At 43.1% G+C, this 242,622-nt stretch overlaps 6 protein-coding genes across 16 annotated transcripts; 3 read left to right on the top strand and 3 right to left on the bottom strand.

Moving 5' to 3' along the window:
* Positions 1–12,832: 12,832 nt before the first annotated feature.
* Positions 12,833–110,250, bottom strand: akap13b (A-kinase anchoring protein 13b). Of its 8 annotated transcripts, none has more exons than XM_014124442.3 (39): positions 109,915–110,250; positions 90,587–90,630; positions 77,553–77,706; positions 73,239–73,568; positions 69,111–69,297; positions 65,919–66,114; positions 63,314–65,624; positions 59,408–59,487; positions 45,126–45,213; positions 41,394–41,518; positions 39,273–39,649; positions 38,439–38,495; positions 37,611–37,670; positions 36,348–36,516; positions 36,083–36,182; positions 34,998–35,108; positions 33,133–33,175; positions 32,896–33,010; positions 30,800–30,956; positions 28,759–28,826; positions 28,425–28,488; positions 27,913–28,066; positions 27,556–27,668; positions 26,771–26,917; positions 26,279–26,532; positions 26,020–26,145; positions 25,703–25,820; positions 25,271–25,522; positions 24,975–25,051; positions 22,658–22,839; positions 22,129–22,211; positions 21,810–22,010; positions 18,052–18,216; positions 17,874–17,944; positions 17,265–17,309; positions 16,985–17,032; positions 16,392–16,856; positions 15,793–16,123; positions 12,833–15,659 (listed from the first exon to the last, which is right to left on the bottom strand). In XM_014124442.3, the coding sequence occupies exons 2-39, from the start codon at positions 90,617–90,619 to the stop codon at positions 15,601–15,603; spliced, it is 7,716 nt and encodes a 2,571-aa protein (XP_013979917.3). In that variant the 5' UTR covers positions 90,620–90,630; positions 109,915–110,250; the 3' UTR covers positions 12,833–15,600. The 8 variants fall into 8 exon arrangements, with proteins under 8 accessions (XP_013979917.3, XP_013979915.3, XP_013979916.3 ...); XM_014124440.3 differs by having other exon boundaries at positions 16,985–17,035; positions 109,915–110,248; XM_014124441.3 differs by having other exon boundaries at positions 16,985–17,035; positions 28,425–28,485; positions 109,915–110,248.
* Positions 110,251–114,172: 3,922 nt separating this feature from the next.
* sv2bb (synaptic vesicle glycoprotein 2Bb) lies at positions 114,173–155,916 on the top strand. 2 transcript variants are annotated; one of them, XM_014124449.3, is made up of 13 exons: positions 114,173–114,433; positions 144,558–145,299; positions 148,840–149,020; positions 149,991–150,142; positions 150,619–150,752; positions 150,953–151,042; positions 151,172–151,285; positions 151,388–151,476; positions 151,677–151,841; positions 152,363–152,496; positions 152,817–153,017; positions 153,346–153,505; positions 153,671–155,916. In XM_014124449.3, the coding sequence occupies exons 2-13, from the start codon at positions 144,837–144,839 to the stop codon at positions 153,852–153,854; spliced, it is 2,067 nt and encodes a 688-aa protein (XP_013979924.1). In that variant the 5' UTR covers positions 114,173–114,433; positions 144,558–144,836; the 3' UTR covers positions 153,855–155,916. The 2 variants fall into 2 exon arrangements, with proteins under 2 accessions (XP_013979924.1, XP_013979923.1); XM_014124448.3 differs by lacking the exon at positions 114,173–114,433 and adding an exon at positions 128,114–128,441.
* Positions 155,917–158,360: 2,444 nt separating this feature from the next.
* Positions 158,361–168,623, top strand: LOC106560948 (uncharacterized). The gene is made up of 3 exons (XM_082956621.1): positions 158,361–159,174; positions 167,699–168,382; positions 168,564–168,623. Exons 1-3 carry the CDS (start codon positions 158,371–158,373, stop codon positions 168,621–168,623), a joined length of 1,548 nt encoding a protein of 515 aa, XP_082812747.1. The 5' UTR covers positions 158,361–158,370.
* Positions 168,624–170,875: 2,252 nt separating this feature from the next.
* LOC145858615 (aminopeptidase N) lies at positions 170,876–188,297 on the bottom strand. Of its 2 annotated transcripts, XM_082957197.1 has the most exons (20): positions 187,726–188,297; positions 183,253–183,395; positions 182,614–182,738; positions 182,269–182,395; positions 182,012–182,166; positions 181,795–181,908; positions 181,483–181,626; positions 178,133–178,198; positions 177,828–177,893; positions 177,226–177,401; positions 175,508–175,584; positions 175,236–175,363; positions 175,080–175,135; positions 174,834–174,981; positions 174,628–174,719; positions 174,420–174,530; positions 174,097–174,264; positions 172,706–172,846; positions 171,994–172,075; positions 170,876–171,764 (listed from the first exon to the last, which is right to left on the bottom strand). In XM_082957197.1, exons 1-20 carry the CDS (start codon positions 188,256–188,258, stop codon positions 171,612–171,614), a joined length of 2,805 nt encoding a protein of 934 aa, XP_082813323.1. In that variant the 5' UTR covers positions 188,259–188,297; the 3' UTR covers positions 170,876–171,611. The 2 variants fall into 2 exon arrangements, with proteins under 2 accessions (XP_082813323.1, XP_082813324.1); XM_082957198.1 differs by lacking the exon at positions 175,508–175,584 and having other exon boundaries at positions 175,236–175,296; positions 187,726–188,296.
* Positions 188,298–192,208: 3,911 nt separating this feature from the next.
* anpepb.1 (alanyl aminopeptidase, membrane b, tandem duplicate 1) lies at positions 192,209–201,089 on the bottom strand. The gene is made up of 20 exons (XM_014124421.3): positions 200,406–201,089; positions 200,158–200,300; positions 199,892–200,040; positions 199,599–199,725; positions 198,851–199,005; positions 198,304–198,417; positions 197,978–198,121; positions 197,758–197,823; positions 197,483–197,548; positions 195,507–195,694; positions 195,232–195,308; positions 194,899–195,032; positions 194,751–194,806; positions 194,491–194,638; positions 194,268–194,359; positions 193,975–194,085; positions 193,433–193,600; positions 193,060–193,200; positions 192,843–192,924; positions 192,209–192,712 (listed from the first exon to the last, which is right to left on the bottom strand). The coding sequence occupies exons 1-20, from the start codon at positions 201,041–201,043 to the stop codon at positions 192,554–192,556; spliced, it is 2,958 nt and encodes a 985-aa protein (XP_013979896.3). The 5' UTR covers positions 201,044–201,089; the 3' UTR covers positions 192,209–192,553.
* Positions 201,090–227,140: 26,051 nt separating this feature from the next.
* c10h11orf24 (chromosome 10 C11orf24 homolog) lies at positions 227,141–238,490 on the top strand. 2 transcript variants are annotated; one of them, XM_014124450.3, is made up of 4 exons: positions 227,141–227,350; positions 229,998–230,236; positions 236,338–236,463; positions 236,662–238,490. In XM_014124450.3, exons 2-4 carry the CDS (start codon positions 230,095–230,097, stop codon positions 237,639–237,641), a joined length of 1,248 nt encoding a protein of 415 aa, XP_013979925.3. In that variant the 5' UTR covers positions 227,141–227,350; positions 229,998–230,094; the 3' UTR covers positions 237,642–238,490. The 2 variants fall into 2 exon arrangements, with proteins under 2 accessions (XP_013979925.3, XP_013979926.3); XM_014124451.3 differs by lacking the exon at positions 227,141–227,350 and adding an exon at positions 228,547–228,683.
* Positions 238,491–242,622: the final 4,132 nt, after the last annotated feature.

Here is a 242,622-nt window from a genome sequence, read left to right as displayed (position 1 = left end):
GCTAGCAAAGTTCCCTTTGAGTATGATAAATGGCAAATCACGCTGCTTCTCTTCAAGGTGGTATGACCAGTTCGTGTGGATTGAGTATAGTAAAGCAAAAGATGCAATTCATTGTAAGTTTTGTAGGCACTTTCCTGGGGCAAATGTCGAATTCAGATTTGTACGAGATGGATTTAAGAACTGGAAACTCACAAGAAATGCTTGCTGCAAACAAGAGAATAGCAAATTACATGCTAGCTAACGTTTTTGAAATCTTCAAATTCATCTCAAAGCATGACTCAGAAATACAAAACAGGCTTAATGAGCTACCTCGCAATGCCACGCTTATGAGCCCTGAAATTCAGAACGAGTTGCTGGAGTGTGCAGCATCATTGTTACTGTGCAGGATAAAAGATAAAGTTAATTCTGCACCTTCCACCTATTTTGCCATACTAGCAGACGAACATAAAGATAAATCTAAATGAGAACGTATTGCTGTGTGCATCAGATACATTCATGCTGGAATGATTAAACAAAGAGCTGTTGGGTTTATGGAAACCGCTGATTTGTCTGCACAAGGAATTTCTGGGAAAATACTTGAAGTGTTTCAATCCCTGGAGTTTGATCCCACTCTGCACGTGGGTTTTTGTTTCGATGGCGTTTCAGTCATGTCAGGGAACAGAGGAGGGGTACATGTCCTACTAAAGCAAACATTTAAGCATGCGGTATATGTGCATTGCAACTCCCACCGTTTGAATTTGGTTCTGTGCACCGCGGCAAAAGTGTCGGGGCATGTCAGTACTTTTTTTGACACAGTAAACCAGCTACACACATTTATGAGTGGATCCCACAGACATGCTCAATTCATAGAAGTACAGAAACTGATAGACCATGTATCGAGCTAGGAAGATCCACGGATGTACGGTGGAGTTCAACATCAGGGTCAGTGAGTAAAGTGCTGTTACTGCTAGATGTCATTTTAGTGGTTCTTGCAGATTTTTCAGAGGCTTGTGGACAAACCAAATTCGAAGCCGATGCCCTCTTACAACAAATCCAGAACAAGAAGTTTTTATTCCTGTTAGTCACGTTTAGTCAATTGTTTGACACTAGTGATTTTGCTACGAAGGGATTACAAAGCTCTACATTATCTGTGACGGACTGTATTGGTTGAATTGAAATCCTCAAAAGCAGCTTTTCTACGTTCAGAGATAACTCAGGGGGAGACGTTGATAAAGTTCTCAAGCTAACTGAAGAGATAATGATTGAGCATGATATTAGTAATTGGGATGTGAGCGCATCACGGCAGCGAAAACTGCCTATAAAATTGGCAGACAGCGTAGTCAAAACTTCATTAGGGAAAACATCCGGCATCAAGAGTGACAGTGACCTGAGGCAACTTTGGAAGAATATTCTAGACAGACAGATTACTAAATTAAACTCAAGATTTCAAGAAGACACATATGGGATCATGCAAGCGGCAGCCTCCTTTTCCAAAGAATCCCAAACCTGCGGCCTTAAAGAGCAGCTGAAGACCACATGCGATCATTATGCAATATCAATTGAGGATGCTGAATTCACTGTTTTTATTCAACAGTTGAGTCGCAAAATGAACATGGGAAAGAGTGACTTTTCCTCCATAATGAGTGTACTTAACAGCTGCCCTGATGATATTTTCCCTAATATAAACTCTGTTAAACTCTCTGTCATTGTCACACTTCCAATGACATCATGCAGTGTAGAGAGACTTTCTCAACAACAACTAGGATAAAAAATCGTCTTGGCACATCAATGACAAGCGCCCGGCAGACCACTTCAGTTTGCTGTCTTTTGAGCGTGGACTGACAGATACATTGGATTACGATGAAATCATCACCATATTCAACTCAAAGCATCGCCGTCTGCGCCTTGTGATGTAGGTCACGCCTTATGATACATCTACTAAAGGTAAGGTACCTTTCTATAGTACTACTGCCCGCCATGGTATACAGTTGAAGTCGGAAGATTACATACACTTAAGTTGGAATCATTAAAACTCGTTTTTCAACCTCTCCACAAAGTTCTTGTTAACTAACTATAGATTTGGAAAGTCGGTTAGGACATCTACTTTGTGCATGACACAAGTAATTTTTCCAATAATTACAGACAGATTATTTCACTTATAATTCACTGTATCACAATTCCAGTGGGTCAGAAGTTTACATACACCAAGTTGACTGTGCCTTTAAACAGCTTGGAAAATTCCAGAATATTGATGTCATGGATTTAGAAGCTTCTGATAGGGTAATTGACATAATTTGAGTCAATTGGAGGTGTACCTGTGGATGTATTTCAAGGCCTACCTTCAAACTCAGTGCCTCTTTGCTTGACATCATGGGAAAATCAAAAGAAATCAGCCAAGACCTCAGAAAATAATTGTAGATCTCCACAAGTCTGGTTCATCCTTGGGAGCAATTTCCAGACACCTGAAGGTACCATGTTCATCTGTACAAATAATTGTACGCAAGTATAAACACCATGGGACCACGCAGCCGTCATACCGCTCAGGAAGGAGACGCGTTCTGTCTCCTAGAGATGAACGTACTTTGGTGCGAAAAGTGAAAATCAATCCCAGAACAACAGCAAAGGACTTTGTGAAGATCCTGGAGGAAACAGGTACAAAAGTATCTATATCCACAGTAAATCGAGTCCTATATCAAAATAACCTGAAAGGCCCCTCAGCAAGGAAGAAGCCACTGCTCCAAAACCGCCATAAAAAGCCAGACTACGGTTTGCAACTGCACATGGGGACAAAGATCGTACTTTTTGGACAAACGTCCTCTGGTCTGATGAAACAAAAATAGAACTGTTATGGCCATAATTACCATTGTTATGTTTGGAGGAAAAAGGGTGAGGTTTGCAAGCCGAGGAACACCATCCCAACCGTGAAGCACGGGGATGGCAGCATCATGTTGTGGGGGTGCTTTGCTCCAGGAGGGACTGGTGCACTTCAGAAAATAGATGGCATCATGAGGGCAGGAAAATGATGTGGATATATTGAAGCAACATCTCAAGACACCAGTTAGGAAGTTAAAGCTTGGTCGCAAATGGGTCTTCCAAATGGACAATAACCCCAAGCATACTTCCAAAGTTGTGGCAAAATAGCCTAAGGACTACAAAGTCAAGGTATCGAAGTGGCCATCACAAAGCCCTGACCTAGATCCTACAGAAAATTTGTAGGCAGAACTGAAAAAGTGTGTGCGAGCAAGGAGTCCTACAAACCTTACTCAGTTACACCAGCTCTGTCAGGAGGAATGGGCCAAAATTCACCCAATTTATTGTGGGAAGCTTGTGGAAGGCTACCCGAAACGTTTTACCCAAGTTAAACAATTTAAAGGCAATGCTACCAAATACTAATTGAGTGTATGTAAACTTCTGACCCACTGGGAATGTGATGAAAGAAATAAAAGCTGAAATAAATATTTCTCTCTACTATTATTCTGACATTTCACATTCTTAAAATAAAGTGGTGATCCTAACTGACCTAAAACAGGGAATTTTTACTGGGATTAAATGTCAGGAATTGTGAAAAACTGAGTTTAAATGTATTTGGCTAAGGTATATGTAAACTTCCGACTTCAACTGTACATGGTAACATCAAATATAGGCTTGCTTGACCATCGAGATTAAAATGCGCCTGAACATGAGTTTTATGTTGTTGGCAACTGGTCTAACTTTACTGTCTTATTTTGATACGCTGGGATAGGTAATTATTTGTATATGTAACGAGGTTACTCCAAGTACTATGCACTAGTATAAAACGATTGTATTACGAAATAATATACAGTGCACATCGCAAAATAAATGTAATAAACAAGTAGAACATTTTTCTAGGCCTATCCAAAAAAAATATTCTGGCTACGCCCCTGCCTTGAGGTTCTTGAGAGAGCAGCCAAGGAAGTGAGAGAAGGGAAGAAAACCATTAGAGCAGCAGCAAGGATGAATAAATAGACTGAATGACACTGAAGAGGTATATTGACAAAAGATGTAATGGAACTGTGCGAAAGAGAGGCTATGGTAGAGTAGCAGAGGCACACAAGGTCTTATCTGATGACATGGAGTCTAGCTTGCTAAACATCTTAACAATCTCGTGTAACAGTTTCATGGGCTTAGTAGTCTCAAATGCAAAAAAACTATGAATTGGCACATCGACACAATATCCCTGTCCCAGACAACTAGTCAAGAAATGGAAGGGTAAGTGATATTGAACAGAGTTATCTATATCTGAATGTAGGCATACATTTAATATATAAAATATACCATACCCCCATTCCATGAATTAAACTTTGACCTACCAGCACCATCACCCACTTACCCCAAGGAGGCTCAACTTACCCTGTCCTATGCTCAACTTACCCCATACCCTGGCTAAGTTGTGCCAAGAGCCCACTTTTTTGGGACAAGCTATGTTTTCAAAACTGTTATGTTTACATGAATTCTGATCCAGGGATACACAACATCCTGAAATATATGTGGATATCTTTGTTAGATAGAATACTATATTTCCCTTGATGTAGGGATGCTGAATGTAAAAAAATAACTCAACATACCCCACTCTCCCCTACTCTGTGGTTTGGCTTCAAAGGCACCAACAATCTTTTAATATCACAGAAACACCTACCAACCGATACAACATACTGTACTGTAACAGGCATGAGCACTTCCTCAAAATACTGTATATTTACATACAGACAGACACAGAGGGCTGTGGTAATTGGTTAGACACCCAGTGGGCTGTGTGGTGCAGCTCCCCCAGGAGGCCCAGTCAGATCAATAAACGGTCCGTTTGGTCTGTCCAGAGCAGAGCGTGGTGGAGCCCCAAGCCCATGGTCGGCATGCGATGAAGTCATCCTCTCTCTCTCACAGAGCAAGTAAAGCATGAGCCCATTGGACTCTCACATTTTCACCCGGCCTGGCGGCCCCTTTGATCTATTGTTCTGCCAGAGCAATTTCCTGCCTGCTCACCAGTAGCTGGCTGCTGGGCCTGGTCAGCCTAGTGCTAATGAAAGCACACACAATCAGCCCAGAACCTTCCACTAGTCCAGCGCCAACGGCCGCGTGAGCGCTAAGCTCCCAGTGAACGGGCACATTAAAAGACACTTGTTGACATCCATAATGGAGCAAAAAGGATTTAATTGCGTCAGCTGCGGCTATGACCCATAGGTCCTTTAGTGGCCTGTGTCTGTGAATCTTGTGTAATATTCCTAGCCTCCAATTTTGGGGAGGGTGAAGAAGATGCTCTTTAATTTCACCCCCCTCCCCCACCATGTTCCCCCTCGCTCCCTTTGTAGTTGCCGCCTCAAAGCTAGGCGATGTTGGAGGAGAATTAGGAGAGAGCCTAGTCGTGGTAGGCTGGTGAGTAGAAGGCGGTGGTGGAGAAAATAACAGCCAAATGACAGAGCATGCTGTGAGGGGCAGCATTTACTGGAGCACAGAAGATGATGACCGCACCCCCCAACTGCATGCTTGCCCAACCTAGTCTCAGAGCATTTCGTACTTTTCTATACAAAAATTCGCACACTCCATTTAATATTATATGTTTCGTTTCATATGGTATGTATCAATTTGAGGATTTACATCATCCATTTCATATGATATGTTTACGAATTAGAATTTGTATAATACAGTGCATTCGGAAAGTATTCAGACTTTTTCCACATTTTGTTACGTTACAGCCTTATTCTAAAATGGATCCTCATCAATCTACACATACAACCCCATAACGACAAAGAGAAAACAGGTTTTTCCAAAATTTAGCACATTTATTACAAATAAAAACTGAAATTCCTTATTTATGTATCTATTCAGACCGTTTGCTATGAGACACAAAATTGAGCTCAGGTACATCCTGTTTCCATTGATCATCCTTGAGATGTTTCTACAACTTCATTGGAGTCCACCTGTGGTAAATTCAATTGATTGGACATGATCTGGATAGGCATATATATATCTACATAAGGTCCCATAGTTGACAGTGCACGTCAGAGCAAAAACCAAGCCATGAGGTTGAAGGAATTGTCCGTAGAGCTCCGAGACAGCAATGTGTCGAGGCACAGATCTGGGGAAGGTTACCAAAAAATGTATGCAGCATTGAAGGTCCCCAAGAACACAGTGGCCTCCATCATTCTTAAATGGAAGAAGTTTGCAATCATCAAGACTCTTCCTAGAGCTGGCCACCTGGCCAAACTGAGCAAGGGCCTTGGTCGGGGAGGTGACCAAGAACCCAATGGTCACACTGACAGAGCTCCAGAGTTCCTCTGTGGAGATGGGAGAACAGTCCAGAAGGACAACCATCTCTGCAGCACTCCACCAATCAGGCCTTTATGGTAGAGTGGCCAGACGAAAGCCACTTCTCAGAAAAAGGCACATGACAGCCCGCTTGGAGTTTGCCAAAAGGAACCTAAAGACACAGAGACCATGAGAAACAAGATTCTCTGGTCTGATGAAACCAAGATTGAACTCTTTGGCCTGAATGACAAGCGACACGTCTGGTGGAAACCTGGCACCATCCCTACGGTGAAGCATGGTGGTGGCAATATCATGCTGTGGGGATGTTTTTCAGCGGCAGGGACTGGGAGACTAGTCAGGATCGAGGGAAAGATGAATGGAGCAAAGTACAGGCAGATCCTTGATGATAACATGCTCCAGAGCCCTCAGGATCACAGACTGGGGTGAAGGTTCACCTTCCAACAGGACCCTAAGCACACAGCCAAGACAATGCAGGAGTGGCTATAGGACAAGTCTCTGAATGTCCTTGAGTGGCCCAGCCAGAGCTCAGACTTGAACCTGATTGAACATTTCTGGAGAGACCTGAAAATAGCTGTGCAGTGACGCTCCCCATCCAACCTGACAGAGATTGAGAGGATCTGCAGAGAAGAATGTGAAAAACTCCACAAATACAGGTTAGCCAAGCTTATAGCGTCATACCCAAGAAGACTCAAGGCTGTAATTTCTATCAAAGGTGCTTCAACAAAGTACTTAGTAAAAGTTCTGAATACTTAGCTAAATGTGATATTTCAGTGGTTTTTTTAATATACATTTGTAAAAAAAAATCTAAACTGTTTTTGCTTTGTCATTATGGGGTATTGTGTGTAGATTGATGAGGGGGAAAAACTATTTAATCCATTTTAGAATAAGGCTGTAATTTAACAAAATGTAGAAAAAGTCAAGGGGTCTGAATATTTTCGTAATGCACTATATGTTACGAATTTGAAAAACATACAATATGTTATGAATTTGCAAACATATGATATGTTACGAATTCAAATGTTTTGTTGCAAACGTTAGCTAGGTGGCTAACATTAGTTAGGCTAGGAGTTAGGGTTAAGTTAGGTTAAATGGTTAAATGGTTAAGGTTAGGGGAAGGGTTAGCTAAAAGGGTTAAGGTTAGCTTTAGGGTTACGGGAAGGGTTAGCTAACATGTTAAGTAGTTGAAAAGTTGGTAATTTGCTAAAATACTAAAGTTGTCAGTGATGAGATTCGAATACACAACCTTTGGGTTGTTAGACGTTTACGTTATACGCCCACCCACCTTACTTACATTTTTTGCCTTAAGTAATCTTCTGCCTTATGTAACCATCCCAAACGTAACAACCAATATTAATGGGAGTTTATCAAAATATGATTTGTTTTCAAATTCTTGTGGGTCTGTGTAATCTGAGGGAAATATGTGTCTCTGTACATTTGTCAGGAGGTTAGGAAGTGCAGCTCCGTTTACACCTCATTTAGTGGGCAGTGTGCACATAGGGCTCTGTGAGGTCTGTTTGTGTTTGTGAACAGAGCCCCAGGACCAGCTTGCTTAGGGGACTCATCTCCAGGTTCATCTCTCTGTAGGTGATGGTTTGTTATGGAAGGTTTGGGAATAGCTTCCTTTTAGGTTGTTGTAGAATTTAACGGCTCTTTTCTAGATTTTGATAATTAGCGGGTATCGACCTAATTCTGCTCTGCATGGATTATTTGGTGTTTTACGTTGTAAATTGGGGATATTTTTGCAGAATTCTTGTTTTCCCCATTTTGTGAATTCTTGGTTGGTGAGCTGACCCCAGATCTCACAACCAATGAGGGCAATGGGTTCTATAACTGATTTTATGTTCATTTTGATGGCATAGAAGCCCCTTCTTGCCTTGTCCTTCAGATCGTTCACAGCTTCGTGGAAGTTACCTGTGGCGCTGATGTTTAGGCCGAGATATGTATAGTTTTTTGTGTGCTCTAGGGAAACAGTGTCTAGATTGAATTTGAATTTGTGGTCCTGGCGACTGGACCTTTTTTTGGAACACCATTACTTTTGTCTTACTGAGATTAACTCTCAAGGCCCATGTCTGACATTATCTGTGTAGGAGATCTAGGTATATATATTTTATAATTGAGAGTCTTAAAAGTAGCCACCCTTTGCCTTGATGACGGCTTTGCACACTCTTGGCATTCTCTCAACCAGATTCATGAGGAATGCTTTTCCAACAGTCTTGAAGGAGTTCCCACATATGCTGATCACTTTTTGGCTGCTTTTCCTTCACTCTGCGGTCCAACTCATCCCGAAACTATCTCAATTGGGTTGAGGTCGGATGATTATGGATGCCAGGTCATCTGATGCAGCACTCCATCACTCTCCTTCTTGGTCAAATAGCCTTTACACAGCCTGGAGTTGTGTTGGGACATTGTCCTGTTGAAAAACAAATGATAGTCCCACTAAGCGCATTCCAGATGGGATGGCGTATTGCTGCAGAATGCTGTGGTAGCCATGCTGGTTAAGTGTGCCTTGAATTGTAAATAAATCAATCACAGACAGTGTCACCAGCAAAGCACCATCACACCTCCTCCATGCCACACATGCGGAGATCATCCGTTCACCTACTCTGCGTCTCACAAAGACACGGTTGGAACCAAAAATGTCCAATTTGGACTCATCAGACCAAAGGACAGATTTCCACCAGTCTAATGCCCATTGCTCGTGTTTCTAGGCCCAAGCAAGTCTCTTCTTATTATTGGTGTCCTTTAGTAGTGGTTTCTCTGCAGCAATTCGACCATGAAGGCCTGATTCACGCAGTCTCCTCTGAACAGTTGATGTTGAGATGTGTCTGTTACTTGAACTCTGTGAAGCATTTATTTGGGCTGCAATCTGAGGTGCAGTTAACTCTAATGAACTTATCTGCAGCAGAGGTAAGTCTGGGTCTTCCTTTCCTGTGGCGGTCCTCATGAAAGCCAGTTTCATCATAGCGCTTGATGGTTTTTGCTGCTGCACTTGAAGAAACTTTGAAAGTTCATGAAATTTTACGGATTGACTGACCTTCATGTCTTAAAGTAATGATGGACTATTGTTTCTCTTTCGTTATTTGAGCTGTTTTTGCCATAATATGGACTTGGTATTTTACCAAATAGGGCTATCTTCTGTATACCACCCCTACCATGTCACAATTCACCTGATTGGCTCAAACACATTAAGAAGGAAAGCAATTCCACAAATTAACTTCTAACAAGGCACACCTGTTAATTGAAATGCATTCCAGGTGACTACCTCATGAAGCTGGTTAAGAGAATGCCAAGAGTGCGCAAACCTGTCATCAAGGCAAAGGGTGGCTACTTTGAAGAATCTCAAATATAAAATAGATTTTGATTTAACACTTTTTTGCTTACTACATGATTCCATATGTGTTATTTCATAGTTATGATGTCTTCACTATTATTCTACAATGTAAAACATAGTAAAAATAAAGAAAACCCTAGAATGAGTAGGTGTGTCCAAACTATTGACTGGTACTATATATGTTTTTGCTGTTTGTTCTTTGTTATAGAGCCAAAAAAGATTGGAGAAGTGGTTTATCCATACATCTCCGTTTTGGATAGAGAACTTTTCGTGTTGTTGTTTGTTTAGGGTGTTCCAATTCTATGGATTCTTCCATTCCATTGAGCTGATTTCTGACCTGCTGTTCCTTCTTTTTCCGTAGTGTATTTCTGTATTGTTTTATTGATTCACCATAGTGAAGGCGTAGACTCAGGTTTTCTGGGTCTCTGTGTTTTTTTTTTTTTTTATCTCTCTCTCTCTGCCTCTACTGGGATCAATACAGCCCTAATGCCATAATTTACGAGTAATGTAAAAGGCTTGAAAAAATGGCCTATTCAGCACATCAGGGATAGAGAATCTATTAGCAGAAATGAAGATTGAAAAGGCGGAGGGAGGAATGGAGGGGAAGGGAGAAAAAGAGGGAGAAAAACAAGAAGAGAAGGAGAGAGAGCGCTGCAGAGCGGAAGCAGCCTAGTTCTGAACCTTTAAGAGTCCAGGTGAAATATGATTTGCCGATGATGGGAACCGCTGAGGAGGTAAATTATGAACCACAGCGCGGCCACCTCATCATAGCCACCCCCAGGGAGAGGAGGCCCTGAGATGGATGGAAATGGCTTCAGTCCCTCTGCCTGCCATTTCCATCAGACAGTGACAGAGTTCAATATTAACCCATAGGCAGGGTGCTGCCTGCGTGGAGCGTGGAGGGAAGGGGAGAGGCAGGGAGGTAGTGTGAGCCGCTGAACTGTGGTGCTTCCAAGGTGAAATATACAGAATGGAAAAAAGAACGTGAGACCTGTGAGAGGCACAGGCTTGTATAAACCCAGGCTGGCCAGTTCTACAGCTTTCATCATAAAACAGACATCAGGCTGTTCATCTGAGAGGACTGCCCATCTCATCAATGTTGTCATCAGCAGACTCAATACCAGACAGGCTGGCCTCTTACAGTCTACGTACGATATATCTTAATATTTGATAGTCTTTCATTGATGATGCCTCTACATTTTCTAATAGCAGGAGGATATGCTTTATCCGGTATCAAGGTGTTTCCCAAGTCATGTAGGCTATAGGCCTATGCTCTACTGAGGCAAATCATAAAACACTGTAGGGGAGAGTGGGGTAAGTTGAGCCACCCTTGTTTCTAGGGAACCATACACAAAATTAATAATTTGACCAAATATTAAGGAACAGTTCATAATTTCATGAGTCCGTGAAGAAACCACATAGAAAATGATTTTCACAAAGTCAAATTAATTTGTGTTAGAGGTTTCATGATGCTTGTATCTAAACCAAAGTAGATCATTTTAAGATTGTTCAATACATCAGTTGGGGTCTCTATTAGCTTCCATATGAGGTCCTAAACCTAGCATGAAAGTGCATCCGTATAGCTGTGTGGGCTAATATAGTGAAAATGTTTACCTTGGGGTAAGTTGAGCCAATGGTTGAGCCAATGGTTGAGCCAATGGTTGTGCCAAAAGACCACTTTTTTTGGACAAGCTAGCTTTGTAATGTTGTACATGAGTGTAATGTTTACATGAAAATCGGATTATTTCCAGGGATATACAACATCCTGAAATATATGTAGATGTCTTTATTAGAAATAATACTATATTTCCCTTGACGGAGTGATGCTGAATGCAAAAAATGAACTCCAGCTCTCCACTATGTTTACTATCACACAGAGCAGTTCACTGAGGTTTGTCCTATAATACTGTATGTAAAAGGAGAATAATGACTCATATCACCCGTCTGCCACTATTGTTCTAGCGAACATACGGATGATATTTATATGCCCGTCGTCACGCAACACAACAAAGGCTCAGGTTTCTTTTGATTGTTTGTCCCTTTCCTTTATTCCCCCAGATGGAGCAGAATGGCTTGGCTCTTTCACATTACACACCAATCTGCACCAGGAGCTGGAGAAAGGTCAATACTGACTGTGAGCAATGCATGATAATATCATCCTTTACAAGCCAAATCTTTGCTGATCTGCTCTGCTCACATTCTAATGGTGTGACAGGTCTCCCAGTCATTCTTCCACCGCCGTGGAGGGAGAGGGAGGCAGGTAGGGCCCGGGGATTTGGAAACACTTTGAAAAGGTCATACTAGCGAAGATGAATATGTGGTTAGGTGAAGTTATAATGGCAGACATCTTGTAGGGTGGAGCTCGGGGGCTTTTTTAGCTCTGGACCCGAGTGTGTGACATTTCAGAGAATCTGCCAGAGAACGCTCATTACAGCCTAAGACAGCGGTCTGTAATCCTTATCCAAATACCATTATCAATCTGACTTTAAAAGTAAAATACGGATACCAATTTGGACAACATAAAATTCAGTAACACAGAAACTAAGAGTGGATAATGGGTTAGTTATACCACTGGTATTTTCATGAGTTTAAAAAGATATTTGGATGAAGTGTTCTTTTTATGACAAACTTGAGAAAAATTTGTGCACATTCTTCTGTCAAGACTTGGGATAAGATGAAGATTGGATCTGATTACAAACCATTTTCTTATCTTCTTCCCCTCCTCTTACCTGAAAGTCCTGTGTTCCTCCTCTGCGCAGTGCGGTATGGTGCAGGCCAGCTGGGCAGGGTCACTTGTCACAGACAAAGGCAGAGCTAGTCACGTCCAGAAGTGGGCTCTGCCACATCCTCTCCCACAGAATCCCTGCTGAAGCCACTCTCAGCCCAAAGAGCTAGCAGTGAGCTGGATGAAGAAGCATGCTACAGTGAGAAAAAACAGCATATTTCTATCTTGTCAATGGAGTGAAACACACCAGCTCAAAGACAGACAACGTCCCCCGCAAAGAGGAATGGCAGAGAGAGAGAGTAACAACAGGTGGCTAAATCAAACATACCCTCCGTACAGTTGGCATCAGTCAGTCAATTAAGGCCTACATTCACCCAATAACTGTGAAACACGATCCTGTCCTGACTGACTGGCCATTATGTGTGGTCCAGAGATACACCAAAGCCATTCTATTCTAGTACAAGCTATTAACACACGAAGACAAGGGGAGAAAATAGACACAGACACACATCTCAGTTGACAAACAATAATAGTTATTTATTAAGGGGAAAATGAATGTACATTTTATGCCTCCAAAACAGGGAGGACACTGATAAATAAAGCCTCATTATAAAAAGCTTCAATTGATCAAAAAATCCACAATCAATACTTTAAAAGTTTAATTTGTACATGACACGTATTTACATAATTGTTGCTTTGCCCTTTTTTTTCATTTTTTTTTTTTACATGGAATTCAGCAAGAAAATAAAAATTGTACCTTTTTAGTACAAACAACATATTACCTTAAAAGCACTGGTTTACAGTATCACTGTCAAACACACTCCAACCCCTCACAGATGCTGGTTAACAGTGCATTTCAATTTGAGCATAATATCTTTGCATTTGCCACAATGCGTCATGTACAACATTTCAGAGCTACCGTAGCACTGCTCCACTTCTATACCATACACGGCCATGACAGTTCATTCCTGGAGGAATATAAAGTGGTAGGATCTACTGTAGGTGCGTTCACACCTGTCAAAAGTGGAATCTGTCTATTAATGCAAGTCAGTGTGTGAATGAACCAATCAATCAAAATGCCAATGATCCCTTCCTATGCTTTCACTTTTCTAAAATCACTAAGCAAGGCCATAATACACCATGTTAACGTGATGATTCACGTTTTATATATATGACCAGGGGACGTTGATGTGAGATATCAAGATGACAAATGCCACAGAGTGAATAGTGGTGGGAAAATTGACAAAGCTCTATCTGATGGTCCAAAAAAAGGCAAGATTAGCCAAGGCAGAAAAAAATAAGCAGAACAGTGAGTTTAGTGATTAGCACCATATTTCAGTTTTACAGACAGTCAGGAGAGGGGATGGCCTTGCTGTGCTTTCGCTTTCAATTCTGCTCATTGGCAGAAAAGAGAAAGAACATATCTCTGCTGAAATATTAGGCTTTATGCAGCTCTGGTTATACGAATCAAAACCCGAAACTGGAGCGTGGATGGGGAAAAAAATCAATGAATAAAATCCAGGGACATTAATTATTCTGGACCATTTGAGAGGCACAAGAGAGTTTATGGCACCACAGTCCATCAATAGAAGAGCAGACTGCAGGGAAAATAGGGAAATATGGGGTTGTGTCCAGAGTAAAGGTTTGGTTTGGTTTTAATAAAAGAACAGCCTGTCCTGCAGGCTGATATATCAGTGTAATTCCAATGGGATTAACAAAGGGAATTGTTGGTCACGTCTAGATTAATATATTCCAATATCAGCATTCAAATATTACTAGGGGAAGAAAATCAGAATTTCGGTCCATTCTTGTGAGATAGCTATTCCTTAGTTTCGACTCAGTCTGGGTCATTTGAATGATTGTCACTCAATTTCAAGGAGTCTCTTCTCTTGTAACAGAGTGAATATCTAAAGTGCTCATCACCTTCAAACCGTGTGTGCCAGTATTGCATTGCAGTGATTGACAAATAAAATGGTTCACAAATTCAAGTGTGCAGTGGAGGAATACAACAACAAGTACCGCAAATGTTTCTTCTACCCATTCAGTCTGCTGGAACTGTAACAAGCAGTTTTCATCATTACATTCAATTGCAAAGTGGACAATTATCTCCCTTACACAGACTCTCTCTCTCTCTTCCTCATTTGTCTCTCTCTCTCTTTCTCTCCCTCTCTCTCATTTGTCTCTCTCTCTCTCATTTGTCTCTCTCTCTCTCTCTCTCTCTCTGAGACATGCTCATCTTTCTCTCCTCTGCTACAAGCTATTCCTTCTCTTTGCTTGTCTTCCATTTCTCCCAGACTCATTCATCCTCCTCTCATAACTCTGAGTCAGTCACGTTTCCTCTGCCCCGACCTCGAGTCGCTTTTCTTTAGAACTTCTAAAATGTTACCTTTTAGTCATTTATCGGACGCTCTTATCCAGAGCAACTTACAGTAGCAATTAGGGTTAAGTGCCTTGCTCAAGGGCAAAACAACAGATTTTTCCACCTAGGCAGCTCAGGGATTCAAACCAGCAACCTTTTGGTTACTGGCCCAATGCTCTTAACCACTAGGCTACCTGCCACCCATTTGAGTGATTACATTGCATAACTTCTGATGTAGAGTTGATGGGAGAAATTAGCCTCTGGTTCCTTACAGGCGGGAATGAAGCATTATGGGGCCCAGTGTTAAGCAATACCTTGACAAGTATGACAAGAAACACCCATCGTATAAGCTTGACTCACTCAACTGGAGTTGTTAAATAGTGTGTATGCTCTCTTTTGTCATTTTGGCTATTAGGGTATACTTGAATTTGCAAAATGCAGAACATTCTATAACAGGTCCCACGGCACCCGCAGATCTTCCCTTCAGATAGAAAATGAATGTTAGCTATTGTATACCTCATGAATGATAAAACTTCCTCTAGCCATGGTATAACTCCTGAAACTGTCCAAATCACATCTGAACACTATCAAAGCCAAGGCAACCAACCCATGCAAGCCAATCCAATCCATGCCACATCAGACTTGCAGAATCCTAATTCTGTTCATCCAAAAGTCACACCTCGACACTTCAGAATTGCAAATGGGAAGTGTCTGCATATTTCCCTAAAAATGGTCACAGGAAATGCTCTAGTTGTACTTCCTGTCCATGGCCATCCCCTTCAGGTCATTAGGTAGGGTACAGGATGTCAATGGGGTGCATATCTATCTTCCCATGCTAGTACTGAGTCTGGGCAGTCAGCTGATGCAGTCACTGTGATGCTGTGAGTGTGGGGCATTGTGGGATAGTGGAGGACCAAGGAATCAGCAGAAGAAGATCTCTCCATCGGCCTGAAGCTCTGTGACCCCAGTGTTCTGGGGATCTGTGGAGAAGAAAGATGGACGTATAATTTCGTTAGACTACACTGTAACAATATCCCTCAGTGTCTAGCATAGGCAAGTAGACTTTTACCATGGCTCTATTTTCCTTACAAAGATGTGTGCTGCTAGTTGTACCTGGCTGTGATTGCTGTCCCTTCCCCTTCTTCTTCTTCTTCTCCTTCTTGTCCTTGGTCTTGGCCAGCTGCATCAGGCGGTTGGGGATTTGGTTCTGGCCCTCTGTGCTGCTCTGGGCCTTAGAGCTGGCGTTGGAGGATGAGAAGGGGTTCAGGTTCTTCCCTTTCCTCTTGGAGCCCATCCTGAGGAAGGGGTCTTTGGTGGCGGGGGAGGAGGACAGCTCTGCCTCCCCTCCACCAGGCTCTTTATCCAGAGAGGTGGAACTCTGGAACTTCATGGACTCCTCTGAGGTGGAGGAGGCCGTCCGCTGGGTCCTGTGTGCCTGCTCTGCCTACCGATCAAATCAAACACCACGCAACGAGAAAAATAGTTAGCTTTAGGATTAGAAGCTCAGGCTTGAGCCCAGGTGGAGGTTAGGGTAAGCAGTAAGTAAAGGGTTATTCTAAGGGCATCACTAAATAATGTATGTGTAGTCATTTGTGGTAAAATGCTATTACATAATAGCAGTTACGTCATATCTGGAGCGCAGTAGTATAAGGTAGCAGACAGAGACCAATGAGCAGCACGGTGGGATTGCAGCGCCAACTGTTCTAGCTCACCTCAGCCTTTTTCATCTGCTCCACCATCTCAGCCTCCCGCCGCAGAGTCTCCCTGTCTCTGTCCAGCTTCCTCTGGGCGTCCCTCAGCCTCTCCAGATCCCTCTGGTACTCCTCCTTCCTCTTCTGCAGCTCCTGCCTCTCCTCCTCCAGCTGCCCGCGCCTCCTCAACGTCTCCTCGTCCTGCTCTTTCACCTGCGCCTCCCTGTCGCTCAGCCCCGACTCCCTCACCTCCCACTCCCTCTCCCTCCTCCTCCTCTCGTCGGCGTGGGCCGCCTGCTGGCGCTGCAGGTTGGCCACCTCCTGCCTCTGTTTCTCCAGGCTGCGCTGCTTCTCCTGCTCGATCAGGGAGTTGGGCCGCGATGAGGAGGAGGACAGGGAGGAGGTGGAGGAGTGGCGGGAGGCTGGCCGCTCAGCCAGAGCATGACGCTGGTCCTCGATGAAGGTGTCCTGCTGAACCACCACTGCCTGCAGAGCACACACGGGTGTAAACAGTTGTATCCCCTATACTAATGGATGGCTTGGGTGTCCGTGTGCTTTGTTAGCAGCTCTTTTTGGTCTAACCAGAGAGGAGATGTGAGGAAGAGTGTCTGTACCTGCAGCGTGTTGAGGAGATCATGGAGATGTGTGACACTATGGAGGACCTGCTATTAGTCAGGAAGAGAGAAGATAAAACACTTAGCTTCTGCATATGGTTACACAGTAGGTACATACACAATACAATACTTCCTATGAAATACCCTACTGCATAGCACTGTCCAGCAGAGACTAGAGAGGCGTGGGAGCAAGTAGTGATGCCTCTCTCACAGAGCCAGTTAGTCAGTCAGGGATGTACAGTATGCTGGACGTCTAACATAGCGTGGGAGTCAGACCTACCTCACTGTTCCTCTTGAGCAGCAGCAGTAGGTTGTTGTTGCCCCCCTGTGGAAGAAGACAAGCACAGCTGCAGTTAGTTACTGAGATATTAACAGCGCCACTGAGGCGAGGGGCCATGTTAATCACCTCCTCTGAGGAAGAGCTTGATCCCACCTGCCTGCCGGGGAGGCCTGGGCCTGAGCAGAGGAGATTATAGGCGTTCAAAGCACAGGGCTGCTCCCACACAGCCCAGCTCGGCCCAGGGGCATCACCTAGCCTAATGGAGCCTTAACGATATGGACTTCCTCAGCTTAGCTCAGACCTTAGACCTCAGTCCAGGGCCCAGGGCCGGCTGGGCTAATGTCTGTCTGTTAATGTCAGTGGTGGTGATGGGCAGAAGCAGGCCTACTGAGACACAGCTCAGTTTAAATCCCTCCTGATGGCGTGGGTTAGGAGAGTTAAAAAGAATGCAAAGTTCATGCACAAAGTGCACTGTGTGTGTGCGTGGTGTGTGTGTGTGGTGTGGTGTGGTATGTGTGTTGTGGTGGGTGTGTGTGTGCGTGCATCCTTTGCTGTGGCTCACACACACACACACACACATCTCTGAGCTGTCATAGTTACTTTAATTACCTTCTTCAACACACTGTCTGACTCAGTCCTCCGAAGGTCTAATGAGTCCTCCCCCTCTTCTTTCTCTCCGTCTGGAATGAAAAAGAGGACACCTTTAGCCCACAGCTACAGTTACTGACAGTCAGCTGCAGTACGACAGCCAGTCAGGGAACATCGGGAGAGAGGGGGGTGTTCTTACTCTTAGAGATGTTCATCTGGTGGCTGTCGAAGCCTCCGAAGGTCTCAGCGCGACGAGGCAGACAAACCGGCCCCACACTGCCTCCTGATGCATCCTGGGTACTGGATACCTGCTGCCCCACGGCCCCACCCAGACTGCCATTCACCAGCACATGGAGAGTCTCCACTGAAACACACACACACACAAACCACACCCGTGAAGATAGGTCCTGCGCTCTGGTGTAGAGGGCCACAGAGATCATTGCGGCGTGGTTTGCATTTTTCATGCTGAGGGCGGGAGAGGGCAGGCGGTCAGACAACTGCGGGATTAATACTTTTTTTTTGGAGCAGAATATTTGGAAACGATACTTTCCTCTCCTAGTGTGGCGTGTGAGATCAAGTGTGCCTAGTATATGTGTGGTCTCAATGAAATAGAGTAGGCTGCCTATGCATGGGCAGAGAATCACACAGCGGTTATCTTTCCAAGGAAATGAACTTAACTATGATTAGGCTCAAACAAAGTGAGTCGAGCTGCAGTCAAGACATTTGATCATCCAATCCATGTGGTTTTTCTGCAAGTGGGAGGACCATGTTAGGATTTTTGTAAGATGTTCTCAAGACATTTGTTTTACCAGTCGTCAGGACATCAAACCATTAGAAGTAAAGTAATGGTATGGTGGTTTTAAAGTAAATAGTAGGCTGTTCATCTAAAATATAAGGAAATCAGTTCATCTGACTATTCGCTAATCATTGATTTCATTTACTTATTTCAGCAATTTGAGTTTTTCTTGAGTGTATCTGGTATTTTGGTATTTTATTAGGATCCCCATTAGCGGCTGTGAAATCAGTAGCTATTCTTCCTGGGGTCCATAGAAAACATGAAATAATACAGAACATTAATAGACAAGAACAGCTCAGGAGGAGCTGTGCGCAAAGCATGCATATGGGCTACCATGCATATGGGCTACCATGCATATGGGCTATCATGCATATGGGCTACCATGCATATGGGCTACCATGCATATGGGCTACCATGCATATGGGCGACCATGCATATGGGCTACCATGCATATGGGCTACCATGCATATGGGCTACCATGCATATGGGCTACCATGCATATGGGCGACCATGCATATGGGCTACCATGCATATGGGCTACCATGCATATGGGCGACCATGCATATGGGCTATCATGGTGAAGGAGTGTTGAGTCTTTTCAATAAATACTGGTTACGCATTTCCTTGTCTCTGCCTGCAAATCGGTAGGCTATATCAAAATATGCAAAACGTAGCTCAAGACAAAGCACTAGTGTCCCTCCCTTATCAGTCTTGCTGCTTAAAGTTCAGTAGCCGTACAGTACATGTGAGATCTGGTGCGCGTGTGGTCTCAATGAAATAGCCTAGAGTAGGCTATAGCCTATGCATGGGTGGAGAAGCACAGGGCAGTTATCTTTCCAAGGACATTAACTTCCTAAATATGATTAGCCTATAGTTTACTACATTGCCTAGACATACATATTAATAACCCACATTTGTCCCCGTCTGAAAATCACTCGGCTCCTAAAAGGTAGGCTATAAGACGTAGCTCAAGAGAAAGTGCAAGTTTCCACTCTCTCTCCAAATCTATGCCTAGCCTATTGGCTGATATAACCCAGTAATACCGATAGTCTAATATAATAGGGCACGTGAGAATCTCTGGTAATTTAACCTATTTCTTTGGTTATTTTTCCACATTTTGTTTTTGCATATTTGTATATATTTTATATATATTTTGCCATGGCTGGCAAGTGAGCTGCGTCACATACGCCAAAAATAACATTGCGAGACAGAGGTTGGGTTCGCGACAAGTTCTTGCGGGAGCGGGTGGGAGTTGGACAGAAACCCAGCAGGAGGGAGCGGGTGGGAGTTGGACAGAAACCCAGCAGGAGGGAGCGTGTGGGAGTTGGACAGAACCCAGCAGGAGGGAGCGGGTGGGAGTTGGACAGAAAGCCAGCAGGAGGGAGCGGGTGGGAGTTGGACAGAAACCGCGGGGGGCGGGGGGAGGGCAGCCGCAGGGGGAGCGGGTGGGAGTTGGACAGAAACCCAGCAGGAGGGAGCGGGTGGGAGTTGGACAGAAAGCCAGCAGGAGGGAGCGGGTGGGAGTTGGACAGAAAGCCAGCAGGAGGGAGCGGGTGGGAGTTGGACAGAAACCGCGGGGGGCGGGGGGAGGGCAGCCGCAGGGGGAGCGGGTGGGAGTTGGACAGAAAGCCAGCAGGAGGGAGCGGGTGGGAGTTGGACAGAAAGCCAGCAGGAGGGAGCGGGTGGGAGTGGCGGCCGCGGGGGGCGGGTGGGAGGGCAGAAAGCCAGCAGGAGGGAGCGGGTGGGAGTTGGACAGAAGCCAGCGGGGGCGGGGGGGGGCAGGCCAGCGGAGGGAGCGGGTGGGAGTTGGACAGAAAGCCAGCAGGAGGGAGCGGGTGGGAGTTGGACAGAAAGCCAGCAGGAGGGAGCGGGTGGGAGTTGGACAGAAACCCAGCAGGAGGGAGCGGGTGGGAGTTGGACAGAAACCCGCGGGGGCGGGGGGAGGGCAGCCCGCAGGGGGAGCGGGTGGGAGTTGGACAGAAACCCAGCAGGAGGGAGCGGGTGGGAGTTGGACAGAAACCCAGCAGGAGGGAGCGGGTGGGAGTTGGACAGAAACCCAGCAGGAGGGAGCGGGTGGGAGTTGGACAGAAAGCCAGCAGGAGGGAGCGGGTGGGAGTTGGACAGAAAGCCAGCAGGAGGGAGCGGGTGGGAGTTGGACAGAAACCCAGCAGGAGGGAGCGGGTGGGAGTTGGACAGAAAGCCAGCAGGAGGGAGCGGGTGGGAGTTGGACAGAAACCCAGCAGGAGGGAGCGGGTGGGAGTTGGACAGAAAGTCAGCAGGAGGGAGCGGGTGGGAGTTGGACAGAAAGCCAGCAGGAGGGAGCGGGTGGGAGTTGGACAGAAACCCAGCAGGAGGGAGCGGGTGGGAGTTGGACAGAAAGCCAGCAGGAGGGAGCGGGTGGGAGTTGGACAGAAAGCCAGCAGGAGGGAGCGGGCGGTGCGGTATGAAACGCTGTGGGTGCTGCAGATGAAATCAGTCCCGCGCAGACCTCTACTCTGGTGCTGTATTCTTGCAGTGCCGTGACATAAAATCATTCACAGTTATGTGTTGTTTATCATTGCTATTTGCCAGGTCATGTGACCATTCCCTGGTTACATGTACGCACCCACATACACGCGCACACACATCGTACTGTACGATTTCAGTAAAGACTACTAGGCACACCACTCTATCAGCTTACGCAACCTGGTCAGACCTACATAAACTGGGTTACCAAGGGAGGAGAAAAGGAGAAAAACATCAATATCTGGCCCATTACTCAACCTGCAGCATTAAAGCAATCCATTTGTTTTCTTTCTACACAGCTGAATCAGATTACACTTATGCATTGATTCCATCCCTGTCTACAGAGGAAAAACAAGGATATAAATAACTATGACAAGTAACCATATATCACTCTGACTTAGGTCAAAAACGTGTTTTCAGCAGTATTCTGTAACCGCTCTGCCCTGGTCTTTCAGCTGCTACTGGCATTATATTATATAAAGGGGATTTTCAGGTAATTCCCTGATTACTTCTGATTGGTTCTATGTGTCTTCACGGGGAAATCACAGTTTGGGCCATGTGACCAAGTAATTCAATAGGTCACCACTGATTGGATAAAGGGTCACCTGTGTTGTGTGTGTGGTCTCTGGGCCCCCGACTGTCCACCCTTGACTCACCTTCCCTCAGGGCCTCCTTCATGATGGGCTCGCCCTTGGTGATGTAGTCTGGGGTGGCTCTGAACAGCATCTTGGTCCTGATGGACTGGGCTGGGCTGGTCTCCTCCGCCAGGCCGCTGCCCCCCTCACACATGTCCCTGAACACCTTCACCTTCTCCTCCAACAGACACACGATCTGCTCGTCCTTCTTCCTCAGCAGCTCTGAGAGGAACAAGATAGAGAGACCCACTGTGGTTATTACCCGTCTTTCACACCACTGACCACCGCTCGTCATATTCTGGGACAAATGGTTAGCAGAACCAAAGAGAACAGGTTTTACCTCTCATCTCCCGCGCTTTGGTCTCCAGCAGTCTCTTGTCTTCCTCTGTCTCACTGGGGATTCCCTCGTCGTCATCCTTCTCTCTGTTCACATACACAATCAGTTATCAAACTATTTACACTGCATGTAAAAAAAACGACCTAAAAAAACAATTTTTTTGTGAACTAACACCCACGTCTTTACTTTTTTCCCTACTAGCACTGACTTTGCTGATAGCTTCTTTATTGAGGAGAAATGTACTTAGAATGACTGTGATATGTGGTTCTGCCACCTAGCTATCTTAAGATGAATGCACTTACAGTAATTCACTCTGGATAAGAGCATCTGCTAAATGATTAAAATGTCAATGTAAATGTAGTGTCAAGCTAATATGCTCTATACAGTATCTGTGGATATACAATGTGTATGTTTCCATATACATAGAATGACATATTAAAAAATAATAGAATTGCTGTGGTCTGAGGAGCTTCTCCCATTCAACTATTTCTATATCTATATATCTATGTGTGTTCCTGTCTAACTGACTCACATGGAGTGCATGGCGTCCTGTATGAGCTGCATCCAGGTGTTGCGTTCCTCCTTGGTGCTGGCCAATACCTCCACCATCTCTGGCTTCTCTATGCCCGCTGTGATCAGGAACAGACCCCTCTCCTCGTTAGCCACCTCCCGCACAATCAGCTTCTGCAGGGAGATCACCGTCGACCGCTGGTCCTGAGGGATGGGAGAGAGGGGGTGGAGGGGAAAGACAGAGGGAGGAATGGAGGGAGAGGCGGGAAGAGAGAGAGGGGGTGGAGGGGAAAGACAGAGGGAGGAATGGAGGGAGAGGCGGGAAGAGAGAGAGGGGGTGGAGGGGAAAGACAGAGGGAGGAATGGAGGGAGAGGCGGGAAGAGAGAGAGGGGGTGGAGGGGAAAGACAGAGGGAGGAATGGAGGGAGAGGCAGGAAGAGAGAGAGGGGGTGGAGGGGAAAGACAGAGGCGGGAAGAGAGAGAGGGGGTGGAGGGGAAAGACAGAGGGAGGAATGGAGGGAGAGGCAGGAAGAGAGAGAGGGGGTGGAGGGGAAAGACAGAGGGAGGAATGGAGGGAGAGGCGGGAAGAGAGAGAGGGGTGGAGGGGAAAGACAGAGGGAGGAATGGAGGGAGAGGCAGGAAGAGAGAGAGGGGGTGGAGGGGAAAGACAGAGGAAGGAATGGAGGGAGAGGCGGGAAGAGAGAGAGGGGGTGGAGGGGAAAGACAGAGGGAGGAATGGAGGGAGAGGTGGGAAGAGAGAGAGGGGGTGGAGGGGAAAGACAGAGGGAGGAATGGAGGGAGAGGTGGGAAGAGAGAGAGGGGGTGGAGGGGAAAGACAGAGGGAGGAATGGAGGGAGAGGTGGGAAGAGAGAGAGGGGGTGGAGGGGAAAGACAGAGGGAGGAATGGAGGGAGAGGTGGGAAGAGAGAGAGGGGTGGAGGGGAAAGACAGAGGGAGGAATGGAGGGAGAGGTGGGAAGAGAGAGAGGGGGTGGAGGGGAAAGACAGAGGGAGGAATGGAGGGAGAGGCGGGAAGAGAGAGAGGGGGTGGAGGGGAAAGACAGAGGGAGGAATGGAGGGAGAGGCGGGAAGAGAGAGAGGGGTGGAGGGGAAAGACAGAGGGAGGAATGGAGGGAGAGGCAGGAAGAGAGAGAGGGGGTGGAGGGGAAAGACAGAGGAAGGAATGGAGGGAGAGGCGGGAAGAGAGAGAGGGGGTGGAGGGGAAAGACAGAGGAAGGAATGGAGGGAGAGGTGGGAAGAGAGAGAGGGGTGGAGGGGAAAGACAGAGGGAGGAATGGAGGGAGAGGCGGGAAGAGAGAGAGGGGGTGGAGGGGAAAGACAGAGGGAGGAATGGAGGGAGAGGCGGGAAGAGAGAGAGGGGGTGGAGGGGAAAGACAGAGGGAGGAATGGAGGGAGAGGTGGGAAGAGAGAGAGGGGGTGGAGGGGAAAGACAGAGGGAGGAATGGAGGGAGAGGCGGGAAGAGAGAGAGGGGGTGGAGGGGAAAGACAGAGGGAGGAATGGAGGGAGAGGTGGGAAGAGAGAGAGGGGGTGGAGGGGAAAGACAGAGGGAGGAATGGAGGGAGAGGTGGGAAGAGAGAGAGGGGGTGGAGGGGAAAGACAGAGGGAGGAATGGAGGGAGAGGTGGGAAGAGAGAGAGGGGGTGGAGGGGAAAGACAGAGGGAGGAATGGAGGGAGAGGCGGGAAGAGAGAGAGGGGGTGGAGGGGAAAGACAGAGGGAGGAATGGAGGGAGAGGTGGGAAGAGAGAGAGGGGGTGGAGGGGAAAGACAGAGGGAGGAATGGAGGGAGAGGTGGGAAGAGAGAGAGGGGGTGGAGGGGAAAGACAGAGGGAGGAATGGAGGGAGAGGCGGGAAGAGAGAGAGGGAAGGAGAGAGGTGAAAGGATGTTTAGACCAGATTTCTATTGAAGGATGTATAGACCAGTGGGAGGTTTCTATGGAAGCTACTTTGGGGAAATGCAATGTTTAGCCCAAGGAAAAGGGAACTGAATGAAAACTCCAATCTCCACTAAATGATTTTAAAAACTGCAGGATAGCAAAATTCTGCCAAGAGTGTAACCATGCCAATGTTACTGGTTCATTAAAACGTGCATCTACCATACAATAGCCTTGTGTGCCAGTCTTACACAATATAGCTGGAAAAACATAGATATACCTGTATTGTAACAGCAGAGCAAGCTTATCTTTCAGTAAACTAATACTTGATAGCTCTGTATTGTAAAAAACATGTTTTTTTTATGAATTCTTAGAGGGCATGGCTCTTTATACTACAGAGTGTGGCACCATAGGGAACAATGTGCTGGGGATAACAAACATAACATACCAGTGAGGCAAAGACATATTTCTGGTCTTTCTCCTGCAGGAACACAAACACGTCAGACAGCAGCATGGCCTGGACATCTGTGGAAAATAACAGTCACGATCAGTGGAGGAGAGAAGGGGTTGAGAGGGAGGGGAAGTAGAGAGAGGGAGAGAAGGGCAAGAAAAATATAGAAAGAGAGGGGGAGAGAGGAGAGGATGAGAAAGAGAGGAGATGGAGAAAGAGAAACAGATTGAGAGGATAGACAGGAGAGAGCAAGAAAGAGAGTGAGACAGTGATAAATGAGGCCGGTGCCGTACCCTTTAGCCTGCCTGCAGAGTTCTTGAGCTGCAGCGGTCCATCATGCAGCAGCCGCCTGCCTCTCACCAGGTCCTCCCGTGCAAACATCTGGCCGCTCTTCATCCTCTGAATGGACTTGCTGTCCGTACGACTGTACACCTCTTTTAACCGTTTCTTCTTGTCGTGTTCGTTCACCTTGCTGTCCACTGCATTTAGAATCTCCTTCACCAGCCTCAGAGCCTGGGTTATATCGTCATGGTCCTCCTCGTTCTCTGCACATGTCAAACATCAGCATGTCACCTCAATGCATATCGTCCAGAGGTCAAGACTTCCCAACAATCTCCACCGCGGTTCTTTCTGCTACCAAGTGCCATTCAAAGCATACAGAATAAGAATATATAACAGTACTCAGTAAAGGTGTAGTTATAAGTCTCACAGGCGGTGTCTCTCACCTTTTGTGTGCTGCAGTATCCTCTGTAGTAACACAGGGTACTTGGTTATTCGCTGTGTCACTAATAAGATGCACTCTGGGATGCCTAGTCTTCGGACGATTGTGCTGCTCATCTTTTTCTGAAAAACAAATAAAACAGAGATACTCATATAGTGCTTCATACAATGTCTTAATGACGACTTTAGCAGATGTCAATGTGGGTTTAAATGCAAAAGAAAAATCACAACAGAGTGTTGGCACCCCCTGGTGGAGAGAGGGATTATTTTCCATACATTATAATGGTAAGACTAGGATGGGTAAACAATGCTGACACCATACCTTGATAAAGGCTTGGAAGCGTTTGTCTTTGGTGTGAAGCTCCTTATAGAAGTTGACCGCCTCGTTGTGGCGGCTGCAGAATTTCCCATAGACTTTCTTCATGCGGTCGGCATTGGGACCTGAGAACTGAACACCACACAAGAAAATCCTGTGAGATTACTACCAACAAACCGATTCGCCTAATAATCAACATTTCTACAACATTCCCACAACATTTCCACAACGTTCTCTAAACCCCCCGAGTCTCCCCCATGCTGACCTGTGAGACGAGCACGTCTCCTATCTTGCGGATGAGGAAGCTGCCGTCGTCCCGGCCCTCGATGGAGGATTTCCGCTTGAGTTCCAGGAGGTGTGCGAAGAAGTGTGTGTGTAGTTCCAGGAGTTCGTCCAGCATGGGGAACACTCGCTCCACCAGCTGGGTATCCAGCTGCACCTCCTTCTGCAGGCCCTTACTGTACACCTCAGACATGATCCTCAGCGTCCGCACGTGGTGCATCTCTGTCTGCACCAGCTCTGGAGAGGGGCATGAGGGGAATGGTTCTAGTATTATTAAAAGGATATATGGTTAAAGATGAGGGGTTATAGAGTGAATTCCCAATGAACAGCACCCTACGATTGCGTTTGTACTGAGTGACCGATATCCTAACCCGCAATACTGATGATATGATAACATCTCAAATAAATTGCGTGAACGAAACAAAGTATATCCCAGTGAGATGGCATGAGTGGTAGCGCGACAGTGTCCTCCTACCGTAGATAACGTCCTGTCTCTTGACCACCTCCTTCTTGAGCCCCTTCACATACTTCTTGTCCACAGTGAAGGTCCAGGAGTCCGCCTCCAGATCCTTAGACTCCGCCTCAAACTCCCCCATCAGCTGGCTGTCCATCATTTCAGTCCCTACGGCAACAGACAGGAGCACATGAGGGCTTGCTGTACCGTATACACCGTGAGCAGACGAGCACGCTCCTACACATACACTGTTCATTATTGAGCGAGGATCAATACAATACATTAAAACATTGAAATAAAACAGGCAATGATGGGGGAACATGATTAGACAATACAGACAATGATGGGGGAACATGACTAGACAATACAGACAATGATGGGGGAACATGATTAGACAATACAGACAATGATGGGGGAACATGATTAGACAATACAGACAATGATGGGGGAACATGACTAGACAATACAGACAATGATGGGGGAACATGATTAGACAATACAGACAATGATGGGGGAACATGATTAGACAATACAGGCTCTGTGACTTGGGGAACATGTTTAGACAATACAGGCTCTGTGACTTGGGGAACATGACTAGACAATACAGACAATGATGGGGGAACATGACTAGACAATACAGACAATGATGGGGGAACATGACTAGACAATACAGACAATGATGGGGGAACATGACTAGACAATACAGACAATGATGGGGGAACATGATTAGACAATACAGACAATGATGGGGGAACATGACTAGACAATACAGGCTCTGTGACTTGGGGTCTATCGGGGTAACTCACCTTCATCGGTGAGAGACTCAGTGGACTCGTTGACCTTGGAGATCTTGTGTAGTGAGTCTGTGGACTGGGACAGGTACTTCAGGCCCTTCAGAGGCATCTCGTCCATCAATGGCCTGCACGGACAGAAAGACGGGGTGAGAGAGAAACAGAGTTAGTGAAGGAGGGGCTATTAGAGTGAAAACATAAGTCCCGTACACACTCCGGCTGCACAATTGCAGTACAATGCATTAGACACGACACTTGTGATACAACAGGTCCAGTAGTGTTGATGAGCGCGTTGGCATGAGAATGTACTAGCCGAGTATGTGAAGGGGGCGATGGTGAGCTGGTTGCTGGTTGAGTGGCGTTGTGTCTCACCCTGCGATGTTGCTGATGGAGATGCTCTTGGACAGGTTGCTGGAGAGGATGCTGGTATTCCTGCGAGGCACCACCGGCGCCACCATGACCATGGCCTGGTCATCAGGGGGCGAGATGGCAGACCACGGACGCTCCCGAGACGCCGCCGACGTGGCTGATCACAAACACAGAAATTAGTACATAGTATATTTCGTAGAGCTGTGGGTGCACATAAATGCACAGGCAGCCTACTGCACATGGACACAAATATACATGCAGTAGTTGAGAATACATACATGCAGTACTTGAGAATCAGTGGAGGCTGCTGAAGGGAGGACGGCTCGTAATGGGCTGAATGGAATGGTATCAAACACATGAAAACCACACGTTTGATACCATTCCATTAACTCCATTATTGTGAGCCGTCCTCCCCTCAGTAGCCAGATCACATTTGCATAGATAGAAACAGACATAGACACAGGTTTGATCAGAATGACAGACATGGAATTAGTGGACAGAGAAGTATATATTACATTTACTTCTCAACATGACTCCGGACACGGACGCAGAATCTACCACGGTCTGCTGCTTCTGCTGCTGAAAAACACAACGGAAATGCAGTATCACGTATTACGCTAAATCAATGCCAATAACAAGCCTGTTACCCATTCATTCACACGTTACACAGAGACTGATCAAATCAAATCAAATTGTATTGGTCACATGCACATGTTTAGCAGATGTTATTGCGGGTGTAGCGAAACGCTTGTGTTTCTAGCTCCGACAGGGCAGGCACATTCTGTTCCTGTGTGTGTGAGTGAAGACGCATTGTAGACAGCGGACAGACAGAGCAGAGCCAAACGTTACCTTCATTTTGACCTGGACACACACAGGAAGACTGTCTCTGCAGCCCTTATGGACCTGTGCATTGCAGTCTGAAACGATCAGAAGAAAAACAACATTAGGACAAAGAGTTGGTCGAACAATCGGTCCAACACTGCAGAAAAAGCCTCCACTCATCTCACAGGACAGAATACTGTGATTCTAATGTAAGTAGAAAAAATACAACCTTATACCTGCATCACGTGACTCATACCAAGTCAACACAGCTTCTTTCACCTGCATCACGTGACTCATACCAAATCAACACTGCTTCGTTCACCTGCATCACGTGACTCATACCAAATCAACACAGCTTCTTTGAACCACCCTAAACTATAGAAACAGGAAACTCTAATCTGAAAATGCTGAGAAAATGCAGGCCCATCAAAAAACAGCTCATCTAACCACATAAAAGCAACACAATGACTAACAGAAGAATCCGAGATGAATGTGGAAAAGGCCACTGAGTTCTCTGCACCTCCAGTCAAGCCCATCCAACAAACGTAAAAACAACACTTCAGGGAGGGAACAGAAGGGAAGGAAGACAACAATGAACTGGCTGTTGCGCTCTCCCAGATGGAGATCTTAAACAGTGAGAGGGGATTGTGTTGTGCAACAGGGTGTGTGCCCTTCAATTTTTCCATGGCCAGCTTGTGGGAGTTGTTTTGATTGTGTGTCAAACACAGATCCTGACAGACTGAGTCTCTCAAAGTTAAGCTGAGAGAACAGAGAGAGAGAGAACGCAGGTGTCCATTAGAATAAACTCTATTCGTTTATATTTCAGACAAAACTCCCTCACTCGCCACAAAGCCCTATTTGACTTTCGAGCTAGGAGATAGAGATAAGGATCAGTCACTGATCAAGGTACCTCTGAATAACTAGATCAATTGTCAAAACTAAGGGCTTGTTTCAAATCTAGGTCCGTGCTCGTCAAACCCTATGTGGGCCGCAACGCTGTGAAACACTGCGTGTCTAAATCTAAGTCACTTCTAAGAAATGTGCCACGGAAAGCTAACTTATGGCTTACAGTACAAGATCCTCTGCTAGTGTGTGTGTGACAGACAGACAGACAGACAGACAGACAGACAGACAGACAGACAGACAGACAGACAGACAGACAGACAGACAGACAGACAGAGAGAGAGAGAGAGAGAGAGAGAGAGAGAGAGAGAGGCAGGGTGTTCGTCTCCACACAGCAAAGTGCAGAGAGACAGAACCGAGCAGAGCTGACGTCTTCCAGCTGTGTCAGGGGCAGGGTGATGCAACCCAGTGAAAGACTGAGGGGACTGAGGGGACTGGCTGGGCCGGGGGCCACATCCGCCCCCTGGTTCCATCTAACCACCCACCCCCTCTTCACTGGGACAGACCCACCCAGTCCATCATGCTTCAGACAGACTGACAACAAACAAAAGAGTTTGAGAACTAGGCTTGGGAGTGGGCTACTCTGCTGTTCTAATGCAAGCTGCTGTCCATACAAAGATGGTGGGAGGAATGTGCATACTGCCGTGACAGAGAGGTTCTATACGTCCACTTCTGTTGGCCCCAAAATAAACAACATCCTCTTAAGTTTTCCTCAGACAGACCCTCGCCATGTAGGATTTCCTGTGTTTTGCTTAGTACGGACTTTCTCAACTAGACAATCTGACTAGGCTGTTTCAGGGAAGTGAATATAGTAAGCAGTCACCATTTTGTCACATGGCTTGGAACCAAAGTAAGACGTTCCATCACCAGACATTACACAATGACTGCAAACACAGCTTGGGGCCCTGAAAACCTACAGGTAGAAACCCAAAGTAATTGTCCAGAGCAGCACCAATCATAGGCCTATATAACCACCATGTAAAAAAAGACGGGTTTTGAGGGGTTAATAAATATAGAGCAGTGTCTCTTACCGTGGAACAACATGAATACATTGTGTACTGTGGAGTCTGTTCTCTCATAACACCTGACGTGGGCTGGTTGACAGAGGAGGAAGAAGAAGAGGAGGAGGAGGAAGTGGTTTACAGAAGAGGAGGGGGTGTCTTACTGGTACAGAGGAATGCTTCTTTAGTGTTGATGGGTTTGTTGCACTGGTGGCAGGTCGTGAAGGGGGCTGGGTTCACAGAGCTGAAGAGATGGCCGTTCAGGGTCTTCTTCTCCTTGGTGTCTTTCTCCTTACCCTGACCCTTATCTTTGTCTTTCTCCTGCAAGGGGTTAGAGATGCAACGAAAAAACACCATCAATTTTCTGAGTCAAAGCACAGTGATGCTTTCCGTAGTTAAGCAATCAAGGTCTTACAAACAGATCTCACGCTTGGATAATAGTTAGCCAAAGACGAGATGCATGAGTCACTTGCACAAAGATATACTGAGGAAGTACGCTGACATCATTGGCCACTAGTCAAAACGGCATGTTTTCTGGCAGTCTCAAAAAACCCTTCCTAATATTTTTCCGATCTAGAAGTCTCATTCACAAACAGAAACTTAATTCCGACAAAAGGTTACAGTATATCAACGTAACCACAGACAATACACCAGGCTGACAGAAAACACTATCAGGTGTATTGTACAGATAGACACTAATTCATGATGGGTACAGGAAACAACCAATATCCTATGATTCTGATAAACTAGTAGATATGATAAACAAATACAGTAAAAAGTTACTGGGAAAGTGCAAGGCACACCTTCGACATGCAGTAGTTAGTGACTAAGTACATTATGGTGACTAACAACTCCCAGTTTCTTCCCAGAAGTCCCAAATGACCAATATCCCCTACCTCATCCTGTCCTGCCTCAGCCCTCAGCTTCAGGGAGCGACCGTGTGCCAGGAGACGTCTACACAACATTACAGTAACAGTCTGTCTGTTCGCTGGTCGGGAACAACAGGCGCTACAGCCTCTACAGACAGAAACACTGGCGTTCCCATGACGCCTGCCATCAGCTCAACAGGAGGAAGTGAGATACCATGTGTAGGATGAGGGGGGTGGTGGAGGGAGGATCTGTGCTGTGCCTCTGCACTGCTGTAGTCTGCAGTCTCTATTACACACCAGCCCCACTGAGGCTTCCGGCCTCTAGCTCGCAATCTCAGCAAAAACATTTTACAGTATGTACAATGTACATACTTTCAAGTATGAACAAGTCTTAATGAAAATAAACTATATTTTTGGGGATACAATCACAGGGAAATAAAATCACATGAGAACTGTGTTGATGCATGGTCTGGGCGTTACTGTTTTGTACTGTAATGTTATCAGGAAACATGGTAGAATTAAGTCTAAGAAAGTGGTTTGTTTTCGCAGAAGCAGTGATGCCATACAGACGGCTTTTTGAGAAAGACCACAGCATGCCTCTGTTTCCTGTTTGACTTCCCTACTGCATGCAGACCAGGCGCCTCGCTCTGCTACTCACAACTCACAGACGGATACACTTACCTAACAGAAAGATACTCTATGCTCCCTCACATCATTTACAGTCTGATTATGACTCCCAGAAACCCGACCAGAGCGAGAGAAAGTGTCTTATTTCGGAAACGACAGCTTCGATTGTACTATGTATATTAGCTCGCTCGCTGTTGAACTAATAAACACTCAAAAGGTCGATAGAAATCCCTTCTGAATACATGTACTCTGTATAAATGTATCCATAGAACTGTATGTATTGAGAAGCCTTTAAAACACATAATAATCCATTTGATTTAACGTCAGAAAGACCGAGAGGGAACAATAGCCCTAGGGTCGGAGAGAAAATGTACTACTGGGGCTTCTTCAATTCAATTAACCAATACAACTTGATTTATCTTCTCACATACAATTCTTAGCCATGCCCTGTGCTCTGGTAGTGCAGGAAGTGGAGGAGAGGAGGAAATGGAGGAGGAGGAGGAGGAGGAAAGGAAGAGAAGCAGGAGGAGGAGGAGAGGAGGGAATGGAGGAGGAAAGGAAAAGAAGCAGGAGGAGGAGGAGGAGGAGGAGAGGAGGAAATGGAGGAGGAAAGGAAAAGAAGCAGGAGGAGGAGGAGGAGAGGTGGAAATGGAGGAGGAAAGGAAGAGAAGCAGGAGGAGGAGGAGAGGAGGAAATGGAGGAGGAAAGGAAAAGAAGCAGGAGGAGGAGGAGGAGAGGTGGAAATGCTGAATGGACAGACTCACCTTGTTCTTCTTAGTACTCATTTTGCTCTTGAGGTAACTGAAAGTGCGGCTGACCTTGGTCCCTTGTCTCCCCTCAGTGTAACTCCGCAGGGGACCCGGGTCCTCCTCAGAGATGCTGAACCAGACAAGGAAAAATGCACTCAACATACGGCCATTTACACTTGTTCTGCTGGAGAAATAGCAATCAGAGTACACATTGTAAGACCAGCCCCATTGAAAAGAAAGTCTCTATCGTACCTGTACTCTAGTGATCCAGACGTGCTGGAGTAGGATCCCATTCCTACAGTAGAAATAGAGAGAGAGGGTGATGAGCTGGATCAATGGAAGCATGTTGAAATAACAGACTGGAATTCCTCTGTATAAAAATCATAGACTTACAGTATATATGAAACAGGCCTGTCATCTTTTTTATCAGAATTGTGGTTCAGTACATGTATAAATGACATATTACATAATCATTACAAGACATTTCCAAGCAGAGGTGATATCACATAACACGTTTGTACCAACATCCAACTGAACCAGTGGGTACCTGGTAGGACGGGTTACATGTGGAATTGCACACTGGGTAATATGGTTAAGGACATAGCCAATTAACATCAAGCCACCCCCCAAAAAATACAAACACTAAGGAATGTGAACATAAAACGGCATATATTTCCAGTAGTAGTCATGGGCGGCCAGTAATAAAGAAAGTTACTAGGGGCCAAACACAGTCCTCCAGCAAAGCTCAATACGGCACACATCACGTGACAAACACAGAGACATTTTCAAAAACTGCCATGCAACATCTCTTACAGCTCTTAAGCTGTAGCTCTGAAACGCCATCCCCCCGGTAACGGCCCGGACAGGGATTTTCTTCCTATCGTTCGCCCCCAAAATAATATACAAGCCGTTCTTACGAGGCTCAAAGGAGTGTGAAAAGCAGCAGTGAAATTTCCTAAAGGAAACTCAACCCTTTTTAGCAGCTGTGAAGCCCAAAAGGAACACTTTGAAATGTGTTTATGTGGATTTCAAAGAGTGGAGGCTAGGGGGAATAAATAGAAGTGATGGAAAGAAAAAGGGGAAGAAATATGTGGAAAACTCACAGGAGGGACATAATATGCATGGCAGCCATGTCAAATACAATAGGAAAAGGGCTACTTGGGGAAATCTGTGCTAGGAGAAAGCTGATTCTTTAGTCTCAGTTCGATACCAATAGTGGGGAATAGATTCTGGGTTCATGGGCGTCTCCTGCAGATATTCAATAAGGGCAGAATGGATGATGATGATGAGTCCAGATGGTTGACTGGTCTGCAGAGGGCTTTTTACTCTGAAGCTGCAGTATTTATTCTTATAAAAGGTCTCATTGAGTCTGCTGCTGTTGCTAGGTTTTCAGTAATGCACAAATCGTTCATAAATACAACACTCTTAAAAGGACAAAAGAGTCAATCTTGTCCTTGACTGTTTCATGAACATTTAATAAATATGTGAACATCTTGGCGGATTTTTTAAATTTATTTTGAATTAGACAGAAATGAAAAACATGGACATGGTTTGGCATAATCCTTTCATTCCTTTCTTCAGTCCTTTGTCATGGTAACCAATATTTTCAGAACTAAGCTGAGGTGTAGGCATTGTTTTCATAAAATAGATGAAGCCAGAGTCAGAAAATCACATAGAGCACAATAACTCAACAGACACAATTAGTGCACTGGTCAGACTCGCCCAATTTACAAGACCTAATAGTCTATGTGGAAGCAATCGCCTTATTCTATCCATAAACACTTAGCTTGAATTTTCACTAAATAGACATGTATATCATTATCAGTGCATATCTGATCACCTGTTCAGTTTTGGTGACTGCAGATGAGAACCTACTTGTTTGAAAACAAAGCTATGTACATGTTGAATTTCTCTCAAACCAAATGACTTGTCTACAACTTCAGAGACATTGAACCTGTTAAGGGGAGGGGACCAAACAGAGATTAGGGTTGGATTTAGAGTTTAGCAGGATGTGACGTCCGTTTAGTGACACGGGCAGGAGAAGAGGCACACTACACAGGAAGCAGCCAGGGACTAGGTGGGCACTCAGGGCATTCTGGGAGCTGTACAGTACTTACTCACAACCTCCTCCTCATCACTGGAGGAAGAGCCAATAGAAAAGAACGTTCTAGATTTGGGGATGCTGAAGGAGAAGGAGATGCGTCTCTTTGGTCGAGTCCGTCCGCTCGCTATCCAGTTCAAGGGTACAAAAGACATCAAATCACGCGTTAAATGAGCACAAGAACCTGGGCCGAACCTCAATGCCTTCCAAGTGATCAAGTGAGCCCTACACAGACTTGACCTCATTCCCTTCCAAGTGATTGAATGAGTGACACCCCACACAAAGGGACAGGGAAACCAGAGAAGGGAGAAATCACTGCCCCAGTGATAGTGAGGAGAAGCTGTAACAGTAGCCTCTGCTAGCCACGGAGGAGATTGGGATTGAGACAGTGAACTAACCACCTGATTGGATGCTGTTCCTGTCACCTGCTGGAAAATGCACAGCAGAGGTACAGAGGGAAAATTGACCTGAAGGACGAGGTTGGAAAGAGCAGGTGACAGGAGACTTGATTGTTGGATAGATAGAGGCCTGGCCTTTTGTGCCACCATGCCACCACAGACAGAGAGAAGGCTGTAGTGCAGGGGGGTCAAACTCATTCCACGGAGGGCAGAGTCTGCAGTTTAAAAATGTTTCCCTTTCCTGCAGTCAAATGACCAAATCGCCCTCTAGTGGCCTCATGGGTGGAACGTTATTAACATTTTTCATAATTGTATAATTAATCAACTTTGTTTTTTTAACACTGAAAATCCTGTGTTTCTATGTCAAAAGGTGTTGTCATATTTCAGTCTTCTGTGATGTATATAAAGTGTAATATTGCAATATCTGACATGGTACAGGTGTCTTCTGTTTTTTAAGTCCATAACCATGTGTGTGAGGTGTATACTTTTGTTTTTAAGTAGATTTCTTTAAGACTACCAAGAAACACTGGGCGTGACACTGATTTATCCCACTGCAGTACAAGGTGAGGGGAGTTCCTTACTAATCAGTACAAGGGTGGAGTGAAAAACTCGCAGACACCTGGGCCCTCCGTGGAATGAGTTTGACACGTGTGCTGTAGAGGGGAACCCAGAGAAAGTGTTAACGTGTTAGAGTGAGCCTCACCATCTAGGTCTCTGTGACTGATGGCCAGCATGGACACCGACTTGGTGAGCACTTGGTGAGGTATGAGGGGACGTCTCACAGGCAGAACTCTCCCTGATAGCTGAAATAGAGGAGAGAGAGTGATCAGTGAGCTGTCTGCGATCAAATAAAACACGAATCACTCAACTACTGTGCATACAGAGAGCCACTCTACACGGGAAGTTACAAAGATTCGGCGATTGCAAGACACAGGACCCATATGGTCAAGATAAGCCTGGACACATACCTGGCTGTCGAGGCTGCTGCAGTCGCCAAGGTCTGACTCCTGCTCCTCTGTCAGGGACAGAAGCGAGCCTCTCTCTTCACTGTCCAGGCGGGCCACACGTCCAGCGGTCCCAACGTCAGCGGAAGCCTTCCCAGCATCCTCCTCTCCAGCCAGGCCCTCCAAACTGTAACTGCAGTCACAACACAACTGTGTGAGTTACTGAAAGCATTTTGTTTCGGGACAATAGATACTAACGCCCCGAGAGATGTTTAAACCACAGGCAGGCAGTGAACTCACACCCAGCAGATTCTCATGCTCCAGGCAGATGATCAATCAGCTGGTTCAAAACTGAAACCAGACGAGTGTAGCGCACAAGTACATGCACATGTAGACACTGAACTAGATCCCTGCAGGACGGCAGTGAGGAGATGATGGGAGGAAGGAAGGAAAGCATGTATAGCCAAAGCGGAATAAATGAACACCAGCACAAACAGGAAGGAACACATACATGCAAACCTAAACATAATATAAAGGGGAAATAACTGAAGTATAATAAATATTTCTTCCCCCCCCCAAAGCTTCAATTTCAGGCAACCTTTAGTTTAGTTGATTAAAAAGTATAGAACATTTAAGACAACAGAACAATTCATGTTAAATAACAGCTATCAAATAACACACTTGAGATCATACTTGAGATCATACTTGAGATCATACTTGAGATCATGTATAAGAAATCAGCATTCAGTATTGGTGTACAAAATAACTAGCACCTCGTTCCAGGCTGTGTATTGATTGGTCCTCTCACTGAAGCTGCCAAGCGAGGTAACTGAACTAAAACCATAAGTCACATGTATGGCTCACTGATGACGATTCTTATATTGGTTGTTTTAAGCTTTGCCATAGTTAACCAGCAGTGTAGCAGTATAATACGATTGTTCTGAAGATGCTTGATGCTTCCTCTCTAAATTCTAGCTTCATTGTCTCTGACAGAGAGAGAGAGCGAGAGAGAGAGAGAGAGAGAGGCAGAAGAGAAGTGACTGCATCCCTGAGGTCGACCACGACCGACCAACGAAGTGACAAAGACAAAGAGACCGCAGTGATAGCAGCAGTGACAAAGCACACACCAAGCCAGATACAGTACATCCCGCACAGGGCACAGAACATGCAGGGGCTCCTCTCTCTTTTCTATTTCTCATCTTGTTAATCCTCCTATACTGTCAGTTGCTTTCTTTCCATCTTTATTTCTCTCCCTAGGCAGTTAGCTGACACACTGTGATGGCATACCTTCTGCTATCAATCTGTTCCGGGTGAGGAGGGGGGATGTTGGAGGGACACCAGCTCATACTGACAGGGAGATGCAAGGGAGAGGGATAGACAGGAGAGATGGGTGGACAAAGGGAGGAGAAACAGGGCGACGTTATTACAGGGTGAAGGGGGGGATGGTCAAAGGTGAAAGTGGTTAATGATTAATCCTGCAGTCTGATGTTATTAATACTGTTCATTATTTCATAATTAATCAACTTTTTTATTTTTTTACACCAAAAAATCTGGTGTTTTTATTTCAAACGGTTTTGTTATATTTCAGTCTTCTGTGATGTATATAAAGTGTAATATTGGGATGCAAACTCAAAATATTATACATTCAACTCTATATCTGACATGGTACAGGTGTCTTCTTTTTAAGTCCATAACCATGTGTGTGAGGTGTATACTTTTGTTTCTAAGTAGTATTTGTTTAAGACTATCAAGAAATACTCTGTGACCCTGATTAATAAAAAATATATATATTTAACCTTTATTTAACTAGGCAAGTCAGTTATGAACAAATTCTTATTTACAATGACAATGATTTAGCCCACTGCAGTAAAAGGTAGGCTTTTTTTTCCCCCATTGGAGTGGTTTGATAAAGTATTTTATTGGAGGAAAAAACTATTTTGCTTGGTTTCCACTCTCTCCAGACATAAATGGACAGTATTCTCATACTGTTTTAGAAATGACTTTTCCATAGCATATGTGTGATAGAGGTAAAAGTAGGTTTAGCATTTTCTTCCCATAATTGCAATACACCAGGGAGAGTCAGAATGGAAACATTGAGAAATAACTGTGTGGTACCTTCTCCTATGAAACGTTGGCTTTCGTGGCTTCCCCTCCCCTTGACTTCGCAATGAACTGAGAAGATGAATGGAGAGATGATCAGAAGACAGGAAAGGTGGGACGGACAGAGAGAGATGGGAGCACTGACAGTACAATACATGACCAAATGGGTGAAAATGAGTAAGAAGGAATTGGTAGCAATAAAAACAAAGGCTATTCAAGGCAAGCCTCTGGATAGTGTCTCGCAGACTGAAACATTGAGCAGAATGAGTGATGATGTCTGAGGAGTGATGGTACAGTACTTCGCAAACAGCTCGCGCAGCTGTTGAAAGAGGTCCGAGGTCATTGTTTTACCTTTGACCGGGACCAGGCCTTTCCCACAAAGTCCACTTACACAGAGGAGCCTCCAGGCTGACTATACTGTACACAGGCCCTCTGAGGGACAAGCACAGATCACAAAGACATAAACAACACACACACACACACACACACACACACACACACACACACACACACACACACACACACACACACACACACACACACACACACACACACACACACACACACACAGGCCGTATGAGGACCACTCCTCTGGGAGCCAGTCTCTGTCCTAGTCTCATCCATGTACACTATACTTCCCAGGCTACCAGAGTCTCAAGTGACTCCACAATAGATATAATCATACTGAGGACAAGTCAGAATACAGTAGGAGTTGGCGGTGTATGGTTCACACAGATGATGACGTTTTACCACCATCCATAGCTGTCCTTCCTGGGGAGTACTGTATGTTTATGTGAGTGTGTGTGGGGTACATGTAAGAGGTCAGTGTCTGGGTCTAAGAGGACTCACCTGCGTTGGTTCACATCCGTTTCTCCTTCAGGATTCTTCCCCGGGCCCCAGCTGTGCCGGCGGAACGGAGAGAGCGAACGGATACACGGGCGCATGACGGCAGAGCATACAGGCACCTCTGTCAGCTTGTCTTTCCTCTCCTCTTCCTCTCCTCCCTTCCCTGTCATCTGCCAGGTGTCTCCAGAGCTCCAGCTGGTACGAGTTCCCACCGCCCCCGCCCCGGCCCAAGGAGGGCCCACGCTGCCCAGGGAGGAGACACTTAGGGGACCTACACTGCCCTGAGAGCTGGCGCTGAGGGGACCCACACTGGCCACGTCGTCTATGGAGGAGAAGGACACTGACACCCCGCTGGTGCTATCCCTTGGCCCATCCACAGCCTGGGGACAGAGAGGACCCAGAGAGACCCTGTTAACCACTGGAGTCAAAGTCAACACAACTCAAAGGCATTATATTTGGGTGCAAAAAAAAGGGAGCGCTTCTTTTGTGTCAAGTATGAAGACAAAGAGAGGTATTCGTTGTAGAACGGGGTATGTCTTAGTGACCCAATTAAGTTGCAGCTGTGTAAAAACATCATACTTCAAAACCATCCAAGGTAACTTTATTTTAGCGGATATTGCACATTATAACCTAATCTAACATGTATGGGAAGCATGATGCCAAATGTGTCCCTAAATGTCAAAACAAAAATGTCCTGTCTCATTGTCTCTCAGGCTGTTTCTCACACATGCCAGGCCTGGGAGTTTAGGCCTGATGATGACTGGTCAGAGCTGCTATTAGTCTGAGCTTACTGCGGGCTTCAGACTGGCCAGAGGAAAGGGCAAGGCAGGGAGAGAGACATGCTGATGGGAGAGAGAGTTTTTTCCAGCCCTATAAAGGTTACATAACAACTGAAACACACACCCTTTAGGGAGGCAGGCAGGCTGCAGATGATCTTCATTGGGAGTGTATCATTAGTTTTCACATTCTCCAGCAGTGCCAGCGCTGGGCGGGTGTTAAGCTAACGGTCGGCCGCAGTGGCTCGGAGCATAATAACCATACAGGCCTCTTTATGAGGAGAAGGCTATGGAAAATCAACTTCCAGAACAAATGACTCAGCCTGCCTGAGATCACGCAGCAGGGAAGCAGTCAGCCAGCCAACACTCTCTACACAAACACACCTACACTAATCACCCGCAGTGACGCAGTCACGCACACACACAAATGCACATTTTGAAAATATGCTCTGGAGAAAATTGGATTTGGAATAGGATCGTTTTAAAAGAGCCTTCGAGGAATGAAAAGACTAGTAGAATTGAGTCATGTTACTCAGGTCCTTTTTTGGTCACTGCCTGCCCGTCTCTGTCCAAAGTGCTGAGGTCACCCGAAGTTTCAAAAAATGACAGACCTCAAGGCGGGAGGCGGAGGGGCAGAGACTGGTCTGGGAGCAGTTAGAGGGGGCTTGTGTAGCTTCTCAGGAAGAAAACATTTGTTAACGTTTCTTACATTTCACTCATTAACTTACTCTTTTTTTACATACCAACATGAAAACCTAATGAAATAAAACATGTAGCCTACAGACTGAGTTGAAGTTACAGTGTGCATGTGTGGTTGAGTGCTAAGTAGATGCCCGGAGAGGAAAGGACCTCATGAGGGCAGAGAAACCAAAGCCTGTTGAAACCAAAGAAATGAGGACCAAGGCTGTAGTGGAAAAACAGCTTTGGAGTGCATTTATGCCTCAACCGCCCTCCACTGAGTGTACACTATGAAAGAAGGGTGGGGGACAGGGCAGGGGAGGAAGGGCGGTAAAGGAGAAAACGAGGGGGATGAGGTCATAACGGGGTTTGCTGGCCCAGGAAGGAGGGCTCATGGGAGCCTGCTGATGTCACATGGTAGAGGAAGCTAACCAGTCTGCTGTGGTCTGAAGGTGCATTAACAAACAGACTAGCTGGGAAATCAATGGAACTACATTACCAAAAACATACAACAGCGAAGACATAGACCGTGTTGCTTGCTTTCTAGAACTGACTTATAATGTACTCATATGCTATCATGTCATAGCCGATGAAGACACCTACTCCTCTTCTTCCATGGTATTGTGACTAAAAGCGAGTGTCTGGGTCCAGTCCAGTGTGCTGTGCTCACCTTTCTGAAGACACTGTCCTCTCCCAGACTGTCCACATCACTGATTGAGTCTCTCAGGGCACCAGTGGTGGACAAAGAGCCTCCAGCACTCTCAGAGCTCTCAGAGCACGGGGACACAGGGAATTCTGTGAGAGAGAAAAGGGCTATCAAGATGAGTGTCAGATACTCCCCATGGCCTTGCCTTGTTTGTGTGTGTGTTGGAGTGTCAGTGTGTGTGTTTGTGTGTAGGGCTGTGGCGGTCACTAAAATTTCATCAGCTGGTGATTGTCAAGCAAATAACTGTCTGTCTCACGGGAAATGACTGTTAATTAACATAAACACATTCAGCATCTCCTGGCTTTCACACAAGACTACAAGCCAATGATGCAGACCTTTGGAACATCTACATTTTAAAAAGTCAAATAAATCCATGTAATATAGCCTACACCATCACAATAAATCCATAATTTATTTTAGACAGTTCTAAAGAAACATGATATGAAGAAAATGTAGTCTATTTCAGAAGAACAGAAAAGCATACTCTGTGTTGTCCTCATGTTAGGTGCTGATCTGGCTATGACATATGGCTGTGGGCTACACTAGTATTCAGGTATTCCTATATACTTAATTTAGAGTTATTAATGTAACTTTAGTTGTTCTACAAACGGTGGGCTATATGTTTTGATGTTTAATACATTGTAAGGCTGCATGATGAGACTCCAATGATGATTTGAAAAATGTCACTTGAAAAGGCATGAGCTCTGCTTTGTTTTTTCACAGGCTGTACACACTTCATCAGTCACTCATTCACAATTTGACAAGCACTTGATAACGCCTACAATTTCACGCCGGCATCCCCTGTGTGTGGCCATAATGCGTCACGTCATCATGTCTTTCTCACAGGCTACAAGTGAAGACAGACACATCGGTTACGCAACTGAGCGCATCCTAATCGAATTCTGAAGTGCATATTGAAGATATTGGAAGAACTGTCCACATTTACTTTTCGTCAGCCAACAAGATGTGTAGGCCTAACGAACAGCAAAAGCACTAGCCTATGTCAATCTACTATCCCCCATAGCACAAAAATCAACCTATTCTGTTCTCTGAGAGAAATAAATATTAAAAACATAGTCTGGGACAGTTGTGGGATGCGATAGATCCCAAATTAATACAACCACGAGCATCCCAAACATTTTTTTATGCAATGTGGCTGACACAACAGATCAGAACGTTTAACTTAAGTTGTTGATAAACTATTAGGCTATTTCTTCACATTATAAGCGCAGCAATGCGCACATGGCAGTTGGCTATCTGGGTCTTCCCTGTGGCTCAGTTGGTAGAGCATGGTGTTTGCAACGCCAGCATGGTGTGTGCAACGCCAGGGTTGTGGGTTCAATTCCCACGGGGGGCCAGTACAAAAAAAATAAATGCATGAAATGAAATGTATGTATTCACTACTGTAAGTCGCTCTGGATAAGAACGTCTGCTAAATGACTAAAATGTAAAAAATGGCTATAAGCACGAATGTTCCATTAGCGGAAAACACCATTATCAAAAGTGACCGCAAATGCAATTATTCATGTAATGCTTTTCTTATAAAGGTGCATTTTTATGGTGAAAATTATCTTCCCCAAACTTAACTCATGCTCTGCTTATATATGCCAGTTAGGCTCTACACCCCTTGTAAAGTGGATTAATGTGCTTCATTTTAAGAAGTTATTTGGCCACTTTAGTTACTTCAGATACAAACCTTATCAAAACGTATAGGCCTATGGGATAAGCTACATGAGGTGTGTGACTATGATTAGAAAAGGCGCAAAAAAAGGCATTGTTTCTTATGCTGGGCATCATTCATAAGTGATAATATATAATTCACAATTGATAGGCTAATATTGTCACCCATCAGACTATTCTTGGTTTAATCTTGTCTTTACATATAGTAAATAATATATGTGTGACATTTTGTTATGATTTAGAATGGACCATTATCATTCACCTGTATCGAAACAGGGGCAGCGGAAACATAAATGTAATCTATGCACTTAAATAGCGAATGAAGGACGCGTTTCCTGTGGTTCATTTTCATGCCAGCCAGGTAGGCTACACTCCTGTTGTAAAGAGAAGCAATGTGATTAATATTAGGAAAGTTGAGAAATAAATGTAGTACACCTAGCCTATAGAAAGCTGATGGGATCTTCCTCTTTTTAGTAGAGGCCATCACTCTGTTTTCTCACGCAATTACATAGCCTATAAAAATGTTGCGCAACATGAGCTCATGGGCTCTGATTACATTTGCATTGATGTCAGAGTGATTAGAGGGACAATAGAGTGCCGAGTACCAGGCAGTTAGCAAGTTTGGTAGGCTACTAATGACCATCAGCAGCATCGGAGCTTGGAGAAGCCTAATTACCGTGACTAAACGGTCACATGGAGTTTGACTGCATAAAGACAGTGAAAAATAGGGTCAACTCAGATTGTCCGTGTAGCCATTTTGTTAGCTATTAAGTTAGGGATAGAAACTGTTCAGGGGCCTGTTGGTGTCAGACTTGATGCACCGGTACTGCTTTCTGTGCGGCAGCAGAGAGAACAGTCTATGGCTTGGGTGGCTGGAGTCTAACATTTTTCTGTGTCTTCCTTTCACATGATCAGGAAGAAAAACGTGCTGCAAAGCTGTGTTGCATTGATAGTTGCGATCCTCTTGGGTATGATGTTGATGACATCAGATGCATAAAAAATGACAAGCTCTTTTTGTATTTTGACAAGAAGGATTTTATTGTTTATGAGTGGGTTGCTATTTTGTCATTGTTTGGCCTAGCAACCAGAACGGTGGGACTGGAAGCGTCTAAAAGGGAGGGGACAAAGATACAGAGATGCTAAGGACAATGCAGTGATATGGATACTTTTTAAGCGATGATGGCAACTGATCTCTGCACAGATGTGAACACTAGTCTAATTCCTATGACATAAGGTATTTTCTTCAAACTGATCTCGCACAGATGTGAACACTATCTTCTTCAGACATCACAGGTGGTAGGGTTGCACAACATGTACAACATGCTAACCTAGTCTACAGGTACGAGATACATTGATTGATACTTTGGGGACACATGGTACAGTAGGGACAGAAGTTCAGATGAAAGCAGGTCCATGCCATCCCCATCTTATCTGAATCAATGACCTTACCATTTTAAGCCTTTCACTACTCTTACAGAGCCCTGCTCTCTTCTCTATAGTACATCTCAATCCTCTGAAATGAAGTTACAACCTGGTCTTTCCAACTGAGATCTTCCAGAAATCAAATTATATTCTGACAAGTGCTCTTCCATGATCCAAGCAAGGACCTCCATACCCCTGACAACCCTCCTAATCATAATTTCTGCTCTTCTCTCTCATATATCACCTGTATGATAACTGACTGCCTGGCAGAAATAAACTCAGCATTGGTCATGCCATGCCTGGTATTGGTCAATACAAATTATTCTGACAAGCTGCCTGGAAGACACAGAGTTCTTTTACTCTGCTGTCCCCATAGGAGAACCCTTTTTGGTTCCAGATTGAACCCTTTTGGGTTCCATGTAGAATACTCTGTGGAAAGGGTGCAAATGGAACCCAAAAAGGGTTCTACCTGGAACCACAAGGGTTCTACCTAGAACAGAAAATGGTTCTTCAAAGGGTGCTCCTATGGAGACAGCCGAAGAACCCTTTAACGTTCTAGATAGCACCTTTTTTCATCATCATATTTTGACTTACCTGTGGATTCTGTGATGGTGGTCTTCACCTGTAATGTAGGATCAGTGCAGGGCTGGACAGGGTAGAATGTCTCCTTCTCTCTGTGGATCTAGAAACAAAAATACATTTGGGATCAACAAGACCGAACTTATACAACAGATGTCTTTAGTAAAGTAGCGGTAAGCATATTTTTGGGGTGGAGAAACAAAATGACTACTGAATATACACCAACCGCAAGTTTTCTACGTATTTTCTATTTTCATAAACCTAAGAACCTGAGAAGAATTCCTAGTATTCTCAACCATGCTGCCTTGGCAGGTTGGTGTTATAGAACAGTCAGACGATATACAATAGTATTAGTCTCAGGACATTAATATTGATGGCCTCTACTTTGGAAGACCCAAACCTACCACAGAACACAGAAGACCTACCACAGAACACAGAAAACCTACCACAGAACACAGAAGACCTACCACAGAACACAGAAGACCTACCACAGAACACAGAAGACCTATCACAGAAAACCTACCACAGAACACAGAAGACCTACCACAGAACACAGAAGACCTACCACAGAACACAGCAGACCTACCACAGAACACAGCAGACCTACCACAGAACACAGCAGACCTACCACAGAACACATAAGACCTACCACAGAACACAGAAGACCTACCACAGAACACAGACGACCTACCACAGAACACAGAAGACCTATCACAGAACACAGAAGACCTATCACAGAAAACCTACCACAGAACACAGAAGACCTACCACAATACACAGAAGACCTACCACAAAAGACCTACCACAGAACACCTACCACAGAACACAGCAGACCTACCACAGAACACAGCAGACCTACCACAGAACACAGCTTTGCATAGAAGGAGAAGAAAATACATTCTTGCAGGTAGAGAAAATCTAATCACGTGAATGAAAGACCATAAACAGTGGGACTGTGCCTCGATCTGACTCACCAGGCCCACATCTGGCCTATACCCTGGGCCCAGGTCTGCTACACTCAGCCTTCAGTAGGCTCTCTCTCTCTGTGTCTGGAACTGGCTGTGCTGAGCTCTAGCTGCTGCTCACCATACGTGTTGCTGCTGGGAACTTGGACTGGGAGTCGGAGAGGAATTCTGCCCACATGTAAACATCAGGCCTGATTGACATTCAGCTGACAGCTGCTAGCAGTCTGAGGCTCTAGGCCACACTGGGCACTCAGGGAGCGGTTGTTGTGGGGGCTTAAGTGTCTTGCTCAAGGGCACAACAGCAGGCAATGGCATCTAGACGGACCCAGGATTCAAACTGTCAACCCTCAGGTTGCTGGCTCGCCTCTCTGACCGCTGGGCTACCTGCCGCCTCATGATCAGTGTTCATTGCTCAGATGGCAGTAAGAACAGAATGGAGGAGGAAGAACACCACCCAACCCTCAGATTAAAACAGAGTGAACAGAGAAGAACTATTACTTTTTCTAGTAGATTCCCTTATTAAAACCCCAAAACAATAGTTGACCACACTTCTCTAACAGCAACAACCACACTTCTCTAACTACAACAACCACACTTCTCTAACGACAACAACCACACTTCTCTAATGACAACAACCACACTTCTCTAATTACAACAACTACACTTCTATTACTACAACAACCACACTTCTCTAACTACAACAACCACACTTCTCTAACTACAACAACCACACTTCTCTAACTACAACAACCACACTTCTCTAACTACAACAACCACACTTCTCTAACTACAACAACTACACTTCTCTAACTACAACAACCACACTTCTATTACTACAACAACTACACTTCTCTAACTACAACAACTACACTTCTCTAACTACAACAACTACACTTCTCTAACTACAACAACTACACTTCTCTAACTACAACAACTACACTTCTCTAACTACAACAACCGCACTTCTCTAACTACAACAACCGCACTTCTCTAACTACAACAACTGCACTTCTCTAACTACAACAACTGCACTTCTCTAACTACAACAACTGCACTTCTCTAACTACAACAACTGCACTTCTCTAACTACAACAGCTACACTTCTCTAACTACAACAGCTACACTTCTCTAACTACAACAAGCACACTTCTCTAACTACAACAAGCACACTTCTCTAACTACAACAAGCACACTTCTCTAACTACAACAAGCACACTTCTCTAATGACAACAACCACACTTCTCTAATTACAACAACTACACTTCTATTACTACAACAACTGCACTTCTCTAACTACAACAACCACACTTCTCTAACTACAACAACCACACTTCTCTAACTACAACAACCACACTTCTCTAACTACAACAACCACACTTCTCTAACTACAACAACCACACTTCTCTAACTACAACAAGCATACTTCTCTAACTACAACTACAACAACTACACCTCTCCAGCTACAACAACCACACTTCTCTAACTACAACAACCACACTTCTCTAACTACAACAAACGCACTTCTCTAACTACAACTACTGCACTTCTCAAACTACAACTACTGCACTTCTCAAACTACAACTACACCTCTCTAACTACAACAACTACACCTCTCTAACTACAACAACTACACCTCTCTAACTACAACAACTACACCTCTCTAACTACAACAACTACACCTCTCTAACTACAACTACACCTCTAACTACAACTACACCTCTCTAACTACAACAACCACACTTCTCTAACTACAACTACACCTCTCTAACTACAACAACCACACTTCTCTAACTACAACAACGACACTTCTCTAACAACAACAATTACACTTCTCCAGGGAGGGGTTTATTGAGAACTTGGCCATGGAGACTTCCATGAGGACAGAGAGTAGATTCATACAGCCCACCGTCTGTTCCTCATCATCCATCATCAGCACCAGACATCACACCCATTGGCAGACCACTCATCATGTGATCAGGTCGCCAACTACAGAGCCAATCCTCCCACGTCTTGTACATGTGTTCATGTACGTGTGTTTGTAATAAGTGTGTATGTGTGTGTGTGCCTGCTTGCGTGTGAGTGTGTTTACATGAGTACATATGCGAATGCACTCGTGCATGCAAGTGTGACTGCGTGTGTGTGTGTGTGTGTGTGTGTGTGTGTGTGTGTGTGTGTGTGTATGTTGAGGTGTTTGTGTGTGTATCCAGGAAATTCTCCCCTCACATACACACACACACACGGCTGCTGATACATGGCCTTATTGTTCCGCCCCTGCTCAGAGGGACAGGGTCTCAGTGTCGTGACACAGGGGGGGTGGGCGTCGCCCCTCTCTGTGTCCGTCCAATCACACACAGCTGCTGCTGCTCAGAACCGGGCCAGGGGAACAATACGGACACGTGACCTAGAGATACTGTCCTCTCAGACCACACAATGGCTTTGTCACAATACACAACCCATGGTCAGATAGACAGACGACCCACGGTCACATCTCAACATGTTTTTATCACTTACAGATTACCCACATCAGGACATAAGCATGGTTTATCACAAAACTTTAATTAAGGCCTTTACCATTCCTATATTGTCTATAGATGGCCTTAGTGTTGACTAGGCTTGTTGAGGTATACTGTATATACAGTATACTGGGGTATTTGGAAAATGTAAATACCGTCAAAACTGTTTCTTTTAAGTTTTTAAATACATTTGAATATTTGTAGCTACTTTTTAAGTTATTACCCGCAGTCAACTTGTGCAATACCTTAGGCGATAAAGCAGATTTCGTTCTTCATTTCACCTGTCACAAATATTATAAAGCTTACTGTAGTTCCCCAGTTGAGCCAGTCACGTGTCTGTTTGTAAATAGCACAACGGGAGAAAGCGTTAGCGTAACGGGAGAAAGCGTTAGCTTTAGCACAACGGGAGAACGTCCATAGTGTTCTATATCTATTGGCGAGTCTCTTGTGCAGAGCGCAGGAGGTGATGAAGTTACAATTGTGCTGTACGCAATTCACAACTAAATGTTTGCCATCAGATGTCTTATAATGGCTTTCTGCCAGAAGTCAAAAACCTCTGGATCAGTTCTCTCTACAGTTGCCATTTTTTCCCTGTGCTTCCTTCTAGTGTTTTTTTCCTTCAGAAAAGCATACATCACAACTTTGTTAATTTGCACAATTTCACTTTCGCTTGTAAATATCCCCACTCACCAAAAATTACATTTGGTAGCTACAAGCTATGCTTATATATAACTTTACGAGTTGGATTTGCCTGTCTTTGCATTTAGGTTATGTTCGTTTTCGCTCGTTAGCATTTAGCTAACAGCGTATACGTGATTTTGCAATTGGTTTGCGCTAATTTTCAGAGCAACTGTAATCAAGAGATATCGAATACAGAACACATAAACCTCAGGAGGTAGCTCAGTATATCTTCGCTCCGAAGGCTCAAACAGACACTACTCAAACAGACTTGTAGGTTACGGGGTCAAAAATGACGAAGTATAAAATTCTAGTTCACTGTCTATTTGGTTTCCACCACCAAGAAAAGAAAGCTCAAGAAGGTTGGGATCTTTTTGTTATAGTGGAAATATATCAGTCAGTCAGTTATCTGTCTGGACTAAACGGTTTCGCAGACAGAGGGGCCGGAGAATGAAACAGACAGTACAATGGAACCATTAGGAAACCCTGAACAAAGGATCCATTGGTTACTATGATTTATGACCTGACGATTAAGTTATGGAGTAATTCCATTGCTTTCTTGAGCAATAAAGACAAGTGCACTGACGTTCATTATTGGTGACAACTGACTTGATGGCAGAACTGATTGAGTCTTGTAAAAGTTAATTATATTTAAAAGCCTTAAACTCATTAAAGACCGTACGCATTTTTGTTATGTGTGCGTAAGAGAGAGAGAGAGAGAGAGAGAGAGAGAGAGAGAGAGAGAGAGAGAGAGAGAGAGAGAGTGGTAGGAATGGGAGAGAGAAGGAGTGGGAGAGAGAACAAAGTATATGTGTACATGTCTCTCTTCTGTAGGGAATGTGAAAACATGTGGATTTCCCCAGGCTTGTGGTTAATTGTCTTTCCCCCACTAGTAGAATGTGGGGGCAGGGGGCTTCTTTACCAGGGTTCTGTACAGTCTTGAAGTGGCTAGTGGACAATGCACAAGGCCTCATTGATGGGCCTGCCTACAGCCCAGTGCAGCACTGAGCAGCCTCTGTGTGCCCTGCAGCGCTGGGCGGAGGGAGAACACTACACTCTTATCCTCCAGAAGCCCAGCAGACACACACACCAGACAAACACATGTAACGTACAATATAGAACATGTGTACATATCATACACAACATGTTCAGGTACGGACACATTTCCCTTCTTATCCAACAATGGATAATAGTTTGTTCGAATCTATTTTATTCTATTCTACAATTGTCACTGGTACAAACGTAGATGAGCGCATGCATTTATATAGTAGATCAGTCTCCTGCGCTGCCTAGTAGATCAGTCTCCTGCGCTGCCTAGTAGATCAGTCTCCTGCGCTGCCTAGTAGATCAGCCTCCTGCGCTGCCTAGATCAGTCTCCTGCGCTGCCTAGTAGATCAGCCTCCTGCGCTGCCTAGTAGATCAGTCTCCTGCGCTGCCTAGTAGATCAGTCTCCTGCGCTGCCTAGTAGATCAGTCTCCTGCGCTGCCTAGTAGATCAGCCTCCTGCGCTGCCTAGTAGATCAGTCTCCTGCGCTGCCTAGTAGATCAGTCTCCTGCGCTGCCTAGTAGATCAGTCTCCTGCGCTGCCTAGTAGATCAGCCTCCTGCGCTGCCTAGTAGATCAGTCTCCTGCGCTGCCTAGTAGATCAGTCTCCTGCGCTGCCTAGTAGATCAGTCTCCTGCGCTGCCTAGTAGATCAGTCTCCTGCGCTGCCTAGTAGATCAGTCTCCTGCGCTGCCTAGTAGATCAGTCTCCTGCGCTGCCTAGTAGATCAGCCTCCTGCGCTGCCTAGTAGATCAGTCTCCTGCGCTGCCTAGTAGATCAGTCTCCTGCGCTGCCTGGGAAAAGGAGATGATCAGCTATAAATGGATACATGTGGGTGGAGAAGGAAGTCACTGGTGAAAATAAACCCAATATAAGGAATGGCAGACTTCAGACTTGCACTTTCCACAGTGACAGCCAATGTCTGGCATGACTCAGAGGCACAGCAAGGGAGAGGAATGTCCTTGGAGAGAGCTACATTTAAGTGCTTTGCTACAGTACTTACAGTGCAGACAGAAACAACAACACTGCCAAGCTTAATTTAGGCCCAAACAATCAAAACACGCCCTTGGAATAGGTGGAGTTATTCTGAAGCAGAGACATAGCTGGAGAAAAACATTTCATGCATGTTTTCTCCCAGGAGTTGGACTCGAGAGACGCTCTGCCCTGGTCTATCTGTCACCAAGTTCACTCTGCCCTCCTCGCCCTTCAGGGAACACGGCACACAGCCTGAGAGGGAGAACCAAGGCTAAGGAAGGGGAGATTTGATCTGACCACAATTCCTCTTCATTTTGGGGGTGGAATTGCAATAGGGCCATCTAATATGGACCATCTTGTCTATTCCCTTTGAAATCTAACAAACCTGTGCATAATGACATCCTTTAGGAAGAAGTCATCTCTTAAGCAGATCCCTTCCCCTCTGTATTGAAGCCATCCAAATCTAGTCCAGCATCATGCCTGTCCAAAACTAGTCTGGCCTGGGTTCTGACACCCAGAGATGATGGAGAGCAGAGGGGAGAATTCCCAGGTTCCATGCCCAAAGATAGAGCCTGACGCCTGGCCCCAGAGATGCAGCCTGGCCTCTTATCACAAACCTCAAATCCACAGGCCACTCTACTCTGTCCAAGCGCTCCAAACATGCTCTGCTGTTCTGCTTTGGTCTGGGCTCTCTCAGATACAGATACAGTGCCCTTCCTTACAAGTACACACACACACATATTTATATACATATACATATATATATTTATATACATATATATATACATATATACACACACACACACACACACACACACACACACACACACACACACACACACACACACACACACACACACACACACACACACACATACATACATACATACATACATACATATATATATATATATATATATTCACCAACCCAGAGCCCACATTCCACTGGAATTCCAGCGCTGTTCCCAGTCCCACCCAGCTAAAGCACAGAGAGATGCTCAAAGTGGTGGTGAAGAGATGCTGAAAATATGACTTAAAACCTGAGTGGTTAGGTGGAGCACTGATCTGAAACACCTCCCTTGCCTTATGCTGAAAGCACCGCCGTTCCATTGTGTTTTCGCAGAAAACAAATTCAGGGTTTTCCTGAGTTCGGAGCTTGTAGCTGTGTGTCTCTGTGGAGAAACAGGACCTGATCGAACGAATCTGTTGAGCTAGATGAGGCAGGCTTTGACGTGATACTTGAGGAAAAACCGATCACAATCAGATATGGTGCCACTAGCAACAGACAACATTTGGAGACAGAACACAGACAGAGGAATTTACACAAGGTTTACATAAATTATATACAATCCCCACACGCACAGACAGCAGAATATGCATCACATTCAGAATCCTAGCATTGTATTCCGTGACTCACATTTTGCACACAGACGAAGTGTCATCCAAAGTAAACAGAGGGAAAAAGAGATTGAGAGGAGGAGGGAGCGAGAGGAGACAGAGAAAGAAAGAGAGAGAGGGAGAAAGAGGGACAGAGGAAATGAGAGAAAGAAAGAGAGAGAGAAAGAGGGAGAGAAAGAAAGAAAGAGAAAGAGAGAGAGAGAGAGAGAAAGAGAGAGAGAAGAGCATGGACCTATTCCTGAGATCTGGCCAGCAGGCCTTCATTCTCCATCCAAAGACAAAGTCCACCCTGAGAGCACACTCCTCAAGGCTGCCAGTGAGCCCACCTACTAACTGCTCACAAACACTCCACACATACTGAGCACACACTGAAGAACGGCTAACAATTAGACACATCCGGACAAATACTAATACACACAAAGAGAGTAAATGACTCTCTTTGTGGTGACAGTCATCTTCCCAGTGTAGATGTGAAATCTCAGTTGTTACCACACGGATACAGCAGAGAAGAAAAGCTAGATGAAAACCCGTCACGAAATTTGCTAAGAAAACCTACAGCCCGTTTTTTTTCTCTCTTCCATGACCACATCCACAGGCATAGAGCGCTCCCTCACACATGTGGCAAGTAAAAAGATTCTCTGTCCATTCGTACCTTTATCAAAACGACATCCACTGTTCTCTCCCCCTTTCCACGCAGACTATACCTCCGCTTGTGTCGCTCATACATCTTTCCAGGCAGTGAAAAGTAGTGGTTATTAACAGAAAGGCGCTAGATTCCAACATGAAGCTCAGGCTTGTGGAGTCCTTTGTGAAGTTTGGGGAAAATGAGCAACTCTTCCCACATCTGCTCGCAGAACCAGCCCCTCAGTCTGACCCTCCCTTCTTTTCCTTCTCCCTCTCTCACACACACTCCTCCCTCCTCTCCTCTCTTTCACTGCCGTTTTTTTTCTTCTCTCCTTTCCCCTATTCATCTCTTTCCATTTTCTGCTAAATTTCAACTCCTCTTATCCTCTCTTCAATCTGCATCTATTTCCTCCCCCCCCCCCCCCCCGTTTCTCCGTGTGGCGACGAGTTGAACCGCTGTACCCAGTGGGTGCTGTGATGCTGAGCGGCAGGGAGAGAGTGTCTATGGAAACAGGCTAAGGCAGCCAGCCATGAGAGAAGCCACTGTGATGCACGACCTGCATACTGGCTGGCTCCAGAAGACGGATGCTCTCCTACACACTGTGCAGCGAGGAGGAAAAGATAAGATAAACTCTGACTAGAGACATTATCAACTGCCGTTGCTTGTCCCATAGGTTTGATGTAATAACACTACTAATAAGGACAATACCTTTAGGAATTCAAATCATACGTCTTCTATCTTTACTTAAGTAGAAACATGGTCCTCGTGATCAAAAACACCCCAAGCATATCGCTTAGAATTGGAATCTCCATGCATGTAACATGTTCTCAAACCCTGGGTGCAGAAGCAGAGGAGAATGCAGAAGTGTTCGCTGTGTGAAAGACTTGAGCAGGGGGAAAACAAACTCCACATCTGCAGACAGTCATCAATGGAACGGACAAACAGTTGGAACCATGGCAACCATTACAAACTGTCCACATGACGTGCGCACACACAGAGAGAAAGAGAGAGAGAGGGGTAGAGAGAGAGGGGAAAGAGAGACAGAGAGAGAGAGAGAGAGAGAGAGAGAGAGAGAGAGAGAGAGAGAGAGAGAGAGAGAGAGAGAGAGAGAGAGAGAGAGAGAGAGAGAGAGAGAGAAAGAGAGGGTTGGGGCTCCTTCGGTCCTAACACGTCTGGGCAGCTGAGTGGAACAAAACACAACCCCTGGAAACAAGAGCAACTTGCCCCAATTCCTACTATTCCCCAGGGCACACGGCTTGTAACATTATGAGAGGAAAACAACAGACCCAGATACATGACATGCTAATCATGTTTAGGGGATTTTTCTTGAATGGCAATTCTCATTGGTTAAAACCACTACGGGGGGGGTTGATCAACACTTCTTGATTTCCTCTAGCCTCTCTTTGTGCTAACCAAGGACTGGCTTCTATTGTCATGCTGTACAACCACTATGCATACCACAACAAACTCTCAACACACGTCTACAGTAAATAACAACCTATTCCAAACAGTTAAGAATGCAGAAATCACATCAAAGTCTCTGATAGCAACCTAAAATGTGGCTGTATGACAAAATGTCAATAAGTGTACCATGTTACGTGCTGCCTACTCAGTAAACATAGTGGCGTGTGGGTGCTACTCCACTGAGAGAAGGATCAATGGACATAAAAGGCTGTGGGTCAGGGTGAGTTGAGAGAGGTGGTGGAGGGGAGAGGGGGGCTCCGTGAAGGGCCCCGATGCATACAAACACAGAAGGTCTGAGACTGGGCACCTATGGAGTTCTGGGCAGGTATCGGACCTGTAGTCAACAAGACCTAGGTAGAGAGAGAGAGAGAGAGAGAGAGAGAGAGAGAGAGAGAGAGGAACAAACTGCACGGATGCGTGTGTCCTCATATCCTGCTGTACAACTACAGAGGAAGGGGAAGAGAAACCAGAGAGGAGGATGAATGGGTAAAGAGACACACAGACGGCCAGACCCACCCTAGTCAGGTTCAGTGAGCGATGAACAGACTCACTGAAGAATTCACTGCAACCAGCTACCCCCCTGCTTTCCCCCAAACCAAACAATATGGAGGAACATTTTATTTTAATCCTTTTATGCACTGAGCAGCCGCAGGACCTACAGTGGCCAGGCAGCCCAATCCGCTGCAGTAGGGAAGAGTGGCAGATTTATAACAGTCTCATCATGGTTGGTTTGGTAACCTGTGAAAACTCAAAAATCATAAACCAACACAATTCCTGACTAGAATGCAGGCTGTCAAGAACGCCTCTGCAAGATTAAGACAGGCAATATATTACTGAACCAAACTTTCTGGCAAAAATATTTTTTTTAATGTAATCTGTATTTTTCTTGTTAACAGTTTGAAATGCAGTACACATCGGGAGGTAGTTATACCAGAACACAACACTAGGGGGTGCCTGAGGACACACAGAGCTGGCAGGAACATTCATTATGGTTTTGGCAGGCAGCAGAAGCAGTCTGTCCGTCTTTCAGGACTTCCTCCTTTCCTGGCTGCTCTCTGCAGTACTCACAGTTCTGTTTTACGAAGATTACTCAACTGTACCTCAATCAAACTCATTGGCACTAAATGCTGTGTTGCATCATACAAATAAATTAACCAAACATTCTGCATCACATTTTATAGCAATGTAATGTCCATACTAATTCTGAACTGTAGTACTCTACGTTGTTTTGTGTACATTCTCCATTTATCGTTGAAAACTTCGGCCATCAAACACGTTCAAACAGACCTCTGGTGCCGAGTCTATCGACCAAAATCCGGCTCCAGTTGATGTTAGACTGCCCTCTACTGGCGACTAACGTTAGCACCAAATTCTTATTCCATGCAGCTCCTCCACTCTGTAGCAGCTCACAGGTTGTCTCTGACAGGTTGTCATAATCAGCGAGGCAGACACCAATGACGTGATTCCATCAACAGAACAATGAGGAACACTGCTGGATCAAACTGAATTAGACTGAAAGGATCTGCGAAATGGCATCTGCTTTCACTCTCACTGGCTGGCACTGGCAGATATTTGTTTCAGGTGGAAGAGCAGTGAGCGGAGCAGGCCCCGGCATGGACCTTCAACAGCTGCTAATAGGAAGACATGAATGAGTCCTGCACTGCACCCAATCTTAAGCTGTCTCATAGTCAATCAATCAATTGTATTTATTTCTAAAGCCCTTTTTTTTACATCAGCAGATGTCACAAAGTGCTGTACAGAAACCCAGCCTAAAACAACAAACAGCAAGCAATGCAGATGTAGAATCCCGGTGGCTAGGACAAACTCCCTAGAAAGGCCAGAACTCAAGGAAGAAACCTAGAGAGGAACCAGGCTATGAGGGGTGGCCAGTCCTCTTCTGGCTGTGCCGGGTGGAGATTATAACAGAACATGGCCAAGATGTTCAAATGTTCATAGATGACCAGTAGGGTCAGATAATATTAATCCCAGTGGTTGTAGAGGGTGCAACAGGTCAGCACCTCAGGAGTAAATGTCAGTTGGCTTTTCATAGCAAGTTACTGTATACATCATGTCTACAAACTCTGTTTCGATTTTCTAACTGACATTAAAAATCAGGGGTACCCTGATCCTCGTACTAAGCGTTGTGGTACCCACAGCGTTGGTTACATCTGAGTCTGATAGACATTCAGAGTACACTACTTTTCCTCTTAATTCTCTAACTGGAACTAGACTCAGTACGTTGAAAAAGATCTTCATAGAAGAGTTTTGAAACATTCTTCTCCTCTGAGACTATGTGGTTTACGTGGCACAGACTTTTGGCTGTCTGGCTGGCTGTTGTGTTTTACCTGGTGAGCTTCTTATAAGACAGTCCTCCAGAGTTACAGTGTAATTCCTCTCAAAGGCTAACAATGTAGTACAGAGGGAGTCTGGCCAAGAGAGAGCTGTGACAGTGGCCCTGTCTACATGCCACTCTCCAGATAAGCAGCACAGCTTAGCCACATTCACAAGAGGGGGGTGAATTGCAGAACTAAATCACCGCTGAACCAATACACCTAATCCTTCTTGCATGAAGACAATTATCATACCAGAAGAAAGTTGCCTGCAAATTGCGGCGTGATCGCAACAGAGATATGACATGGCTGAAGCACAGTATGACATCATCTCAGTCACATAGGCCATGTGGACTATGCTGACAATTCCGCACCACACAAAACAACCCAAGAAAGTCATAGAGAATCACAAAGAAAATTACAGAGGATGCCTGCCCACAACTGCACGGTCAGTCCCTCACCATAACATGAGACCTATTAAACAATAGAAGGTCACCTTTCAGAACCAGGTAGTCAGAAACAGAGAATGACAACGGTAGGAAACAATATGGCTTCCCATAGGAAAAGGTGTGCTTCTAGAGCTGCGTGGGAGGGCAGTGCCCTGACCTGCTGGTGTGGATGTCTCCTGCTGCTAATCAGACACTTCCTTCCTTCCTCTCTGCCTTCACACTGCTTCTGCAGCTACTGTCAGTGGGACTGTGTTATCTCTGCCTCCCTCTCTACGGCTTGTTTCTCACCCCTCATATCACTCCTCTCAGGGGAGAGAAGATACGGTGAGGTCATCTTTTATTTCTCTCCTCCTGGTTAAACAAGGTAGGGCGCACGCGCACAGACACACACACACACGCGCACAGACACACACACACACACACACACACACACACACACACACACACACACACACACACACACACACGGTGAACCACGTGGCCACAGATTTCACATATCTGCCCACCTGACCTTTAGAAGGAAGAGTTCAGCTCGTCAGGCCGAGAAGTGCGTCATGTTTGTACGGACTTTCCCAAAAGTGAACGCTAACAACATGAAAAAAAAGGGTTTATTTAGTGAGGTCAGGTGGGAATGCTTGGCATGGAACAGCGATGAGATAATCGCTTCCCAGAAACAAATGATCTCCCAGTCATGAAAAATGTTACATTAATCAGACTATATGTGACTTCAACTGATTTGTGGGGACAGGAGTCAGAGTTTTACTTATGTTCCAAATCATTAGAGTACCAAGAGTTTTTCGATCTGTAAATTGATAAAAACATGATATAATGATAATAATGATCATTGACTAGATGTATTACTGCCATTACGCTGCTGTTCATTGATTACGCTTTTACATTTAGTATCTATTTATTTATTCTGCTACTGGTCACTATTACTCCTGTTTACATCTACACTACTCAAAAGTTTGGGGTCACTTAGAAATGTCCTTGTTTTTGAAAGAAAAGCAATTTTTTTGTCCATTAAAATAACATCAAATTGATCAGAAATGCAGTGTAGACATTGTTAATGTTGTAAATTACTATTGTAGCTGGAAACGGCAGATTTTGAATGTACATAGGCGTACAGAGGCCCATTATCAGCAACCATCACTCCTGTGTTCCAATGGCACGTTGTGTTAGCTAATCCAAGTTAATCATTTTAAAAGACTAATTGATCATTAGAAAACCATTTTGCAATTATGTTAGCACAGCTGAAAACTGTAATGCTGATTAAAGAAGCAATAAAACTGGCCTTCTTGAGACTAGTAGAGTATCTGGAGCATCAGCATTTGTGGGTTTGATTGCAGGCTCAAAATGGCCAGAAACAAATAACTTTCTTCTGAAACTCGTCAGTCTGTTCTTGTTCTGAGAAATGAAGGTTATTCCATGTGAGAAATTGCCAAGAAACTGAAGATCTCGTACAACACTGTATACTACTCCCTTCACAGAACAGCGCAAACTGTCTCTAGCCAGAATAGAAAGAGGAGTGGGTGGCCCCGGTGCACAACTGAGCAAGAGGACAAGTACATTAGAGTGTCTAGTTTGAGAAACAGACGCTTCACAAGTCCTCAACTGGCAGCTTTGAGACTGTTGTTTTACGGGTACTATTTAATGGAGCTGCCAGTTGAGGACTTGTGAGGCGTCTGTTTATTTATGTATTTATTTTTTTATGTTTTCTATATTTTCTATTATTGTCTATATTATTATTACTATCACTGCATTGTTGGCAATGAGCTCTCAAAGTATCAACTTCACTGTACTGTTTTCCACGTGTGCATGTGGCGAATAAACTTTGAAACTTGAAACGTTAACTCACCAGTGTAGAGTCTTCCGTGTATGAGAGAGATTCCTTCTTTCCCTTCTCTTTTCCCTGGGCTGGACAGACCGTGTCTTTGTCTGGGGAGAGATACAGTATGACACAGGTATGACACATGTATGACACAGACAAATACGGAACCTGACCCTTTGACCCTATGAACAAACTAACACAGTATCCTCTCCGTAAATGAAAACTTAATTTCAACTCAAGTTCAAAATATGAACTCAAAATAATGAATCATACCAGTAGTATCTAATGTATAAACAGCATATGCCTTGCAGCCGTTTGAAAAGCAACAATAAACAAGCTGTCATGCATGAAGAGAGGACAATGATCTCTATTTGGGGCGGCGGGGTAGCCTAGTTGTTAGAGTGTTGGGCTTGTAACCGAAAGGTTGCAAGTTCAAATCCCTGAGCTGACAAGGTACAAATCTGTTGTTCTGCCCCTGAACAAGGCAGTGTTCCTAGGCTGTCATTGAAAATAATAATTTGTTCTTAACTGACTTGCCTAGTTAAATAAAGGTAAAACAAATATTTATACTACATCAGTGTAGAATCAGAGGATCTATTCTGTTCCATATTCCAATCCAGACAGGAAAAGGCCTGGGTGTAGCCATGTGCTCACAGACTGCCAAGATAGGGAAGGCTCTGAGTGGAAGGATACCTTTATTTTCAGAGCCTACTGTAAGGTCTGGTGAGATCATTGTACTGCTGCTTGGATACGTGAATACACACACACACAGCCCCATTCACAATCACACAGCTCTCTAGATGACTGACATGGAGCCTTTGACCTTTTCAGACTGACTCAGGGACGAGAGGCCAGAGATAGGCTTGGGTGGTGTACCATATATACCGTATACCGGGGTATTTGGAAATAGCCACAGGATGGTTTTTCAATACCGTTAAAACAATTTCTCTGAAGTGTTTGAATAAATTCAAATATTTAAAACTACTGTACTTAAAGTAAATTCCTTCAGTCAACTTGTTCTATAGGTTAGGAGATAAAGAAGATCGCAATCTTAATTTAAATCTGCCACATAATCTTTCATTATGAAGTTTACCGGTAATCCCCAGTCATGTGGTGTTTCTTTATAAGCACACGAGAGACCGGAGCCTTGTTAGTCACTCACTGTAGTGCAGCACACTCAGGTGAATTACTTACAGTATGGAATTCACAACTAAATGTTTGCCAGCTATATATCTTATAACTATTAAGTTAACGGGCTAAAATGTGCTAAATGCTCTGTAGTTGTGCATTTTGTTTGCTAATTTAGTATCTAGTTAGCTATCTAGCTAAGTGGTTGGTTAGCTTCTTCCAAAGTCCTAACAGCAGAGAATCCCCTCCTGGATCAAGAGCCTTGCTGTCTAATATTTGTTTTGTGCGTGCAGTAAACTGCGAGTAGCATTTCTGAGTTCATTGTAAAACTTTATGAGTTGGGATGTCTGTCCTGCAAATAGTTTAGGTCAGAGACTGTATAAAATGTTCGCATTGCGCTCGTTAGCATTTAGTTAGCATCCTCTATGTAATGTTACATGTACTTGTTAGCATTGCTAACCTTCAGATTACAGACGCTAAGTGTTGTTTGAAAATAGCGCCCCTTGTGTTCAGTGCTGGTATTACGGAATATCCCGCTATGGCACAAGGTCGGTATGAAGGTATGACAATCTGAATACTGCCCAAGCCTAGCCAGAGAGTCTCATATAATGTTTCTCCTGAAAATCAAGCTTCTATATAATCTACTTTCTGTTTTGAGGTAAATATTCTGTGGTTCAACCTCCATAGAATGCCATGACAAATGACAGCATATCATATAGGGTGACCATATTTTAGTTTTCAAAAAAGAGGACATGTCCGGGAAAAAGAGGACGTATGGTCACCCTAGTATCAGCTGTCTCATTTGGAGTGTTTTAACTTCGACTAATTTACTTTTCACGCCATCATTCTTCCAATCAAAATACTGAATAAGCAGAGGGAATATTTTCACAGCACCGTGATTGCTCCCATTAGTAGAAACACCACAGTAAGGTATGTCTTCTAGTGCTTTCTGGGCTATGTCGACAGAATGTGGTGCTATCACAGCGTTAACAATTGCTTCGGTCTTAGTACGAGCGCTTGAACATTTTCGCGCAGTCTCGGAATCAGGGAAAGCCTTTTTTTAACAAGGCAGACGTGCAGTCCATTGATCGGTAGTTATTGTGATACTTCGTGTTGTGGAATGCAGAAACTCCCTCCGCAGCAGTAACAGCATCTTCTGTTTTACCTGCTCTCACAAAATAGTCAGTTAATTTACCTGACGAACTCTCTCCTTTAGCTGCAATTTTGTGTTTTGCGGAGCTTATGTGGGCTTCTAGGCACCTTTATTTGACACTGACACGTACGTGCCAGCTTTGCAGGTCATGCATTCTGCTTCACACGGATCCCGACCAAGACGAAAACACGGGAATTTTCTCTGTAAATCGTCTGTGAATTTACATTTGCGTTTGGGCATTTTTACGTTGTTCTGGAGCCATGTGCCACTGTTGACAAGCAAGCTGCTGCTCTGTCTCTTGGCTGTTGCCATGGTGAGGGTAATGATTGAAATGCAGTTTGACCAATGTTTGGGTAGGCCTACATGACCCACCAATGGTGGCGTGTGAGAAGGCGGGACCTAAAGAGAAAGGTCAAAGCAATGCAAAACCCCAAAAACGCACACAATGAATTGCGACTGTAGAAAGCAAAAGCCGAATCCCGGACATTTTGGTCGATTTAGAAATCCCGGCAGGACGCATTTTTTTAGGTCCAAAAAGAGGACATGTCCGGGAAAAAGAGAACGTATGGTCACCCTAGCATATCCCCTTTTAGCAACGGTAAGAGCTCAGGCATAGCTGAACTAATGGTCACATGCTGAGAGTCATACGACAGTGTGCTCACACAGAAAAGGCGGTGCAGTTAAGAAAGACGCAAAAAATGCACACCAGGCCTGAATATAGCAGCTGGGATATAAAGTAAAGGATATATAGTAAAGGGTTTATGTACATGAAAAGTGAGCTTCAGATTTTCCTCATGACCCAAATCTACTTGAATTTGAGCTTGTACTAACTAGTGCAACTGGACGATATGGAAAAAAAAAAACGATAAATTGACAATTTTTTGGCGATAATGATAAATCAACAACAGTAAACATGTCATCCCCCACGAATGATGCAGCGCCCCCCTTGGGCCAATCAGTATAATTGTGTAAATGCCGGATCTCTATGGCACCACGCGTCATTCACCTAAATTTCAACAAAATCGGCCCTGTGTTTTCTGAGATGTTGTCTGCGGCTAACATACAAACATGCTAACGTATTAACGGACGGAGAGAGATCCACAATCCCCTAACCAATTTCCTTGTGGGGGAAAAAAAACTCGAACAACAGTAGCTGCTTTTGAAAATGGTAATTTTCCCACAATTGCATTTTGAGTAACGGTCATATGCTTGTGCTTCTCCCCTCCTCTGAGCGCTGAGAGTGGCTCCCTCACACAGCAGCCGACAGCTGAACTGGCACAGATACTTTCAGAGCTTGAGTCGACATAATGCATAAGCTATTACCGTTGACCAAATAATGGTTTTAGAACAATCCACAGGAGCGTTGTGTAGCGAAATCCCCGACGTAAGCGAAATACTTCGGGGAAGGCAGCTTCACAGCTCTACTAACTAGTCATCAAATCAAATCAAATCAAATTGTATTTGTCACATGCGCCAAATACAACTGTGAAATGCTTACTTATGAGTCCTTGAATGAAATTTTTCAAATAAATGGTTTCTTCTTATTCATCTATATTAATGAATATATAGGTGAGCAAAGCAAAAGCATAGCAACATCAAGCTATAAAAGGGCCATGGGCAGTTACCATTGTTTTATCATTGTGTGGCCTTACCTTTCACAGACTTATCAAGTGGTCTCAAAGCTTCAGAACACTCCGCTTTAGTATCCAGCATTCTCTCACTCACTCCATCCAGGCTGGCCAGTGTGTCTGGGGACTGCAGGCCCAAGGAAAATCCACCGTCTACTTCCACTGAGAAGCTGCGCTTCTCCTCACCCGGGCCTGTTTCACTGTCTAGCTCCGAGAGGGAAGTCAGCTCTGGACTCTGGGCCGTACCACTGTCAGAGTCACTGACTGTATGTAAATCTGCAGGTGTGGCCGGTCTCTCTGGAATGGTCTCCTGATGTGTCAGCTCTGAGGATCTCTCTGGGGAGATAGTGGAGGAGGATGTGATGACCTCATCGCTCTGTCTGTCCACAGCCCTTTCATCATGTAACAACATGTCTGTCTGAGGGTGGGAGTCTCCACACTCTCTGCTGGCTTCTACACTCTCTCCCTGGGTCAGGCTCAGGCCTGCTAGTCTGGCCTCCACTTCATTCTCGTTCCCAGGTCTGGCTTCGGATAGGTCACTGCTCTCCTCTCCTTGTAGAAGATGAGGCTCATCCTCTCCCTTTAAGGGGTTCTTGTCCATCACATCCCCCTGTAACTCTCCAGGTGAGACAATAGGACCCCCGTCCAAGGTAAGGGTCTCAGTGGCCTCAGACACAGTGACCCCTGACCTTGGTGCAGTGTCTTTGGGTCCAGTCTGATTCTCACTCTGGCCGTCAACAGCCTCCGGTACACGGCTTGCCTCCAGCATTGAGTTGGAGTTGCATTGTTCTATGTTTGCTACAGCAGCTGCTACTGCTATGGCCACCACTGCTACAGCTGTGGCTGCTATCTCCTCCCTACACGGCAGAGAGTCTGCCTCTTCTAACGATGCCCACTGTACAGACACCTTCTTCTTTGCAGGGGTCTCCTCTCCTGTGACTGTCCCCTCTTCAGACAGTTTGTCCGCGGAGCAACTATCCGATTGGACGAGTTCCTCCTCCTCACGAGAGGGTGTGAGGTCTGTGACATCATCAGAGTGCTGTGGCCCCATGGTCCACTTCTCTACGCTCGGCCTCTCTCCATCCTCAGCTGTCCTTCTGGCTGAGTCGGTGGACGCCTGTTCCTCCCATTTCTGCCCAGCCTCGTGGCCCTGGCTGTGGGCTCCGTCCTGGTTATGCTGTGGTGGTGGTACCACTACCTCCACTGTGCCCTCCGCTGTCTGATCCAGGACCTGCTCACTGGGCTCTGGTGCTGTAACGCTACTGGGTCCGTGTGAACGGCTGCTCTCGCTTTCTCCCTCTGTCATACTGGGGCTCTGCTTCATGCTGTTTGTGTCAGTCTCTCCACTTCGGCTGCTGGCTGACTCAGTGCTACCGTTAGTCTGTTGGCTGGGGTTTCCTGCCTCTCTCTTTCTCTCGTGTGTGCCGCCACAATCACCACCTCTTTCAGTCTCAGACCCCCGGGTCTGGCTGCTGTTATTGGCCAAATCCTGCTCCTCAGAATAACTCGTCACCGCTGTGGTGATTTCCTGTCTTTGTTCGGGGTCTTGTGACTGTGCAGCCTGTGCCTGATGGCGGCTCACAGCTCCTGTCATTGTCTGCAGAGTACATTCAGAGGTGGCTTCCGCGTACTCCACCTCGCCGCCATGTCCGCCGTGCTGCCCGTTCTCCACAGGAGCCCCAGCCACTATCTGAGCCCAGGGTGCTCTACAATCCATCTCCTCGATGTTGTCAGGCTCTCCCTGCCTTTCCATAGTCTTTTGAGCCCTCGTGTCCCCACAGCTGCCACTGCTGTTGCCTGTACTCCTCTCCCCAGTCTCCAAGGGCCAATGCTTGACTTCCGGGTGTTCCGTGTGTTCCTGGGACTGTGCGTGGCCCATGGCTGGCGTAACCGTCGTCGGAAAAGCAGCAGCCTTATCGCCCGTCTCAGTCTCTGCTCTCCTCTTCTCTCTCTCTTCCTTGTTCCTTTTACGGCGCCCTGCCTTGCTGCTCTGCCTGGCAGTGATTATGCCTGTCCTCTCTCTATCAGCTTCCTCCTGCTGGTTTCCACAGGACGGTGTGCTGAAAGCTTGAGTCTCACCCTCCCTCTTCCGCCGCTGTGCTGCAGCTTCACTTCTTTTATCCAACGCCTTCACAGAGTCCTTTACTGCTGCCTGAGCAGGGCCCGCCTCCCCTTCCTCTGGCTGGCCGTTCGGACAAGGCCACGCCCCTCCCGCGAGGTGGGCATGGCTGTGTTGGGGGTGTAAAGCTGTGTGCGCTGACGTGTTGATGATGTCACTGGATCCGGCTGTACTGTTTAGCTCGTCTGGTGACTGCTGCTGGAACACATGATCTCCCTACAGTACAAACAGAAACGCAGGGTGAATAATTGTCACATTAATTAAATGTCAATTACACACAGAGATCTTCACTTCTGAGTCAAGATAAGACATGCACAAAATGTTCAGAGCAAACAAAACCCACAGGTAACTTACAATAGGCTAGCTAGCTAGCCAGAAGATTTGATTCTGGGTTGTGAGATGACTTAGTGTATGAGAATACGGCAAGTAAGTCATAGTTCAAAGCAACAAAATGAGACAGCAGACAGAGTTGGAAGCAGACGGAGTTAAATGCAGAGTTCTATAGCTCACCTTGTTGTCTCTGTGTGAGCGGATGAGTTTCTGTAGCTCCTCCACCTCTCCCTGCAAGCTGGGCGGAGTTTTCCCTGGCACCGTGTCCACCGTCAGGGTGTAGGTGTTCAGTCTAGGGTGGTGCTGCAGCGCTCGGCCTCCTGGGTAACACTGCCTCTCCTCTGCCTTTATCCAGGTGTCCGGCGAGGTCTCAACCCTGCTCAACACAAACAGAACACACCTCGTCAGAGCAGAGGTAGCCAAAGCACTCAGCACTGACTCAGCATTCAGCAGCACTACCTACGCCCATATTATATCAGCTATTGTGACCCACAGGTTCATCCCCAGGGTAGGCACCGGAGACCAACCTTTCACCATTCCACCGCCGACCTCACCACCAAACTGGTCAGCTTCATTGCTACTTCTATCTCAATCAGAGAACTGGTATTTAATGAATTATTCTATGATATCGGTGGAATTGAAAAAGTAAACACCACTTCTCCCTTTCTAATCTCCTCCACCAGTGAAACCAGTTCTACTGAGTTACAAAGAGGAACAAAAAACAAAGAAAAGAGATCAAACATAGCTGTGCTAAAATTACATTTCCTGCATGGACTTATTCTAAATGCCTCTTGTAATGGCTAAATCCTGGGAGGGATTTTAGTAGTGTATTGTCCTGTTGAGCTGGCTCTGGGTGTGAGTCTCTCTCTGCCTGGGCTGAGTCATCTGTTCTACTCTCTCACAATGAGTGGAAATGACTCCAATCGACTCAGGGGTGATGATGTCACCACTGGAAAGCTCCGGTGAGAAGGACACGAAACCAAAACAATCTGATGGAATGGATGGGTAAGATCGTCCCCCTCTAGCCCCAGCCCCATGCAGCCCCTGGGACAGGAGTGCAGACCTGGGTTCAAATACTATTTCAAAACATTTCCAATACTTTATTCTGTGCTTGACTGAGCTTGCCTGGCTTAACGGACCAATAGAATAGTTCCAAAACCCTGCTCCATATCCCACTCCAATCAGGCTAGAGCAAAAACTCAATGGTTACAAATAGTATTTGAGCCTTGGTCTGCAGGAGCGATGAGATCAGAGGCTGTTCTCACCTGTCTCTTGGCGCTCGGTGCCAGCACAGGGCTGAATGGGTCTCCATGGCAACCCCCTAACATCATTCACTGGGGAATGAAAGGCAGGACACGGCACGGGGGAAGAACAGAACAGAGCCACGTTGTGGGACCTAAGCAGGGAACCTGAATGCAGCCAGGACCCAGCCTCAATCTCGGGAGCCAGGGGAGAGAGCTTTTAACAACACACAGTTGCCATGAAGATAACTGTACTATAAATGTTGGGGCTTTTTTTCCTTTGTTAATGGTATATGACCTAACCAGCTTATTCCTACAGCCAGCGGGTGGAATGTACACAACTATGCTGTTGGGATTCAGCCATGACACCTAACTGTTCTCCTGTGCCAAATAAACAGCCGGCTGTCCCTGACCTGAACTAATCCTGTCTCAGAGCATTCAACGTCAGAAGCCAGGTGACTCAATCTCTCCACTCCCAGCTTAACTCATTTCAGGAATCTTTCCACAACACTCCCGAAAACTACACCGAACAACAGCCTCCCCAACTACACCAAGCAACATTAGTGAGATAAACATGGGTTGGTGTCTATTTGACTGGTGTAACTGTTACACTCAGACGAGGAAGAGTAGGTAAGGAGAAATCTCTGGTCTAGTCTAGTGAAAACAGTTGCTTTGTTCTCCTCTGTAACACACACAGTGCCTCTGAGGAGCTCCCGCCAGTGCTGCTCTCTCTCTCTCCGACGGTGATCGGGTGTCACAGCCTCCACCAAACCAGGCCCGAAAGAGACCCGACAGAGACCGTTGACCCAGGGGACAACAAAGCAGTCTGTGTGACGCAGACAGAGAGACACGATGCGGTGTTGGGGCCTGAGAGTGTCCCTATGACCCGGTCACTACTGGTCCATGCAGGTCCAGCACATCCCTGTCTGGGACTGGTGACATCTGAACCTCAATGTCATAGAGAGAGATAAGTGACCTCTGGTGAACTCTGTAATGAGGTCAACCGTATGCGCTCAGATGGAGAACAAATCACCACTGTGTCACGGACGACACTGATGGTAAGCAGGTAAGCAAACTCGTTTGGTGAGGTGCTAGTTGAGGCTGTAGCTGGGAGCAAATTATCTCTATAATATAAACTGGAAATGCAGTTTGTATGGTAGTTCCATGAAACCACTGTTTCCCACCATCTTCACTACGACTTTTTCAGTGGTAAATCTGTCATCTGTGTTTGGGGGAAGTAACCTACTGGGGCTGCTGAGTTAACATTGGTCTAGTTTTGAAACCAAAATGTTGGCTGGCCAATTTTTTTTTTCTCGTGTTATTTTATAGCTCAGATGTGTGAGCACATGTAACCAATCCCATACAGCTGGTTCAGCCTGTGAGAACACAGAGTAGCATATGAGCTGTCATCTAACACGTTAACATTCCCTCCTGATTATAAAACGGTACAAATTTTTAAAAACGGACCTCAAATGTATGCCATCGTGAGGCGCCAGCTATGTACATTTTGTGACTTTTGTCCCAGGAAGACGACCCATACTGGTCTGGCTTGACGTACTTAACAAAGTGCATATAGCGTTGGACTCTGTGCTGACAACAGCAGTCCGGGGCGAAGCTGCAGAGTTCATACTTGGTCTGTCTGCTTGTCTCTGTGTTCCCCAAACACATTTCAACATCCCCAGCTCCTAACTAACCAGAGACGTTCCCATTCCCACGGTTACATAAAGACACCTCTCGCTGGTTTGGATCCCAAATCCTAATGAGCTCGCTTGAAATTCTTGCCTATTCATCTGCAGGAATGCAAGGGTATGTGTTAACGAAAAGGGCGACGACGAGCTACCTAACGACGTGACGACGTTGAGAGCAATTAAACGCTGTGGAGAGGGGTTGTGCATTTCATTCACAGATAACATTCTGAAAACAGAAGAATATATGATGAAAACACGGTTTCTTTAACAGGTTCTGCTTTTCTTTCACACCTCCCAGAGGTAGTAGAAATGACTGGCTAGCTAGCTTACTCCTATAGAAGCATAATAATCGTGCATCTGAAGGTTATCACTACTGTAGTAAAGGTTGTTCATATGTAGGCCCTGTGTGAAGTATATAGGATGGGACCCAGGTGAGAACTTACCCGGTGAAGAGCTGCTGTAGCTGGTCGTGGCCCCTCTTCTCTGCCACGCTGACTGGTGTAGAGCCCTGCTTGTTGGGCAGTCTGAGAGCCTCTCTGCCTCCTGGCTGCTGGAGCAGGAACAAGGCCACCTTTCGCAGCCCGCGCCGAGCCGCAAAGTGCAGGAGGGTCTCGTGTGGACCGGGCTCAGCTGGACACGACAGGGAGGGAGGGAGGGAGGGAGGGAGGTTTACACTGGGCTCAGCGACGGTCAACACTTCCAGTCCTCTCACTAGAACACGACACAAATCCAACAACACTCCAGCTTCTGCTTAATAGCCGACGTGTTTACTCTGCCACTGTGTGATCAGTAACCTGTTTGGCAGTGCAGTATGTTCACGTGTAAATCCCTAAGTGCATTTGCAGGCATGCACGGGCCGAGCGCCTCCCTCTCTCCCCTCTCCCTAACTCCTCCCACCTTTGCTATAAGCCTGAAGTGATAGCCCTGTCAGAGTCCCGCCCTCCTAACCTGTGTGACCCACCGTCCTCTCTGAGTCATGTGTCTAATAACCCCGCCCTCTATTTCCCTCTCACCCCTCCCACTTGTCAGACTGCTGAGCGTCTGCTTCAATACACACTGAACCAGCAGGAAGGTCTGACATGGAGGTGTCTTTTACTACAAACCATACAGCTACAGTTCCATTTCACTGTGGGTAATTAAGTCGTATGGAGACTTTCTCCCAACGCAAGACTACTCACAATGGTGTATTAGGAGATGATCTGCAATGTTACAGAAGGCTCTATTCTGAGAGCAGAGAGCCTTGTCGACCGGGCGGTCGCCATTACTATCCCAGCAGTACGAGGACACACAGTGGGAGGATTGTTCTAGTTTGGTTAATGAGAGGCTGGGAAAGAGACTGCCCTGGTTTCAACGGCCCACTGGGAATTCAACAAACCAATTTGGAGCCCTCATAAAAAGAGGTGTTGCACAAAAAGGAGTCCTACTAGAAACGTAACCCGGTACTGAGGAGTTGGGGATTAGGTCGTAGCGGAGCTGAGGGTGCTAATTTAACACCGTTTGCACCAGGTCTGACACCAGGAGTCTATGTTTGAAGCAGATCATTTGAATGACTGCTGCACATCAGAGCAGACCAGAGGAGAAGGTTTTCTTGTCTCATTTTCCTGTGAAATGCTGTCAGAGAAAAAGGACGTAAAAGAAGAAACACGTACTCTATTGCATCACACTGACAGACATACTCAATACAATACAAAACGTGCATACAATGGCAGGTTAGCTGGTTTGCAACATTGATGGGAAACTATCCAATGTGAAATGGAAAATCAACCCTTGTCCTGACCTCTACTAGACTCAGTTCAGTGCATCTGATTTGTAGAAACACGGAAACAATATGAGCTTGGGCCGCCATTTCCTCTCTGTCAGCCACATTCTATGGTACGATTCAGCGTATTCACTCCAACAACCACTTACAGGAGTAGGGAGAGACCATATCAAATCAGATTTTCCACCAGCGCTGGATTCTCATGGCTGCTTCTCTCCCACAAACCCTCAGTATAACTGCTACGCGAAGCGCTGGAATGCTAGCAGATCCTCTGTTGGCATTTGGAGTGTTGGCAGTCGATGTGACAAGGGATAAAATATGCCTTTAGGAGTTTTACTGCATTTTTTCATGATAATAATGGCCCTCTGTGCTTTATTTCAACCAGAATGAGTTGTTGGCTGGGGCTGGGCACTGGGGCCGGGCAGTGCCAGCAGAGCCAGTAGAGAGAGAGAGCCTCTGGACCTAAGGCCCACTAGTTCCAGGGCTCACCGCTTGTCGTCTAGGTACCCGGGACCAGCTTCAGGAAATGCCAGGGCTGGAGAAGGCATTACACAGCTGGCCCACTCAACCGTAGGGGAGAGGAATTTAACCTGGCTGCAGGATCATCATCTATTCTAACAGATACCTCCGTCCCCCCCCCCCTTTTCAAATATCAGAGAGTTTTGGAATCAAATATTATCAGGGGCCTTGGGTAACAGTGGAACTGGAGGAGATGCGAAGCACAGAGGAAATAGGCAGAGTCACATGTCCCACCTCATAAAGGACTGCAGTGCTTTCTTCTGAGTGCACGTCAGGCCCAGAACCACTTGAAACATATAAACCAGTCAATCTGACAGGTGTTTCTAGCTCGCCATACATTGTTGGCTAGTTCTGTACATTGTTGCTGGGCAGATATCTCTGCCAAATCACTGAGCTCTTACAAGCTCAATCCCTGAGCAAAAGGGACAGACGTCATTCAGATACGACAGATCCCAAAAGGTTTAATAGGATATATCTTTCACTGAGAGGCCAAGATCAAGTAGTCCTTTAAAGAGGCCGATAGGATAAAAAATCCATTAAAAAAGGCTGGGGGAGGGGCACTCTCAGTCTTTAAGCTCAGCATTCTTTGTGTTCCTCTTATCTATGCCTGACAGAGGCACATGGTAACACCACAACAGGACATCTGCTCGCCATAACAACCGTCAGTGGCTCAGCTGGGCCTCCGTCCTCCACATTCTGACAGCGTGCACGATGTGTAACTAACATTAAAGCATTAAACACATTCTGTTAGTATGCCAATCTGTCATCAGTCAAAGCAAAATACAAAGACAGTAGACGCCTAGACGCAGACATGCATAAAAAGCATGTGGGCTCTAGATTTCAGTGAGTTGGAATGAGACCGTATGTTTCAACAACAGACTACTCAAAGGGGACCTGAGGCAAAGATGACTGAACAGTCCTGCATATGGCCTGATTTAGTATTACTGTAACTATCAAATCAGCCCAGCATTTACATTCTTAATCAACTATAGACGATGGGTTAGAATTGGTAAGCAGTGGTATACGGAAAGGTCTAGTGAAAACAATGCCTCAAGGAAAACAGAAATGTCCTGTTCAAATCTGTTTCCTTCAATTTGGTGTTCCAAATGACCTGCAGGAGCCTATAGCTTTCATGATGACCTATGGGTCCTGTACTATTAAATGGCTCTATAGAGCCATACATTCCAACCGATCTTTCAAGTGGCTGAATGTGCTGCCTGTCTGTCTGGTCTGCCTCAAGTGGGTTCATGACCTCTACCGTGACTGTATGAAACTTAATTCATACAGTCTTTAATTCCCGGTGCAGAGCGAGAGAGAGCGAGAGAGAGAAAGTGAGAGAGAGAGAGAGAAAGTGAGAGAGAGAGGTAGAGAGAGAGAGGGGGGGAGAAAGAGAGGAGAGAGCACACTAACACTCTACTGACAAGAACAGGCGTACAGGCTCCAAATGTAACAAGCATCAGTCAGCTGTGACCAGAGCCCCCGACATGTATCCCAACAATCCCCTTTGAGCTCCAGAACAAGTCCCAGGCTCTGGTTAATAGACCAAATAAACACTGTTGGTTACTGCCCACTTCTTCATTGGGTGGGAATGTTTGTTTTTAGCATATCTGACATTGCGTTCCTGACTTATGACGACCCAATAGGAGCAGAAAACAGAAACACAGAGGAGGAAATAAAGTGGATCTAAACTCAGCCGGAGAGCCCAGCCAAGAACATCAGGAGGGAGGACTGGAGCTATCCCAGGGGACACTGGGGCATGATGGCAACCTCCCTCTCTCAGACAGAGCCCTTCCTCTCCTCACTAGGGCAGACCTCTCTGGTCAGACTCTCACTCCTCTCACTGGCAGGATTCCTGTGTGCCAATTAACAGAATCACTGCAGTGGGATTGAAATGTCAGAGCCCCCCCCCAAATAATAACACAAGGCAACAAAGTGACCTCTGATTGGTCGTTACCACGACCGGCTCTTTCTCCGGAGGCCGTGAGTGGCTGGAGCAGATTTTATGCCCGGGAGGCGGAGCTGGAGTATCGTTAGTGAACCACCCGGTGGGCGCGCTCTACTGCTCATTCAGTAGAACGGGAACCCGGCCAAATCATCTCTCAGCTCAGGAGGACAGGAACAAATGTTTCTCAGTCTACTTAATTACCTCACTGAGGCGTGAACCGAACACAGCAGCACATACTGTATGAAATCTACAGACACATTAAGAGCGAATAAAGCAGACCACACCGTGAGAAGCACTCACAAATAGGTGCACGGTGACGCACAAAGCTGAGGCCCTATCCCTACTCACCTATGCTGTTGTCCAGGTTGGTACCCAGGACGCTCCATCCCTGGGGCAGGGCCAGGTGTCTAAGGGCCAGGTGTCTAAGGGCCAGGTGTCTAAGGGCCAGGGAGAGGCTGTCGTCCAGCCGCTCACACTCCTGCAGCGGGATCTGGCACTCGTCCAGCAGCAGCGCCCCCTCCAGACCGTCGGCCTGCCCCGCAGCGCTCACCAGGAACTGGGCCATGTCGAAGGCCAGGTCCTGGACGAACTGGAAGCGCTCCTCAGCCACGGGATCCACGGAGCCGCCGGGCCGCGCCAAGCACAGCGTGACCTGCACCGACTCAGAGCAGTCATGGGCTAGGAAAGAGAAGGAAGAGAGAACGGGTTAATTTACTTTTTACATACAAACATGGGCTGAGGGACCTGTCTTTTACTGTACATACACATGCTTCAGACATGCTAAAATACTTTACAGTGTGAGTTTACAGTGTGAGTTTACAGCGTGAGTTTACAGCGTGAGTTTACAGTGTGTATCGGCCTAGACAGCTCAGTTGAGCCTAGAAAAAAGAGGCATAAGCTCTACTGTCCCGCTGCAATGCTGCCGTGAGATTTCTGTGACCTCTCCGGTTGCTAAGATGCTCAAGGTCCAAACATGAAACCCTCTTTGATAATGAATAGTTTAAAAAAAACACCAGTGGAATGAAAAGGAAACATTCAGCGTTTAAGTACGGGTAGAAGTGACAGAGCAGGCGAAATACCACTTAGCTTGCCCAAATAACTTGGCTGGTGTCAACAGGTTTCAGAGTGGACAAACATGAATCTACCCTCCCTCCCAGTGGACCTTTAAACAGACCATTTTAATTATATTTAAAGGTGTATTATTGAAGAAGCCTGTGAACCAACAGGTAAATATGCTATTCTCACAATCAGAGGAATATCCATTAGCTACAGGTATCACAAACAGGCGTAATAACCATCAAAACCTGTTAGCATCTATGAAAAGTGTCTAGCCTTTTACACTCGTACCCGTATACGGCTTGAAAATCCCTCCCGGTAATTGGGCAACTTTTGCAAATGTTTTGTTGTCTGAGTGAGGGAAATGCTGTAAATTAAGAGCACTCGATGTATTCTGAAAGATGAGACGGTGAGGATTATAATAAATACTGCTTTGATGTCATACGAGCAAGCCAAACACTTCACATTTCCATATCATAAAACTCATGTCATATACAGTGTCGACGTTTATGATCACTGTTTGATGAACAGTTACAAGATGACATGGCGTCATACCCCGGGTTGTCCTGAACATAATGAGCCTGTTTGTCTACTGCGAAGAAAACAACCACCTGAATGCACAGCACTCCTTTCCATGCGCACCAACAGTACGATCTGTTTCTCTGAATTGCCCTGTGAAAGCCTAACACTAATATCGTATTTTAGAACTTAGCCAGTCATGTTGGCAATAGAACATTTATAATGGGCCATTTTTTGGATTGTGTAAACAACAGTGATTGTGTGATGCAGGGCTGTGTTCCAAACAAAACCGTGGCAAGTGTGCTTGCTCTAGTTTCTCAACAGCACAGCTAGGAGAGCTAAAAAAAATAGGCACCTTATACTGTAGTTGAAGACTCTATTTTGAGTCACAAAGTGCATTGAAATGACTTTGGATCTGTGCACACTTTGGAGAGGTGTGGCCCCTTGGTGACACCAGTTAGTCCTCTCACTCAAACCCTTAGCATTTCTTCATCTTATGTTTAACTTACCCCACATTTTCCAGGAATAGTCGTATCGTGTAACTGAATGTATCCAGAGTATTTTCAGAATGTGGCGAAAAGTACAGTAAATGTAAAATGCACATAAAATCAACAGTGTAATGTTTGGATTCACTCTTGTCAGGTGAACTGTTGTGTCCTCAACTTTGGTCTAATCATTTTCCCAAACGTTCAATTGCTATCATGGTTATGCTTTTCCTATTTCTTCTGTACGAAACATTTCCATGTAGCCCTATCCATTCCCAGTGGCCAATTCCCACGAGTGTAAAGGGTTAAAACATGGCCTAGTGACATGATGTACTGTTCTGTTCCTTTACTATGTCCCTCCCTGTTCTGAAAATGAATGGACTCCACAGCAAAAGGCCATGTGAGAGCCTTATTTTATTGACAGCTCATATTAGTCATGACACAGGACAGGGGGGACAGCACGCAAACATTCAGGAGGCCCACCCACTCCTATTCATGGCTCTGCTGACGTCCATGCACACAACACAAACACAGATAAATCCGAGCTGGGGCAGCCATCACGCCATCATCAATATGCCACATGTCAGCCATGTTTTTACACGGACCATGCAGGGTGATCAGGGTGATAACTGAAGCCGGGGTTATATATAAAAACAACTTTTCTGTCGGACAAAAATATATTTTGGATTTATCTCTAGGGCATCTTCTGGTAAGGCTGCCTAGACATAAACACCCGGTGGATGACAACATGCTTTACTACCAATGACCAGACTGAGACAGATATAATTATGGAGCAAAGTTCTCACATTGTGACAATGTATTTCCAAGGACTGGGAGAGTGGTGTACATGTAGAAGAGAAGCAGTCATAAACAAAGGCAACATTCCTGTGTCAGCTGCCAAGAGGTTCGTCCCATTTCAGTGGAAGCAAAAAGCACACATCATTAGCTGAAAATCCATGTACATTCTCTCTATTTGCCCATGAAGAATGGTGTGTGCGTGCGCGCGCATATACGTGTATGTGTGTGCGTGCGCATGCGTTCGTGTAACTATAGAAGACTTGGTTAATCCAAACGGATCTGCCACACAGACAAACGGACAAACACACAACCAGTACCACTGTCCAGCACCAGAATGTTGTTTAAAACCCCATCTATCTCGTCTGACTGTCCCGTGGGGTAAAAAAAAAAAATTGTCAATGTTTAATTCCTGTTGATAAAAACGTCCTAGCAACCATCAGTTTCACTATAACAAGAACCGGGACCACCGGCGCTGGCAGAGCTCTGTGAGGGAGACAGAAGTGCACCTGAGGAAGATGACAGAGCTTTCTGAAGCTCTTCTTCATTTGAAGGTCTTGATGCACTGGCCAAAATCCTTTGTGTTCTTACACTGGATTGATTACACAGGCCGTGCCAAGAAGCTGCTGCTGCACAGTGGCATGTGTTACAGTCAGATTGTCCCAAACACCACCATACTGCCTATACTGTGGGCCGTGGTCAAAAGTAGTGCACCACTGTAAATAGAGAATAGGGTGCCATTTGGGACGCACATGGAGCCATTCCACTGGAATCTTCCACCCCGCTCTGTTCCCCTCCTCCGGCCTCATTAGGACCCTCTCCGTCAACTAGCCGTCCATCTGTCAGAACACACAGACGTTTATTTCACTTTCACGCCGCGTCTTCCCTAATTGTCTGGCACCGCACTGAGCCACGGAGTTTTGTGTATGTCAACGAGTCAACGACACGGTTGCTGTTGCTGTGGCTCTTTCCACAGGATGAAGAAATGTACCGTAGCTACGCTGTGAGGTCATTTTATATTATGTAGATGACATAATAGCCACTAAACCACACAGAGGGAAAACTTTAAACAGTCTGCAGCACATCCAGTTCTACCTAATTTAGCGCTGCGACAGCAGGGATGAACAGTACTGTAGATAGGCTAGATAAGGTATCCCGACATTGGGGGAAAATGGCTTACTGGATTGGCCAAGCACGCGGACACACACTGTAAGGCTGACTGATGATAGCAAGGCTTGTGGAGGTATTTATTAGGCTATGGTGTGTTTACTACTTTGGGAAAAGGGATTTTAGAGATTAGGATTGAGTTATTCCATTCTGTTTAATACTAAAGGAAAGGAGTGGAAATGCATGTCCTTATACAGGTGTCTAGGGTCAATATGCACGCACGCTCGGGGCAAGGCTTTCAGGAGCTGAATGTATCTGTGTTTACTTCTCTAAAGCCTTGTCAGGTTTTCCTCCACTTCCGACATCCGTTACATTAAGATGGAATGTCTCCGAACATCAACAGCAATTAGAGGTCTCTAGCCATAAGTGCAGTGTGTGTTTGACTGTCTCAGAGTGAATTATTAGTCTGTCATATTCCCAGGACTCCTGGTGGTATGGTAAGTCATTGGGCTGCGGGTGTGTGGGATTGTGTGAGCTTGAGTAGCCATGTGTGGTGTACAGTGTGGCAACGGATACAATACGACTCTAAGTATTGTGAAGACAGACGGCCTGCAGTGTGGCAGTACTACTGCACTTTCCATTGGCCTGTTCAATGGAATGTTTGGGACCTTTACGCACTGTGGTGCATTGTGGGACTTACCTGGGCACACGGCCTGCAGGGTGACATGGCTGATCCTCAAGGTGCTGGTCAGGTGCCTCTGGTTGGTGCCAGCAAACAGCAGGTAGAACTCTACATCCTCCTCATCCTCCAAATGATCTTCATCACCCAGCTGCACTGTCAGAAGACACTCACCCTGGAAAAAGACAGACAAATGGAAATACAGTTATACTGTACATTTGAGCCACATAGTTTGATTGACATAGGTTTAACTTAGTTTACATTTTTAGAGCTTGCAACAGAATGGCAAAGAAAATGACCTCCTCTCTAAACTAGGGCTGGGAAATGCCAGGGACCTCATGATACGATATTATCACAATACATAGGTGCTGATACGATATGTATTACGATTCTATATGTATTGCAATTCAGTACTGCGATTTGATTGTGATTCAATGTTCCAAACATATTTCTCTGTATATGTCTGCGGCAGAAAGACAAGAGAGAGCATGAGGAAATCAGTTTTGGGGATAAAAGTGCTCAAAACATGTTGGCACACTCTTTAAAACATTTAAAAAGAAGATGGAGGATAACCTATAGTTATAACTGACTAGCGCTAGCTAAAGTTAGCTAAAAAAAAAGTTGGTTTTTTTGTATTTCACATACCGATACTGTGGAGTCACAGTATCAATATAAAATCGGCAAAGATTATATTACGATACTCTACTGCAGTTTTCTCTGCGTTCATTTAAGTGTGGCGCTGCGCCACGGCAGAATCATTGCCCCTACACCAAAAGAAACATAATATATTTCTACCAAACATAGTTTCAATAAACTTCTGTAAAGCACATTCTCTTTTCTTAGTAACTAGATAATCCATTCTGGGTTCAACACAGTTCTGAAGGTTATTTAGCTCTGTGAGCTGTTGCAGGCAGCCTGCAATCCAAGAAAAACGGTGCGCCTGTGACCAGTGCTCAATACAGAAGCTCTGCGGCGCGAAACACAATTCACTTGAATCACCTCAGAGTGCTCCTGCGTGAGAAATTGCAAGAAAGGTACGTTAGCTTGTTTGTTTGACTAACGTTAGCTAGCTAAGGGCTAAGGGCTAAACACAAAATGTGCATATTTAGTCTGTACAGCATTATGTGTTTATTTCTGAGCCAACTCCACCAGGACCTCGATGACCCAAAGGGTGTGGGCGCATTCAACATCAAGGAGAAGGAGGAGAGGGAGAGGCCAGGTGGAGATGACCAAGACCTGGGAGCAGTTCTGGGCTTGGTTCAGAGAGGAGGTAAAAACATGTGTTTTCAAATGCTGTGATGAAACCAATGTTACATCATGTGTGTTGGAGAAACTCATTAGGTCATGGATCCATATCTTGTTGGTCCAGGACAGCCTAGACCAAAGGGTTCAACCCTTGGAGATTCTGGGGTGTGTTGGGACCTCAGGCTGCGTCCTCTAGTGAGAGGATAAACACCTGTATTTCAGGGGTTGGACCAGCTGACGGTAATGATAAAGCTGGCCTCGCAGTTTGATGAGTGGGGGCAGTCTACCCCTGACTATACCAGTGACTTCTGTTAATTGTGAGTGGGACTTCTCTGCAATGAAACGAGTAAGAACATTTAAATGTGAAAGTAGATGGATTCTCTTTGTCCCTCTCCCTTCTCTTATTTTTCTTTCTGTTATTGCAGGTCTAAACAGACTTGAGAAACAGACTGCAGGGAGAGCATCTAGCCGGCTCTCCATCAACCCCCCCCCCCCCCCCCCCCCCATCAAGGAGCTCAATTACAGGAGGGCGTTGGAAATCTTTTTCCAAAGGCCCAGAAGAATAAAGTGCTCTGACAAAGGCTGTTAGAACAAGGTTTTTGTCAGAACCTGAAAAGACATTTCCAACACTCTCCTTTTGTGATGAACATGAATTAGTGGGCTCAATTCATGTTCAGTCAAATGTTCCTCTGTTCATTTTGTCAAGATAAACTTTTTTATTTCAGAAAGGTCTCTGTTGTGTTTCTATTGCAACACTCAACCTTAAATTGCAGACTGTATACTATAATAATTTTACCGATACGTTCTTGAGCTCATTTCTGGGGGTGGAAATTATATTTTAGATGGTTTATTTGAGTTTTTGATTTTAAAAAGTCACCAGAACCAAGCTTTTTAGTACTTGTACATATTTTGTTTTGGGGGGGAGGACCCCAGAACACCCCCAAAAAAGGGGGACACCCCCCCTTAAACCCCCCCACTACCACTAACTGTCCCCCACAGCTAACACATTTTCCAGTTGAAACACTGCTCTACTGTGTTGAGTCCCCCCCATCCCTATTCTAAACCAGAGGAGAAACCAACACAGAAATATAGGAGAACAAAAAGACCCACGGGCAGGTATCAACACCTGTCTATTACGGTAGGAAGAGGCTGTGTTTTATTATAGCACTATCAACCCATAATGTAGGGTGGAATACTCGACTGAATACATAAAAACAAACCCTGCTAAAACAATAATTACCCCGCCTTATTTAATTACAGTGTATTGCACGAGTGTGCGTGTGTATGTGTCTGTTTGTGTGTGTGTGTGTGTGTGTGTGTGTGTGTGTGTGCCTTCTTGCATTGGTGTGTTATAATGAAGGATTCTTTTTTTAGAGACCTCTTTATACTAAGAACTCCTCAAATTGATAGAGCCCCCAGCCTGGAGTTACAACCAGGCTCTGTGCAGTTCTCTGACAGGTCTGTTATATTGAGGGACCCAGTGTAAACACATGACTACCTGTCATTCCGCTTCACCCAGCGCATGGTCCAGTGTGACAGCCAGCTGCACACAGCAAGACCCTCAGCCTGAGAGGAAGAAGGTAAGATTGGAGGACGACTATGTTTCCTGTTTCCTTATTTCTAGGTTACACGTGGGCCGGTCCAAAGCACTGTACTGCTGGAGCTGTCTGCCTGCCCTCTGTTGTTTTCCTCACAGCTCCACATCACATCCACCTTATCACATGCAGCAGGAATAACAGATAAGGGGACAGAAAGGTACTGACCAGTCCAAATAACCCATTTCTCTCCTTCAGTGGCAGGATCTTTTCATACAGAAATAAACACTGAAGATAGAAAAATGCATGTGGGAAACACACATGTCATGGGTAAGAAGAATGCTTAGCTTACTCAGTCACACGTAAAAAAACAATTCCCAAACACAGGCAACGTGTCCGGAGCTACCAATTGTAGCCTTTGTAGCGGCTAGCTAGCTAGCTAGCTTAGTATAGTGCGTGTTCAATGACGGTCAGTGGGCGTATGTGGACACGTCTGTTGACTTTAGACAGACTGTAAAAGCCACATCCTTCAGTGCTGAATGCCAGTCAGCTGGTCTCTCTGTGGCTGATGACAAGCGGTTAGAGGAGGAAAGGCACAATACAGGGGAATATAGTATGAAAGGCTCTCTCACCATATAGGCTAACACTGCAGTACTTACTTTAACATAAAGCTATGCTTAGAACCAACGGGAAAGCTCTCGCACCATTTATGCTAGCACTGTTTAACATACAGCTGTGCTTAGAACCAACTGCCTGAGGACAGAAAACCCCCAGCATCTTGTATACACCACACAACCAAAAGTATGTGGACACCTGCTCGTAGAACATCTCATTCCAAAATCATGGGCATTAATATGGAGTTGGTCCCCCTTTGCTGCTATAACACTCTTCTGGGAAGGCTTTCCACTAGATGTTGGAACATTGTTGCGGGGACTTGCATCCATTCAGCCACAAGAGCATTAGTGAGGTCGGCACTGATGATAGGCGATCAGGCCTGGCTCCCAGTCAATGTTTCAATTAATCCCAAAGGTGTTCTATGGGGTTGAGGTCAGGTCTCTGAGCAGGCCAGTCAAGTTCTTCCACACCAATCTTGACAAACTCTTTCTGTATGGATCTCACTTTGTGCACAGGGGCATTGTCATGCTGAAACAGGAAAGGGCCTTCCCCAAACTGTTGCCACAAAGTTGGAAGCACAGAATCGTCTAGAATGTCATTGTATGCTGTAACATGAAGATTTCCCTTCACTGGAACTAAGGGGCCCAAACCATGAAAATAAGCCCCAGACCACTATTCCTCCACCACCAAACTTTACAGTTAGCACTACGCATTCGGGCAGGTAGCGTTCTCCTGGCATCCGCCAAACCCAGATTTGTCCGTTGGACTGCCAGATGGTGCAGCGTGATTCATCACTCCAGAGAACGAGTTTCCACCTCTCCTGAGTCCAATGGCAGTGAGCTTTACACCACTCCAGCCAACGCTTGGCATTGTGCATGGTGATCTTAGGCTTGTGTGCGGCTACTCGGCCATGGAAACCCATTTCATGAAGCTCCCGACTAACAGTTATCGTGCTGACGTTGCTTCCAGAGGCAGTTTGGAACTCGGTATTGTGTGTTGCAACCGAGGACAGACAATTTTTACTCGCTACACGCTTTAGCACGGCGGTCCCGTTCTGTGAGCTTGTGTGGCCTACCAATTCCACTTCACAATAACAGCACTTACAGTTGACCGGGGCAGCTCTACCAGAGCAGAAAGTTTATGAACAGACTTGTTTGAAAGGTGGCATCCAATGACGGTGCCCTGTTGAAAGTCACTGAGCTTTTCAGTAAGGTCATTCTACTGCCAATGTTTTCATATGGAGATTACGTGGCTGTGTGCTTGATTTTATAGCAAAGGGTGTGTCTGAAATAGCCGAATCCACTAGTTTGAAGGAGTGTCCACATACTTTTGAATATATAGTGTAGGTGCAAAACGTATTTGGCCTGGAGCTCTTTACCTTCATGTATGTATCTTAAAAGTCTGTTTTTGTCTATGTGGTCGAGCCGATCATCTGAAAGAAAGACCCTTGTTTTACAGTAAGAGATTAGTAATGGTATCTTTCTGCTGCAGCCATTTTCTACATGAGTAGCCGACGGCAACACAAAAAGAGGAGGGTAGTTAGCATGTCTGTCTGCAGCTCCCTCCCCGCTACTGTCTTGTGTTCGACTCAGCTCTGACTGACGCGGAGGACACACCTCCTTAACCTGTTGATGTGATGTGTCCTACTCCGTGGTGTTGACATGGCCCTAGGGCGGCAGATGTGGCTTGCTGATTGGGTTACGGGAGCCTGTACTCTGAACAGAGGCTTCTATTTGGAGACGCTAGTTGGGCGTGATGAGGGAGAAAGAAGTAGACTTCATTTTCATTTTTCTCATTTAGAACAGTCAAAGGTTTTTTCCATTATGTAAAAGTGGCTAGGGAGTTAGACAGGTTTTAGACCGAGGTCAAATGACAAAGTCCTGTGACAGAAAGCTATTAAATCATTTGAGCAGCCAGTATGACTTGTTTGGGAAAAGGCTTCAGGACTGTCATCAGCGATATAAAGACAATCGGAAGGCCTCTGAGGACAAATATTTTATTTCAAGCAATCAAAAGTACAAAAGGTCACAGTCTAAAACTAATCCAAGCAATACAAAGTGAAACCATGAAGTGCTTCTCAACAATGACAAAAGGCTGAAGACAACAAAAAGACTAGTTGGAAAAAAGAATGAATCAAAACATGACAGTATAATGCAGTGCTGTTCAGGAGCAAGAGCATGCACACTAATGGTAAACTGGGCCTTGGGCCACTTCTACTGTAAAAGCCCAATATAGACAACAGGTGTTGAAGCCGAAAGAAAGAGAGCAAGAGCAAAAAGACTAACTAAACCAAAACATTTGCCAATAGACCACCCTGCAGGGGTTTGTGAAATATACTTTTTATGTATCAAAAAGAAAGGAGGACCAAGGCACTCTTCATATAATCCATTAAAATGCCTTTATTTGTATGGAATGGAAACTAAGTTGAAAAACGCTGACGCGATTCGGTTGCATGGCCTTCGTCAGGGCGTACTCCATGCAGGCGAAACTCGTAGGAGTTTTTAAACTTTGTTTACCAAAAGACCACCTTTTGTCTACCAAAATCTACTATTGTGTACCTTAGTAGAGCTTCCCTTCCTCCTTTTTATATACTTTTGATGTATTTCAACACATGATTATGAGTTCCAAATGATGTAAGCTATCGAGTACTACATGTGTACCAGACGTTTGAAAGATAAGTTCACAGCACAAATGTTCCAACCATTCCACTAAGATTCCAACGGTTCCACTGCTCTTGGGTCTGGAGTGGTTTGCCTCTAGTCTAGCATGTTCTTAGGCATTCTTGGGTTGTTTGTGATGCTGTTCCAGAGATCTACATCAGAGGTAGTTCTAAATGCTGACTGGAAATAACCCCAGAGAGAGACAGACCAAGGAGGAGCTCCTGACTGGAAATAACCCCAGAGAGAAACAGTCCAAGGAGGAGCTCCTGACTGGAAATAACCCCAGAGAGAGACAGACCAAGGAGGAGCTCCTGACTGGAAATAACCCCAGAGAGAGACAGACCAAGGAGGAGCTCTTGACTGGAAATAAACCCAGAGAGAGACAGACCAAGGAGGAGCTCCTGACTGGAAATAACCCCAGAGAGAGACAGACCAAGGAGGAGCTCCTGACTGGAAATAACCCCAGAGAGAGACAGACCAAGGAGGAGCTCCTGACTGGAAATAACCCCAGAGAGAGACAGACCAAGGAGGAGCTCCTGACTGGAAATAACCCCAGAGAGAAACAGTCCAAGGAGGAGCTGCTGCCTGGAAATAACCCCAGAGAGAGACAGACCAAGGAGGAGCTCCTGACTGGAAATAACCCCAGAGAGAGACAGACCAAGGAGGAGCTCCTGACTGGAAATAACCCCAGAGAGAGAGACAGACCAAGGAGGAGCTCCTGACTGGAAATAACCCCAGAGAGAGACAGACCAAGGAGGAGCTCCTGACTGGAAATAACCCCAGAGAGAGAGACAGACCAAGGAGGAGCTCCTGACTGGAAATAACCCCAGAGAGAGACAGACCAAGGAGGAGCTCCTGACTGGAAATAACCCCAGAGAGAGACAGACCAAGGAGGAGCTCCTGACTGGAAATAACCCCAGAGAGAGACAGACCAAGGAGGAGCTCCTGACTGGAAATAACCCCAGAGAGAGACAGACCAAGGAGGAGCTCCTGACTGGAAATAACCCCAGAGAGAGACAGACCAAGGAGGAGCTGCTGCCTGGAAATAACCCCAGAGAGAGACAGACCAAGGAGGAGCTCCTGACTGGAAATAACCCCAGAGAGAGACAGACCAAGGAGGAGCTCCTGACTGGAAATAACCCCAGAGAGAGAGACAGACCAAGGAGGAGCTCCTGACTGGAAATAACCCCAGAGAGAGACAGACCAAGGAGGAGCTCCTGACTGGAAATAACCCCAGAGAGAGAGACAGACCAAGGAGGAGCTCCTGACTGGAAATAACCCCAGAGAGAGACAGACCAAGGAGGAGCTCCTGACTGGAAATAACCCCAGAGAGAGACAGACCAAGGAGGAGCTGCTGCCTGGAAATAACCCCAGAGAGAGACAGACCAAGGAGGAGCTCCTGACTGGAAATAACCCCAGAGAGAGACAGACCAAGGAGGAGCTCCTGACTGGAAATAACCCCAGAGAGAGACAGACCAAGGAGGAGCTCCTGACTGGAAATAACCCCAGAGAGAGAGACAGACCAAGGAGGAGCTCCTGACTGGAAATAACCCCAGAGAGAGACAGACCAAGGAGGAGCTGCTGACTGGAAATAACCCCAGAGAGAGACAGACCAAGGAGGAGCTCCTGACTGGAAATAACCCCAGAGAGAGACAGACCAAGGAGGAGCTCCTGACTGGAAATAACCCCAGAGAGAGACAGACCAAGGAGGAGCTGCTGCCTGGCTGCCTGCTACTGAGGTACTCTAATGACAGACTGACCTTGACACCACTCACACCAAAAAAGACTGGGTGGCTCTCGAACCCTGTGTGTGTGTGTGTGTGTGTGTGTGTGTGTGTGTGTGTGTGTGTGTGTGTGTGTGTGTGTGTGTGTGTGTGTGTGTGTGCGTGCGTGCGTGCGTGCGTGCGTGCGTGCGTGCGTGCGTGCGTTTCCTCCTCTTCAGAGACAGCTGTATTACTCCAAGGGCATAAAGTATCCCAACAGCACACACCCAGGCTTCCTAGAAGGGCAGGACACAGACTCTGTATTCCTACATTTGTTCTCTTGGCTGGAACAATTCCATCAAATCCACAGAGGGCAGGGCATCTGATTGAATTAGCCACACTGTTCCCCTGCTCTAACTTATTTAGCACTTAACCAAGGCCATGACCAGAGCTGTCCCTGACGGCTGAAAATCAGAGCCTTCAAATTAAACAAGTTACAACACACTTATCAGGTGAGCTTGTATGTGCAGGATCCCTTGCTGAAATGGGTCCCTGTACAGACACAACCCAGCCACACTAGCGCACCGCGCACATGTGAATGAGTCACTGTCACGAGTGGCCGACATGCTGAGGTTTGCCCCAGCCCTGTTACATTCCTGACTCTCTACTCACACCACACCCAGCGCGAGGGGACCATAGGACCAGGGGGGCAAACTCTGAGCTCACCGTCACATTGTCTAAGGTGAGGAGACAGGAACAGATGGAGAAAGAGAGTGAGACCAACAGAGGAAAAGGAATGAACTTCTCCGTGTGTAGTTAGTCACTCCCTCTCTCCTTCTGCAACCCCCAGGGCCGAACCAGCCATGTGTTTCAAAGCGTATCAACTGCACTCACACCACTTAACATATAATGTGTTCTTTTAGAACAAGGGGTTACTTGAGTTCAGTTGCTGCTTTGTTTTTTGTTTTTATGTTCCCTGTTCAATATTTAGAACAGAAAGGTGGCAGGCCTCACGTAATGCACAGGAAACAGCAGACACACAGGCAGGAAGAGAGCAAAAAAGCGTGACCACAGACTGCAGCACATCTCAGTCACGTTGATCTGCAGCTTTCTAGTTCTGAGGAAGGTAAGACAACATCTGGCTGAGTGTAGCCCACCACAACAGGCATAAAGAGGGATAGGTCGCATGCTTCCAGAGAACACTGTTTTAGTCACGAGATCAAATCAAATCAAAGTTTATTTGTCACGTGCACCGAATACAACAGGTGTAGACCTTACAGTGAAATGCTTACTTAAAGGCTTTAACCAATAGTGCGAGAAAAAAAAGGTGTGTGTGTGTGTGTGCGCGTGTGTAGGTAAGTAAAGAAATAAACAACAGTAAAAAGACATTTGAAAATAAGAGTAGCAAGGCTATATACAGACACCGGTTAGTCAGGCTTATTGAGGTAGTATGTACATGTAGATATGGTTAAAGTGACTATGCATATATGATGAACAGTAGCGTAAAAAGAGGGGTTGGCAGGTGGTGGGACACAATGCAGAGAGCCCGGTTAGCCAATGTGCGGGAGCACTGGTTGGTCGGGACAATTGAGGTAGTATGTACATGAATGTATAATTAAAGTAACTATGCATATAAGATAAACAGAGTGTAGCGGGGTGGGGGGGGGGGCACACAGTGCAAATAGTCCGGGTAACCATTTGGTTACCTGTTCAGGAGTCTTATGGCTTGGGGGTAAAAACTGTTGAGAAGCCTTTTTGTCCTAGACTTGGCACTCCGGTACTGCTTGCCGTGCGGTAGTAGAGAGAACAGTCTATGACTGGGGTGGCTGGGGTCTTTGACAATTTTTAGGCCCTTCCTCTGACACTGCCTGGTGTAGAGGTCCTGGATGGCAGGCAGCTTAGCCCTTTGTCGTGCCCTCTTCACGACTGTCTTGGTGTGTTTGGACCATTCTAATTTGTTGTTGATGTGGACACCAAGGAATTTGAAGCTTTCAACCTGCTCCACTACAGCCCTGTCGATGAGAATGGGGACGATACACGTCAGTACTGATTGACGTTAGTCAATCAGCCAAGTAGAGTTTTAAAGCAAGTGCTGAGCTGCAAAATGAGGTAATACGCAGAGGTGTAAAGTACTAATTACAACTACTCTTGTTAATGTAATTGAGTAGCTTTTCCGAGTACTTTTTTGAGTATTTTTCCAAATTAGTAATTTTAGTAACTGAAGTAATTGAAGTAACAGTACCTCTACCTGAGTCAAATGTAATTGAAGTAACAGTACCTCTACTTGAGTCAAATGTAATTGAAGTAACAGTACCTCTACCTGAGTCAAATGTAATTGAAGTAACAGTCCCTCTACTTGATGAGGATATTTCAGTAGTCTTTCCACTCCTGGTGAGTGAGTGAAAGGGGGAGTTTGTGAAATTAGTACTGCACATTAATTTCTTCTCTTCCTTTTCAGTTGAATGTATGGAAAAGATCACGTGTAACAACATTCAGGTAACCTTAGTGAAATTAGCTAATTATCAAGATCAATGTTTTTATTTTAAAAGCAACTCAATTACTTTTACCCTGAGTACTTTTAAATGCAACTTTTTACTTTTACTTTAGTCATTTTTTTTACTCCAGTAATTTTACTTCTACTTGAATAAAATGTAATTAAAGTAACAATACTTCAGTACTCTGTCCAGCCCTGGTAATACAGCAGGCCATAGATCTGAGACTAGCTAAGGACTGTATGAACATATTAGATCAGAGTCGTAATAGCTGATCTGTGGTGGAGAACAGAATATCTGTGGTGGAGAGGAGGGCTGGGATCGGATCCTCAGAGTGATCAGGTTCTGTTTGCTTTCCTCCCTCTTAATGAGGATGAATCAGCACATATTGTATAAACGGCGTCTTCTTCCTAAACCACATCTAGAGTGCTGATTTAACACAGACGTCTCCTGCCTCTGCCCAATTAAAACCCCTGGCTGTCAGAGGAAGACTGGAGCCTGTTCCTACTATATGTCTGATGGCCCTGGGTTTCCTGTTTGTGTACTGAGCATGCTCAGAAGGCTCTGCCGGGAGGAGAGGAGAGCCCAGACCTAGCTGTGTGCACTGAGCCCAGCTGATCCCCTTCTTCATGTGGCTGCTCGCTGAAATCAGACGCTGCCGGGCCACACATCACACAGCAACAACCCCCTCCTACCCCTCTCTTTAGTCTACCCGCTTCTGCTCCACAGGCCGAGCTGAAAGCTCAGCTCAGGGATCCAATGGCAACTTGAAGCCAGGCCCCATCCAAAGCCACACCCACACACCCAGTTACAGGCCTCTAGAGCTAACTCATGCTACACACTAACAATAGGCCACGGAGATGGTTCAGATATCCCTAACTCACGCAGGCCTCCCATTCGCATCACCGAGATTGTCACACAGATAACATTGTCCATTGACTCCACTTGTGAGCAGGGTTCTAGACCAACTTTTTCAGTTGATGGCACCAGCAGGATTTGGTGGCACCAATTTTTCCCAACGCTGCGCAGCAATAATGACCTGACCTGTGTCCCGTAACATACCCGCATTCCATACAGAACCAGGCTAATTTATGACTAGCCGTCTTTTAAATTAGCATGCCCGGGAAATGGATGATGTCCGCAACATTTAAACGTTATCTTTCATTTGCGGAATGAGCATGTAGCCTACAGCCTATAATAACCTACCCTCCATATACAAATAATTACATTTGAATTAACTTAACAATATCATATGTACTTTGATTGTTAGGAGGGAGAAAAGAAAATTAACATTTGCACAATGTCAAAAATGTGATATTCTAAATCCACAACGACCACATCAGGAGATCACGTTGAGGTCTGGGAACAATCATCACAAGAAATTGGAGGGTGTAGTTGCCCTTTAGACTCAATTGCTCACCTAGTAAGAGACTGTTGTGTTTGGCTAGCTGTACTGTACAATGTACAGCGTAGGCTACATGTGATGGCAGAGTTTGCAAAACAAATGCCCTCGCGATTGGTTCAAATCATCATGATATCATTGTGTCGGGTAGTCCTTCTTTTTAGTCAAAGTTTCATTGGGAAGGTTTTCTGGGAATGCCTTTAGAAACGTTCTTTCAAACAGAGTATGATGACTAAATTGCGCATCGCAAATATTCGACCAACTTTTTGAATGACTGGTTCGCACACCCATTGTTGCATACCCATTGTTTTTGGAATAAATCTCGATAGTAATACACTTTCAAAAAGCTCATTGTGAAGCAAAAACGAACATGACCAGCTAAAAACATTCACTGGCACCCTAAAAATGGTGTCGCACTGCCAAGTCAAAGGGTCACAAAGTGCTTCGCTCACAGTTTTAAGGCCCACTTAGGAATTACTTTCAGTGCCTGACTTGGCACCTCAAATGTTCTACTTCTTGAGTTCCTGCACCTCTTATAGAATAATAGTTCAAACTTATTGTGGGGTTCCTGCACCTAAATATAAACATTACCCAAAATAAGTACCGGCATCTATTTCAGTCCAAGTCAAGCACTGGTTACTTTACAGAGATGTGTCACATTTCACTCCCTGCCTGGATGCATCAACATGTTTTTTAAAGAGCAACTTAACAAAGTCGAAGCAAATCTTTAACTTATTTAACCCACACATTCGGTTCTAGGATATGAGCAGCAATACGTTGTTTACAAAGCAGACTTGGTATCACTAAGACGACGGGGCGAGGACCTCGCCACCAGCACAGACACACATGGCCATTATATGTCCATGTTCAGATAGACCAGACGGTCTAGTTTAACACACAGGGTGAACACGGACAACCAGCTTTACCGGGAGGTACCGCCTGCATGTTTAAACAGAGTCTAACAGGTTTGCCACATAATCTAGTAACAGTGTTGTGTCTCCAGCCCAGCCACCCGTGGACACGTGGGCACCTCATACCCTGTGTAAATGGAATGAAACATGCTCTAACCCAAACAAAGCACCAACATGCAATTATCCAGCACAGCCCTACAACCCACCCTCACTGTCACAGAGAACAGACAGGCCTCTATCTGTCACTCACTCAACCCAATGTTATGTACACAGACATCCTATGTACTATCTATCTATATAATGAATGCAATTCTCTCTTTTATTCTTAGGTTCCTTTAATCCAAATATTTCAACAACACTATATAATTTACATGTCACCAAAATATAATGTTTTAAATAGCAATGGAAAACAGCCATAATATGTTTTGATGCGTTGAATCCATTTCCTCGGACGCACCACAGACAGATTTGGGATTAAAGTGGAGTACTTACATATAGCGGGGCTTGCTGTGGATTTAGTTTCATGACACTGGACACTGTGGAGAGAGGAGAGAGAGAGCATCAGCGTTAATAAATGCAGTAGTAAACCCAGAAGCAGAGGGCAGCATGAGGTAAACAGCCATTATACAGCCTCACACTACCACTTCTCTGTATCAGTCCACACAACAGGCCGACAGCCTGAGTCAGACCACGGAGAGCGGTTTGGCCTGCAGCGACACCAGGCTTGGGATCAGACGAGGCATTTAACAGACAAAATCAGGCCTAATAACCATAATTAAGAGCACATTACAGTAATTTAGTTGCCTGGGCCTTTAATGGCCACCCTGTTTCTCCTTTTCTCTAAACTAAGGCATCTAGCTGGTGGGTCGTTTCATATGATTTCAATCACTTTCTGACTGCACCCCCTGTGATTCGAAACGAAACCATCCATACGTGTTTGACCATGGTAGAAGTGGTCAGAAAGTTACTTTTTGAACCTAACTTCCAAAACATTCAGGAGATGGAGGTGCTCAAAGTTAGGCCATGTTGCATAAAACCCACCCCACCATTAGACATCCATGTCTTTATCACTGAAAAATATAAACCGTTGAGTCTGATATCAATTCGAAAGCTTACAAACAGGGTTGTCAAACTATTTGATGATTTATTGAGAAGAAAAAAAAGTGTTTTAATGAAACTCATTTTTTAAGCTTTAACGTAAATTATCTAAAAAAATAAATAAAATGATTCATATACAGCATGTTGTAGCTAAGACCCTATTTTACATCATCTGAGGTGTTTGTATTGTGCCTTCCATTGGTTGAGACACAGCATACTCTTGAACACAAGGTGGGTGTCATGTATTGGCTGATAAATGTACTAAAATGTGAATAAACTTTCAAACTTTCAAATGGTAGCACAAAGATTGTTGGAGGGCCACACATCAGAGAATGTTGACTTAAGTGGGAATATCCGTTGTTTCTAAATCAAACCGTCACTCCTCCACAGGAACTGTATTGAAATCACAGAAATATAGACAATAGAATAGACATTCCCATTCAACTTGGCATTTGATGGTGGATGGACCAGCGGCCATCTTTCCGGTAGCAATTGGAAGTAAAAAGTTTCAATTCAATTTACATTTCAATGGTGTACCAGCAAAATTGCAGTGGTCTGAAGGGATAGGTCCATTCTAAGATTTACATTTCTAAGACTGAAATGACCTCTTGAATTCAAGAGTATGCTGCGTCTCAACCGTTGACGGTCACAACACAAAACACCTCAGACGATGTAACATGGATGTCAAAAGGTGGGGTGGGTTTTATGCAAAATGGGTCCATTTTGAGACTCTCTATCTCCTGAATGTTTTGACATTCAGGTCCAAAAAGTCCCTTCCTGACCACTTCTACCACAAGCAGACGTATGAAAGGTTTCATTCAAATCAAAAGGGGTGCAGTCAGAAAGTCAATGAAATCATATGGAACCACCCTGCTTTCTTTCTCTGCGTAGAACGCTGCAGACTGAGAGAGAGACAATTCCTGAGGTTTGGGCTTTTGTTGTTGATGAATAAGGTCTAAATAGTTTGGTATTTTCTGTGCTGTTTTTATTGCCTGGCTACCCAGACTCCTTTCTCCGGCCAAACACTACGCCACGCCCACGGACGTTAGTTTCTTCTCTGGCAATGAGTTTGGATCTGAGTACCTCCAGACCCTTCACCGAATGTCAACACATTCTGGGCCATTTGATTGGTCCAGAAAACGATGGGTTGGGCCAGAGCAGAACACACAAAGGTAAAGCGGTGGCTTGAAAATGTGTCAATGGCTTTGATAAGTTAGAGATGATCCAATCGATGATGACTTTGTTTTCTACAACGCCCCTCGTCAGCACAAACAACTTCAAGGATGGCACTCTCAGACTAAAAGTACACTATATATACAAAAGTATGTGGACACCCCTTCAAATTAGTGGACTCAGCTATTTCAGCCACGCCCATTGCTGACAGGTGTATAAAATCGAGCACACCGCCATGCAATCTCCATAGACAAACATTGGCAGTAGAATGGCCTTACCGAAGAGCTGAGTGACTTTCAGTGTTGCACCGTCATAGGATAACAACTTTCCAACAAGTCAGTTTGTCACATTTCTGCCCTGCTAGAGCTGCCCCAGTCAACTGTAAGTGCTGTTATTGTGAAGTGGAATTGGTAGGCCACACAAGCTCACAGAACGGGAACTGCCGAGTGCTGAAGCGCGTAAAAATCGTCTGTCCTCGGTTGCAACACTCACCACCGAGTTCCAAACTGCCTCTGGAAGCAACGTCAGCACAAGAACTGTTCATCGGGAGCATCATGAAATGGGTTTCCATGGCCGAGCAGCCGCACACAAGCCTAAGATCCCCATGTGCAATGCCAAGTGTCGGTTGGAGTGGTGTAAAGCTCACCACCACTCTGGAGCAGTGGAAACGCGGCCTCTGGAGTGATGAATCCCGCTTCACCATCTGGCAGTCCGATGTACAAATCTGGGATTGGCGGATGCCAGGAGAACGCTACCTGCCTGACTGCATAGTGCCAACTGTAATGTTTGGTGGAGGAGGAATAATGGTCTGGAGCTGTTTTTCATGGTTTGGGCTAGGCCCCTTAGTTCCAGTGAAGGGAAATCTTAACGCTACAGCATACAATGACATTCTAGACAATTTTGTGCTTCCAACTTTGTGGCAACAGTTTGGGGAAGGCCATATGCTGTTTCAGCATGACAATACCTCCGTGCACAAAGCGAGGTCCATACAGAAATGGTTTGTCGAGATCGTTGTGGAAGAACTTGACTGGCCTGCTCAGAGACCTGACCTCAACCCCATCAAGCACCTTTGGGATGAATTGGAACGCCGACTGCGATCCAGGCCTAATCGCCCAACATCAGTGCCCGACCTCACTAATACCCTTGTGGCTGAATGGATGCAAGTCCCCGCAGCAATGTTCCAACATCTAGTGGAAAGCCTTCCCAGAAGAGTGGAGGCTGTTATAGCAGCGAAGGGGGGACCAACTCCATATTAATGCCCATGATTTTGGAATGAGATGTTTGACGAGCAGGTGTCCACATACCTTTGGTCATGTAGTGAATGTAGCGAACGACAGAGCAGCGGAAGAATTTAGTGTGAGTCATCAGGCTACTGATTTCATGGACTGGAGGTTTAAAAAATGTCTGTGTGGATGTGGTGGAACTTCACTCCTTTGAGGAGCCGATTCCTTTGCCTAAGTTTCTTGTAAAATCTCAGATCCAAAATGACTGGCACCCTTGATAAAGATGAGCAAAAAAGACTGTATTAAATAATACAACTACTGATCTATACTGTATGTTACAAAAATGTGATATACAATAATATACTTTTTCCAATCATATAATATTGCTCAGTATTTGTATTATTTATTTTATAATCTTTTTTGCTCATCGTTATCATTGGTGCAAATAATTATGGGCCTGACTGAAGTATGAAATGAAAGCAAAATCATCACCATTAATCATGCAATACCCTGATCCAAAGTCAGCTGGTCTGTGTGATGTGGCTCTGTTCAAAGCAGCAACAGGAAGTGTCTCCATTGAGAAGTGAACAGAGAGGCCTAACAGTCCTGGCTGGCACGAGCCCTGCCATTCATCCCAAACATGTCACTTTGCATTACAAGTAGAGTCCCATAGATATGAACAGGAAGACAGGCAGAGCAACTGCGCAAGGGACACTGACCACAACAGACAATGTTGCACTACAGTGAGCAATGAATATCTTCTAAGGAGACATTACTTACTTTTCCAACTGCAATACTTACTTCCTCTTTAACTTTACTTCCTCATGTACTGTGAACTGACTTTGAACTTGGACCAGTTATTATATTATCTTTGATCAATGCATAAAACCACACAAACACGCTTGAGGCTGCCTGCTTTTGTGCACTGAGTGACGCAGAAACACGCCTCACCACAGGTTTATGTTTTGAGAGAACAGACCAGGTCTGAGACAGTGTCCTATTTGTTTTATTGTCACATACACCAGGTAGGTGCAGTGGAATGTGTTTTACAGGCTCAGCCACAGTAGTATGGTGCCCATGGAGCAAATGAGGGTTACGTGCCTTTCTCAAAGGCCATTCGACCAATTTTTCACCTTGTCTGCTCGGGGATTCAAACCAGCAACCTTTAGTTTACTGGCCCAACGCTCTGGGCCAACGCTCGCCCTTGCCATGCTGGGGAATATTACCGAGAGCTGCCGAGCGTGATACCCACCTGTAACAGGGCGTTGGGGTCTACCCAGCTCTACCCGGGCATTAAAACATCTCGGCACCACACACTAGGCCTTACTCAGACCCGAACAACAACACTGAACTAGTCACAACTAACCTCTTTATTGTATCATTGGGGAAAATGTCCGCCCTTGTCAATCCATTACAGCGTCCATTTCATCTGTGAAGCAACCGCTCAATGGGAGCCTAGAGCTGAGTAAATAGAAAACCCGTCCTACTTATTATTATCTTGTCCACCTTCTGTCTGCTTAAGATGATAATCCACCCCCACTATTGTTTAGCAATCAGCTTCAATTCACGTTCTGCAGGGGGGAGTTTAAAGAGGCAATCTGATTATTGAGTCTCAAGTCACACGGTGTACCCATGTCCACCAACAACATGAAAAACGGATTTGAAACAGACTTTAAACTGAATTGCAGTCTTGCAGGTGCCGGTCAGTCACATAGAGGGGCTCGCTAATCCTGCACTGTGTAGTCAAACTTCCAGTTATAATTCCCTTCAACAACCACCAGCACAACTACACAGACCATAACTCTGCCCAACCCCCACTCTATAAGCCACTTCTGCAGCTCAAGCCCCAGCCCCACTCTACCCCTGCTCTCGTCAAAGCTCACGTCCCAGTCCTAGCTTAACCCCAACCACCCTGAGTCCCAGGCTCTGCCTCAGCCCCAGTTCCAGCCCCAGCCTCAAGCCCAGCTCTAGCCCCAGCCCCAGCTCTATCCCCAGCTCTAGGCTCCAACTCCATCCCTAGCCTCAGCGCCAGGCCAACCCTCAAGCCCCAGACAGGAACCAGACAGCCTGGCCTGCTGCTGCTGGCTTCACACTAAGCAGGTGCTGGTTTAACATGTAACTCGGTCCAAATACATCATCATCTTCTCCACCTACTGAGCGGTGAAGTGATCACCACCAGCGAGGAGCATCTCAATCTCTGCCAGCAGCCAGGACCAGGCAGGGACAGAGGGTGGAAGGAAGGCAGAGTGGTGAACAGTGTACTGCTGAACATGGCTACAGAGGGGAGATTGAGAATGACGAAGGAAAAGAAACCGCAAAAAGAGACAAAAAAAAACCCTCTAGGATGGGCCAGGAGAGCGACCGTAGCAGCGAACTGCAGAATCAGCATTACGGTTGCGGTTTTCCACACCATATCAATTTCTTAAGACATTCACAAACAAAAAGGTGGGGGGGGGGGGATTTGTGTGCCTTGGCTAGCTCTCTGGCACCGCTGAAACTCGACCTGTACATTTGGTCGGCTCCAAAACCCCCACAAAAAAACACTATTCTAATTGGGGAGAGGACAGGACAGAACAGGAAGTGGGGGTCCAAATAGGGGGTATGGACAACAGGAAGCTCAGAGTCAGCTCAGCTCAGCATCATGAATAAATCAGGAGGCGTGAGGGGGCACCCATCATGGGGCAGGTCATGCTCTCTATTCCTGGATCAGTTTCTAGTTCTTTCCTCAGTAAATGGGCTACTGTTGGAGTCAGACATACAGACGGGATAGAGGGATAATCAACTGCCTCTAATTATACCCACTGATCTCACCCTGACGCTCTAAGCCCTCACAGCCAGACAGAGGGACGGACACACACAGCCCTATATACCGACTGACTGACTCCCACAAAGAGCTTGAACTCTGACCTATAAAGCATCTGGACATCCCCTGGCTGTCAAAAAGCTGTGAGGAAAGGAGGTGCTAGCCAAGCGTGTCTTTCAGAATTTCACACTCTGCATGCTTAGAAAAAAGGATTCCAAAAGTGTTCTTTGGCTGTCCCCATAGGAGAACCCTTTTTGTTTCCATGTAGAACCCTTTTGGGTTCCATGATGAACCCTCTGAGAAAAGGGTTCTTCATGGAATGCAAAAGGGTTCTATCTGGAACCAAAAAGGGTTCTTCAAAGGGTTCTCCTATAAGCTCAGCCGAAGAACCATTTTAGGTTCTAGATGGCACCTTTTTTTCTAAGAGTGTACCATGCAGAATCTTTTTGTTCAAAAATCCTGAAGTTAAAACTACGCCAAAATAGCACATACAGTATAGCTACAACAAGCGTGTGATGATAGCGTACAATAGCAACACGACTTCCACTTTATCAAGAAACACTAATATGTTTCACATTAGTCGTACGTCCCCTGATTAATCTTTAAAAACAGGCCAGGGTACCTATGGTGCATGACAGAGCACTGCCTGGGGATTATTGTATATATCTAGAAAAAGACTCATTATTAACCAAAAACATCCTCTGATCATCTTCAAAAGGAGAGAGGGGAGAGGGCCTGGCTGGGCCGCCGGGCTGCAGTTTTTGCACAATAGACCACAGAACACAGAAGCCTTTAGCCCAAGCAAACCAGTACTGTTTTCAATCAAAATGGCTGCTACAGTTATGCAAGCAATGCATTTGTCAACACAACAATTATGCTTGTACTTTTGGTTTTGCAGTCCCTCATCCCAAAAATTAGCGACGGCATTAAAAAAGGCACAGTGACTCGTTCTGCGCTCGAAAACATTTTAGCAAAAGGCTAGAGAGTGCTTATTGGTGATAATGACGACATGGAGCAGGCAGTCTGACAAACCCCGACACAACTAACATATTAACTCTGTGCTTGTGTACATCCTTGGGTTGTTGTCTCAGTCTGTGTGGATGAGAGGCGTGTGTGTGGAATTGATTTGCTCTGCAACCACAGCCTCAGTGGCCTCATAAGAACGTTAGTTTGATGGCCTGTGGTGAACTAGATGGGTAATCAGCAAACAGAGGACACATACCTCAGTGTGGTAGAAAGAATAGCTGGTCCGCAACAAGAACTAGGTCAGTGAGTTTAACTTCATTCAGTTATCTGTTGAAATACAAAGCAGCAACACGGATAGTTTGGGCAGGTTGCAAAGTCTGTAAGGTTAGAAACCTAGAAGTAGAGTGTTCCACTAAACAAAATTGGAGAACTATCGTCAATCCCAGAACGTGTGGAGAACTGTGAGTTCAGCAGCTAAGGCCAGAGCCAAACACCCATTTGTTTAGTCTGAGTAAATTCATCAAAACACACTCTTCAGCTCTACCTCGGCTCTCTGGTCTTTGTTAGGGGGGAATTAACTGCACTTAAACTGTCTCCTCTTAATAAAATCATAAAGCACAACAGTTCTGGCGCACAACTAACATACCGCAAATCAAAGGCGAGGGAGGACCCTAGTAGTCAGTCTAGAGAAAAGAGACAGCATTAATGTAGTATAGTTCCAGCCTAGGTAAGCCAGTTCCCTGTTGCACCACACAATTACCAGGGAAGGATATTACTGTGTGGATGTGGATGATGCTAAGACTGCACCATGAAAGACATGAAGCCTGAAATAGGATAAGGTGATTACGGATTAGCTGGCTAATGCTAACCCATTCATTACATTACATTTGATTAGCTTTAACCCTCCGTCATCTGCACACGTAGCAATTATATGAAAAGCATGGCAGCTATGAGGTATCCTGGTGTCAGAGCACGGCTGGAGCCCTGGTGGAGACTCTCATGCTGTTATATGTGCATGCCTCGGTCAAGGTGGAGGAATGCGTGAACAATCTGAGCTACAGGGGCTGATGTTCATTCACAAGGGCCTGCAGAAATAGTTTGGATGTCAATGTCCCCTTCCTGGTGGTTTTGGACTGTGTGTGTGTGTGTGTGTGTGTGTGTGTGTGTGTGTGTGTGTGTGTGTGTGTGTGTGTGTGTGTGTGTGTGTGTGTGTGTGTGTGTGTGTGTGTGTGTGTGTGTGTGTGTGTGTGTGTGTGTGTGTGTGTAGAGCTGACTCAGAGGGATAACAGTACATGGAGGGCTGGTGCGCGTACACACACACACCCCTTGTGGCACCAACAGGATGTAGCATGCGGGACAGTCTCTAAGGGACTTCCCCCTGGAACATGAGAAAGCCTTTGTACTGTGGGCCAGTCAGGCCCTCTGAGAGGTCAGGGGCCATGTGCAGCTAAGGTCATCCCCAGAAGGCAGATAGATAGCAGCATTACACAACTGGTTACATAGCTTATACCAATATGCAGGAAAACAGGCATGACAAAGGATATAGGCTATATGTGTTTTTCTTAATCAAAGCCTGGATGTGTCTCTATGAACAAGCAGTCATGCGGTAGTAACAAACCATTAAGTTACGTAATGGTTACATTAAGGAACCATTCACTAGGGAAATACCAGCTTAACTGAACACCTTCAAAGCTCTCCAGCTTATCTACTCTACCATGACAGGTTTCCAATTTTGGCAAATAATGTTTCATGCATTCAATACCTTTTTTATCTATTACACTTGTTTACCATAGACTGTGGGATTCACAGTCTACTTAATGCTATACTAGCGTCTGTCTGCCACTCAAAGAGGTATTCAAGCAGCTAACAGTTCATGTAAACCTTCACGTTCGGAGAGTAGACTCCCTAGCCATACCTGATACCACTGGCACCACTGTGACCCAGGTAATAGCAAGGTCATCTTTCTAACACGCACACACACCAAATAACAGACAGACATACAACGTATTCTACAGTGGCACTTGCGTCGCTGCATGCAGAATGCAAACGGCGCCGGCCGGGCTGAAAAATGACGGCAAACTTCTGTGATTTTCTCTTAACAGCTGATCAGAGAGTTTTGATATCGTTACAAAGCTTAAAATCTTCTCTTTTCTACAGTATACAGAGCTTAAATGTGTATTTTGTGGTCCTGATAATGATAGAGCAAGTTACATATGTTTTACACATTTGTAATAAACCAGTTATTCTCATGTTCATTCACCTGTGACCTGCTAATTGCAAATGTAAATTAAATCCATTTGTCTACTTTTCTGAATGAAGGGAAAATTGTTTGAGGTGCATATATCCATTTTGTCAGGTTATTGTTTATGCTAACTACCCACTGGGGACAGATGTAATTTCAACCTCTAGTTTTGATTTACATTTGGTTCAGCTAACGTGAATTCAACATGAAATCAACAAAACATTTCACCATGTTATTGGATTTAGGTTCAAAGTCGGGCGAAAAAAAATACCAAATTCCTTAACGTTGATGACTTTTTGCAAATCCAATCCGTCTTCCACATTGATTCAACGTCATTAGATCGATTTTTGTTGTTGTTGTTGAAATGACGTGGAAACAATGTTGGTGCAACCAGTTTTTGCCCAGTGGGTAGCTAGCTTCGTTAATGTTAGTTGACACTCAGGGGATGCCAGCGTCAAACTATGTAGAGATGCCCATGACACCTGAGAGGAAGAGGCGAGTATCTCTGACGACCAACCTTTTTAAGGCTATACACATGCGCAAACTATGAAATCGCTCAATTAAATGAATGTAGGAGTCAGGAATGCGAGTGTGCACCAACTATTTTTATGCATTTCAATGAAGGGGAAGGTAGGCACTGCATACGGCAATCGGCAATGTTGCCTGTTGCCCCTCCTGAGGTTTTGATGCAGTTTTAGCAAATATGAGGATTTTGAGCATACCGACCAGCAGAATCATTGAGAAAAAAACAATGTAACATTTATATATCTTTTTTTGGGGGGGGCTTTTCATAACAGCTATTTTGATTCAATTATGACAGGACAGAGGACCAAAGTTTCCTCAAATCTTTCGGAGCACTGAGCAAATTTCAGGTTTGCCGAGCGCAAACTTGATTATTGTGAAAATGTGTTTACTGTGAACACTGAGGCTGTACCCATTTTAAGTTACAGTTTTATAAACCTCCTGAGGATCGGACCCTTTTTTTCAATTTTTGCCTTAAATGACATACCCAAATCTAACTGTAGATCAAGACCTGAAGCAAGAATATGCATATTCTTGATACCACTTGAAAGGAAACACTTTGAAGTTTGTGGAAATGTGAAATTGATGTAGGAAAATATAACACATTAGATCTGGTAAAAGATAATACAAAGAAAAAAACATCTCCTTTTTTTATCATCTTTGAAATGAAAGAGAAAGGCCAAAATGTAATATTCCAGGTTAGGCGCAATTTAGATTTTGTCCACTTGTTGGCAGCAGTGTAGGTGAAAAGTTTTAGACTGATTCAATGAACCATTGCATTTCAGTTCAAAATGTTGTATCAAGACTGCCCAAATGTGCCTAATTGGTTATTAACACATGTTCAAGTTCATAACTGTGCGCTCTCCTCAAACAATAGCATGGTATTCTTTCACTGTAATAGCTACTGAAAATTGGATAGTGCAGTTAGATTAACAAGAATTTAAGCTTGCTGCCCATATCAGATTTGTCTATGTCCTGGGAAATGTTCTTGTTACTTACAATCTCATGCTAATCACATTAGCCTACGTTAGCTTAACCATCCCGCGCAGGGGGGCGATCCCGTAGAGGTTAACAGTGGCCAAGTAGGCTGCTGTGATAGGACTACCAGAGTGGACTAAAATAAAAAACGATGAAGAAAAATGCATCCCATAACATTTTAACATGGAAATAGCTGTTCTGTCAGAGGCAGCAAATGTGTGGTGTTCAATGTAGGCCTATATTCCATAAGACATAAAAAAAAAGCTCTTTACCTGACTCGCTTTTCAAAGATGACTAGAAATGCACACATTTTGTGCTCTTGCAGGAAGCAATCACTCCCTAATTGTTGACTAGAAATGATCTATAACTGGGCTAATAACTCACTAACTAGCAAAGAATATGAACAAATGTGAACAGGTGGGTAGATGCAGCTCTGGCTTTGATATAAAAACATGCGCATCTATTTGCGACCACTAATGCTTAAAAATCAGAGTATCTGATGAGGATCGGCGCTGGAGCGAGGAGCGAGATTCCCGAAGGCTGACGCGTTGGGCCTTCTTGCCACCTCCAATATAAATATTTTCAGAAAGAAACTGATAAAACACACAGGTGCAAAATCAAGGTGACTTACAAAGATGAGGACCAAGAGCAAGAGAGGGAATGTGGTGATGTAGTGTCCACAACTAAATAATCATTGTGGAATCTGAAAATACACATATCCCCAAAGCATGATGGTGTACTTACTTTACTGCATGCACATGCTAACAGAAAGGAACGAGGTGGGTAGATAACTAAGTGTGTCATTGTTGCAAAGTTTTTATAAACAAAAAATTTGATCTCTTAAAAGTTTCCTTCATGTTTGTTATATTATCTATACAATAAGCCATAATTGATTTCGGCCCAATAGGATTGGCATTTTCCAACTTTCAAGGAGCTTTCCGTTTTGATTGGGTTATTTTGCCTAAAAACCTTTAGGCCTACATATAGAAAAAATAACAACTCCGCATCCCTGCCCAGCCTGGCAAGAGTGTCCAGAAGGGTGTTTAGCATCCCCAGTGGCTCTGCAGGTAAGGAGAGGATGTTCTCCACTGCTGGCCGGCTCTCCAGGCACCATCGCATGAGCCTGAATCCACAGACTCTGGCCAAACACGTATTTCTAAAAACGTGTTCAAAGGCACAATTTATAGACTATAATGATTTAATACAACAAAATGTTGTTGAAATGCTGAGCGCTTAATATCCCTGACTCCCTACCAGCCTAGTGTGTCGTATACTGAGCCTAATAAGGAACGTTTTGTTTCATTTGTTTTTAATTCTAATTATAAACTGGGTGGTTCGAGCCCTGAATGCTGATTGGCTGGCAGCCATGGTATATCAGACCGTATACCACGGGTATGACAAAACATTTATTTTTACTGCTCTAATTACGTTGGTAACCAGTTTATAATAGCAATACGCCACCTTGGGGGTTTGTGGTATATGGCCAATATACCACAGCTAAGGGCTGGGCACTGCGCTTCGCATCGTGCATAAGAATATCCCTTAGACGTCGTATATTGGCCATATACCACACCCTCTCGTGCCTTATTGCTTAAGTAAGTCACAGCGTATGTGCGCAATTTATAGACTATAATGATTTAATACAACAAAATGTTGTTGAAATGCTGAGCGCTTAATGTCCCTGACTCCCTACCAGCCTAGTGTGTCGCACTCACCAATGTATTTCACAATGCATTTCTTTGTAGGCTATTGCATTGAAATAATTGAAATAATATAGCCTAAAGTATTGTAGTTCCTTCTTAGACTCCTTGTCTGTCTCCTGACCTATTTAGAGTGTTTATTTGCTGTTTAATATAACATGTATCCTATTTGAAATGATGTTCGCTTCTAACATTCACCTTTTCATGTTGTTTATTAAAATACTTTTAATTCAAATCATATGGTTTGGTTTCAATACTTCAAAACCAAATGGTAGGTCCAGGTAGTCACAAAAAATAGATGGGTGTTGGTTAAATTGTGATTTTAATTCATTTTAATCTCAATTTTGAGCGGCAGTTTTTTTCCTGTGAGTGTGGAGTGGTTTTTAGTGGAGCGGTTGGCCTGAGCATTTGCACTAACACCACTTGAGCGGGATTTCTGATCACTCAACTCTGCTCACATACTCCGCTATAAACACAGTCCAGTTCAAAGTGAATGGCACAGATCCATATATGGCAACGGCTATTTGCATAAAGGCCTACTGCAGCTCTGATTGGTTATGGCACACCGGCCTGTGTAGAGTACGGGCCTGAGTCCTGCCTGTCAATGCAATAGAATCCTACTCCAATTTTACCTACAAGAAAATCTCACGCACAGTTAGTTTTGCATACTAAGTCTTGAATAATTCATTTTGTTTCGGAATGTTTCATTGAAAGTGGCTAATATTGCGTTGATTCGAGCAGAATTCCCACAGTTGAGTGAAACGTTGATGGTGTTAACTAAAGTGGAAAACTACAGAAAATTGAGTGAAATTCAATCTCGTGCTTCTCGGCGCGGGCTGATATTTCTTCTGTGTGGCAGTCCGCAGCTTAGAGGGAACATTGCACTTCACTAACCATGGAGCTCAACCAATCAGCTGTCTCACTGTTGAAGTCTCCATGCCGACAGACAAACAAAAACAGCTCGGACATTATAACTAACTGTTTGGAGATCCCTGCTGCAAGTCAATCCCCGGGATTTCTAATTGGAGCCCCAGTCATTCCGAGGGTTAGGGAACTGAACTGCTGGAAAATCAGAAGGGAATATATTATGGCTAGAGCTGGGTCGGGATTATGATGTAGAAAGGCCAAGAGTGGTTTCAGATACATTAAATGTCTTCAAAATTACCCAACAACTGGTGATTCATCTCGCTGCGCTGTGAGTGCGTTTTGTAAAACAATAGTGTCTAATCAGTGCTCACATCAATAGCCCCATAAAAACACTAAACAGCCAGTTACCACGGAGATAAGAGTCGAGCAGAAATAGCCCCACGCTCGCTGTGTTTAAATCTGTCTAAATCTGTCTAAACAAGCCTTCTCAGTTTGGGGTGAGGGACTGTGTGTGACTGTGTGTGTTCTGAGGGGGGTGGGGTACAGGCATGTGTTCAGGTCAGGAGGGTGGAGGAGGGTGGAGGAAGGGGGTATGATCGAGTGGAAGTTTAACCAGGGGCCCGGTTAATGCTAGCCTCAACGGCTCACCTCATCTCTAAAGATTCATGTTTATATAGCGGGCATTCAGTGTAAAAAAAAATAAAAAATACATTTTAGTTTATAACGTGCTGTAAAAATAAATGGAGACATCTTTTGAAGTAAACCTTCTTAAAAAGGTTTGGCATTTGAGCGGCTGCTCTGAACCAGTGAAGGGTTCTGGTGGAATGCATACCAAGGATGGAGAACACTCAGAGCAGACGGAGCATTTAAGGGGCCTGATAACAGCTTGGCACTGAAGATGGCGGTGCCCAAATACAGAGATTGCTAAGAGCCTGTTGAGAGGTTTTCATGCATGTGAGGAGCACTAAAGAAAGCGAGACTCTGGGGAAGCTAGAGGAGGTGGGGGTGGGGGGAGCTAAGACAAGAATCTGCCCCTGATTTAAACTGCAGTTTAAACAATCCAAATGTAGCTCTTCTGCTGTAACACTCAGCGGTTTCCTCAAGGCAGGATCGAGGAGCAACAGAGGTTTGCTATTGGATGAGAGGATCAGCCTGTCTGTGCCCTGCTTTAATAGATATCAGGATATATACCACAACATGTTACCTGGCCTCCACAGATACAGCTGTGACCGACAAGCAGAACCAGAACAACTCACAGACCCAGGGGGGGGGGGGGGTCCAGGTTTCCACAACTTGTTTTAATGAGCTGTTATGTGAAGCTGCCACAGCCTTTCTCTGCAGTCTGAACAAAACAGACCCCCATCAGGAGACTCCCTCCACAGCAGGAAATCAAACATTTGTGGATGAGAGAATTTAGGACACGAAGGAGAGACACATTTTTCCCTGAAACTAAACTTCCAGGCTTTAACTTGAGCCTTGCTCTTAGCAACCATTCTGCTCCGATAAACACAGAGGAGAACCCTGTCCCAAGAGCGATACATTTAGCCAAGCAGGAAGACTGGCCTATTGAGAAGAAGTAGTGAACTAAATCAGAATATGGCCTGTTGTTTGTGAAAAACCAAAGCTCTTCACTTGCATATAGCCTAGTTGTAAAATCTCAAATACCTTGTTAAAAAGTACCTGTCCGGGTCAAAGTGCAGTAAACAACGTCATTATCACTTTCTACACAGGAATGACATTTTGCTAGATCATTTCCCAGGAACGGCTGCTCTCCACCAGGATGTGTATAACCACTGTTTCTAGCAGGAGAAAGGGCCCCTTAGCTCCATCTACCAGTAACACCATCGCACCACACTGCAGCACAACAACCAGATATTAGGGAACCAAATCAATGTGCACAGCGGGCCGACCCAGAGTGTGAGACGATGATGCACAGTGGACCATGAAATAGTGCCAATTAAAAGTAATTATCAACACATAGCCATTTCCTGTGAGGAGAGTAATCTGAAATCTCTTACTAAGCCCATGCCCACGCCCAACGCTAAATATGGCCTCTGTTCTAATGGACATACCCAAAAAGGCACCAAAATCAGTTAAAATATTTATACTGGGAAAATATGAAATTGTGTTGCTGCGGATTAAGTAACAAAGTGGGTGTAGTGAATTCATATCATACCAAATAAAAAAGACAAGAAAAAAACTGCTCTTTACGGACCTAACCTTTAAGAAAAGTAGAAACATGAATGTTATTACTGATAACACAGCAGAAATGGTAATGTCTACGGGGTTCACTGCACACTGGCTACAAAAGGGACTCTGTTAACTAATAGCAACAACCCCTTTCAACATTACTTTATTTTCTCTCAAATATACCATGAGCTATGATTACATTAGGACTAAGTAGTTTCATGTTAGCTACCCCCCCCCCCCCCCCCCCCCCACCGCAGTGCTTGATAAAGGCAGATAGAGGCTGAGCAGATGGAGGTGAAGGCTACAGTAATGATGTGGACCTGGATAGGACAGGCCCAGCTAGCACACTGCTGCTCTCCTCACACGCAGGCACATCATCGTTAAAAGTGCAGATGTGGGATCAACTCGTACAAGGGATGACAAGTTGGAAAGGAGGACGAAGAGCCTTTCCTCTCAGGTGTTACTAAAGGTCACTAAAGTTCATGACAAGGTTCTGCTTTGACAGTATCTTTGCACTTTAAAACTCTGGCCACTGGCAGGTCAGAGTGAGTGATTTTCATGACTTGTTTTCCATCCATTTACACAAAAACCTCAACGGAAATTACTGTATTTGAAATACACATATCGAACGCAGACTTAACTTCCCCATTAAACAAGCAAACAAAAAAAGGAACCAGGCAGTGAAGCCAGGCGGTGTTTGAAGCAGGCGCTGACTCTGGAGGAACCTGTGTGAGTGTTCGGCCGACCAGGCCGCACTATTCTGTTTACAGAAGGGATAAATATGTTGATGGTGATGAGGGGGAGATAAATGCTGTGATGTCACAGGGGAGAGAGGGAGAGCAGGCCAGCCACAGGCAGGTGTGTCAACAGAACTGGAGTGTCTGGGACATGTGCTGTTGGTTGCCTTCTCTGGAGCAGACTTGGCTTGGTTAACACCTGCTCCCTTCTGAACAGTTGAGGGCACTTCTGTAAACCCAGCTGTAGTTAGAATGCTAGAAATGAAAGATTGATACAGAGGATCTGGACAGAGTTATTCATGTTTATTATGATGATACTGTAGTAATCGAGCAGATCCTGGAAGTGCAGAGTTTAATTCGATCCAGCAAAATGCCCGAGGTAGACCTAGAGCCTCTATCTGTTTGCAATCAATGTCCTCCACTAGAACACATTGTACAGTCCAAGTGAGACACTATGACTCAACACAAAAAAAGTCTAATTTGGTTAGCGAAATCCATACTTGACTCAGTGCTATGAATAGATCTGTTGCCATCGTGTTTTCAACATATTCCAACACAGCTTCCATCTGAAGTACTGTCCTTCTATTGTCCCGTCCTTTGTTGGAGGAAATGTGCGCTGCGATTGAGGGCGCGACAACAGTTCTGTGTGCAACCTTTCACGAGGGGCAGTTAGCACTAAGACAGGCATGTCTCGTATCACACCGAGAGAGTTGGGCACTGGAAAACCACTTCTGAAGTCGGAGAGCAGCTTAAAACCGGAAAAGCAGGAATGATTGGAATTGTGACCATGCTCACAAAACAACAAAACCACATATAAGGGGAGTGAAGAGAAAACAAATCACTGGGCAGGGAAGACAGCGTAGGCCACTGAGCTCTGCGCTCAAAACATTACTTCCCTGTGAAACAGCCCAACAGCCACTCGAACAGATGAATGTTTATTAAGATTGAAAAACTGAAATATAAATAACTATCCCCCAGAGGTGTTGATGATTCAGAAGTGTGGTATGGTCCCCTCTCTACCAGGTTAGCCTGTTGGTCCGTCATGGGTGTTTAGACAGAAAGGCCTGTGGGGCCCACTACTATGTTCATAGAAGTCTTTAATGTTGCCTTACCACATTGAAAATGGAGGAAACTCAGGCAGTGAACGCATTCTCCAATCATCCATTACATGCAAAGACCTCCCATGGATTTGAGTTGTATCCTGTATGTCCTCTAGACAGCCTGAGGACACCTACTATTCTACTGCTGCTGACAAGATGCCAGTACGCCATTTCCTTTAGCAGCTCAGTCCTTAAAATCACACTTCAATGAGAAAAAGGTCATATTTTGATCAGTGAGTGATAAAAATCGGCGAGAAAACAAGACATTGCTAAAACTGAAACTCAGACAGGATAATTCCCTATACCCCAATGTTACCCCAATGAAAGAACGTTCAGGTCAATCTGTGCAGGCCCTGTGGTCTGTGAGGAACCACTCTCATAAGGATTTGAAATTCCAACCCAGGCAGTAAGTGGCAGATGGACCCACTTAAGTTTCATTAAACAGAGTATTCCACTGTAAGGAATGTTAGCCACCACTTTCTCCTGTTTGACAGTTCTATTTCCAGAGCTGCAAAACACATGTAGAACTTTCCTGCAGTCAAATGACTAGTGGCCTCATGGGTGGAATGTTATTAATATCTTGCATAGTTTCATAATTAATAAACATGTCAAAACATTTAACAGACAAAAATCTGGTGTTTCTATGGCAAAACGTTTTGTTATATTTCAGTCTTCTGTGATGTATATAAAGTGTAATATTGGGATGGAAACTCAAAAATACATTTAAACTCCATATCTGACATGGTACAGGTGTCTTCTTTTTTGTAAGTCCATAACCATGTATGTGAGGTGTATACTTTTGTTTCAAAACCAAGAAACACTGTGTGTGACCCTGATTTAGTTTTTCACAAGAATGGCTGCTTTGCTTTGAGCTTCATACACAAGACACTATTTACAGAATGCAGTGCAGCGATTGGTTTTTAGGACTATAATCAAAGTACTGTATCAGCCTTTATGAACCACTACGGCTAAGTCCTATACGAAAACAGGCATGATAGCTTACAGACAATTGGCCAAACCCTTAGGACAAGACCTTAGCGCAAATGAGGCAGATATAGAGCCTTGAGGGGGAAACACAAAACATGCATGTGTGCCAGACAGCTAGTCCAACTGTGTGTGATCTCTAATGCATGCTGGTGCTACAGTGGGAAACGGAGACCCAGCACCCAGCATACGTTGGGAATCCCACTGCTCCTGGTCTTAACAACAACAAACTCAAGGCTACAGTATGTAATCAGAGGGGGGGTTAAAAGTAAAGAAAAATTCAAAACAATAACAAACTCAAGACAGGAAATCCATGAGTCCCCGTTAACATGTACCGGAGGCTGGCTCCCAGACCTTGGCATGTTTTACCAATCACAAGAACCCTTAGAGAACTGGCACATGAGTCGGTAGCGCCGGCCACACCCATTTAGATGCGGCATGCAAAAAGCAGTACCTTGGCCTAGGTATGCATGTTAATAACTGCTGCTACAACTGCACATTGGGTACAAACGTATTTTTCTAAACACCCAGGTGGCTTATAATGAACAATATGTTGTTCAGAAACATGTGTTATTATTGTGTTATTATTACCCTAATGCAACGAACTAATAAACGTTACATCGACGTCACAGCTGATTCAAGGTGGCTGTTTGTTTCAGACCACAATCAGAGCACCATTAGTCCTAACAATAATATCTACTGTACTTTGGTCATTTATAGCTAATGAACCAAAGTAATAATAACCACATAAACTAACATCACAATTACATGGAATTACATCAAAGCAACTATGCATGTTATTAATATGGCAGGGGTCTGGGGATGACGTTTAGGAGGTCATTCTATTCATTCCGATCACATTTTTTTAGTGGCACAACAGTGGCGTGGAATCCCCCATGTTTTTTGATGGCCGCTAGGATTTAAACCCGATCCGAAGTTAGGGGGGTGCCTGGGACAGGGTAGCCCACTACCGAGGTGTGCCGCATTATTTACCACGGAATAATCTTTGATTCTTTGGATTCTAACCAGCAAGGCCACGTCCGTGTCACTACAACATGTGTTGCATTGTTACAATCATGAGGCCAGACCCGTAGATGATAAATCAAAACGGCTATAATGTGCCATAGCGAATCTGAAACATGTAATTGTATCTTGTACAAAATAGACCAAAGAGAGTTGTTTTAAAACCACACTGTCCTTTTACTCAGCTCGTGCTATTGCCTACAATGTATCTTACCTCGAACTTTGGGGTGTTTAATGCGTGTTTTCCTCTTTCCGAAGCATTCCCCTGTTCGGTCTAACACAAGTTATCGGGACACAAACCGCACCTATCTGTAGTAATTGATCTGCAGAGAGAAGTCCAGAAGATCACTTGAGCATCTAATCTTCATATAAAGTCCCCTTCTTCTCAGCGTAATGAATGGCCGCTAGTACTCAATACAGTAGGCCCACTAGATAGTTCGCAGAGCACCCACTTGTTGCTCACGACAACAACTCTCTATTCTTCTGAATCAGTCCACGAAGCATGCATCAGAGGGCGGGCTATACCGTCACTTGGGAGACGAGGTTTAGTTGGAACTATGTTCCATTGTCTTCTCTCACCGGTCCAACAAGCTGTCACTCAGCCATTCCTTTAATATTACGTTCTGTTTGTGTTGATATTTTTCCCATGAGATAATGGAGTGGGCGTCGGAATTGTAACGGGTGTCTATCTATGCAAGCCATATTTTGACATGCAGACATTACAGGTGATGAAACAACTGTATATAAAGTTGTCAACTTGGTCATTTTCACATAAACCCTTTTGGCAGCATCAATGCATAAGACCGTAGTAGAATATGCTTTGCAACCATAGGGAAAACACATTGCATTTTATTAGGCAATACTGTAGGTTACTTCATGTGGGTAAGGTGGACCTCTAGTGGCTATGCGAAGGGACATGGTTTACTAATATCTCTAAGCTTTTAATACATAGGCTCAGCAGCACTGTGATTGATATGGCAATCGTGCATTGCTCTGCATGACCAGTAGATCTAGCAGCAGGTCCTAGAATGAGCTCTTTAGCAGCCCGGGGCAAGTTACCCAGTAGCACTTTGGTCATTTTCCTGGAACCAGAGAGGAGGGCAAACAGAGGCTTAGCTGCTCCCAAGCTGAAACAACACCGTCTGTCCACACACACACACACACACACACACACACGCACGCACGCACGCAAGCATGCACGCACAAACACACATGCACACACTATCATTCACTTATGTCCACTTGTGCACAGTGACACACTTCATTCATCCCGGTGGTGGAGAGATGGTGTGAATGCTTTGTGCTCACTCAGAGAATACACCACAGTTTTATGTCCTCAGGAAGTGTGGCAGTCTGTCAGGAAACATGTGAATGAGGCCCGGTCTCCAGGAACACTGGCCTCCTCTATTTGGTCACCTATAGGAGATAACTGTTCATACCATCCAGGACCATGTAACTGTTTGGTCACCTATAGGAGATAACTGTTCATGTGAACCCTCCTTGAGACGGCCGTATAGTCATTTCAAACACAGCCGGGGTGCTACAAGACATAGCCACAATAACCACATTATAATCATTAGTATATGTTTGGGTTTTGTGAGTTAGAAGAATTTCGTTCAGCTGACACCTGTTCATACCATCCAGGACCATGTAACTGGAAGTGGATCATGCATCCTCAATGGTTTAGCAGATAATAAATATTGTGATCTGTGTGGACCTGACCTGTGCTGTGTGGTCACCGCATGTAGGTGGGAGTGAGGCTCTCAGTATAGGTAGGGTACTGCTCGTTATTCATATTTGGGGTTTTCATAATGTAGAGACAGGGTTAGGTTTTATATGGCGTCATGAACTTTGAACACTGGTCTTGCACACTAGGGATGAAGGAGAGAGTGTGAGAGGAGGAACGGGGTTAGATGAATAGATTTGGGGCCTCTGAGTTCATATAAAGTGCACTACACTAACATCAGTGTACAGTGTACCTCCTAGCCATTGTCTATTCATCCAGGGTATCCGCTTGAAAGCAGGTCTGTCTTTTGAAGACTGCAGCAGTATGTTGGATGCTGCTGTTATATCATACCGTTTGAAAGGTCATGAATTAAAGTCTACACTCTTAGAAAAGGGTGTTCCAAACGGGTTCTTCGACTGTCCCCGTATGAGAACCCTTTTTGATTCCAGGTAGAACTCTTTTGGGTTCCATGTAGAACCCGCTGTGTAGGGTTCTTCAAAGGGTCCTCCAATGGGGACAGCCGAAGAACCCTTTAAGGTTCTAGATAGCACCTTTTTGTCTAAGAGTGTAGTCTCAGGTTAGCGTGCTGTAGTATGATGCAATATGTCATATTATTTTGGTGAATGTGTCTGCTCTTTCTCCCTCCCCCTTTTCCTGCTCCTCCGCCCTCTTCTCCTCCACCGTCCGTCCGTCCGTCCGCCCCCCCCCCCCCCCAAAAGAAATAAGAGCAGGGTCCCTGGAGTCCATTCTGGTTCCATGGCTACCACGTGTCAGTGGGCTTTGAAGAACTCTAATGTTTTTCTAGGCTGAGAATGCTCTGCTGTCTCTTTCCCTCTCTCTCGCCTGGTTCTTCAGTGAGAAACCCAGAGGTTAGATAAATATGAGGCTGGGCGCGAGGAGGTGCAGCTCGGGTTTCTGTCACGCTGGGCTGCTTTGAAACACATTTGTCCAGGGCTGCATCCGGCATGATGCTGGGGTTGGAGGAGCGTGGAGGGAATCACAACAGCAGTGCTGTAGGACGCTGCTACTGTAGGCTGGCTGGGAGGATGGATGGATACAGAGAGACACAGGGGGCCACTGACCCGTTAGGACACAAATAAGCGACAAGTAGATTCTGTGTTACTGCACCAGTGATTTTAGGTTAGATTACATCTTGATATGGAGTACATGTGTATAAAATTGCATTGTAGTTTTTTCAATCATCCATTTTATAGTATGGTACTTATACAAAGGCAATAATATGTACTTTCAACAGATAATTAAGAAAAACATCTTACTGAAATCCATTGCATATCACCTTCAAAGACCCACCAGGCAGGAGACCTACAGGGAAGGAACTCCCGTGATATGTGTTACAGAGATTCCTGCCAAGACCAATAGGCAGTAACGACTGAGGTTGACAGACAGAGGTAATAAAACGTCTAAATGTAGTTTCTCTAATCCTGCAGGATCTCTAATGTGGCTTCATTTACAATATGCTGACCCTAACAACAATGAGATTCTTTCCCCTGGAATCTTTTAGCTTCAGCATTACTTTGACCACGCTTGATCGATTGCTATGACTTTGCATGACCTGGAAGTGATAATCCTCTCAAGGCAATGCATATGAGGTATTTCTAAGCAATAGAACACGTTTTGGACATTGCAAAGTAGATATATGTAAAATAAAAGGAAACTGTGTTTATCCAGATGGTGGGGCATTACCAGTGAAAGAATACTGCTTCATTTGTCAAGTAGAGGGCACTGTTGGCATAGTAATTAAAACACATTTACAATGGATGTTTTGGCTGAATGAACAAAGGACAATTTAAAAACCACAATGTACATCTTTTGGCTTGCCACATTACATTTTATACTGCTTCTATTGAAGTGATCAACCCATGATCAATGAATCTAATATAGTTTGTTGCTGCAATACTGTAAAAAGGCCTACACAAGACCGCACACATTTCATCTTTTGTGTAAAAGGCAGCATACACCTTAAGATAATGAAGTGAATCTGTTCTCAAACAGCAGTCTTTCTTTCAGAAACTACACGATGTAACTTATTTTGATAACACTTTACATTACAGAAGAGTGGCTATAACATGGTAATTAACAGGAAACCAGTTGAAATTGGCCCAAGAATCAGAATACAAAATGACAAGATAAAGGGTGTGCCACAGACATTTCCACATATTTACATTCTTTAGTATGGTGGTGGTGTGTGGGGTGGAATTTCTGCCCATGCTGCATAAAATATGAAAGATGACTGCTGCAAGCTGCGCTCTGCAATAATGCATGACAGAAGCCAGCCTAGACAGGCAGCAGCCAGTGTGTAATATCACGTCGATATTGGTAGATTATTTCGCTGTGAACTACATGCAGTCAGAGACAATTGGTTTCTAGAGGTGGTAATACAACAAAACATGGGTTTGTCCGCTAGAACAACAGTTAGCTAATATAGATGTATTCGTTTTTCATTTGCACAATACCATTTTCAGATTAGTTGAAAATATAAGTGTGCTGATGGAAGTGTGAATGGTTTTGGTTGGATCCTGTTTGTTCCCATACAGCAGGGTTTGCTGGCTTTAACTCAGTCATGAGTTAGAGGCAGGCTGGCGGTGAGTCTATAGGCTGATCCAGCTAGTGGATAGTGCTGATTGTGCTGGTTCCTGGCTGTGAGTGGGTGTTGCAGGGAGCCTAACAAGATATATGGAGGGAGTCTGCTCTGCACTCCTCCACTCCTGGGGAAAGGCCTCCACTATCTGATTAGCATTCAGCTAGTACCCAGACTGCATCAAGAAACTCCGCTGCTCCACACACCACACTCCCTCCCTTACACCTCTCTCATTCTCTATCTCTCTCTTGCTCACTCTCTCTCTCTTGTTTTCTCTTGCACTTACGCTCTCTTGTGCTTTCTCTCTCTCTCTCTCTCTCTCTCTCTCTGCATCATTCTGCTGGACTGGGAGGACCCTCCAATACAAAGAGAATGCCATGCAGGGGTCCTCCGGTCTCCAGGATGAAGGTAAACAAAATTCCATCTTCCTTGCTTTTACAACTTGGCTAAAAAGCAAATCAATACTTGTTGGTCTCACTGGGTGTACACTAAGTTCTGCATGCTGATTTTACAGAGGATCCTCATTACATAACTGCTGTGGGAATATCAGTGTACTTATATGGAAAACATGCCACAGCATAATACAGTCTTTGAAGATTTCCCTCTTGTCCTGTTAGTCTATTAGCATTACTGAATGACTTAACGCTGACTCCTCAGAAAGATAATGTGATAAATTGATAGGTGAACAGGTGTTTATATACATATGTTAATGTATTGTTAGTTTTTAACGAAAAGGAGACTTTATGATACATAAAGACAGTGCTGTTACAGTTGGTCATGAGATGAGCAATTCCCTGCTTAGACCGTCCTAAGGTAAGGCTGCACCTGTAGCTTATTGCAACTTTTGATTTGTTACTATTCTCTGTTTGTATTCTAATTCTATTTTTGAATAGTCCTTTTTTTCAGTCTTGCAAAGCTCTCCATCTAGTTGTGGTGTTGGTTGTGCTCTGATGCAGTAGGGCTGGGGTTACAGTATTTAAGCATTTCATGAATCTTGATCATTTTTTGGTTTGTTGATTTTCACATTATAACATTACCATCTCATGATTGTGGAAATACTTCGATTAAAACAGTGTGAAGTTTCTTTGTCACTTTCTCTAAACATTATAGAGGTGTCTGAAAAGAATATTTATTGAAAGAAGTGTTGTAGCCTTGAGATTATAATGATGTTTGTGATTAAAGCCTTCATTTCCTCAGCGCATCCACATTTTCCCATTTATTCAAAGGAAAATGAATGAAGCATATCCATTTTTCAGAAGGAAATATTCCATCCACAGCCCACTATTCTGACAATCGGGGGTGGACCTGGATTGATGATACCCACTTGGATATACAAAACGAATACAAATATACAATTAAATTTGTTCCCAAGACAGTTGTTTTGCTAGAGTTAATTGGGAGAACTATCTATTGAGTTCCAGCCCGCCCTCCCTGCTCTCTGCAGACGTTGGCCCAGGTGTAACTATGATGCCATTACCCATGGTCTAGGTCAGTCAGTACAAGGTAATTCATCAAAGTAATGAGGGCTGAAGGCTAAGACAGGGACACAGAAGGCATTGACACTACAGGGGAGCTAACACGACTAACAGATAAGCAGCACATCATTATCATAGCTTTTATTACTCACACACGCCCCATAACATCACCAGGGATGTGGCCTTGTATAATTATCGGGATTACCAATCAAGAACAGGGCAAGAGCTGCAGGCACTGGTGGTGCATCCTTACATCCCATTAGTGATGAAGGATTATGCTCTCAGGATGCTTAGCGCAGTGAATACACCAAGTGTACAAAACATGCTCTTTCCATGACATAGACTGACCAGGTGAATCGAGGTAAAAGCTTTGATCCCTTATTGTTAAATCAATGTAGATGAAGGGGAGGGGACAGGTTAAAGAAGGATTTTTATGCCTTGAGACAATTGAGACATGGATTGTGTATATGTACCATTCAGAGGGTGAATGGGCAAGACAGAATATGTAAGTGCCTTTGAACAGGGTATTTCGATTTTTTTAAATGTAACCTTTATTTAACTAGGCAAGTCAGTTAAGAACAAATTCTAATTTACAATGACGGACTACCGTGGAACAGTGGTTTAACTGCCTTGTTCAGGGGCAGAATGACAGATTTTAACTTATCAGCTCGGGGATTCAATTCAGCAACCTTTCGGTTACTGCGCCAACGCTCTAACCACTAGGCTACCTGGGTATAGTAGCAGGTGTCAAGAACTGCAACGCTGCTGGGTTTTTAACTCTAAACAGTTTCCCTTGTGTATCAAGAATGGTCCACCATCCAAAGGACATCCAGCCAACTTGACACAACTGTGGGAAGCATTGGAGTCAACATGGGCCAGCATCCCTGTGGAACGCTTTCGATACCTTGTAGAGTCCATGTCCTGACGAATTGAGGCTGTTCTGAAGGCAAAAGGGCGTAGGTGAGTGCAATTCAATATTAGGAAGGGGTTCAAATCAAATGTTATTGGTCACGTACACATGGTTTGCAGAAGTTAATGTGGGTGTAGCAAAATGCTTGTGCTTCTAGTTCCGACAGTGCAGTAATATCTAACAAGTAATCTAACAATTCCACAACAACTACCTAATACACACAAATCTAAGTAAAGGAATGGAATAAGAATATATACAAATAAATATATGGATGAGCAATGACAGAGCGGCATAGGCAAGATGCAATATATGGTATAAAATACAGTATATACATATGGTATGAGTAATGCAAGATATGTAAACATTATTAAAGTGGCATTATTAAAGTGACTAGTGATCCATTTATTAAAGTGGCCAATGATTTCAGGTCTGTATGTAGGCAGCAGGCTCTCTGAGTTAGTGATGGCTGTTTAACAGTCTGATGGCCTTGAGATAGAAGCTGTTTTTTAGTCTCTCGGTCCCAGCTTTGATGCTTTGTTCCTAATGTTTCGTATGCTCAGTGTATATCAGAGTAATGCAATAACAAGATCCTAGTGACATGGGCACGATTCAAAATAGGTATTTGAAGTGGTTTTGATATAAGAATGAAGGGCCTGTGAGAGTGCTCCGTGTTTCTCCTAATATGTTTCAGAAGTACGGTTGGTACTGTACTAGTAGTATTTGACAAGCATGACATAATATGTATTAGGAAGAGCTGCCATTGTACTATATCAAAGATTAATTATACATTACTTAAACATGTAGTGGTTGAAGGTAAATGACTGCGGGTGTCCCTTACTGTGTAACCATTGCAGTGAATGCAGTGGGTGATGTCATACATTTGCCTGCCACAGTGCCTTTCAACTGTGTAAAGAGCAGGAGAATAGACACTCCGCCCCCACACCTCGACATCAGGCTTGGCTCATGGTTGCCAGACAGGTCGCTGGGTTGTTCCACCAATCTGGTGCCTTTTGAGATGTGTAACTTGGTGGGGGAAAAAAGTTTGGCTTCACCTACTTTTAACATTCCGTCATAAAGAGCACGTTTAACATAATAAAAAACATGCTTTCCCATCTCAAGAGGTTAAATAAACAAACGACTATCGTAAGTGCCTATTAAGTGCCAAATAAAGTAACAGGGTTGACCATAACAACCGTAAAAATATTTTTAAAGGAATATTTTCACCATATTAAAATGAGAGTTCAGTTAACGTAACAGGGTTGACATTAAGGTTCCGCCCCTTCTTTTCAATTTTCGCCTAAAATTATATACCCAAATCTAACTGCCTGTAGATCAGGACCAGGATATGCATATTCTTGATACCATTTGAAAGGAAACATTTTGAAGTTTGTGAAAATGTGAAATGAATGTAGGAGAATATAACACATTAGATCTGGTAAAAGATAATACAAAGAAAAAAGCATGCATTTTTTTGTACCGTCATCTTTGAAATGCAAGAGAAAGGCCACAAAGTATTATTCCAGCCTGGGCGCAATTTAGATGTTGACCACTAGATGGCAGCAGTGTATGTGCAAAGTTTTAGACTGCTCCAATGAACCACTGCATATCTGTTCAAAATATTGTATCAAAACTGCCCAAATGTGCCTAATTGGTTTATTTGAATCATATATTACGTTAGCTTAACCGTCCCGTGGGTGGGGGACCGATCCTGTAGAGGTTGAAATTTGGTACATCTTTCTTTTTTCTTTACCTTTACCTGAATTAGAGACAGTAAATGAATCACTAATCACATGAAATAAATAATAATCTTCAGAAATTACTTCGTTAAAGCTACAACATAACTAGAGCTTTACAATGATGGGGAAAACTTTGAGAAATATTGGGGTTACATTTTCCTGGAAGTCACAATGGGTGCACAGAGGGACATGTCAAAATGCTGAATTTTGTCTCTTTAGCAAGTCTTAATTCATATAAATAAAATCTGCTTTATTGAATTCTCCATGTGATATATATTAAAGGACACTTAATTGAATATAACAGGGTTTTAAAATGCATATTGGTGCACAATTTCTGCTTAAAATATTAAAGGGACGCAAAGAGGCACTCATTTCGTGGAATGACCCAGCTCTCTGTTATCCTTTGTTCTCCTTTAGGCTTTTTAAGCATCCCCCTCTATTCCCTGGGCTAGATCAAGGGGAGGCAGACACAAGCCCTGATAATTATTTTTGTGGTGTGCAGAGAGGGTTATGAACCAGGAAAATTATTCAAAGTTAGGTAAGGTAATTAATTGTGTTCTAACAGAGAAACACTATTAGCATAGTGTAGGATATGTAATCTAAATTGGCTGTACTGCGTTTGGTGGTCATCGTTTATTCGTGGATATTAATGAACTTGTGTTAATTAATGATAAATACTGTGGTGGGTGTTAATTATCCTGTGTTCAGGGGTAGATGCCAAATGAGCCTGTGTTGTCTGGTAACTGCCATCTGTTTGTAGGTAATTATCATATGTTGGGAAGGAGGTACAGTGCCACTGTGTGAGTGTGTTCTACAGCCCACGGTAGTAAAGCATACATTATCCCTGTTTAGCGGAGGTTGATCCAGGAGAGATGACAGGCTCCGCAGAAAAATGGAGAGACACTCCTCTGGGTCCATGCTGATTTATGAGAGAAAGGGAGGGAAAGAGAGAGCCAGAGGGCCCATCCATCCCATTCTTCCAGGGCCCTCCCTTACAGTGCACAACCAGTCACTGATAGAGGGAGCTGAGAGGTACCATCACTCAAGCAATGCAGCATTTTCTCATCTGCATATAAAAGCATGGGAAATTCACTCCCTGTTCTATGGCAGAAAATCCTGAGGTGGTGGGTAGAGTAATCCCTATAAGGTTTAAAGATTGGCTGAGCTCACCGATTCCACGTGGTTTTCTGCAGCTCATTAAGAAAAACAATATTTGCATCATGGTTCGATGTGGGTGTGTTACGTTCATTATATCTTACACAGGCAGTTATTGTTGTTTGTCCCCCTTGAGCCACGGTAGCAACATCCCGCCCTCAAAATAGTCCGAACTAATCGAGTTAATTAATGAAGATACATCAAGAAAACTGTAATGGAGAGGTCTTAGATGCGCAATTTTCGATTAAGCTAAGGTTTTTTCCCCCAGTATTTCTAAAGTAAAAAGAATGTGCATTAAAACGGGCAGTTCACTGCAGACAGTATCGTGTCAGCTGCTGCTGCGCAGGACTGATTTCTGAGAACACATCTACAACTTCATCAGCAAGCTGTCAAAATATGATAAATAAAGCTGTTTATCAATAACAAAAATACCTAGCTTGGTAAGCTCCATCTCTGTGTTTGACAATGAAGCTAGCTAGTAGCTAGCAGGCACATTGAGCAGGCAGGCCATGTTAGCTAAATCATTTTTTTAAGTCACTGGCAAGTGGAAAGTGCTTCAGTGTTTTTTTGTTTTTATTACTTCCTCACCATCTTTTACTGGTGTGTGTCTGCCTGGCAATGTTTCATGTTAATCATGTTACAAAGCAGGTTGTGGTGGGACACAAGATGCTCGCCAATGGGTTTTGAATTTTGGAATATTGACAAGTGGCAGTTGGGGTGCAAGTGTGCATTGTCAAAAATTGTATTTTGCCCAAAACAGTGGCAGACTGGTGTGATCCCTATCAAACACATCATCAAGTGGCCACTCCATAAAGGGCATAGGGGCCAAGTGTTCTTTCAACATAACATTGGCAACGTGTTTTCTTATGTAAACAAGTCCGAGACGCTGCGGAATGTGGGCTGGTCTGTCTCACTGTCTGTAGGTTCTGCCGTACGATTGGAATAGAACACAATCAGTGTAGCTGTTTCTCTGTGCATGACACTTCTCACCTAGGTGTTAACATTCCATGTTAGTGGGCATGATCGTAACCAAAACCCAACCCTCAAATGTCCAATAGGTTTAGGAATGTTACATCTTCCACAAATCCCGCAAATATCAATTTAAGGAAGATACTGACTTTATGGCCAAAATGTGTCTATTTACACATTGTAGTCCATTTTTACACTAGAATCAATGTGTCTGACTATCGATGAAACATATGCCATTTTCAACGAGAGAATTCGCTTTTTTACTTCAGCTGCCCTTTAATGAAATGCAGCCGCACTGATATAATTGTCACGACTTCCACCGAAGGTGGTTCCTCTCCCTGTTCGGGCGGCGCTCGGCGGTCGGCGTCGCCGGCCTACTAGTCATCACCGATCACTTTTTCCTTTTCCGTTTGTTTTGTCTGTGGTTCTTTCACACCTGGTTTCATTTGCCTTAATTTCTGTTTGTATAATTACCCCTGTTTGCCTGCCTAGGTTTGTGCGGGATTGTTCTTGTGATGTTGTTCGCTAAGGTTGTGCCTTATTGGTGCTCACGTATTATTCATAGTGTGTATAAGTTTAGGAGCCTTGTTTTTTGTTTCCCTCCTTCCGTGAGTAACGGGTTTCTCTGTTGTTAAGAGCGTTTGTTTTGGTATTCTACCTGACCTGTATGTTTATGGGACTTGCCTATTAAATACGCGTCTCGGACATCTCTGCTCTCCTGCGCTTGACTCCTTCACCTACCTCTACACAATCCCGTCACAATAATCAAAGTGGTTATGCATACAAAGGAGGTTGGATGGCCACTGGAGAAATATAAACCAGCCAGGGCTTATGATTTGAACTCAACTAAATTACATCACAGACAATAATAAAGCGCAGCTTTATTCCACGAGCCTAGTGGAACCCCTAGATCTATTTACTTCAGAGAGCCTCCTCGCTGAACAGCAAACACACACACTGGGTCAGTTGGAATCAAAGCTTATCGATCCTGTGGACGCTTCAGTTATGCATACTGATGGCACCAAACCTTCTCAGTGCAAGGATTCTAAGGGTGTGTGTAATTCCTTTAAGCCTTAAACACACAGATATGAATGGGATTGGTGAGTGGAGGAGGATAAGAGGTACCATAGTAATGGTCAGTGATGATGAAGACAGATAGTCTATGACCTATATTTAGTTGATGATGGTTCATCTGCCTGACTGACTATTTGTGGGAGTAATCCTCTTTTGAGCAGAATTATATGGCATGGGGATTAGGGATCTTTCCCCCTTGTTCTGTGTGGGTCATCTATTCTCCAAAATGTTCTAGCAGACAGCAGCAGGACAGACCAACTGGCCCTCTCCAGGGGTGGGCCCTCCTGCCTGGCCACAGGGAGGGGCATAGGGGGAATCAGCTGTGCAGTTAGGGCAGACTCCATTTTAGGACTATAGCAGAAATCCTACTACACCATTTGAGAAGCATATGCATATTCCATCGTAAACAGTTATTATACAGGGGTTGTATGTTGATTGCAAATGAGTGCCACCCACTGGCGGTGGACTCCGATAGAGATGCCGGTTTAGATACAGTTGAAGTCGGAAGATTACATTCACTTAGGTTGGAGTCATTAAAACTCATTTTTCTACCACTCCACAAATGTCTTGTTAACAAACTATAGTTTTGGCAAGTCAGTTAGGACATCTACTTTGTGCATGACACAAGTAATTTTTCCAACAATTGTTTACAGACAAATTATCTCACTTATAATTCACTGTATCACAATTCCAGTGGGTCAGAGTTTACATACACTAAGTTGACTGTGCCTTTAAACAGCTTGGAAAATTCCAGAAAATTATGTCATGGCTTTAGAAGCTTCTGATAGGCTAATTGCCATCATTTGAGTCAATTGGAGGTGTATCTGTGGATGTATTTCAAGGCCTACCTTCAAACTCAGTGCCTTTGCTTGACATCATGGGAAAATCAAAAGAAATCAGCCAAGACCTCAGAAAACAAATTGTAGACATCCACATATCTGGTTCATCCTTGGAAGCAATTTCCAAACGCCTGAAGGTACCACGTTCATCTGTACAAACAATAGTACACAAGTATAAACACCATGGGACCACGCAGCCGTCATACTGCTCAGGAAGGAGACGCGTTCTGTCTCCTAGAGATGAACGTACTTTGGTGCAAAAAGTGCAAATCAATCCCAGAACAACAGCAAAGGACCTTGTGAAGATGCTGGAGGAAACAGGTACAAAAGTATCTATAACCACATTAAAACGAGTCCTATATCGACATAACCTGAAAGGCCGCTCAGCAAGGAAGAAGCCACTGATCCAAAACCGCCATAAAAAGCCATACTACGGTTTGCAACTGCACATGGGGACAAAGATCGTACTTTTTGGAGAAATGTCCTCTGGTCTGATGAAACAAAAATAGAACTGTTTGGCCATAATGACCATCGTTATGTTTGGAGGATAAAGGGGGAGGTTTGCAAGCCGAAGAACACCATCCCAACCATGAAGCACTGGGGTGGCAGCTTCAGGTTTGGGTGGGTGCTTTGCTGCAGGAGGGACTGGTGCACTTCACAAAATAGATGGCATAGAAGGAAAATGATGTGTATATATTGAAGCAACATCTCAAGACATCAGTCAGGAAGTTAAAGCTTGGTCGCAAATGGGTCTTCCAAATGGACAACGACCTCAAGCATACTTCCAAAGTTGTGGCAAAATGGCTTAAGGACAACAAAGCCCTGACCTCAATCCTAAAGAAAATTTGTGGGCAGAACTGAAAAAGCATGTGCGAGCAAGGAGGCCTACAAACCAGACTCAGTTACACCAGCTCTGTCAGGAGGAATGGGCCAAAATTCTCCCAACTTATTGTGGGAAGCTGTGGGAGGCTACATGAAACGTTTGACCCAAGTTAATACATTTAAAGGCAATCCACTCAATTAGTATTTGGTAGCATGTAAACTTCTGACCCACTGGGAATGAAAGCTAAATAAATCATTCTCTCTACTATTATTCTGACATTTCACATTCTTAAAATAAAGTGGTGATCCTAACTGACCTAAAGCAGGGAATTTTTACTACGATTAAATGTCAGGAATTGTGAAAATCTGAGTTTAAATGTATTTGGCTAAGGTGTATGTAAACTTCTGACTTCAACTGTATAGTGTCCCAGTAACAGGACGAAAATGACCAGTAAGAGACAGGTGCACAGAACACACGTCTATTGCCACACTCAAGACAGGCACACACACACACACAGCAAACAGGAAGAGGACTGATGGTAGTGAATAGTTATAATGTTTTTCTGTGGGACAGAAGGAATAGGATATATACAGTTCAAGTCAGACGTTTACATACACCTTAGCCAAATGCATTTAAACTCAGTTTTTCACTATTCCTGACATTTAATCCTAGTAAAAATTCCAGCAATGGCATAGTAATGGTCTAGCACACAATAGTAATAGTAACGTTAGCGGTGCTAGTATGGTAATATTATTGGCTGGTAATAAATATCCAGTAATACACAGAGCCTAGGAGGCTAAACTGCTAGAGCAGTAATGCAGGCCAACAAGCTACATAGCACAAAATATAGCATACTGTAGTAAGGGATAGAATAGCATAGGCAGTATAAACCAGGATGCAATTAGTGACTAGCACAGTATACAATACATACAGGGGGAGCTAGCATGCTAAACTAGCAGGCCAAGGGCTAGTAGGCCAAAGGCTGTAGGTTAGCATCAGGGCAAGTTAGGATCAGTGTTGGCGGCTAAAAAGGTTAGGATGCTAACATGATAACAAGCGGCCATGTTGGATGTGGCTATGACCATATCAGGAAGTGACCGGGCCATGATGATGTCACTGGTCGGCCATTTTAGGTGAGGATGTACAATGACATGACTGGCAGCCATCTTGGTTCATAGAAAGCAATGGGCTTTTCCCTCATGGCTGAACATAAATGTACACATAACTATGCTAAAGGGAAACTCTGTGAAGTATGTAACATGGGATTACAGAAGGAGGCAATCCTGTCATATACACATCTTAAGGAAGCATACAGTATATAAGTATGTAAGCATACTAACAAAACAATAGAAGGAACAATGCCATCATTGTTCCTGTACCCAAGAACGCAAAGGTTGACTATCGCCCCGTATCACTCACTTCTGTCATCATGAAGTGCTTTGAGAGACTAGTCAAGGATCATATCACCTCCACCTTACCTGTCAACCTAGATCCACTTCAATTTGCTTAACGCCCCAATAGGACCAACACACTGCACACTGCCCTATCCCATCTGGACAAGAGGAATACCTATGTAAGAATGTTGTTCATTGACTACAGCTCAGCATTCAACACTATAGTACCCTTCAAGCTCATCATTAAACTTGAGACCCTGGGTCTCAACCCCGCCCTGTGCAATTGGGTCCTGGACTTCCTGACGGGTGGGGAAGGTAGGAAACGGCATCTCCACTTCGCTGATCCTCAACACTGGGGCCCCACAAGGGTGTGTGCTAGGCCCCCTCCTGTACTCCCTGTTCACCCATGACTCCGTGGCCATGCATGCCTCCAACTCAATCATCAAGTTTGCAGATTACACAACAGTAGTAGGCTTGATTACCAACAATGACGAGACAGCCTACAGGGAGGAAGTGAGGGCTCTCGGAGTGTGGTGTCAGGAAAATAACCTCTCACTTAACGTCAACAAAACAAAGGAGATGATCGTGGACTTCAGGAAACAGCAGAGGGAGCACCCCCTTATCCACAGATGGGACAGCAGTGGAGAAGGTGAAACGTTTTAAGTTCCTCTGCGTACACATCACGGACAAACTGAAATAGTCCACCCATACAGACAGTGTGGTGAAGAAGGCACAGCAGTGCCTCTTCAACCTCAGGAGGCTGAAGAAATTTGGCTTGTCACCTAAAACCCTCACAACCTTTTACAGATGCACAATTGAGGGCATCCTGTCGGGCTGTATCACCGCCTGATACGGCAACTGCACCGCGCACCACCACAAGGCTCTCCAGAGGGTGGTGCGGTCTGCACAACGCATCACCGGGGCCAAACTACCTGCCCCCCAGGAAACCTACAGCACCCGATGTCACAGGAAGGCCAAAAAGATCATCAAGAACGACAACCACCCAGGCCACTGCCTGTTCACCCCGCTACCATCCAGAAGGCGAGGTCAGCAAAGGTGCATCGAAGCTGGGACCCAGAGACTGAAAAACAGCTTCTATCTCAAAGCCATCAGAATCTTAGCCTATGCCGCTCTGTCATTGCTCATCCATATATTTATATATTCTTATTCCATTCCTTTACTTAGATTTGTGTGTATTAGGTATCTGTTGTGCAATTGTTAGATATTGCTGCACTGTCGGAGCTAGAAGCACAAGCATTTCTCTACACTCGCAATAACATCTGCTAACCATGTGTATATGACCAATAAAATTTGATTTGATAAGATGTATATGGATCAAATGCAGACTAACCCCTAAAAAAGTCCACTTACATGTTCAGTGACGCACTAACACACAGTTGGGGAAGTCCAAGGAAGGCTTGTCTATTCAGGAAAGGTCCAGTAATGAGTTGTAATGAAGGACAGGAGTTTACAGAGACCTTCTCAACCTGCCCTCCTGGAAACAACTGAAGTACAAGTAGGAATGGTGGTCTGTTACCCCCCAGCAGGTAGAGCCTGTGATTGGCTGTCCCTGGTCAGCTGACTGAGTTCCCTGGCAAACTAGTCCCTAACACATAGGTGTGAAGTGCCCGATGCCACTGAACAATAGGGTCCTGCTGAGGCGGGGGATGGTAGCCAACCTCAGCAGTGAAAGACTACAAAGTTTGTGTCTCTTCCAAATCAAATCAAATCAAATTGTATTGGTCACATATACATGGTTAGCAGATGTTAACGCGAGTGTAGCGAAATGCTTGTGCTTCTAATTCCGACAGTGCAGTAATATCTAACAATTAATCTATCAATACCACAACAACTACCTAGTACACACAAATCTAAAGGAATGGAATAAGAATATGTACATATAAATATATGGGCCCGAGGCCAGAGAGAGGGTTTTTAACACTGATGTTTGAATTATTGATGCGCAATCTGAGGATAGTCTGAAGACAGGAAGTACCAGAAGTTTCATCCTAATTCTGGCTCATCTGAGAGAGAGAATGTCATTCTATCCATTTGATCATTTCGGCAAATGTTCAGTTGAATGTCACTGGCAATAGGAAACAGATAGTGAGCACTGACATACTGGCCAGTTCATCTCTCAGATGAAGGCCACTACAGCCATTTCCTCCTGAAATGATTAATATTGAACAAAGTATATCACGTAATCTAAATTTGCTGGACAACTTGGCATTCTGACTGACCATCTTATGAAAAACCATATCATTAAGTCAACTTTTTTAATCTTGGAAGACAACCACCTTCGTTTTCAGTATAGTGCCTCTGGCAGAGTAAACAACAGACACAGCATCTGTCTGTGAAAGTCCAGGGTCCCCCTGTGCCCAGCCTTTTAATGAGCACAGTAGGTGGTGCTCCTGATGGACTGCCCTTGGTGCTTTATCCACACACGCTCACACACACGCGCACACACACGCGCACACGCACTCGCACCAGCACACACACACGAACACAGTCTTGCGCAGCCAACCTACAATTCAGTCCCATTCAAAATATTATGTTCCTTAACCCCTAACTCTTACCCTAACCTTAACCATAAACCTAATAATAACCCTAATAGTAATTCTAACCTTAACCCTAAACCCCCTAGAAATAGCATTTGACCTTGTGGAGATGAACAAAATGTCCCCAGTTGGTCAAATGTTTGTTTGTTTACTATTATTGTGGGGACTTCTGGTCCCCACAAGTATAGTTAAACACGTCCACACACACACACACACACACACACACACACACACACACACACACACACACACACACACACACACACACACACACACACACACACACACACACACACACACACACACACACACACACACACACACACACACACACACACACACACACAGGCTGTATCACATCCGGCTGTGATTGGGAGTCCCGTAGGGCGGCGCACAATTGGCCCAGCGTCGTTAGGGTTTGGCCGGGGTAGGCCGTCATTCAGAATTTGTTCTTAACTGACTTGCCTAGTTAAATAAAGGTTAAATAAAATACTAAATAAAACACACACACAAACAGACACTCAGGAAGACAGACAGGAAGACAGACAGCAGAGAATAGAGGGCCATTGCGCCATGTCTTCACTGCTGATTTGGGGAAGGTAAACCGTTCTGGACAGAAATTATAATAGCAGGTTATTTATCACTCAACAATTCCACCCAAGGAACCTCATCAATTAAGATGAACGAGGATTATGACAGGGTTGCTTCAATTACCTGTCATTTTATCGTACAAACAGTTAAAAGATTACAGTGTTTTTAGGTGCTATTGTGAAACATTCAAGGTACAGTGGAGTGTGGAAGCCTACAGTTGTATTTGACAGTATGCTGCCTGTTGCATCCTCCTGTGTGTAAAATCACTCCATCTTTGAGAGGAGCTGGAGCAGCATAGGCAGTCTGCAGTAACTCACCTGTCCTGTGTGACACTGCAGAGCCCCAGCAGCACCTCTGAGCTGCCTCTCCTCCCGCTGTCTATTGTAGAAGTACAGCAGCCACATCCTCTTCCACTTTGACCTAAATCAACACATCTGTCATAGAGGCGGGCTACCCACCACCCACCCTTCTTCCCCACAAGTCCCCCATCTGCCAGCCTCTATCCTTCCTCCCCATCTCTGCTCTCTGCTCTCGCCTCATTTTCACTCTCACTCCATCACGCACACACAAACACGCAGATCAGCGCAGCGGTGTGTCTCTTCCTCCTGCCGGGGGTTGGAGCTTGTTGTTGCAGAGAGGCTGGGCGGACGCTACCATACCACTGTGAATGTGATGGGGTGGGCGTGATCAGGGATAGGGAGCTCCTCCTTTGATGAGAGGGGCGGATAGCAGGCGCAGACCCTAATCTGTTCCTGAGCTGTATACTGGAGCTAGAGGAAGGCATCCTCTGTGTTACTTAACTACCGCAGGCTCCGGTCCTGGGTTTCACCCCTTTCATGGGATGTTTTGGTCTTTATCCAAAGGAGGAATAACTGTTTTGATGCCAACTCTGGTAAGATAACAGATTTCTGCATTCTAATCTCTTGATTTTTAAAATAGATTCTGACAAAAATAATTCATGGTGTTTTCATCCGTTAAAAAAAACAGAGGAAAAGGCTGAAGATGCTATCTCAAAGAGCCCTGCGCGTTTCAGCAAACTTTTTATATCTCAAAACAGAAATCATCCCAGGGGTGTTTTTGAGAAACCTTAAAAGATAAGCAAATGCAGTTAACAGTGTATATAAAGGTAAATGAACGAGGACCATGCATTTTTAACATGCGAGCATGAAACTCCAATTTCATCAAGATAGATTACGGGTGATATTACACAATCAATAGATACATTTCAGATACACTTTGCCCTGAAATGTATTGATGCATCAATGTAGCATTGCCGATGAAAATGTATTTGATACCACTGTAAGGGTAAGAAAGCATGACCAGAATAGCAAGAATGTGAAAACAAAGTCTAAAGGGAGATATATCCATTGACCTTTTTTGTACTGTAATTTCACAAAGACACTCATGAAAGATGGATTGCCATAGATTCCAGCACGATTCATTTTCACGGTAGTGTGCATTAAAAATAGCTATGGATGAGAGCATTTCGATGTTACAGTCAAATAATGTACCTGGAGTTTGTTGATGTGTTCTATGCTACACAGAACACAGAAGTGATTTGATGCTGAGTCTAAATGAGTGTAGGTTCAGCTTCTCTACTTAGCTGGGCTGTACTTAGAGAGTATGTGTGTGAGAGTGTGCGTGAAAGTGTGTGTGAGGGGGCAGGGTTCTTGCTGCATTGGAAAGGAACATGTAGTACTTATCCATAATAAATGTCTTGCCTAGGCAAGCCAAAAGCCAAGCGTGGCGGTGTGTTACTGTCTTTAGATCTCACAGCCAGAACCGGCCTGTTAGCACGCCATCCTCCTCCTAACGAGACAACAACCTGAGATCCCACTTCCATTCTATCTTATCCTGCTGTCATGAGGAGAGTGTTGACAGATGGGAGTGGAATGGGACACCCATCATAAGGACTCTCCATGCCAGGTCACAGAGGTCAGTGGGCCCAGAGTGGTCCTTAGGTAATTCAGTCAGGTTTTGTCTCTATTCCACATGAATCTTGATCACGATCAGACAGAAGATGGTATGTGGGTAACAGCTACATGAAATCCTCCAGAGCAATAGCTCCAACTTTTAGATGTTGACAGGGTCACTTAGATGATTATATCTCTAGGATGTTTGCTGTGCTTTGAGATAGGGCTTATATGGTTTGTACCAATACAGTACATAGTCTGGTCGGGGAAATGTGTGTTTGATCAAAATAGACAGGTTGATTGGAGACTCCATATTGAGCAATAGGACAAATCATCAATGCTTTGCTGCTACAAGTTCTGTAGTTAGTAACTTAGATGCCCAAGGGAAATCACACAATCCAAGGTCTACTTTCACTCTGACGATTTCTCCACTGTCGGTCTATACAGGGACAATATGTAGATTCTACAAAGTGAAAATACGAGGACTATGGTAAAATCAGGTATGAATACTGCAGGCATAAAGTCAAAACCACAAACAAATAGAACTAAATAGATCAATATGAAATATTCATAGAGGTAATTTCAGGTCAATCTATTTTGTTGATTGTTCATAAACAAATAGCTGAATTAAAAGCCAAATACTTACACAATGCTTTCTGAATGTACCAAGGACATTATGTGGTTAGTTCAATATACTGGGGGTTGAGAGCCAGGACCTGTAGCTTGTTTTTAAAGTGGGCCCTCCCACAGTAAGTGTCTGATAGAGGGAGTAAATTGACTGATATGTTATGCTAATGCTTGTACACATACAAAAATCACTTCCTGCAATCTACGCAGAAGATTGCACTTGTAACAAGAAAAGAAGTGCAAGTAGGTCCATATCCATTTTCAATGAAAAGCGGACAACTAAAAAAAAAGGTACACTAATGATGCTATACATTAGAGCTCTATCCTCTAAATCATCAAAACATTTCAAAATGGTTGAAACTGTACTCGAATGCTAATTGCTTAAGAGTCAATTGATGCTATTTAGCTGTACAGCCGAGAGGTTTGGCGGCTGAAAATACTCTTGTACAGACTGTCCCTAAGTATGAATCTTTAATATGCTGCACTTTAAAGCATCTCTCTCTCTCTCTCTCTCTCTCTCTCTCTCTTTCTCTCCCTGCTCTGGCACTCTCCCACGTTTTCTCTTCCTTTTCATGACCCTCTCTCTCTCCGTAGTCTCATCAAACACCTCAAGGTGTGGTTTGAGACTTTGTTGTTACATTTTATCTGTTGACACCATTCCCAATGTTTCTCCTAATTTAAGTACATTTTCATAATTACAACAAAATGGTCTTCCAGAACAATACCAGTAATAAAAATAACATAACAATGTGCTTCCTGAGAGCCATCTCAGAGAAAGTGTCTCTTGCTCTAGGATGGATGGATACTGGAGGCAGTCAATAGAATGTCAAGTCAGACGCCAGTGGGTGCTTTAATATTTAACCATGAGTTACAGAAGCACAGCGGCACTTTTCCTAACGACACAGTAGTTCTCCCACTTCACCGTAAACCGACGGCTCGGCTGGCATCACTGAACCTCTTCCAGCAGACCCTCTGCTCTCGCCTCCGCTCTCCCTCTCCGGGTCACAAAGGCTGTTCAGACCCATGCCATCATATTTCTCATAACACATGTCTCGCAGCTCAGGCTTCCCAAATGATTCGTTGGATTTTAATTGTCGACAATTTGAATGTTAGCTGCCAAGGCATATTGGTCATAGGAGACATGTTCTCTGTGTGCCTGAACATGCACACAGTGATTAGTCTCTCCCTACAGCCGCTGCTATGGGACAACATATTCATAGTCATGACGACTAGGCTATTATCTCAGATTGTAATAATACGATAGTAATAATAAGTCATACCATTTGACTTATTCCACATTTTGTTGTGTTACAGCCTGCATTCAAATGAGATATTTCTGTATTTCATTTGTAAAAAATTCTAAAACCATGTTTTCAGTTTGTCATTATGGGTTATTGTGTGTAGATGGGTGAGAAAAAAAACAATTTAATCTGTTTTGAATTGAGGCTGTAACCCAACAAAATGTGCAATATAAAATAAAAACCACACAGGAACTATGATGTGAGTTAAAGAAACATGATAATGTGAGTCTACACAGGTCAGTGCCACATCCTTGTTCAATGTGCAGGGGTACTGGAGTGGTTGTATACACAGGTCAGTGCCACTACCTTGTTCAATGTGCAGGGGTACTGGAGTGGTTGTATACACAGGTCAGTGCCACTACCTTGTTCAATGTGCAGGGGTACTGGAGTGGTTGTATACACAGGTCAGTGCCACTACCTTGTTCAATGTGCAGGGGTACTGGAGTGGTTGTATACACAGGTCAGTGCCACTACCTTGTTCAATGTGCAGGGGTACTGGAGTGGTTGAGGTGGGTTTATACATAAAAAGTGACTGGTTGGCTACATTGTTTACATGTACTGTATATCCTGTCTCCTGTGCAGAAGCATTGTTCAAACAGCAACGTCATTGGGAGACTTGTTGAATGAGACTGATGAGACTGCCCGGAAATGAACAGTGGTTTCAATGAGCAGCAGGCTATGAGATCCATCCAGTAAATTCCAGTTTATCCGTAAAACGGGGCTCATAGCAATCTCTCTTCCTACTGGTACTGTGTTTCATGTCTTAGAACTGTTTCATAACTAGGGGCCAGAGAGGGAATCGATAACAAAACATTCTTGAAGCTAATGTGTGATCTGCTTTATGTGCCTTGAAGCAAAGCTGTACACACTGCAGGGCCAAGTGCTAGATGTTGGCCTCCCCCTCTCCGTTTAATGGACCTCTCATTTTTATTTATTCCTCTCTATTTGCCAGCACACTGCCATCCCTCAGTCTGGCCCCCGACTGGCACGACAGGCCTTTAAAGAGATGCTATATTCTCCTACCTACAGATGTAGGATCTTAATTTGAGCCAGTTTGCTACAGCAGGAAAATAATCCTATAAGGATAATGTGAATTATTTTGTAGATTATAGTTAATGTACTTTTTCGTAGGGGTTGATACATTTTACATCAGGGCAAATCAAATCTGACATTTTTTAAGTGAAACCATGAATACACTACAAGTTTCCATTTCCTCCTGTGCAGGAAAATGTGCATAACTAAACAAATGAAGAACCTAAATCTGTAGGGATGGCTTGGTTTATACACTATATATACAAAAATATGTGGACACCAGCTCAAATTAGTGGATTCGGCTATTTAAACCACACTCTTTGATGACAGGTGTATAAAATTGAGCACACAGCCATGCAATCTCCATAGACAAACATTGCCATTAGAATGGCCCACACTGGAGAGCTCAGTGACTTTCAACATTGCACCATCATAGGATGCCAGGTTTCCAACAAGTCAGTTCGTCAAATGTATGCCCTGCTAGACCCAGTCAACTGTAAGTGCTGTTATTGTGAAGTGAGCAACAACGGCTCAGCCGCGAAGTGGTAGGCCACACAAGCTCACAGAACGGGACCGCTGAGTGCTGAAGCACGTAGAGCGTAAAAATCATCTGTCCTCAGTTGCAACACTCAATACCGAGTTCCAAATTGCCTCTGGAAGCAACACCAGCACCAGAACTGGTCGTAGTGAACTTCATGAAATGGGTTTTCATGGCCGAGCAGCTGCACACAAGCCTAAGATCACCATGCGCAATGCCAAGTGTCGGCTGGAGTTGTGGAAAGCTTGCCGCCATTGGACTCTGGAGCAATGGAAACGTGTTCTCTGGAGTGATGAATCACGCTTCACCATCTGGCAGACGGACGGACGAATCTGGGTTTGGTTGATGCCAGGAGAACGCCACCTGCTCACTTTAATGCTTCCGAAGTTCATTTGAAACATCTCACTCTACTGTTAATGACGTCTTGTAATTTTTCACAAGTTGAAAGAGTTCTCTTCACGTCAGGCTGTCTTGTCGTCTCCTCTAATCCCCTCTTCTCACTAATTGGGGTCTCACTGTGCTATCCATTACAGATACGTATCTCTTTATTTTGGTCTTAATTAGGGCTAAATCAAACATCTGGTGTATCAGATTGAGATCTGATGCTCAAGTAATTCTTGTTGTAAAGGGAAGATTACCTGCTTTTCAGTGTTGTTACATCATTGTGCGCTTCTTGCGAATATCAAGTCCCTGCAGCAATGTTCCAACATCTAGTGGCAAGCCTTCCCAGAAGAGTGGAGGCTGTTATAGCAGCAAAGGAGGGACCAACTCCATATTAATGCCCATGATTTTGGAATGAGATGTTTGACAAGCAGTTTTGGTCGTGTAGTGTATCTCTGATATTTACTATACCACCTAAACAGTGACATCTTCAAGGGATGTATCAGAATGTGTCTGTATCTTACTTGTATGTGAGATGTTGATGAAATACAAGTAACTGCCAAAATAAAGGAAACATCAACATAAAGGGTTTTAAAGTGCCACCACAAGCCAGAACAGCTTCAATGCACATTGGCATAGATTCTACAAGTGTCTGCAACTCTATTGGAGGGATGCGACACCATTCCTACATGAGAAATTCCTTCATTTGGTGTTTTGTTGATTGTGGTGGAAAAAGCTGTTTCAGGATGCGCTCTAGAATCTCCCAGAAGTGTTCATTTGGGTTGAGATTTAGTGACTGACACACAGACACCTTTTAAACCTCCTATGTTCCTTTGAGACCCCTCTTTCATAGTCAGAGATCTCTTCTTTTATTATTTAACTAGGCAAAATCAGTTAAGAACAAATTCTGGGCCTACCAGGTGGCGCAGTGGTCTAAGGTGGCTGTGCCACCAGAGATTCTGGGTTCGAGTCCAGGCTCTGTCGCAGCTGGCCGCGACCGGGAGGCCCATGGGGCGGCGCACAATTGGCCCAGTGTCGTCTGGGTTAGGGAGGGTTTGGCCAGCAGGGATATCCTTGTCTCATCGTGCACTAGTGACTCCTGTGGCGGGCCGGGCGCAGTGCATGCTGACAAGGTCGCCAGGTGTACGGTGTTTCCTCTGACACATTGGTACGGCTGGCTTCCGGGTTGGATGTGTGTTGTGTCAAGAAGCAGTGCGGCTAGGTTGGGTTGTGTTTCGGAGGACGCATGGCTCTCGACCTTCGCCTCTCCCGAGTCCGTACGGGAGTTGCAGCAATGAGACAAGACTGTAACTACTACAAATTGGGGAGAAAAAAAAGAACACATTCTTATTTTCAATGACGGCCTAGGAACAGTAGGTTAACTGCCTTGTTCAGGATCAGAACAACAGATTTTTACCTTGTCAGCTCAGGGATTCAATCTAGCAAGCATTCGGTTACTGGCCCAACACTCTAACCACTAGGCTACCTACCGCCATGACAGCCTAAATAATTGGCAACTGGGTATTTTTATACATGACCAAAAGCATGATGGGATATTAATTGCTTAATTAACCCAGGAACCACACCTGTGTAGAAGCACCTGCTTTCAAAATACGTTGTTTCCTTTATTTTGGCAGTTACCTGTACATTGCAATGGAGAGGTAGTGATAGCTGAAAACAATATTGACAAAGCAGTACACATGTGTGCCATTTCCACTTGCTGAGACTACACTGTACTGTTCGGTGTCTTGAACAGATGTTAAATGACTGGGTTTTGGCTTGAGTTCTGTTTTTAACTAGAGTATTAGTCATTGCCTTTAATCGCAAGAAGCGCACAATGACGTAACAACACTGAAAAGTAGGTAATCTTCCCTTTACAACAAGAATTACTTGAGCATCAGATCTCAATCTGATACACCAGATGTTTGATTTAGCCCTAATTAAGACCAAAATAAAGAGATACGTATCTGTAATGGATAGCACAGTGAGACCCCAATTAGTGAGAAGAGGGGATTAGAGGAGATGACAAGACAGCCTGACGTGAAGAGAACTCTTTCAACTTGTGAAAAATTACAAGACGTCATTAACAGTAGAGCGAGATGTTTCAAATGAACTTCGGAAGCATTAAAGTCCTGCATCTCTGCGAACCAAACAAACTTCATAGTCATAATAGTAGAGTATGTGTAGTGTCCTCAGTATTTTTCTATGGTCTAGTAATAGATAGAGTCAGAGCCATAGATATATATGGCTTGAGAAAGAGTGCTTACCAAATGTGAGAAGCACAGGCTGGCGTTATGTAACACCCAGCTGGGAATGACATCATAATAATTTATATATATATATGTAGAGAGAGAGAGAGAAGAAAGAGAGAGAGAGAGAGAGAGAGAGAGAGAGAGAGAGAGAGAGAGAGAGAGAGAGAGAGAGAGAGAGAGAGAGAGAGAGAGAGGAGAGAAGAGAGAGAGAGAGAGAGAGAGAGAACCACGGCAGGACGGGCGGGGCAGTGATCTGAAACCCTCAGGATCATGGGAGAAGTGCTGCCCTCTGACCAGAGCGAGAGGGATGTTCATATGAGACATTGTTATATCTCTGAAAACATACAATCGAAACAATGAAACATTTTCAAAGTTGACAACCTGGTTAGAGATAAGTTACAAATGGCCTCCTATGTCACCTTTCAGGGAAAGCTTTCACATTTCCCAGGTTACATTTATACTGTGTTATCCTCCTTTCCAGACAACTAATGCCGAGATTAGATCCAGTCAAGAAGCAGAGATGTCAACATTGTCTCATAAAACCAGCCTCCTCACTCACACGGAGAAAGGCAAACCAAGGAAATGGAGGAGAGTTTCTTCATTCAGCCAGACATTCATTTCCTTCTCATACACATCAATAAAAGCCAGGTCTCCTCCTGCTATCCTTCAATCCTGACTTTATCAGCACTGTGTCCTGCATGCCACAGTGAGGGTCGTACTATAACAGGGCAAGGGAGGATGGAGTACTGATTTTTTCAATATTTGGCCCTTTTTCTCTGCCGCTGAAAAAGTAATCTAAAGCTTTTGGAACAGCTCTGGACGGAATGCAATTTCTGCAGTCTTAAGCAGGATTAAATTGCGGCTTGCATCTGTCACGATGACAGTCGATCTCAATGGCTGATTTCTCTCTCTTTCACACACTCACTCTCCCTCTCTGCATTAGTGTAAGGGTGTGGCCCTTCCCTGTGGAGAGAGAGAGAGATACAGAGAGACAGAGAGAGAGATGGAGAGGTGCTGCTGACCAGTCTGAACACAGATCAGATCAGCCGGGGGGCTGGCTGAGGTTTAATCTCAGTGCAAGGGGATTACAGATTGTTCATTGTGTTTGAACACTGCACAGCACGTACTGCATGTCATTTAGTTCCGGCCAACCGCCGATCTCATTGCTCAACATGTATTCCATCAAGCAATGCCAATAATCACCATGACTCACAGCCTCTCATGTCTCCTTGGTTTGATTGAATAGTGGTCTGTTGGGCCTGTCAATTAGCAACTAACCTCTCAAATTAACTTTTTGAAGTTCATTATAATTACAAACTGAGAATTCTATCATGAAATGTGACGCCTTTCTCCCTGTTCATGAATATGTCATGTATGACATTAGGCTTTCCACGGTTTATGTTAGCTGCCTTCCTCGAATAACAGCGTGGCATGTCAAGGTCAGACAGAAGGGTTGTTACAGAGGTTGCTATTATTACAGGTTCAGCCATTACGTAAGTGTACCGCAGGCCTAATGCAGCACCCAGGTACTCTTCGTCGTGCTCTAGCTGCCTAATGGTTCACCTGTGTCTTTCTTCCTGATTACCTGCATTATGCCAGTCTCTGTTCCTTTGATCACTGAAGTAGTGATGATGTACTACCGTCTCAGAAATAACCACCTCATCACCATACACTCCTTAGAAACACAGAACCAGCTATATTAAAGGAGGCAATAAGAAGCAAGGCACTGAAAATGAACTGCTGGCCGGATGTGCAGATCCAGGCGAAACCGAGAGAAACCTGACTACAGAAATAAAGACCACTTCTACCAGGTTGACCCAGATTTATGCCTGCAAAACCACCTGCAGTCTCCCTCAGATGTAGCCTACGTGGGCGGATGCCAAGGGAGTGACGGTCCATAGCCTAGGTACGTTGGTATGAAGAAGCCAGCCCCCCTACACATGTAGAGAAAGGCAAAACCTAATGGTCACAGATGCATCTGATGCCGGCTGAAATCGCTACATCATCTCATTACGTGATTGATTGAGGGCAGAACACATCTTTCATTTTGTCAAGACGCCAGCTGATCAAAATCGCTGCCCAAGCGTAACCTGGTGACTCATCTAGTATAGCTGATAACATTACAGTGTTATGATGTTATAGAGCCCAAAAAAATGGAGCTCTTGCCGCAGAGACTATTGGCATCGCCGTTGTTACTCGGAGATCTGAAGATCAGGTCGTGACTCGTGCCCAGAATGCCATCCTCAGGATATCTCTACCTGGTGTTGTGATGGTACGCCACACTGTGCCAGGAAACAGAGGCTGTGCTCACTGATGAGGATACACGGGGGGGCTGGCATACACTCACAGACAACAGACAGAAAAAATTGGTGTTGCAAGGAAAGCATCAATGTAGTAGTAATCGGGTCCAGTTCAGTTCGATCGAATTGCCTTCACAACAACGTCTGGTGGAGAAATACTGTAGGAGGTTATATGAGTCTACCCCGTCTGTTTGTTTACGCCAGCTTCGTCAAATGTAGTAAATCTATGCCTATATGTGTTAAATATTGAGATTTTACTGAAAAGGAAAAGTAATACATATTTAGTCTGTAGCCTTGAGTGTCTGCCTCTCTCACTCTTTTGAATTACTCTGTCAGAAGACACCACAATATATAATAAACCTCATATTTCACGCTCGAATTCTCCTGACAGAGTTATATGAATTCATATGGATGAGCATAGAACTCATGAAGCTGAAATGAAAATACATTTAGCTGGATATTCCCCTATGATTTAAGTGAGCTCCTTATTCTCTTCTCTGCTGTCTACACATGGACACACACACGAACACGCGCCCACACACACACACACCTTTCCTGAGTTGCTGTTAATGAAGCAGACTCAGACTTCCAATCCCACTGTACACAGTAATCAGCATCAAGGTCATCAGTAATGGCCCTTTATTTTCCACCATGCTCTCCTTCACTATAGAAAGGCGTTTTCCTTCTGTTTCTGGAAGGAGGCCTAATATGCGTGAAATGATGTCTGTGTAAAGAAACTTCTCGTGTCATGCTCTCCTCAAAATAATGAGCTTTGGATGTTTTGAAAGCAAACGGTAGAGAGATCAGTTTGATATACAGCCGTTCAACTAAATAGCGCAGGAGTGGTTGGGCTCACTGCTCCTCATCACATCTTTATTGCAATTTATTGCTGTGGACCATGAAAGATTCAAAAAGCTATGTATTATTATCATCCACTCTCCAACAACAAGGAGACGGCAAGAAGAGAAGACAGATAGGGTTGAGTAGGAATGATTTCAGAGGAAAGGAAGAACACAATGTTAGGATGTCACTAACACAATTCCCACCGTGGAAGAGCCTGAATCCTGATATCCACTGGTGACCTGGCAGGAGAAACTGCAGACCACGCAATTGAAATGCTCAGTGAACTATAACTCAAAGTACCATGATGTACTTTTTTTAATAGTGTCTACATGCCTAAAAACGATCTCCATTCAGGGTCAATTACTAGACAGTAATGAATAATACGCCACTCTGTGTTTTGATCATCACTGTGGTTACTAGTCTGCCTTCTGTAAATGTATACAATGTCGCTGCTTCCAACATAAAGCCTATTTATTTTGTATCATTAGTGAAAAGGAATCCCTGTTTGAGTAGCACATCTCTATGCTACCTGCATAATGTTCTACCTCTCCTGATGCTGCTACAGGGAACACTTAAACAACACAATGTAACTCCAAGTCAATCACACTTCTGTGAAATCAAACTGTCCACTTAGGAAGCAACACTGATTGACAATACATTTCACATGCTGTTGTGCAAATGGAATAGACAACAGGTGGAAATTATAGGCAATTAGCAAGACACCCCCAATAAAGGAGTGGTTCTGCAGGTGGGGACCACAGACCACTTCTCAGTTCCTATGCTTCCTGACTGATGTTTTGGTCACTTTTGAATGCTGGCGGTGCTTTCACTCTAGTGGTAGCATGAGACGGAGTCTACAACCCACACAAGTGGCTCAGGTAGTGCAGCTCATCCAGGATGGCACATCAATGCGAGCTGTGACAAGAAGGTTTGCTGTGTCTGTCAGCGTAGTGTCCAGAGCATGGAGGCGCTGCCAGGAGACAGGCCAGTACATCAGGAGACGTGGAGGAGGCCGTAGGAGGGCAACAACTCAGCAGCAGGACCGCTACCTCCGCCTTTGTGCAAGGAGGAGCAGGAGAAGCACTGCCAGAGCCCTGCAAAATGACCTCCAGCAGGCCACAAATGTGCATGTGTCTGCTCAAATGGTCAGAAACAGACTCCATGAGGGTGGTATGAGGGCCCGACGTCCACAGGTGGGGGTTGTGCTTACAGCCCAACACCGTGCAGGACATTTGGCATTTGCCAGAGAACACCAAGATTGGCAAATTCGCCACTGGCGCCCTGTGCTCTTCACAGATGAAAGCAGGTTCACACTGAGCACGTGACAGACGTGACAGAGTCTGGAGACGCCGTGGAGAATGTTCTGCTGCCTGCAACATCCTCCAGCATGACCGGTTTGGCGGTGGGTCAGTCATGGTGTGCGGTGGCATTTCTTTGGGGGGCCGCACAGCCCTCCATGTGCTCGCCAGAGGTAGCCTGACTGCCATTAGGTACCAAGATGAGATCCTCAGACCCATTGTGAGATCATATGCTGGTGCGGTTGGCCCTGGGTTCCTCCTAATGCAAGACAATGCTAGACCTCATGTGGCTGGAGTGTGTCAGCAGTTCCTGCAAGAGGAAGGCATTGATGCTATGGACTGGCCCGCCCATTCCCCAGACCTGAATCCAATTGAGCACATCTGGGACATCATGTCTCGCTCCATCCACCAACGCCACGTTGCACCACAGACTGTCCAGGAGTTGGCGGATGCTTTAGTCCAGGTCTGGGAGGAGATCCCTCAGGAGACCATCCGCCACCTCATCAGGAGCATGCCCAGGCTTTGTAGGGAGGTCATACAGGCACGTGGAGGCCACACACACTACTGAGCCTAATTTTGACTTGTTTTAAGGACATTACATCAAAGTTGGATCAGACTGTAGTGTGGTTTTCCACTTTAATTTTGAGTGTGACTCCAAATCCAGACCTCCATGGGTTGATAAATTGGATTTCCATTGATTATTTTTGTGTGATTTTGTTGTCAGCACATTCAACTATGTAAAGAAAAAAGTATTTAATAAGATTATTTCTTTCATTCAGATCTAGGATGTGTTGTTTAAGTGTTCCCTTTATTTTTTTGAGCAGTATATATATATTTTTTTTATGTAACGTTTATTTAACCAGGCAAGTCAGCTAAGAACAAATTCTTATTTACAATGACGGCCTACCGGGGAACAGTGCCTTGTTCAGGGGCAGAATGACAGATTTTTACCTTGTCAGCTCAGTGATTTAATTCAGCAACCTTTTGCTTACTGGCCCAATACTCTAACCACGAGTGAAAAGCCTGATCAAAATCCTTATATGCCTTTTGTTGTCACACCCTGATCTGTTTCACCTGTTCCTGTGATTGCCTCCACCCCCTCCAGGTGTTGCTTATTTTCCCCCGTGTATTTATCCCTGTGTTTCCTGTCTCTCTGTGCCAGTTTGTGTTGTATGTTTAGTCAAGTCAACCAGTGTTTTTCCGGTACGCCTTTTCTATTCTCTTTTTATAGTCCTCCCGGTTTTGAGCCTTGCCTTTTTCTGGACTTTGTACCTGCCTGCCTTGACCACGAGCCTTTCTGCCACTCTGTACCTCCTGGACTCTGATCTGGTTTTGACCTTTTTGCATGTCCCCGGCTATTCTCCCTTTGTATTATTAAACATTGTAAGACTCCAACCATCTGCCTCCTGTGTCTGCATCTGGGTCTCGCTTTGTGCCTTGATATTTGTGTGTTAAACGTGCCATGCATTTGTGTTTATTTAAAGTTTTGACTGTACTATGTGGCAAAACACAGTTAGCCTACAGTGTTTGTACAGTAGTGAATTCCACCATTTACACCTCGTTGTACTGGTTAGCAGTGAATAGGAAAACAATGCATAGGTTAATACTTCTCCCTGACTTCCTTCTCGCTCTCTCTGTCCCACACTGTTCTGTCTCAGTAAGGAGCTCATTGTCTCTCTGGGTTCTCAGAGTACAGGGTATCAGGTGGAGTTGGTAAACATGCTGAAAGTGATTCCCTTCCAAGTCCATATGGACACTATCTGTGACCTTCACTTGTCTTAGTCAACCTATAAAAAAATGGCACTGGAGCAGGTTCCGCAGGTTTCAGGCATGGTCATGGCTTTCAAGAGGGGACAAAAGTGCTGCATTTTATGAAGGGAAATAGATGATAATGTCAAGGTTATTGAAATGCAGGTCTTAAGGTCTGCTGGTTTTCAGTTCTACCTGAAAGACATACTGTAGAGTATCATCCAATGGTAAGATATATTCTATTTAACAGACACTTTTATCCAAAGGGACTTACAGTCATGCGTGCATTCATTTTACGTACGGGTGGCCCCAGGAATCATACCCACAACCCTGGCGGTGCAAGCACCATGCTATACCAACTGAGCCATGCAGGACCGCTGTATCTGTCCCTTAAAAACCTAGCAGGACAGGAGGAAAACCAGCATAGCTGCAGAACTTCAAGGCCCATATCGTATGCTTTTAATAGTCTTGCCTCTGCAATATGAAGGAAAAACAAAATGTTTACTGTACCATTGTGAATCCATCTCATCAACTCTAGCTGATTGTGTTGCATTCTTTAATCTAAACATAGACGGACGGACAACATCATTCCGAGAGCTATGGAATTAGGCAGAGGGAACAGCTGCTTTGAAATGTATTACAAATTGATTTTACTCAAACAACCATCTTCAAACTGGATCGCAGTGGGACCAATGCCTTGGGGAGCCGTGCATTACTAATGATACCATACCTTGTGGCATATTCACAGTCTTCTTCCCCTTACCCCCTATTCTATTCACTCAGGATGATTGTATCACACAAGACAACCTTCCAGTCTGTCACAGGTATTCCTTTGCTTTGCTGGAATGAAGCCTGTTCTCATACAAATTACCATGAATTTCGTCTTCATAGTGAAAAGGCCCTTGGTAAGAGCTGTGTGTAGAACAGATGTAGTGTACTTGGCGAGGGAAGGCTGCGGTATGCTGTGGAGGAGTCTTGGGAAGACGTATGGCTGAAGGCAGGCAGGCTGGGTGTGAATGAGGTTGGGAAGCGTTAATGAGATGCCAGAGAGGAGGACAGAGATCCTGGAGAGTTACACACACACACACACACACACATGCACACACTAGCACCTGGTTTGGCTGCATACCTCCTGGGTCTCCTTATTCGTTTAATGAATCCAAGAACTTGCTAATGTCCCTCACAGTGTCTCTCTTTACACCATGATTAAAATTAGAATGTTAATTAAAGTTGAGTCCCTCGTATACAGATGTAGAATCTTAATTTGATCACTCTTTTGTTGCTGAGAATTTTCCTGCACAACAGGAAATGCAAACTTGTAGTGTATTCAAGGTTTAAAAAGGCTTCTAAAGTTAGTCATTTCCACTTCAAAATGTCAGACCTGATTTGCCCTAACAAAGATTGTATCAATTATAACCCACATAATAGTTCACATTGCCTGTTACTGCAAGATTATTTTCCTGCTGTAAAAAACTGGCTCAAATTAAGATCCTACATTGGTGTGATCATGTCCCTACAAAGGAATACCAAATATATACTACTACACTTCAGAATGTAGGCTATTACATCCTCAAAGGTTGGCTGATATAGAATATTTAGAGGAAAAAGGAATAACTAAACGTTTTGATTATTCTCAGTGAGACATGTTTGTCTGATTTCTAATGGATTAATGATTAAACTATGATACCCATGTAACTCCACTTCCTCGACAGCAGCCAGTGTCCTCTCAGTGTAGTGACACAATGGTAGTAAGTGATGGGGGGGGGGGGGGGGGGTGTAGTTCAGGCATCCAGAGAGCCAGTAGAGACTAGTGACAGCCAGCCAGCATTAACCCGGGCGAGACAAATCTCATTTGCAGCATTACCAGGCTCTTTGGTGTGTGAGAGGGCTGAAGAAAAGGCTTACTTGTGAATGTGACAGCGTGGCTTCCCTCCTTTACCACACTCAGGCTGTAGAGATGTAAAGAGAACTGTTATGGGGTGGATTAGTGGGGGAGATTTGTTCGACTGGTTATGTCATTATCAGAGTTGTCAAAGACGTGAAACTGCTTCATCTGAAATAGAAAAAAGAAGACAAAATAAAAATAAAATAATTATCCTTCAAATTGTATTGTTTGCTCGGCAAAGAGTTGATACAGAATTACCAAGACGTGATCTATAGGTTTAGAGGTTTAAACTAGAATCTAGATTTCAATCTGCGCCATGTGAAACAAATTAACTACGAGTAGTGCAGAATTTATTTTGCAAGTGATTCATATCCAAGAAATAAGAAAAATATGTTTTTATACGCTCAATAATTACACAATTATACGTCTCATTGGGTGTGGTGTGTGTTAATATTGTTGTCTACTATATTCCATTTGCGTTGTAGTGTGAGCTGAATGATCTGAGAGGGTAGGACATTATACATCAAGGCTATGGCCTAAGGTAGCATATTACTACAGACATGTTTAGGTAGCGGTAGGAATTCTCTAAGGAACCTATTAAAATGGATCATTTCAAGGAATTCATTTATCATGCCAGTGAACCTCCGGTGACATTTTCATGCAATTTGAAACTGCATCCAGCTGTTTCAGTATTGAGTGCATTAGGACTGGGAAAAGACCCTACAGTAGATAGACGCAGTAGAGCCCAATGATCTACAGCATGCCTAGTGTCAGCTCCCAGTCAAATCTCTACAAAATAGATGAAACATTCCCAAGTGTTCTGAGTATTGATTTTGTTATCAATCATAAAAAATATGAATAGCATAACTGAATGAACTTTCTCTTTCAGGTTCAGCATGAGGCCTTGTGAAGAACTGAACAGGCAAAGGTAGCTACTCGACAAAAAACACTATTGTTCCAATACAGGTACTGCTAAAAAGAGTAGTTGAACAACAACCTCCTCAGAACAGGAACAAGAAACAGCTACAGCATAGCACCTGGAATACAAGAACACACACGGAGCAAAGCACCGGAAGAAGGTGCCCAGGAGTATGTCAGTCTAGTCCAGAATCATCTGAAGGATTTCACTGCAACAGTGCTGACTTGGCTGTAGCGTCTCAGCGGCATCATGGCTGACCCTTACCAGAACAACGTGTACAACCAAGGAGGAGGTGACCCCTACGGCACCTACGGAGAGGGAGGAGGCCAGGGGGGCTACGGTTACCAGGGCGAGTCCTACCCTCAGGAGGAGGACGCAGCCAGCGATGCCACGGAGGGCCATGATGACGAGGACCAGATGTACGAGGGGGAGTACCAGGGGATCCCCCACCCTGACGAGGTGAAGGCGGCCCAGAGGGCAGCGAGGGCCAAGGCCAGGCAGGCTCAGGCAGGGGCCACGGAGCTGGAGGAGCTGGCTGAGCAGTATGAGGACATCATGGAGGACTGTGGGCATGGACGGTTCCAGTGGACCCTGTTTATAGTGCTGGGCCTGGCCCTCATGGCTGACGGGGTGGAGTGTTTTGTGGTGGGGTTCGTGCTGCCCAGTGCGGAGAAGGACATGTGCTTATCCAACGGAGAGAAAGGCATGTTAGGTGAGTCATGGCTAAATGCCATTACTTGTTAGAAGACATACAGCCCATACTAACACGTTTACAATGTCTGGGTCAACTGATTCCAGCCAATAGCAGCCTGGCAATCAATGCAAGTCAGCAGGTACTTAAGTACTCCGTAAATTAGAAATGCTCTCAAATTAGCTAATGGCACAGTCGATTTTAAGATTAATCTGTTTGCTTGTCATGCTCTACTGGACGTCAATATATTCCTGCTTAGTGAAGCAGGTGGGAAATTTATGATCCGTATCCCCACAGCAAATAGCACATTATTTTTGGCAACCGGAACGGGTCTGCAGCACGCCACCAATCACACTGATTGAGACCATGCAGCATTTTGCAGGTCCATGTCTGAGGGAAATGGGGTCCTCTTTCCATTCCACCTTAACAACAGCAGCTAGCTAAATAAGCACGTCAGACGAGTTCACAACATTTCTGAACGGTTCTTCTCAGAGACTGACTCAGAGAATAATAGAACACATAAAAGGGCATTCAAATGTTCAAGGTTTTCTACTCAAAGGCTTGATAAATGTCCGCCTATCTAAAAGAACTGGCCTATCTAAAGTAACTGACGGAGATAAATCAAACTAGACATGGGAAAATTAGGTTGAGAATAGGACGTCTTTGAAGAGTGGGACACATTGTTCTAGTGCAGTGGTGAATTAGTAATTCAGAGTTAACAACGCGAGACAAGTCCTTCACTTTGAAGCCTGTGGGTGGAAGCTGTCCAAGGAGACAAATATCTGGGATGAGAGGGCAGTTTCTTTTCTCCCTCTCTCCAGCCAGCAGCCTCCTCCCAGCGGCCACAAGCAGGCTGTACTGACAGTACTGAGTCAGCAGGTAGCTGAGGAGAGGAGATCGATAGCTACTCTACTGACCTTGCGTCTAGGATACGTACTGTTCGCCTGCTGCTTCACTTTCCTTCGGCTAACTTATATGCTGCAGCAATCACAATCAACTTTTATTCACTGCACTGTACATTCTGCAGCCCTCACATCTCAGACTGACTGACATGCCCAAAGTAATGGCACTTCGGGTATAAATAATGTTTTGAATTTAATTGAATTAAATTGAATAGGTATGGTGGTGTCAGGGTACTTTTAGGTACTCGGAGGAAACAGGATATGCTTGATCACAGTGGAACATCTCATGTAGCATCTCCTTTTAAAAGGAATAAGTTAGCAGATGTTCTGTTTAGGTGTGGCATGAATGCTGCTCTTTACAGTCATTTTATCTACATATTTTAGTCCAAATTTACAGAATACACTCTGGTTTTTCCTCAAGGGTTGATATGTTCACTCCTTAACTATAAGCAATCAGCTTCAATGGGACTGAAATATGAGCTGCCTCTAAATCACACTTTCACTGTGATCACCACAGCATACATTCTGACTTAATGGGGGTAAGCTGTCCAATCAGAAGGCAGAGTGGCAGCAGTGTCACTATCCTTCGGGGAGAGGAGGGTGGGGGATTGGTCGTATTCTCCTTATCCGGTGATGGGCGGGCCTTCGCTCTCACACCAGTCATCGCCCACACCCCCCATGGCAGTGCCATCTGCAGTGACATCGTGGCCCAGAGCGTGATACCAGGCTTTGGCGCTAGGCACATTGATACATTTAGTTATTTTGGGAAGATTCTTCCCCGGTGATAGATGGGTATGGTTGATAGGCTACATGTAAGCTGAGGAAAGCTTTAGGCGTACATATACAGTACAGTGCATAGAAAAGTGTCACAGAATAGTACTGGAAGGGTCACATAAGTTATAGGTACTTATCTGGGGCTTAAATAGTCTTTATCTGGAAATACTGTACTTGCTTGCTGAGGCACAAACACAGCCAACTACAGGATTCTATCAAATGTCAGCATTTACTTGAACTAAAAGAAAATTATACTTGACGCAGGCTTTCATTATATGCTAAAAATACTTGTTCCAGCCGAGCTTTGCAAGATGGACAAAGGTACACAATTAACAGTATGTTCTAAAAAGAGACACCCCACTGAGAAGTAAAAACACAATAAATCATTATGACATCTAAATAGCATATCTGTTACCATTGTTAAGGCTTAAGGCTTTACAAAAGACCACTCAAGGCTATTAAATTTGACCAAAAACACTTAGTCTGTTGTTACCTTAGAAACACGATTTTACCTCTCTGACCTAGCCCTTGAGCGAGTAAGAATGCAGAGTACAAAAAATGGGTATAAACATGTACAATTATTCCAATAAATGTTTGTGTTTGTCTTTGAGTGTGTCCAATTAAACATATTTTTTATTACAGTAATTATTTCACTAATGAGAGATTTCTCAATACTGTCCATAGGACACTGTCGTGTATTTTGGACGGGGTAGGCCGTCATCTCTCAGGAGAGATGGACAAGCCTGCCCCACGGTGGACAACATTAAAGTGTCACCAATGCCCAGCTATCACAATGTGTTGGGGCTACTGTGGCTCTTTCAGTAGTTGAGCAATTCAAGAACAACTCTGTATATTGCATGTTCCCTAAAATACAATGCTGGGATCCATAAAAACACAACCAGAATGTATGGTCACAACCAGAATGTATGGTCACAACCAGAATGTATGGTCACAACCAGAATGTATCAAATCAAATCAAATCAAATGTATTTATATAGCCCTTCTTACATCAGCTGATATCTCAAAGTGCTGTACAGAAACCCAGCCTAAAACCCCAAACAGCAAGTAATGCAGGTGTAGAAGCACGGTGGCTAGGAAAAACTCCCTAGAAAGGCCAAAACCTAGGAAGAAACCTAGAGAGGAACCAGGCTATGAGGGGTGGCCAGTTCTCTTCTGGCTGTGCCAGGTGGAGATTATAACAGAACATGGCCAAGATGTTCAAATGTTCATAAATGACCAGCATGGTCAAATAATAATAATCACAGTAGTTGTCGAGGGTGCAAGTCAGCACCTCAAGAGTAAATGTCAGTTGGCTTTTCATAGCCGATCATTGAGAGTATCTCTACCGCTCCTGCTGTCTCTAGAGAGTTGAAAACAGCAGGTCTGGGACAGGTAGCACGTCCGGTGAACAGGTCAGGGTCAGGGTCAGGTCAGGGTTCCATATGGTCACAACCAGAACGTATGGTCACAACCAGAACATATGGTCACAACCAGAACATATGGTCACAACCAGAACATATGGTCACAACCAGAACGTATGGTCACAACCAGAACGTACGGTCACAACCAGAATGTATGGTCACAACCAGAACGTATGGTCACAACCAGAACGTATGGTCACAACCAGAACGTATGGTCACAACCAGAACGTATGGTCACAACCAGAACGTATGGTCACAACCAGAATGTATGGTCACAACCAGAACGTATGGTCACAACCAGAACGTATGGTCACAACCAGAACGTATGGTCATCTCAACAGTGTGTTGAGTGGAATCTGCCTTCCACTTTATTCACAGAGTTCAAATCACTAGATACATGTCTGCTAGTGAACTGTAGCTTGGCTGGCCTCTGACTGTGTCTTGCCTCTCTCTCTCTCCTGCAGGTTTGATAGTGTTCCTGGGCATGATGGTTGGGGCGTTCATCTGGGGTGGAATGGCAGACAAACTGGGCCGCCGGAAGTGTCTGATCTGGGCCCTCACCGTCAACTGTGTCTTTGCCTTCCTCTCCTCCTTCGCCCAGGGATACGGCTTCTTCCTCTTCTTTAGGCTCTTCTCTGGCATCGGGTAAGAAAGACCCCCGTCTATAGAGAAAGTGGAAACAAGGAATGAATTGCTCCTCGAAGGAATTTGGGTTGTAACTGGGATTGGGGCTTAACCTGAACATGATCCTCTCCACCTGATAAAATGTGTGCTGTACAATGTTACGTATGTGTCGCACGACGTGATGCTTACACAGTTTCTAAACATCTACAACAGAGAAGAAATAGTTACTGCAGGTCAACACATTCAGAGCCTTCCTCCTCCTACAACAATGCAGCACTGTGCTGTATCAGAATAGTGTTGTTCCACAGGGATGTAAGCCTATGCAGACTCCAGAATCAGGTCAAAGCTACAGTATGCAAAAACACTGTGTTGTGTAGAAAGAAAATCTCAGCTGCAAGAGCATGGTGTATTAGGTCTGTGTGTATCCATGTATGTTTGGATATTTGTGGACGCTCAAACTACTGACAAAAATCGACCAAAAAAATACTATTCTCCTTTATGTCTCCTGCTCCAAAAATATAATTCAGTACCAGTAATTTCCACACTATGAGGTTGGAATAATACTGTGTAATTGTGAAAATGATCATGCCCTTTTAGTGTAAGAGCTGTTTGAAAAGACTGCTTGAAATTTCAGCCTGTTTTGGTGGGATAGAGTTCTGGCCTGTCTTGTGACAGGCAGTAAATTACTTAATAGACCAATAAGAAAGAGAGTTCCAAACCTCTCTGCCAATAAAAGCTTTTTCCCACTCAGAACATTCCCAGTCAGTCCTAGCAAAATTCTTGCTCGAGAAATTGCTCTTTGCTAAGAAGCTATTTTTCTTTATTTTTGACCATTTTAATTGAAAACAATCACAGTAAGGTAATTCATTGTTACCCAAAAAACGGCTGCATTGGACCTTTAAATAAAGATAATACTTGCAAGATTACACATCTGTTGTGTAGTCTACAATCTCGGTGAGTTCCTATACTAATCCTGTGTTTCTCCCTTCAGCATCGGAGGCTCTGTCCCCATAGTCTACTCCTACTTCTCAGAGTTCCTGCAGATGGATAAGAGAGGGGAGCACCTGAGCTGGCTGTGTATGTTCTGGATGGTGGGGGGCATCTACGCCTCCTTCACTGCCTGGGGCATCATCCCTCGCTACGGTATAGTACACACTAAGCACTCAACAGGAAACTCTTACTATGACCTGGGATCAATATTATCTTGCTGACATAAGCAAGTTTAGCCACAGTGGTCCGTGTATTGGATGTTGTGTAAATGTAACCAAATTATAGCATATGTATTGAGTTCATTAACTGGCTGACAGATTTTTTAAGATATTAGTCTGTAAACGCACAGTCAAATATATTTCAGTACCAGTAATTTACTCTCTAGGTTTGCATTGAAATACATCTCAGTGCAGTCCAAAATGTGATTTTCCTGTGTTTTATATATATTTCCACACTATGAGGTTGGAATAATACTGTGAAATTGTGAAAATGATCATGCCCTTTTAGTATATCTTACTGTGATGGGTTTCTCAACACATTGAGAGATTTTGGTTGTGTTATGTTCCAGGCTCTTGAGTCTAGACGTAAAGAATGAATAAGGATTGTGTTGTGGCTGTGTTGTGTTCCAGGCTGGGGCTTCAGCATGGGGACGGAGTTCCAGTTCCACAGCTGGAGGGTGTTTGTGCTGGTCTGTGCCCTGCCTGCCATCACCTCCCTTGTGGGACTCATGTTCATGCCTGAGAGCCCCAGGTTCCTCCTGGAAGTAAGATCTGTTTTCTCCAATTAAAGATTGTTCACAGATGAACAGTTCAGGAATGTTATACTCTGGGTTTAACATATTGTGTCGATCATTTTTTTCCATTCATAAATCAACACCGATTTTGTTAAATAAAACTGATCGATAAAAAGTGTGTGGACTACTATCCTGAGGTTTCACTCAGAGTGTGTGGTTGTCTTTGTCAGAATGCCAAACATGACGAGGCCTGGATGATCTTGAAGAATGTCCATGACACCAACTGGAGGGCTAAGGGCCAGCCTGAGAAGGTCTTCCAGGTGAGTGGAGACACGACAACAGTTTGACAATAAATAACACGCTCTTGAAGGGCTGCTTTGCCATTTCTCAGCATCACAGAATATAATGAAACCTAACTAGAGGAGTGACCATCATTTCATTCCCGTCAGGTGACCCACATCAAGGCTCCTAAGACCAATGAGGATGAGTTCATTGAGATCCAGAGCGCCACAGGGACGGCTATACAGCGATGGGCCGTTCGAACCCTCACTCTGTGCAAACTGGTAGGCCCCAAAATGTCCTGAAAACAAACGTGTTACCTAATGAGACCAACAGTAACAGGCTATTAGTAGGTGACGTGTCACTATGCCATGTTTTCATTGCAGATGCTGAAGAACGTTGCTTCTCTCTTGGGACCTGAGCTGAGACTGAGTACGCTGTTCATGGCCATCATCTGGTTCACCATGGCCTTCAGGTAAATATATGTACAATATATGTGATTCCAAAGAGGTAAGAGTGTATATATAGTGTGTGCAGCTGATTGTAAATATATCAAGACTGTGTCACAAATGGCACCCATTCAGGATGCAAAAATACTGTATGTGTATTCTAACTTTGGTTGTCAATGTTCCTTTTTACATTGGTCCAATAACTCTTGTTACCATTGTGTTTCAGTTACTATGGACTGGGTGTGTGGTTCCCTGACATGATCAAATACCTGCAGCAAGAGGAGTATGAGTCCAAAGTCAAGGTGTTCCATAGAGAGAGAGTTGAACGCTTCCACTTCAACTTCTCCCTGGAGAATCAGATCCACAGAGAGGGAGAATACATCAATGACAAGTATGTCATCTCTATCGCCTCCTTCTGGCCCTTCTCACTACTACACCACAGTACCATGTGTAGTAATATTACAACAGTCATTTCATTATCATGTCTCTTTAATATGACAATGTAACATATCATTCTATGTAAGTATGGCGCCCAGGGGAGCAACTTTGGTTTTAGAAGTGGGGTGGATATAATTATAATATATTTTTTTTATCCAGTCAGATAAACACTCTAAACAGCCTACCCAACCGCTCGGAGGCATCCGCATGGTCCTAAAGCACACCGTTGCCTCGATTTGTATCACATTCCAATGATAAAACAGGGGGGGGGGACAAAAAAGCTATTTCAGAATGTGGGGCCCCGTCCCCAGTGAAAGTTGCGCCCCTGATGGAACGTATAATTTCTTTCAAAATTCTACAGACAATTTTGAAGAGGGATAGTGCTGTCTGTCATGCTAGCATGTAACCATTAGTTAGCTGTGTGCCACTTGGTCAAAAAGTCAGGAATCATGCTTTTGTGTTCCATCCCTTTAGGTTCATCAACATAGAGATGAAGTCTGTAAAGTTTGAGGATTCACTGTTTGAAGATTGTTATTTTGAGGACATCAAGTCCACTGAAACAATGTTTGAGAACTGCACCATCAGATCCACCGTCTTCTATAACACAGGTGGGAGCTGCTGGAGGTGTTACAGTAGGCCAACCAATGCATCACATTGTTAACAAGTTTAACCCTTTGGAAAGTTTCCAAAATGAAAAAAAGGTTAAACGGAGATTGAACTTTTGCAATAATCAAGTCCTGCTCAATATGAATGAAACATTGTGACCATACAGTATCTAATGCATGCCAACATCATCAATTACTATTGCTATGTTTCACTGTAAAAAGACAGTACATATTGACCAATGGACTAAGAATTGCAAAGCCATGCATGTTGCTCCATGTATACTATTTATGTATTATCAATGCCATTGTCACGTTTCCTCCAGACCTGTACGAGGAGAAGTTCATAGACTGTAAGCTGGAGAACACCACGTTCCTCCACAACAAGAGGGGCTGTCACCTGGACATCGGCGAGGAGAACGACGTGCTTATCTACCTGGTCAGCTTCCTGGGGTCCCTGGCTGTTCTGCCTGGCAACATCATATCAGCTCTGTTCATGGAGAAGATAGGCAGGGTCAAAATCATAGGTGAGTAGGTCTGTATTGGACAAAGTACAATGGTAAAAGCTTCCTTTCATTTTAGCTGTATTAGCTCTTACAATGGACAGGTAGGACAGATAATGTGTAGAGCAGCAGCTCAGCTATTGCTCCCCTGGGATTCTGCTCTGCAATTGTCAGATGAGAAAGGTGTTATGGAGTTATATCTATGGGTGTGAGCCTTGAAATGTGATCAAGGAACACTGAAGTGTGAATTAATCGTACCGCACACCTCACGGCTACATCACCCTCTGCATACGACGTGCCACTGAGCTAAGCGACATTCTACCGTGAGCCCGCTCTGCTTCTCTCTTTGCAGGCCTCTCCATGCTAATCTCAGCTGGGTGCACCTTCTTCCTGTTCCTAAGCTTCAGTCAGGCAGCCATCATAGCCTGGCAGTGTCTGTTCTGTGGGGTCAGCGTGGCAGCATGGAACGGCATCGAGGTCATCACAGTGGAACTCTACCCAGCCTCCAAAAGGTACAGTACAGCAATTTCTTAAATTGGCCTATTGGAAATAGCTAGATTATACTATATCGTATGATTGATTTTTATACTCTTAGAACTATGTCAACCCATTGTTATAAAGTTATAAAGTTAGTTTCCTGTGGTTACTTAACCTGTGTCCCTAACCTCCTCCCACAGAGCCACAGCGTTTGGGGTGTTGAATGCCCTGTGTAAACTGGCTGCTATCCTGGGTAGCTCCATCTTTGCCTCCTTTGTGGGGGTCACCAAAGTTGTCCCCATTCTCCTCTCCTGCGCTGCTCTGGTGTGCGGAGGCCTGGTGGCCCTCAAGCTACCCGAGACCCGGGAGAAGATCCTCCTGTGAGGTGGTCATACTGGCCAAAAGGTCAAAGGTGCCAGGAGAAACCTTTACAGGCGGAGTTACTCTGAGAGACACACAGGCATTAAGCCAGATTGGCTGTAACCAACAGGAATTGACGAGAGTTTGTTCCAGCAACATATTGAGAACCTTTAATAACATGCTAACTAACAGTGTGCTTCATTGTCTGTTCTGTCTCACCAGTTATGACGTGTTTGGAGTGAAATGCTTTAAAATCTACTCCGTATATAAATTATTCTTGGGACCAAATGGACATTTTCTCTAATTCAATCGCTTATTCATCAGTCTATGAATCCTAATTTGCCCTACTAATGTATGATACTGTACATCTGAGTCAAGATGAAAAATCTGAAAATGTATAAATCTCGACGGAGACTTTGGTAACCAGAAACAGATTTCTGGTCATGGAAATCTTTCCCCAGTGCCATTTTGAATTCACATACTGTTGTTTTGTTCTGCCAGAATTATGTTTTTTTTTTATCTTGGCCCTGCCTCAATGAATAGCTCTCAACTCACACCCTCTTTTACTTTCTCTCCAAAATGTAAACTCTCTGTAGACTGTAGCATTCCCTCCCTGTTCTTGTCTTGTGTTACAATCAACCTACAGTATGGAGTGGGAGAACAGCAAATATCCTTCACCACATCTGTACTGTATTTTTGAATTTCTAACTTTAGTTGAGTGTTAAGAACTTATAGTCCCTCAGTAGGTCACCACAAGGGAAACATCATAGAACTGAAATTTACTGCAGTATTTGCCCTAATATTATTTTCCTGATGAATATGCCCTCGGAAACCACAATAAATCGATTTCTTTGTCGATTTTTGTGTTCCAACTTCACAATTGAATCAAACTAGCAACTTCACTTAGCAAACTGGTTGGTCCTAGAGTGTGTTTGTGTGCTTGCTTATAAATGTTCTCAGTTTCAGCCTCCATGTTACTGCACATGATGCTCTTGGCTGTGCTTTAGTTGTGTTGTCTATGCGACGGCATCTTTAGTTTTTCTGTTTAAGTGGTACCACATAGAAATATGAAGGAAAATGTGTTTTACAATATGTGGGGGAAATGCTCTTATTGTATTGGGGATGGGGGATTCACTGAAGCACACAGTGCTGTTACTGATAACTGTCGACTGAGTTGCATGTGTGTGTGTGTGTGTGTGTGTTATCTACCTACCAGGTAATGTTTCTGTGTCTTTTTCATGTGTTGTTCAAAAAGCAAGTAGCCTGAATGATGTTTGCTGTCAATGTAAATAACTGACTGGATTGTAGCCTGTACCGGCTCGAATTAACATTCATTTTAGTTAGTTTAAGCATTCATAAGCTGTTTCTTGTCAAGTATTGAGGAGCCAAATGCATTTCTTTACCAATACAAAACAAGACTTTTGCCAATTATTTCTGTCATACTAACAATCAAACAGTTACACGCTTTGCTGTTGAAACACTATTTTACATTTGACTATCGTTATTGTATCTACACTATATTCACACAATAACGTAAGGCATTTTTAAATGGAGAACGTTACAAAGCAAGAATGAAGGTGATATTGAATTATCCTTCTTCAACGTGTAGCTTTGGTTTCCTTTAGCTAGTCTATCGAGCACCTGTACCATCCTCCGGAGGTAGACACAATCACATTATTGCCGATACATTATGTAGTAATACCTGTTATACCTCTCTTGAAAACATACACTGATCTGTTATCAACTGAGCTGCAGGAAGTTATCAGCCTTACCTGAATGCAACGGTTCTGTCGAGCCGTAAGGTACACAGTGTTTCCAATAAAACCTTGTTTCTTTCTCAAGCAGACGTTTGAACTGCATCACCACCGTTATCAAGGGATCGGCTTATGAATACCAGTTCTTAGGCGGTTTGTTTTTCTGAGTTAGTTTGTGTGTCCGTCATTGTAAAACAGAAAAAGCCATGCTTTGTTCTTTGATTTTTCTATTTTGATCTCAAAATATTGTCTGTCGCGGTAAAAGACATTCATTTCACATACATGTTTCGTTTTGTGACTGTGATAAAAAATAAAATCAATCTATCAGTGTACTGTGAGCGATGTCTGGTTTCTACTTGGCATTAGGGCTGTAATACGCCACTCGGTGGTAGACAGACCTGGTTGGTTCAGGTTTCTCCAGTGATATGAAAGGTGTAAAACACAAGCATGAGGAACTACACAACTCTCATAACGCATTCATTCTGAGTTGGAAACATGCTCTCTTTACGCTTGGTTGAGATGTTTTGAGTCAGACATAGAACCCATTCAGGGCTTCCCGTCATTTCACCTGTTTTGAGTGGGGGGACATTGGAGGCGTGGGGGATGGTCCTCAACAGAGAGCATTGAAGGGGGGGCAGATTTGTGGGTGGTGATGTTTACTCTACCAGAGGTGTGAAACAACTCACTTCCCCAGGGACAACATCAGGACACCAGGTCCAATACAAGAGTAAAAATGGGAGCTGTGGATATTTATAGGTAGGGCAGGACAGAATACTAACAGTGAATCAATCATATTCCTTGGTTTGCATACTGTATGAGGAATTGTAAACAATTATACAGGACATAATAGAGGTTAACTGCTATACAAATATGAATCTGGTGAAAATCCATCACAGCTCTTCTCTAAAACCACAAACTGGGTTCTAAGGCAAAAACTAGACTCACTGCTTTAAACAACTGTGGAGTGCTGAGTGTGCGCCCCTGGGAAGGCCTGGGCCATGTCAGGCAGGCTGAGGGTTCTGGTTGCGTGGGGGGCGAACAGGACAGGTGCCAGCTCTGTCTCTAGCTGTAACTCTGAGGTGCCAAAGGCCACCACAGGCCCACTGGCCTCACCCCCGCAGACCCACTGGCCCCTCTCACCCCGACCAGGGTGAGCCTAGGGTCACTCGGGGCCAGGGCAGCTGGGGATGGGGATGGATGCCAACCATTGTACAATGTGTACAATAATGGAACACTGTAATACAGATATACTACTGGCTCCACTTAGAAACGTGACTGAGAATGATTGGCAAGTATTTTCAAGTATCCGGTAGCTCAACTCTCAAATGAAATGAACACATTTTCTTTTGTGGTTTAAATGTTTAGTCACGTAAGGAAAAGCAAAGTTGTGTGTACAGCACAGTGCTGTAGGTCAATTGTTTCACAATGTCCAGATCTAGACATTCTATTCACAGCTATATACTTGATCTATCTACGGAGGGAAATTCAGTGATCTTGACCTGTTCACCAAGGGTCAAGATGGGTCATGTAATTCCTAATCCTGCACTGTTACCCATGGAGATGTTCACGAGTTCACAAAACCAGGCTTCAGTATAAACATAAACGTGTGAGGAAAACCCCCACGGACCTCCCCCAGTCTCAGTGCATCAGGTGGGCAACTCATCCATGGCTTATGGTGCTACTAGTGGTTGCGTAACTATCAATAACATTCTCTTTGGCTCATATTTGAATTAATGTCAATGTATAAGGAGTGTGTGTTGGTGTGGGAGGGGTACAGATATGTCGTTCAGGGTGAATGTACATATCTACTATGGCAGCCTAAAACCACAACATGACAGGTCAACTGGTCACAGAGTACACCGATGGTCAGTTTAGAGGTTCAGAGAAGAGTCCGGAGTGACTCTCTCACAGCCAAGGCGTCACTTGGCACCTCTAATGAGCTCAGCTAAAGACACAACCACTGTGTGAACCAGTAATGGAAAGTCACGCCACACGTATAACTGGGACTAAAGAGATAATCAAACATAATTAAGACCTTTGATAATGGGCTGTGATGACCAAAATGTACATATAATGCCATGCCCAGGAGATGGTATGCTGTAACTGACTTATATTGTTAAAAATGATACTACGCAGCAGTCTTTCACATTTTCCCTATGTTATATCAACGATTAATGATCAAGTGATGGATTGATTGACAATTATTATAAATATTAAATTATATTTCATTTAATGTGTGATAATGGCTCTATATGCATAAACATTTGTTTCAGTCATTGTGTTTGGAGCAAATATTTCCCACCTCATGAAAAATGAAGGCAGTCAATGAATCTGAAAATTCAGCCTCTGAACCACTATGGTCTAAATGAATAACTTATGAACAGTGGCCTTTTTCAAATCAGTGGCTGATGTAACTCATGAGGGGAATTATTACAAAACCAGATGACTTGAGGCCACAATGGCAAAAACATTATGAGAGCAAAAATGTTTATTGTTTTGGTCAGGGGTCAAATTTGACACGTCTCTCTCTGAGCAGCAGTAGTTGTATTATTTCCCAGCAGAGGACTGCATGGTGGCGCCTCTCTCTGTCCAGTAGGGCTGAGCTCTGGGAAGCTCTGAGAAGCTCTGGGAAGCCATGTTGATGGCCTGAGAGGGCCTGCAGAGGTGTCACTTCACACCTCCAACTCCTGCATAAAACCAGGGCTCTCCTCTTCACCAGCCCACAGGCCAAGCTCTTCAGTTCAGTCGTACCGCTCAACACGCAGGACAGGACACAGACAGACAGCATGGATATCTCTGCCCCTCTTCTCAGCAAATATAGTGTTGGTGTTCAGTACCACTGGAGTTATCCCAGTTCGGACTCTGAGTTCTATAACGTCTCCTCTCCAGAGACCTGTATCCTCTCCCCTTCTGCCTACATGGACTTCTCATCCTCCTGCCTGCCTCGGGGGACCGCCACAGAACCTCACAGATCCACACACTCTGGAGGAGCCAAGGCATCCGCTTCCCCATCCTCCAGCGATGAGGGAGGACTCTCCGGAGGGAGGATTAGAAAGAACCGCTCCAAGAACCCCAGCAAGCAGAGACAGAGTGCCAGCGAGAAGGAGAAGCTGAGGATGAGAGACCTGACCAAAGCCCTCAACCACCTCAGGACCTACCTGCCCCCTTCTGTGGTTCCGGCTGGACAGACTCTGACCAAGATCGAGACGCTGCGCCTCACCATCAGCTACATCTCCCACCTGTCAGCGCAGCTGGAGCTCAGCGAGGAGGCTGTGTGTCAGAGGAAGGAGCTGAACGTCAACGTGTCGGGACACCAGGTATCACCTCAACAAGACTCTGTGGGCCTGTGCCAGTTCAACACCTCCTCCTCAGGGTACTGCTGGGGCGAGGAGGCAGAGGTGGGGAGACGTGCAGGGCAGGAACAGATCCTCCACACAGCTACGCCCACGTACCCGCTCCACAACACTGGGATGGAGAGGCACCCACTCAGCAGTGAGATGGACACGTGTGCTTACGACAACAGCTTCAACTCTAGTATGGATTCGCTGTTGGAATCGCCAGAGTACGCAGAGACTGCACAGTCACGTCAGGTATGTACAGATTCAATGTACGGTATTTAGATGTTCAAATATTTGTTCATTTATATGGTCAATGACAAGTTTAACTGCTGTTAATTTTGTTTACTAACAATCATTTGTATCACTCACTGCAACTTTTCAGTTTGATGGTTTTAAGGAAATTAGAAAATCTGTTTGAACCAGTAAACAAAATCTTTTTTTTCTCCTATCAGATATACAGAAAAGAGGTCCACTATCAGAACATTCCTCAAGACTTCTGGATGTAACAGAAGTCCTCATCAAGAGAATCTACTGTCCAGTCATAGACGTTTACTTTGATCTACAGAGTATTTATATGTTAATATAACTCATTTCTATTACTTTCAAATTCTAGATTTTATACAACGATCATTGTAAATACAAAACTATTTTTAAATGTAGAATAAAATATTAACTAATAACTAACTAATGTGTCTTTGGCTATTCCTGTATTTAAAAGTAAGGGTTTTGTAAGTAAATTAGTAAGTTTGTAAGTAAAGAAGCATTTTAAGTTGTAAGTAACAGTATTGAAATATTAATGGAATATTCTGTACTTTTAAGAGAATCTACTGTCCAGTCATAGACATTTCAAATCTACAGAGTATTTATATGTTAATATAACTAGTTTATTTTACTTTCAAATTCTAGATTTTATACAACGATCATTGTAAATACAGAGCGTATTCTAATATGTATAATAAAATATTAACTAATAACTAACTACTGTGTCTTTGACTAGTCCTGTATTTGATTCTTAAGGGTTTTGTAACTAAAGTAGTACATTTGTAAGTAAATAAGCATTTTAAAATGTAAGTAAAAGTATTTAAATATTAATGGAATATTCTGTACTTTTTCTGTCTAGACAGTTTTACTTCCTCCATATAAATCAGCCCACACCACCAGACATCGACAGAGGCATACGACATGGAGTGCATTTTGTGATTATGGAACACAGCATGGCAGACTTGCCAGCATTATAACGGCTTTGATAGAAATTAACTCAAACAGTCCGGCTGCCAGCTAACATTACCACAGCACCAATTGAATGAAAGCGAGCGCTCTGTCGGTCAAAAACGTCATTTTCAAACCAATATTTTAAATGCATTAGTAGCCTATACCTTCCACATCAGTACACACACTGAGGAAAGAATAACATAATCAAAAATTACTATGAAACACAGGCCATCAATAAATCCACTAAACTTTTGACTCCATTAAATAGTTACTATGCAGATGTAGGAACTTAATTTGAGCTACAGCAGGAAAATAATCCTGCAACAACAGGAAATGTGAATCATTATGTGGATTATAATTAAAGGACATTTTTGTAGGGGTTGATCAATTTTTCCTTAGGCTAATCACATATGAAAGTGGAAATGACAAACGTTAGAATACTTTTTTAAACTCAAATACACTACAAGTTTGCATTTCCTCAGCAGGAAAATGATCAGCAACAAAGGAGTGATCAAATTAAGATCCTACATCTGTACATACCAAAGCTTCAATCGTTGGTCTATTGTATGCTTCCACACAATCACCTTAACTTCAGAACACTGTTTATCTTTCACAGAGAAGCTATAAGTCAGGACCCACACTCCTCACTGACATTAGCATTCTAATGACCCCTCTTATCCTAGTCCAGATAAAGAGCTTAGCACACCCATGCTAATACAAGGATGAGAGAGTACTGGTTAGAGCCCTGGTGGGCAACAGTAAACAACAAGCTATTATTTGCCCTGAATCATAAATCAGATGCATGGAGGATAATTGATGAACTCCTTCACTTATCTAGAATCTTTAACTTTGACTGAAACCATGGTTGCCGGTAACCTGTTGGTAGAACTGACTATATTGCAGTGATATACAGGTAGATCAAGCTTGGATCAAGTGCCATGTTGTGGTCAGTATGCCACTATGTGGCAGAGACTGGAAGTGCTGTCATTCCACACACGTGTCACAATATCAGCTATGTATCGGCTATGTATCTGTATCAACTATGTATGAACTACGTATCAACTAAGTATCAACTATGTATCAGCTTTGTAACAGTATCAACTATGTATCAGCTATGTAACAGTATCAACTATTTGTCAACTATGTATCAACGATGTATCAGCTTTGTAACAGTATCAACTATCTATCAACAATCTAACAGTATCAACTATGTATCAACTATGTATCAACTATGTATCAACTATGTAACAGTATCAACTATGTAACAGTATCAACTATGTATCAACTATGAAACAGTATCAACTATGTATCAACTATGTATCAACTATCTAACAGTATCAACTGTGTATCAACTACGTATCAACTATGTAACAGTATCAACTATGTAACAGTATCAACTATGTATCAACTATGAATCAAATATCTAATTGTATCAACTATGTATCAACTATGTATCAACTATGTAACAGTATCAACTATGTATAAACTATGTATCAAATATCTAACAGTATCAACTATGTATCAACTATGTATCAGCTTTGTAACAGTATCAACTATGTATCAACTATGTAACAGTATCAACTATGTATCAACTATGTATCAACTATGTATCAACTATGTAACAGTATCAACTATGTAACAGTATCAACTATGTATCAACTATGTAACAATATCAACTATGTATCAACTATGTATCAACTATGAAACAGTATCAACTATGTATCAACTATGTATCAACTATGTAACAGTATCAACTATGTAACAGTATCAACTATGTATCAACTATGTATCAACTATGTAACAGTATCAACTATGTATCAACTATGTATCAACTATGTAACAGTATCAACTATGTAACAGTATCAGCTATGTATCAACTATGTAACAATATCAACTATGTATCAACTATGTATCAACTATGTATCAACTATGTAACAGTATCAACTATGTATCAACTATGTATCAACTATGTATCAACTATGTAACAGTATCAACTATGTATCAACTATGTATCAACTATGTATCAACTATGAAACAGTATCAACTATGTATCAACTATGTAACAGTATCAACTATGTATCAACTATGTATCAACTATGTATCAACTATGAAACAGTATCAACTATGTATCAACTATTTAACAGTATCAACTATGTATCAACTATGTAACAATATCAACTATGGAACAGTATCAACTATGTATCAAATATGTATCAACTATGTAACACTATCAACTATGTATCAACTATGTATCAACTATGTACCAACTATGAAACAGTATCAACTATGTATCAACTATGTATCAACTATTTAACAGTATCAACTATGTAACAGTATCAACTATGTAACAGTATCAACTATGTAACAGTATCAACTATGTATCAACTATGAATCAAATATCTAATAGTATCAACTATTTATCAACTATGTATCAACTATGTAACAGTATCAACTATGTAAGAGTATCAACTATGTATAAACTATGTATCAAATATCTAACAGTATCAACTATGTAACAGTATCAACTATGTATAAACTATGTATCAAATATCTATCAACTATGTAACAGTATCTACTATGTAACAGTATCAACTATGTATCAAATCAAATGTATTTATATAGCCCTTCGTACATCAGCTGATATCTCAAAGTGCTGTACAGAAACCCAGCCTAAAACCCCAAACAGCAAGCAATGCATGTGAAAGAAGCACGGTGGCTAGGAAAAACTCCCTAGGAAAAACTCCCTAGAAAGGCCAAAAACCTAGGAAGAAACCTAGAGAGGAACCAGGCTATGAGGGGTGGCCAGTCCTCTTCTGGCTGTGCAGGGTGGATATTATAACAGAACATGGTCAAGATGTTAAAATGTTCATAAATGACCAGCATGGTCAAATAATAATAATCATGTATCAACAGTTGAAACTGGAGCAGCAGCACGGCCAGGTGGACTGGGGACAGCAAGGAGTCATCATGCCAGGTAGTCCTGAGGCATGGTCCTAGGGCTCAGGTCCTCAACTATGTAACAGTATCAACTATGTAACAGTATCAACTATGTATCAACTATGTATCAACTATGTATCAGCTTTGTAACAGTATCAACTATGTATCAACTATCTATCAGTATCAACTATGTATCACCTATGTATCAACTATGTAACAGTATCAACTATGTATCAACTATGTATCAACTATGTATCAACTATGAAACAGTATCAACGATGTATCAACTATGTATCAACTATGTAACAGTATCAACTATGTATCAACTATCTATCAGTATCAACTATGTATCACCTATGTATCAACTATGTATCAACTATGTATCAGCTTTGTAACAGTATCAACTATGTATCAACTATCTATCAGTATCAACTATGTATCACCTATGTATCAACTATGTAACAGTATCAACTATGTATCAACTATGTATCAACTATGTATCAACAATGTAACAGTATCAAATATGTATCAACTATGTATCAACTATGTATCAACTATGTAACAGTATCAACTATGTAACAGTATCAACTATGTATCAACTATGTAACAATATCAACTATGTATCAACTATGTATCAACTATGTATCAACTATGAAACAGTATCAACTATGTATCAACTATGTATCAACTATGTAACAGTATCAACTATGTATCAACTATGTATCAACTATGTAACAGTATCAACTATGTATCAACTATGTATCAACTATGTATCAACTATGAAACAGTATCAACTATGTATCAACTATGTAACAATATCAACTATGTAACAGTATCAACTATGTATCAACTATGAATCAACTATGTAACACTATCAACTATGTATCAACTATGTACCAACTATGAAACAGTATCAACTATGTATCAACTATGTAACAGTATCAACTATGTATCAACTATGTAGCAGTATCAACTATGTATCAACTATGTATCAACTATCTAACAGTATCAACTATGTATCAACTATGTATCAACTATCTAACAGTATCAACTATGTATCAACTATGTATCAACTATGTAACAATATCAACTATGGAACAGTATCAACTATGTATCAAATATGTATCAACTATGTAACACTATCAACTATGTATCAACTATGTATCAACTATGTATCAACTATGAAACAGTATCAACTATGTATCAACTATGTATCAACTATCTAACAGTATCAACTATGTATCAACTATGTATCAACTATGTAACAGTATCAACTATGTAACAGTATCAACTATGTATCAACTATGAAACAGTATCAACTATGTATCAACTATGTAACAATATCAACTATGTAACAGTATCAACTATGTATCAACTATGTAACAATATCAACTATGTAACAGTATCAACTATGTATCAACTATGTAACAATATCAACTATGGAACAGTATCAACTATGTATCAACTATGTTTAAACTATGTATCAAATATCTAACAGTATCAACTATGTATCAACTATGTATCAACTATGTAACAGTATCAACTATGTATCAACTATGTATCAACTATGTAACAGTATCAACTATGTATCAACTATGTGTCAACTATGTAACAGTATCAACTATGTATCAACTATGTAACCGCTAGGTATCAACAGCTATGTATCAGTATCAACTTCTGAGTGATGCAGCAGTCTAAGGCACTGTATCTCAGTGCAAGAGGCGTCACTACATTCCCTGGTTCGATTCCAGGCTGTATCACATCCGGCCATGATTGGGAGTCCCATAGGGCGGCGCACAATTGGCCCAGCGTTGTCCGGGTTTGGCCAGGGTAGGACGTCATTGTAAATAAGAATTTGTTCTTAACTGACTTGCCTAGTTAAATTAAAAACTTTGTAACAGCTAGGTATCAACAGCTATGTATCTGCCATGCATTAGATATTTAGCTATAATCTATGCATCAGCTATGTATCAGTTATGTATCAAGCCGCAGAGAGACAAACTGATCCTCAGGTCAATAGAGACACCGCTTTGGCACCTCTCAGTCTGGAGAGAGAGTATGATCCCTTATCTTAACCACCCTAATGTGAGAGGGGATGAGCTAGGCTATGCATATCATTGGAGAGGTAAGGTGTTGGATATCTGAGGAATTAAAATGAAGCGTCTGTTTCACCAGCTTACCAAGGGCATTTGATGTGTTAATAGAAAGCTTAAACCAGCCAAACACACCGACAAAGGAAAAGATTTTGACTTATGTTGTTTACCTGAAATATACAATTCACCATGCAAGCTGGGAATAAAACTAGTTCACGTTGATTTGCTACTCAACCTAAGATCATAAAGATGGCAAGATTTTCTAATGCTTATCCCTTATTCGGGTTAAAGGGACCGTCATCACATGTTAGAAATCTCCTTTAGAGTTGAGAAGTATATACAAGAAAAGAAAATAAAAGATACAAGGATATACAAAGCAGAGATATTATTATTACGTGTCACTCCTTAATATTTCATCATTCAAAATTGATAATACAAAAAGTTATGAGTGTTAGAAAATGTAACACCGACAAAATACTACTACGATACAAAGTCATGACAAAGAATTATGTCTCATATTTTGGCTTCACTAACCTCAATGAACTAGCCAGTAGCTAAACACTCATAATATTACATGTGCAATACATTCAGAAGGGTCAGATTTAGAGGTTAGGATGAGGTTATGAGATGAGATGGGAATGTTACCTTCTGACCTGTTCTTCAGTGCATCTGTCAGTTCTGTCAGTGCCACAGAGGTGTCTCCTCACTCACCATGCTTCCTTTAAAAAAACAGAATGAAATCAGTCCGTAGAGAGTCAACGACTCTAGTAGTTTTAATTCTACCCATTCTCCTTTTTTTATTACCAAATGTGGCTCTACTTTGGAATGTGGGCATTATATTTGTACTCACTGTAGAAATTAATAACAACCATTGGTTGTGTTGCTGTGAGACACATTCTGTGTGTGTGTGTGTGTGTGGGTGTGTGTGTGTGTGTGTGTGTGTGTGTGTGTGTGTGTGTGTGTGTGTGAGTGTATGTATGTATGTGTGTGTGTGTGTGTGTGTGTGTGTGTGTGTGTGTGTGTGTGTGTGTGTGTGTGTGTGTGTGTGTGTGTGTGTGTGTGTGTGTGTGTGTGTATTCTGGCCATGTTTTAGGTCTCATCATCACAGCTCTACACCTATGAGGGAAGGGGATAAATGTGACTCTCTTCTGTGGGAACATTCTCTTATGACCAGTTCCACAACCACTGCAATCCACACTCCCGGGGTGGGAAAGGTAGAGGTGCCAAATAGCACCTCAGGCCCAGAAACACAGCTAAGACCACAAAAACACAATGTTATTTCTGTGCACAGTGTTTATGAATATGGAAAAGGAGTTAGAGGTTGTTTATGATAAAATGACTCTTTCCAAAAGTTATCATTAGAGCCCAGTTTCAAGTTTTGTATACAGACAATTACTATAGACTCATTTTCACCCACATGTGTGATATCACATTGAGACATCCCCAGACAATTATTTATTTTTGCATCCAGTGACTAATTCAATTGCTGCATAGAAAGTCACGCATCACCTTGATCTTGGCAGAGCCAATCTCTTCAGAACAACGACTCACCATAAATTGTGATACGACATTTAATGTACTCAGCATGAAGGGAGAAAAAAACAAACAATATGGTTGGCAAATAATAGTCCAAACAGCTATATTCCCTCTGTTTCCCAAGGCAGTGTAGGAGATGTCTGCTTGTCTAAACAGAGGAGAGGTGTGAACTTCACACTTTACAGCTGGCACACTTCTTTTACCAGTGAGGGCTGCTGCCATGGGACTATTGGTCAGTGAGAATGATAAGATTCTGCTGAAGGCCAGCAACGTGTTATGTAGATATAGGATAGTATTTGGGTTTTTAATAGTTATTTGCATAATCTGCATTCCAAAACACAAATATAATAATTATAACTTTTTTTAACAGTCCCCACCCACTGGGCACAGACCTCAGTTCAACGTCTAGTTTTGATTTACATTTGGTTGAGTTGTCAAATATTTTCACTGTGAAATCAACCAAAAAAAAAACAAAGTTGTTTGAAAACAAAAAATACTTTTTGCAAATCCAATCAGTTTTCCACATTGATTCAGCGTCATCACATTGCTTTTTTTATGGTGTGGAAACAACCTTGATTCAACCAGTTTTTGTCCTCTGTGCATATTCAAAAGCTGCCCAAAATGTAAATAATCAATACATTCCTATCCGATACTGCCCAATTTAGAGAATTGTTCAAAACAATAATCTCTCCCACCATGAATTCTTGAACTTGATGCAGATTTCATTCTAATCTGCCTGCCACCTAACACCTGGCTCTAGGAGGATGTTTCCCAGGGACCCCGTAAGTCTAGTGTGATCTGTACTTGGTCACTTTGAAGTCCAGGCACCCTGAAGGTGCCATATCACACCTGCCTGTAGGATAAATTGGGGAGCAGCTCTGGGGTCCTCCAGTACTCCTCACAACCTCTCCAAGGACAGACAGACTGAAGATATTCATAGCTCAGAAAACACTGCAGTAATGGATTCCGTTGATTTCTCTAAACTCTTGTTTCTTCAGGCTGGAGAGCATCTGCTGGACAGTGATGGCTTTCTGAAGCCGAGCTGTCCCAGCTCCGACCCTGGTTATTACAGTGCCTGTAGTAGCCTGTCACCTGCCTCCTCCATTGACTCCTTCTGCCTCTCTCCCCCTTGTTTACAGTGGGGAGGTGGTCAGGAGAAGGAAGATTCCAACGCTTCAGGCTGCATCAGCCATGTTGCCAAAAGAAAGAGGATAGAAAAACTCCCAGCTCAGGAGAAGAGGTCTAGGTCCAAGTTCCCTGGGAAGAAGCGGGAGAGCGCCAGCGAGAGGGAGAAGCTGAGGATGAGAGACCTGACCAAAGCCCTCAACCACCTCAGGACCTACCTGCCCCCTTCTGTGGTTCCGGCTAGACAGACTCTGACCAAGATCGAGACCCTGCGCCTCACCATCGGCTACATCTCCCACCTGTCGGCGCAGCTGGAGCTCAGCGAGAAGGAGCCATGCCTGAAAAGAGAGATGGAAACCACACCATGCCAGTATATGCCACAATGCCCTCAGGGAAGCTCTATGTCTGGAAAATGGTATCAGGAGAGACTACAGGGGAACATCCAGAGCAATGATCAATACTGTCTGCCACTGGTCACATCATGTACCAACAACACAGAGCCACAACCAGACTACCTGACATCAGCGGTCTCCTATCAGGACATGACCTTAAATCCGGTAAATATGCCTCTATATCACCTCTATAATATTGTCTGTAATCTTCTAATTGATATTATCCAATAGCAAACAATGCTTCTGTTGAGAAAGAGCAATATATAAAGCAGATAGTTTGTATCCCATGTCCTCTTTGAATTCTACATTTTATCTGAAACTAATAAGAATGTACTCTCTTCTACAGATGCTCAACCAGGTGTTCCAAAGTGACATCAAGTCATTTGATATGGCCTACTACCAATAATGAGTGAAGAGGTGAAAACACCTGAAGATACAGTGCCTAGATCAGAAACATTATGGACAAAAAAATGGACCTAATATCTATTTATAAACTGTGATACTGACAATTCTTGATTGTTTCAATGAAAGTGATGATATATGTATGTAGCTATTTATGAGATTATATTTTTCTAAATCTAATTTATGTGTGTCTTTGATCATATTTTTAATAAAAACAGACAATAATATTGCTTTGTGTATTTTATTATTTGAATAACTAAACAAACTCGAACATGTTTTGGCCTTCAGTAAGCCTAATTACAATTTATGAAATATATCCATTGACTGATGAATACTTCAAATGTGCCTACCTTAGTGAGGTTAGTAAACAGGTCTACAACATTGTTTGTTTAAACTTTGTTAACGAGTGACCCTTGAACATTGATGATGAGGATAAAACATTTGATGAAGTTAACTCTAACACATTAGACCACCAATCCCGTGCAAGGACTAACCTAAAGTAGGCTAATTCTGCACAAATATTATGCAATTTGTAATCGTATAGTATCCCTGAATCATCCTGCATCGCCAAACAACCTTCGCGCTCAGCTCACCTCAACCTCGCCCAATCAATTTTTTTACAAACATTACTGTAGCCAAATATTCGATGAAACTGCTTTGCCTTCATCCTGCTTTCTCAATAGATAGTTTTATTTAGGACATAAATTATTTTCATTGCAAACCAGAGATGAGATTTTTGCCAGCTGGGCTCCCGTGTGGCGCAGCGAGGAGTCACTACAGTAGCTGGTTCAAACCCAAGCTGCATCACATCCGGCCGTCATTGGGAGTCCCATAGGGAGGCGCACAATTGGTCCGGGTTTGGCCGACATTGTAAATAACAATGTGTTCTTAACTGACTTGCCTAGTTATTTAAAGGTTAAATAATGTAAAAAAATCAGCAGACATGCAGAGGGATGCTTTTTTTTATACAGTAGGCCATATTCCTATTGTATAGGACAAAAAAAGGCGCCCGGTAAAATGAAAATAAACATGAGTTAACTATTGAGAAAGTTATTTACAAAAATATATACAAGTAAGTCGGAACAGATCTGCATATTAGGCTACAGCAGGTCGCGTATTGTAACCTAACCTAACGTAGCTGTCGCAAAAGAAAACGCCTGACCCTAGTTTTTGGTTTTCAGCGGAAAATGAACCTAGGTTGAATTAGCTGTATCCCTGAAAAACGAATACATCCGGTTGTTGGCAACTAATTGTAACTGCGTTTCTTCCTCAAGCGTTGAAGACGGAACGAAGCTGACGTACGTACAGGCGGTTGGAGAGGAAACGGTATAAACATCCCATGACAAAAACTTTTTTTAATTTGTATTTTTAACCTTTATTTAACTAGACAAGTCAGTTAAGAACAAATTCTTATTTACAATGACGGCCTACCCTGGCCAAACCCAGGCGACGCTGGGCCAATTGTGCGCCGCCTTATGGCACTCCCCATCACGGCCGGATGTGATACAGCCTAACGTCAATAGCTATACGAAATATATACAATAGTATCTAGTCATAGTACAAAAGTCAAATTAGCTATATTATTCTATCACTCCCCTCACAACCATTTTAGTATGTGAATGTAAAATGTTAGAAGGCCTAACTAATAACTTTGTGTACTGGATGGTAGATCAAACACATATTCAATCTTCCTTACACAGGGATGTTAATTGGCCATCATGAGGCTTGTAAGGGTTTCAGAGGATTATCAGGGGCTGGATGTTGAGCTAATTGACAATAAAGCTTAATGTCTTCCTGGCCTGAGTAAACAAATGAGACCTATAAGCCCAGCAAAAGCCCTCTTTTGTTATTCATTCAGTACAGACAGCACCATGTTTACTCAAACGAGTAGCTTTTTCTGGGTGAAATATCTTGGTTTCAGATTCCACAAGACTGATTGATCTACAGTAGCCTACATTAGTCCAATATCACGATGGCAGTCATGAGGTATGTTTTTCTGTGCACAGCCATTATATACTGTAAATTGCTTGTAGAGTAAACCTTAAAGAAGGGGTGGGTGGTCAGACTAGGCAGGTAAAGCTTAAATCCCTGCATGTACTGTGGGTGAGTCAAGGTGACAGCTAGTCCCCCTGCTGTCCATGTGTCCTGATTCCCAGACAGTCAGTGGCTGAATGTCACACTCTGCATCTGTCCCTTTCCCATCTACTTTCTCTTGCCAACACTTTGAAGGCCATTAACATGACAGCTTGACAACCGTTTTGTAATGGACAGGTTTATTGTTTTTCAACTAAATAGCATATAGAAATTATTTCTCTGAAACTCGAAAATAATAGAAGTTCATAGACACTCATAACATTATTGTGCTCTGGGAAATTGCAGTATGGTCCACAGAGAACAATATGGTATATTGACTAAATGTTATCACCAGGAAGTTGCTGACCTTACCCCAACATTTCTGATTTAAAAGCCCAGTGCAGTCAAAAACGTGATTTCCCTGTGTTTTATATATCTTTCCACACTACGAGGTTGGAATAATTCTGTGAAATTGTGAAAATTATGATAATGCCCTTTTAGTGTAACAGCTGTTTAAAAAGACCGCCTGAAATTTCTGCCTGTTTTGGTGGGATGGAGATTTGGTCTGCCTGGTGACATCACCAGGCGGTAAATTAGTTAATAGACCAATAAGAGAGTTCCAAACCTCTCTGCCAACAGCTAGTTTTCAGTATTCCCATCACCACTCCGTCAGTCCTAGCAAAATTCTTGCTTGCGAAATTGTTCTTTGCTAAGAAGCTATTTTTATTTTTGACCATTTTAATTGAAAACAATCACAGCAACGTACTTAATTGTGACTGATGATTTGATATTGAGATAAAAACTCCAGCATTAGATGTTTAACATACAATTAAAACCCAGCAAATAATCCAAGCACTTTGTCTGCCATAGTAAAATAACACATTTAAGCCTGTTGGACAACCAAAGCATTGAGGAGTTTTTAGGCAATCTCACTCAAGAACCATTCCCACACTTTCATCTTGTTCTCATCCACCCATTTGATATTGGCTGTAGTTCTCTCAATGGCCTGCTCCAATGCCAAGGTCCCTGAGCCAAAACCAATCTCAGAGTTGTCCTCCTTGAATTTCTGGAGCTGACATCATGAAAAACAAAGTTACATTTTAGTCTTAGTAACTATTCCCCAGGTCATTGGTGTGAATTTGAATGTGTTCTCAATCAACTTACCTGGTAAAATAAGGGTTGAATTAAATAAATACAGATATAGTCAGTACAATTCTTAATAAAGTAAGCTATTTATTAACAGTACAGCTAAAGAAAGTACTGTATACCCAGTCATTGAAACACTTCAATTAAAACATTACCTCCTCAAGTTGAGCTTTAGTTGAGAATCTCATTGTCACACCACTTATAAGATTGGCAAATGAGAAGGATCCAACACCATACCTAGGAAATATGACAATTACAAGTTAATAATGTCCATACACAAACCAAGTATACACTGAGTGTACAAAACATTAAGATCACCTGCTCTTTCCATGACATAGACTGACGAGGTGAATCCAGGTGAAAACTATGATCCCTTATTGATGTCACTTGTTAAATCCACTTCAATCAGTGTAGATGAATGGGAGGAGACAAGTTATAGAAGGATTTTTAAGACTTCAGACAACTGAGACATGGATTGTGTATGTTCACAATTGAGAATGTGTGCCATTCAGAGGGTGAATAGGCAAGACAAAATATGTAAGTGCCTTTGAACGGGGTATGATTGTAGGTGCCAGGCGCACCGGTTTGTGTAAAGAACTGCAACACTGCTGGGTTTTTCACGCTCAACAGTTTCCCGTGTGTATCAAGAATGGTCCACCACCCAAAGGGCATCCAGCCAACTTGAAACAACTGGGACGAATCCCTGTGGAACGCTTTGGACACCTTGTAGGGTCCATACCCAGACGAATTGAGGCTGTTCTGAGGGCAAAAGAGGGTGCAACTCAATATTAGGAAGGAGTTCCTAATGTTTTGTACACTCACTGTATTTGATTTACTGATATAAGTGCTTTTTGGGGTACAACTTACTGTGTGAACATGTACTCCCAGTTCTGTGTCACAAAGTCCCAAGCCAATGTTTGGCCTTCAACATTACTGGAGATGTACACGATGACAGACGTTGCATCCTGCTTACGGATTTTGTCTGAATCCAAAGTGTATCTCAGGTACCTGAATTGAGTCCATAGAGTATTGATACGTTTAGACAGATTGTTATAATTGACTGTATTTGTCAATATGAAGACAATGGAAAGCGAAAACAACAGTTCAATATGATACAGTGCATTCGGAAAGTATTCAGACCCCTTGACTTTTTCCAAGTTTTGTTACGTTGCAGCCTTATTCTAAAATTAATTAAATAAATATAATTCCTCAGCAATCTACACACAATAGCCCATAATGACAAGGCGAAAACTTTTATTTTTTTTACAATTTGATTGGAGTCCACCTCTGGTAAATTCAATTGATTGGACATGATTTGGAAAGGCATACACACGTGTCTATATAACGTCCCACAGTTGACAGTACATGTCAGAGCAAAAACCAAGCCAAGAGGTCTAACGAATTGTCCGTAGAGCTCCAAGACAGGATTGTGTCGAGGCACAGATCTGGGGAAGGGTACCTAAACATTTCTTCAGTATTGAAGGACCCTAAGAACAAAGTGGCCTCCATCATTCTTAAAGGGAAGAAGTTTGGAACCACCAAGACTCTTCCTAGAGCTGGCCACCTGGCCAAACTGAGCAATCGGGGGAGAAGGACCTTGTTCAGGGAGGGGTTTTTCAGTGGCAGGGACTGGGAGACGAGTCAGGATCGAGGGAAAGATGAATGGAGCAAAGTACAGAGAGATCCTCGATGAAAACCTACTCCAGAGCGCTCTGGATCTCAGACTGGTGTGAAAGTTCACCTTTCAACAGGACAACGACCCAAAGCACACATCCAAGACAGTGCAAGGGTAGCTTTGGGATAAGTCTCAATGTCCTTGAGTGGCACAGCCAGAGCCCAGACTTGAACCCGATCGAACATCTCTGGAGAGACCTGAAAATAGCTGTGCAGCAACGCTCCCCATCCAACCTGACAGAGCTTGAGAGGATCTGCAGAGAAGAATGGGAGAAACTCCCCAAATACAGGTGTGCCAAGCTTGTAGCGTCATACCCAAGAAGACTCGAGGCTGTAATCGCTGCCAAAAGTGCTTCAAAAAAGTACTGAGTATTTTGAATACATTTGCAAACATTTCTAAAAAAACTATTTTGGCTTTGTCATTATAGGGTATTGTGTGTAGATTGATGAGGGGAAAAAAAACATTTAATCAATTTTAGAATAAGGCTGTAACGCAACAAAATGTTGAAAGAATCAAGTGGTCTGAATACTTTCTGAATGCACTGTCTAATAGTACCCTCACAAAATAACCAGATGTAACCTACTTATTCAGAAGTTCATGGTCCTTAGTACATGCCAGAGATGACATCAGTTTGTCTGCGTCGCTGGCAATAGTGGCATTCTTGAACATGTTCCAACCAAAATCCCACTCTACAGCCCCGCCTGCTGCAATGGCACTGCAGTACACTGTCATCCTCAAATTAGGATGTATCCTGATATCAAAAGTTTTACATTGTTGTTACAGGGTAGTATTCTTTGTTGTTGAATACCACGCAAAAATGCCAGATATACGGTAGTATAGGCTAAATTATTGATACCAGACACTTCCTATAGTTTATAAATCAATGGATAACCAATATGAACTCACAGATTGTTGTCAGGGTCAGCCATCCATTGACTGTACCAGCTTTTAGTCAGATTCTGACACTCAACCAGTCCACTGCTACAGGCCATCCTAATGGCATTCACCTGGTTGTACCTGGAAGTGAAAGGTATTCCTTGTTATTATAAAGCCTTATACTCCTTTCAGACCACATCAAATACACCATTTCAATGCTCTGGGTCATTCCACTCACTGCTCATTATGCCCATCAGGAACTTTACTCCAGTCTGCAGTAATAGTCTTGAAGTGTTGAAAAAGGGGTGTCACTAGATTCCTCACATAATGCTATGACAAGGACAGAGAATAAGATGCTACGTATGTATTAAAGTGAGATCAGTATATCTATATCAGTCTCAAAATATCTCATGTGTAATTGTCACAAAATAAATGAAACTCCACCTGCATAGTCCCATAGACCTCAGTGCGATCAAACATGAGGTAAAAATAATCCAAGTTGTTCAGAGCCGACTCCCACGGTATATATTCAATTTCTTTGGAGAGGTATTTTGTCGTTTTCAGAGCTAATGTTGTTGAAATGAACTTTGCCCTGTGTAGGGAAATAAGGTTTAGAAATACAATCACCAAAATATGATGCACACAACACTTTGTGACATTGTGGTGGTTCAAAAACGTCAAAACCCCAACCTTGCTAGATTAAAAGCATCATCCACAAGTTGTGCCCTGTTGATAACTGGTATGACCTGCAAGAGAAAAACATCTGACACTTATCAATGTTGTATTGAAGAAAAATAACAGTAATACCCTTCCAACATAATGTGATGAGTCAGTTTTTCATTTTACCTGGTGATTAGTTCTCAGTTGGAAGAGGAGACGTTCCCAGTTGCCACCGTCATAGTTAACCCTGTAGTATCCAGTCACATTGATGTTTGCTAGTACCCAGTGACCACTTGTCAATTTATTGTTTAGGGCTGAGGGGGGGGGATTAATTCATGACAATGAAGCTACAGATAGTAGATCAAATCTGCATGTTATTTCATCTGACTATTTTCTGTGTTCATATTCGTCCAGTTTTCTACAGACGGCACTAGTTAAGAGGTTTTCTGTATCCGTACCCTCTTTCTCAAGCAGCCATATCTCTTTCTGAACCACTCCTGCGTCCATCCATTTGATTGGTACTATCCACTCGTACCTAGGCACCAAAATGAACTGGGCTTTTTTATTATATATCATATTTTTCATATGTAATACATGAAAATGCTATGACCACTCATGACATATACAGTGCTTTCGGGAAAAGTATTCGAACCCCTTGACTTTTTCCACATTTTTTTAGGTTACAGCCTTATTCTAAAATTGATTAAATGTTTTTTTCCCCCTCATCAATCTACACACAATATATCATAATGACAAAGCAAAAATTAAATATCATATTTACAAAAGTATTCAGACCCTTTACTCAGTACTGTGTTGAAGTACCTTTGGCAGCAATTACAGCCTCGATTCTTCTTGGGTATGACGCTACAAGCTTGGCACACCTGTATTTGGGGAGTTTCTCCCATTCTTCTCTGCAGAGCCTCTCAAGCTCTGTCAGGTTGGATGGGGAGCGTAGCTGCACAGCTATTTTCAGGTCTCCCCAAATATGTTAGATCGGGTTCAAGTCTGAGCTATGGCTGGGCCATTAAAGGACATTCAGAGACTTGTCCTGAAGCCACTGCTGCGTTGTCTTGGCTGTGTGCTTAGGGTCATCCTGTTGGAAGGTGAACCTTCGCCCCAGTCTGAGGTCCTAAGCGCTCTGGAGCAGGTTTTCATCGAGGATCTCTCTTTACTTTAATCCGTTCATCTTTCCCTTGATCCTGACTAGTCTCCCAGTCCCTGCCGCTGAAAAACATCCCCACAGCATGATGCTGCCACCACCATGCTTCACCGTAGGGATGGTGCCAGATTTCCTCCAGACATGACGCTTGGCATTCAGGTTTCATCAGACCAGAGAATCATGTTTCTCATGGTCTCAGTGTCTTTAGGTTCCTTTTGGCAAAGTCCAAGTGGGCTGTCATGTGCCTTTTTCTGAGAAGTGGCTTCCGGCTGGCCACTCTACCATAAAGGCCTGATTGGTGGAGTGCTGCAGAGATGGTTGTCCTTCTGGAAGGTTTTCACATCTCCACAGAGGAACTCTAAAGCTTTGTCAGAGTGACCATCGCGTTCTTGTTTACCTCCCTGACCAAGGCCCATCACCCCCGATTGCTCAATTTGGCCAGGCGGCCAGCTCTAGAAAGAGTCTTGGTGGTTCCAAACTTCTTCCATTTAAGAATGATAGATGCCACTGTGTTCTTGGGGACCTTCAACGCTGCAGAAATGTTTTGGTTCCCTTCCCCAGATCTGTGCCTCAACACAATCCTGTCTCGTAGCTCTACAGACAATTCCTTTGACCTCATGGCTTGGTTTTTGCTCTGACATGCACTGTCAACTGTGAGACCTTATATAGACAGGTGTGTGCCTTTCCAAATAATGTCCAATCAATTGAATTTACCACAGGTGGACTCCAATCAATTTGCAGAAACAGCTCAAGGATAATCAAAGGAAGCAGGATGCACCTGAGCTCAATTTTGAGTCTCATAGCAAAGGGTCTGAATATTTATGTAAATAAGTTATTTATATTTTTAGTTTTCTATACATTTAACCAACATGGGGTATTGTGTGTAGATTTCTGAGGAAATTGTTTCATTTAATCCATTTTAGAATAAGGTTGTAACATAACAAAATATGGAAAAAGTCAAGTGGTCTGAATACTTTCCGAAGGAACTGTATGTCTCTCCAGACCAATCAGACGTACTTGAAGTCAGATGGTGGTACACTCCCCACAGAATCAGGGTCCAGTAAGAAGTGCTTCTGGGTGATCAGTCCAGTGGCTGTGTTTATGGTGACCACTGGAAAGCCCATCTGAAGGACCCAGCGGTTCATGATGTCATGGACTGTACCAGGAAGTTCTATGTCACTGTCATCTACTGCCTAGAGAGGGAGACACACAGGAGAACGATTAGAGATAGTATTATGTTCCCTGAACCATAGGAGGGCAGCATTTTCATGACTACAATTCAGAAGTCCACATTCTCATTGATATGACTGTAAATACAATGTGAGCTCGGTCAGTATCATTTGCTGCTGTAAAGGCACACATAATATCCAGGCTGTATCACATCCGGCGCACAATTGGCCCAGCGTCGTCTGGGTTTGGCCGGGGTAGGCCATCATTGTAAATAAGAATTTGTTCTTAACTGACTTGCCTAGTTAAATAAAGGTTAATAAATAAATACATATTCTCCACATTCTGACGGAATGTGTAGTACTGCCACAGATTAATCATTAATTCCAACAGTACAAAGTTGAAAATAGGAATAGCTAATGAACGCTATTGATTGTTTCTAAGGGACTTACTCGTTGTAGATGATCCCAAAGGTCTGTCCCCACTGTGTTATCGTAGGCAAAGTGATTCAGGTAGCTCTAGAGAAAAATATGTATTCTGTACTTAGAACCATTAATCATAGGCAATATATTCTACAGTTAATAATGAGAAATTCTCTTCCAACACAGAGCCCAAGGGGTCTACTCAGTTGTTTTCCTCTCACACACACTATACAAACAGCATTCCTTAATGCTTAACATAACTATGATAAATGTGTATCATATCAAGAGAAGATCCTGGGCTGTAGCAGTGCCTTGGGACAGTAAGACATACATACACTTAGTCCTTGGACGAAGACTGGTTCAGTTAGAAAATCTGACAGCATTCTCAACACTGATGCCCCCTGTAGAGAGAGTACAAAATGGCTGAAAACTAAAATGCTTTCAAAACAGAAATAATGAAACAGAAATTGAAGAGTGTAGGTTGTAGAACACTATCATTCACAACACTACATTAACACATTTTATTTATTTATTTTATTTAACCTTTATTTAAAAAAGAAGAAAGTATTCACAACCCTTACATTTTTCCACATTTGTTGTGTTACAGCCTGAAGAAACATTTATTTAAATTTTTTTGTGACTGGCAAAAGTCAGATGGTGGTACACTCCCAACATATTCAGAGTCCAGTAGGAAGTGCTTGTGTGTTTATGGTGACCACTGGGAAGCCCATCTGAAGGACCCAGTGGTTCATGATGTCATGCACTGTACCAGGAAGCTCCATGCCACTGGCATCTACTGCATAATTCCATAATGTCAAAGGGGAATTATGTTTTCAGAATTGGTTCAATTTAATTAAAAATGAAAAGCTGAAATGTCTTGAGTAAATAATTATTCAACCCCTTTGTTATGGCAAGCCTAAATAAGTTCAGGAGCAAAAATGTGCTTATTAACAAGTTACATAATAAGTTGCATGGACTGTGTGTGGTAATAGTGTTTAACATGATTTTTGAATGACTACCTGAACTCTGTGCCCCACACATGCAAATACCGTGCATTCAGAAAGTATTCAGACGCCTTGACTTTTTCCACATTTTGTAACATTACGGCCTTATTCAAAAAGGGATTTAAAAAAAAAAATCTCAATCTACACACAGTACCCCATAAGGACAAAGCAAAAACAGGTTTTAGAAATTTTAGCAAATGTATTAAAAATAGAGAACTGAAATATTACATTTGCATAAGTATTCAGACCCTTTACTCAGTACTTTGTTGAAGCACCTTTGGCAGCGATTACAGCCTCGAGTCTTCTTGGGTATGACACTACAAGCTTGGCACACCTGTATTCGGGGAGTTTCTCCCATTCTTCTCTGCAGATCCTCTCAAGCACTGTCAGGTTGGATGGGGAACGTCGCTGCACAGCTATTTTCAGGTCTCTCCAGAGATGTTAGATCGGGTTCAAGTCTGGGCTCTGGCTGTGCCAGTCAAGGACATTCAGAGAGTTGTCCCGAAGCCACTCCTGCGTTGTCTTGGCTGTGTGCTTAGGGTCGTTGTCCTGTTGGAAGGTGAATCTTCGCCCCAGTCTGAGGTCCTGAGCGCTCTGGAGCAGGTTTTCATCAAGGATCTCTCAACTTTGCTCCCTTCATCTTTCCCTCGATAGTGACTAGTCTCCCAGTCCCTGCCTCTGAAAAACATCCCCACAGCATGATGCTGTCACCACCATGCTTCACCGTAGGGATGGTGCCAGATTTCCTCCAGACGTGACGCTTGGCATTCAGGCCAAGGAGTTCAATCTTGGTTTCATCAGACCAGAGAATCTTGTTTCTCATGGTCTGAGAGTCCTTTAGGTGCCTTTTTAGCAAATTCCGAGTGGCTGTCATGTGCCTTTTACTGAGGACTGGCTTCCGTCTGGCCACTCTACCATAACAGCCTGATTGGTGAAGTGCTGCAGAGATGGTTGGCCTTCTGGAAGGTTCCCCCATCTTCACAGAGGAGCTCTGGAGCACTGTCAGAGTGACTATCGGGTTCTTGGTGGTTTCAAATGTCTTCATTTAAGAATGATGGAGGCCAATGTGTTCTTGTGGATCTTCAATACTGCAGACATTTTTGGTACCTTTCCCCAGATCTGTGTCTCGACAAAATCCTGTCTCGGAGTTCTACGGACAATTCCTTTGACCTCATGGCTTGGTATTTGCTCTGACAACTGTGGGACCTTATATAGACATGTTTACCTTTCCAAATCATGTCCAATCAATTGAATTTACCACAGGTGAACTCCAATCAAGTTGTAGAAACATCTCAAGGATGATCAATGAAAATGGGATGCACCTGAGCTCAATTTCGAGTCTCATATCAAAGGGTCTGAATACTTATGTAAATAAGGTTTTTCTGTTTTTTATAAATGTGCAAACATTCTAAAAACCTGTTTTCGCTTAGTCATTATGGCGAATTGTGTGTAGATTGATGAGGATTTTTATTTATTTAATCCATTTTAGAATAAGGCTGTAACGTAACAATGTGGAAAAAGGGAAGGGGTCTGAATACTTTCTGAATGCACTATATCTGTAAGGTCCCTCAGTTGAGCAGTGAATTTCAAACACAGGTTCAACCACAAAGAGTAGGGAGGTTTTCCAATGCCTTGCAAAGAAGGGCTCCTATTGGCAGATGGGTAAAAAAAAGAAGCAGACATTGAATATTCCTTTGAGCATGGTGAAGTTATTAATTACACTTTGGATGGTGTATCAATACACCCAGTCACTACAAAGATACAGGTGTCATTCCTAACTCAGTTGGCCAATGGTGACGTTAAAACAGTTTCACAGTTTAATGGATGTGATAGGAGAAAACTGAGGATGGATCAATAACATTGTACTTAGTCCACAATACTAACCTAAATAACAGAGTGAAAAGAAGGAAGCCTGTACAGAATACAAATATTCCAAAACATGCCACCTGTTTGCAATAAGGCACTAAAGTAATACTCCAAAAAATGTGGCAAGGCATTTAAGTTTTTGTCCTGAATACAACATGCTATGTTTGGGGCAAATCCAATACCACACATTACTAACTACCACTCTTCATATTTTCAAGCATACTGGTGGCTGCATCATGCTATGGGTATGCTTGTAATCGTTAATGACTGAGGAGTTTTTCAGGATAAAAAAGAAACATAATGGAGCTAAACACAGGCAAAACCTGGTTCAGTCTGCTTTCCACCAGACACTGGGAGATGAATAAACATTTCATCAGGACAATAATCTAAAACACAAGGCCAAATCTACACTGGAGTTGCTTACCAAGAAGACAGGGAATGTTCCTGAGTAGCAGAGTTACAGTTTTGACTTAAATCTACTTGAAAATCTATGGAAAGATGGTTGTCTAGCAATTTCCAACAACCAATTTGACAGAGCTTGAAGAAATTTGGAAAGAATAATGTGCAAATGTTGCACAATCCAGGTGTGGAAACTCTTAGAGACTAACCAAGAAAGACTTCACAGCTGTAATCTCTGCTTTTCACTTTGTCATTATGGGGTATTGTGTGTAGATGGGTGACATTTTTAAAATGTAATTCATTTTGAATTCAGGCTGTAACACAACAAAATGTGGATTAAGTAAAGTGGTATGAACACTTTTCTGAAGGCACTGTACATGAATGTTTTGACTGAGTTCGTATTGTCTTATGTTTACCTTGCTGTAAGAGATGACATCAAACTGTTCACTGATTTGCTCAGGCTTCTGGATGTCCTCCTCTTTGGAGGACAGGGGGTGAGAGGAAGCCAGGGCATCCACTGCAAACACCCTGTGCACATCATCAAGAACTATGAGATCTTTCTGTGGAGGAGAAACATAGGGCTGTAGTATACTGTACATGTGACTTTCAGTGACTGCTTGTACACAGAAAGGTAGATTACTAGTCACATTTGGCACCACTATCACCTTTTTATCAAATGCTAATGGGAGGGGATGGATGCGTGTCTTGTCTTTAATGGGAAACCTTACCACGTTCCAAGTGGATTCAGCATAATCAGCCCCAAGATAAGACACGTAGGATGCAAAGCCCTCATTCAGCCAGACTTCATTCCACCATCTCAGGGTCACTAGATTTCCAAACCACTGACAAAAAGAAAGACCATGACAGATAAAAATGAAATTAATGTTTGAATTCATCTTTTTAAGAACGAGCAATGATAGTCTGATTCCCTGGACTGTATCCTACCATGTGTGCAAGTTCATGTGCAATGATGGTGGCTGTTCTCTCTTTGTTTCCATTGGAGGATGTTATAGGATTGTAAAGCAGATTTGTTTCCCTGTAGGTAACCAGTCCCCAATTCTCCATGGCCCCAAAATAGAAGTCAGGAAGGGCAATCTGGTCTATACAGGGATGTTTGAAAAGAAATTCAACAATTATTTTATTTTCCAAATCATATCATGATGATATCATTTGCAAATCACGTGGTCAATTTAAAATCTTACCTGATTTGGAGAGAGGGTAGGTGGCATTGTAATACACCTCAAAAAAGGACAGGATTGGTCCTGTTAGATTGAGCGCATATTCTCCATGTCCTTCACTGATGGCTTTTCTACGAGCCCAGATCCGAATCTGCACGGACAGGCCAGGAGACTTATTCCAATCACAACTCTTACTGATGTAAACCCTTACAGTACACTTTGTACTGTAAACACCCACCCAACATGGACAAGAATCATCACTGGTTAGATTACTGTTGAGAAAGTACACGATACATCCACAGGCTCAGTACCTTGTATGATTGTTGTTACTGCAGTGGAATGATGCAAAAATGTAGTTGATTTCATTACCTCAATATTTCCCTCCTGAGCGCTGATAAATGAATAGTCACAGACAATCAGGGCCAGTAGGTAGGTTGACATTCTCTTGGTTTGCTCAAATCTGGTCTGTGTGACAGTGTTTACAGTGGTGTTAACTGTTTCCAAAGAAGAGCAGAAACAGATTGTCAGGACAATATGATCCCTTGAAAGAAGGGCTGTCAAATGGTTTCAGTATAAACAGTAACATAATACAGTATTTATTTTAAAGGTGCAATATGAAGAAATCACTCCGCCATTTCCAAGGTTGCTAAAATTTGAATAATAATTTCAGTTTATGTGACGAACAAGCAATGCATAGTGTAGAGAATCATTGTACCATCTAAACCGCTGTGAAATATATTTTCATTAACCAAAAATATTAGATTTTCAGCTGTTTGAATCTGGTGTACAAAACCAAAAGTAAAAGACGCAAAAACGAAATTTAAGATTGGAAAGCATAGAAACAGCATGCATAGAACATATCTACAGCTTTTTAGACCTGCTTTCATAACTTATATTTCTATGTGAATTTGGTCAGGTCGCCCAAAAACGTACATTTTGCAGCTTTAAATACTTGTGATTCCTGGAAACTAGGGCTGTGTTTGGATGCATATAGCCGTTTCAACTAACCTTGCTCCTTGCTGTTTGACAGGGCCACAGTCCCACGGGGATGGAGGAGTGTGATGTGGAAGACGGCTTTCCTCGCAGGCTCATCAAAACAGGGGAATGTTTTCCTGGTGTGAGTAGGGTGCATCTGAGAAGTAGCTACAACCCTGTGAAGGACAAGCATAGTTTGATTATTACTGAGTCTGTGCATGGAAAAATCAAGAGTATAAGGTGTACCACCGTTGAGGTTATACCATTTAGACGTACATTCATATTGAAGACAAGATTTATGAAATGCATAATACACTGCTCAAAAAAATAAAGGGAACACTAAAATAACACATCCTAGATTTGAATGAATGAAATAATCTTATTAAATACTTTTTTCTTTACATAGTTGAATGTGCTGACAACAAAATCACACAAAAATAATCAATGGAAATCCAATTTATCAACCCATGGAGGTCTGGATTTGGAGTCACACTCAACATTAAAGTGGAAAACAACACTACAGGCTGATCCAACTTTGATGTAATGTCCTTAAAACAAGTCAAAATTAGGCTCAGTAGTGTGTGTGGCCTCCACGTGCCTGTATGACCTCCCTACAATGCCTGGGCATGCTCCTGATGAGGTGGCGGATGGTCTCCTGAGGGATCTCCTCCCAGACCTGGACTAAAGCATCCACCAACTCCTGGACAGTCTGTGGTGCAACGTGGCATTGGTGGATGGAGCGAGACATGATGTCCCAGATGTGCTCAATTGGATTCAGGTCTGGGGAACGGGCGGGCCAGTCCATAGCATCAATGCCTTCCTCTTGCAGGAACTGCTGACACACTCCAGCCACATGAGGTCTAGCATTGTCTTGCATTAGGAGGAACCCAGGGCCAACCGCACCAGCGTATGGTCTCACAAGGGGTCTGAGGATCTCATCTCAATACCTAATGGCAGTCAGGCTACCTCTGGCGAGCACATGGAGGGCTGTGCGGCCCCCCAAAGAAATGCCACCCCACACCATGACTGACCCACCGCCAAACCGGTCATGCTGGAGGATGTTGCAGGCAGCAGAACGTTCTCCACGGCGTCTCCAGACTCTGTCACGTTTGTCACATGTGCTCAGTGTGAACCTGCTTTCATCTGTGAAGAGCACAGGGCGCCAGTGGCGAATTTGCCAATCTTGGTGTTTTCTGGCAAATGCCAAATGTCCTGCACGGTGTTGGGCTGTAAGCACAACCCCCACCTGTGGACGTCGGGCCCTCATACCACCCTCATGGAGTCTGTTTCTGACCGTTTGAGCAGACATGCACATTTGTGGCCTGCTGGAGGTCATTTTGCAGGGCTCTGGCAGTGCTCCTCCTGCTCCTCCTTGCACAAAGGCGGAGGTAGCGGTCCTGCTGCTGGGTTGTTGCCCTCCTACGGCCTCCTCCACGTCTCCTGATGTACTGGCCTGTCTCCTGGTAGTGCCTCCATGCTCTGGACACTACGCTGACAAACACAGCAAACCTTCTTGCCACAGCTCGCATTGATGTGCCATCCTGGATGAGCTGCACTACCTGAGCCACTTGTGTGGGTTGTAGACTCCGTCTCATGCTACCACTAGAGTGAAAGCACCGCCAGCATTCAAAAGTGACCAAAACATCAGCCAGGAAGCATAGGAACTGAGAAGTGGTCTGTGGTTACCACCTGCAGAACCACTCCTTTATTGGGGGTGTCTTGCTAATTGCCTATAATTTCCACCTGTTGTCTATTCCATTTGCACAACAGCATGTGAAATGTAATGTCAATCAGTGTTGCTTCCTAAGTGGACAGTTTGATTTCACAGAAGTGTGATTGACTTGGAGTTACATTGTGTTGTTTAAGTGTTCCCTTTATTTTTTTTAGCAGTATATTACGTAGCTGAGTATCTGTGTATTGTTGTTCAAAGGTTGGTAAACAAACAGCGTGTGGGACATTTTAAAGGGAAGACTAATCACTCACTCCTCTAAAGCTACTTCCTGTTTCGCTGTGGGAGAAAAACTTCAGGTTCCTGTTTTTCAGTGGAAACCCACCTCTTGATTTGTACATATTTACGATACACAATTTTGCTGAATGTAAATGATTAGATATGATTGAGTTTATTTAACCTATTAGAGTTTTCAATGCAGTATGACACTGAGTACTGATAAGTTTTGTGAGAAATGGAAGAAAATATTAAACATTTTAAGTTATGTAGCAGATGCTCTTATCCAGAGTGACTTACGGGGGGGGGGGGGGGGGGGGGGGGGGGGGGGGTTACTAAGCTATATGGAATTGTTTTAAGAAGGTCATACCAAGGATCATTTAGCTATTTGATTATGAATTTTAAGACCCCCTGAAGTATCAATTTATTTTTGACCTTACTGCTATTAGCCCATAAAAACACATTTAATAACAGATAACAGTCCCAAAAAATATCAAAAATAAGTTTGTTCTGAAGTGTCTCTCCTATATCTGAGAGACATAAGATAGATCAGGAAACATTTGTTTGTTTTTTACATGTATTTAACCCCATATTTTTGGCATTAAACAGTCTCAATATATACAGTGCCTTCGGAAAGTACTCAGACCCTTTGACTTTTTCCACATTTTACAGCCTTATTTAAAATAATAATAATAATAATTTTATTTTTTTAAATACTCAGCAATCTACACACAATACCCCATAATGATAAAGTGAAAAACAGTTTTTTACAACTGTTAAAAATGTTTTATAAATAAAAACAGATAAACCTTATTTACATAAGTATTCAGACCCTTTGCTATGAGACTCAAAATTGAGCTCCGGTGCATCCGGTTTCCATTGATCATCCTTGAGAGGTTTCTACACTTGTGATAAATTCAACTGATTGGACATGATTTGGAAAGGCACACACCTGTCTATAGAAGGTCCCACAGTTGACAATTCATGTCAGAGAAAAAACCAAGCCATGAGGTCAAAGGAATTGTCCGTAGAGCTCCAAGACAGGATTGTGTCGAGGCACATATCTGGAGAAGGGTACCAAAAAATGTCTGCAGCATTGAAGGTCCCCAAGAACACAGTGGCATCTATCATTCTTAAAAGGAAGATGTTTAGAACCACCAAGACTCTTCCTAGAGCTGGCAGCCCGGCCAAATTGAGCAATCGGGGGAGAAGGACCTTGGTCAGGGAGGTGACCAAGAACCCGATGGTCACTCTGACAGAGCTCTAGAGTTCCGCTGTGGAGATGGGAGAAACTTCCAGAAGGACAACCATCTCTGCAGCACTCCACCAATCAGGCATTTATGGTAGACTGGCAAGACAGAAGCCACTCCTCAGTAAAAGGCCCACTTGGAGTTTGCCAAAAGTCACCTTAAGACTCTCAGACCATGAGAAACAAGATTCTCTGGTCTGATGAAACCAAGATTGAACTCTTTGGCCTGAATGCCAAGCGCCACATCTGGAGGAAACCTGGCACCATCCCTACAGTGAAGCATGTCTTTTTTTAATACTTTCGCAAAAATTTATAAAACCTGTTTTTGCTTTGTCATTATGGGGTATTGTGTGTAGATTGATAAGGGGAAAAAACAATTTAATCAATTTTAGAATAAGGGTGTAACGCAACAAAATGTGGAAAAAGTCAAGGGGTCTGAATACTTTTCGAAGGCACTGTACTTCCATTCATTTTTTCAGACCTTCAGATGAGTCTTGTAAGGCCTGTGGGCAACCTAGAGCAAAACAACTAACATGTCACCTTTGCACAGAGGGGTCATATTAATGTGTAGCCCGAACGGTTTGGACGCTACAGACAGAAGTTGGCAGACCGGTTGTACCGACTCCTGATACTTGTGGAGGTCGTAGAGAAAAACGGAGAACACCATCGTGTTCGTGAGAGTCTCGGCTTTCCATAGATGGGTCATAATCGTTTGTAGGCGCTACAGTCAATTTTGTGAGAAGACCGATTTCCGGGATGTCTCATGGTCTGACAAGCACCGTTCTAACTCTGTCACCTTTCACTGCATATTTTTTTTTCTTTTACCTGTATTTAACTAGGCAAGTCAGTTAAGAACAAATTCTTATTTACAATGACGGCGTAGGAACAGTGGGTTAACTGCCTTGTTCAGGGGCAGAACAACAGATTTTTACCTTATCAGCTCGGGATTCAATTTAGCAACCTTTCAGTTACTAGTCCAATACTCTAACCACTAGGCTACCTGCCGCCCCAATGCAGAAGATGCAGAAGTGCGACATAGACGGATGCGGTCGATTGAGACAAAAATGCAAAAATATCTGTAGCTTAAACTGACAGATTTTTATATCGATTGTTGTATTATGCTAATGAGATTTCTGTGCAGGTGCAGACATCAACCTTAGGGTTTTAAGTGTCTTGCTCAAGAGCACATCGGGATACATTTTATCTAGTTGGCCCCGGGATTAAAAACCAATGACCTTTCGGTTACTGGCCCAACACTCTTAACCACTAGGCTACCTTCCCTGTTATCAAAATGAAGATTCAATTGACTCACTTTTTAACTCCATCTTCTTCATATTCACTCCTATAAAAACCTGCTAGGTCATCAGCCAGCTCCCCAACAAACACTGTGTCCAGCTGGTAGGATTCTCCAACAGCTAACTTGCCATTCAGTTCCAATACCAGGAACTGAGTTGTTGGCTGTAGCCAGGATTTCTTTATGGTTGGTGCGGGTGTGCTACCGAGAGCAGACAGTTTAGCCAGATGGTCATCAGCCCACTTGGTGTAGTTCAGCTTGTTGGAGTGTATGAGGATCAGGTCTGTCTCCTTCACACATTGGAAGACCACATAGGATTTCCCTGTGAAGATGTAGAGGCCTTGTGCGTTAGCGGTGAGACGAGGCCACAGGGTTAGGTTGTAGTGGTCAGGCTTCAGGGTGTCTGGGAGACGGTACTTGTCCCATGGGGCGTCGACCTCTACGCTATCTGTCAGTGCAATAGCCCACAATGTAACAATGGTCGCCACAGAGAGGACTCCCAGCACAACGCAGAGAATAAAGAACTTGCTGATTTTGCAGGATTTCTCCATGTCCTAGAGTAGTCTCAGCACGCACTAAGTGAGAGGGCTGAGCTGATACCAGTGCTTCCCTTCAAAATTAATGGATGATCTATTTAGTAGTAGCTTTTGTGGGTGGGGAGTTGCTGACAGCTAAAAGAAGATGATAAGAGAGAAAAATGGCCGGTAATAACTTTTTATTGTGTTGTTCCTTAAGCAACTGACATTTTTACACATTCATCGATCACCATTCCAGGGATGACCAGGGTTGGGTAGGTTACTTTCTAAATATAATCCGTTACCATTACTAGTTACCTGTCCAAAATTGTAATCAGTAACGTAACCTTTGGATTACCCAAACTCATTAATGTAATCTGATTACATTCAGTTCATTTTAGATTACTTTCCCCTTAAGAGGCACTAGAAGAAGATACAAATGTATGTTACCAATTGAACGACATCTATTGCAGGATAAATCAATGTTAAAGTTTACATTGCTGGCCATATATGGATGTTAAATTTGTCACGACTTCCGCCGAAGTCGGTCCCACTCCTTGTTCGGGCGGTGTTCGGCGGTCGACGTCACCGACCTTCTAGCCATCACTGATCCATTTTTCAATTTCCATTGGTTTTGTCTTGTCTTCCTTCACACCTGGTTCCAATCCCATCAATTACATGTTGTGTATTTAACCCTCTGTTTCCCCTCATGTCCTTGTTGGAGATTGTTTATTGTAAGTGTATGTGTACGTCTGTACTGGTGTGCGTCGGGTTATGTTACCCATTGATTTTTATTATTGTTTTCTGGTGGGTTTTTTGTAAATAAACTGAGCCGTTGGAAACCGTTATTTCTCTCCTGCGTCTGACTTCTCTGCCGCCAGTTTAACACCCTTACGAAATTGTACTTGATGGGTTGGTTATGTAGGCTTCTTGTAACCCATAGCTTTCTACTACATTAAATTATATCTTTACATTTAATATATATAATTTATAAGTCCAAAAATGGATGTAACAACTACAGATTGCCCCTATAAGTCTATCAAAAGTGTGTGAGTTTGAGCATGTGTCCATTAGGCCTATGGATTTTTTTATCAACATGAATTAGATTGAGTAATAAAAGCCCTACATTTATTCCATAGGTTGGGATCTGCTCTATGCAGCTGTTGCAAGAGCTCATTTTTTGCTGTCCACTGGTTTCAAAACCAATGATTGATAGGCAGCTTAAACTTCTTGAATTCAACCATTATTGGGTTCAAATACACATTTAGATTTGTGAACAGTCATCCACAATCCAACCAAAGGCGCAAATAGCTAAATCAGAGAGTAGCAGTGTGATTTATATCAATGCGCTATGTACAGTACCATTCAAAAGATTGGACACACCTACTCATTCAAGGGTTTTTCTTTATTTGTACTATTTTCTACATTGTAGAATAATAGTGAAGACATCAAAATGATGAAATAACACATGGAATCATGTAGTAACCAAAAAAGTGTCAACCAATTGAAAATATATTTTAGATGAGAGATTCTTCAAAGTAGCCATCCTTTGCCTTGATGACAGCTTTGCACACTCTTGGCATTCTCTCAACCAGTTTCATGAGGTATTCACCTGGAATGCATTCAAATTAACAGGTGTGCCTTGTTAAAAGTTAATTTGTGGAATTTCTTTCCTTTAATGCGTTTGAGCCAATCAGTTGTGTTGTGACAAGGTAGGGGTGGTATACAGAAGATAGCCCTATTTGGTAAAAGACCAAGTCCATATTATGGCAACAGCTCAAATAAGCAAAGAGAAACGACAGTCCATCATTACTTTAGGACATGAAGGTCAGTCAATACGGAAGATTTCAAGAACTTTGAAAGTTTCTTCAAGTGCAGTCGCAAAAACCATCAAACGCTATGATGAAACTGGCTCTCATGAGGACCGCCACAGGAAAGGAAGACCCAGAGTTACCTCTGCTGCAGAGGATAAGTTCATTAGAGTAACCAGCCTCAGAAATTGCAGCCCAAATAAATGCTTCACAGAGTTCAAGTAACAGACACATCTCAACATCAACTGTTCAGAGGAGATTGCGTGAATCAGGCCTTCATGGTTGAATTGCTGCAAAGAAACCACTACTAAAGGACACCAATAAGAAAAAGAGACTTGGTGGAAATTAGTCCAAATTTGAGATTTTTGGTTCCAACCGCTGTGTCTTTGTGAGACGCAGAGTAGGTGAACGATTATCTCCGGATGTGTGGTTCCCACCTTTAGGCATGGAGGAGGAGGTGTGATTGTGTGGGGGTGCTTTGCTGGTTACACTGTCTGTGATTTATTTAGAATTCAAGGCACACTTAACCAGCATGGTTACCACAGCATTCTGCAGCATTACACCATCCCATCTCGTTTGCACTTAGTCCCACTATCATTTGTTTTTCAACAGGACAATGACCCAAAACACACCTCCAGGCTGTGTAAGGGCTATTTGACAAAGGAGAGTGATGGAGCACTGCATCAGATGACCTGGCCTCCACAATCACCCGACCTCAACCCAATTGAGATGGTTTGGGATGAGTTGGACCGTAGAGTGAAGGAAAAGCAGCCAACAAGTGCTCAGCATATGTGGGAACTCCTTCAAGACTGTTGGAAAAGCATTCCTCATGAAGCAGGTTGAGAGAATGTGAAGAGTGTGCAAAGCTGTCAGCAAGGTACTTTGAATAATCTCAAATATAAATTATATTTTAAATTGGTTAGCACTTTTTTGGTTACTACATGATTCCATATGTGTTATTTCATATTTTTGATGTCTTCACTATTCTACAATGTAGAAAATAATAAAAATAAAGATAAACCCTTGAATGAGTAGGTGTATCCAAACTTTTAACTGGTAATGTAGATATCAATAATAAGTGATATCCGTATCGCTGTAGATTACACCACTGCTGCTATCATTACCTCCAAGAGTTTATTCAAATTGGATCATCTTTGGATGCCGACGGCAGTCGCACCATTGGAAGAAATGTTTGGACTGTAGCCTAAAAAACCTATTCCTGCTCTTTTCCCGCGATCCATCAAACACATTTGGTGTGTCATCATAGTGGTCTCCTTGTGGTCAGACTCCCTCAGGTGGAACAAACTTAAACATGAGCCTTTTTTCAATGCTGATTTGAATGTCATTGGGAAAACAGAGAAGTGTCAAAGATTTTTTTCCACAAACATCCTTTCTGAATTTAAAAGTAATCCTTGACTTAATCATCTAGTTTTCCAAAAGTATCTATAATCTGATTACAATATTGTTGTTGGTAATGTAACAGATTACAGTTACCGTTTTTTGTAATCCCTTACATGTTGCTCCCCAACCCTGGGTATGAGACATACTGTCACGGATCCCTCGGGAACTGTGTCATTACGCACACCCGGTCCCCATTTCCCTGATTGTAATTGTACAAATGTGCCCTTTGGTTCACCCTTGGGCTGTCGATTAGTGTTCCAATGTCCGTTGGTTGTGTGAGTACCTGTGCCTTGTTGTTTTGACTTTCGTGCCGCTTGTATTGTGCAGATGATTACGGGTCTCGTCCTGTGTGTTAATCATTGTGCGCTGGTGTTATTTATTCGAGGTACTCCTCGCTCTTTTGTTTGGGTTTCAAGTCTGGTCTTCGTCCCCGTGCAAAATACTTCTAGACAACCCATTGAATTTGTTTTTTGACTATTTCTGTAATTACAGTGTAACAAGTATTGTAAACACTCTATTTAGGTTAGAGTTAAGGTTAGGGTTTAGAGTTTTTGCTGTGAGTACAGTGTTGTAATGAGTAATTACAATACGTGTTACACTGTACTTAGATGCACTTGACACCATATCTACTGTAATCAAATATGTTTGCCCAGTGACTATTTCAGAGTGCTAGTCCTCTGATTATCATTGAATGGTGTATTACCTTGTTATAAGGAGAACCGTTTATTTCCAGTAATGTAAAAGTCCGTAAGAAGCAAAATTACATGAAAGATGCAGTGTCAAACAAGTGTATTATTTCCACAACAATAAACCAGTGTTTTATAACAAATCACCATTGTAGATAGTTACTGTCTTCAAATATTAACAGTATTGACTTAAGCAAAATATACTATGATAAAAAATAAAGTTCCCCAAAAAGTTATTCAGGATGCAGGCATATATCAAAATGTCTTTAGTCTTTGCTAGAAAAAGCACATTTCAATTCATACATAGTATTTCTGATTAAGCGGCAGGATAGCTGTAGAATCAGAATGGTCCTTAACCGTTAAAGAGACATAAAACTCTCATAAAAACAGGGAACATAGCTTTTGGATAGGTGTTTGTTTCTCCATGTGACCCTTATTCTTTAGGAACCTCTGTGTTAAACCATGCCTGCACTGAGTCCTTGTTCTCCGCCACCCATTTGATGTTAGCTGTTGTCCTCTCAATGGACTGTGAAACTGCCAAGGTACCTGAGCCAAAGCCAACCTCAGAGTTGTCCGCCTGGAATTGCTTGAGCTGTGACAGCGAAGAGAAACATGAACTTAATGTATTGTGTAGAAACCTCAATATTCAGGGTCCACATAGTATCCCAATACGAACACGTTGAGCAGTACATGCTGAAAAATCCCCTAAACTTTCATTTTACCTGTTTGAGCTCAAATTCAGTTGAGAACCTCTTGGTCACACCATTGATGAGGTTGGAGAAGGAGAAAGATCCACCACCGTACCTATGACAGAATAAGAGGTAAAGCTAGAGAACAGCATCTAGTGAAGAGTTAGATCAAATATCAGTCTACCAAATGTGACATAATTACTTTGAAAATGAAACAATCAATACAATGTGTTTAAAAGCTCAAACTCACTGAGTAAAGATGTAACTCCATCGGTCTCTCATAAAGTCCCAGGCCAGAGACTGGCCCACCACGTTGCTTGCAATGTAAACAATGGTAGAGGTAGCATCCTGCTTGCGAATTTTGGTTGCATCCAGGGTGTATTCCAGGTACCTAAATGTGGCATGGAGGTACAAAGACAATATGAGGCATTGAAGCACCTCATATTCATGTCAAACACACAAGTCTCTTTCAAGCATTGTTTTAATATTTCTCCTTTTGACGCCAGGCAGAGAATCAATGCTTTGCTGCTTATTGAATACTCTGACACTTACAGGAGGGCTAATAACAGATCGCAATTTTAGGTTAACATTACTATGTCTGTCCTGGATAAACTTGAACTCACTTGTTGAGTAGCCAGGGCTGCTTGGTACAGGCCAGGGCAGATCGAAGCTTGTCTGCCTCAATAGCGATGGTGGCAGCCTTGAACTGATCCCAACCAAATTGCCACTCCGCAGCCCCCCCTGCAGCAATAGCACTGCAGTACACTGTCGTCCTCAAGTTGGGGTGTATCCTAATAGGATATAAAATATATAAATATTTCAGCATCCATCATGCTGTGTGGTACTCAAATGTTGATATTTACTGTTACAGGTGTAGGATCTTGATTTGTAATGAATGATAAACATTTACAATTAAAACATTTACTAATTTAAAACACTAAATCCTTCTGAAGTTTGTCATTTCCATTTTGAAATTTCAGATGTAATTTTCCCTTAGGAAAAATGTTTGAACCCCTGCAAAAATTATAATCCACATAATAATGTACATTTCCTGTTGCTGCAGGATTATTTTCCTACTGTAGAAAACTTGCTCAGATTAAGATCCTACATCTGTAAAGGAATTCAGAAATGAATCCGAATTGCATTCAAGTCCTACTGAACTCACGGATTGTTTGCAGAGTCTTTCATCCACTGACTGTACCAGCCTTTAGTCAGAGTCTGGCACTCTTCAATACCAGTGCTGCAGGCCACCCTGATGGCATTCACCTGGTTGTACCTGAGGGTGGAAAAATGCAAGTAAAGGGAGAGTAGAGTAAGGGGATTGTCTTGGCCTTCATATACTTAGGTAAGCCATAGTGATATTGTGAAAAGGATACTTTTGTTTTGACATGGCTGGGTAAAAGCAAAAATAAAATGTTATATTATAATCAAGAAATGTAAGGCTATTGATCTACTCACTGGTCCATATGTCCAGTGGGTACTTCCGTCCAGTTTCTAGTGATATTCCCAAAGTGCTTAAAAAGTGGTTCTACTTGATATTTTAGGTAAGCCTAAAAGATCAAAACAAACATGAAAAAAAGTGTAATTTATAATGCTTTTTTTTGTTTAGTATACTGCCCATAATATTATTTGTAACATGCTTTATATTTTTTTGCATTGCTTTTCTAGATAATAAACCAACCTGCATATCCCCAAAGATTTCACTCCGATCAAACATGAGGTAGAAAAAGTCCAAGTTGTCGAGAGCTGACTCCCACGGCATATATTCCCTTTCTGTTCTGAGATACTTAGTTGTTCGCAACGCTAATGTTGTGTCGATATATTTTGCCCTTTACAGAGAAAATATACAAATTAATTGATAATCCTTCTAGGCCTACTATTTATGAATAAAATGCCAAGTATTACTATTTAAATCACGCATACAGTAAACGATGTACTCACCTTGCAAGGTTAAAAGCATCATCCACCAATTGAGCTCTGTTGATAACTGGAATAGACTATGCAAAAACATTAGCATGAATGACTGTTTCTGTATTTTGTGTAATTTGAGGTTTATTTGGAGAATAGGTTGTTTTCATCAATGGCTGACCTCATGATGGCTGCTCAGTACATTGAGGAGACGTTCCCAGTTGGCGTTATCATAGTTAACCCTATAGTATCCAGAGACGTTAAGGTTGGCCAGTATCCAGTTGTCCACAGTGACTGTCATTTCAGGCTTATTAGCTTAATATTTAGGGACAAAAGCAACATGTCAGTTTCCAAATCATCATATTATATCTCAATAATGCTCTTTGATAAGATTCTCTTGGCTGTACTGTAATCCCTAGCTTTTGCTCATCTCCATCTGTGAACTGTTTATAGCTTTAAATATACCACAATACATTTGACAGGTTCCCACATCGTCAGTGGTTGTAATGCCTACCAGTTTTGTCCAATAGCCATGTCTGTTGCTGTACAACTCCTGTCTTCATCCACCTGATTGGTACTATCCACTCATAACTGGGGAAAGAGGTTAGGTTATTGCGGCGCAATACCGTTTTTTTATTAGTAGTGATTAAGGTTGTTATGAATGATACTGTGACACTCATAAAGGTTTTATGACTGGTTCAGAAAGGTGTTATGTATACCCCCTATACTAAAGTGCTATCATTTGTTTATCCTCAACTTAGTTCGCAATTATTCATCATTCAGGCATACTTGAAGTCAGATGGTGGTACACTCCCTGCAGTGGCAGGGTCCAGAAGGAAGTGCTGCTGGTGGATCTGTCCAGTGGCTGTGTTTATGGTAACCACTGGGAAGCCCATCTGAAGGACCCAGCGGTTCATGATGCTGTGCACAGTTTGGCCGGTGGGAAGTGACGCACCAGTGCCAGTGGAATTTACTGCCTAGAGACGAAGGAAAGAAATGTTAAGGTTAAAACAAATATATACAGTACCAGTCAAAAGTGTGGACACACCTACTCATTCTACAGATTTGTGAACAGCCATCCACAATCCAACCAAAGGCGCAAATAGCTAAAATCAGAGAGTAGCAGTGTGATTTATATTAATGCGCTATGTACAGTACCATTCAAAAGATTGGACACACCTACTCATTCAAGGGTTTTCCTTTACTTGTACTATTTTCTACATTGTAGAATAATAGTGAAGACATCAAAATGATGAAATAACACATGGAATCATGTAGTAACCAAAAAAAGTGTTAACCAATTTAAAATATATTTTATATTTGAGATTCTTCAAAGTAGCCATCCTTTGCCTTGATGACAGCTTTGTACACTCTTGGCATTCTCTCAACCAGCTTCATGAGGTATTCACCTGGAATGCATTTCAATTAACAAGTGTGCCTTGTTAAAAGTTAATTTGTGGAATTACGTTCCTTCTTAATGCGTTTGAGCCAATCAGTTGTGACAAGGTAGGGGGGATACAGAAGATGGCCCTATTTGGTATATGACAAGAACAGCTCAAATAAGCAAAGAGAAACGACAGTCCATCATTACTTTAAGACATGAAGGTCAGTCAATTTTGGAAAATTAAGAACTTTGAAAGTTTCTTCAAGTGCAGTTGCAAAAACCATCAAGGACTATGATGAAACTGTCTCTTATGATATTCGCCACAGGAAAGGAAGACCCAGAGTTACCTCTGCTGCAGAGGATAAATTCATTAGAGTTAATTGCACTTCAGATTGCAGCCCAAATAAATGCTTCAGAGATGAAGTAACAGATGCATCTCAACATCAACTGTTCAGAGGAGACTGTGTGAATCAAGCCTTCATGGTTGAATTGCTGCAAAGAAACCACTACTAAAGGACACCAATAAGAATAAGAGATTTGCTTGGGCCTAGAAACAAGAGCAATGGACATTAGACTGGTGGAAATCTGTCCTTTGGTCTGAGGAGTCAAAATGTGAGATTTTGGTTCCAACAGCCGTGTCTTTGTGAGATGCAGAGTAGGTGAACGGATTATCTCCACGTGTGTGGTTCCCACCGTGAAGCATGGAGGAGGAGGTGTGATGGTGCTTTGCTAGTTACACTGTCAGTGATTTAGAATTCAAGGCACACTTAACCAGCTTGGCTACCACAGCATTCTGCAGTGATACGCCATCCCATCTGGGTTTACGCTCAGTATGACTATAATTTGTTTTTCAACAGGACAATGACCCAACACACCTCCAGACTCTGTAAGGGCTATTTGACCAAGAAGGAGAGTGATGGAGTGCTGCATCACATGACCTGGCCTCCACAATCACCCGACCTCAACCCAATTGAGATGGTTTGGGATGAGTTGGTTTGGGATGAGTTGGACCGCAGAGTGAATGAAAAGCAGCCAACAAGTGCTCAGCATATGTGGGTACTCCTTCAAGACTGTTGGAAAATCATTCCAGGTGAAGCTGGTTGAAAGAATGCCAAGAGTGTGCCAAGCTGTCATCAAGGCAAAGCGTGGCTCCTTTAAGAATTTAAAATATGATTCCATATGTGTTATTTCATATTTTTGATGTCTTCACTGTTATTCTACAATGTAGAAAATAGTAAAAATAAAGAAAATCTTGAATGAGTAGGTGTGTCAACTTTTGACTGGTACTGTGTGTGTGTGTATATTTTATTGTAGATAGGAGTTTCATCAAGTTATCACTACTGTTGTTTCAGCGTTTGATTATGTAATAGAGAAAACGTACCATTTGGAGGTGATCCCAGAGGTCAGTATACACTGTGTTATCATAGGCAAACGTGTTCAGGTATGTCTGTGGGATAATAGGGGAAAGAATATACAGAAAGGTTATTCAGCAACACAATAAACATAATTGCTTTGAACTTAGATGCATTGACACATTTTACTACATCTACCCTGTACTTACTCTTCTCTTATGACAGTGACAATAATTATTTCTACCACCTGCAGTACAGTGTTATTCAGGATTATATTAATAATATGGTAATATACTGTACATACACTGAGTCCTGTGGAGAAGACCTCTTCAGACAGGAAATCAGAGAGCATTCTCAACACTGATGCTCCCTGTGGACACCACAGAATTCAATTGACGATACATGATATAGCAACAACTAAAACAAATATATATTAATCAAGTAAGATACTTAATGTCTGCAACACAATAAGTCAATGTTATTTGTTCTTCAAAGATCATGGCAGAGAAAATACTTGAGCGTACTTTGCTGTAAGAGATGGCATCAAACAGTTCACTGATTTGCTCAGGCTTCTGGATGTCCTCCTCTTTGGAGGACAGGGGGTGAGATGAGGCAAGAGCATCTACTGCAAACACCCTGTGCACATCACCCAGAACTATCAGGTCTTTCTGTGGAGGGAAAGGACATGATTATACACTGAGACAATGAGGGGACCTCTCCAGTCCACTCCATGTGGACAATTGATATGCATTGTCTTCATAATTTGTTCAGCCAAATAAAATAATATTAATGACAGAAAGCTGTCCAAATGAAGGTCTGAGATTAATAGAAAAATAGTTGAAACACTTACTATGTTCCAGTCAGGCTCTGCTTCATTTGCCCCAAGATATTCTACATAAGACGCAAAGCCCTCATTTAGCCACAGGTCATTCCACCACCTCAGTGTCACAAGGTTTCCAAACCACTGAACAGAAGAGAGTCATGTTACTTACAAGACCATTCAAAATAAAACAGGTTGACTTCAATTCAAAGTAATCAGCTAACATAAGACATTAAGATAATATACAGTAGGTTATGATTTGTTAAAACATACAGTAACTGCATTTACTCACAAATTTTACATTACATTTTACATTTTAGTCATTTAGCAGACGCTCTTATCCAGAGCAACTTACAGTAGTGAATGCATACATTTCATACATTTTTTTTCCTGTGCTGGCCCCCCGTGGGAATCGAACCCACAACCCTGGCGTTGCAAACACCATGCTCTACCAACTGAGCTACAGGGAAGGCTGTCTAATCAAGTTAGCCAAAGTACATGACCCAGTTAATCGTTTTATGAAAACACAGGGAAGTGCAATATATTATATGTACAGTACTGTATGTAGTTCACATACCATGTGGGCCAGTTCATGAGCAATAATGGTGGCGATCCTTTCTTTGTTTGAATTGGAGGACATATTAGGGTCGTACAAGAGGGCTGTTTCTCTGTATGTAATGAGTCCCCAGTTCTCCATTGCTCCAGCATTAAAGTCAGGCAAAGCAATCTGGTCTGGAAGAAAGAGTCAGCAAACAAAAAGGATGACACATTCTCAGCCATATACGGTACTATAGAGCTACTATAACTGCGTGAATAAAGACTTATCAGATGCCATATAAGAGTTAAGAACAAAATAGTTATTACTTTTTAACAGTAAGTAACTGAAAGCATACGGCTTCCCATTGTCACGCTCGTGATAATGGACAGACCAATGCGCAGCGTGATTTGAGTTCCACATACTTTTATTAAGTGAAAACTTCTCAACAAACAATAAACAAGCACCGAAACATGACTTACATGGTGCAACAAGCACAAACAATATCCCACAAAAGCAGGTGGGAACAGGGACACCTTAAGTATGATCCCCAATTAGAGACAACGATAATCAGCTGCCTCTAATTGGGAACCACACTCAATCTCAAACATAGAAATAAATCGACTAGAACACCCCCTAGTCACGCCCTGACCTACAACACCATAGAGAACCAAGGGCTCTCTATGGACAGGGCATGACACCCATAAAGAAGTGTCTGAAACCTATAAAGAAATCTATAATCTAAAACCTTATAAAGATGTAAGAAATTCAACTTCTATAAAACTCTTACCTGACTTTGGCAGAGGGTAGGTGGCATTGTAATATTTTTCGAAGAATTTCAGGATGGGTCCTGTTTTGCTGAGGGCGTACTCGCCTTGTCCATCAGCGATAGCTTTTTTGCGGGCATAGATCCGGATCTGAAAACAATTTAGCAGCATTGCACTTCATACTGTATATCAGAAACACAGTTATATCCACATAGACTTTATGACACTTGAACATTGTGAGCTTTTTCCTTGAATGTGACACACGGCAAAATGGGACTGAACTTAGTTATTCTAAAGAATAGGTAAAATACATTACCAGAACATTGTCTCTTGTGCTGTTAATATAGTCGTAGTCACTGACAATAAATGCCAACAAGTATGTTGACATATTTTTGGTTTCATCGAAAGATGTCCTCCAAACTATCACAGGCCCCTCGGTCCCCACCTCAGTGACTTCAACAGGAGCTGAGCAAGAATTTGGAAAAGAGAAGAGCGGACAATAAGAAGATGTTTTGATAAGAATCATAATGCCGCATTTCTGCATTATGACCAAAGCGTTCTTTAAACATTCACAGTACTGACCATGCTCCATGCCGTTGGACAGGGCCACTGTCGTCGGGGGGTGAAGGAGTGTGATGTGGAAGACGGCTTTCATTGCAGGCTCATCAAAACAGGGGAAGGCTTTCCTGGCATCTGTGGGCTGCATTTGAGTTGTCGCAACAACTCTGAGACAAACAGTACAATGGTTCAGAATTGTTTCGTCAAATGTAGGTGTAATCTATCAAGTCAATCTACATCAGCATTACAGTTTAAGCTTCATTACAACTTACTTTTCTACTCCTTCCTCCGTATATACACTCCTATAAAAGCCTCCCAAGTCATCAGCCAGCTCCCCAACAAACACTGTGTCCAGCTGGTAGGATTCTCCAACAGCTAACTTGCCATTCAGTTCCAATACCAGGAACTGAGTTGTTGGCTGTAGCCAGGATTTCTTTATGGTTGGTGCGGGTGTGCTACCGAGAGCAGACAGTTTAGCCAGATGGTCATCAGCCCACTTGGTGTAGTTCAGCTTGTTGGAGTGTATGAGGATCAGGTCTGTCTCCTTCACACATTGGAAGACCACATAGGATTTCCCTGTGAAGATGTAGAGGCCTTGTGCGTTAGCGGTGAGACGAGGCCACAGGGTTAGGTTGTAGTGGTCAGGCTTCAGGGTGTCTGGGAGACGGTACTTGTCCCATGGTTCATTTGAGGGTGCAGTTGTGGTGACCTGTGGCTTGACAGTTGACCCTCCAGGTGTGGTGACCGGTGGCTTGACAGTGGAACCTCCATTAGTCGGACTGACAGCCTCGTTGTTGGCTACCTCTTGAGAATAAACGACTGCCAACGCAATGATGGTGGCCACTGCCCCTGCACCAAACACAATGCCCACCACCCCAACAAACTTACTGATATAGAAGCCTCCCCCCATGTCCAACTGGCGTAAAACTACACAGCAAAAGAGATGATGTGGTGTCTGTGCAGTTTTTTATATAGCGGTACACCAGTGGACTCTCCTCCCACCAGGACTAATGGCTCAACCATTAACACGACATAGCTCTGGTGGGCAGAGACACAGTTACTTCTAGGGGTCACAGATCTAGGTTCATTTTCTTTATTTAACCAGGATCGTCCTCTTAGTAACATTTGCCACTGCTTGACAGGAGGTCTTAAAAAAAGGTGGGGAAAGAGAATTGAAGGGAAATTTTGAGACGGTATACTATTCATGTAATAGCAACACCATTTAATACGGTCTAACAAAATATTACACATTGTAAATAAACCACTTTATCCAATTCATCATACATAGAAATGCAGTCTTTTAGATGTTGAAAGCACGTTGTGGTGGGTATTAGATGTCTTTAGACATGCTTGGTGGTAGTTTCATTGCACATTCAAGCTACATTACCTCACCAGGTAAAGTCTTTACCACAGCTTCAGTAAAACTACATTTGATTGGTATGAAGCCAGAATACATAATAAAACTGTTAAAGGATAACTTGTTATTTGTTACATGCACAAGTATTATCTTGTATTGTTAGTATTAGAATTATCCTCACGTGGAAGGTCTCCGACAAATGTCATAATAGCCCTTGTTTGTCAAGTTTTCACATAATCATTACAGAACTTCATATGCAGTGAATTGATTAGATAAAGAGCGGAAAAGCTTAGCCAAGTCTCAGAACTCGATAGAACTAGAGGAGACTAGCTACTAGTAGTGATGTGTTTGTGTTTCATTTGTTCAACTTGTTCAACTGTGCAATCAAGGCTCATAAGCACTATACAGGCCTTTGTTTTCTCATAAGATAGAAGTATTAGAACAAATTAATCACCATGTAATCAAACCAGCTCAAGGACAATCTGTACAACATATCTTTATGATGCATTATATGGTGCCTGATCTCACAATAGTTTGAGATATTAAAGCCAGTCCATAAAACCTCACCTTGGGTATCGTTTAATATCTACCTTGGGTGTTACTCATGTCAGCATTAATTTGATAAAGGGAATTTCAAAATGCAAAGAGATCAAATACAAATCTTTGTCAATTTTCCAGAAAACTACGTTTAGACAGGAGGCCCAATTCTGACCAATCAGATCAGCTCTGAAAAAGAGCTGATGTGAAAAGATCTGATGTGATTAGTTAAAAAAAAAACAATTGGGGATAAAAAGATCAGAACTGGGCTGCCTGTCCCTTATGGAAAAACCACATAAAGTCATTTAATGAACTAAATGTAAAAAAACTTGATTTCACAGGTTAAAAAAGGAACGATATGATTGTATCTAATGCTGCATTCAACCATGTGCGAAGTGGGAATTTACCATTTACAACTGGGAAAAAGCCACTTGAACGGCCCTCCAACTGGTAATTACTAGTGGGAAATGTATCATCCCTGATGTCACGACTTCTACCGAAGTCGGTTCCTCTCCTTGTTCGGGCAGTGTTCGGCGGTCGACGTCACCGGCCTTCTAGCCATCACCAATCCATTTTTCATGTTCCATTTGTTTTGTCTTGTTTTCACGCACCTGGTTTCAATTCCCTAATTACATGTTGTATATTTTCCCTCTTGTCCTTGTCGGGAATTGTTTATTGTAAGTACGTGTGCTTTATGTGACTGGTGCGATATGGGTTTTGTATGCCGGTAGTTATGTACATTAAACGGCTCCGGCTATTTACCAAGTTCTGCTCTCCTGCATTTGACTTCCCTGCCACCAGTTACGCACACCTGACTTCTCCCACATGCTGACCTAACCTCAACAGCATTTTCAGAAGTTAAATGTAACAAAACATTTATAAAAAGTAATGTTTTTCTTAACTCTTTAATTGGTTTACATGCATGATATCTGTACTTTTAGTATGTTTGACGCAGCTTGTTGGCCATTAGCCAATTCCCAACGATTTCAGAGGACGTGAATGCATCCAACAAGTATTTATCACTTCAACTGGTAATTTCCCATATTGTTACGAATGCAGCTTTATATATACACACTATAGTCGGTAGAAAAATGTACCATTATATTAGATTATCCACACATGTACACTAAAAAGGTATCGACCAGTACCATGTGAGTTTCTGTGTACCTCTGAAGGTACATCGTGTACCCGTCACAGTTTAATATGAACCCCTTTAAAACGCCACCCAGCACAGGATTTGATGTTCGAGCACACAACCAACACAGAAGACCAGGACAGGTAAGTATGCTCAAGGTAAGTTTTATTTTAAATTTGTGGACATAACATGGATCAGACCCCGTTACCCCACAGCAGACTGTACGATTTCCCGGGCTTTGTCGACAGAGCTTCCCCTCAGGTAGGTTACCCTCCCCCTTAATCCCTCAGGTAAGTATCAGCCATGCGAAAGTGACCCTGCAACACACAGAATTATTCTGATACAGCACTGCAACAATATGGTAAAAAGCACAACAAATCTCACTCACACTGAATTATTCTGATATGGCACAGCAACAATAGTTATTTGAAGGGAAGGCATTGCAAACAATAACGTGAAAGGCACTACAATTTCACTCTAGTGCTGCACACAATATGGGACCAACCCTTGGCCGTGCTCTACTCCGCCAACCCCTCTAAAGGACCCTCTACTGCTATGTGACAAAACAGGCAGGGAAAAAGACCGACAACATATAAAGTGGCTGGGGATAGGTTATTGATTTCTTTTTACCCCTTTTTTCTCCCCAATTTCGTGGTATCCAATTGGTAGTAGGAGGAGGCCCCTGGTTATTGATTTCTAGGGCCCAACGAGAACCATATCCCCACAAAAATAAAATACATGTCTTTGTCTGGAGATATCCAGATCCGCACAGCTCCCTGTCCTGGAACGCGCCCTGTCTGAGACTCTGCTCGGCGACGTCACCGATGGCCCCGCCTCCGGTGCTGAACAAGCGGGAGACAGACGCCAGGGAAACCTGCCAACATTAGTGGCTTTCAGTGTCATGGCAGAATGGCCGAGAGAGAGAGTAGTGTAAGGGGAACACAGGAAGAATCACGTCCCTTACTTGGCGGAGCTAAAGCTCCTAGATGTGCATTGTACCAATGCCCCTCTCGGTCCTTTGCTCTCGGATCACCACTCAGCTCCGCAGCCCCAGTTCGTCGTCGTTCCTCACTCAAATTCGTCAGTAAGACTTCTCATCCTGCAGACAATGGTCCAGTGCAATCACAGCAAACACCCAAGACATGGAAACTTATATAGGGGCCCAATCCCAACGGAGAGACATTCTGCGCTCAACTCCCAGCAGACAAACAACACAGAACGGGGCTTTTGAAGGAAATGACAGCCAATTCCCAGCTACCTGTATGATTAGCTAACTCTCTGAAGGTGCGTCTGATCACACCAGTTCCGCCACCCACTTATCCACTGATCTACCAATCCATCTTGTGACATATCTTTGACCTTTTTTACATACCAGGGAACAACACTGTACGATAACCATACTCTTATTTTTGAGAGTATTTGGATATATGTTCTTGGTAAAAAAAAATATATATATATATATATATATATATATATATATATATATATATATATATATATATATATATATATATATATATATATATATAAACATCTGGAGGCACTGCTAAGCCATTAATGCACTCCACATCACTCCAGACCAAAAGCTCACAAGTTTAAATCCCGAGAACATTTATGAACACTTAGGGCTTGATTCTATCATATCTGCGCTAGCGGACAACCTCTATAGCGGTTGTTTCGGAGGTGGAACTGCATTAGAGCAGTCAAATCTTCAAGTGTCTCCCGACATTATACCTGAAGCGGAAAATGCCATTAGCTGCACGAAGCTGCATTAAGAGAAATCCAATGCAGCCTGGTTTGAAAGTTGGAACGCTGTAATGTGATATGTAATCTACACCTCGTAACTGATAGAAATCCATATTATTTTAAATGATTTTCAACAAGTATTGTAGTTATCTGTAACAACTCATAGTTACAATGCAATAACAAGATGTACCTGGTAGTAATTCCGTGTAACAACAAATTCTTGTTACCACGCTTGTTACAAATGGGCAAGTTTCCACTAAATTCACCAACATATTGTTTTGCTTCTTCTCAGCTGCATCTGATTCATTAACAACTGTGACAAAGGTTGGCATCCCTTGTTGATCCACTGTGTGTCTGAGAGTTTATAGCCTATGCTCAGTAGGCTCTAAAGACTTACCCATGAGTGTGCACTGTTCAAAATATATCTCCAGTCAACTTTGTTAGCACTTGCCCCCAAAATAAAGTGTACCATCTGGGTTAACATGTTTCAGCTTACAAATTACTAGTTGTTACACAGGATTTAGCTGGTTAAAGTGAAGTGTATCTTCAAGGGTACTTACTTGTTTTCAAGCTTCGGAAGTGCGATCTAAGTGGGAGAATACATACATTAATACACCAGAGTACATGTAATATCTGCATAAGTACAATGAAATTACTAGGTGTTACACAGGATATAGCTGGTTGAAGTGAAGTGTATCTTCAGGGGTACTTACTTGTAATTATAGCAGTAGCGGTAGGTGCATGGCCTTATTTCTATTAGAGCATATTGGATGACTCTCATTCATATTCCATTTACCCAGCTCAATGTAACATTGATAGGTTTAGGCTACTACATGATACTCTCATTTTCCCTATACCCATCAGGAAGATGCTACAACCTAGCCTATGAATGTAAGTTTTCAACGTACGCTAGGTGCACAGGTAGAGAGAAATTTGAGTAATCAAGGTGACAGACATTGACACATTCAATGTGCCTTGCGCACTCTTGCCTGAATCTAGCTGATCTAGGGTGTCATACATTTACAAATGAGAGTTTCTATTGGACAAATTCAGAGATGTTTATTCTCGTTTCGTTCCGTTTGCTTTCATTTAATAAAAGTTTTCAACAGAATCGGTGGAATGAATACACCCCTGATCACACGCAAACACCGTTCACTTTCATAGCAGCCACATACAGACAGCATGATACATTTAATCATTGTATAATTTTTTCTCGCATTTACGCTCTCTCTTCCTCTCACCTTTTTCCTTCACTTGTGGACTTCAGTGCACAACGTATCAGCTGTTTTAGACCAGGCAACAACAGCAAAGAAACCAAGCCAAACCTTCATAGTTTCATTGTGAGAACCACGAGCCTCCTAGGTTTTGTATTGAAGTCAATGTACCCAGAGGAGGACGAAAGCTAGCTGTCCTCCCGGCTACACCATGGTGCTACCTACGCTACAGAGTGCTGTTGAGGCCTTCATTTCAAAACAGTGTGTTTTAATAAATTATTTGGTGACGTAAATATATTTTAAATACTTGTATCTAAAAAGGATAACTTTTTTAATGTTTCTGGAATTCTCTGAGGAGGATGGTCCTCCCATTCCTCCCCTGGGGAGCCTCCACTGAATTATAGTGTACCTACAAAGTATGTTACCCATTCTGACAATCGAATCGTCAGCTTCTGAAAGCGCCATACAAGTGATAATGAACACACTACTACACCACAGAGTACATGTAATATCTGCATAAGTACAATGTCATTACTAGGTGGTACACAGGCTATAGCAATTTCTATATAATTACTACTCCTTACCAAATTAAAATACCTACAAACAATAGACGAGCTTCTACTTCAGTCAGCTTTATTGCTACATGTAAAAATACCTTACATTTCTTACAAAATAAATAGGATTTTTATTGTTCGATTAATAATTTGATTAATTAAATTAAACAAAGATATAACATAAAAATAACTATTCATGTGGTGACTCAAGTCTGTAGCCTATAGAATGGTGAGTAACCTAATAGCTAATTTAGAAAAATTAGATTGTCTTTTTCTGGCTTTTTTAACATTACAGGTAACATGGAAATCGAAAATAAAATTTTACAGGTAACATGGAAATAACATGGAACTCTGTCTCTGTCTTCATCTGTTTATTTCTGGTAAGCATTTTCCCATCCTAGAGTCTGAGACCTTGTAGAAATATGTGGTAGAGAAGAAGAATGTATGACAATTTAGCATTAGACAGTACATTACCCTATACTAGTTATCATCATCATGCTTTCTATAGTTTAGGCCTATATTTAGCTAGGCCTAGCAAGCTAACAAGCTAGTTATTGTGTTATCCAGCTAGCTATCAAAGTGCATGTTAACACCAAAGATTTGTATAACTAACTCAAATCTGTTAGGGAACGCCTACTCTGTGAAGTGCGTGTGGGCAATAACTCAGTTCGCCCTTGAACTCCTTGTAAACAACGCAATTTTTGGAAACTTTGGCAAAGAGGAAATGCTACAAAACGCAGTCCACTTTGTTTGTTACAGATTCTAGTTTGAGAACATAACTATATTGAGATCAAATGTTTAATATTCCACTGTTGTGGTTAATCGTTATTGTGGCTAGCTTCACACATACACTACATGACCAAAGGTATGTGGACACCTGCTCGTCGAACATCTCATTCCAAAATCATGGGCATTAATATGAAGTTGGTCTCCCCTTTGCTGCTATAACAGCCTCCACTCTTCTGGGAAGGCTTGCCACTAGATGTTGAAACAGCTGTGGGGACTTGCTTCCATTCAGCCACGAGCATTAGTGAGGCCAGGCACTAATGTTGGGCGATTTGGCCTGGATCGCTGTCGGTGTTCCAAATCATCCCAAAGATGTTCGATGGGGTTGAGGTCAGGGCTCTGTGCAGGCCTGTCAAGTTTTTCCACACCGATCTCGACAAACCATTCCTGTATGGACCTCACTTTGTGAACAGGGGCATTGTCATGCTGAACCAGGAAAGAGCCTTCCCCAAACTGTTGCCACAATGTTGGAAGCACAGAATCGTCTAGAATGTCATTGTATGCTGTAGTGTTCAGATTTCCCTTCACTGGAACTATTGCTCCTAGCCTGAACCATGACAACAGCACCAGACCATTATTTCTCCTCCACCAAACTTTACTGTTGGCACTATGCATTCGTCCATGGAAACCCATTTCATGACGCTCCAGAAAAGCAGTTATTGTGCTGACATTGCTTCCAGAGACAGTTTGGAACTCGGTAGTGAGTGTTGCAACCGAGGACAGACGATTTTTACGTGCTTCAACACTCGTGTGGCCTACCACTTTGTGGCTGAGCCGCTGTTGCTCCTAGACGTTTCCACTTCACAATAACAGTACTGACAGTTGCCCGGGGCAGTTATAGCAGAGCAGAAATTTGACGAACAGACTTGTTGGAAAGGTGGCATCCAATGACGATGCCACGTTGAAAGTCACTGAGCTCTTCAGTAAGGCCATTTTACTGCCAATGTTTGTCTATGGAGATTGCATGGCTGTGTGCTCGATTGTACACACCTATCAGCAACGGGTGTGGCTGAAATGGCCAAACTTTTGTAAATAGCCGTACTTTAATATATATAGTGTAGGTGAGACCAGCTAGCTGGCTAGTTAGCTAGCAAGTAACGACCATAGCTATTTGCCAGCTTTAGGTTAGGTAACTTAGCTAGCTAGTCAAGGTTAGAAAACTAGCTAGCTAGCGTGCTAGCTAATCTAATAAAGAAACTACAGAAAGTCTATTCTGAAGAATGTGCAATGGTAACTAGCTAACTAGCCAGCTTAATGTTTGCTAGCTAGATAGCTACATTTGCTAGTTATAGTTTGCCAGAGCCATATAACTCCAACACTAAGCTAAATCGTCCAGCAGAATTCATCTATCCCCCAAAATAGCTATGGAAAACGGCATTTCTCTCTCCTGTCTTGACGTTTTTGACTCGTCTACGAACACTTTGTTTTTATTTTGCAGCAATCTCTCATGTCTGGATTTTGCACACTGACCTTTGGAGTTTAACAGTGGTTGGCATCTAATATGTTGCATTACCGCCCACATACTTCTCTGCAGCTGCCACCACAACATCTAATTTCTGTGATTTACATTTTCTGCGGTACGGTTGATAACCATTGCTATGAATGCTAAGATCCAACCTTACTGAAGCATATATCACTTGTTGGCCTATTCCTCTGTGCTGGCACAGATCTACTACTCCCAGGAATCCTCTCAGGATCCCTCACCCTTTGACCCATCGTCCTCTACTTTCTTCACTGCCTCAGCATACGACACCTTCTGCACTACTCTGACTCTAGCCACATCAACCTGCCTTTATTGCACCGGAGACATCCCATCCCCAGCAACATGGGCACCCCTACAGTTGACACACACAACTTTATCCTCCGAAACTACACAGTCCTCTATCCCATACCCTCCTGCACACTTCCCACATCATAGAATCTTCCTCCTACAAACTGCTGCTACATGACCATAAATGTGACACCTGAAATACCACAGTGGATTTGGCACAGAAGCTCTAACAGGATAACTGATATGTTCTAACATTACTTTTGTTGGGTAAAGACTGTGTCAAAACTCAATAGAACTGACAGTGACTCCTCTGTTTCACCATGCTCACCACCGGGTCTGCGTGACCACAAACGGCAGGCATCACACACACCTGGAAGCTTCCACCTCACTTACCTCATTCACTTCCATTTCACCTCCAGAATTCTGTCTGGTGCTCGGCTCACTCTGTTTGCACTTGACACCAATCTTCTTTGACACCCCATCTCCTCTTTTATCTCCATCTTCCTCAAATTAAAATCCAACCTCTGCTTTCCTCATTCTTTTCGAACTCTTCTTCGTATTTTTTCCCTTAAATTCCTCCTCAGAAATTCACCTTTCTGTGTCCCTTTCCCAATATTCTTCTTCTCCCGACTTTTCTTGTGGCCTGGTGACATCTCAAAGTAACTCCATCTCATAATAATCCTGCTCACCTCGGAAACTTGTCTTCTCCGGGCACTGACATTTTGAGAGCCTTCTGTCCACTTGCAACTTTCAACAACAAACGGCCAACTAAAAATCATACATCCGTCCACACTGACCTTGTTCTCGAACCTGTTCTTTGTGAATTGTCACATGAAATCAGTGTCAACACAAGGGGACATGTTTGAGGTCGTCGTTATTTCGAGCATATTGCGCATATGGGAAGACATGCCTTAATTTTTTGTCATTATACCTTAATAAATAATTGCACAAATGCAAGTGTGTGCAAAGCTGTCATCAAGGCAAAGGGTGGCTACTGTGAAAAATCTAAAATATATTTTGATTTGTTTAACCCTTTTTTGGTTACTACATAATTCCATACGTGTTATTTCATAGTTTCGATGTCTTCACTATTATTCTACAATGTAGAACATAGTAAAAATAAAGAAAAACTCTTGAATGAGTATGTGTGTCCAAACTTTTGACTGGTACTGTATATATGTGAAGCATTAACAAACTCGTTTTTGCCATTGTGCTCATAGCTTCCATTAATTTGAAATGAAATCTTTACCTGGGCCTGGGCATCAGACTCCAGAACTCTTTATTGAAGAGTTGTGTCAATGAGGTGATCTGTTCTTAGTTGGGATACACATATAATATTGTTTGTGCAGGCTGAAAATGGTGTGTTGGGATTCTATCAGCAGTGGTGTAAACTAAAGTACCAATACTTAAAGATGCACTCCAGGATCTTTAGCGCAACAAATTCGTAACATAACTGTCACGTCCTGACCAGTAAAAGGGGTTATTTGTTATTGTAGTTTGGTCAGGACGTGGCAGGGGGTATTTGTTTTATGTGGTTCGGGCTGGTTGTGTTAGTAGTTGGGTGTTTGATTTATTATTCTGGGTTTTGGGCACTGTTCTATGTTAATATATTTCTATGTTTAGTCTAGTCATTTGTAGCTCTATGTTTAGTTAATTGGGGGTTGGACTCTCAATTGGAGACAGGTGTTTTCTAGTTGCCTCTGATTGAGGGTCCTATTAATAGGTATGTGTTTGTGTTAGTATTTTGTGGGAGATTGTTCTTGTTTAGCTATGTGTGCCTGACAAGACTGTCAAGTTCGTTTTGTGTTTTGTATACGTTTTTGGTGTTTTTCCTTCTTCACATAAATAAAAGAAGATGAGTGTACATTTTCCCGCTGCGTCTTGGTCTCAACCCTACGACAACCGTGACAATAACGTACAAATTGGATACCTAACATATTATACGAATTGCACAACAAACCTAAAATACTTTTTTATCTAACCGCTCTCTCAATTATTTGTTTTGCAGTACGTAACATATCATACGAAATGGATGACTTAGTACACAATTTGATGAAGTAGTACACAAAAAAATGGGGACCACTTTTGGCTCATGAGCATCAATTTAAAAACTAGTTGAAATTATCCAAAAGTTTGAGAGTGCATCTTCAAGTATTTTTTTTGTTGGTATATGTACTTTACTTTCCTATTTATATTTTTGACAACTTTTACTTTAACTCCACTACATTTCTATAGAAAAGAATGTACTTTTTACTCCATACTTTTTCCATGACACCCATAAGTACTCATTACATTTCGAATGCTTAGCAGGAAAGGAAAATGGTCTAATTCACAGACTTATCAAGAGAACATCCCTGGTTATCCCTACTGCCTCTGATCTGGCATTTGTTGGAATTAGAAAAACAAGAAAATTGTGCTGTCTGGTTTGGTTGAATGTGAAATTATTTATACTGGGTGACTAACTTTTACTTCAGTAATTTTCTATTAAGGTATCTTTACTTTTCCTCAAGGATGACAATTGGGTGATTTTTCCTCCACTGGCTATCGGTACACTATAATTACAAGTACCCCTCAAGGTACACTTAATTTTAACTAGCAAATCCTTTGTAACACCTAGTAATTACATTGTACTTATGTAGATATTACATGTACTCTGGTGTACTAGTGTATTTATTCTCCCACTTGGATCGCACTTCCGAAGCTTGAAAACAAGTAAGTACCCCTGAAGATACACTTCACTTTAACCAGTTAAATCCTGTGTAACAGCTAGTATTTACATTGTACTTAGGCAAACATTACATGTACTATGCTTTACAATAGTATCTTATGCCACACCTGGGATGACACTCGTATTATATAGATCTGTTTTTGTAAGCTTAACCATGCTAACCCAGATGGTACACTTTATTTTGGGGGCAAGTGCTAACAAAGTTGACTGGAGATATATTTTGAACAGTGCACACTCATGGGTAAGTCTTTAGAGCCTACTGAGCATAGGCTATAAACTCTCAGACACACAGCGGATCAACAAGGGATGCCAACCTTTGTCACAGTTGTTAATGAATCGGATGCAGCTGAGAAGAAGCGAAACACCAAGTTGCTAAATTTAGTAGAAACCTGTCCATTTGTAACAAGCATGGCAACACGCATTCGTTGTTACACTTCTGTAATTACAGACCGCAATTACTACCAGGTACATCTTGTTATTACATTGTAACTATGAGTTGTTAGAGTTAACTACAATTCTTGCTACAGTGTAATTACACATTTAATAAGGACCACTTACAAGGAAGTGTTACCATGTAGGTAATTCTTGCCAATAAATCTGTGGCCGATCTCTGTCATGACCACAGCCCTGGTGACAAAGCAGGACATTCAGGTTGATGTCATCTAAGTGTGCTAACCAATGTCAATTTAAGGTACAGTTAATTAAGAAAATAAATCGAATTGCTAATTATCCTTACTACAGTATGTTGTTGTATATTTACTGACAAAATACAGTTCAGCTGTAGAAATACATTAAAGTTGTTTTCACTATGTTCACCCCAACCCGGTAGCCGGTAACTTACTATAAAATTACAAGAACATGTAAAAACGTGTTTTTGGAACACTTCACATGTGATCACATGTTTTCAAACGTGCAATAAATGTATTATCGCTGTTCAGCTAAAATATGATCACATGTGAGGTGTTCCAAAAACACATGGTTTCACATGATTTCACATGTGCAAAACATGTTGAAATGTCACATGAAACATGTGATTTTGCACATGTGAAATGATGTGGTTTTTCCATAAGGGGTGTGAACGCAGGCAAGAGTGTTGGAGTGTGGTACATCGGAAAACGCTTACAGAAGGTCTATTGTTTTATGAGAATTATTTCCTGTGTGACTGCACATTTAATCTAACCACTCTCTCGACCTTTGATATCTTTAAAGATAAATACCCATATCTATCTTTGTATCACAGGAAGACGAGGAAGATCATCATGGACTTGTCACTCCGCTAATCCTATATAACTACTGATGTACACACCTTTTCTGTTCATATACTGTCCATACTATCTTTACACTCCATTATTTGTATATATATATTTATATGTATTATATGTATAGTGCCTTCAGAAAGTATTCACACACCTTGACTTTTTTTAAATGTTATTGTGTCACAGCCTGAATTTAAAATAGATTAAATTTAGATTTTGTGTCACTGTCCTACACACAATACCCCATAATGTCAAAGTGGAATTATGTTTTTACACATTTTTACAAATTAATAAAAAATGAAAAGCTGAATTGTCTCGAATCAATAACTATTCAATCCATTTGTTATGGCAGTCATAAGTAAGTTCAGGAGTAAAAATGTGCTTAACAAGTAACATAATAAGTTGAATGGACTCACCCTGTGTGCAATAATAACGTTTAACATGATTTTTTAATGACTACCTCTGTACCCCACACATACAATTATCTGTATGGTCCCTCAGTCGAGAAGTGAATTTCAAACACAGATTCAACCACAAAGACCAGGCAGGTTTTCAAGTGCCTCGCAAAGAAGGGCAACTCTAAGTAGATGGTTAAAAAAAATAAAAGCAGACATTGAATATTCCTTTGAGCATGGTGAAGTTATTAATTACTCTTTGTATGGTGTATCAATACACCCAGTCAATTCACTGATACATGCATCCGTCCTAACTCAGTTGCCAGAGAGGAAGAAAACCGCACAGAGTTTAATACCTGTGACTGGAGAAATCTGAGGATGGATCAACAACATTGTAGTTACTCCACTGACAGAGTGAAAAGAAGGGGTAAAAAGAAGCCTTTACGGAATAAAAATATTCCAAAACATGCATCCTGTTTGCAATAAGGCACTAATGTAAAACTGCAAAAAATGTGGCAATGTGTTATGTTTGGGGCAAATCCAACACAACACATCACTGTGTTGAAGAGAGTACAACTCTTCAAATTTTCAAGCATGGTGATGGCTGCATCATGTTATGGGTATGCTTGTCATCGGCACAGACTAGGGAGCTTTTTAGGATAAAAAATAAATGGAATAGAGTTAAGCACAGGCAAAATCCTAGAGGAAAACCTGGTTCAGTCCGCTTTCCAACAGACACTGAGAAACAAATTCACCTTTTAGCAGGACAATAACCTAAAACACAAGGCCAAATATACACTGGAGTTGCCTAGTTACAGTTTTGATTTAAATCGACTTGAAAATCTATGGCAAGACTTGAAAATGGCTGTCTAGCAATAATCATCAACCAACTTGACAGAGCTTTAATAATTCTAAAAAGAATAATGGGCAAATATTGCACAATCCAGGTGTGCAAAACTCTTACCCAGAAAGACTCAAGGCTGTAATTGCTACCAAAGGTGATTCTAACATGTATTGGGGTGTGAATACTTATGCAAATTAGATATTTCTGTATTTAATTTTTAATAAACTTTGATTTGATACGAAGATATTGTGGGAAGATATGTACAGTATCAGTGCTACATGAGATTAGATATTTACCTTTCAAAATAAACCTTGGTGTCCCTTTAACATATTTTCTTTTGGAAGGGAATTTGAACTGGTCATAAGGTATGGGCTTTCAGATCATGGAAACGGTTTCTCAAGTTACGTTAATGCCTATAATTGTCACGTCCTGACCATAGAAAGCTTTTATTTTCTATGGTAGAGTAGGTCAGGGCGTGACAGGGGGTTTTGTCTAGTTATTTTATGTCTATGTTGGTTCTAGTTTCTTTTTTCTATTTTGGGGGTTTTGTCTAGTTTCTGTATTTCTATGTGGGGTTCTAGTTTCTGTATTTCTATGTTGTTGTTTTTTGGGATGATCTCCAATTAGTTCATCGTTGTCTCTAATTGGGGATCATATTTAAGTTGTTATTTTTCCCACTAGGTTTTGTGGGAGATTATTTTGAGTTAGTGTATGTTGCACCTCTTCGTCACGGTTTGTTTTGTTTATTAGTTTATTTGTATGTCTTGCATAGTTTCACTGTTTAAATAAAATGTGGAACGATACACACGCTGAAAGTGACAATAATTCTGTGTAACCTTAGGCCAAATGAGGTCAAAGCTGGATAAAATGTGAAAACTCTATTGCCCTCCTCCCTCTCCACCCTGAAACAGTGTATTAGTACATAGAAGGAGAGTGGAATATTTTCCACAATGTTACTCTTTACTGCTTGTTGTCAAGGGAAATCTGTATGGAAGATATGTCTGACGTTCAAATTCCGTAGTATCTTGAAAGGTATCAGGGACCTGACTGGGTGAAAAGGCACTGCAGCACTAAATGATGTGCTAATGATGAGCTATGACATTATCTCTTTCAATGTAGCACTCAGCTGTATACATTCAAAGGTCTGAGGATAATGGTTGGTGCCAATAGTAGGTGCCAACTGACACCATTTGCAGACCTTTGGCACTGGGAGTGAAGGCGGTCCCCCTCAGATAGATGTGGACAGGAACAATGCTGTCAGCTTTGTTCCCAAGGGATTAAATGTACTTCCAAACTATTGAGAAATGCCACTATCAGTACGACGACTGCACAGTCACTGACTACAGCACTGATTGCCCTTGTTTGAGTAACAGACTGGACCAAAATGTGGTCATTGCGTCAAATTGCTATGTTTCTAATAACCATTGGCAGTAAATTACTTTGGCTCTTGCCCTTAGCCTGCCAGGAGCTCAATAACAAATAGCCTCTAATACATCTGTAGGACATCCATTAGACCTGCTGTAGCCCAGAATGTGGCTCGTGGAATTCTAAACAAATCATTGCTTCAAGAGCAAAGCTAAGCTTCAGTTGATTACAATTACAGCCATGCCTTATGAAAATGTGTGTTTAACAACATCAATGCTGCATTGTAAATGATGTTTCATCAATCATGATAAAATATGTCAAAAGTATGTTCCATTCCCAGTAACAACGTTTCTGTCTGAATTTTCATGGGCTGCTTTGTTCACATATTGCATATCATGTCAATGTTAATATAAGATCAACTTAATTGTAAGCAAAGAGAAGCTTGGCAATTTGATGTTGATGTCACCAGAGGATTTCAGAGGAAGGCCCAATAAATTGTCAAACACTCCAGCCACCAAAGCCATAGACTGTTTTCTCTGCTACCGCACAGCAAGTCGTACCAGTGCACCAAGTCTGGAACCAACAACACCCTGAACAGCTTCTACTCCCAAGCCATAAGACTGCTAAACAAGGCTGCTAAATAGCCAACCAAATGGCTACCCGGGCTACCTGCATTGACCCTTTTTTGCACTGACTCTATGCACACACACTCACACATACTTACACTGACAACCCAACTCACACACACACACACACACACACACACATACTACATACACCCACACAAAACGTTTTTATAAAAATGTATCTCCAATTTCGATCTAGTCTCATCGCTACAACTCCCCAACGGGCTCGGCAGACAAATGTCGATTCATGCAATCTCCGAAACATGACCCGCCAAACCGCACTTCTTAACACCCGCCAGCTTAACCCGGAAGCCAGCCGCACTAATGTGTTGGAGGAAACACTGTTCAATTGACGACCGATGTCAGCCTGCAGGCACCCAGCGCGCCACAAAGAGTCGCTACAGAGCGGTGAGCCAAGTAAATCCCCCTGGCCAAACCCTCCCCTAACCCGGACGTCGCTGGGCCATTTGTGCGCCGCCCTATGGGACTCTCAATCACGGCCGGTTGTGATACAGCCCGGGATCAAACCGGGGCTGTAGTGACGCCTGTAGCACTGCGATGCAGTGTCTTAGACCGCTGCTCCACTCTGGAACCCCTACGCCCACACAAACTTAGCATGTGCACACAGGCATACTGACGCCACTCCCACTCTTTCCCACTCACCACATACACTGCTGCTACTGCTCCACATACTGTATGCTGCTGCTACAGCTCAGTCTATTACCTATCCTGTTGCCGAGTCACTTTACCCCTACCTATATGTACATAGCTACCTCAATTACCTCGTACCCCTGCACATCGACTCAGTACTGCTACTCCCTATATATCCATGTTATTTTTACTCCTTATTGTTATTCGTTATTCACAGTGTATTTATTCCTCGTGTCACTATTTCTATTTTATTTGATATTTCTTTATCTTTAACTCTGCATTGTTGGAAAAGGACCCGTAAGTAAGCATTTCACTGTTAGTTTACACCTGTTCTTTACAAAGCATGTGACAAATAATATTTTATTTAATTTAATGATTTGACCAACGTTGCTATTGCGATGGAATTCTGGAAGCTTCATGTTCTCCACTGCAGATACTGTTAAGGGTCGGCATCTGACCATCCCTTGAGAAACAGAAAACACTCTAGAAAGTTCATTGGCATCATTTTTGCAAAAGGGACATTTGCTTTTGCGCATAACCAGAAGACAATGAATATAAAAGAGAGGCATAGTAGACGTTTGTCATTCAACAAGAGATTACTGTAAGGCACTGTGACCTTTGACGCACTAAAGGTTTTATAGCTTTCTGGAACTTCAATTTGTTGTCCAGTAATGTGATACTGACTGTTTAATGCAGCAGCGTCACATCACGGGCCCACCATCATAATCATGGTCTTATCATCATAATGCTCTATCTGCGCATGTACCAGACAGGCTAAAGAGGTGTGTCAAGGTCCACATCTGTTCTGCACGATTTCAGCAATGAAAAGCCAAGGCCAAGAGGCACAACAGCATATATAACTAAATAACTGAACTTTGCAACCCTTGTTTTATTATCTCGACCATGAGTTAAAAAAAAAGCAGCTATGTCGTTCTTTCAAAAGTGTGAAAACAGTATGATCAGTGTACTTTGTACTAATTGACTTTACCCAATTGGTGTTCTGTTAGCCCTCCTTATTATCTCTGGTTACTGTAAATTGTATAGTGATCACTGCACAGTATATATGTACACTCAACTCCTGATAAACGCAATGTCTTGGGACAGTAGTGGATGTAAGCACTAAATTGGAGCATGCAGATATCCAAAGTAATTATAAAGAATGTACTAGAATTGACAGGACATACAGTGCCTTCAGAAAATATTCATACCCCTTGACTTATTCCACATTTTGTTGTGTTACAGGCTGAATTCAAAATGGATAAAATTGACGTTTTAATAACATAATAACAAAGTGAAAACATGTTTTTAGAAATGTTTGCAAATTGATTGAAAATTAAATACAGAAATATCTAATTAATGTAAGTGAACACACCCCAGAGTCAATACTTTGTAGAAACACCTTTCACAGCGATTACAGCTGTGAGTCTTTCTGGGTAAGTCTCTAAGAGCTTTCCACACCTGGATTGTGCAACATTTGTCCAATATTATTTTTTACAATTCTTCAAGCTCTGTCAAATTGGTTGTTGATCATTGCTAGACAACTATTTTCAGGTCTTGCCATAGATTTTCAAGTAGATTTAAGTCAAAACTGTAACTTGGCCAATCAGGAACATTCAATGTCATCTTGGTAAGCAACTCCAGTGTATATTTGGCCTTGTGTTTTAGATTATTGTCCTGCCGAAAGGTGAATTCCTCTCCCAGTGCCTGAACCAGGTTTTTCTCTAGGATTTTGCCTGTGCTTAGCTCCATTCCATAACATTTTTTATCCTGAAAAACTCCTCAGTCCTTAATGGTTACAGGCATACCCATAGCATGATGCAGCCACCAGTATGCTTGAAAATATGGAGTGGTACTCAATAATGTGTTTTATTGGATTTGTCCCAAACATAACACGTTGTATTCAGGACAAAAAAAGTGAACTGTTTTGCCACATTTTTTGCAGTATTACTTTAGTGCCTTATTGCAAACAGGATGAATGTTTTTGAATATTTGTATTCTGTACAGGCTTCCTTCTTTTCACTCTGTTATTTAGGTTAGTATTGTGAAATAACTACAATGTTGTTGATCCATCCTCAGTTTTATTCTATCACAGCCATTAAACTCTGTAACTGTTTTAAAGTCACGTGGCCTCATTGTGAAATCCTTGAGCGGTTTCCTTCCTCTCCGGCAACTGAGTTAGGAAGGACGCCTGTATCTTTGTATTGACTCGGTGTATTGATACACCATCCAAAGAGTGAGTCCATGCAACTTATTATGTGACTTGTTAAGCAAATGTTTACTCTTTTACTTTTTTAGTCTTGCCATAACAAAGGGCTTGAACACTTATTGTTTCAAGACATTTCAGCTTTTTATTTTTTATTAATTTGTAAACATTTCTAAAACACATTTCCACTTTGACATTATGGGGTAATGTCTGTAGGCCAGTGGAAAAAAACTCAATTCAATCCATTTTAGGTTCAGGCTGTAACACAACAAAATGTGGAAAAAGTCAAGGGGTGTGAATACTTTCTGAAGGCACTGTAGGTTATAATCTTCATTGAGTTATTCATCATTTGAAGATTACCTTTCTACATTAACCTCTATGGGATCGGTGTCCACCCCGCGGGACGGTTGAGCTAACGTAGGCTAATGTGATTAGCATGAGGTTGTAAGTAACAAGAACATTTCCCAGGACATAGACATATCTGATATGGGCAGAAAACTTAAATTATTGTTAATCTAACTGCACTGTCCAATTTACAGTAGCTATTACAGTGAAAGAATACCATGCTATTGTTTGAGGCGAGCGCACAGTTATGAACTTGGAAATGTATTAATAAACCAGTAAGGCACATTTGGGCAGTCTTGATAGTGGCCAAAATCTAAATTGTGCCTAACCTGGAGTAGTACATTATGGCCTTTCTCTTGCATTTCAAAGATGATGTAAAAAAATAAAAATAATAATAAACGCATGTTTTTTTCTTTGTATTATCTTTTACCAGGTCTAATGTGTTATGTTCTCCTACATTAATTTCACATTTCCACAAACTTCAAAGTGTTTCCTTTCAAATGGTATCAAGAATATGCATATCCTTGCTTCAGGTCCTGAGCTACAGGCAGTTAGATGTTTTAGTCTTTATCAACTGTCTCCATAAAACTTGATGAGTTAAGCAGGGATGTAAAGATACCTCTCCAGAAAGTTCATCTCCTGTTCTTCATTTTGCATAATGGTGACAGACTATTGGGGGTAGGGACACAGTATATTGAAGATTAAACAGCTATGAATATCAATGCAATGTTATCTACCAGTAATATTTATTATGCTCTGATCAGGCCCTACACCCAAACAAGGGCACTCCGTTCATCCACCTCTGGCCTGCTCGCCTCCCTACCTCTGAGGAAGCACAGTTCCCGCTCAGCCCAGTCAAAACTGTTCGCTGCTCTGGCACCCCAATGGTGGAACAAGCTCCCTCACGACGCCAGGACAGCGGAGTCAATCACCACCTTCCGGAGACACCTGAAACCCCACCTCTTCAAGGAATACCTGGGATAGGATAAAGTAATCCTTCTAACCCCCCCCTTAAAAGATTTAGATGCACTATTGTAAAGTGGTTGTTCCACTGGATATTATAAGGTGAATGCACCAATTTGTAAGTCGCTCTGGATAAGAGCGTCTGCTAAATGACTTAAATGTAAAAAATGTAAATGTAAAATGGCACTGAATAGTGACACCAGTATACAATTGTAGTTGATACAGTTAGACAATAGTTACATCTTTAATTAAACCAATGCAGCACCTTGATACTGACTGGTGTTTTTTAGTATTTTTAGAAAACTGTAGAAATGTGTTTTTTAAATCACTCTTACAAGTGTTCCAGTATGCCAAAAACGTTATTTATGAAACATCGGTTACACTTTATTATGATAATAATAGACTACACTTGTGTAATATCACACTGTAATAAAATGAAACAGAAGGTTAAAAAACATCAAGTTGTCTAAAGTAGTGGGGCCTAGCTTTAGTATTTGTGTAAAGACTTCTCCAATTCATTTAATTTGCACTTTTACAAATGAAACCGAGAGCCAGAGGAGTAACATTTCTGACTACTGGACATTACACATTCCTAAGGCTTTTGCACCACCTGGTGGGGGTTGCCGCTTTCTGCACAGAACCCAATAATGTGTCAACAATTATCAATCAGTGCCATTGAGTAAACTAAACATTTTCTTTTAGCTAAATCGTGACTGAAAATTGTATTTTGTTGCGAACAGATTAGGCTGTGTGAAGTAATTTCACTTTGTTTGTTTTCTGGTTGGAAGCTCTCAGCATTCAGCTCAGAGTTCCGTCCAGCATCCCAAGTTTAGTTCATATTTCTTTAATTCAACTAGCACATTTTTGTCTTCTGAGAATTCAAGTTTTTGACAGACATCTACCAATTGCTTTGCAATGACCCAGTGTTACAAATGATGTCTTCTATTGATTTTGCAGCATACTCTGGCATAGCCTTGAGGCTAGGAAACACTGTCACTACTGATAAATCAATAATAATTGAGAATTTCAATAAGCATTTTTCTACGGCTGGCCATGTTTTCCACCTGGCTACCCCAACCCCGGTCAACAGCCCTGCGCTCCCCACAGCAACTCGCCCAAACTTCCCCCACTTCTCCTTCACCCAAATCCAGATAGCTGATGTTCTGAAAGAGCTGCAAAATCTGGACCCCTACAAATCAGCCGGGCTAGACAATCTGGACCCTCTCTTTCTAAAATGATCTGCCGAAATTATTGCAACCCCTATTACTAGCCTGTTCAACCTCTCTTTCGTATCGTCTGAGATTCCCATAGATTGGAAAGCTGCCACGGTCATCCCCCTCTTCAAAGGGGGAGACACTCTAGACCCAAACTGCTACAGACCTATATCTATTCTACCCTGCCTTTCTAAGGTCTTTGAAAGCCAAGTTAACAAACAGATTACTGACCATTTCGAATCTCACCGTACCTTCTCCGCTATGCAATCTGATTTCAGAGCTGGTCATGGGTGTACCTTAGCCACGCTCAAGGTCCTAAACGATATCATAACCGCCATCGATAAGAGACATTACTGTGCAGCCGTATTCATCGACCTGGCTAAGGCTTTTGACTCTGTCAATCACAACATTCTTATTGGCAGACTCAACAGCCTTGGTTTCTCAAATGATTGCCTCACTTGGTTCACCAACTACTTCTCCGATAGAGTTCAGTATGTCAAATCGGAGGGCCTGTTGTCCGGTCCTCTGGCACTCTCTATGGGGGTGCCACAGGGTTCAATTCTCTGGCCGACTCTCTTCTCTGTATACATCAATGATGTCGCTCTCGCTGCTGGTGATTCTTTGATCCACCTCTACGCAGACGACACCATTCTGTATACCTCTGGCCCTTCTTTGGACACTGTGTTAACTAACCTCCAGATGAGCTTCAATGCCATACAACTCTCCTTCCGTGGCCTCCAACTGCTCATAAATACAATAAATGCATGCTCTTCAACCGATCGTTGCCCGCACCTGCCCGCCCGTCCAGCATCACTACTCTGGACGGTTCTGACTTAGAATATGTGGACAACTACAAATACCTAGGTGTCTGCTTAGACTGTAAACTCTCCTCCCAGACTCACATTAAACATATCCAATCCCAAATTAAATCTAGAAACGGCTTCATATTTCGCAACAAAGCATCCTTCACTCATGCTGCCAAACATACCCTCGTAAAACTGACCATCCTACCGATCCTCGACTGATTTCTTTTGATTTTCCCATTTTCCCACAAACTATAGTTTTGGCAAGGCAGTTAGGCCATCTACTTTGTGCATGACACAAGTCATTTTTCCAACAATTGATTACAGACAGATTATTTCACTTATGATTTACTGTATCACAATTCCAGTGGGTCAGAAGTTTACATACACTAAGTTGACTGTGCCTTTAAACAGCTTGGAAAATTCCAGAAAATGAAGTCATGGATTTAGAAGCTTCTGATAGGCTAATTGACATCATTTGAGTCAATTGGAGGTGTACCTGTGGTTGTATTTCAAGGCTGACCTTCAAACTCAGTGCCTCTTCGCTTGACATCATGGGAAAATCAAAAGAAATCAGCCAAGACCTCAGAAAAAAATTGCAGATCTCCACAAGTCTGGTTCATCCTTGGGAGCAATTTTCAAATGCCTGAAGGTACCATGTTCATCTGTACAAACAATAGGACGCAAGTTTAAACACCATGGGATCACGCAGCCGTCATACCGCTCAGGAAGGAGATGCGTTCTGTCTCCTAGAGATGAATGTACTTTGGTGAGAAAAGTGCAAATCAATCCCAGAACAACAGCAAAGGACCTTGTGGGGATGCTGGAGGAAACAGGTACAAAAGTATCTATATCCACAGTAAAACAAGTCTTATATCGACATAACCTGAAAGGCCGCTCAGTAAGGAAGAAGCCACTGCTCCAAAACCGCCATAAATAAGCAGACTACGGTTTGCAACTGCACATGGGGACAAAGATCGTACTTTTTTGATAAATGTCCTCTGGTCTGATGAAACAAATATAGAACTGTTTGCCCATAATGACCATCATTATCTTTGGAGGAAAAAGGCGGAGTCTTGCAAACCGAAGAACACCATCCCAACCGAGAAGCACGGGGGTGGCAGCATCATGTTGTGGGAATGCTTTGCTGCAGGAGGGACGGGTGCACTTGACAAAATAGATGGCATCATGAGGTAGGAAACTTATCTGGATATATTGAAGCAACATCTCAAGACATCAGTCAGGAAGTTAAAGCTTGGTCGCAAATGGTCTTCCAAATGGACAATGACCCCAAGCATACTTCCAAAGTTGTGGCAAAATAGCTTAAGGACAACAAAGTCAGGGTATTGGAGTGGCCATAACAAAGCCCTGACCTCAATCCTATAACAAATGTGTGGGCAGAACTGAAAAAAGTGTGTGCGATCAAGGAGGCCTACAAACCTGATTCAGTTACACCAGCTCTGTCAGGAGGAATGGGCCAAAATTCACCCAACTTATTGTGGGAAGCTTGTGGAACACTACCCAAAACGTTTGTCCCAAGTTAAACAATTTAAAGGCAATGCTACCAAACACTAATTGAGTGTATGTAAACTTCTGACCCACTCACATTCTTAAAATAAAGTGGTGATCCTAACTGACCTAAGACAGGGAATCTTTACTATAATTAATTGTCAGGAATTATGAAAAACTGAGTTTAAATGTATTTGGCTAAGGTGTATGTAATCTTCCAGCTTCAACTGTATAATGCTTTGCATTTAACTATAAAACTCAGTTAAGAACAAATTCTTATTTACAATGACGGCCTACCCCAGCCAAACCCGGACGACGCTGGGCCAATTGTGCACTGGGACTCCCAATCACGGCTGGATGTGATACAGCCTGGAATCAAACCAGGGACTGTAGTGATGCCTCTTGCACTGAGATGTGGTGCCTTTGACTGCTGCGCCACTCGGGAGCCCTCATGCTGTTTAATCAGCTTCTTGATATGCCACACTTGTCAGGTGAATGGATTATCTTGGCAAAGGAGAAATGCTCACTAACAGGGATGTAAACAAATTTGTGCACAAGCCTTTTGTGTGCATTTCTGGGATTTTTTATTTCAGCTCATGAAACATGGGACCAACAGTTTACATGTTGTGTTTATATTTGTGTTCAGTGTACAAAGAAATGTCAATAGAAAAACAACATAAAGGTAGTTTGCTGTCATTCCAGTTTCAGTTTGAAGTGATTGTGTTAGCTGTCTCTTCTGAACAGTGGCCTGGCGAGAGAACAAATGTTCTATGCCAGGCGAAAACGCACATCATTAGCTCATTGTTATGGATGTATTCCCCCAAAAATCACTTGCTAGCAATCAAGGGATAAGAACACTGCCAGCCATCATGGCAACAGAACATTTACAACGAACGACTGGGTCGCGAGTCCATAGATTTAGAACAAAAAGACTTAACAACTGGATCGCGTCTCTGGCAACCGAACCGATAGAACGAACGACCAGCCGGCTTGGGTAGCAACCCTAGATGTGTGTCGGGACTGTACAGTTCATTGGGAAAGTATTCCAATTTTGTTATGTTACAGCCTTTTTCTTTATACATTCTTTTTTGTATAATCAATCTACACACAATACCCCATAATGACAAAGGCAAAACAGGTTTTTAGATTTCTTTGCAAATGTATTAAAAATAAAAACAGAAATACCTTATTTACATTAGTTTTCAGACTCTTTGCTAAGAGTGTTGAAATTGAGCTCAGTTGTATCCTGTTTCCATAGATCATCCTTGAGATGTTTCTACAACTTCATTGGAGTCCACCTGTGGCAAATTCAATTGATTGGACATGATTTGGAAATGCACACACCTGTCTATATAAGATCCCAAAGTTAACAGTGCACGTCAGAGCAAAAAGCCATGAGGTCAAAGGAATTGTCCGTAGAGCTCCGGGACAGGATTGTGTCAAGACACAGATCTGGGGAAGGGTACCAAAACATTTCTGCAGCATTGAAGGTCGCCAAGAACACAGTGGCCTCCATCATTCTTAAATGGGAAAAGTTTGGAACCACCAAGACTCTTCCTAGAGCTGGCCGCCTGGCCAAACTGAGCAATCAGGGGAGATGGGCCTTGGTCAGGGAGGTGACCAAGACCTGATGGTCACTCTGACAGATCTCCAGAGTTCCTCTGTGGATATTGGAGAACCTTCCAGAAGGACAATCATCTCTCCAGCACTCTACCAATCAGGCCTTTATGGTAGAGTGGCCAGACGTAACTACTCCTCAGTAAAAGGCACATGACAGCCCGCTTGGAGTTTGCCAAAAGGCATCTAAAGGACTCTCAGACCATGAGAAACAAGATTCTCTGGTCTGATGAAACCAAGCTTGAAATCTTTAGCCTGAATGCCAAGCGTAACGTCTGGAGGAGAACTGGTACCATCCCTACGGTGAATCATGGTGGTGGCAGCATCATGTTGTGGGGATGTTTTTCAGTGACAGGGACTGGGAGACTAGTGAGGATAAAGGGAAAGATGAACGGAGCAAAGTATAGAAAGATCCTTGATGAAAACCTACTCCAGAGCGCTTAGGACTTCAGATTGGTGTGAAGGTTCATCTATGGAGATGCACTGCAGTACTTAATGCAGCTGGTGGCCACACCAGATACTGACTGTTTCTTTTGATATTGACCCTCCCCCTTTGTTCAGTGACACATTACTTAATTTCTGTTAGTCACATGTCTGTGGAACTTGTTCAGTTTATGTCTCAGTTGTTGAATCTTGCTATGTAGCAGAAAAGTAGTTGCATTTAATTTTGTTTGACCTGTTTTTCTATTGACATTTCCTTGTATACATATATACCCATAAAAAAAATATGCTGATTCATGATTTCGACTGGCTGATAAAAGATGTCAGTCTCTTCCTGACACTTTAATTTTCATTAGGACAGTGAAGATCGAATTTCAATATTGAAACATTGTTGCAAAAGTCGAGAGACAGACAGCAACATTTTTACAAACCCCTGTTGTTGCAAACCAAATGTTAGGCTAGAAGCAAGGCGAAATAATGTCTAGAAACATTTTACAGTGAAGATCAAGTTAATGATTTCAAAATGATTATTTTGAGTCAGGCTTACCATGCTAAACTGTTTTTTTAGTACGGCTTAGAACGCTTCTCAACCAATCGCAATGCTTGTTTTTACCAACCCGGGACATGTATTTGCATATTTATGTTTGGGAACGCCTACTCTGTGAAGTGCGCGTGTGCAATAAGTCAATTCGCCCTTGCACTCCTACTAAACCATTTTTGGAAACTTTGGCAAAGGGTAGAGTCTACCAAACTTAGTTCACTCTGTTCGCAAAAGATTTTAGTTTTGGGAACAGAACTGTATTGTGATCAAATATTTAATCGATGAGAGCATTTGCAGAATGTCGTCCAAAGTCCATCTCGTTTCATGTTCTCCCACTGCTGGCCATTGGGCTTTCTCTCACCACCATATTTGGTAGTGAGGGGACGCCACGCGGATGCTTCACAGTTATACATCCGGTGAAATATCTGTATCATTGTTCTCATCTATGAGGTTAATGGCTCGCTAAATAGAATGTGTTGGGAACGAGGATGTGTTTGACTGCGTGTCATGACATAGCTTTTTAGCCCATACATAGATTAACTACTACGGTGTTAGCTAGATAGCTACAAGAACAGAAGTTGGCTAAAAGTTGTGCATTTAGCCTCCTCCTGCCTGGGTGAGTGAGTTGGTCTTTGGCTAACGTTAGCTAGATGGCCGCTAGCTACTACGTTAACTAGGTAGCAAATAGTGGGGGTAGTGGCTAGACTACCTGCGGTGGATTTGATGGTATCTATCCTGATTTGCAAACTGATGCTGGTCTAGAAACGCTTGCCTGTTAGCTACACAATCAGCCACATGGACAGCTAGCTGTCGATTTAGCAAGCAAGCTAGTGTGATGAACCAGAATTGCAACACAGTGGACCTGTCTCTTAATTTCAGTAACGTAGCTTACAGCCAAAAGGTGAAGTTAATTGTAGGAAGCACAATGTTGTTAGCTAGCTAATAACTAACTCCATAACTGTGGGCTTCTAGCTAAGTTAGCCGCTATCAACATGACTGGGGGAAGAGGTCTCATGACAGATGAGTGTTCAGGAAACTGTTGTAGAAAATATTAGATTAAATACTTCTCAGATACAGGAGCTTGTAAATTAAATTAGACTTTATTACAAAAGTAACAGAAGCAGAGAAATTCCATGGAAAAACTGCCTCATTCTTAGTGCTTGGCTTTTATACAGTTTTACCCTTCTTCACTCCACTTTAGGAATCATGTTGTCTTACTTAGTTTCCCTTCTCTTATTGGTTCAGATATTGGGGCATAGATTCTATTAGTGGTGTGACATGCATACCCCTTAGCTAATGTTCTTTACAAGTTCCTACTGATGTTGTGTATGTGTCATTAACTCATGTGCGTCTCCAGTAGCATTCACAAGATCAGATATGGCCCAGACCAGTCAGTCTTGTTAGTTTACCTTGCCTCATCTACACAGATTATGCTTGATTTCTGTTTTTACATGGTCAATTCGACCTTGATCCAACTTTGTACACTCACATGAGCTTCAGCCTTCATTCTGCTTACACATGTCTAATATTTAAACTTATATCGATTATTCTTTCTACTTCAAAGAGAACAGTATAGTTACTGAGAATCATCAGATGACTGGAAAATCTCCTACAAAACAAATATATCTAGCTAGCGTGGTTTGATGATGGGACGTTAAGGTTAAACCATATTGCCAATGCTCATTGGTAATAAATACGTAAAGCCAGACGTCCCTGGTGTTTCCCACACACATGTAACTAGTTAACTACTCTGTAAACTGTCCATTTGTGCAATGAAAGTTGGGTGGAGAATAGAGTGGAGTGAAATCCATTGTTCATCACATGATCACCACGTTGGGACGCATGCAGTGAACTATGGCAATTTGTTCAGCTAAGTGGTGTTTACATTTAGGGCAGAGCCAACAAGAGGTCTGAAAAGGTGTAACCATTATATCTTGAGGACAGCAATGGTGAGAGATTTTGTTTCTTGTAGAATGTATGCATGTTCCTTTTCTGGGTGTTTGACAATGGTATGATATTTGGGTTGGCTTCTTACTACTGTATAACATGATACAGAATAGTCAACTGTCATCTTACTCTATAAACAGTGAGTGTCCTTGAGGATTGAACAATATTCTGGAATGTTAAAACTGCTGTGAGGGCCACGGAGTTGTTGAACATCTGAATTTTACACAACGGGTGGGTTTAATCTTGAATACTGATTTGCTTAAACCGCATTCCAGCTGGTGTCTATTCCACAAATTACCACCGGCTAAATCTGTTAGTTAAAGTGCCTTTTTACTGTTCAATCTGACTGCGCAATCCACTGTTTCATCAGCCCAGCCAGGCAATTTATAAACTTGATCTCCACTATAAAAAGCATCTAAACATTATCACATTTTATTTTAGACTAACATTTAGTTTTCAACACCGGAGATTTGTATTAACCTTGTATTGCTGTAATGATCGAGACAGACAAGCAGACAGCGTTTCTCAGCCAGTCGAAATCATGAATCAGCTGGGATCATTTTTATGGATATATACAAAGAAATTAAAATAAGTCAAACGAAGTGCAGGTAGTTTGCAGTCTTTCCAGCTTCAGTTTGAAGTGATTGTGTTAGCTAGCTCCTCTGAACAACAGTGTCTTGGCGAGTGAGCACATTTTCTATGCCAGGTGAAATCGCGCCTCATCATTAGGTCATTATTATGGCTGTATACAAATATACGTGTATGATAACCTATTTATGGTATCAGAATTGTGATGGTATCAGAAATAACTAAGCTGCCCAGTACAATGGTGAAATATGTGTTCCGCTACAAGCATCTCTCCCTCTGTCTATTCTTCGTTAACTAGGCTAGATGGAAAAATCATTACACATATCCTCAGATGTTACATGAAACTTGAACTATATCATCAATTTGTAACAGGTGATAGAATTTTAAAACAGTTGTATCGTTTTGTAGTAATCCCGCTAGATGCTGCTCATGAGTCAAACTTTCAAATGGTCACTAAACAGCTCATGGCACAGACATTGGCTACCTGGAGCCAGAATCAAACATGTTTTTGTCTTCTCTACAAATGTGAAACTTCACAATTCATTATTTTAATGGTAATGCGTGTCTTGAATAAAATTGAGATGGAAGTGATCCATGGCTTTATGGAAGATAAAACTACAACATTAAAATGCAAACACATGTCTGTAAATGATATGCAATTCTATGGGATGATGACGGCTGCAAATATCTTTAATGAGACCTTTTTCCATTTCTGTGCCCTCCTGTAGATGTTAGAGCTGTGATGGTGGTGTGTCCCCTGTCTTCATTGTGACTCGTGTCCACTGCCTTCCTCTCCCTGCCCAGTGTGTGTGCCACCATTTCACCATGACCCTGCATCTTCTCCTCGTCCTGTCCCCCGTCCTTGGGCTCCTGGTGCTGCTACCTTGTCTGTCATCCCATGTGGCCAGCCAGTTCAGCATTGTGGCCAGCCAGACAATGACAGGGCAAACCAATTGCTCTGAAGAATGTAAGTTTTGAATCAGAAAATCAACAAATCAGGTGTGTTGCCACAGGTGAAAAGTGAAAACGCACATAAATACTATATTTTTGCTCCAACTCTTTTATTTGACTGAAAACATATCAAATATGTTGTGGAATGTACACCAGTTCACTAAAGCTCACCAATGTTTGATCCATTGTCTTACTACTTCTCATATAAACGTTACTCATAACCTGAAGGAAGCTCTAATAGAAAAAGATAAGGTGCATGCATGCTACCTACCTACATCTCAAAGCTTACCTCTTGGGATAAAGCAGTAACACTGCCGATATGGGAGTAGCCATAATGTAACTTTTTTTCCCCCAAATCACATCTTTCTACTGAAGGACATATAATTTCAAAGCAACCATGTGTTTCAGATTTAAGATGAAAGGGATTCTTAGGCCTTGCTGTGTTGTGTATGAGCCTGGCGCTGCTTTGGAGAGCCTTGCCCCATACACAGACAGCCAAATTCAATATATATTTTCCACAAATTTGTCTTTTGCCCAATCACATCTCTTTAAATCACATTTTTTGGGGGATCTTATTGTTCAAAAGACCAATTAATGGGGAAAAAAGATCAGAATTGGGCTGCCTGTGTAAACGCAGCCGTTGTCATGACAGGTTCTTCTTTAAATTAGATCTTACAATACTTCTTGCTGCACCACCTGAGTCTGGTCAGATGTATGCATCAAATACATAGCTACATATAACCCAAAGGCAGTTGTTATCTCCATGGGAGGAGTTAGTTGTAAATGGCCCAGCCTTCTTCCAGATCCACCACATGATCCACCCTAAACACGCCACAGGGCTTCCCAGAGGCAATGTGGGTTGAAAGTAGTAGGGCATGAAAACAAGGTTGGTATTACCATCTGGAAGCATGTAATGTGTGGTATGACAGAGGGCTATAAATACAATCATTTAGCATTCCAGCTTAGAGACCTGTATGTTTGGGACACGTCATGCCCCTAGCATAGGGTGACCCCCTAGTAACTTAAGAGGAAGGGGAGTGAGGGGCTGTCTGCAACATTGATATTCTTACCCCCTCTCCCTGCTTTCCTCAACTCCCAACCCTCCACACTCTTTTCCCGTCCCATTTGGAACAGCTGGGGAATCATTAAAAACACAAAGCATCTGGCCTTCCAGTTAGTTTGCCATCAATGACCAGGAATGGCTCTCTAGGCCAAACTTTTTTTTCTCTCTCTTCTTGCTCGATCATCATTTCACCTGAAGTTTTTAACTGCAAAGGAGTTTTGATTCCTCGGCGCCTAGCAGCAGCTTTAAAATAAAGCAGGAGAGGAGACAGACTTGAGGTCGCGCAACTCGCTCTGCCTCCTCTCACATTGACTCCCCGGTGGGGCCGGCTCCTCTCCTCGGTGCAGGCCCAGGTCTGCCTCCGCTCTTCTGCTTTTCCCCACCTGTTATCCTCATCAGTAGGTCTGCTCTGCAGTGGGAAGAGAGCCATCAGGCGTGCACGGCTGGATGTTGAGGCAAAGGTGTGTAACTGAGAGGATAGCTCCAGCACACGAGTTTGGAAGGGATCAAAGGAGGCGTAAACAGGCCTGTTTTCTCCCATCTGTTTCTGTAATGGATCCCAGATCTCCTGATAAACACGGACGGTGGTTGCTGAGACTGTTTTTAGTCTATTTTTCAGTACTACTCTTATTTCATTTCACGCTGACAACCTTAGTCCCTGTGGTGAACATTTTTTAAAGGAATTCCCAGGGTTTATTGCGGCAACTTTTTGGGAGACATGTTTAGATAACTCCTGAGAAGTGTTATTTGTTGACCAGCTATATTTATGTTGCCTGCATGACAATGCTCTTGGTATGTTCCATTCTTCAGTCTTGAATTAATATACAGTACCAGTCAAAAATTTGGACACGCTTACTCATTCCAGGGTTTTTCTTTATTGACTATTTTCAACATTGTAGAATAATATTGAAGACATCAAAACTATGAAATAATACCTATGGAATCATGTAGTAACCAAAAAAGTATATTTGAGATTCTTCAAAGTAGCCAGTCTTTGCCTTGATGACAGCTTTGCACACTCTTGGCATTCTCTCAACCAGCTTCATGAGGTAGTCACCTGGAATGCATTTGGAATTTCTTTCCTTAATGCGTTTGAGCCAATCAGTTGTGTTGTGTCAAGGTAGGGTTGGTATACAGAAGATGGTATTTTACCAAATAGGGCTAAGTCCATATTATGGCAAGAACAACTTAAATAAGCAAAGAGGAATGACAAGTCCGTCATTACTTTAAGACATGGTCAGTCAATACGGAACATTTCAAGAACTTCAAGTGCAGTCGCAAAAACCATCAAGCGCTATGATGAAACTGGCTCTCATGATGTTCGCCACAGGAAAGGAAGACCCAGAGTTACCTCTGCTGCAGAAGATAAGTTCGTTAGTTACCAGATTCTTATGTTTATGATGTAAAGAATATTTGCTGGTGTGTGATGAGGAGCAACCAGACGCTGCACTTCACGCATTTATGAAACTACTTATTCCAGTTACTAATAAGCAGGCACCCATTTAAGAAAATGACTATTAAAAACTGCTAAATCCCCTTGGATTGATGAGGAATTGAAAAATGGTATGGTTGCGAGGCATGTGCTTCTACACCTGCATTGCTTGCTGTTTGGGGTTTTAGGCTGGGTTTCTGTACAGCACTTTGAGATATCAGCTGATGTAAGAAGGGCTTAATAAATTGATTTGATGAGGCAAAAGGTATGGCAATTAATTCTGGCAGCCCAACTGATTGGCAAACATACTGCAAATTAAGAAACCATGTGACTAAACTAAATTTTACAAAGAAACTACACTATGAAACAGAAAGAATGATAGTAAAAAGCTTTGGGGCACCTTAAATGAAATTTAGGGGGGAAAAAGCTAACTCTGCTCCTCCATTCATTGAATCAGATGGCTCATTCATCACAAAGCCCACTGATATTGCAAACTACTTTTATAACTTTTTCATTGGGAAGAGAAGCAAACCTAGGGATGACATGGCAGCAACAAAATGCTGACACTACACATCCAAGTATATCGGACCAAATTATGAAAGACAAGAATTGTACTTTTGAATTCCGTAAAGTCAGTGTGGAAGAGGTGGGGGGGAAAAAATGTCTATCAACAACAACAAGCCACCGGGGTCTGACAATCTGGATGGAAAATTACTGAGGATAATAGCAGACGATATTGCCACTCCTATTTGCAACATTTTCATTTTAAGCCTACTAGAAAGCATGTGCCCTCAGGCCTGGAGGGAAGCAAAAGTAATTCCGCTACCCAAGAATAGTAAAGCCCCCTTTACTGGCTCAAATAGCTGACCAATCAGCCTGTTACCAACCCTTACTATTTTCTGGGAAAAAAATGTGTTTGACTAGATACAATGCTATTTCACAGTAAACAAATTGACAACAGAATTTCAGCATGCTTATAGGGAGGGACACTCAACAAGCACAGCACTTACACAAATGACTGATTGAAGGAGAGAAATTGATAAAATGATTGGGGGGCTGTCTTGTTAGACTGACAGTATCGATCACAGTCTGCTGCTGGAAAGACGTATGTGTTGTGGCTTTACACCCCCTGCTATAATGTGAATAAAGAGTTACTTGTCTAACAGAACACAGAGGATGTTCTTTAATGGAAGCCTCTCAAATATAATCCAGTTAGAATCAGGAATTCCCCAGGGTAGCTATTTAGGCCCCTTGCTTTTTACATTTTTTTACTAATGACATGCCACTGACTTTGAGTAAAGCCAGAGTGTCTATGTATGCGGATGACTATACACGTCAGCTACTACAGCGACTGAAATCACTGCAACACTCAACAAAGAGCTGCAGTTAGTTTCAGAGTGGGTAGCAAGGAATAAGTTAGCCCTAAATATTTCTAAAACTAAAAGCATTGTATTTGGAACAAAACGCTCACTAAATCTTGTAATAAATAATGTGGAAATTGAGCAAGTTGAGATGACTGAACTGCTTGGAGTAACCCTAGATTGTAAACTGTCATGATCAAAGCATATTGATGCAGTAGTAGCTAAGATGGGGACAAGTCTGTCTATAATAATGCGATGCGCTGCCTTAACAACATTATCAACAAGGCAGACCCTACAGGCCCTTTTTGTCACACCTTGACTACTGTTCAGTCGTGTGGTCAGGTGCCACAAAAAAGGACTTAAGAAAATTGCAATTGGCTCAGAACAGGGCAGCACGGCTGGCCCTTGGATGTACACAGGGAGCTAATATTAATAATATGCACGTCAATGTCTCCTGGCTGAAAGTCGAGGAGAGATTGACTTCATCACTACTTTTTATTTATGAGAGGTATTGATATGTTGAATGCACCGAGCTGTCTGTCTAAACTACTGGCTCACAGCTCGGACACCCAACGAAATGCTTCAGAGTTTAAGTAACAGACGCATCTCAACATCAACTGTTCAGAGGAGACTGCGTGAATCAGGCCTTCATGGTAGAATTGCTGCAAAGAAACCACTACTAAAGGACACCAATAAGAAGAAGAGACTTGTTTGGGCCAAGAAACACGAGCAATGGACCTCAGACCGGTGGAAATCGGTCCTCTGGTCTAATGAGTCCAAATTTGAGATTTTTGGTTCCAACCGCCGTGTCTTTGTGAGACGCAGAGTACCGTAATTTCCGGACTATTAAGCGCACCTGAATATAAGCCGCACCCACTGAATTTTTTTAATTTTTTTTATTTTGAACATAAATAAGCCGCACATGTCTATAAGCTGCAGATGCCTACCGGTACATTGAAACAAATGAACTTTACATAGGCTTTAACGAAACACGGCTTGTAACAAAAATAAATAGGCTTTAACGAAACACGGCTTGTAACAAAAAATGTAAAATTAGCAGTAAGCTTTAGTTGTCTTTTTGCACTGAGTCAATTCCTCACGCTGCTGTTTCCAACGTCTTATCGACTCATTAAGACCAAGCTCCCGTGCAGCAGCTCTATTTCCTTTTCCAACAGCCAGATCAATCGCCTTCAACTTGAAAGCTGCATCATATGCATTTCTCCGTGTCTTTGCCATGATGAGGGTGACAAAATGACTACCGTAATTAGAATGATGGGAAGTTTGAGAGCGCTCGATTTAATCTAAACAGTAAACAAAAAAGTTGTTTGACCTGAACCCGTTCGGCAATTTCATTGGTCTAATGAAAGCTTCATGCCGCCAAAAAACTAAGCACGTCACAGAATGTGTTTTTTGGGGGGGAAAAAATGTAAAGCGGGAAAAATCCATATATTAGCCACGTCATTGTTTAAGCCGCGAGGTTCAAAGCCTGGGAAAAAAGTTGCCGCTTATAGTCCGTAATTTACGGTAGGTGAACGGATGATCTCCACATGTGTGGTTCCCACCGTGAAGCATGGAGGTGGTGTGGGGGTGCTTTGCTGGTGACACTGTCAGTGATTTATTTAGAATTCAAGGCACACTTAACCAGCATGGCTACTACAGCATTCTGCAGTGATACGCCATTCCATCTGGTTTGTGCTATTATTTGTTTTTCTTTTTAAACAGGGCAATGACCCAAAACACACCTCCAGGCTGTGTAAGGGCTATTTGACTAAGAAGGAGAGTGATGGAGTGCTGCATCAGATGACCTGGCCTCCACAATCACCCGACTTCAACCCAATTGAGATGGTTTGGGATGAATTGGACCGTAGAGTGAAGGAAAAGCAGCCAACAAGTGCTCAGCATTTGTGGAAACTCCTTCAAGGCTGTTTGAAAAGCATTCCTCATGAAGCTGGTTGAGAGAATGCCGAGAGTGTGCAAAGCTGTCAAGGCGAAGGGTGGCTACTTTGAAGAATCTCAAATAAAAAAATATATTTCTGATTTGTTTAACACTTTTGTTTTTGGTTACTACTTGATTCCATATGTGTTATTTCATAGTTTTGATGTCTTCACTATTATTCTACAATGTAGAAAATAGTCAAAATAAACTCATGAATAGGTGTCAACTTTTGACTGGTACAATTTCTGGCTTAATATTGGATATGATTTTGACTGCATGCAAGATTTCCTTATTACATTTTTTTTGGCGTGTGTTTATTCCACAGGCTCATTCAATACGACATGTGATCATGCTTTCTTTTGGAAAGAGAAGTCCACTTGCTTTTTCTTGACATGTCCGAATTGTACCAACTGCAGCTGTATCTCCTTCGCTGACCTGATAACGGAACAAGGTATGTACACAATGCTTGGGTGGAGAATGTTTTATTAGCTTCTTATTACCAATATTAATATTTTTTGTTGATAAATCTAGTTACTGAATCTTTTGGTTTCCAAGGGTTGTAAATGAACCATCTATTTTGTGATTGAAATGCATGTCATGTAATGCCTTTAGATTTTTCACAATATTTTAAATCTGTTTTTTTCCCCAGAAACAGACAACAGTGGTTTTAAGAAAAAAGCTAAACATGTCACTCAGTCTTCAAGTTCCGTAACTCCATTGGAAAGCCAACATAAGAACCCTACTGCTCATGAATTGACAGTCAGCAATCAAACTACACAAACCTCTGCCCTCAATGAGACCGGCTCTACCTCACAGCACAGCGATGCTGGTCAGGCTCCATCTGTTGGAGGGACTCCTGTTGTCTTAACTGCATCTACCATGACTGCAGCACATTTGCCAGCTCCCAAGAATGACACAGCAACTACAGTATCTGAGACAACCCGCAAGTCAAAGATCCAAAGCCCAGGAACAACCTCAGCCACTTCAGTAAAGCTGGAATCTACTACTGTTATGAATCCACCAGCCGTCCCACAGATGATGAAAACAACGGAATCAGAAACAACAACCACCGCTATGACTACTATCACCACAACAGCAATGCCATCTACTACCAATACCACCACAACACAACCAACTACTACCACAACAACAATACCAACAACTACCACTCCAAAAACAACTACCACTCCAAAAACAACTACCACTCCAAAAACAACTACCACTCCAAAAACAACTACCACTCCAAAAACAACTACCACTCCAAAAACAACCACTGCAGACACGCCTACAGATGAGGAGAAGAAGCCGTCACCAACCGTTCTGGAGTCCCCCAGCTCTCGAGCTACCTCCAGAAACTCCATGGTTCCTTCAACCGCCACTACTGAGGTCAGCACAAAAAGGCTGGACGAAGACACCAACAGAGCCGTTATAGATGTTGTTGCCGGCGAGATTCTGACTCGACAGTTGGTGGACAGAAGCGCTCTATTGGCTGTCCTGTTGTTTGGCCTCCTCTTCTTCCTAGTTACAGTTGTTCTCTTCCTCACACAGGCCTATAAGAGTTACAGGAGGAAAGACTACACCCAGGTGGACTATCTCATCAATGGAATGTATTCTGATTCAGGTGTTTAAAAGTGACAATTGAGTGTTTACATTTCAACATGGTTCAGTTATTTCTATTTTTATATTTTCTTTATTGGAAAAGGGTTAATAACATACATGAGTTAAGAGATTGTCAATGTTGCACCAGCCTTTGCCCTAGTATTGCATAACATTTCTGTCTTAAAGGTACTCCAGCATACAGAGATTATTCAAATATAAGTTACCCCTTCTGTCGTTTTTATTCAGGCCTTAAGGTCTTATGATGGTCCAAGAAATGAATCAGGCCATGGGCCAAAGTATCACCACAGTGGTTTGTTAGTCCTATATTTCTATGTCTTACATTTCTATGCAGATGAATATTCCACCTCCAACCAATAGGATTATGGCCATAGACTGTTAGGTATTCAGTTTTCTAAAATAGTGAATATCATTCTGAGTTCTGTGGAAAAGGGGCTGAAAAGGTTTATTGATGTAGCTTTGTTTACGTCTCTGGTATTTCATTTATTGTACATTTTTCGCTTGTATATATCCATTGCTTTGTGTACATTTTGTTGGTAATTTTTCATGCAATTTTCCTTTGTTCATGACTTGCATGTTTTCTTTGTTTACCATTCCTGTCCTTGGATTAAGATTGAAGGCCAAAATGATCACTGAAGCACATTAATGTTAAAGCCAAGGGAATTGTCTAGCCATCATGCACACCGTTCCATGACGAAGAAGAAGGAACGGTTATATGATAACCAAAAGAGACTTTCCAATGCGGAGGAACTTCTGTCAAGGTTGGAAACGGGTCTGAAGGCCTGTTATGTGCCAATTTAAATCTTACTAATGTGCTATTAAGCTATGTTATTTCCAGTAAAGAAAACAATTAAGAATGAAGTGGCTTTTTCTTTCATCACCCAAAAAATGTCAGTAAGGATTAATCAGCGCTTCAGTGAAATGCATTAGTAGTCTTCGATTCTCTCAACTCCTGTAAGACCTTTAAGATGTCTGCACGACTGTATATGCGGTGTTTCAGGGAGAGATTCAATGTTTTTTAGAAGGGCATATCAATCAGTTGGGGGTGTAACATCCCACAGCTCTAGCCCAGTAATAGCTTCCTGGGAATATGATGCACATGTAACGTGTCTGTTTTTGTAGCGAAAGTTTGAAGGTCTGGACTGAGAATTAATTGGCAGAGAAGAAAATGAGAACGTGGAGGTGGTCCGACACCTTTACAATGCACACGTCAGGGCAGCATTTATTGAGGGAAACAAAAGCTGCAAAGGGGAAACATGGATTCCATTAGAGTAACATTTAGGAGAAAACTGCCTTGAGATGCCAAAGGTTGTTAAGTTATGTTTCTCGTTTGCTTCTCTGCTTACTTCTCTCTTCTTGCCAATGCTTTCTAAAAGTTCTTGTTCAAACATCCATTACTGTGGACTTTATCCCCGTTCCCCACAGTTTTCCAGTGAAAGTCCTGGTCCACACAGGGTCTAGTTTCTCAATTTCTGAGAATATTTGGCAATAGAATAGCATTTTTGCCTCATGGAACATCACTGCCAAAGAACATTGCTTTTAGTAGAAAAATAACTAACAATTGGTTACTACAGTATCTGCCATACCCCAATATATTGCTGCCAATATGCATATATTTGGTTTACTTCAGTGTTTGGGAATTTTCTATTTGCTCTAGTTGTGTGTGTTTTGTTCTCAGTAGTGAGCTGTAACCGTCAAATCAGAGAGAGCAGGAAATCAAAGCCTCCAGTACATGCGTCTGCAATATCTGCATTATGAATACCTGGTAAGAAGCTGGTAGCTAGGGGTTTAGTGATAAGCTCGCTGACATGATGCCTGTATAAGCCTTTTGTTTTGAGAGGGCCTGTCCCTCATGGACTTCATTACTGTGTGAGGGGTATTTGTTACACTGAGGCGTGGGTATATTACTGCAAAACCCAATATTTATAAGCAACAAAGACCAATGGAAAGGCAGGTTTTTTTATTTGTGGATAGGGCCCAGTGGATCAAAGGGAATGCCACAGGCTATATGGTGCAGGTGACTGTAAAGGCAGGTTTCATTACAGCATATTTCTCTGGGCTGGGAATGGTTTCCTGCCTCACTCACACGCACTGAGAGGGACATATGCTTCTACTTTCCCTCTTTCGAGTTCAGGCCAGTTGGAGAACCTTAGCATTCAACCCGAGGAGTGCTTTTTCTGCCAGGTCTATGGCCTAATCCTGTTTGCAGTGCCTGGAGTCTTGTGAAAGAGCGAAGAGCAAAGGGTTTCTCATAAAAGTACTTTTCTGTTATTGCATTATATACACTGCTCAAAAAAATAAAGGGAACACTTAAACAACACAATGTAACTCCAAGTCAATCACACTTCTGTGAAATCAAACTGTCCACTTAGGAAGCAACACTGATTGACAATACATTTCACATGCTGTTGTGCAAATGGAATAGACAACAGGTGGAAATTATAGGCAATTAGCAAGACACCCCCAATAAAGGAGTGGTTCTGCAGGTGGGGACCACAGACCACTTCTCAGTTCCTATGCTTCCTGGCTGATGTTTTGGTCACTTTTGAATGCTGGCGGTGCTTTCACTCTAGTGGTAGCATGAGACGGAGTCTACAACCCACACAAGTGGCTCAGGTAGTGCAGCTCATCCAGGATGGCACATCAATGCGAGCTGTGGCAAGAAGGTTTGCTGTGTCTGTCAGCGTAGTGTCCAGAGCATGGAGGCGCTACCAGGAGACAGGCCAGTACATCAGGAGATGTGGAGGAGGCCGTAGGAGGGCAACAACCCAGCAGCAGGACTGCTACCTCCGCCTTTGTGCAAGGAGGAGCAGGAGAAGCACTGCCAGAGCCCTGCAAAATGACCTCCAGCAGGCCACAAATGTGCATGTGTCTGCTCAAACGGTCAAAAACAGACTCCATGAGGGTGGTATGAGGGCCCGACGTCCACAGGTGGGGGTTGTGCTTACATCCCAACACCGTGCAGGACGTTTGGCATTTGCCAGAGAACACCAAGATTGGCAAATTCGCCACTGGCGCCCTGTGCTCTTCACAGATGAAAGCAGGTTCACACTGAGCACGTGACAGACGTGACAGAGTCTGGAGATGCCGTGGAGAACGTTCTGCTGCCTGCAACATCCTCCAGCATGACCGGTTTGGTGGTGGGTCAGTCATGGTGTGGGGTGGCATTTCTTTGGGGGGCCGCACAGCCCTCGATGTGCTCGCCAGAGGTAGCCTGACTGCCATTAGGTACCGAGATGAGATCCTCAGACCCCTTGTGAGATCATATGCTGGTGCGGTTGGCCCTGGGTTCCTCCTAATTCAAGACAATGCTAGACCTCATGTGGCTGGAGTGTGTCAGCAGTTCCTGCAAGAGGAAGGCATTGATGCTATGGACTGGCCCGCCCGTTCCCCAGACCTGAATCCAATTGAGCACATCTGGGACATCATGTCTCGCTCCATCCACCAACGCCACGTTGCACCACAAACTGTCCAGGAGTTGGCGGATGCTTTAGTCCAGGTCTGGGAGGAGATCCCTCTGGAGACCATCCGCCACCTCATCAGGAGCATGCCCAGGCGTTGTAGGGAGGTCATACAGGCACGTGGAGGCCACACACACTCCTGAGCCTCATTTTGACTTGTTTTAAGGACATTACATCAAAGTTGGATCAGCCTGTAGTGTGGTTTTCCACTTAAATTTTGAGTGGGACTCCAAATCCAGACCTCCATGGGTTGATAAATTGGATTTCCATTGATTATTTTTGTGTGATTTTTGTTGTCAGCACATTCAACTATGTAAAGAAAAAAGTATTTAATAAGATGATTTATTTCATTCAGATCTAGGATGTGTTGTTTAAGTGTTCCCTTTATTTTTTGAGCAGTATATAATATGGAGAACATGGGTAGAAGTAACCTAGTAGTGACCAAGTGAGTGTGCCTTGTTCAAAATGCCTTGTTTACATTCTGCGGCCTCAGACACATTATGGGCTAAGTGCAGTGTCAGCTAAGCAAATCAAAGTGCAACGCTCATTTGGAGACTAATAGATAGATATAGATAATATAGGTTTATCTAATAGTAAAGGGTTATTCATGCTAAATATCCTCTGTGCTGATGCAGTATAGCCTACTGGGCATTTGCTGTAAGGAAGCGTATACCCTTCTATAGCCTACATTTCTTGAGGAGCAGATGTAGATAAATCATCCTGCACTGGACCAAGATGGACTCACTTTGTCACTGATGTTTTGACATCCACTGTAGCCTACACAATATATTTTACAGGTCAAAATGATTCTCACTGTCACATAAAAATGTACTACATTATCTTTGATTCTAAACCTAAAAACACCAATCATTTCAATATTGACCACTTTAAATGAAGTCAATATTCGATGGACACTATAGAAATGTAGCTTGTTACAGAAGTATATTTATTGGAGCTGTCAGGTGATTTTTTTAATCAAGTTTTAATCAAGTTTTACATTACAAAGACTGTTAAATCACCAGGAAATCAACTCAGTGGTTTTAATGTAGGACATTTGTACCCAATTATTCCCATGCATATATAGAGAAGCATTATGTGATCACATCCAAATGTAATCAAGAATTGAAATTATTATGTTTTGTACTATATCTGTTTGCGCTTCTTGCGGTCAATTTGCAGGACACATTATTTATAATTATGTTCTGGGCAGGCTCCTGACCTGCCGATCAAGAAAACTGAATGTAATTGGGCACCCCAGGCACAAAGCAGCTTCTTACCAGGTATTCGTAATGCAGATATTGCAGACGCATGTACTGGAGGCTTTGATTTCCTGCTCTCTCTGATTACATCAGATATTCCAGTGTACACTGTAATAATGAAAATACATTTCTTCAAAAATGGTCGGGAGGTAAGATCAGGTGGGACCATTCTAGCCAATGAGAGGGCAGATACGCTTGTGAACAACAGGCACAAGTCCGATATAAAGTATTTTTCTCAAAGTTGCCGGGATGTCAAGTGTCCTACTTATATCA

This window comes from Salmo salar, chromosome 10, assembly GCF_965601325.2.
Source record: "Salmo salar chromosome 10, fSalSal1, whole genome shotgun sequence".
Lineage (NCBI taxonomy): Eukaryota > Metazoa > Chordata > Actinopteri > Salmoniformes > Salmonidae > Salmo > Salmo salar.
This window is presented reverse-complemented; position numbering and strand designations above follow the sequence as displayed.

Coding starts and splice junctions, on each gene's coding strand:
- c10h11orf24 (XM_014124450.3), top strand. CDS start 230,095: ATGACCCTGCATCTTCTCCTCGTCCTGTCCCCCGTCCTTGGGCTCCTG. Junction 230,237..236,337: donor AACCAATTGCTCTGAAGAAT/GTAAGTTTTGAA, acceptor TTTATTCCACAG/GCTCATTCAATACGACATGT. Junction 236,464..236,661: donor TGACCTGATAACGGAACAAG/GTATGTACACAA, acceptor TTTTTTCCCCAG/AAACAGACAACAGTGGTTTT.
- LOC106560948 (XM_082956621.1), top strand. CDS start 158,371: ATGGATATCTCTGCCCCTCTTCTCAGCAAATATAGTGTTGGTGTTCAG. Junction 159,175..167,698: donor AGACTGCACAGTCACGTCAG/GTATGTACAGAT, acceptor TTGTTTCTTCAG/GCTGGAGAGCATCTGCTGGA. Junction 168,383..168,563: donor AGGACATGACCTTAAATCCG/GTAAATATGCCT, acceptor TCTCTTCTACAG/ATGCTCAACCAGGTGTTCCA.
- sv2bb (XM_014124449.3), top strand. CDS start 144,837: ATGGCTGACCCTTACCAGAACAACGTGTACAACCAAGGAGGAGGTGAC. Junction 151,842..152,362: donor GGAGAATACATCAATGACAA/GTATGTCATCTC, acceptor CCATCCCTTTAG/GTTCATCAACATAGAGATGA. Junction 153,018..153,345: donor AGGCAGGGTCAAAATCATAG/GTGAGTAGGTCT, acceptor CTCTCTTTGCAG/GCCTCTCCATGCTAATCTCA.
- anpepb.1 (XM_014124421.3), bottom strand. CDS start 201,043: ATGGGGGGAGGCTTCTATATCAGTAAGTTTGTTGGGGTGGTGGGCATT. Junction 193,601..193,974: donor AAAGACTCTGCAAACAATCC/GTGAGTTCAGTA, acceptor ATATCCTATTAG/GATACACCCCAACTTGAGGA. Junction 192,713..192,842: donor CTGAATTTGAGCTCAAACAG/GTAAAATGAAAG, acceptor TCGCTGTCACAG/CTCAAGCAATTCCAGGCGGA.
- akap13b (XM_014124440.3), bottom strand. CDS start 90,619: ATGAAACTAAATCCACAGCAAGCCCCGCTATAT. Junction 33,176..34,997: donor TGATGAGGAGGAGGTTGTGA/GTAAGTACTGTA, acceptor TTTCTACTGTAG/GAATGGGATCCTACTCCAGC. Junction 17,036..17,264: donor TGCTCAAGAGGAACAGTGAG/GTAGGTCTGACT, acceptor CCTGACTAATAG/CAGGTCCTCCATAGTGTCAC.
- LOC145858615 (XM_082957197.1), bottom strand. CDS start 188,258: ATGGAGAAATCCTGCAAAATCAGCAAGTTCTTTATTCTCTGCGTTGTG. Junction 183,396..187,725: donor GAAGAAGATGGAGTTAAAAA/GTGAGTCAATTG, acceptor TGTCCTTCACAG/GGTTGTAGCTACTTCTCAGA. Junction 177,402..177,827: donor TTTGGGATCATCTACAACGA/GTAAGTCCCTTA, acceptor CTCCCTCTCTAG/GCAGTAGATGACAGTGACAT.